Raw genomic sequence first — 240,814 nt, 5'->3', positions numbered from 1 at the left:
GGATGATAGCAAACAAGTGTTACATGCTGCAGTTTAATCTCTGAGAAGGGATGTGGATGACGTCCAGGTGGGCACATTGTAAACGTTTGGAATTCAGCATTAAAGCCAGGGTTTGAAGAGAGGATTCTCACTCTGCACTCTGCACATTTGTAGGGTCTGTATCTGTAATCCATATAATGGGGCACACAGCTGTGCAATCTCAGTGGCCTCCCAGCCATCTTGGTCAGAGCTTACTGAGGACTGAACAAAAATAGGTTTTGTTAATGTTGTGACCCAGCTCCCTAGCTTGGGGTACGGTCTATAAATGTAACTGTCCTGCAGCAGGAATGGCATGGGCCCACATTCCTCTGGGGGCAAGTGATGGTGGTTGGAAAGCTGCCACTTCTAACACTGGGGGCAGCAGTTCTCAACAGCTCTAGCTCTATTTAAGACTTTCTAAAGCTCCAAACTTGCTTTTTCCCCCAGGCTAAGAGCACAGTCATTACCAGCTGGATTACTCAGCAGATCAGCATTCAAGTAAGAAACTGCTGGAGCTCTCACCACCTTCCCAGCCTGGCACTGAAGCTGAATGTTTGCTTTGTTTGTGATCGGTTCTATGCTGGGGCAAGACAACCTGTGTTCTTACATGCTTTTTAAGACCGTGAAAACATCTTTGCCAGCAGCTGTTTTGTCTTGCAAGTCAGACAGGGAAGGGGCGGTGCTGGTTTCCTGGCACTTGTGGTTTTCAGTTGGTGTAGAGAGTGAAATTAATGTGGGAGCCCTGGGAAGACATGGTCTGTAAAGATATAAACCCAGATGATGGTTTAACCGTGTCACTGCCGCCAGCTGTTGGCTAAATCCTGCAGCGCTGCAGATTTTCTCATCAACTACCTAAAGTTCAGCAGGGTAAGTGTAAGGTAAACAAGCTCCCTTTTGCTTTTTTGGCATGCCAGCAGCCAGATTGAAAATGAAGGGCACATCTCACAAATGCTACAATGAATTTCTCCCCAGAAGGTGCTGGGAGAAACGTGAGAGGTGATTCCCATCGAGGGAGCAGTCGGGCTGGGAGCAGCTCCGTGCTGCCTCCATCTCTGTCTATGATCTAGCTTGCAGTATATTTTTTTTATGCTGTGAGGTTTTAGTTTTGGAAATCAGTCCTGTATGGAATGCTGGCAGTTTATTTATAAAAACACATCTCACCCTTGCCAAGCTCAACAATGACTTTATGGAGCAAAGCCTAGTGGGAAGATGCCAATGCAGAAGAGGCATACAGTCGTTACAGGGCTGAAAAACAACAAAAGGAGCTAAGCTATATCAGGGAGAGCAAAATAAGCTCGGGGTTTCGGGCCGGGGCTGCTCTGTGTAACCTAGAAATGAGAATTCCCATTTCCAGGGTAGCACAGAGCTCGTGGGACGCTGCCCCTAGCAGATGGTGTTGCTGGGGAAATTGCTTTGGCAAAAGGGCTGGGAAGAGCGAGCCGTCCTTCCACGTCTGTTGTCTAATGTGACAATGCTGGAACTTGGGTGGTGCACTGGTCCCAAAGAGAAGAGCTGTGGTGCAGGGGAGGCAGATGGAATTTCACCTACAGCTTTTGTGCACGGTGTTGGTTGGAGAGGAGCAACGCTGTTGCTATTCACTTATCAGTTACGGTAAACACTGTTGCTGCTCAGCTGTATGGGTGCTGTTCCAGCACTGTTTCATAACTGGTTCATGGGCAGTGATTCATGGGGCTCAGCACTGCAGCTGAGTTTCGCAGCCTTGGTGCTGTGCCAACCACATCCGCTGCTCCCCACCACGACCAGGTGAGTGCTGCTGCCTTGCTGATACCCAGCGAGGGGTGGGGAGAGGACTGGCAGCAGGCATCATCCCTGTGCTGTGTGCTGGGCCCCAATCCCCAGTTTTTCCCACCCTGTGCCACCAGCCATCGTGAGCGAGGACTGATGCAGCAGCACCAGGTGCCCCCCAGCCCTTCCCTGCACTACAAGCAGCCACGGCACTTCCTGCTGCTGCTGGGCCCGAGCCAGGCTTCCTCCTCACCCCTATTCTTAAGGGGAACAGCAGATGGACCGGTTGCTTCCTCGAGACGAGCCAAACACGGCTGCGTTTGCAGACAGTGCTGCTCTTGTTTGGAAAGGAAGCGCAGCTCCGACCTGCGCCTGCTGTTTGTGCCCCTCTCCCCATCACTCAGCCCCCTCCTCTTCCATCCCATTGACAGCCTCTCCCCATTCTTTATCATCCTGCGTTGCACGAATTCCTTTGTTTTAGGACCCCCTCCGCCTCTCCTGTGCTGCCCCAAGTTGCCCAGGGCCCTGCGGGTACCACTGCTCCTGGAGCTTTGTGGGCTGGACAGAAAGAAGAGTTGTGGGCTTTACAAGAGGCGTGTGGTCGGAGCTGGCACGGAAACAAAGCAGCCCTAAGTCACATCCTATTATTTTTCCGAACCAAACATCCTTTCGCTTTGCTTAAATGAGAACAAAATAGCGCGGGGAGCACGCAGAAGGGCCGAATCCATTGGAGAAGCACAGCGGTCGGGGACAGCCGGAGGAAAACGCGGCTCCCAGTGCGCGATCTGGGGGCGGAGGGGCAGCCAACCCTGCGCCCACCTCTGCGCCCCGCAGCCCCGGGCACGCTCGGCACACGCGGGCGGAGCTCAGTCCCCGGGCGGGGCGGCGGGAGGAGCGGCGGAGCGCGGAGCGGTGCGGTGCGGTGCGGTGCGGCCATGGGGCTGCGGGCGGCGCTCGGGCTGCTGCTGCTGTTGGCGGCCGTGCGGGGCGCGGCGGTGCGGGGCGAGCGGCGGCGGGCGGAGGTAGGAGAGCGGTGCGGGGAATGAATGGGGCGGGCGGGGAGCGGGGATGAGCGAGCGTGGAGGGGTTGGGGTGTTGGGACGTGGCGGGGTTTGGCTTTTCTCTAAGCGGGACGTCGGCTTGCTGTCCCTTTTGGGAGCTGAAATTGTCAGCAGACGTTGCATCTGATGTCACAAAGTTGGTGGTTTTTTTACATTATTATTACTTTTAGTGTGGTCAAAGTTAGCAACAAAGGGCTGTGGAAGCCTAGAGGTGAAAATGTCCACTCGGGTTGTGTTTTCATTGCGCTCGTTTTCATTACAATCGCAGCTGAAGTTGGGGTGTTTAATTGGAAATACATTTATGTTCATCATCTCGTTATCTGCAGGCGCTGGGCAGCACGCAGCCCAGCAGGTTTAAAGGGGGATTTAGGCTGAGTATAAGGAAGAAGTTGTTTCCAATACAGGCAGTGAGGCACTGCACAGACTGCTCACAGCTCCATCCCTGCACACCCCCAGGGTCAGGCTGGAGGGCTGTGAGCACTGATGGAGCTGTGGGTGTCCCAGTGTTCTGCAGGCAGTGGGAGCAGATGCCCTCTGGGGGTCTCTTCCAACTCCAACCATTCTGTGATTCTATGTGTGATGTTCCTGCTTGCATCCTGCTGATGGCAAGGATGGTGTCCCCAAATCCATCAGGCCCGTGCTAACCCACGAGATCAGCCCCCACCCTTCCACTGGGAGGACAGCCCAGCTCTGGATCTATCTCCCCTCTTGTATATTTCTGTGAATGTGTATGTAACTTTATATATACATTTACACACACACACTCAAACAAAGAGACGTGAGGATTGTGCCTCAGGGGCTGCAAATGCAGACAGGAATGCATTTAGGAGAGCAGAGGGAGGTGGAGGCTTCAGAGCCTGTAACATCCCCACCATCCTGGCAGGCAGTGATCTGTGCATGCTTGTGCCATAACCCCAAGGTGCCGACACCCAACGGCGCCGTGGTGTTTGCTGGCTCCAGCTCTCACTGTATCAGCAGGGAACCAAGCAGGGAAGCTGCCCCAGCTCCAGCTGGTGCCAAAGTGATGTGGAATGGAGCTGGGGATGCTCAGCCCATGCTGGCTCATGGGATGCTGTTGGCTGCACTGTGCCCAGGGGGACCACAGTCATTGCAAGCAGCCCTGCAGGCAGGGGAAGATGCTCGTCTGAGTGTTCTTGGTACTTCAGTGATGGAAAGGGGCCAGGAATGGAGCATCTGGTGGGGGGGGGGCTGTCTGGGGGCTGTTGTTGTCCCAGTCCCAAGGAGGGAGGCCTGGCTGCGTGCCGCTGGCTGCCTGCCACCCGGGATGCCTGCAGTCAGGGCAAGGTGTTTCCTTGCCTGTGGCTCTCAGCTGATTTCCAGGGCTGTATGGGAGGGCTGTGTGCCTGGAAGGGCTCCTCCACCCCCTGCAGCCCCACAGCGATCCAGGCAGTCAGACCTTCCTCTCCTTGTTTCCCTCCTGGTGCGGAGGGGGAGCTGGGCATATTTCATGGCTCTTGGCTTCCTGCTGTTTTTCTTTTCCCATTGTATGGAAAAGAGCCATTCCCTGTTGGGGGCAGGAGGGGCTGAATGCTGCAGGTCCTGGGCATCGAATGGTCCCCAAACTGTCCGAATGTCACAGCCAGAGGCAATCTAGAGAGTGACAATAATGAGCAACATGGGAACATTCTGATGGTGAACATTTTGGTGATGCTTAGGAACAGCTGCTGTGGGCTGTTCTCTTATCGCCACGCACTCAGCCTTACCCAGATGGGTTTTCAAGTATTCATGAGCTCATGGTGGAGAAAAATCATTTTCATGCTTCAAGAATGGGATTAGGGGACAGGAACCAGCTTCCAGTTGTCATTTTTAGTGTGGTGATGCAGTGGCACATCTGCACAGAGAGCTGGTGGGGTCACTGTCCCTGGAGGTGTTCCAGGACCATGGGGATGTGGCACTGAGGGATATGGGCAGTGGGCATAGTGGGATGGCTTGGATTTGGAGATCTTTGAGGTCCTTTCTAATCTTAATGACTGTGAAAAGTTGAGGTAGGAAAGGCATGGGCAGTGCAGGGCATTTGAGTCCCAAAACATTCTGCTCGGGGTTCTCACAATGCATTCCACATCCCCACGTGCAGGGATGTGCGTGGCCAAGCAGTCACTTTCCCTTTTAATTCCCCATCCCCTTAATGCAGGGCCTTCTCACTAACAGGATGCGGGGAGGCGGCTCTGCCGTCCCTGTGGGATGGGGGAGACGGGTGTGGAACATTCCTGGAAAAATCACTGCTAAACCTCTCAGAAAGCTGGGGGCAGCCGGGGCACGGGGAAATGCTTGTTTTCTTTGAAAAGCAGTTTATGTGCTGGAGCAAGTTCAGCCTGGCGATTTCCATCCTTTACAATGGATGATAAGGAGAAGAATGGCTTGGCAGAGCCGACTGCCCCATGTGTGTCCCTGCTCAGCTGCACATCCTGCTTGGGGATGGGGATGGGTTGGGGTTGGGACGGCGATGGGGGTGTTGATGGGGATGGGATGGAGTTGGGGATGGGGATGGGATGACGATGAGATGGGATGGGATGGGATTAGGAATGAAACGTTGATGGGGATGGGTTATTGGTGGAATGGGGATGGGATAGTGATGAAATGGGGATGAGGTGGGATGGGGATGGCCAGCAGCCTTGGGGCTGGCCCTGCCCAGCCTGGCCTTGCTGAAGTCTGCATTGTGGCCATTGTTGCAAATATTGCATCGAGTTGCTGGTGGTTGGAGATGGGTGCGTGGGTCTGGTAGCCCCTGGTGTGGATGGCATCGTGCAGTCTGCCTCCATGGGGCCGTGGCCAAATACCCAAGGTCTGTCAAAAATGAGCGAAAGGCACGTGAAGCTGTCCAAGTGCATGGACTCATATCATGGGAATCATCATGGTGTAATGAAGCAATAGACAGGAATTTCTGGGTTTGCTATGCTCTCTCCCACCACATCTTTATCCCTATACAAGTGAACACATCCTGAACCCACCCCATGTCTGTCCCCTGTCTCATTTCTGTCCCCACAGCTGTTCCTGCAGAAATATGGCTACCTGGGAGCACCGCAGCCAGGCCAGCTCAGCCCTGTGGAGTTCACAGCAGCACTGAGGTAGGAACCTTTGTTTTAAAACCAGCAGCAATGCATCTCCCCAGGCTGTGTGGGAGCTGTGTGCCCCAAGCAATGTGTTTTGCAGCTCAGGGCTCTCTCACTGCCAGATACTGAAGCACGAGCTGCAGAGAGACATGACTTGTTGGCGCAGTATTATTTGCCTTTTATGGCCTGCTGTCCCCATTATAATGCCGGCAGCGAGGCTGAGGTTTGGAGATCTCAGAGTGTTTGGGATCTGGCATTATCTCTCAGATGCACTCCTGCCAGTGGGGCACAGAACTGGCACAGAGTGGAAGCCCTGGCTGGGCTCCAGGCATCGCTATCGGGAAACGCAGGGTTTTGACATCTCCCTTCCTTTGTAGGGATTTCCAGCGTGTGAGCCACCTCCCTCCCAGCGGGGTGCTGGACGTCCCCACGCTGCGGCAGATGGGCCGTCCTCGCTGCGGGACTGGCGATGGGGAGAGCCGCCCCACGGCCCCACGCCGCAGGCGCTCCATGCAGCACGGTGAGCACTGGGGTCTGGGCTGGGGGTGCTGGGCTGGTGGATGGATAGCGTGGTTCCTAGAGAGCAGGAGGGCTGGGAGCAGCCGTGCGTACGGGATATGGGGAAAATGAGGGTGAGACTAAGGCAGGGCTCTGTGCCTTGTCAGCTCCTTTGCTCATAGCACGGCTGGATGAAGCCAAGAGATGGGATGGGATGCAGCTCAGTTCTGTGCTTTCCGTCCTCGGCTTGTGGCCCCCAAAAGTTCCTTCACGGGGGTAGCAAAAGGCATTCAGCTGCTCAGCTCACTGCTGCAGGAATGGCAGCAGGCTGGGGCCTGGAGCAGTGCTGACGGGACAAAGGGGGGGACGGGGTGTCCGGCGCCGGGCAGGAAGGCGCATGGCTTTGTGCTAAGCTGGCTGTTTATCTGCCTTGGAGCAGGAAGCCACAGCTGAGCCAGCAAAGGCTTTTGTCAACCAGCATGCTGCCAGCCACTGCAGGATACCTCAGCCGGGTCACCGGCCCCAGCTGCAGCACTGGGATGTGCAGCAGGATGTCCCCAGCTGGGCTTTGTTCTGGGCACCTTGCTGGGCTTTAATATCCACTGGAGCTGTCAGTCCTGGTCCCTGGGATGCCGTATGTCCTGCTGCAGGAGTGCTCTGCGTGCAGGGTCAGGTGGGACGCTGGGTGTCATCTCAGAGCTGTGCCCATCAAGGCACCGAGGAGCAGCAAGGGACTCTGTGTGCCCCATGGGTCACATCTGGGTGGGACAGCCAAAAATTATGGCAAAGAGGCATTTCTCCCCAGGCTTTGTTTTTCTGTCCCAACTTTGTGAGACAGGTGCATAGGAGATGGTGGTCATTATATGTACCCAAACCAGCACCAGTGTACGGTTAGCCCTATTGCCCTGCCTCAGAGCAGCTGGGCACTGAGCCTGCCCCAGACCTCACCCAGCTGTCCTGGGCTACAGAGGGGGATATCGGCACCATCTTGATTTGCTGCAAGAAGTTATTGTGTCTGCAGAGCACTGTGTAACCCCATCCTTCCCCTTTCCCACACATCTGGAGCAGGGCAGCTGCTGCAGCTCCATCACTGTTCCCACTCCTCAGCACTGGCTCCAGCACTCACATATTCCCAGTGCAGCCCCATGGCTTCTTTCCCACTCCTGTTCGCCCCCGGCCAGATGTGAGCATCCTCCCTAATTATTTTCCCCTTCGTGCCTTTGCTTTCACTCCCTGGAAGCCAAGACCTTGGAGTGGGCACTGATCCAATAAGTTGAGGTCTGGATTTGGCCCCAGGAGGAGCAACAAGGCAAGGAGAGCATCAACTGGGTGCCCCAGCTGCTGTCCCAGGCAAGGTCTGACCTGGTACCTGGGGCAGCCATGTGGTGGTGGCTCCATCAGAGCCGGCTCAGATCCTGTGCAGTGCCCATCCTGCAGGCAGCAAGTGGCACAAGAGGCACCTGACGTACCGCGTGGTGAACTGGCCCCCGTACCTGCCGCAGCACGAGGTGCGCCTGGCTGTCAGGGCTGCCTTTGAGCTCTGGAGCAACGTCTCCTCGCTGGTGTTTTGGGAAGCACGGGATGGCCCGGCTGACATCCGTCTGACCTTCTTCCACGGGGACCACAACGATGGGATCAACAATGCCTTCGATGGGCCAGGTGCTGGTCGCTCCCTCCTCGTAAGCTTCTCTTCTACAATGGGGGCTCTTCCTGGCTGGGGATTGTTGGGGTGGAGGTGGTGTCTTCCCAGTACCCAGCAGCTTGAGTGAAGGTGGTTTGGGGTCCTGAGTTCCCAGTCCCGCAGCTGTAGATTACCTGGGAGGTGGTTGAGTTGATCATGGTTGAAGCATGGTGATGGCCTTCAAGGAGCCCTCACACCATGCTCTTACCTCATCCCTTTCAGACATGGTTTGGGTTTCACATAGTGCATGAAATCATAGAATCATTAAGGTTGGAAAAGGCCTCTCAGATCCCCACGTCCAACCCCAGCCCACTCTCACCAGCACTGCCCACTGCCCACATCCCTCAGTGCCACATCTCCACAGCTCTGGAACACCTCCAGGGATGGTGACTCCCCCACCTCCCTGGGCAGCGATGCCATTGCAATGCAGTTCCTTTGGAGAAAAGCTTCCTAGCACCCAACCTGAACATTCCCTGGCACAACTTGAGTCCATCACCTCTCATCCTATCACTGTTACCTGGAAGCAAAGCCAACTCCCACCTTGCCTCAAGATCCTTTCAGAGCATTGGAAAGAGTGAAAAGGTCCCTTCTGAGCCTTCTCTTCTCCAGATTGAACCCTCCCATTGCCTCAGCCACTCCCCATACGATTTGTGCTCCAGAGCCTTCCCAGCTTTCTGCCTATCTTTGGCATCAATGTCTTTCTTGTAGTAGAGACCAATTCTCAAGGAATTCCCTTTGGGAAGCCCCTCGAAGACCTAAAATTGAAGTCTATTGAAGCAACCCAGAGCTGTTTTGTCCCCAGGGGGGGCCCTGGCCCACGCCTTCTTCCCCCGACGTGGAGAAGCCCACTTCGACAGCGCCGAGCGCTGGTCCCTGCACAGTGGCAAAGGCCGCAACCTCTTTGTGGTCGTTGCACACGAGGTGGGGCACACACTGGGGCTGGAGCACTCGCCCACCAAGAGTGCCCTCATGTCACCCTACTACAAGAAGCTCGGCAAGGACTTTGTTCTCAACTGGGATGACATCTTGGCCATCCAGAACTTGTATGGTGAGCATCTGTTGGGTGCTACTTGAGATGGTCTTTGGGGTGGAGGGCGAGAAACAGAGGTGGGAGTATGTTCGTGCCACTGTTACTGAGGGCAATAGGAACCAGACTGGGGTGCGCCAATTGTTTGATGCCCTCTGATGGCTTGCCAGCCTTGTGCTCCTGCTTCAGTGCCCTATTCCATGACTCTCACCTTGCTCTGTCTCAGGAAAGCCCTCCAGGGGCTTGGCCATCCAGCTGCCAGGAAGGGTCTTCACTCACTTCCAGGACTGGAGTGGGGACCTGTATGGTGAGGAACATCAACGGCGGAGCCTCAGCACCTACTACTGCAGCTCCTTCTTCGATGCCATAACTGCTGGTGTGTGGCCACAAACCCTCTCCCCAAACATTCCCAACCTGTCCAGCAGCCTCTCCTCACTCAATAAGATTCCCAGAATGATGGAAAGAGTGGCTGGGCTGGGCTGGGCTGGGCTGGGCTGGGCTGGGCTGGGCTGGGCTGGGCTGGGATGTCCTCAGCCCTATATGGACGTCTCACAGGAGTTGGAGGGACAAGAGGTGATGATCAGTGGGACAATGCTGGGTTTGTGATGTGGCACCAAGCTTCTCACCCTCATCATCTCTTCTGCCCTGCAGACACAGAACACAACCTGTATATCTTCAAGGGCAGCCACTTCTGGGTGGTGTCAGCCAGCGGCAACACCAGCCAGCCTCAACCCTTGCACATGCGCTGGCCAGGGCTGCCTGCTGGTATCGATGCCTGTGCCTACTCCCCATTCAGCCACAGCTTCTACTTCTTCAAAGGTCAGTGAGATGCAGGTTGTATTGATTGGTCTGTCAGCCTGATGCTGTGCCAAGGGGCTGGGACATCGCTGAGTCCCATGAATCATAGAATCAAAATCGTTAAGGTTGGAAAGACCAGTAAGATCATCCAGTCCAACCATCGACCCATGGCTGTGACCACTCTAGATCATGTCCCTTCGTGTGACATCTACCCATGGGTGCAGGCTCCAGGATGCTGCGGTCACAAATGAGCTTTGCATCAACCCCCATTGCCCCATGCCTCAGTTTCCCTTTTAGCCCAGTCCAGAGAGCAGCATTCCCTGGATTTGAAAACTAAAGCAGACGCATTTTTAGGAGAAAATATTCTTCAAAAATGTGTAACTGCAAGAAGATGATCTGAGCACTGCGTTCTCATGGTTTGTGCCCTGTCCCTGGTGCCTTGCTGCCATCTGTAAGCTGCCTGTGGCACAGCTGTCAGGGCAGAGAAAGGTCAGACCAGGCAGCCAGGACACTGAGGTCAGCCTGAACTTGTGATGGAAACCACTCACAAGTCTGCCAGAAAGGGACTTTGTTGTTGCAGCTGGGGGAGAGCCAGAAGCCCCTCTGCAGGGCCAGACCCAGGAGTAGAAAGGAGCTTTTGTCTATCTGCATGTGCCTGCAGGGATGGCCCCAGCTGCAGCGGGGATATCTGGGGCTGCTGTGAATTTCTGTTCTAGTCTGGGTTGTCCCAGCACAGGAGGGATGTGAGCGATATCTGTCCTGCTGTACAAAACCTTTCATCCCCATCCCTTCTTGCAGAAGCATGGCATAGGCACCAAGAGAGCCCAGTTTGCCTCTATGCTCTGGAGCTGCTTCTTCCTTTCCCAACCTGTGGGAAAGCCCAATAGGGACGTGCCCAGGGCCAGGTCATCTCTGGGATGGCTGGAATCCATAGGCTATGAGGACCAAGCAATAATACAGGAGATAATGGCCTCAAGTTGCACCAAGGAAGGTTTAGGGTCAGCGTCAGGAAAAATTTATTCACAGAGAGGGCTGTACAGCACTGGAACAGACAGTCCAGGAATGTGTTTGAGTCCCCATTCCTGGAGGTAATTAAGGAATCTGTAGATGTGGTGCCTGGGGGTGTGGTTTAGTGGTAGACTTGTCCGTGCCAGGCTAGCAGTTGGCCTTGATGACCTTAGGGGTCCTTTCCAACCTCAGTGCATCTATGATCTGGGCTTATGTGGTCACTGAGCCTCTCTTCTCCATCCCAGGTGGTCGATGCTGGAAATACCGTGGCTCCACCTTGATGTCTGGCTTCCCCCAGAAGTGCAGTGCCCACGGCCTGCCCCGCCACCCCGACACAGCCCTCTACTTCCAACAGCTCCGGCGCCTGGTGCTCTTCAAAGGAGCCAAATACTTCGTGCTGAGCGAGGAGACCCTCGCCCTGGAGCCCTACTACCCCCGCAGCCTGCGAGACTGGGACGGCGTACCCCCTGGCACAGCAGGGGCCGTGGTGCACCGCGATGGCTTCCTCTACTTCTTTCGGGATGACCGCTACTGGCGGTTCAACCAGGCCAAGCTGCAGGTGGTGGCCAATGGCAAGTGGGCTGCCGAGCTGCCGTGGATGGGCTGCTGGGATGCCAATGATGGGCACATCCTCTTCTGAGCCAACACCAAGCATCGCTGGGACAACATGTTGGCTGAGCCCATCCCACTGACTGACCCAAGGGGTCCGCTGGTCCCCAGGCCCAACACCATGGACAACAGCGATGAGGCTGGGATGGAGGGTCCCACAGATGGGCTGTGATTCAGCCATAAGAACACTGATAAGCCACGGAGACTGCAAATGTAACATTTCTGATAACTTTAAGGATTTTTTTTCAAGCCAGGACTGTTTTTGGTTAATCCTTTCTTGTTTTTTTCATGATCAGGCAGAGAACTGCCTTACTGATGGGTGCTCTGGTGCTTCAGTAGTTTTAAATGAGCGACTGTTTTTGGTTGAAACAAGAAGAGATTTTTGGACATAACCGTGGGTTTATGTCTCTATAAACATGGGTTTACAGTCTTTCAGGCGGCACCTGGGGCCTTGCTGCCCCATACGTGGGGCTGATGGAACACAGACCCCAGAACAAGCCCAGCTCTGAGCGCACTCTGAACAAAACGGTGTGGTTTTGAGGAGGAAGTAGAGATCTTTGGTGAAAGAACAGGAGAAAGGAGGAGCTGTGAAGCAATACAGAAGGGCTGGAGGGCAGCAGGAGATGGGCAGGGTGGATTCTCTGCTGTATTATAAGGGTTATGCTCCCTCCATGAGCAGGGCAAGTGTTCCCTTCTCTGACTCTCTGCAGTAGTATTGAGTTCTGTACACCCTTCAGTCCTGTTCTGATTTGAGATCTTGGAGCCTTTGGGTTTGTTGTCTGTGATATTTGTGAATGAACCCTTCCTGCACAGACATGGGGCACGGACGCAGCTCAACATCTCAGGGGATTTTTTGGTGTTGCCAAAGAGACGAGGCTGCAGTGTTTCATTTTGAATGAGATGGTAATAATGCAACATCACTTGCAGCTTTCCAGGAGCCTGGAGACCTGAAGGTGAATAAAGTGAACATCCAGATTCACAGTGCTGGCATTCCCCTCTGTTTTCATGCCAGGCTATTGTATTTTTTAAAAATACCCTAGCCCGTGATTTTCAAAAGGTCTGTACTGAAAATGGGGGTGGAGTGGGCATTGCTTGGTTTGTCCATGCAGGAGGGTTGGGGCTGATTTCTGGATCAGTCTCCCCCAGAAGAAAGCAAGTGATGTGTGCTCCCCTTGTTTGCTTTCCTTCATGCCACGACATGCTGAGGCATCCCACACACGCTGCCCAGTGGCCGGGGATGGTGGTGGTGTTGCAATGTTTGCAGAGCTGTATGTCAGTCTGGCTGCAGCTCCTGCACCCCATAAGGTGCGGGGTGAGGGGTTGGACATGCACCTCAATCTGTGTCACCGTCCTCTCAGCATCACGAGGCTCCTTTTCTCCTCCTGTGCTGCTTGTAAGACATGCCAGGCGCCTGCCGCACATTCCACAGCCCAGGGAAATAGCTGGGATTCTTGCATTTCCTCCCCCAAAATGGCACCAGGCTCATCCAGAGGAACATCAGCAGGGAGAAGACACTGCCCCCGGCAGCAAGGACCCCCCAGGCTCCCCAGGGCCTCTTCCAACCCCATGCTGCAAGCACAATGCTGGCAGATTTCCTTTTGCAAACCCTCCTTTTGTTGAAGCCCATGAGGAGAAGCAGATTCCCGTGGTGCCCACTCACTGCCATACCCGCCGTTGTTTCCCTACAGCCTCAACTCTTGGAGCTGTGCCACTCGTGGAGGAGCTCGGCTTCTTGCTCCCAGAGCACGAAACCCCAAAGGAATACATGTGAATGTACCCCTCCTCATGATCATTTTCTTTTCTTTTTACAGAACGAGGCTTGGGGTGATTTCCTGGTGGGCCTTTGTGTCACCACCTGCAGCACAGGTGGGTGTGAGGGTGGTGAGAAGGGGGGCAACTCCCCTCTGCTTTTGGGGTTCTGAGTGAGTCGGGGTGCTGAGGGGCTGCCCTCTATCCCTGGGGGGACAGACCCACCCGATGGGGCACAGAGGAGGAGCAGTGCTCCTGGAGGAGGAGTGGGTGCTGAAGGGTTAACAGGGAGTGTTTGCAGCCGGTCCCTTATCACCAAGGAGAAGAGAACAGCTCTTGGGAAGGAAACAAAACACCCACTGCCCAGGAGGGCAATTTCTGCTTCCCCACAGCCCTGGACCCCGGCAGTGCTCCGGCACCCCGCTGTCACCCTCCTAGTGGCACAGAGCACGCGGTGAGTGGGGTGGGGAGGTGGGCTGGGGCTTCTTCTCACATCCCCACCACCCGTTTCCCCTTGCCTCCTCCCAGTTTGGGGTCTTATGGCACAATGGGGACGCCTGGAGCTGCAGTGCGGAGCATCCGTCCCTATGGGTCCAGCCAGCAGTACCTGTATGCCATGAAGGAGGACTTGGCCGAGTGGCTGAAGGAGCTCTATGGGCTGGATATTGAGGTGGGCACCTTCCTGGAGGTGCTGGAGACGGGGGCTGTGCTCTGCTCCCATGCCAACCACATCACCCATGTGGCTGAGGACTTTGCCCACACCTGTCCCAGTGCAGCCCAGCACCTCCACCTGCCCACTGTCGGTGTCAGCTGCAATCCAGCAGCACAACCAGGCACCTTCCAGGCCAGGGACAACATCTCCAACTTCATCCACTGGTGCAGGAAGGAGATGGATATCAACGGTAAGACCCAATGCTCCAGCAGCACCGTGCTGCGCTGTGCATCCTGGCATCACTGTCGGTGATTTCCTGTGTCCCCAAAGCTGGTGCCATCCCACCACTGGGATCTCTGCACCAAGCTGGGCTTGAACAAGCTTCCCTGGGCTCAACAGTTGGGGTTGGGACTGAAAAGAGCATGTGCCACGCGTGGCCATCATGGCCATAAGGACACCAGGAGTCGTCCTGGCTCTGAGCAGAGGGTCTGTCCCTCTGTCCCCACTGACAGCAGTGCCACAGGCATGGAAAAAAATGCCCTCAGTTCACTCAGCCAGTGGGGTGGGGCTCTGGGACACCATGAAACATCACAGTAAGCATGGACACATCTTTGTACGTAGATGATCAAGGGGGAGGATTTTCCTTAATGAATTTAACCCAATAGTTTTTTGGGCCCTGCCATATTCCTACAATCTATGGGCTGGCACAGCAAGGTGGGCACAGATGGTGCTCTGGGAAATAACATCCCTTTGGGAAGACCTTCATAGAATCACAAAATCTTTAAGGTTGGAAAATACCTCTAGGATCACCCAGTCCAGCTGCCTGCCTACCACCAATACCGCCCACTAACCACATCCCTCAGCATCACATCTACGTGTTTCAACTCCTCTCCATCTGTGCTCTCGTCCTCTTTGCACCCCTGCCCTGCCCCAGACGTCCTGATGTTCGAGACAGAGGACCTGGTGCTGAGGAAGAACGAGAAGAACTTTGTGCTGTGCCTGCTGGAGCTGGCACGCCGTGCTGCCCGTTTTGGCATGTGTGCCCCCACCCTGGTGCAGATGGAAGAGGAGATCGAGGAGGAGCTCCGCCAGGAGATGGAGCTGCCTCCTGCAGACAACCCCCTGCCCCGTCCCCCCAGAAAACCCCGGGACCTCCACAACCTTGACCAGATGGTATGGGGGGGTGGGAATGGGGATTGGGATGGGGTTGGAGATGATGGAGAGGTGGTGATGGGATTGATGGAGACAGTGGGGGGTGGGATGATGGGAATGGGGATGATCAAGATGTGTATCTTGGGGAGACAGGGACGCTGGGGATGATGAGGATAGGGATGTTGTGATGGGGGTATAGTGATGAAGATAGTAATGGGAACTTAGGGATGGGAACGATAGTGATGATGGGGATAGACATCTGTATAATGAATGAGAGTTTGGCTAAGCAGGTTGTTATACCAACAAGAGAATAGATGGAGTGCTTACCCTTGTCCTGGGCTCACTGCAAAACTCCAAAGGAGGGATCTCCAGAAGAGATCCTTCCCCACTGGTAGCCAGCTCTTAAATGGCTCTAGGAGAGGTGGAGCCAGGCTTCACCCCTTCCACCAGCACAGTTGAATTGCCTTCACCTGTGCTCCCAGGGCTGACTCGTTGCTTGCCTCAGGTGATCAGTCAGAGGTTCAGGCTGTGATTCAGCAGTTCCCACACACCACCCCAGGCCCCTTCCCACGTGCCTTGGTGCAAACCCATCCCTACTGCCCGCAGGTCCAGCACCTGGTGAGCCGCTGTACCTGTCCTGTCCAGTTCCCCATGATCAAAGTATCAGAAGGGAAATACCGTGTGGGTGACTCCGACACCCTCATCTTCGTTCGGGTGAGTCTGCTGCATCTCATGCATGCAGGGCGCAGGCACCGGGAGTCCTACCTTGCTCCTATCAAGCCTCCTCCCTATATTCATCTGCCAAATGGGGCCAACGTGTCGTTTTGAGCATTACCCGATGGAAGTATGGGATCAGTGGAAGGGAGGTTCCCTAAGGCCATCCTGACTCTCCCTGGGGTGACAAAGCAAGCGGTGGGATCTGAGACCCCTGTGCCTCAGTGGCGTGGGGTGAAGCAGGGCTGACATTGCGTGTCTTTGAGTGCAGATCCTGAGGCAGCACGTCATGGTGCGGGTCGGGGGCGGCTGGGACACCCTGGAGCACTACTTGGACAAGCACGATCCGTGCCGCTGCACCTCGCTCTGTGAGTGCCTGCACCCCCAGCCCTGGCTGTGATGGCGGAAGGGGAGAAGGGTGCATTGTGCCTGCTTTTGGGGGCTTTGTTGATCCTTTCGGGGCATTTGTTGGTTCTTTCTGGGGTTTTGTCGGTGCTTTTGGGGCATTTGTCGATGCTCTTGGGAGTGTTGGTGCTTTTTGGGTGTTTGCAGGGGCAGGAGATGTAATCCTGATGCTTCACTGAGAAATCTCTGCTTTGGGCGAATGGCTCTTGTTGGGTGGCTCTAGTGGCCGCTAGAGGTCATGGCAGACTTTTGGGAGGATAGGGTCCATTGCAAGGCCGAAACCCTGTTTGCATGGAACTCAGCTCTGCAGGAGCGTCCCGTGCTAACAGCGCAGGGAGGAAGGCTCTGGGCTCCGTGGGGCTGCGGTCTGCAATGGGGAGGGACCCCACTGAGCTCAGTCCTTCCCCGCAGCCCACAAACAGCTCTCCAGGACCAGACCCTCCCAGCAGCCGGTGCAGCACGAGGTGCAGCTCTGCACAGCTCCTCCGGCCCCTGGCTGCACTCAGCCCACTCTGCTGGTCAGTCGCTCACAGAGCCCGCTGCCCCCCGTCACCTGGGCACCCCACGGCCACCGCCACCACCCCCGGACCCCCACCACCCCCAGCCCCCGCCAGGAACCAGCACAGCCCCGGAGGGTCCCTTCGTGCAGGTGAGGCACTGAGTGGCTTTGTACCCTAAATTGCCTCTTTTTGTAGTGCTTTTTTCTCCCATCTCTGTACCTGGTGTGGGGCTGGATGTGAGGTCTCTCTCCTTTCTGGGCTCTCTCTGATTGCAGGACACCGACACTGAGGTCACCTGCTCGAACCACCTCCCCCTGGCATGGGGCTGCACAGCGGGCACCCACCCCATCCCAGGACACTGTGGGGACCCCTAAGAAGCCACATGGGAACCCCCCAAAGTCAGCAGCACAGAGTAGGGGCACAGCCTCCAGTGCCCACTTGGCACCACCACGTCCCAGGAGCACTCAGCAAGGAGGTGGCTCATCTGGGGCAGCTTCCAGGCATGTAGGGGTCCCCACCACTGTGACACCCCGAACCCACAGCCCCATCAAAACCTGTGCCCCCAGTCTGCAGCAGAGTGCCCACAGAGCAGTGCAGAGCAGGAAAAGCTCCAAGGAAGGGAACCAGAGAGCCCTTGGACGTAGCCATCCATCTTCACACCCAAATTCCCCAAGTCAGCCTCCAAAGCAGGACAGCAACATTAAAACTCAGATGAAAACCAGCTCAGCCATCTGCCGGCCCCCCACCCCTCTGACCCATTTTGCAAATGGATGTGAGAGCTGTGCTGCTGGGGAGAGTCCCCAGTGTCCAACCCCGAGCCCAATATCCAGGGACACTGAGAGCCCCGCAGTGCCAGGGAAGGTCTGCAGCCACAACACAGATGTTTCAGGGCTGCTGGGGTACTGGGGGCACTCTCAGCCCCCTGACTATGGGAAGGTGCTGGAGGAGCTCACCCGCAACTGGCAGCCCCTGCGTCCTGTGGGAATGGGCAACAGAGTGTCCTCAAAGCCCTCAACCTCACAGTGTGCCAATATCCCAGCCGGGGGGTCCATGGAAGGGCCAGTCGTGGGGGACCAGACCCCGCGGAGCACTGTGCCCAAAGCCCGGCGGTGCCTGAAGAAACCTGAGCGTGTGCCCTCCATCTACAAGCTGAAGCTGCGGCCCAAGGTGCGCCCCCGGCGGGACCACCGGCCCGGGAAGGGTCCCTCACGCATCCCCACCCCACTGGGGCAGCGCCGTACCCGGGGCCAGCATCGCCCCACAGCCCCCCCGAAGCCCCCACAGCCCAGGGATGCCAAGCCCTCATTGAGTGACAGCGGTGCGTGGCTCACTGAGGATGATGAGGAGGCGTGGGTCTGAGCCATGCCCATCGGTCTGGGTCAGGGATGGACCTACGCGTTGTCGGAGTTGCCATGCCAAGGTTGCGATGCTGATCCCCTTATCTGGCATTCAACCAAGCCAATTACCCCGCTCTTCAGTCTTCCCCATCTGCATAATGGAACCAACGTTGCTCATGCCTCACCCAAAGTCCCACCCAACCCCATGAGCTGCTCAGGGCAGGGGGACACATGGGCACCATTTCTGTGCCATTGTCAAACCTCTGTGTTGGCATTTCCATGGCTGGGGGCTGTTCCAGCAAGGATGGAGCTCATAATGTTGATCACTGCCTCACCAAGGCAATGGCCACTGGTGCTCTTACAGTTGAGCTCTCCCAAACCTTTGTACCAGTGGCTCTTCTGGGTGGGTGATGGAAGAAGACCCAGAGGGTTTGGGGGCTGTTGTAGAGCTGCAGAGTCCGGCACTGTGAGCAAGGAGCAGCAAGGCGAGTACAGAACAAAGGGGACAGACCTGATTTTAATTGGGTTCCAAATAAAGGGGCGCAGGGTGGTGTGGACACCTGGGGATCTCCAATAAGAAGTCCATGGGGAAGAGAATGCCATGTCCAGGCACCACGATGCTCACCGAAGTGGGAGGAGAGGAGGAGAAGAGGAGCATTCTCATCAGCGCTGCACCCAGCCCCATGTCACCACTTGGTCACCAAGTACTGGGGCAGAAAATGGCATCTTCCTTCCTGCTTCCCTTGGGGACGGCTGGGGACATCCCCAACCCCCGGGATGGGAGCGGGTTGCTTCTGCAGTAGGCATAGATCCAGGTAGGAAACCCACGGCGACGGCTGGCGAGTGGTAACACTTCATACTAAGGGTTTGTTTATGGGGAGGACAATGGAGCTCCATTAGTGCTGTGGATGGGGATGTCCTGGCCCCTGTTGGCTGCCAGCCCCCTGCCCATGTTTTTGGGGAGCGGGGTAATGCTGCCAAAGCGGTGAGAGTCATTATTACTGATACAGCTTTTCTGTCTATAAAATACAATATAATATAACAATTATATTTATAACTTTTTTTTTTTCTCTTCAAAATACTAAATAGATGCTATAAAAACCTGTAACTAATTGTGCTATAAACTGCAGGCTACAGGGTTGTAACAAACAATGTATTGGCTTGGTCACTGATATGTGTGTGTTGGAGCACTGTATAAATGCTTTATTAGTGGCATTTACCAAGGAGTTTCCTTCTCAAACCATTTGGAGGGGTAAAGCCAGTGAAAGGCCGAAATATAGGTCGTGTGCACTGACAAACCCCAAGGAGATGCACAGAGGGTTTGCTGTGGGGGTGATGGGAGCTGCTGCCTTCCTCGGCCACGCTCATCCTCTCCCCCAGCTCTTGGCCACAGGCTCCCTCCTGCCAACTTTCCTGATTTTGGTTTATTTGTATTTTGTTTTGGGAGGCAAGGGGATGGGTTTTGGTTCCCAAGGTGGCTGCTAGGAGTGGGAACCAGTGGTGGGGACATGGGGACCAATGGCAGGGACAGAGCGGGGGCCGATGGCAGGGATGCGGGGCTGCACTGAATGCCAAGGATTGGAGCTCGGTGAGGAGGACTCTTAATAGAAAGTGTTACCAGGATAGCAGTGAAGCTCCTGGGAAGTGAAAGCTGTCAGGAGATAGTGGGTTTTGGTTGGTTCCTGCTTTAGTGTCCCCAATCCACAGAGGGACAACCCACAGATCCCTGTGCCATTTATACCCCAGCAACCACTGTGCCAGGCTCCAGGACAGATGCAGATGACCCGACAATGGGAGCAAGCCAAAAGATTAACTCTAAATAAATAAAGTAAGAAAGAAAGAAAGAAAAGAAAAAAAGAGGCTCGCTTTCCCATTAGGAGTGTGCATAGAATGAAGGAAAAGAAGGATGGAAATGCACCTCCAGCTCCCTATTGCTTCAGAGACTGCCTTTGCATGGGAACCATCTCCATTTGGATGGATGGGTGAGTGGATGGGTGGGTGGATGGATGGATGGATGGATGGATGGATGGATGGATGGATGCCACCTTCCCCTATGGGAGGCCCTGCTGGGGCCAAATCCAGCCTGGATCTGTATTTGAGATGCTGAGCTGTGCCCAGCGTTCACGGCAGCAGCTTTGCCCCTGAAACCAAGGGTATGTCCAGCACAGCCTCTGTGGGGCTGGGACATATGGGGAGAGGATGAGCTTGGAGGAAAGGAAGCTGGTAGGAGTGGAAAGAGCACTTTTGGGGAAGGAGAATCAAACTGGACTGCCCAGGATGGGCACAGAGCAGCAGGAGCCCATGGAGGTGATGCAGTGAGAAACCCTAATGTGGGGACGTGAGGTTTGTGGGACAGCATGGCTGCCCGCCAGCAGCTCTGTTGTGCAGAGAAGCAGAGCCCATTGGGACTCAATGGACAACTGTGGCATCCCCACCCCGGTCCAACCCAACAGCGGTCACTGCTTCCCCAGAAGTCATCACAGGGAAGAGACGACTGAGGTGTCCCCAGTGCAGCATCACCCCAATGGAAACGGGTGTCCTGTGGGGGCACAGTGGCACGGGGGGCTCACATGATGGTGCATCGGTTCCTGCGCAGGGCCCCCTGGAAGCGAATGGTGGTGTGGACGTGCTTGCAGCGGGCACAGCCCACGCTCTTCAGGAGCTCACTGAAGAGCAGCAGGATGTGCCAGTTGTATTTGGCCGAGCACTCGATGTAGCCGCACTTCCACGTCTTCTTCACCAGGTTGGAGACGTTCCAGCGCGGGATCACCCGGCCCCGTTGCAGGTCCCGTTTGTTGCCCACGATGATGATGGGAGTCTCCGAGGTGCCGATGACCCTAGGTTGGGTGGGAGGGCAGCACCACGCAGCCACGGGCTGCTCCCATCCATCCCATCCGTCCCAAAGTGACACCAATAAAGCAACGTGCCACCATCGCCCTGTCCACCGTCACGGGCTGCCTCTCACCACGTCCCCTTGTCCCTCTTCTTGGCCACCACTCAAGTGCTTTTCCACTCTACCCCACACTACCCCAAGCTGCTTTCCCAGCCCTATCCACCTTTGAGTCTGTCTTGCTGTCGTATCACAGCTCTCCAGTGTCCCATCCCTACAGCCCCACCAGCAGCATGCAACCCGCCGGCAAATGGCCCCTACCTTGTTTCCAGGATCTGCTGGCGGATGGTTTTGATGTACTCGAAGCTGTCAAAGCAACAGATGTCATAGACCAGGATGTAGGCATGGACGCTCCGGAGCCCCCTGCAACACACGTCTGCCCACTCCTGCAAGGTGCAGAGAGGGATCAATCCTGGTGTGCCCCACAGGATGCTGCATCACTTTGGGACCAGACATGTTTGCAGGAGGAAAGAAGTTTGTAGGATCCACCACTGGGCATTCTACGTGTATGTGGGACTCCTGACCAAGAGCGTTGTGTTGTGCATGTCGCATTTTCCATCCCCAAATCCCCACCCCCCATCTCACCTCTGCCCTGCCATGTCCCTGTGATTCCTTTTCATTAACCCAAGGGAAGGATAATGGGATTTGCCAGCCTGCAGGGTCAATTGAGTACGTGAGCATCATCTGCCAGGTCGATCAATGACCCTCTATTCTGGTCCATCTCCCACTGACCTTCCATTTCCTGCACATTACGTGTAATTTTTAAACCTCCCTGATCCCCTCACCTCCTGCCCCACAGCTTTGGAGCAGAAGTGAAAGGACTTGTGACCCATGGTGATGTAATTATACCAATTAAAAATCCAACAGCCCGGCCCTGGCAGAGGTACAGCTTTCAAATCCCTTTTTTCTCATATTAACCTTCAGGGATGGGTCAGTGTTGATGGCTGAGCTCAGGGCACCGCCAGGACAAACCCAGTGGCGAGGGCTGTGCTGGGATGGAACTGGGGTTAATCATGAGCTCAAGAGAGGAAAATGGACCTGATGGGTTGATGGTTGGACTCGATGATCTTAGTGGACTTTTCCAACCTTAATGATTCTATGATTCTGTGAAAATGGCTCTTTCCCAAAGGGGATGTATGGCCAGGCTTAGAGGAACCACAGTTACACACAGCACAACCCTGACCCCATGGCAGCATTGGGCAATGGGTGCGCGGTGCGTTGGGTGCTGGACATGTTGGTTCCATCAGCCCTTCACTCAGGGACAACAGGTGGGACCCCATCCTTCAGGGTTGGCCATCATTTGGGGCTGAAAAATTACCGAAGAACCGACGCTCTATCCCAACCTCAACACGATCCTCAGCTTTCAGGAAGCGAAACCCCACAGCAGGAGGCCCCACTCCGTGCCCCTACCTGCAGGGTGTTGACGGGGAAGGCGGGGATGGGCGGAAAATCCATGATCTGCAGGTCGTGCACGTGGCCGTTCATGACGACGGCGGGCAGGTAGACGCGGCGGGCCGTGGTGGGCACACAGACCTCGCTGAACTCGTTGTAGAGGAACTGCCGGACTATGGCACTCTTGCCCACGCCCTGGGCTCCCAGCACGGCGATCTTGAAGGTTGCCACCATACCGCCGGCCGCCGGCCGCTGCCCCAGTGCTGCTCCCGCGGCGCCGACGCTGCATATTCCCGTGCAGGGGGGCTCAGCCCCATTCAGGATGCATTTCCCCGCCGGGACAGCACATCACTGCGGGGCCAAGGAGAAGGCTATCATGTCCCAAACCCTGTGACAAGGGGGCATTTCTGATGGGGACGGCCACCGGCTGCTCTATGCCCCGAGCTGGGGAATCCGTCTCCCCGATTTGGACAGCTGGAATTGCCTTTTGCTGAAGGGGGGATTGCTCAGTGCCTGCAAGTGACAGCTTTAATGTTTAATTTCAGGCTTTGAGCGCTTCAGCAATTAACTTGATGGAGGCTAATTTCCCAGCCAGCTGACAGGGCGAGCTGCGGGCACACGTGGCGGGGGCCCCAAGGCAATGGCTTGGGCACAGGAATGCAGAAATGGGGTCAGAGAATTCCCAGCACCCACTGGCACTGAGGTCCCAACCAGCTGCAACGGGAATAGCAATGTCAGTGGGATGGGTCCCACTGCATTTCCCATCCCTGGGAGCAGCTCCTGCTGTATCTCAATGCATGGATGCTTTTCCCAGTTGGTGATGCTCTCTCTGCGTTCCCTGAAAAACATCCCCAAGGCACAGGGCACGGTCCCCGGGCTGTCAGAGGCTCCAGCAGCCCCATTTCACCCTGAGTGATGGTGATATTTGCCCCAGGGAGAGTGTGGCCATGGCCGTCCCCATTGCAGGGACCCAGCAGGGCCTGATGCAGTCCAGGGGCAGGGACACCCCACTGGGGCCTGGCTCTGATGGCAGAAAGCAGTGTCATGGCCAGGCCACCCCGTTGTCCCCGTACCCCTTTCTCCACCCACTGGCAGGGGTGTGGAGTCCTGCAGCCCCATAGGGTGCCATGGGGACACGGGGTACCCCAAACTGCTGGGCAATGCCATGCCACCACCCTCAGCATCCCCCAAACCCCGTTCCCATCCCAGGTGGAGCCACACATGGGGATCGCTGTCCTGTGGGCCCTAGGGATGAGGTTGCCCCCAAAGCACAAGTAGCTGCCCTGATGGCAGCAGCAGCATTTGGGGACACAAAAGGAAACTGAGGCCTGAACGGGGACATAGCAGGGACGGAACTCAGCAGGGTGAGACCCCCGGTGCGGGGCAGGCTGCAGGGCATCGTGACCTTGTGCCCCCCTCCCCACTTTGCTGCCCGCGGGGCCTCATCGCACTCCCCGCGGCGATGCTCCGGGGCAGCACCGCATTCCTCCCCCCCCCCAGACCGCGGGGGTCGGGGCCGACCTGAGGAAGGAGCACAGCGCGGGGGTACCGAGGCGGGGGATGCGGGCACCGCGCAAATCCACTGCCTTGGGGGAAAAGGGAGGGAGAGCGGCCGAGCTCTGCCGCTCAACTTCAGCCGGGTACCCCCTCGTTGAACTTCCCCCCTTCCCACCAGCACCGCTCCCGTCCCCTCCCCATTCCCTCTCCCCTCCGTTACCTCGCAGCGGCGGTGCCCCGGGCCGGCGTTGTCCCGGCGGGCGGAGGAGCCATGCGGCGAACCCGGTGCGGGGCGGGCGGCCCCGCTGCAGTGAGTGCCCGGCACGGCCCCCGCCCGGCGAGGGGCTGCGGGGGAAGCGGGGCTGGAAGGAGGGAGGGAGGGAGGGATGGAGGGAGGTAGAACCTCCTCTGGGGATGGAGCGCGGGGAGCGATGCGAGGAATGCCCGAGAGATGAGGAGGCGGCAGCGCCCGGAGATATGCGGGGAGGGAGGGAGGCAGCGCAGGGAGGCGATGCGGGGAATGCCCGGAGCGCGCTGCGGGGAGCCGGGAAGGACGCGGCTTCTCCCGGGGCTCTGGGAGGTGCTGATGGGAAAAGACCCACCCATGTGCCCCCGGTGCGGCAGCGGCTCAGCCCTCCCCGCTCCCGTGTCCCCATCCCACGCCGTAGGACCCCGGCTCGGCTCACCACGCGGCTCCCGGACGCACCGCATCCCCCCGGGGTCGGACGTCTCCATCGCAGAGCTGTGGCTTTGGGACACCCCGCAACCAGCATTTATCGATGGCGAGGGAGAGGATGGCTGCATCTCCAGGGAGCGGGGTCGGAGCCGCACACCTCAAAGCAGAACCCGAACCTCTCTCCGCTCTCCACGGAGGGCTGGGACATCCCCACGGGTCTGGCTGTCACCCCGCAGGTCGGCAGAACTCAAACACCGACTTTGCCGTGGCCAAGCCCCCCCCCCCAACCCCGCTGATACCTCTGGTTGGGAAAGCATCAGATGGGGTGAGCTGGGTATAAATGGAAGCACTCGGCCATCGCAGCCCCCCTCCTTCCCAGGGACAAAACGGGATACCGGCCACAGCCCTACAGCTGGGGGCACAGGGACGGCCTTTGCGCTGAGCCCAGCGCATCCCGCATTGCCCCCAAGCTTTTTGGGATTCGGGGTTTGTTTCCCTGATGCTCACAGCCGGGGAAACACTCAGTGCCTCTGCAGGCGCTGCCCACCTCCCACCCGCCACCCCCGGGCGTCGCTTCCCGGCACCGCAAAGAGCGCTGCTGGGAAGGGGCCGGGATCGCGGCTGCGATGAACTCGCCCGCACAATCCAAGCTTCAGCCTCGGGGATATTTTTAGCAGCTCCCTTCGCGGCGCTCTTCACTCGTGGTTTTATTTGTGAAATGTAATATACGGTGGCCTTTGGGGGGGTTGGGAGGACGGAAGTAGAGTTGGCCCTGCATCTATCCCTGGCTTGGCTGCAGGGAGGGATGCAGACCCAAAATCAGCCATCAAAGGGCACGGTGGGATTGGGCTCATCTTCTCATAGGGCACCCACCCTATGGCCCTGCAGCAGCTCCAAGTCTGAAGCCACCCATGTCACTGTGATCCCAGTGCCACGCGCTAACAGGAGTGGTGAACAAACCCAGTTTGCAAGGATCAGCACGGGCAAGGGTTGGTGTGTCCCTGTTTATGGGGCATGAGCCTGCCTGCAAACCCAGAGCAAGAGAAGGACCGATTTCTCCTCAGGAAGCCCCCAGCAGAGCCATGGGGAAGGATGAGCCCTTCCCTTTGCTGTAGGATGCAATGGGGATGGGGCAGCTCTGGACATCTCACAGCCACTTAGGGTCCTGTTGGACAAATGGGAACTGCTGACCCAGAGCTGGGCAGAGGAGAAGCACAGGGCAGCACTCCTCCTGCTCCTTCAGGTCGTTCCTGATCCTTCCAACCTGGCCAACCTGGGGCTGGCTGCCAGCACAGACGGTTGGCAACCCACTCTGCTCCAAGATAAAACCCTCTGCAAGATGCCAGCACGGGTTAAGAGCACTCCAATGCATCACTGATGCACGCAGGAAAAGCAAGTCAGGGCACACACAGCCCCTCGGAGAGGGTGAGATGGGGACATCCATCCTCCTCCCATCCTCCACTGGGCCACTGTCACACACCATGGAAGATCAGCCCTGGGGATGCTTGGTCCACACTCTGTGTGAGCCCCAGGAACAGCCTCAGAGATCTCTGCTGTAGAAAAGAAGTGGCTGGTACAGGAAAGGGACTCCCGGGGAGCACCCACAGCCCAATCCCACAAAGCCCAGCAGCCCCCACAGCCACAGAGCCACAGCACAGCCACAGCCTTGTGGAAATGAGTTTATTGACACGGACGCCAGGTAAAGCCTGAAGAGCAACACAGCTACATGGTGAGCAAAGCAACCGAGCGGCACAGCAGGAGAGGAGGGCTCAGAAACGCAGGGACACCCATGTGCCCGAGATGCTGGGAAGAAATGTGGCACAGGAAGGGGTGCTGAGCATCCCCTCCCCATATCAAAGCTCCTCCAGCTGCATGGTGTAAGGCTGAGCTCATTCCTCACCCTCTGCTGTCTTCTCCCTGCCCCAGCACTCAGCGCTGCCGCTGCTTCGTTAATTGCTCTAATAATGATTTGCGCCGTGGCCCTGCAGGGCTTGGAGCAATCACCTCCCAGCACACACAGGCACTGTGTTACTCCAGCTCTGCCCCACTTTTTCCCCAACCAGAACACAGGGACAGAGCCTTCCAGGCCCTGCCAGGTGCTCCTCTTCTCTGCACTGAGGCTCAGGGTGGGGGGAGATAAATGGGGCTTTCTGACCTCTTCCCAGCATCGGCCTCTTGGCTGCAGGCGATGACGGAGCCCTGATGAACCATCTTCACCATAAAACATTTACTGACCTTGAACGTGGCATCTAAATGACAACATGGGGGCTGCTATGCGTCAGAGCTTTGCTTGCTGGGGAAGAGCTGGCATCAAAACATGCTGGGGAGGGCAGAGCTGCCCTGGTTAGAGGCTTTGTTGAATGAAGCAGGGCAAGCAATGGATGGTGCAAGGCATGCACAAGGCTTTGCATTCACTGCTGGGGCTGCAGCACTCACTGGTTGCAACACGGTGAGTGCACAGCTGTGAATGGGAAAGGGAAGGGCTCCCAGCCCAAAGGGTGGGTAGGAGAAGAGAGGCCGGGGGCTGCAGGCAAGGACTGAGAAATTCTCAATGCCTCGTGCCCTGGGGGCTGCTAACAGAAGAAATGCTTTTGAGGTGTGCTCAGCTCAGCAAGTGCAAGCACTGCCAAGCCCAAAATTGGTCTGTTGTGCCACCATTGGGAGTGGGGAGAAGCACTCGGCCCCACTGCGGAGCCTCAGGATCCTGCCAGGGCCCATGGACATCAGATGCCTGCAGCCCTGCTGGGACGTACAGCACTGGGTGCAGGGGCACAGCTCAAGGGTTGGGCGAAAGGCAGAGAGAGCAAGAGGAGGAGCTGCAGATGGTGAGGACACAGAGAACACAGCCCGTGCTTTTGCCCTAGTAGTGAGCCCGTTCTCATTTTGTCCTCCACTGTCCCATTAGCCATCTGTCCACAGCCCCTCCCCACACACGAGGAGTTTCCCTCCTTACTTGGCAGCTCACAGGGCAGGGAGATGATGGATGGAGTTAAACATCATAGGGAGCAGAGCTGAGGCCCAACAAAAACCCCTTGCTGCATTTAGAGCCCCTCAGCTCCACAGGTGCAGCACATGGCTCTGTTCCTCACAGCCAGCCCTGCAGGGTGCCCACCACTTCCACAGAATCACTTTCCCTTTAAAGCCAATCACAGATAAGGAAAAAAACAAAAAATGTATAAAAATATAAAATAAAGTGCAGTGTATGTTTTCGACCATTTTGCCTTGTTTTAATAAGCTGTGGGTTGGGTTTTTCTGTGTTGTTTTTTTTTTTTTCTTTTCCAGTGAGCAGTATTTTACAAAATCAGAACTACACCTAAAGCCATTTAGAAAACACTGACATTGGCACAAAATGGAGAAGCCCACGAGAATGGACAAGAGAGGGGCAAAGGGGATGGAGGGAGGGGGGGAGTTGAAGCAGTGGTTACAAACTCCATGGACGCTAAAAATATCAAAGGGGTTTGTTCCCTATCATCGTTAGCATGTGGATACTAATTGCTACCTTGTTTAATCAGTGCCTCGGACTGAAATCCTACACATGAATACAGCTGCTTCCAGTTTAAGGGTGCTTTTCCCCACACCAGCAGTGGAGGAGGACCCAGGGACCGTTTCTCTGTCCTCCTGCAGGGTGAGGCACAGGCAGAGCTCCATCAGTTCTTCAGGATGGCATCGTAGGCCTGGTAGATGTACTGGGACACCTCAGGGGCACGGCATTTCAGAGAAAGCTGAGGGCAGGAGGAGAGCAGAGGTTAGTGGTGGTGGTGCAGGGATGGCACCTCTTGACCTACAGCACAGGGTGGACAAAGTTTCTGCTGCTTTATGCAGCAGGGGAGGGTATCAGGAAACATTTCTTCTCCAAAAGAGTGGAGATGCAGTGGCACAGCTGCCCAGAGATGGGGGGAGTGGGATGGGGGGGGAGGGGAGGCCACCATCCCTGGAGGTGTTCCAGAACCATGGAGATGTGGCACTGAGGGATGTGGTCAGTGGGCATGGTAGGGTGCAGGGGGTTGGATGTGGGGGTCTCAGAGGTCTTTTCCAACCTTAATCATTCTATTCAGATCCAGAATAGTTCTGGATTTTGCTTCTTTCACCACCAAAACCAAGCTGCTTTCTCAGTGCTTGTCACAAGCAGGAGGAAGCACACGAAAGCAAACGCCCACGTGGGGTTCCCAAATTCCTTACCAAACACAGCACTGTAGGCATGAGCAAAGGGGACACGCTGGTCTGAGCTCTGTAACAGCGATTTGCTGTCACACTGTAAATCACAGCCCTATGCCTGAGGGCACGTCTGCCTGCTCAGTCCTTACAGACTGAAACTTGGACACTGCCCATCTGTGAAGCAAGGACTGGGCCAAGATCAGCAGAATGGCGTCAGTCCCCTCACTGAAGCATTTCCCATCACTTGCTTTCATCCTGCAACTCCCCAGCCCAGAACACCTTCCAACAGGAGAGACACATTCTAACAGTGGGATGCTGAGAATGGGAGCAGTCAAAGGGAACAGCCACAGGGGTACACGACACAGGGCAGCCAGCAATTTCATGGTGGTGATGGATTGGTTGGACTAGATATCAGTGGTCTTTTCCAGCCTTAATGATTCTATGATTCCCACCAGCCACAGGCTGATGCCAGCAGGAGCCTGGAGCCTCTAATGCCCAGACAGCCAGCTCTGCTGTGGAGCCAGCCAGGCATCAATTGCTGCTTGTTTGCTCGGGGGAGGTGGGGGGGGGGGGGGGAGGGTGTCCTGGCAATGCTTTCTTGCTAATGTCTCTTGGCTTTATCTCTGGGTAACCTTGGCAAATAAACAGTTATTGCTGAGTGGGCATTATCCCAGCTCACTGGTAACAGAGCAGCACAATTCTGTTGTATCTCACTTTCTGCAGTTCAGTGGGAATTCTGCTCCCCTACACAAATGAATGGGATCTGCATCAATACCAGCTGAGCTGGGAGGATCCCAGCATGTGCCACATCCCTGTGGTCTCACCGTGTAATTGGGATTGCCTGGCTGGATGCGAAGCTCAGCCAGGATCCAGATGCCATTGGTGAGCTTGAGGGACTGGTAGAGCATGTCCTGACCCTCCACGTTCCTCTTGGCAATGGTGTAGACGTTGTTGTTCTGCAGTTTGCTGGAGACAGTGTCTGCAAAGAAAAAAAGAAAGAAAAATGCATGTTAGCTCAGATATGTCTGTGGAGACAGCAGAGCCCGGAGCAGCTTCTTCAGCACAGGGCTGTGACAGTTTTAACACACTGCATGGCCTTGGCACTGATGGGAGGTGTGAGATTTCACCTGCAGAACTGTATGGAGGCAACTGTGATGCAAATTACTTCCATGGGACCTTCTGGAGAAGCAAGAGCAGAAGAAAACATGCAGAACAGGAAGACCCAATGCAGCAGCTTCTGGCTGCCAAGGGGCTTCTTGGTGTAGGGCAGGGCGATCCTCAGCCCTTGGATGGCAGCAAGAGAAGCACACTGCATGCTGGGGTGGAAGGCTCAGAGTGGTGTCCATACCCCAGGCTGCACCCCTGTGCCCACTGGCTGCAGAGTGGCTGCATGCAGGTCAGGGAGGCTTCCAGCATCCAGCTACTCAGACACATTCAGATTTAGGTTCTCTCTCTTCCCCAGTTACTATGGAAACTGGCAGATATAAGTACCTAATGAGATCCTTTGCTTAAAAAACCCTTATTCCTTCCATTGCCTTCTCCCATCCTCTGCTCCTGCTCTCTACAACAAACTCACCCTGAGCAGGCACAGGGGCACTGTGGAGCTGCCCTCACTGACCTCAGATACGCCCCCAAAAGTGCCTGAAATCCTACCAGAAGTCATCCCATTTCATCCAGCCACCCAGAGAAACAACGTGCTCACCCAGCACCTCCTGCCCCCTCCTCCAGCCCTGATTTGGGGGGAGCTGGGAGCCACTCTTTTCACCCCCAGGTTGCGGGTCCCCATCCCTCCTGTGCTAGGCCAGCATGAGAACTTGGGATTTCGGAGATCAGGCAAGTTGCTAAGCAACAGTGCCAGGCTGTGCTGGCTGCAGGCAGGGCCGCTAATGCCATCTGACAGCACAGCCCTTACAGGCAGGGAGCTGCTGGGAGCAGAGCCGCTGAGCTCCCACCATGAGCACAGCACTCAGCAGAGCCACAGCCAGTGCCTGGCATGGGCAGGAACCACACACACACCTCCCTGCTCCTGCAGTGCCCAGCGACTGCCAACCAGCACCCTGTGATGCAGGATGGCATCCAGAGGAGAGCACGTAGCTCAGTATCACCATTCGTTTCCACTGCATGCCACAAGCACGGGCTCCTTAATAAATGACAACCGGGCTGTTAGGTTTGTGCATACAGAAATAAACATCAGACAAACCTGCATGTGATTGTGTCCCTGTTTGTTCCAACAAGAAAATGCAATTTCTCTCAGCTCCAGCATTAGTACATTACTTGGGGAAAGCTGAGATGACCGCTGCATACCAATAAAGCCACGTTCAGCTCCAAACACTGAAGATTTCATTTCACACCAAAGTTACCAGAACTGCTGAACAGCACAGCAACTAATGATCCCTGTTTAACGGCATTCATTCTCCACATGCAAGTCAGCCTCTGCTCCTTCACTCGGCGCTTGAGTAAGCAAATTTTAAAAAAAGAAAACCATCCAGCTAATCTGACGGGCACAGCCCAGCTTCATGTAGCAGTCCTTTACCATTCCATCCAGCTCAGCATGTCAAAAAGCAGTGTAAAGGCAGCAAATGGAGCTTTGGTGCAGGGGAAGCCTCAGTGGGTCCAGCTGTACCCAGAGCACCCAGATTGCTGGATCTAATTCCAGCATGGCTGACACAAACACCACTAAATCTGGCACAATGCGTGCAGGATGTGGTAGTGATCAGTAGTGAGAATGGGGTGGAAGGCTTTGCAGCCCTCCTGGCCCTCCCCATACACTCTGGTGGCAGACTCCATGGGCACCGTGGAGCTTTTAGTGCTGGGCACCTGCCATTTCATTTAAAACAAAACAATTAGGTTAGCACTGAGTTCTAAGAGCTGAGAACACAGCACTGTATCCATTGACCTTCTGTTTTCATTGCAAGCTGCATCTCAGAATATACTTTTCTTCACAGCACTATCATAACCTCCTCCTAAATAGGCAGACGTGTGAAGCACAGCTCTGATCAATTCAAGATGTGCAGCGCATCACAAGTACAGCCCAGCTCTGAGACACAGCTCCGAAGACACTCACTCCTCTGTGGCCATACGGCCCCAAAGACAGCCCAGGGCTGTGCTGGCTCTCACTGCTATGAGAACCACTATGGTTGGAAAAGATCTCTCGGATTCCCAAGTCCAACTCCAACCCACTGCCACTGTGCCCACTGATCATGTCTCCACGGATTAGAAACACCACAGGGATGGGGACCCCACCACCACCTCCCTGTGCAGCTGTGCCACTGCATCACCACCCCTTCAGAGAAGAAAGTTTTCCCAATACCCAGCCAGATGCTGGGGATAGGAGCAGCACGCTGTTCTCATCCAGGTGCCTGGCACCTCACCTTCGCTTCAGCTGGTGGCACTGAGGGCTGCCACCAAGGTTTTCCAGCTGCTCTGTGCCATGGCATGGGGTGAGCTGCCAAAGATGCAGCCTTTCCTGCTATCCCTGCTGCAAACCATCAAAGCTCCAGCCAGCCCTGCTTGGCTTGCACTGCAGACATAGGAGTCTTTTACCCACAACGGCCTCAGAGCAGACAAACACAGGAGCATCTCCACTCTTATGCCGATCTCTGTTTGAAGGAACAAAAGAAGAAATCTGGGAAAAGCCTGCATTTTGCACATGAGGGGCTGTAAGGTGCCTGCTGTGCAGTGACAGCTGGCCCTGGATGGCACAGCGTGCCTCCAAACCCTGGTGGCAACTCAGGTGACTGACTGCCTGTGTTCTGCTTCAGCAACTCCCATGAGGAAGTTCCTAGAACATGAGCCACTCTCCTCCAAGAGGACCAAGCCTGCAAGGACTGCAACACCTCAGTGTCAATGACAGAAGCTACCATCTCAGATTTGAGATGCAAGGAGCAAGGCACAGCCACAGCAGAAGCAAGACTGCAGTGCAGGAGAGGCCGTGCCAAGCACAGTGGAGCAGAGGGAGGGCTGGAGGAGGAGCAGAGGTTGTTCTCAGCTGAAACCCCCACAGTGAAATCAAGTCAGAAGGTTCAACAGCTGCTATTTTTTTCCCCTTTTGCATGCTCAATCTTTTACATTCTGAAATAGTAATAATTATGAGCACAAAGAGATCCATGGTTTCTTTCTGCAATTGAAGCAAGAGGGTGCTCATTGTGTAATGGCAGATGAGAGAATAAAACAGTTATGGGGTTTAGCATCAATAGGGACACTTTCTCCTGTGAAACATAGCAGCTTTGGGTAAAACCACTTGGCTCCTGTCCAGAGCCTCTTGACTGGGTGCAAAGCTGCAAGCTAGCCACATTCCACCTGCTACACTCCATCCTTTAGCAGTAGTAAGGTCAGACCTATGAGGTCTGCCTACTGCAGACTAGCTCCAGCAGACCAGCTCTTCTCTCACATGGCCTGCCCTCCAACCATTTCTATAGCAGTGTGTAAGATCACTCTTTCACAACAGAAAGTAGAAAGATGCTGAAAGGTGAAGAGACCAACCCAGGATTAAAGGCAGGGCTGTATGGCATTGCCTGGTACACACAGCAGCAGGATGAGATTAAGCACAGCTCCCAAAAAGGTGCTCAGCTCCATTTACAGGAGCAGTTTTACAGAGAAGCAAAGCTGTAAAAGAGAAAACAAGAACGCAAGATGCAGAATGAAAGGAAGAAGCAGAGAGGTGAAACTGAAGACCATAGATTTCAGAAGTATTTTTATGGATCCAGCTGAACTTTTTGACCAGGATCCAGGGTTTACAGGCTGTTGCGTTCTTAAGTGCTACTCACACACACTGCTCTTTGTAAATTGATGTCCACTGAACACCAAAGGTGCTGCTCAATGCTCTCAGCATGGCACAGTTAACCTACTCACCAGCATTCAGGTGGCAGTCTTTAATCTGGAACTGCAGCTCATTTTCATTTGGAATGTCTTTCCAAGTCGCGAGGAAGACCTGGCGCTCTGCAAACAAGACACACCATCAGCACATGCAGAATTATAGCATTAATTAGAACAGAACGATGCAAGGCAGAGACACAGGAGACCTCTGGATCACATTTGGACCTGGTGTGGTCAGATCCAGGGTTTGTTTCTATGATAACCCCAGTCTCACTGCAAAAGCAGCAAGGTGTTGGTGGTTTTTGGATGTCCCCAAACCAAAAACAGCCTCACAAACCAAGAGCAGGTGGGATTTGACAAGGAGACCCACAGATTTGAGAATTATGTTGCAGTGCAAGTTAAGATGCTCTTTACAAGCCAACCCAAACAATGTAATCAAGGGAAGGGGAATGTAAGAGTTCAAATTGAGGCAATTCCCACGCTCATTTGAGTGAACCAAACCCCAAAGAATCAAAACAACAACAAAAAAAAACATCAGAAATCAGTTTCAAAGCAAACAGATCCACTCCTCGTCTGACAGAGGCTCAGAGCAGATGTGGGATGCAGCTACTGAGCTGCAGGGCTATGGGGACAAGCCACCCAACCATTGCTGATCAATCAGGCTGCTGGGATACACTGGCACAAAGATCACAGGCAGGCACACGTGGATCTCAGCCATGGCACAGCTGTGCCCAGCTGGATGCTGTAGGGCTCAGGAAGGTCGAGCACGGCCCTAAAAGCACTCACTCACCCATTTTGCCATCCTCCACAAAAAGCACGTTGAGAGGAATTAGGCAGCTGAAGTAAAAGACATCAATGTTGTTTTTCACAGCTACCTGTTGTAGAAGAAATGGTGGTTAAAGCATCAGTATTTGTCTGGAAGTCCAGAGGGGTCCCATGGCTCTGCAAGGTCCATCGCCTGCTCACGCTCTCACTGCTCTCCTAGCAAAGGTCAGCTCTGAGCATGAGACTGCCTGGAGAGATGCTGCTGTACTGCTGGGGAATTTCAGACAAAGATCACTCCCACCCCTCCATGCCCTCTCCATTTTCACTAAAAGCTGCTCAATCTTCTGCAGGCATTTCACCACAATGCTTCAGAGCCAACTGCACTGACAGGTCCCAGACAGCAACTCTGCTCTTCTCTACTCTTGCTCAGCCACCCCCTCCCCTCACTTCTTGCATCCTCAGTATAAGTTTGTCTACAGTGGCCACAAACAGCTACTATCGTGTCTGTCATGTTACACGTGAGCTTCTCCATCCCTCCTCTTTTTCCATCTCACCTTTGCAATTCCCCATCTCCAAAGCCCTGTGTATCCCCTAAACTTTAATCCCAACTCTCAGCCATGTCAGTGCTTGCAGGCTCCTTGCTTAATCATGTTAAGCCTGAAGCTGCTCTGCTCTGTATATTCCTCATATCATCTCCCACCAAGCACATAATGTGCTGCATTCATTCCTGGAAGAAAACTCAGACATGGAGCAATCAGGGCAGGTGGAGAAAGAAAAAAAAGGATAATTTGGCAAAAGACTTGACTCTCATGTCATTAAACACCACCAGTCAGGGAGATGCACCACACTGCCTCTTATCACACAAGGTTGCCACATCATTGATGAATCTCTGCCAACTGAGAGCAACGCCACTTCCAGTTCTCTCCAGGCAGGCTAAGAGCTGACAGTATAGCAGGAGCAAATGGGAGGTCTGAGAAAGTGCCCTGTCATAATATACCATGGAAAATGTAGCTCTGGGCCCGATTTCTATGCCTCTCATGCAATCCTCACAACATCCTGCACTGCAATAGCTTGTCACAGGAGTACAGCTCAGCAGACAGAGACCTGGAATTGAGGTTGTGCGGTGAGCACTGACTTGCAGGAGCTTCCTTTGAAAAAGAAGTTTCTGCAGCTTTTCACCCAGCTGAAACACAAGCCCAACCACACTGACTGCCGAGCCAAAGAAATAAATTTGCTGCTATGCAGACTTATGCCAAGATAAACTCCAGTCACATTAAATAATTACAGACATCAGTGTTCTGCTGGGAAGATCTATTGTCTGTAGTAGTAGGTCGAGAAAGGCACCCTTAAATTTCTGCAAGAATAGCTGTAGGTAGATGAGGAGGGGAATAAAACAGAATTCCAACAAGTCAGCTGATCAGACATAGGTGGTCAGAAATGAGCATTCCCAAAGGAATCATCCAGCAGCTGGGATCCCAGCAGTGCAAAGAGAAGCAAGAATGTGAATGTGATTCCATGGGGGTTTGTACTTTCAGCCATCATTAAGGGTAGTAGCTTATATTTAATTCCCACAGTACACATTGGCTTATATGGGATTAGTTTAAAGCCCACTAAAATTATGGTGCAATCTCAAATAAAAATATATTGAAGGATGTCATACTTGGGATTTTGAGCATCTAATGCTGGTGATGGAGGCACTGAGAGCAGGAGGGAGTGAGGAGGATTGGCAGACAGACCTCAGGGATTCACCTCTGTAAAATGGAATTAGGAATACGGTGTGAGCAGCCAAAAATGCACCTCACTGTGGGAAGGAGCCTGGGGAAGGACCACATGGCCATTGGAGACACTGCGCTTGGGCAGAGCAGCCCCAGAGATAAGCCAGAAGAGGGAAAACTAAGAGGCTAATGTCTGGGAAAAACTGATAGTGAGAATGATGAAGCAGCACTAAATCCTCCTGAGGAAGACAAAAGCTTCAGCACTCAGGTATTTAAAATTAGCCTCAACACAGCTCTATGAGGCAGTGCTGGGAAACAACAAGGCATAGCAGGGTCTGCACTGCGTGACCCAAGATCTTCCCAACTCTGATTTCATGATTAATTGCCTTGTCTTAAAACAACAGAGACTACTTTGCCTTCGCAGCTAATTGTTGTTGCCATACAACAGCAGTTTCTTACAAGGGCTGGAAAGCAGCGCCTTCTCTCCAGTCACAGTTCTGGAGGCACGCACCAAATTAATATGCTAACCCTGTCCCTGCAGCTCCAAAAATGCTATAAAAAGGTATCTGCTGACCTGCTTCTCAACTCTGCAGAAACACATTGAGTAAGCTGCTTTGCTATACTCTGGAGAGCTGCACAATTAAGACACACTGTGAAGTGTAATTTTTCCCAGCAAAGCACAGAAACCTCACTTCAGCCCTCCCCCAAACTGCTCCGTTGGGCTCAGCAATGACATCACACGTCACACTGCAAGCATCTGTAATGATGCAGAAATCAGCTGTTACGTGTCATTTTTGCAAGCAGGATAGAAAACAATACAGTGTCCCCAGACATAGCACTGGGACAGATGGGGGAGCATTTCCAGCCTAGCTGCCATCACACAACACAGTACACTTTGCTCCTTTGGTGGGAGCCCGAGACAATCACTGACATTTGAAGTGATACCAGCAGCTGAGACGTCTCTGCAGGTTTTTCATGCTTGAAAGCAACCTCCACTTGCCTTCAATACATTCTCCAGTCCAGTCTAACTCTGCCTGGGGCTCCGCAGCTTTAACCTGTCGGTCTGCGTATGAGCTACTAAATCTTTAACAAGACCTCTAGCCTCAGACATTTGAGAGTTTAAACAGAAGCATTTTAAATCAAAACAGCTTTCCATCTGCCATCTTTTTTGAAAGGAGAAAAAAAAATAATAAATGACCAGCTTGTGAATTGAGTCAAGCAGACCGCAAAGCTTCAGAGGGATAGAAGTCAAGGAGGTGACAGATTTTCATGTGATGCTCCATTGCTGAAAGTGTCTGACCCACTGAAGATGGGTAGCGGGCTCCCAGTTCCTTATGTCTTGTTTGAGACCATCTAATTGGAGAAGTATCCTCCAGAACGCACTGCTCACCTTGCAGCATGAGCACACTGCTGACGTCCTTCCCTGCAGCACAACCCTCTGATGGCCAACATATGGCAGCGAGGGGAAGAGCCACCTCCTAAGAACAATGCTACATCACTGCTTCAGTAGCGTAGGTTGCTGATGCTTTAAATTCCAGACTTGAGCGTAAGAACCAACTTTCCACGTCAAGTCTGAAAGTAACACAGATGCTTTCCATCAGCAGCAAGTACACAACATACCCACTTGGAATCCCATTAGCAGCTTCACTAAATTAAGGACTGCCTTCCAATTTGGTTTTGCTTTAGAGCCTGGTAACAGCCAAACTGCTAAGGCGAGAACTCTCCTCTGCAGAGTCTTCTGCCTCTGCCAGCACAAGGTCATGGCGTGTTCTCTGACAGCCTGCTGCTCTTGCTGTCAGATGCCTTCAGGGAATGCGAGCTGTTTCCCTTCATTGTGTTTGACAGGTCAGCTGCTCGGGATCTAGAGGAGCTTGGCAGCAGGCTGGATGCTCTACCTACAGCTAGGCTAGAAGCTGGCTACAGACATCGAGCTGCAATGGGAGTGTTACTGCAGAACCCTTTTGGAGGCTCTCCTCCATGCTGGAATACAACTCTTACCAGTTAAGGCCATTCAGAAAAAGAGTAAATAAATCCAGGCAACAAGCCCAAAAAACCACCTTCCACTTCCAACTACACAAGGCCATACATGGTGGTTGAGACAGCGGGCTTGACACAGATCTCCCAGGCAGATATGTAATTTATAAGCAGGCTCCAAATCAATAACATCCACTGCCTGGACTCACACCAATTCTCAGAGGAGAGGTGAAACTGTGAAATCTGTTTCCAAGTGTTGCATTTGTGACCCAGGGTGCATTATCACTTCTCATGAATGAGCTCGAACAGCTCTACAACGCAAGCGAGGAGCAGTGATGAGTTAGAGCAGAACTGTACATGGAAGGGCTTAAGTGTGATCTGGTGCATTAACCTGCCTGATCTCTTCTCAACAAGGAAGCTGCACCTTCATCTGCCTGTACAGAAATAATGCTTTGCCAAAATCATTGGAGCTAAAAAATATTCTGCACCTCACACTGCTCAGGAGAGGTCTGCATTTCCAAGTATCACTTTCCAGCAAGAAATGGAGCTGGCAGATCCCTCCCTTCCCATGCTCGTCAGTCCAGTCCAAATCACTTTATGGGCACTTCAGAAAACAGAAGCCATACTTTTCAGTTGTGTGCTCAGCAGCTGCAACAAACAGCCCGGACAGCTGACAGCAGGTGATGCAGGGGAAAGCAGTGCACTGACAGGCAATTCTGAATGCTTACCCAAAGAGAAAGGCAGTGCTCCAGGCTCAGACTCTCAATTCATGCAGTTTGTTTTTGATTGCTCTGACTCCTGCAAACAGTTACCACCTCATAGAAGAAACAATCAGGTTTGTAACATGACAGGCCAAGCTTGTTCCTGAAACTCAGCAGGCTGGCTTCCATTTCACCCATTTCCAGGCTTAGGGGAATAATTTTTGTGTATGCAAATGATCAGATTGAACATTCTGATGATTTCACAGCATTTCACAGCCCCTCAATGGCCATTTATTAGGAACTGCAATAACACAGGAAGGCTCTCATTTCCCTGTTTCAAATTTTACTTCAAGAAGTACCTGAAAAGAATAAAGGCTTCTCACTACGAAAACATCCCACTTCAGAACCCACTGTCCTCTTTGAGAGCTCAGGTTTACACAGCAAGTCTGTATGACCACTGGCAGCCCAGCTGGCAGAGGAGCCAGGCAATCAACCATGGTGAGGCTCAATCAACTCTTGCACACCTTTTGTGTTACTGCTGTGTTCAGCCCAACCTGGGCTTTATCCATTGAATAATTCACTGCTTGACTGAGTGTTGAATCTAAGGCTTCAACTCTACAGGTCAAGAAAATTGTCACTGCTCAGTCAGGACAGGAGCGCAGTGCTATTCATTATCACAGTGTTGGAACACAACCAGCAAACAGACTGTTCAGTTGGGAATCGTCATATTTTACCTAAGTAAGCCTCTGAAAATATTAGCCTTCTTGTAAAAAAAGGCATTTTGTTAACTTGTCAAATATTTCAGCTTCTTTCCTTGATTACAAGTGCTAAGATTAAACCAGCTGCATCGGCTGAAGGATTAGAAATGGTAATAAAAATAACCTTAACAAGACTCGGATTCATTCCTTCTGAAATAGTTGCCTAAGGAATGCACAGCTAGCCTTTGAAGTTCCTAATTAACATAACAAAAAGCTGAAAGCTATCAGTTTGGTTAGCTCAGGAGTTATTTGTTTTGGTACTAAAACAAAAAGATCCCCACCACAACAGGAGCTGAAGGTAAGGTCCTCAGGTTCAAACCAGCTCCGAATTCTACAGCTCAGGAAAAAAAAAAAAACAAACAAACCTGCATTAAGCAAATTCAGCTTGATGAGTGTTTTTGGTTCTTCAATGAATGCAGGACTGGAGAATACAAACGTCCCTATGTTGTGCTATAAATTGTTCCCTAAGTAGGTCACCAAAATGATTTCGGACCGTTTCAAGACAGATAATTTCTACATGAACTCACAAAACAAAACCAGAGCCTTGGCTGTCAGGGCAATGACAGATCTCCATCAAACCCACTACTGTCAGGAAAGTAAGGGGAGTGCTCTTTTTAACTTGGCATCTGCTACCATGATTCAACTCCTTGCAGAGAAATATACTATTACTCCATATGGCAGCTTCCCCAATTGTAAAAGGGCAGCCAACTTCTATGGCAATGAGAGAGCTAGCAAATTAGTATCTAAGTCTGGCACTGATGAAGCTCTGCTGTCCCAATATAAGGCAGTCGGAGGTTTCCTTGCATGTTTTCTCTTTGCTTTGTTCTAGCAGAAGAGAATATAAGAAACAGCATTCTGATTCCTTTAGAGGTTTAATAACCCAAATACTTCACTTTCTTCTTGATCAAAGTAGCAGCAACTTGAGAATGCCTCACTGAGAGCATCTCCAGTGCTATGGAGGCAGATCAGGACCATCGTCACCTCCTAGAGCTCCAAGCTGCCTTCAGAGCAGGCAGCGACTTCACGCCATCCAACCCAAACGCGGAGGAACAACCTGTGACCTAGATGCAGAGGGAACCCAGCTCTTCCACAGGGCAGAAGAGCCCTCTGTGTAAGGCAAGCACATGCAAGTCACTTACTGTCCACATGCTCCCCCAGTCGCATGACTGAGCTCAGAGCCCAAGTGTAGGACTGCTCGTTTGAGTGCCAGAGAAGCTATTTCAAGCTGCTTGCCCAAAGACTCATCAATAAATCATAAGCCCCAGAAAGGAATTCAAGGGAAAGGAAAAAACAGTTGCTCAGGCAGAATAAATAGTAACTTTCATTGCATTCTCTTAATCTATAAAGAGAATAAGCTACTTTAAAATACTCCCCTCTGTGGATTGCTACGTTACAGGAACCCAACCCAGTTCCCAGCTCCTGTAGATACGACATAAGCAAAACATGCTACAATGCAATTAACTGCACCCTTGGGATACAAGGAAAATTCATCTTGGAGGAGCCAGCTCCACAAACAGGGACAGTGGTCCTGGAGTCTGACCGCCAGGTGCCTGCATGCAACAGGAATGGGGAACAGCCTCCTTCCAGGAGAGGACCACATCTGCTCAATGAGTGCTTCAGCTACAGCAGCTCGGGCAAGACCACTAAGGCATGCCAGAACTGATGCAGACAACCTTAGGTCCAGACCAGGCTTTCTCTGTTCAGACCAGCTCCAGTTTCTAAGCCCAACCAAACTTTGCAATCTGTTCACACAAGTGCCTTGCTGGAGCAGAACAAAGTGCAAGCAGTGGCTCTGAGGCATCTGAAAAGGCAAGTCACAAAATCCCAGAAGTTTTCTTTCAGAGGAAGGAAAAGGAAAAAAGATTTGGCCAGGCTCGTGGCCAACATTCACACAACCATCTGGCTGTACCTGATTGCCCTATACATGTGGGGCTTGGTTACCACACTGTGTTGGGCCAAAGATCAGGGCTGAGCAGCTGCAGATCCACCCCTGCCCAGGAGACAATCCTTACCTGGAGGTTGTTCAGAGGCTCCATTTTCATAACTGGTCCCAGGGTGTTGAGGGGCAGAGAGACATCAATACTTTGGTTTGGCATCAGAGGGGTGTGAATGGCCAATGGAGTGCTTGGGATGACCCCAAAGCTGGGCAAGAGAAAAACAGAGATGATGACAGCAGCACTGCACTGCTGGAGAGAGTCTATGAGGAAGAAATGCCAGAAGTGCTGTCCCAACACCTATTCCCTTTTTGCCAAGCATGAGCTGGCTCACTTCTTCCTGGGCTGCCCCGCTTCTTCCTGAGCTGCCCTTGCTGTTGCTCCAGAAAAAGGAGCACAGCTGACAACAAGCATCATGGCAGATACTCAAAGCAGTGCAAGGCAAAGGAAAACCAATCTGGTGGTCTCCCTGACAGCATGCACCTGGCCCAGAGGATCCACATCTGGAAACAGTTCTACCACCTGCATGGCATCCGTCAGGCTCGGGCCTCCAGGCTCTCTGTATGGCTGTTAACCATTGGAAGCTATAGAAGAAAGAATTGAATCCAATACCAAACAAACATAACCAAGGAGGAACATGTGGTTTACAACAGAGCACTGTAGAACAAATTAATCAATGCAGCCAGCTGTTTGGTCCCTAATGACAGCATCTGGACTTAATCCTGGCTTTAATGCTTGGTTTGAGTTGAGGCTCCTTCAGCTGGGGTCACACATCACCATACAGCAAATCTTTACTTGCCTCTTCAGTCCAAGCTGCATTTAATTCCGCAGGCACCTCAATTTAGAGCAGAAGAGGGAAAGCAGCTAACATTTAACATAAGAATTTGTACAATCTGACAGTGCAGGTTCTTTTCAAAGGCAAACAGCAGTGCAGACATACAGGACGCTTGCTTCTCCTTCTGATACCAGCAGATGCACTGTTCTTGGTTTTCCTTAGTTTTCAGCTCTAAGAAGCTGAGAAGAGAATGCTTTCAGAAAGGACCCAGCCATGACAATTGTCATCTGCAGCCATTTCACCTTAGGAGATATAAACCCTGGTGTTTTCCCTTATTCTTTGAGAGGAAAGAAAGCTGCATTTCCTACTAAGTGGCTGTGATATTACAGCACACCAGAGGTCTAGCTGCTTGTTTCTATCCTCTATCTTTTATCCCAGGACTGCAGTGAATGCAATTAGTAGCAGCAGGAAAGGGAGAAATGCAATAGAAACTTCCCAATCACAAGCCTTAACGTTTACACCCAAAGAGACAGCTCACTGCAGTTATTTCCAATGCACCAGGCAGAGTGGAAAGCAGTGACAGAACAGCATTTGTAGAAGAGTAAACAGTAGTAGAAAACATACAGAGCATGTGTTGATAAGATGCAAAAGGAGAAACTGCTGTTTTACTGTACAGTATTTAAACTTCTTACATCCTTGAGAAGCACCACCACGTAGGTGTGGCTACACAGCTTGATGTATAGGGAAAATCAAAAGCAAAATCCTTTTTCTTTTTTTAAAGACCAATCTGCACAAAACATTTGCATATAGCAGTTTAGCAAAAACTCTCTGGAAAATACAGCAGTCCAGGGAGAACATTTACTGACTTACTTAGCATAATGTCTGTTATAAGTAAATACTATTCGTCCCAAGAAATCCTAAATTTGCAAGGCTAACGATGATATTAAAGAGATGGTTCCAGCAGATCTTAGTTATAGAAAGCCCTTTTCCTGTGAAGGGCTCCTAAGGAACCAGCAAAGCATCTCAGCCACAAGATCCTCTTCGCAGCCTTGATGAGAACCATCCTGGGCCTTGATGTGCTGCTCACAACCTACAAGAAAGCAGCTGCGTGCCCTGTGACCAGAAAAGGTATTTTTGGGAAGGCAGTGGGGAGGCACCACCATGTCACGTCTTTCAGCTGGGATGCATTTCTGAGAACAATCTGTATGTTCTAAGCAAAGTGGCTGCTCCTAGCAAAAATCATTTCGCTGCCAATTACAGGGAAAACACGTGCCATAGGCTCTTACTTTGCAACTTCTCCACTGACAAATAGCTTTATTAATGAGACCTGCACTTCCAGACAGTCTGAGGGGCAGCATAGCAATTAAGTCAGGAGGCAAAGGCATTAGGGATCAGTATTTGTGCAGCTCAGATGCTTGTCTGTTTATTCTCTCACTTTCCTCAGGGCACTTAGTAGCTATAAAGCCACTTACCTGCCTAACAACACAAAAGGTGGCTTTAAAACTCTGGAGAGATTAAACAGGGCAGATGCTGCTTCAAGCCAGGAGAATGATGGGACTGTCTGCTGCCTGTTTGCTTAATGGTTGCAGGAGGCAGCAGTGCCAGCACAATTGAACACCACCATACCAGTGTGTATTTTCAGCTCTCAACTATGGCAGTGTAATGGAGAGTAGTAGCTCCCCAGTAGACAGACTCCTTCCATAAGAACATGCAATTCTTGCTTTTTTAAGATAGCAGATAAAGCATATTGGTTTCTTACCTGTTCTTGTTGAACTGAATGGCAAAGTCAGTCATGTGCTGCAAAGCCTTATTGGTGAAGTTCATCTCCATGTAGATGTGTCCCTGCCTATGACTGAATGTGCCTGAGATCTCCAGTCCTTTAGCTTTCACTGCAGGCAACCAAACCTGAAACAAGAGATTTCAGAAAATCTGAGCAGTTCAAAAAGAAATACTTCACTCAAAACTACGGGGATTTTTTGTACCTGGTCTGATACGCTATGTAACCTGCAAGCAGATCAGGACCGACATGCTTTGCAGTAGTCCAAGATTCTAGATCCCATAGGGTAATTTTAGTTGATTCAACCACTGGCTATTTAATGAGTGCAAATGTTTGTTTACTCCCTTTGAGGCATGAAAGGGCCAACCCTGAGCTCCCTGTGGCTGCTCTGCAGCCTGCTACCAGAACCACGCTCTGTAGCTAATGAACTCTCCAGACTAAGCATCTGCAATCTCTGTCTAATAGAGCATTTATCTGCATTACACTGTGGAGTGCTCATCCCGAGTATGTGATTTTTATCTGCAGTGTCATGTTCAATTCCTCCAAATAAACGAGTCTTCTAGGAAAATTGTAGCAAATGGTATCCTGCCCTCATTTTCCTGGGGAAGCTTGCTGGGAAGTAGGTCTCCAACAAAACTGGGATTCTCACAGTTTCTATGGGCCAATCTTTAGAGTAATACTGTCACAGGCAAAAGGAAGGAATAAAAAAAACTAGAGCTCTGTGACTAATGTCATCTCCAACAAACCACTGCTCTGCCCATGAAAAACAAGGAATTTTTGTCCCTAATGGGACAAAATTGAACCCAAGGTGCTCTACTAGCACTACAAACCAACAAAGGGGACACGAGCAGCCTCAGTCCCTATTGCCTAAGGGAGGGCAACATACTGAGGTTGTTCTCTTTCCTTACGTACAGACTTGGGAGCCACATATCCTCCGGGAGCCATGCCTATACCAGATGAGAGCTCAAAGAGATCGTTGAGTCCACTGCTCACCACGGCTGGGGTGGGTGAAGGGGCAAAAGTGGCTGGCACAGAAGAGGGAATGTAGGTCTGCCCCACCTGGACGGGTTAGAAAGAACAGCCAACAATTAACACCACATACAAAGAACATCACTCACTTAATAAAGCATGAACTTGGGCAATATCCTACATATTTTAAAGCCATTTGCAGCTTCCCCACTGAATTATCAACAGTGCTAAGTAATGCATTTGAACTCCAAAGCTCTCGGCAAGTAATCCCTACATCCAGCTGTCACCTCAACCACGCAATAGCTTTCACATCATTTTTATAGTTCCAGTTATCTACTCCCAACATAAAGAAATCTTTATTCCTCATTGCTCCAGCCTAAAAAGACAGTGAGCTTTACAGATCTATGCTACACAAGCCCAGGAAAAAAACAAGATGCTTCAAATCTTCCTCCAATTATGACATTCCTCAGGAATCTGCAAGATTTTGCATATCCAGAGATAAAAAGGGAGTCAAAACCACATTACATACTCCCACCCAAAGCCAGAGCTCTGCTTTTTTAGCACTGTGGTTCAAAAGATTAACTCATGAAGCAAAATCAGTGGCCTCTGCCCACCAAGGGACACCGTGCCTACAAGAAGGGCAATCCTTTCCCCCAGGACTTAACAGGAGGTCCCAATTCCCAGTGGGACAGTCACGCTCAAGTCAAGTTTCCAAGTTATCTTACTGAGAGAAAGAAGAATTAAGTGCTTGAGGATAGGATTCACCACAGTTATCAGCCCAGGAACAAGCAGAATGACTAAGGCATGCAGCAGGAGATACTCATGATGGGTCTGAAATCTCACTTCTGTGCTGTGCTTGGGAACCTACCTGAGATGTGGCTTCTCAACCAATGCTTTGGACGGGGAGAAGGGATGGATTTACGGAGCTGGGTGGTGGGTTTGTGCTGGCTCAGGAAGGCAGAGACCTGGCTTTGTAGGGGTGATCTCTGCGGAGCAAACAGCCCCCACATTCCAGAGCACAAACCATGCCACAGGCTGTCCTCTGCCCTCATGGTAAAGTTAGACAGGAACACAAGATTCACAGGGAAAGAAGGAGAGAGAATGACTGCAGCCACAAGCAGTATCTCAAGGGCCCTCCTTCCAGAACTGAGCACATTTTTTCTCATTTCCTATGCAGTGCTAGGAGGAGGGACTGGAGCTTGCTCCAGGAGGTTGCATTTGACCATGGGTTGGAGGCACGCTCCCTCCTGCCTGCTGTGTTCTCTTGTCATTTTGCGTCGTTTTCCCATGCTTTCCTAGAAGAAGCTGGTATGTATTTGAAGCTAAGAGTGCTTTGAAGCAGCCTGGAAGCGTCCTGGGCTCAAGGCACTAGGACAGAAAAGGAAGCCAGAGTTCTGTCAGGCAGAGCACAGCACTGGCCACATGTGGTATGCTCAGAGCACACTGAGTCCTGATATTCTGAGAAAAGTCACACATGGCTTTTGGGAGGAGGAAAGCATGGAGCTGCTCAGGTCAGACAAGGCTGTGGTGCGCTGGGTTAGGGTTAGAGCTGTGTGAGCAGAGCAGTAAGCAGCCTCAGCCTTCCAGCTTTAAGGACAGGGTACTGCCATGTTAATGCTGGTGCTCAAGCTGAAAGCTCCGAGAAAGAAGAGCTAAGCAAAGTCAGCAGCTCTGGCCCCAGTGACTCTCAGGAGAGCCCAGATGGCAGCAACATCGGTTGGGACCTGTAGGTTTGGCTGCAGTTTCCATTCGCATACATCTTCAGGGCTTTAAGCATCTTCCTGCACACAGTGGGTAAGGGTGTAGTTAAAAACCCCCTGGGCTTTCTGCAGCTTTTTTTTTTTTAAACTGGGGAAAAAAATGGAATGGCACTTACTGCCGGACTTCCTCCAATGCCCCCGCCAAGGTCACTGCCAAGCTGAAAGAGAGAAGGAGAGAGAGGAGAGACAGACAGAGGTCAGTAGAGCCAGTGTCAGAGGGCCGGAGCAGAGCTCCCACCCGCACTGTTGCTGTGTACAGGACAGACAGAAATGCAATGCTGGGAAAGCACAGTGAACAGAGGGGCTTCAGGGCTGTTTTGCGAGCAGAGCTTGCTAGAAATCTACCTCCAGACACATATTGCAGCAAGAAGCATTTTCCTGGTTAACAAAACCAAAATTCATCCTCTCTCACGCCTGTCATCCACGCAACAAACTGCGCAGTTCTTCCCTTCTCGTGCATCAATGCTTTCCCTTCAACCCACAGCTCTATAAAACCCAGTGGGGTAACTGTGAAATGGAATAAAAATAAAACTGACAGGAAGCTTGCTTCCTGAAAGCTGTGGTTTTCTAGACAAGAGCCACAAATGACAGAAAAAACACAACAGGTCTCAGGGATGTCTCTCTCCTCAATTGCTTTTCTTTTTTTTTCCAATAGCTGGGAACAAAGAGAAAGGGCTGTAGCTGCTATTACAGAAGCCCAGCTCGATGGGCTTTGGTTTCCCTTTGAAGACTGCTGTCCCTCCCTTGGAGAGGACAAAACCAGCTTCACTATCTAATGGGCCACTGGAATAGCACAGAGACCTTACTGTGCACTGGGATATTTTGGTAATGCTGTCTGCCAAGCTATGCAAACACATTTGGAGGCAACTGAAATAGCTACTTTACATCCTCCATACACACCATATCCTCTCTGAAGCCCTTCTTCCAGGCCAACCTGCAGCTGTCCTACCACAAACACACTTCAAAAAAAACCACCTGGGCCTTGTTCTCAGAACACCATTTTTCACACATCCACACCACTGTATGCACAGATCTGCAGCAGTTGTTCCCTACAGAGGCATCTCCAGACTCATCCAAGGATTTTGCATGAGACCATGGTAGTACAGGTACAAACCAAGTACAGTTTTTGTCGCATCTGGACACAGATCGTGCTCTGACACCATGCAAGAAGAGGGGAAGTGAAATGGGGGAGAGGGTTGGACTGGAAGCCAGAGCAGCATGGCTTGCCCCATAGGTAGCTTTGCCCTTCCATTTCATCAGGGTGTCCACGAGATTTGGGGTGGCTGCTTGTTTTAAAAGAGCACTTGACAAACTGGGCCATCAAAGGGCTCCAGTATGCAGTTCAAACATACACTGATGGCATAAAAGATTGAGGGAAAAAAAGTGTGAAACAACATAAAGCAGGAACTTTCAGGATCAATGTGCTTTGAGGCAAAAAGGTCCCAACCCTTTTCCTTCTGCAGTAAAAACCTGGAAACTCAGTTTTGCTCTGGGCTTTGCAGGCTGTTCTCTAAGATATCTCGTGGCAATGCATTTTACACTGGTCAAGAGATACCATAAAGCTTTGTACTTATTTCTCAGAGCACAGATAAAATGGATAAAACACCCCGAGAGCAGCAGCAAAGATTACCAGCACCAAAACACACATAAAAGCTGATGAATCCCTGCGCTGTTCCGGATTCCTTTCCACCCCCTGACATCTCCCTCCTTCCCCTGCTCCCCATAGGAGCCACCTGAAGCACTTTAACAGCTGTAAGGTGCTAGAGGAGCACAAATCATGCACAGTTTGTCTTTTATTCAGAAGTCTTAATAGTTTCTTTCCTTCCCCTGTGAGTCTCAGCTTACCCCTACTTGGGGTCACAGCAGGAGTTTATCAGAGGTCCCTCATCTTTTACAACTCCACAGCCATCCTCTCATGGTGCACAAGTCCCAGGTCCCTTTGCTTGCTTAAGAGATGACAGATAAGAATGAGTGATTCCAAAGTCAAGAGAAGCACAGAAAGCCAGCCAGAGGATTCAAATCCAATTAATACCAAGCTTATAAAACAGCACTGATTACACTGTCAGGCCTTACTGGAGCAGCCTGGCAGAGCAGAGCCACATTCTGCAGGCTGCTCTTAAGCCAAGCCATGTTGTAGATGAATAGATCAGATCATTTACACCTTGTTACTGGCTCACTGAGGAGTAATAAATGCAACGATTACACCTTATCTCTATTCAGTCTTCAGCACAATGAACTTCACACTCTGTGCTGACAGGCAGCAAAGTCCAGAGGAAAAAAGTAAATAATCCAGTTCATTTCCAGATATTACTGTATGCATGGAGGATTTCTGGTACTGTTCAAGGCAGGAGAAAGACTGGTTTATCAAGCAGCAAGCATTTCACAAAGGGTATTATGGAAATGACTGAATAATTCAGCATAATCGAGAAGGATGTTAACTGTTCTACCACTTCCTACTGCACTCACAAGGGGCTGCAGGCTAGGAACTCGACCTCAAAGAAACCCATACACTGGGCTTGTGAGTGCTCACTGCAAGGGATGGAAGCAATGCCATATCAGGATACCTCAAGGTAGCTGCCAGCCTTCACTCTTCCCTGTCAGGGCCTCAGAGCTAACTTTACTCCAGATTCCAATGACAGTGAAGACCATAACAGTGACGTGAGTAAGAGGGAAGGAGGAGGACAGAGGGAACAGGAACCAATTACCCACGGAGCGTCCTCTCCCATCTGTGGTGACAGGCAGGGTGCAGAAGGGAAGGAGCAGCTATTAGTCAGGCAAAAAGCACTGCTGAACCGATTCCCAAGGGCTGGCAGCTCTGCTTAACCATTTCCATTCACCAGGAGGAGAGGACTGCATTAGTAGTGCTTCTGTAAGCCCTGAAGGGTGGAGGAGGACTGCTGCTCCGTGCCAGGATGGCAGTCAGTGGGCAGCCTGCAGCCCTACAAAACCCCAACCCTAAGCCCAAGCTGGCAAGCTTGCCTCCTGCTAAAGAGCACAGCGCCTCTGTTTGTGACAATAAGCAGGGGACAAGCACAGAGCCTTGGTCACCAGGCACACAAAGCCCTTCCAAGAGGGCATCTTCTGTAGTACCACCACAACTCCACAAACCATTGTGCTACAACAGCATCCGAGCAGCCTTGTGGGCCAGGCCAGCCCCGTGACAGCACCAGCACTTCACTCCACATTGGCTGACTCAGATGGTGCTGTGGCTGTTCTGCAGTTAGAGAGCATCTACCCCAGCAATTCCTGCTCATACAGACAGTTGTGCTGACTTATGAAGTGCAGCACTGCTGGGGTTACTGCATCAGGAGGGTTTATTTGCATCTTAACAGTAGCTTGTAATGAAGTGGCTCTGCTGAAGTGTTCATGTGATCCAGAGGGGTTGTGATCACTTCTGCAACGCGATGTGAGCTATATGAAGCTCCAAAAAAAATAATAGGGGAGGGTGGAGCCACATACAGATATTGCACCACCCATGGCACAGGGACCAGCGTGTATCCGCACTGCAGAGAGACCTGTGGGAGCAGCTACGTGTTTCATGGAGCCATAATTCATGGGTTAAAAGGAGACAATCACTGCCTCCTCGCTCCTCTGCACTCCAAACCAAGCGTTAAACTCCAGCAGCTGAGCGTGCACTCAGTCACATCACAGCAAAGAATACACAGCATTCACTGAACAAAAAATAAGTCATGGAGTGCACCCTCTGAACTGCTGGTGGGCTGCAGATCAGTATCTCACTGCACACACTGCTGTGGTTCATTCACAGACATTTTCAGTATCTTGCATGCTGCCTCTTGTCTGTCTGTTTTCTTACAGAGCAGGACCAAGCTGCCTCAAAGGTGGTGGAGCACCAACCATGCTGCCAATCTCAGCCACCAGCTTCAGTAGCACTCACTGCTAATGCCTTGCCTTGCAGAATGGCTTCCATCAACAATAAAACTAAGTATTAAGCATTTATATTTTCTAATATGTAAAAAAGCAACTCTCCAAAGGTCTACAACAAATTGAATAGCTTTCAGTAAGACTAGAATAAGCGACCCACCAGAAGAGCTCCTTTTCCATATTAGCAGTGCTCCAGCAAGGGATATGTGCCCTTTTTCAGAAATCCCCACAGATGTCCATTGGAGCTGACCCAACCAGAACAGCCTGGATGAAAGGCTCAGTTCACTGTGAGAGGCTGAGGAGCACACTGGGGAAGCAATGCATCCACTGCATAGAGATAGACAGTGGGTCTGACCTGGCAGGGCCATGCTGTAGTTCCAGAAGGTAAACGAAGCAATAGACCATAGAATCATTAAGGTTGGAAAAGACCACTAAGATCACCAAGTACCATAACAATCCACTCCTATGTCAATGTCCCAAGTGCCATATCTCTATGGTTCTCAAACGCCTCCAGGGATGGAGACTCCACCACCTCCCTGTATTAATGCATCACTGCTCTTTCTGGGAAGAAATTTTTCCTAATATCTGACCTGAATCTGCCCTAACATAACTTAAAGCATCACCTCATGTCCTGTTGCTGTTACCTAGGAGTAGAGGCCAACCCCCACCCCACCACAACCTCTTCCAGGCAGTGTTAGAGTGATACAGCCACACAGAAGGGGCAACTGGGATCACACCTCCAATATCCAACCTGACTGCAGAGAGTTACAGCTCCACCTAGAATGGCCCAAAATTATTGAGGCAGCCCAGGTATTACAGAAAAAAAACCTCTGGTTATCCAATGTTTATCAAATAGCTTTACAATTTAGGACATAACTCAATCTCAGGAGCTGCCAGCTTTGAATCAATAATATTCTTGTAGATGAGCGGTTGGAGTATTAAATAAAATCCTTACATAACAGACAATCCATTCCTGTCCATTCCTACAGATTTACTGCTCCATCTCTGAGCTCCAAGCCAGCCCCTTTGGCTCCTTGCCATGGTGGCCAGCTCCTGCTAAGCACTCAGCTCACTGCATGACATGCCACGCAGCACAGCTCTCATGCCCACTGGTTTTCAGAGCAAATGAGCACATGAAAAGGCTCGAAGACAAAATGACCTTGGCTCATTGCAGTGCTATCCTATAAAGGGCTGCATCAAGAATACACTGGGAGCTGGAGCGCTGCCTGCAGTCTGCATGAAGCACAGCCATCGGGATGGGCTTCAAGGAGACAGAGCATCACAATCCATACTTCCACATCCTTCAGTCTGCTGCCCAAGAGCTGGAGATCTCAAGCAGCTTTGCAACAGTGGGCTTGGTCAATGTTATGCAGGAAAGAAAGCAAAGCAGAGGAAAAACAAGAACTGTGCAGGGTTGACAAGGGCACAACCTGGAACACACTCAGTGCTGGCTCTGCTTGCTACAGAACAGCACTCTCTCTCCAAAATTTGTGTAGCCAGTCTGGTTATAAACAAAGCATATCTTGTTCTTGTACTAAAGGCACATTTTTTCCTCTTTTTTTAAATTGTTAACACATGCTCAGCATCTGTGCATGCACAATATGCACATTTAATTACAGGACTCACTATGGAGATGAAGAATGAGGTATTCACTAAAGAAACTAACCAACCGAGCAGCTGGCTGGTCATGGGGACAAGAACCTAGCAGTCCTGAGTTAAAAAAAAATAAGCAAACAATACAAACTTGCTGTTTCCCCAGTATTACAGCATGCAGTCTCCATCCAAATGCCTGCAACACAAAACCCTACAGTTTGAGGAGCAGAAATGCAGAATGATATTTGCAGTGGAAGTTAATGCTTCTGTTGACCTTCCTGAGTCAGCCTCGCTGGGACTTTGGCATCTGAAGACAGACGCCTTCTCTGAAGAAAAGGAAGCATGATGAAATACACAAGATCTGCAACAAGTATCCAAGGGTTCAACACATGACACTGAGTGAATGTGACAAACTGGCTGTGAGCCTGCAGCCCCGTCCAGACCTTCAGCTGCCTTTGCGACGCTCGCAGTACTGACGCAATCTCACCATTGCTGGAGCAGACCATGATTTCATGCACATCCCAAGCAGTTTTCTTCTTCCACTCTAACACAGTGGCTTATTTAGGCTTTCTTGCAAGGAACAAGCAGGGCTGAGAATTGCTCTGCTCTTGTGTGTCACTCAATGCGTGCCCCCAACTCAGGCTATGGTATGAACACCATTGTATTCAATGGTATTCCTTTATCTCCTCTCAGGTCACCTGAGATCCAAAAAGGATCAGTTCATGATGAGCAGAAAATCGAGACTGACAGCAGAGGTGACAAACTCCATCACCAGGAATCTTAAAAACAACTCTACACACAATCCTGTTGGGATTGATCGTAGTTTTGCTCAGCATCCTTCCATGCCTGGTTCCAGAACTCTTCTTTAAGGTGATAAGACGGATGGAAAAAGAAGGGCCAAAGGAGCACACACAGAGGACAGCAGCTGCAATGGGATTGCTCTGCTGCAGCACAAGGACACAAATAGAAATAAACTCTTTCTGGTTTGGGCAAGGAGACTGCTCACACTGCTCCATGCAGAGGAATGGGCGCTGTGTTCGGTCTTCTGACAAAGAGAAAGGAAATGCATCTGGAAAAGTCTTCAGGAGTAATGCAACACTGATGAAGATGGAAGAACTTATTTCAGGCTCCAGCTCCCTTCACTGCCTGCACGAGCAGCTCAGGCGCCCACCATCCCTGGTTCCTGGCCATTTTTATTTCCAAGAGAAGAACAAAGAGCTCAGCTCTCTTCCAGGAAACACCTGAGGACACCCAACCCACTCACACCCCATGCACAAGTCAGGCATGTGCCTACGTGCATTCTGAGCCCTCTTTTGGGGCTGTACAAGCCCAGTCTAATATCAGGCTAAGATCCAAGCGTGGATTCCCTTGGCTAGTCAAGCAGCACAGAGATGCTGCCTAGCAATTTCGTTAGCACTGGGCTGGGAGAACTCAGCTTGGTGTTTTTTAAACACATGTCCACAGCAATAAACAAAGACAGATTATATTCACTTCCCCACAAACCAAGGTTATTAGGGAACAAAAAGCCAGAGAAAAACAGATACATCAGGACAGGATTCACTTACACACGCAAAGGATAAGGAGAAAACAGGACATGTGATCCAACAGCTCTGCAATAAAAAGCATTCTGGAGGAAAAAACATCATTCAGACTTTTTTTTTCATTGCTGTCCCCATCTAATAACACAGCTGTGAGAGTGCTGACACACAACCCCAGGCACTGCATTGTCCAGAAACAGTCACTTTGGTAGATCACATCCCCCAGCCCCATCAATTTCCTTAAAGCCTGGGAAAAACATGAAGTAAAAGCCTATCACATCAACTAACAGCTCCTCTGCCAAAGTGGGTCAACTGAATTAAGCCCATTAATGCCAGCTGATAGAGAAACCTTTTCTCAAAACCAAGCTGTAGTCCTTCTGCTGCATTCATTTGTCTCTGATACTGAGAAACAATGGGGTACAAGAGAGAGCTTGGAGGACAGCACAGATAAATCTAACTCTTAGTCTTTCTCTGCAATGCATTAATACAAATAAAAATCCCACAATTTCTTAGTGGCAGTTGTCACAATGCAGGGCAAGGGCTGCAAAAGTCACTGCCCTGCGCTGCCTGCATTCCCAGCAACATCAGCTGCAAGTTTCCCTCCCTAATCTTCAACCCCTAGGAGGAAAGAACATCCCCAAGATGCTGTGCAGATGGCACAGAGACCAAAGCACATCTGACCTCTGTGAACACCAATGCCATTATGGGTTAGATTGCTTCCAGTTCATTAGGTCATGAAACATCAGAGCTGGAGGTGTGCTTAACATCTGCTTTAATCCAATTGCTGAGGATTACAAAAAAGTCTTGGGCAAAAAGGAATTTGTTGCATCAGGGTTCATCCAGCTGTCTCCCACTTCTTATACAGAGCTTGACACAGACCTGAAAGTGCATCTGAACCCAGTGCACAGCTAATCCAACTCAGCCCACTGGAAGCCAAACCTCACACAAGACAAATCCACTGCAGGTCTGAAAGCTGTGCTCATTGAGGTAGTTTTACTAAGGTTACATGGTGCAAATACAGCTAGCCTGCTTCTCACCACACTGGTAAGCCAGCAGGCTGCTACAGGAGCCGTGCTCCACTGTCCCAGGCTGTGATTACACTGACCACCTCCCCCGGCTTGGCTGCCACTCATCTCCTCTCCACTGTAGCTGTTACCTGCTAACAGATCCTCTCATTGCAGCTTATTCCCAACTCACACCACAGAGCAGACACAACATGATTATTTATACTCTGAGACCTGACCCTTTTAGGTATCTGAATGCCTCCTCATGGCTGCTGTAGCAAGGGGAGGGCTAGGCAGAGTGCTTCCCTACAGTCTAACTGCAATTAAGATGTTACTGATACTAAGCCATGACAATCTACAGAATATACAAATGGGGTGACCAAGGGCTATGGCTGACAGCCCTGGGAGTTTGGCACTGAAATTCAGTGGAGTTGGGAACTGGGTGGACTTTAAAAGGGAGTCAAAATTAATTACAAGAGAGTGAGACACTTCACAACTTCAAAACAACTTCAGTTTTTCTCCACAGACAGAAAAAAAAGCTTGAGAAACAAATTTATTTCCTGGCATGAAGATTCTACTGCACGCAGCAACATTCGTTTTACAGCAGGAAAAACCTGCTGAAAGTTGGTACAAGAGCACCACTTCAATTCTCTTGGAATTACAGATCTCAGCACTGGAAGCTTAAGGATCCAAGCATTACAAGCACAAGTGATCGAAGCTTTGCAGAGATGAGCACAAGCTCCATTTATTTCACACGGGCTGAATGTAAAGAGCATGCTGCTTACCAAGCTGTCCAACCCTCCTCCCAGGAGGTCCACGGCACCCATCTGCATGGAGGACACCTGGGGAACGTTGACAGGGGGTCCCAGGTCCAGGTTGAGCAGGTCACCCAGCAGGTCGCCTTGCGATGGGATGACCTGAGGCTGCTCCAGGTTTGTTGTGGCTGTTGTCCCCACAGGGCTGTCTCCTGCATCAGTGCTGCAGGCAGGAAGGACAAGAAGAGTGATGTTAAGTTGCCTTTGGTCTCTGATTTCCAGCATGGTGAAAGCACATCTAGAGGTGGGCTCACAAGAAAAGCCAGCTAAAGGATGATCCTGGCCATCCGTCTAACCGCTGCCATGTACAAGATGTGTTACAGCAAGTTGTTATTTAGCACATCAAGTCCTTGAGCTCAAGGACCTGCCACGCATTGTGCATGGGCTTCAGTTCAGAAAAGGGAATTTAAGTGTGAAATGCTGCCTACTTGCAGAACCCCAGACCTCTCCAAAATCATGAGTCTTACGTACTACACACACTACAGCACTGAAAACAACTATTTCCCAACTCAGAAAAAGCCCACAGAGATGATTTTTAGCCCAGTGGGCCTGGAGAACTACATGTAAACCTGGCGGGACAAAAACCAACAACACAGTTTCTTCTGAGACCTAACACTGATAAAACCCTCATGCCCTTACTCCAACCAATGCTAACCCAGGCACTCCCCACAGATCTGGATTTATCTCCTTCCACTGACCAACACCAAGCTCCACTGTTTCCTAATTACATATCTCAATCTAGAATTGGTATTTCCCTTCCACCACCTATTTCTTTTTCTCTGCATTAGCAGACATGTTAATTACTAGAAGTGCCTCTTACACAGATTCTGAAGTTTCTCACCATAAGCAGTCTGGCTACACTTTATATTTGTTTGCCACAGGATTTAACGAGGGGAAAAATACTAAGCCTCATGGCAGCTCCCAGACAGCTCACTGCAACATATTTCTCTTTAAACCCAGAGACTCTAATAGTCTAGATAATCTCAAACCCACTGCGTCCTGCTGCCAGCAGTAACTGACAGCATTACTGCCAGCTTGCACCACTGCGGATGCAGCCAGCAGGTAACTGCACAGCAGTGCTGTGGGAATTAACGCACTGGCAAGGTGCTGAACACTGCAGCTCTTCTGTAAAGACTGCAGCTCCTGACTTTGAGAAGCCACGATCCCCTTCCTTATCCCTGCTCATTACTGAGGGGAAGCTTTAGCTTGTTTAAGCCTCTACCAACTCCAGTGTCAGGAGAAAAAGATGCAGCATAAGGAGTGCTGAATGAATGACCCACCAGGCAGTGACAGAGAGGGCTGAAAGCTTCTTTGCATCAGGAGCTTTAGATGCCTAATGGCACCAATATTACAGGGACTTGGAGTACACTGAGCAGCTAGCTAAAACAGTTCTGAAGAGTGGTTACTGTGCTCCACTCCCACCCCCAAACAGAGAACGGGAAAGAACAGCATGTATGAGCAGAGGCACATTACGAGCCGGCAGCACACACACTTGGTTTGTTCCCAGTATGTAATTTCTTTAGCACTACACCTCTTCAACACTTACTCATCCTTCTGCCAATGGAGTAAAGCAATCCCTTCAAGGTCTTATTTAACTGCAGCTGCCCAACCGCCCAACAAAAAATTAGGAAAGGACAAAGCTAAGGCTGTGTGCATTACAAGCAAAATCCCAAGCTTCTATTTTCTGTACAAAATGGATCTCTGTAAAGAGGTTTGCATAGGCAGCTGCTCAATCTGAAGGAGAACCTCAATCTCTAGTGGACAAGTGAACAACATGCAGAAAGGCTGGTAACAAGGGAGACTAAAGCCACCCACACTCAGCTCATTTTTACCACTAGGGCAAATCAAGTAAGAGAGGAAACACCATTTGCATTTATGACTGGTAGACTTGTGTTCACTGGTCCTGGGTCAGTGCAGCCAGACTCGATTTCACAGGCAGGGAGAAAGCAACTCTCATCATATTACATAAATAGCTTTAGTTGCTAAGAATAGCAGAGAAGTGGGATCAGAAAATAGAAAAGGAGCAGCGCTGCACACTGATTTATCAGTGAAACAGCAAAAAATAGCATTCCAAATGTCACTTTGTGAACATTATTAAAAGGTAAGCTTGGATGCTCTGTCTCCTGCTGTAAAGCACACTTAGATTTGTAATTAATACCATTAGCAAATAGCAGTGCTTACCTGAACAAGGAACCATGGGAACAGGGTCAACAGCAACACCCCCACAGCCTGGAACTGCTGTAATGCTGCTCTTGCAGATGTAACCCACTTCCAGGACTGTCATTACAAGGAAGCATTAAAGCTCCAGATTATAAGCTACTATACAATCAATAAAAACTGGAGTTCTTTAGCAGACCCTCATTATCTTCTGGACTGCTTGCTTGGAAGAAACAAGTAGCCTGCTCATTACCACCTCAGCTTACCTTCCATGGTGAATTGGCAAGTGCTTGCGGTGAATCCCATGGCTCCCTTCCACAAAAGCATTGGGCGGTTTGTGGTACACAGAAGCCAGAGACCCAATATGGCAGATCAGCTCATCCAGCAGAGTGGGTTCAATCAGATCAGTCTCCTCAGAGATCAGTGGCTTTTCTGACAAGACCACCTCTTTGGCAGTCACTGGGTCAGTGGAAAGAAGGCGCCAATAGATGTAGCCACGGTCCCGCAGGTCTGGGTTGTCAGAATCCTGAGACAAAGCAATGCATCCAGTCACAGCTCCAATGGGCACTAATGCCTGCCATCACTTCATTTTTTTTTTCCTAGTGATTCTCATGAATTAAAAAAGCATCCATTTTAGCAGTGACAGTCACCAATGAATTGAAACAACTGTCACATCCTAAGAGTAAATATACTGTATTTTGTATTGTAACACAAGGATTCAAGATTCCTAGAAATACGACTTACCCAAGGGCATTCATTGGAGAAAGAAAACAAACAGCAGAGCTACTGGATGGATCTTAATAAGCAGTGCTCTCCAAAACAAAAGAGATGTTACTTATCCTGCCTTTTAGTTATCTACTGGAATATGGGAAGGTAACAATAAAATGTTAAGATACATCAGTTCTCTAGCTGTCAATAACACCCTTGTTTAGTGCAGATAATTCTGCCTTTGCATGAATTAATTGCTCTCCTTTACAAACAGTTTTGCCCAGAGCAGCAAGAGGTGAGAGCTGGTAGCTAATGTTCTAGGGATATGGAGGTGATGGGGTTTATGCTGCAGTGTAATGTTTGAACTGCTCACTGAAGAAAGAAATGGGATTTTTAATCTCCATATCAGTAGAACAACAGAATAAATGCAACTGTTTTTTATTCCTATAAAATTCTGTTAACATATCCTACAGCTCATTAGCCTCCCTCCTTGTTATTTCTTCTCCTGTGATCTCACTCAGTGCTGCTGACCTGCTATAACCTCCTCCTCTGCCCTCTGCCTCGAGGCATACACAGACACGCAGCAAAACCTCTATTTGTAATAAGGCTGAGCATGGTAAACTCCTCTGGCTCACAAGGACCTGGATGCAGTGTCTGGGCCAACTGAAAGATTTCTCTGCAGTGCTGTTTTTCAGTTTGACGGTGGAGTCATGAACTCTTTCACCTACTGTCCTTTGCAATTCCAACAGGAATGTCCTCATCCTGCCTGCAGCACGCAGCTCAAGATCAGACAAGGCCTCTGCAAGGGCTGACATGAAAGATGACCACTTGCTCCTATTGACTCTCAGGCACATACAGCCTTAAGATCAACTGTTTCTTCCCCTATAGCCAGGTAAACAGACCTGCATCTTTGATAAATCTATTGGAACAAGTGGCTTCAATTTTTCCTTTCCTTGTTCCTTTCCAATTCTCCACTCTCCAGGGTCTGCATGCACACCTGCAGTGCATACCAACGAACCCACAGCTTAGTTACCCACCTATGTCAGATGGACAACAGCAATAATGCTACAGAAGGTCAGCGCCATCTGTTAGATTAAGAACTTGCTAGGGATCTTGATCACTGCTACACATCTCCCTCCCATCCCCCAGCTGCTTCATTGCTATTTTTGCCAGCGTTGGCTGGATTAAGCTGACTTCTGCTACAATCACACCTGCAGTTTGCTGTGCCGACAATACCCTGAGAGGCACTCAAAGTGCAACAATACCTAAGCTGGGGAAAGAAGCACACGTGTAATTACTCTCCCACTCAAGTGAAAAAACAGCATCTTACCTAGAAATGAGACCTTGAAGCATAAGGCTTTTTAGTGTTTTACAGCCAGTTATCCTACATTGACTTATTATTCATATGAAATACAAGAAGCCAGACTGAATCAACATTTGTGACAAACAGAGAAAAAACAGACGCCTATTGTAGTCCTAGGGTGCCATTAAGTATTTTGTGACTCAGCAGAGTGGGTTTTAACACTTAGTACCTTTCTTCTGTTGGCTTAGACAAATGGTACACCTGGCCCCTCGCCCATCCCTCCCCAAAGAAGAGCTCTGAGTCTCCTTACAGCAGATTTTGAATGCTCTTAAGCAAAAGATCAGGCTGGATTTCTTATCCCTGCCAAATGCAGCACCCCAAAAAGCACCAACAGAAGTGTAAGTAAATTACAGCCATGACCTCTTGCAACAAACAGAACCAAAAGGTGAATGCTCTGGAGCAGAAAACCTGGAGTCAGTTGTCACTCATCCATAGCAGTTGAGGTACAGTAGGTCTGGAAAGTAAATCATTTTTTGGGGGCACTCCATTGCAGTGCTGCCCTAATCATTACAGCCACAGAGTGTAGGAAGTTCACTTTGAGTTTTGCTTGCTTCTGCCACCAGAATCTCTCTGCTTCTGTCCTCCAGAACTGCACAGCACTTCTGTCTGCCAGCTCAAGCCCAGAACTACCTGCAGTGATCTGTGCTCAAAACAGCTCCTCATGCATAATGAATCTGGGATCTTAACCTACTGCTATAGTCTCCAACAAAGCTGCCACATTGGCTGATGGTATCCAAGTACAAAGAAAAAACCTAAATTTTTTTTTTTTTTTTTTTTTACAGCACTGCTTGAACTCTGTGGTTCACAGAACAAAGTCTTTGCCTGGTCCTTTCCATCTGTCATTGATGCAGATGTTTTAACTGCAAGCCAACTTCAAGAAAGCATTCTGTTTTTTTCAAAACTCTACTCTGTCCCTAACACTTCATTTGCTGGGGAATGGAGAGTGATTTCGGATGAAGTAAGAGCTAAGAAGCAGACAGAAGATGCCAGATGGCATGGTAACAGGCACAGAGCAGTTCTTAAATGGAGGTAAGCCCCTCCCCTTGGGAAGAGAGGAGAACATGCTTGAACCCTATATACCAGCCCAGCTGATCAGTCTAGCAGATGCTGGATTGCAGACCAGCAAAGGGTCTGGAGGACTTTGGTTCACTGTGCATCTTGGCTCACCTGTGTGGCTAGGCTGAGGACCTGCTGAACCAGCTCCTGTGTCTCAGAAGGCTTTTTTAAGAACAGCTTCACTATAGCAGTCAGAAGGGTGAGCTGCACCTAGGAGAAAGGAACACAAAAGGAAGATCAGTCAGCCTGCTTTAAAGTATCCCAGGTCTCAACATCCTTTGCTAGCATGAAATTCCACGCTTTGCAACATTACATCATTTTCTGTCAGGGAAATCCAGTAAAATCAAACTTAAACTCTTCTCCATAGCAAAACACACTGCAAACAAGACCCTGATCAGAACACCGAGGTTCATGTCACACTTCGATGCACCTCATCACTATTCTTCTGCATGTCCTGGTCCTTAGTAGGGCCATTCCTTAAGGAGTATCCAACATGCAGGAAGTTTAGTCTTATCCTTCCACAAAAAAAAATACATCTAGGGAACTCTGCAGATTTTCTGTCTCAAGGGTTTTGTTTTAGGTAAAGCTTTAACTTTTTATTGGAAGCTGTCTTCTGACCACTGCAGTAACATTTGCAGTCAGTCCCACACACACAGTACAGGAAACACTACAGATAAGACATGTAACACAATTTGTACCTGAGTACTTTCGTCATGAAAGCCCTCCAGAAAACTCTCCAACAGTTCATCTGCATTATCAATTCGTTCTGCATATTCACCCACTATCCAGATCATGGCAGCTCTGGCATCTGGTTCATCCAGGGAATCCAGATTCTCACACAGGGTGGCAATGATGCTTTCATACCTGATTTATCAGAGTACACGTGAATTACCAGGGTGAACTCGACTTACGTTTACTTCATTTCAGCCCACAATTCTGCAGAGAATCCTGTACTGAATTACAATTTTCTGTATTTCTATACAACATGAAACAAGCAGCATTTTCAATCAATTGAAGATACTCCCAGGCTTTTTCCTTTTCCAATCTGAGTGTCAGGACCTCACAGGATCCTCAAGGGCTTTGCAGTTTCTTTAATCAGCAAGGCCACCCAGAAGTGGTACTCAAGACAAAGCTGCCTCCCCTTCCATTTTGCTAAAGGGAACGTTTGATCCAAGTGTCCAAATGTTCAAAATGAGTCTGTATCAGATCCTACAGCCTTCCTACTATCTTCAGACTAGCAACTCCAGAATTGGATATTATACTCCCCAAAGGCTTTGCTATAAAACAGACAATACCCCACACTAATTATTTTGCTTCCCCTGTTCCCATGCGTGGGTATCCCTGCTGTAAGTACACAATCTATCTTGTAACTGACAGCAGAAATTGCCAGAAAGACCCACAGATGTCTTGTATTACTTTTTAGGTGATCACAAAACCTCTGCTGAAAGACACTGCCGCACTGTTTTACAGCTAAAGAAACAAAACCTTATTGCATGAAGGCATAAAATAAGCTGGGCGCTACCCAAGCCAGAGAGAACATCTGATGGAGAAAGCTAGTTCAATTTCAACCTGTCAGGCTGGTGTCTTGTCTACAGCTGACATCTGCATCACATCAGCAGCTAGGACCAGAACAGACACTGCTTGTCAGAAAGACAGCCACCCGGGCTCGGTGTTCTGCTAAGCTCTGCTGAGCGGGTTCTGCCTTGCTGTACTGTGGTGCTAGCAGACAAAGGTTTCCAAAAGCCCTGCAATACTTCCATACTTGTTGGGGTACTTGCGGAAGATGTCCCTGATGACCACAATGGCCTCCTGGACGACGTAGTTGACCTTGGTCTGAATGAGGTCTAGCAGCGTGCTCACACAGCGCTCTGCAGATTGCTGGATGAACAGAACAAGACAATTAAAACAAGATGAAGAAATATTTCTCACAGCACATGCTGAGAAACCTGGAATGCACGTGAAAAAGGGCCAATAGGGGAAAAACGAAAGTGCTATAGCTACCAACTCAGTACGTGTGTCCAAGAAAACCTGCAAGGTGATAGCAGTGTATTAACCAGGGAATTTAGGTTGCTAAACAGCGGAGATACCAACCGACTCGAGCTCCTGAGCTCTTTGGGACTTGCTAAGAAAGCAATCAGGGCTGGAGGACTTCTGACAGGAACTGCTGGAAGATGTCTGGGGAAGCTAGAGGGTGGCAGATAAAACCATGCACCAAATACACTGCGAGATCAACAGCAAAAAGCAGCTCAGATCAGCATCAGGTGCTGTGCTCTGGGGGTGAAGTCACTAGCACCTCGTGAAGAGACAGCTGTAAACAGAAATACAGCTGTTGCCAAAGCAGACTTCACATTGAGCAGTTCATAACACCCAGCCACAGACCCCACAGGATAATAAGGACTGGTCAGTGGCACGCTCCAGGAGTCAGGATTGGAATTAGAAGCAATCGATTCAAGGAGGTCTGCTCCCAGGTAGCACAAGCAGGCAGGACAACACAGGAGCACCAAAATCCAGCACCAGAGAGTCTGAAACAGGGACAATGATTTGGCTATTAGCAGAAGCCTCATTACACAGCTGGTGATTAATGTGAGAAGCAGACTGCTCATGACACCGCCTAGGCAGCTGCCATCAGAACATTCATAAAGCATTCAGGATGGAGACAAATATCATAGGGCACAAACAACAGCACCGCAGGTGGATTTTTCAATTCGAGTGATCTAATAGCCCCCCCTGCTTTTCCAGCACTTGAAGGCTGGGCAAGAGAAGGAGAAGCAAAATGACATTTAAGCAAGTTGCTTTTGAGAATGGGCAATCAAGGACAAACCTGACAACATGTACAGCTAAATTCAGGACAAGCAAAGACCAAAACCTATTGCGACCTTTTGCCCTGTGACTAAAGCAGTGCTATCTTACAAATACAGTGAACTTGTGCAAACAGTGACAGTGTTAGCATGGGGATCAGCCAAGGAGACACCTTATAAAACAGCATTCGCTCTGCCTTCATGGGAACCCCACTCCTTACAAGCTGGATGCCACAGACCTTGCAACTTCACCTCTTACCAGTTTCCCCAAAGCTATCACTAGCCATGATAACAGCTGATCTTAAGGGCACTTGGGGTAAATCTGTTCTTACCCAACTCCCCTCTCCAGTACCTACAGCACCAGCTGCTGTTTGCAACTTCAGCAGCGCAGCCCTGTCTGGTTCTACACCTAGCACAGTTCCACGAGTCAAAAATTTCAAGGAAAAGCAAATCATAGCTTGTTTTTCTCTTCTTTAGACGCTTTGAAGCATGAAATTTTTCTAGGAAGAGCATAACATTCACTTTGAAATACACACTATTGATTTTTAGCCCAAGAGTCCATCAGAAAGCAAGTTGCCATGTGGGCATATGCACAGAGCAGCTCTCAAGTCCCCATAACAGAACACAGCCCTGCTCACCCCATCCTTTGTAAACACACTGCTGTGTGAAGGTGGATGTTCCCAGGGACTGCAGTGCTCTGCAAACTGATGAAAGAGTGCTCTGAAAAGAACAGTTCTCAAGTTGGCGCAGGGAAGGACAACCAACTAGCATCCAATTTGCTGTGGTAACCAAAAGCCCACCAGATTACAGTCATAAGCCTCAAAGATTTCCAAGAGCTCATCTGCTGGCAAAATCTCCTGGAACCAAGAAATCCCCCTCTAACACAGCTCCTGCTGCTTCTCTGTTGCTCCACAGGGCTCACCCTTTGTACAACACCTACAGCAGTTCCTTTTCTTCAGAGGCCTGAGAAGAAGAGGAGCAGTGCTGCATTTCCAAGCCAGCTAAGATCAGACAGCTTCTTCATCCACTGATATCAGCAGAGCACACCACAGATACCTTCAACTCATACTATTAAGCCTGGCTAGCCAACCGTACATTGTAGGTACACCCAAAGCTAAGTCTGACCCTAACTGGTCTACCCACACAAAACGTGTTTGTTCTGACATCCCCCAAACCAGCACGATGACTTAAGGGCAAGATCCCTTAATCTTGCTGTACAGGATGTGTATTGCTTACATTTCCAAAATAAACACTACTTCTGTTCTCAGCATTATGCTACACAACAAAGGTATTGCCACACTTGCTCAACGGCTCAGCAGCCAAATTTATTTTACTGTCTTATTCTTCTAGGAGAGATAATTGGACGAAAGATAGGATCCTTGAAGGCAGAGCTAGGTTCCCTGTGAATACTCATTCATCAGCAGCTCCTGCTGCCTGTGCCCTATGTCAAAAAGCAGACTTTTAAGCCTTGGGAGCTTGGACACCGATGGCTGAGAGAATGCTCTTCCATTAGTCATGACTCACAGAACAAACAGCCTCTAGTAAACACAGATGCACTGAGGACAGAGATTAACCTAGAGATGAGGACATGCAATGAGTTGTTCTGTGTTTGCCCTCTTAAGTCTGGCTCTTGTTAGAGGAGTAAACAGACCTCATCTTTAGCACTAGTGACTTCAAAGGACTGCTGCTAAAAAAACAACAAGGTTAACATTACTTGCTGAGAGCTTCACCATTATATAGTTGGAGGGTCACTGCCAATTTGTTGATCCATGGAATATTATTGTTATTATTGGCTCTTCACAAATTGAATGCATGGCATCAGGGATGGAAACATAAAGAGTCAAGGACAAGAGTGAGAAAGGGTAAAAACTTCTACGAGTATCACAGTGTTGTCAGAATACATCACCTTCCATCTGAAGCCAGGACAGAGCAGGGCCAAGCCCTAGTGAGAAAATACCTACTGAGAAGTAAGGTGAGCTTGCCCTGCCCTGCACAAGCACCCCAACAGGAAGGCTGCCACCAGCTCCTTTTAACCTCTCAGTAGCATTTCCTACTGCCACTACTGTGGCTTTTTCCAGACAGCTTCCTGGCTGCAGGCAACACAGAGGGAGCACTCAGTGTTCTGAGCTGCAGAATTAAACCTGTGATCACCTGCTCAGTTGGTCCCACTTAAAAGAACAGCCACTGCAGTGATAAACCTCTAGGAGCTGAAGGGGAGAAAGAGTGGGAAGAGGCAGTAGATCTCTCAGAGGGACAAAGTCAGCGTCCTCTTTATGCAGGTTACCAGTGATTTAACTGAAATGAGGGACACCTGTGCTCTGACACTGCACTCAGCCAGGCATGATGAGGTCTTTATTTAAACCTGCTGCTGCTCAGTGCTCATGGGAACATGCTTTAGCAAGAGCTAAATGAGCTCAGCTGAAATTAGACCCCTTTTGTGACATTTGGCACTCGTTTATCAGTTTAGTGGAAAGTATCAACACCACAGCATAAGACATCTCTCTCTTCACAGCCATTCTGAGCTCCTGTCAGGCATCCTAGATTTATTTACAAATTAGGCCAATTAGCAGAACCAGCATTAATAAAAAAAATCTATTATGAGCATTCTGGTGAATGCTGAGCTGGCAGAGGATGTTTTGAAGTGTTGTTCCAGGTAATTGCAAAGACTCTTGGCAAGTATTTGTATAAGCAGCTAGGTTAGAGAGCACACTGCAGATGAAGCCACCAACTACAGAGACCTTCAAACTAGACAGAGTAACTCCATGTTTGTGCAAGTTGTTCTTCAGTGCTGACTCCATAACAAGACTCTTTAACTCTGTTCTATTCAGCTGAAATACGGGGGGAGGAACATAAAACATTTAATACTGAGTTTCTCTGCATTCAGTCTCTTCTACCCCCTTTGAAAGGTCAGGTCACAGCGATTAAAGGAGGACCTTGTGAATAAGCAGTCATTGTTCTACTGAAGCCAGCACAGTAACATACTTCATCTGTGACTTTTGCTGCCTTGCTCTGCTTGCAGGCTGAGCGAGAGAAGCAGACCCCCCTTGTGATACAGTCACCCAGAGCTCATAACCCTGCTGCTTTGCTGGGGCCATGCTCACAGGTATGGTGGATCCACATCACTCAATCCCTAACATAGGAGCAAAGAAGCCTCACATGACTTGAGAATGAGACAAAGAAGCCTGAGATTGGTTCTGGAGTCAGAAAAGCATGGAAAACCTGAAGCCTCAGGTACTTGCCTCAACCTTGATGGCACAGCGTCCAATAGCTCGAACAGCCTTGCGAACAAAGTCAACATCCACCTCAGTAGCATATTCCTTCAGCTCTGCCAGGACCTGCAAAGAAAGCACGTCAAAGTGAACACCTGGCTGACAAGGGATGCCACCCAAACACCAGAACACAAGCAGGATGTATTCTTCCACAGCCAACCATGCACATCCAAAGCTAACACTGTCAAAACCCTGATATCAATCTCTACCTCTGAAGCCAATGCTGTTGGGAGGAAATATGGCTTGGATTAGGCAGGCAGACTCGATTCAGGGTGGCTGAAGCCAAAAGATGGCTCCAAGTTCCCCCTGACAAACAGCTGGGGGCAAAATCAGCCCTGCTAAACTTAACCATTGCAATCCCCCTTACACTGAAGATACAGTGACACAGAGTTGACACACCTCACAAACAGATTTTACGTAGTTTGTTGTACTTATTGTGCTACATTCACTGCATGCAAAGCTCTTTTTCTCTCTGCTTTTCTGCATGGAGATGAACCCATGCATCCTTACTGGGTCAAAGAAAAGGAAGGGATTCAAAGACATCATGGAAGAGACTCATACAAGGACCAGAAACAATATAAAGATTCGCCTCCTCTAAAGATTTATGCCTCTATTTCAGTTATTTTGCTAATGGAAACTGAACAAGGGCTTACACCTAGACCCACTTGGATCTTATAGCAAAAAGCTACTTTACCTTAAAACAAGAAATCCTTAACAAAAATACCCCATGCAACCTATCTGCTCTCAAAATCTCACACTTCGGTTGCTCATGTCACACATGACATCATGGTGATGTCAAAAAGAAATGACAAAGGAGAAGTGAGGCAGCACAAAGCGAGACGGTTGTTTGAAAAACCTGTAGTCAATGCCAACTGCTCAGAACAGTGACAAGATAAAGAAGCCTTGAAGGGCCAGACTGCAGACAAATAAATCTACAAGAAGAAGACAGGACATCTGTGTTCTGAAGTCCTATTATTTCCTTGGATGATCTACGTTGCGCAGCACTTAGCACTCAGGTTTAGTAGTCTGTGCTTTCCAAATATTGCCTGAATCTGAGAACCTCAGATACAAGCAATCTGTTGCCTGATACAGCAGGCATGGAGACTGGGCGTCTCAACAAGCTGCACGGGGAAGAAGGGAGCAGAAGGTTGCTCTCAGTGGGTCTCATTTCAGCGTGCAGTTCTGACAAAGCTTGAGCTGTTTTTAGGAATGCCTCTTCAGAACCAGGAAGGGATTTATTTACTTCTCTGCAGATCCCACATTGAGACACTGTCCTCCAGACACCGCTGCCTTTCATCCAGACAGCCTGCATTATCTAAACACTAGGCATTAAATCTGGTGTGGAGCCTACATGCTCATGGAAACTGCTTTTTAAAATGTTTTCCACACAGCCAGCACAAGAGGGGCACGGAATTACCTTGCTCTGTTCAAAACAAACAAACACCAGCCAAACAAAAACCAAACAGACAAGGATAACACACAGTGGAGACAGCTGCTTAAAAATGTCACATTAAATGAAGCTGCTCTTTGATAATTAGGATAGGACAATAATAGCATTAACCAGAGGCATTAATCATTCTGCATTAGCATTAGGCCTTGTGACCAGAGAGGCACTCAAGAACACTTACTTTATTTAAGGGCTTTGGATTAAACTATATTACATTCAAAGAGAATCTAAACTAGAAAGTAGTTTCAATTCAGCTTAGCTTTAGCTCTGTGATGTTCCCATTCTGCAAGCAAGTTAAGCAAGATGAAGGTTATTTTAGCTCTGAAGAGTGCCAATACAAGGGAGTAACTATTTAACTAATACACTTGAAATTCACACTTCAGTAATGTTTGACCTTTCTGAATGCCTCCATTAAAGGCACACCTCTCTTACTGGAAACAAGCCTCTCATTCTAACCTCAGCTCTAGCAGTGACTCACTGACAGGAGCTTTTCACCCAGAATCATAATTTGTAAAATGATCTACCTAATTGTCACAATCATTGGTACCTCCACTGAAATTATGGGGAAAACTCCAATACTTCCCTGCAAAGAGCACAGGGAAAGCGATGCCTAACAGCAGAACAGCATGAGTGATAGTTGCACGGTCTCTTTCAGGGATCAGAGGGTTTTTCCATGCCCAGAACACATGCAGGGTCTGTTAGAACTTGCTGAGCTGACCTGGGCAATGTTTGCTTGAGAAGCCAGGCGGATCATGATGTCCAGTTTCTCCAGCTTCACGTAGATAGGGTCGTTGTACTTCACAAAGAACACCTTGATTTCCTGCTTCAGGATTTCAGGCCTGAAGGGAACATAACATCGTTTCACCCAAGACTGGTCAAAACAACAGGCTCCATTCTAACTGGTCTATCTAACCACATCTACATCACACCTCCTCCATTTGAACTGCTGAGCCAAGCACTGTGCACAGTGCTATGATGCACTGATGTTCGTATCACTGTCATCAGTGAAAGATCTTTATGTAGATCCCACTGACAAATTCATTTCCTGCTTCCACTTGCAAATACTTCTGCTGTTGCACAGGAACTCTGCCATGCACACACAATCACAAAGTGCTGTCCCACCTTTCCAGTAAGGGTAGGCAGTATTCAAGCAAGTGGGAGTAAATTGGTGAAAAAACAACGCTGTACATCAGTATGTTATCAGCTTGGTTCTTCCACATTGAAAGACAATAGGATAAAGCACACTGAGTTTCTACAGGTCATTATGACCCATGCAGTTACACTCTCCTCCCTGCATGCAACCTGATTTACAGTCTGGTGGGAGGGCACTTCTTGGTGCACTTAAAATGCAGTGAAGAGAAAAAGACAGGTAACAAAGTACTGTGTGACACTGGTATCACGAGTCTCTGCAACGACACAACTTATGTAAGCTACCAGAGTCACAAGACTGTTCAATCCAACCCTTGAGGAGGCTGAACCTGAGTTAAAGGCAGTTCTGCATGTATAAAAATAACAGAAGGAAAGCAGATGTCCTCCCACATCCAGGAACTAAGATTTTACCTTTTCTGCACAATCAAGTTGATGTTCCTCAGGGCAACATACTGGACTTCAGGCTCTCCGGACAGCAAGGTAACCAGTGGAGGAGCAAGCTTCTTCAGCAGCATGTTGTAATAATCTGAGTCCTTGGGGAGAAGCTCCAGGAACTTCATCAGAACTTTCACTGCTGACAGAACCACTGCTGAGTTGGCATGGGACAGCCGAGGAGTCACCCGCTCACAAATACTGGGGACAGAAGAGGGTTCACATTTAATCCAGAAATCTCAAAATATTTCAGGTCTTACCTGAATTTTGGAGAATGCACACAGCTAAAGACACCTTCCTCAAACACTTCTACTTGGTTTTGTTTACAGAGAACAGGCAGACAGCCTTGCTTTCCTGAACACAGCAAGAAGCAAAGAATGACTTCTTTCACAGCTTCAAGTTTCAATCCTGCTACACTTCACTCAAATTCTTCCAGCCCTCAGCAATGGACATTTGGTTATTGGCTTTTTCTGCCTTGTGGTATTCTTTCCAAGTTCTGTAATCTCATCTGTCACTTACAAAACAACTTTAACAAAACCACTACCAGAAAAACACCTTAGCCCCCATGTAATCATTCAGAGGTGATACATGCTTCAGGCTTGCTTGCCTTTGGACAAGTTTCTGCCATTACAACAATTTGGTTCTAAAAAAACCAGTTTCTGTTACTCTGAAGAAACAGGAAAAAAGCAACCTAAATATCCTCCCAAGACTCAGCTTCATCACTTGCCTCAGTGGATCCTATATTCAACAGCATCCTAAACAACCCATCCCAAGCAGAAAGGAAGTTTGGGTTCATATGGTCTTTCTGACAGCATCTGTTACGTTTCTTCCCACCCCCTCCTGCACACTGCTAACCCAGAACAACCTTATTCCCATCTGTGCCTCCCTAAAGTTTCTTTCTCTGAAAGATTTGCTTTCAGCCACCCTGGAAGGGAGGCAGTAAAGCTAAGGGAAGAGCACAGGAGGCTGAAATAAGACGAGAGCAGATCTTAGATGCCACTGCCCAAGATCGCCTGTAAAGCCGAAGCCTCTTCAGCTCGCTGTGCCTCAGCTTCCCCACGTGCAGGGGAGTGACAGCAGCCTTGCTGTAAAGGAGAACACTACAAAGGCAGGTGCTGCCACTCTTCAATCTGAAATAAGACAGACCCTAAGAGTCAAGCTCCAAAAGAAAAGGAGTCATTACTGCCCATACAGTTTTGTACAGTGCTCTGGCAGAATTAAGGATAAGGAACTCAGGGATATTCAGAGCTGCTCAAACTAGTGGTGCCTCTTACAAAGCCAGGATAATGCTGGCCTGACACTTTGGAGATCTCTGCAGGTTGCTAGCACTCATTAATATCTGCTTTCTGGCACAAAATCTTAGAGCACAAGGAGGAGGGAGGTGGAAAAAAAGCAGCAAGACTACTGGCAGAAATTTTTTATTGGATTATCTCTTGTGCTTCAAAAAGAAGAGTCACCAGAGAAATACAGCAAATCAGAGCAGGTCTGACTAAATTTTGTTTATGGGCTTGTGCTCCTTCCTTCCCCTCCACCCAACTGTTAACACGGAATACATCAAGTCTCAGAATTCCCCTACACCAAGTAATTGTTCCTTCTGGTTCCTTATTGTCTTGGGCATGAAATCTGGCTTTGTGATTTCAGACAGACCAGGAAGAGCCTTGAAGCACACTACATACGCCTAAGGTCTCCACATTTAGCTTAGTTATTAGAGTTAAAAATAGAAGAAAAAAGGAGAATTTAAAGTTGTTTCTTAACTTTGTTTTGATTCTACCACAGAATAACTTTTAGTTGGAAAAAATACTATGAAAGCCCTCAGACCTATGTGGAAAACACAAAAGAGCAGTAAGAAATAGGAATTGGCTCTGCAATGGGAAGTGGCAGCTCACCAGCAATAGCCCAGATCCCCCAAGTTCACCTCCCTTTTAAACTTCTACATCAAGACTTTTTGTACTGTTTGAGATCTAGAACACACAGCCCTCTTATTTACAAGCCTTTCTCACAGAGGTGACAATGCCAGAAGTCTGCAAGTGCTCTGCTACCAAATCATGCAAGCAGCCCATGTGAGAGCAGGATCAAACGTACCTTTGAGCTTCACGATCATCCTTGGGGTTGTAGTTGGACAGGCAGTCCAGAATGAAGATCTGCCCCCACTCTGTGCATTCATTTAACGCTGTCAGCAGCTTGTTGATGTTCTGAGGGTTCAGGTCCAGCAGGTTGCTGTTGGGATGCGACTCGCTGATTTCTGACAAAGCAGCAACAGCATTCGCTACCACCTGGGAGAAGAGGAGACAAGGAGATGCATTCTTTGCTACTGCGTCTTCAGCAGCTTGATGGGGATTAACTTGGGTTTAGCACGGGTTACACATGGGACACTTGGAGATCCTGGCATGTGTTAGCAGCTGCAGCCATCACAGCCTTCAGGGACCCAGTACAACCTTACAAACAATTCTGAGAATCCAAAGCCCGACTTTAAAACAGCCCTATGCTGAAATTTTGAGTCTCTTGGGGAAGAAGTGAAAGAACAACAGCACAGCTAGAAAGGGCTAATGACAAATATAGGACATATGAGAAGTCAACACAGGCGTAAAGAGCATTTTGCTAGAGAAATTACACCCTGAAAGTGTTTCTGTCTATGATAGACAGAAATTAAAGTTGTCTCTAGATAAAATGAGGACCTGGGACCAGAACTTCACCAGAGACATTATTCTAGAGGGGGCCAGCAATGGCATCTGAGAGTGCCCACATGGATCAATGAGAGCATCTCACCTACAGGCTCCAGGCTTTCCTGCAGCAAGCCCCCATAAGCATCGTCTCACTCCCCTTGTTCCCATCAGGTGCTCAGCTGGAGTTGGATTCAGTGATCCAAGTGGGTCCGTTTCCATTAAGGACGTTCTCTTTATATGACAGTCAGGGTCCCAAAGCCTCTAATCACTGTACTCAGTCAGGAATGGATGCCTCTTGCCCAGTACCCCCTTGGCAGCCCTGTGACATATGGCTCAGCCCAATCCAAGAGATGGGAAGACTCTTCTATTTCCTTCAAAATCTAACATGAAACCAAAAGAAATTTAAGCCCAAGTTTGACACAAAATCAGAATGCCTTATGAAGAGGTGCTTTGAGGACATACTGCAACATATACAATGTCACCCTAACTCATTGAGCAAATCTGCTCAAACAGGGCCTTATAACATTACTTTCTGTGGGATTAAAGTCAAAGAAACATCTTATTAAAACCCTTGCATTTAGATGATTAAAAAGGGTTTTGATGCAGTACACCGAAAACAAGAACAGCACAACCACGAAATTCTGCGCGTTGCTCCCATCACTGCTTGTCATTAAAGCAATGTATTCCAAAGTCACTGCTGAAGCAATGCTGATTGCTTTGCATTTCACACCTAGAGGTCAGAGATTCCGATCCAAGGTGTGATGAATTTCATTAGCTGAGTGAGCCTTCCATCACCAAAACCATTAGCAATCAGAACTGCTGTCTTCCTATGCTGCTTTAATGAGCTACTTATTAAGATGTGCTGCTTATTTGTCACATTATTTAATTTGCCTAATTCCTGAATGGTTAATGTGACACAGCATAAAACCGAAGCAGAAGACCATTTTAATTTCATTACAGTTTGGAAATTTTCAAGTGAAGACAAATCATGAAAGCAACTTAAAAGTTCAAAACTGTTACAAGAAAACACTTAGAAAATGAAACAGAGGAAAAAAAGAAAAAGGAAGTGACAGAACCAAAGCACTGCAGAAAGGTACCTGTCAGCTGTGCAATGGAAGAGGGCTGTGCTTTGGCAAATGAACTCAAGCTGCCAGGCATTGACTTCTTGCAGTAATTAGTCCATGTGGATATCCTCATCCCTGGGGCAAGAACAAGTGAAAGCAGCTGTGCTGAAGCTTCCTCCCTTACAGAGGAAGCCATGTCTATCACCCTGAATTTGCCACAGGCAGAGGATACCCAGAAAAGCAGTGGCTCTAACTCAGAAAGTGCTGTGAGCAAGGGCTTGCTTGCTTTTAGGATCTTTTGAGAAATGATTTTATGTGGAGGGAGGAAAGATTTAGGTTGGATGTCAGAGGGAAGTTCTTTCCTATGAGTGGTGAGGTGCTGGAACAGCTGCCCACAGAGGCTGTGGATGCCCCATCCCTGGAGGTGTTCAAGGCCAGGTTGGATGGGGCCCTGGGCAGCCTGGGCTGGTATTGAATGTGGAGGTTGGTGGCTCTGCATGGGGCAAGGGGGCTGGAGATTCATGATCCTCAAGGTCCCTTCTAACCCTGGCCATACAGTGATTTTGGGGCTTTTTTGAGCAACTAGCATGGCAGCATAAACGCTGTAATCCACAGAAGGCTGAGGATGGGACACTAAATGGCAATCCACCAGATGAAGCATGTCAGGTTTTCATCAGAAGCACCCATACATGTAAGCATGAGATGGTATGATGCCTAAGGAGCCTGCTGCCCATGTTCTGATTTGCACCACAAAAAGGACTGGAAGGGACTGTGAAACACAGGCAGAAGCTCAGCTCTGCCAGGCTGGCTGGGATATAGTATCACAGTGTGCAACTACAGCTGGTCCTCACCTTCTACCTGAGCAGAGCACTGCTGCTGTCAGCTTAGTGACACAAAGATAAATGAACCTGAAGAGGAGATGGAAGGGGATGGGGAATATTTTCAATAAACTTTAAGCAACACTGATTCAAAATAAAAAAGCAATTGCTGGCGATTCATACTGAACATATTGATGTGTTATAGTATGCCAACAAAAATAATTAGCATCTTCAAGGCTTTTTACACAGCCACAGCACAGTTGAAATGAAAACAGATTTCAGAAATGGGTCCAACATAAACACTGGTTCAAGTATGCCTGCTCACCTCTCCTCATTGGTGCTGCCCTGGATGCACGATGAGACAAGAACTCAGAGCAAAGCAAGCCAGAACTGCACGGTTCCATCCCAGTGCACAGCCCCCATCTTGCCCACAGCTCTCATCAAGTGACGGCTCAGGCAACATGTACACCTAAACTGAAATGCTGCCCACAGCGTGGGGCTCTGGCCATTACTGGGGAGTTATGGATCTCTGTCAGCTTCAGCAGCACTTGGCTAAAGGAAATCCACAACTTAAAGGCTGAACTTGCGTTCAACCTGGTTGATTCTTCTTCCTTGGCACAGCAATATGAGATAATGAAGTCTGTCTGCTGAACAAGTGCAAGGTACAAAGTGATAAAACAAATTACACAACAGTGTCTTCACTTTGAAAATAAGTAGCAATGACAGTATTGGGGGAATACACGGAAAGTAAAGGTAAAACTTCACATGTGGTGTAGAACTGTAAGATCAGATCAGAAACAGATGTTTCACAGCAAATGTCACAGCTCAGCTGAGCAGCAAAAGCAAGCCATGGGCTTCTTCAGCAAGCCACTGCTCTCTGCTTCTAAAAAACACATAGCCAGCTCCAAGGAATGGGAAACCAGCTGAGAGCTGGAGGACTTATTTCATCAACTAAAAGCAAACTAAAAGGCCAAACTAACATCTAGTGTGGGCTCTTGGTTCTCAGAAGCAAGGATAGCTTGCTACTCACAGACAGGTGAATCCAAACAAAGAACACAATTAGCTTTTCAAAGCTTTAACTTGTAATTTGACTTCATTTTTGTATGCAAATGTGTTATAACAAATCTGAGACAATGATTAATGGTGTAAGCACTGTAAAGCACCATTTTCTAAAATAACAAGTTAAAAAAAAAAAAAAAAAGCCTGAACAAATATGCTGTGTGTTATATAAGGCCATATATGTGAGGATGTGCCTGGCAAAATGAAAACCACAGCTCACAGATCCCAACCAATGAAAATCAGCCTAAAAATCAACCAGAAAGTACAAATGAAGAGCAGACTGGAGATTAAACAGTAATGACCATCATCATCTGAGGTCCCTGCCTTGCTAATTTAAAATCAATCCACTACATGTCAACACTATTCAAATGCAGTCACATCAACATCCCTTCAGAGCACAGTTGAGCTGAATGACAATAAATTTGCTTTCTGGCTGGAATTTCCTGACAAATTTAGACTTGGAGAAGTGTCACTGGTACCAAGATAACTAAATCTCACAGGCTCTTATTAAAAAATAAACCCTACACTTAAGACCGTGCTACAGATTTAACGAGAACTCCACATTTTTAAACCCACCTACAAACAACCCCCACCTCTGTAGCCCCAGACTCTGGCTCCAACCTGCGGGGAGCTGCAGAGCTCAGAGCTTTGCTTTGCCAGTTATTCCTCCTGGCAGCTCAAACCTTTAGCTCAGAGCAAATGGTATAAAATACATCAACAAGGAGGGAAGGGGGTGGGTGAAAACCCGAGTGTCTGCCTGCCAGCCCACACAGAAAAGCTTTGCAGGGGGTGGGGGAACAGGAGGGAAGCTAGGCGGATCTAGAACGCCGAAGAGTCAAAGCAATCAGATTACTGTGCTGGCATCCCAGGCTAATTGGAAATCAAACCAAGTGTGTAATGTAGTTAATGAAATACAACATTCTGCTGCTTAACGGGAACCTCTGGCGCACCATCCCATTAAAACGAGGAAGAAATGAAGAAAAGGAGGAAAACAAAAAGCTCAAAAAAGATGCCACCTCGCTGGAGGCTCCCAGCCTCGAGACAGCCAGGCACCACGTGATGTTTTTGAGAACACAGAGAGATGCTGACATTTCCCAGCAGTGCACTGAGCGTGCATGGTGTGCTCATGCCACGGAGCACGGCCTTCCAGCAGGGTGGTGGGGGCATCTGCATGGATGTGTATTTCATGGGGCTGCCTGTCTGCATAGCACAGGTGATGCAGTGTGTCTGAAAGGTCCTTAATGGGTACCAACATAGACAAGCTCTTTCCTCTAAAAGCTAGACACCCCAGCACTGTTTATACGTTTTTTTCATCTACAAGCCCCCTTTAAGTTAGCAACCCTAGAAATGATCCAAGACCATCAAAAATGGCCTAAATAAATCAGAAAGCCTATTTAAATATTTCACATAATTAACACACGTGTGTATAGCTTCACGTTAAGACCCTGGGAGACTAACACATCCTCAGTCCACACACAGTCTTGGAAAATAGCATATCACATGCACAGGGCTCTGAGTAGGCATTCATCTTCCACTGCTTCCATTCTACAAGGCCGTACTTCAGTACCTGAAGCTCTGAAACCATGCTGCTGGATAAGTAATCAGTTCCGAACCAGAGAACTGCAAATTGCCTGGGAGGCGTGGGAAAGACCTCCTGCTTGCTTTTTGCAAGTGGGATGAATTTTTCTGGAGGTGGCAATGGCAGGGAAGGCAAAGTGGTGTGCTCCCCACAATCAGCTCATCTTCAGTGGTTTTTATGCTTCACTGCTCCTATGAGGCATTGCAGAAAAAGAGCACTTTGTAGCAGACTGAACACTGCTCCTACTTTCTGGTCTTGCAGCATCAGGATCCATTGGCTGTAAGACAGGAAACCATGCTTCCCCAAGAACCCCAAGGGTCACCTATCACATACCAGGAACAGTTCTTTCACAAGGCTTTTTTAAGGCCCTTTGCAACTTCCCTTGCAGAGGTTCTCCCTGGCACCATCCAGCGGCAAACAGGGCTCTCTCACCCCAGCAGCCTTTTTAGAAGAGAGCCCACCAATCAAAACCTTATTTAGCCCTGACAGTGGGAGGACTGGTGGGTAGCAAAGCATCACAGCTACAGAGTTTTGTGACAAACAGTGCTGGTCAGTAGCTAGAAGTGTCTGTTCTGATTGAAAGTGTAACATCTAGGCACATGGCAACAAAATTTCCCAGCACTCAAATTGATATTAGAGATCCTGGGATGATCTATTGGGCAAGACTAACACTTGGGAAATTAGACACACACTGGCAGCAGTAATTGGAAAGAAACAGGTCTCCGATGGATGAATTTGTCAATTAAGGTTTATAAATGAGGGGTCTTGTAAGGACAGACTCCTGGGAGCCGTGGAAATTCATGCATTACTGTATGAACACACTGCATCTCTGCCAGACTGAAAGCATTCAGAAGGAAGGGAAAAAAACAGCTTCCACAGAATCCACCCCAAACCAGCATCCCTCGGCCTACCCAAAAATCAAATCCTGCATAGAAGCCCACAGTTCCCTCAGATCTCTTCAAGGTGACAACCTGGAAAACAACCGGCTGCTCAGCCAGCCTGACCCAACCCAAAAACCCAACCTAAAGCCCTGCCATCAGCACGGGGTGGCAGCCCTCCCCTCTCCCCCAATTTAAGTCTTTGCAGTCTGACTGCTGCAAGGCAGCCACACAAGCAAAGAGGCTTCTGAACTCCCTGCTCATCTCCCACGTTGCCTCTTTTAAGCATCCCTCCACACACATTAACATACCCCTATTTATACGTGCTCCTCTGCAACCACAGCCCTTCTGCAAAGAAAGTTCTCAGCTTCTCAGATAGATAGAAAGGTAACTGGCAGGAGTGGTCTACAAAGAGCCCTGTGAAGATGATGTTGTACAAGACCAGACCCACAAAGTCCTGTCGGGACTTGAAAGGACCACCAGCAGTTTCTTGATGTTATTACACAAGTAGGAGCAATATTCCTGTACAACATACAGCAGAGGGCAGCCCAGGAGGTAAAGCTGCTTTTGAATAGTCCCATAGCCCAGGATACAGTCTCAGACAGACAAACAGCTTGCCAGCAACTAATAAAGAGAAAGTGAGAACCTTCTTCATCCATAATGCCATACTGGAAGCCCAAATGCATACTTCAGGTTCTGTTTGGCAGAGAAGGAACCTGTGGAGCTTGCAGTCACAGCAGGAGAGTCAAGAAAGCACTGTGATACAGATCAATGGGCTTTCAGTCTAGCCTGTGAGCTATGGAAACTCAATACTGCTAGAGGTGATTCTGACTAAATCAAGATTAACCTCACATCTGCTCATTATCCGGGCTCAAGAGACCCTCTTCTCAGCACAGCTTACTAAAAACAGATGCAAAAAGGCACAACAAAAGAGTAACTCCGTTCCATACACTTGGTGTCTTTGCTGATCATCTTGTTACACGATCTGTTCACTCCATATCGATTCCCAACAGCGCTCCTTCCAATAAACTGGGATGTATAGGTGGCATAAAACACGACACTGCTGAACAGCAGATAAGTGGTATGTCTATACAGCCCACGAAAACACAGGAGCAGAACAGCCACACCTTGGAAGCTGTCATCCAGAGCAGCACAGTGACAAAGCAGAACAGGAGGAAGAAGTGCTACAAGGAATTAAAAAACCAATAGCACCTATAAGAGAACTGAGAGAAGATGACGCCAACCAAACTGGAGTCTTGTGGCTAACACAGATTGACAAGGAAACGATCCCACGGGTTGTGAGCTATCCTAGAAGGTCAAGGATCAGAAGTGTTCAGAAAAAGAAAGCCTGTTCCATTCAAATATTAAAGGACCAGTAAGGCTTATGATGGATTTCCCCTTATGCTTTTCTGCTAACATTTACACTTCTGAGGAAAACCAAGAAGCACAGTGATAAAAGCCAGAAGGGGACGACAAAACAAGTTACAAAACAAGGTGTGCAGCCATGAACAGATTTGGTTCTGCTTTGAGCTGCTGCCATCTCGTGGCCTTGTTCTCCATCACCAGAGCTTGGAGTGTGCAATGTTCTCATGGCAATCAGTCATCGAATGCAATCACAAGTGTCAGAGCACAGGATGAGGATAAAGGAAACGTGGTGGTCCTCTGAAGGATTTCAGAGTGTCTTTAGCCATCAGTAGACACATAGGAGACCAATCTCTCACCTCCTGCAGCCAGCCTCTAGCTTTATATTCATCCAGGCCTGGTTCTGCTGAGCTTCTCACAAGGAAATGCTGAGCGCTGAAGACAAAGTGTTTGTCGTGGGACATATATGGGAAGCAGTGAGGGTTTATCTACAGAGGAAACTTCAGCAGAACCACAAGCAACAAAAGGCAGCTCACAGCAATTTAGATCCGCCTGCAAAATGAGATTAAGGTCTCCATCCACCAAACTTCTGCAGTGTAACCACCTGGTAACTGAAGCACGTCCTCACATGTGCTATTGGCCCACTGCCCATGGAAAGAAAGACATCAGCTGAAACACAGTAAGCCACCAACCCATCTAGTACCTTGTCATATGTACTCATAGACACCTAGATGCAATTAGAAGGCTGAATTCACCCAGGAGAAACTGCAGAGGTACCACAGTGAGACCACAGAAGCAGCTGGAGAACTACTGCACTGCATTCAGGTGCTGGTCCTTTAGCCACAGTTAAAGCTCCTCCAGAAGCACATCCTGTACATCCTCAAGGAACAAAGGCCAGATCCCAACAACAATAAGCCCAGTTAAGGAGAAATGCACCCTGGCTACACACCCTCAGCACTGCAACACCCTCAAAACCCCCACCCCATTTTTGGTATGATATCATGGCAATAAGTTACCAGTTCTAAACATACAGAGAAAAATAGCTCTGACGAGGTCACTTCCAGCTTCACATTGGACACCTTTACAATGAGGGTGATGTGAGAGACAGAAGCATGCATCCTGATCTCCACACAATTACAAGGCAATCAGCAAGCCACAGATGGAGTTGTTATTCAGCACAGCACCCAGCTTGAACAGATCGTGCTTGCTCACGTGCTACAGGCAGCCAATTACAAAGTCACACCAAACCCTTCACAAAGACTATTTTTCATCATGAGGAATTTTCAACTCCTGCTCAAAATCATCATTTTTCAGAACAGAAGCAAGTGTGGATTTCCTGTCTAAAACCCATTCTGCTCCACTGAATGCCTAATGTGCCCATTTCCACAAGTCATCAAAAGAAGAGAAGCATTTATATTAATAAAGCCATGAATGAGTTTAGGTAAGTTGCAATGAATGAGATGCACCATTTGCAGAGGAATGTGCCACGAGGATAGATGTATCTATACCACTCTTAACTGATCTTTCTTTTTGATATCTGACACTTTTGCTTTTTTAAACTAAATGGGAACTTTCAGGCTCTGTAATCAGCTTAGATGGTGTATTAAGTCAGCACCTATAGGAGTCCAAAAGCTGACAAAAATCTCTCTGTATGCACCCTTAAAAGCAAGAATCCTCTTGAAGCCTGCAGATCTGAAAACACACCACAGGCCTCTCCTCTTCATCACCACCACCCCTGCATTCTCCTGATGTGGACACAGCCTCAGGATGAGCAGGTAAGTGTGACACAATGCAGGTTCTGTGACCCTGTAGGGTTTCAGCCAAGGTAGAGCTGCAAAGGTTTTTCCATCCCAGCTCATCTTTGTTACCCAGACAGAGCTCATAAGTTTAAATTGATCATGTTTTATTAGGCATCTCTGTGCTACTGTGGTGGCTTATTTCACAAATGGAGCATGAACTACTCTTTGGTATCTCTACCCTTCTCTCCATTCATTTCAGTCAGTATTAATGTGCTTTTAAAATAGATACTGGTTCTCTCCTAACAGCCTATGGTTTACTTACCAAAACAGATCACTCTACAGAGATCAAAACGCAGAAAGGGCAAACAAAGCTTATTTATTTCTCCTGAAGTACTGCATCTATTCAAGCCTAAGCTCCTCAATTCACATTCACAAGGCTAGAATCAGCAGAAGAAAATCAGAGAGCTGGAAATCAGGCTAAGAGAAGTAGGTTATATTCCTGCTCACAGTACACTCCATCACTGCAGCGAACTAGTGAAGGTCAGGGGCCAGTATTTAAGTGGAACTAAAAGCCCAACCAAGTACCTTCAGAGGCTGTAAGGCACTCTCAACATCCCATTTATAAAAAGCAGGTGTTCTCCTTGTGCCTCAAAATTACTCAGGCAGAGGGAACACCTCCAAGTAGTCATGAGCATGCACACAGAAGCCTAGCATAATAAATTCAAGGAGGGAAGAAAAGGGAACAGCTTGGAAAAGAGACTGCAGCAATAGGTGCTTCTATCTTCTGGTTGGCACCAATGCTCCCTGATTTATGCCTGTAAAAGCCAGGTACTTTCAGTTTTAGCACCACTAAAAAGCCATAAGAAATGTACTCACAGCCTTCACTCCCTGCTAAAGGGTCGGTACCTCACCACCCACCCTTGACTTATTCAGGGCTGCCCAACAATAGTTACCCCAAGGCAGCAATTTGCTTTATGTGGTTTGATTCATGTGCCATAGAATATGTTGTTATATCCATAATAACCATGTAACATGACATCTTTAAGAATAGGTCCATCAGATCTGTGCTCTGCAAGAGCTGAAAAAGAAAAAACTCACTATATTTTGATTAGAAAGTAACAGTGACATATGACAAAGGGTCCATTTCCACATCAAGCATCTGTGAAAACACAATTTAGTAGGTAAGTTACCCTGTGAAATTCTTGGTCTTGACCTCTACCTCTGCTCTGACAACTCATTTAAACTGTATGAAAAACACAATCAATTTCCTTCCCTCATTACAGGCTGGGAGATTTATCTGCATTAGTGAGTGAATTCATCCGCCCTCCTCACTGCAGAAGGCAATGGCTACGAGCTGTAGCCATGGTACAAACATCAGAAAAAGTATTTCTCACCCTGCTCTTCTGAGTCATCAGACCATAAGTTAAACTTTTGCTGCAGCACTCAAGATAGACAAAAAAGGCAAAAACCCAAACGGGCATCTCCTATTTTCTCAAGCAGAAAGCATTCCCTAATCAATGCATTCCTCACGACGCATCAACTGCAATTAGAAGCCTTCACATTCCTGATTGCCTGTCTGTTTCCAATTCAGGCAGTGCACTGCCAGGATATGTACATTACCATAGGATTGGAGTCTGCAATCAGGTCACGCAGAGAATCCAGAAATCCCTGGTCCTCCACCATCTGGGCATTGATGTCATGCAGCTTCGCCACGCACACAGCCGCAGTCTTACGAACATAAGGGTCTTCATCCTTCAGACACTTGCGAAGAGGCTCACACAAGTACTCTGTGATCTTGTCCACCCTGATACATCCCATGGTGCGGACGGCCAGAGCACGGATGAGAGGGTTTGGATCCTCACAATCCTTCAAAGGGAAAGAACACACAGTCATCAATTCTGCAACAATCATCGCTAATATCTTCCCCGCAGCCAGAATCACGCCGTTCTTATTTCAAACAAAAGGCATCCTCTTGGATTATGTGTTCAGAAAGGCAATTAATTCAGATTGATGATAAAAGGTAGAACAGATTCACAGAAATGTTCTATACCATCACAGAACATTTTCAGGCTATGATAGTTTCCAAAACAGTAACGCTGTGATCTGCTTCCCTTAGTTCTCCCCAGACAAAGCATCCCTCACCACAGCCAAACCTAAAACACAGCTATGCTGGAAAGGAACCTCTCACCATCCAAAGGCCAGCCACAGGCTGCTTGCAGGCAAAACACAGTTTCCAGTCTAAAGGAACCAAAGAATATAATGGCAGAAGTAACCAGTTACACAACGTGACAGCTATTCAGTGATATATATAACTGTGACAGTTATATTTCTCACAGGCCAACAGGTCTAAACACAAGCAGTACAGGAAGAACCAAAAGGTGACACCAGAGGTGTTTTTCTGATGAGATGATTATACTTCAAAGCCACATGATTTATCCACACAATCATTCTAAAAATTCAGTAGGTTTTAAAGCTAAACTCTCCATCTACTCCCCCACTCTATCTACGTCTCTGAGCAACCCTGTTCCACAGTCAGGTTATAACAGGATGGATGCAAAATGATCTACAAGAAGCACTTTGCACACTTATCTTTCACTGTTTTCACATCCTACAGCTGAAACACACCTGAACGCATCCACTTCAAAGTGACATCTCTCACCAGAGCATTCACCACTTTGAACTGTGAACTGCATGTGACTCACTGAGCTAAGGTATACAAGTGCCAACATTTTCACTATACTAATGCCTGTCCCTCAGCTTGCCAAAAAGGACATCAGACATTTCTCTGCCTGGAAAAGCAAAGCACTGGGAAATGTTGGCTATATTTGTTAGTCTGTTCTAACTGCATTACACTTCAGAGATGATAGACAACAAAATTCTTTCCAAGAGCCTGTACGTGGAGATAGGGACATCATCCTGGGCAGAACAGAGCTGCTCTCAGCCTTGCTCTTCTCACCTCTTCCAGCATCACACACCACACCAGAAACTCACAATATGACCACATTCCCTGGTTTCTGGGATTTTGTAATGCGTTAGGAGGAGTCTCAAATTTTTTCCAAGTGCCAGGTTTTAACTTACATAACATGGGACTGAAATAACACTTCCTAGATAAGGAGAGGCAACTTGACAACAGAATTAAAAGCAACACTGCAATCACACTTATTTCCCACTGAACTGTCTCTCATTTTCACCAGAGAACAGATTTCCACAAGGCACACTGCTGAGGCATTCAAAGAACTAGGTACATGTATGACAGAGCTATTACAAAGGCTGGAAGATGAAAAATAAATGTTCTGTTACCAGTGACAGAAGGTGGCCTGTAACGATGCTTAGCAAAATGATAAAAGCAGCTTTTCCTGGAGCTTGCTCTCTCATAACCGCTTTCAGGACATGTAAGTCATCTCCTCTGCAGTAAGTAGAGGCAGCAAGACAGGAACAGGACCCAGATCTGCTGGACTCAGCCTGCAAACTCCTTATTTCCTGCTCCTCTATACACACAACTTCAAACCAGAGACTCCAGTACAAAAGCAGAGGTAGACAATGGCTCAGAAAGGCTGATGGACAAAGAAAACATGGTGGCAATCTCTCTGCTGGGCCATTTTCATGGGAACAAGTTACCTTCACAAAGCTGTTGACAGCCATAATGGCCATGTCTGGCTGGCTTTTGGCGTAGTTCATCAGGTACAGATACACCAGCTTCTTCAACTCCAGGTTGTCAGTCTGCATGCAGTTCACAACATCAGGAAAGAGAGAGCTGGACAGATAAGAGTGAAACAAGAATTGAGAAAAAGCAGTGAGATTACTGGATACACAGAGGGACAGTGACAATATCAAAGAAGCCAAGAAAATTGGAGTTCAATTCTAATTGCTGTGCAGTCTAATGACAGGTCACTTCGATACGATGGGAAAGGTGTTACGACAAAGGTGTGATGACAGAAGGACCAGCACAATAGAAAGATGCTACAAAGGAAGGGAAGAAAATTGCTCACCTGTATCAGAAGATTCTAGCAGGGGAAGGCTTCACCAAGGAGGAATCTCCACAAAGAGAGCCTTCCCCAGTGCCAATCAACCCTTACATGAGGTCTAACAGGAGTGCAGCCTGGCTCTACTCCTTCCAGTCTCACAGCTGAACTTCCTTCACCTGTGCTCCCAGGGTTGACCAGGTCTTTTCCCCAGGTGCTCAATCAGTGGTTCAGGCCGTGACCCAGCAGTCCCCATACACCTTCCTAATCAGTTTGCAATCAGTTTTGTAACACTTTAATCACTTAATCACACCTGGAACAGGTAAAAATTCATGCAATTTCTTTAAAGAATTTTAATTGGAGAGTTCAACCAATAAGAAACTTCACCATATCAGGCCTGGAAATTAACCAACAACTAAAACAGATGCTTAAAAATGTTGTGGTAGTGTAGGGCACTTACAAAGAACCTGCCAAATTTCAGCCTAGCAAAACCTTACATGATTAGGAGATTAAACACTGATAAGCTGAGTGTCACCCAAATATCAAGCATCAATCTCTAAACAGCCCTGCACAGGAAAGCAGAAAACTACACAAGGACATCCACAGCTTCCCAGTATGCTGTAAAGATCTAAAGCTGAAGGTCAAGCACTGTGGGCAAAAACATTACTTTTTCTCCCTTACAGTTTGTGTGTTTCTCCATTCTATGGTGAAGTCATCATTCTAAATTTGCCACCTTATCTCAATTTCCGTGGCAACAGATCCTACTGTCACAAATCCAGGACTACTGCGACTTTACAGCAGATTCCAGTAGTGAGGGAAGCCAGAAAAAGCGTTCAGCTCAAGCAAGTCTCTCTGGTTATTTCAAAACGGGAGAGAAGCACTGAATCAGCACATCAGATGGTAAATGCCCATGCTGGGGTTCGGACCAGATGATATTTAGAGTTCTCTTCCAACCGAAACCATTCTATGATTCTACACCTTTTAGCCATCATGATGAAATCTCAAGGGTCCTCTTTTAAAAACACTCATTTTAAAGTGTATTGTAAATTTATGCTATGACAAGCAATGATAGAGGAGTGTGCCCAGCACACCCAAGGGAGGCCCAGCAGAATCAGAAATGCTGTAAGTGGAAGAAATTTGCTTTTACCTGACATCCTTCCCCACAGTCATGGCTGCAATAACCTTCTTCACAGCTTCTTTCCTTTTCTCCTTCTTTTCATTATTGAGTTCAGCCTTCAGTTCAAAAATCTCTCCTGGGAGAAAACACAAAGGATTGAGCTTTCTTGGAGAAGAAAAAGGTCTGGCTTTAGGGGCAGCATGAAAGTGACTTTTTATTCTTCTGGCCTGTTATTCCACTAAAACCAGTGCAGCAGCACATAGAAACTGTCAGATTTTATGGAGAACACTGTCCAAGAAGCAGCAAAGTTGCAACATTCAGAGTGATAGGGGCAATGCCTTGCTACCAGAAAGCAGTTAGTAAGAATCACACTGCATGTTGCAGCTCTGCCACTTCCAGAGCATTAAATCACATCCCTGTAGTACCTGTTTCTCAGAGGCAACCATTATATAACTAAGATGAAAAGATGTCTGGTGACACCAGACTCCCACTAACAAAAGCAACAACAGCTTCTGCAGTCAACATAGCAGCCTTTTCCACAATAAGAATTTCTCCACATAGTGCTGGAAAGTCAGTTCAGGCTGGATCACAAGAACAGCAAAGCAAGTTTGCAAAGTACAGAAGGAGCTTATCAGGCCTCCACCAGACACAGCAAGAGCTGCAGGAGGGATAAGGCTCCTTGGTGACAGACAACTCCCCAGGAAGGAGCAGCATTACACCAGAAACCAAAGGCTGAGAAGGACACCCTCCTTACAAACACCAAAACATCTTCGATAAAACACATCCTGTCCCCTAACTCTCAATTCTTACCCACTGATACCACTTTGTCAGAGCAGCAGTTTCCATTGAGAAGATGACTAAGACGGACTTCAGGAAGAAAAGAGCTTCCCGCTCTGAAGAACAGAGTGCAGTGACCACTGCCTCCAGTCCAAGGAAGCAAAGTGGGCATGGCTCACACAGCTGATGCCCCAAGCAGTGCTCAGCCAGCAGCAGCTCGCTCACCACAGCTCAGTACAGCTTGGCCTCCTGCAGCCATCTCAGACACACTTGGCTGACACTTTAGGACTGAACTTACAGACAGAGCTGCTCCTCAGAAAGGAGCAAACTGCATTTGCTTAATTTATGTTTCATTAAGCTTCAGAACGAGCTCATAAATAGATCGACGCTGTCGATTTTTCACTGGCAAGCATTCATTAGAAACATTCAGCCATCCTGAAAAGGAGAGATTGATATGAACCATTTTCTACATCTCCGGGAGAGGCGATGAGCAACATCAGGCTTAAATCACAGCCAGCAAGAGCTAGGATAAACAGTGCTTTGTTTAAGAACTAGTTCAGGGGAAAAAAAGAAATCTGTCTGGGGTTGTTCCAGCAAAGCAAGAGGTAAATGGGTAAAACAGCCCCAGCCTTCAGCTGCTGCTGTTTCTCCTGAGGAGAGGTGACCACAGCACATAGGGTAAAGCCAAGGGAATGTCAAAAGCAGCACATGGAAAACAGATGTATTTCACTGCAGGTTTGGAGGATGCAGCAGTGGGAAACCCCATTACCTATGTGTCAGCTTAAGGCAGAGAAGTATGCATCCACATTAAATATTAATTTTAATCACCATAATCCTGTGATGCCCAACTGAACAACCATCCTCAGTCCTGAACTTGTTAGCCCATAACTAAATCATTGGTTTTGATCATAACTGCACTCAAATCCTAATGTGTCATTCTCTGGTGCTCAAAACAGCATCAATATGGGTCAGTTAACACACTACAGATCTGTCTATTACATCAGTTTTGTCTTTTGTCACCATGTGACCTACTTCTGAAGTTTTTCCCTGGACGATTAAGATGGGAAACAAGGACAGAGCTAAAGGAAAAGCACGAGTTCTTCTGCATGCAGTTAAAAAAGCCATATAAAAATAGCCCCCCGCCACCTCCAATCCACCATGCCCACATAACACCAACCTTTTTTATTGGTCGTGAAGTATTTGGAGTCCGTCATGGCTCCAGTTCCTTAAGACACCTGAAAAGAATAATGTAAGAATCAGACAGGATGGGGAGCTGACAACAGGCTGAAAAGAAGAGCCTCTGCCTTCCAGCTCTCTCAAGCTTGAAACTGTTATCTTTCTCTGCCAAGATCTCCCACCTCTGACACTCACGTGTGGTTATTATTTCAGTGCTGTGCATGTCTGTGGACCAGACTTAAAAATGCTGCTGGGCCAGCAAGTGCTTCACAGAGAGTGGTCCCACCAGCACCCTGCTCCTCAGAACCAAATTAGCAATACATTACATTACAGGGATCGCCCAAACATATGTGCAGATCCATCATTTCATTCCTGTAATTGCCAGCTCTGTGACAAACACGACTCAAACAGTTCTCCAGTACAGGCTGACAAACAAGCATAGGAGTGGGCAGATCTACTGTTTTTGATGAAACAGTCTGCATGGGTGCTAAGAATCCATGACCCTAGAAACAACCAAAACATGCTTTCTCCTATTCACCCCCCATCCTTTTCTACCTATTGTTCAATTCCTCTCTTCTTAAATGTACCTCTATGACCTTAAATGTGACCAGCAAAGCCAGCAAGTAATTTTTCTCCTAAACACAGCCCGTCTGCTTCCATACTGTTCACATTGTGCTGGCTCAGCACCAGGACAAGCCCAAGACTCTGCCCAGCTCTGCAACCAGCTCGCTGTTTCTTAACACTTTCCTTCCTCATCCCTCAACCAATCCCATCACCACCAGCATCTTCTTTTTTCCCCACCCACAACGGCCATCACGCTTAACATGCCACACAGCACAGTGAGGCAGAGCAGTCATTACCTCGTCCAAGCAGATAAACAACCTGCTGCCCCATCTCGATACCTCTTGTAACCACAAACCCAGCCCAGGCTCAGCAGCCCTGTTGCTGACACAGTCCCTGCGACTGCAGCCCAACTCTAAAGAGCACTTAAGTGTTTTTCCTCTACAAGAGCACTTGGCAGGATGCCACACAGAATGCACTGAGCATCACCATGCTGTTCTTGGTTGCATTACATGTGGATCTGTCGACCTGGGGCACATCTCTCAGCTGAGCTGGTCCAATGTTGCCTTAACAGTGATCAAAAGAGCAGATTATACAGAAAATCCAGAAGGAGAAAAAAAAAAACAACACACCACCACCACATACATCATCCCAGTTATATAAAGCTACACACAGGAAAAAACCCTCACTGGATTTTGATACTGATCTTTAAATCCCAAAGCAGGACATTCAGCTGTTTTTTTCTGACCTCAGTTCACATTTGGTAACACGAAGAATGATAAAACCACTCGGGCCCAGATAAGGCCAAGCACAGCAGCTGCCTTCATCACCTGCCTTCACCACCTCCATTCAAACAGACAGAAATCAGACTCAGCTCAATAAGCAGCAAACTGCCACACTCAAGAAAAACAGCTCTCTTCCAGCAGAGAACACAGATTTTGTGCCTCATCTACAGCAGAGCTGCTTCACACATTGTTAGGAGACAGCTTGCTAGCAGTGCTGAGTCTGTCTCATATACCAAGGCAACTCCACATGGTTTACAGCAAATCTCAGCTGAAGGCCAAATCAAAACAGCCCAGCATTACAAATAGCCATGTTTTTAAATAACTCAAGAAAATGCCAGCTCCTTGTACACAAACCTAAATCTGGAAAGACTAAAGAACATACAACAAAGTCACAAATAGCCCTGTATTTTTAGGGAAAATCTAAAGCTGGTCACCCTTCCCTTACTAGATCCATGTCCAACCGCCATCTGCTAAAGCAGAAACAGCTACAAGGCGTTTGAGCTGCAAGAGGCCCCTGTTCCTACCCCTGCACCAACAAGAAGAGACACAGAGGAACTTCTCCAGAAGTTCTGGCAATGCTTAATGCTGCACACACCAGTGCGACATTTAAACATGACAGACCAGTGAAAAACAAACTGGCAGCACAGGGGCAGCACTGCCTGAGCACTCTGCCCATCTGGCACCAACCTCTGTGGGCAGCAGGAACCCAGTCCTCACACCCAGCACCTCCCACGGCTCTCCCAATGCCCTCCAGCTGCAGGAGCAGCCCTAGACCTCCCAGCAGTTCTCTCTGCTAATTCCCATTCCTGCTTCCTTCCCAGTTCCACAGCCTCGACCCCTGCCAAGTGCCCCCAGGACTCATCAGTCCCTTCAAGGTCCCTCGCAGTACCTTAGCCTCCCAGGCCTCCTGCCCAGCTCTGCTGTGACCCTCACCTGCTCCCAGTGCCCCACCTGTGATCATAACCCAATCCCAGTGTCTCCCAGTGCCACCACCCCCTCCTAGTAACACCTCCCAACATTTCCTCCCCACTCCATCCAAACATGCCCTCCCAGCATCCCTCCAGCGCCCCCCACCCTCTCCCCAAACCCCGTTCCAGTGTCTCATCAGTGCCCCCACGCACTCCCAGTACCCCACCAGTAACACCCTCATCTGCTCCCACCTGCCCCCAGCACCCCACCAGCGATCACTCCCCCAACCCAGTACCTTACCCCAGAACCCGGTTCTCACATCCCCTCCCAGCACCTCACCAGTGCCTCTCGCCCTCTCCCCAACCCCCTTCCCAGGGCCTCACCGCTGCCTCCCAATTCCCAACTCTTACCAGTACCCCCTCCAGCCTCTCCCAACGCTCCCTCCCCACGTCCCGGCACCACTCACACTGGGACGGACGAACGGACGGACACACCGCTGCGGGGCGGGGGCGGTGGCAGAACCGGAACCGGAAGCGAAGGGAGCAGCCAGGAGGACTCGCGAGGAGCGAGAAGAAAACTCCCCCCGCCTAGAGAGGCCGCGCCCCTCCACCATAGAAGGGCGAGGGAAGGAGGCGGAGCGCCGCCCGCTCGGCCTCCGCAACGGGGTGGGTGTCGCAGCGCCCCCTTGCGGCGGAGCGGGGCGAGCAGCATGGCGGAGCTGGGCGCCCACCTGACGGCCGAGGCGGCCGGTGATGACCGGCCCTCCATCTTCGAGGCGGTGGCTCAGGACAGCCTGATGGCGGCCGTGAAGCCCGCCCTGCTGCACCTGGTCAAGGTAAGGGCCTGAAGGAGGGAGCTCAGGGCAGGAAACCCACCGGGCCTCACCTCTGCTGCCTCTCAGCACAGCTGCCCACCCTTGGGGGAGTCCGACCCTGCAGGTGTTCCAGAACCAGGGAGATGTGGTACTGCGGGCTGTGGTCAGTGGGCACGGTGGGCTGGGGTTGGACCTGGGGACCTGAAAGGCCTCTTACAACCTTAGTGATTCTGTGATTCTCATAAGCTACCAGAGCAGTTTGGCCTAACTCACAGCACAACCAGATCCATCCCTGCTGTGTCTCTTTCATTGCAGGTGCTTGCTGAGTCTAATCCAGGCCGGTACGGCCTCCTTTGGCGCAGGTTCGATGAGATCTACGTCCTTCTGGATTTTCTGCTCCAGCAGCACTACCTGGCCAGGTGCAGTGCCTCCTTTTCTGAGAACTTTTATAGCTTAAAGAGGATACCAACAGGAGATTGCAAACAGCAACCTTTGGCCACTGCTGGCCTGCCGAAGAAGCAGCACTGGAAGTCTCTCCTGTTGCTGATTCTCGTTCCTTACCTAAAAGGAAAGCTAGAGAAGCTTGTGTCCAGCCTTAGGGAAGAGGATGAGTATTCCATCCATCCTCCATCATCCTCCTGGAAGCGTTTTTACCGAGCCTTTCTAGCCGCCTACCCCTTTGTAAACATGGCCTGGGAGGGCTGGTTTCTGATCCAGCAGTTGTGCTACATCCTCGGGAAGGCTCAGCATCATTCCCCCTTGCTGCGACTGGCTGGCGTTCGCCTGGTGAGACTGACTGCAGAGGATATCCAGGCCCTGGAGAAGAAACTGCCTGTAGCAGCCTCGAGTCAAACACACAGGTATGTCAGCAGCTGCATTCCAGAGTGTTACTGACCTTCAAGATTAAGCTTTCTTCTCTCAAAACATGCTCTAGAAGGAATATAAGTAGTGAAAATATGGAAACAGGTAGCAGGGATTAGCTTCACAGGACTTAGTGGTAATGAAATTGTTTTATTTTTTTTTTTACATTTCAACCTCCATCCTGTTCTGTTGTTACCTACATGTTTCTAACAAGGAAAGTTGACTGCAGCAATTCTGCTAAAAGGATGGAAACTGAGCTACTAGATTTCTGTGAGCTGCAACTAAGACATAAGGATGCTTGATGGTCTGTAGAACAGCGATCCATGAGTGAAACCATCTGTGGTCCCAGCCCCTTCACTCCAAACTCTTCTAATTTAATTGGCCCATAACCTGAAGCTTTCTTAGTGTACAAAGATCTGAGAAAAACATCCTAGCAGATACTTTGTTACCAACAGCAGACGCCCTGATGTCACAGCTTAGTGTTAAGCTGTATAAAGCAGTGCTTTTCTCCCCAACTCTGTTAGTTTGCAGATGCACTAATGCACAGTGCTAATTACTTCTCCGTTTCTTCTCTCCCTCCTGCAGCATTAAAACACAAGTGCAGTCAGCAGTGAGGAAGGCTTTGGGTGGCATCGCCTTCTCGCTGTCCACCGGCCTGTCTGTATGCGTGTTCTTCCTGCAGTTCCTGGACTGGTGGTACTCCTCTGAAAACCAAGAAACTATCAAATCTCTGACAGCGCTCCCTACTCCTCCACCCCCTGTGCATCTCGACCACGGGGTGGGCTCAGCTCTCTTACCCAAACTGAAGACAGTGTGCCCTCTGTGCCGCAAAGCCCGAGTCAACGCCACAGCCCTGTCTACGTCCGGCTTTGTGTTTTGCTACCGTTGTGTGTATAATTATGTGAAGACTCACCAGCGCTGCCCAATCACTGGCTACGCCACGGAGCTCCAGCACCTCGTCAAACTGTACTCTCCTGAGAGCTGAAAGAGCTGCGCTGCGCTTCGCAGATCTCTGAGGACAGCGGCTGGGCGTTCGGGGTGGTGCTGCACTGCGGGCAGCTGGACGCCGCTCTGGGACTCCCTCAAAGGGGAGAAAGTAACGATGAAAGGGGCTCAAGGTTTGAGCTGCTCGTGGAGCTCTGCTCCTAAGCACCTCTGAATGACGTCCTTCATTCCCACCAATGGTTCTGAATTAAAACCTCTGACTCTTTATACAAATAAGAGTTGAAATGTAAGCAGGGATAGAAGAGGGAGGATACCTTTTCTCCACAAGGGAGAGAAATGACAACCCAACTTAAAGCAGCAGCTGTGCCAATTAATTAATTGTTAAATAAGTCTCTGATTCTGTTGTTACCTGCTTTTATAAAGCAAAATTCTTTCTTGATCGAGAATCCAAATAAATTTTTGATGATTGGAAAAAGCGTGCTGGCAGTTCATCTTCACAGATGAGGGTTGTGGGTACAAGATAAGTGTTTCATGTGCTGGGAATCTTTAATGCCTAGGTTTGAATTAACTATTACTTTGATGTTTTAAGACATTTTGGATGCCCCGTCCCTGGAGGTGTTCAAGGCCAGCTTGGAGGGGGCCCTGGGCAGCCTGGGCTGGCATTAAATGGGAGGTTGGTGGCCCTGCCTGTGGTGGGGCGTTGGAGATTCATGATCCTTGAGGTCCCTTCCAACCTGGGCCATTCTGTGATTCTGTGACGTGAAGCAAAACTTGCTGCACAAATTACGTGGGCAAATTCTGTACCATCCTTCCCGCACAGAATCACCCACATGTGAGCCTCCCAGGTCTGAACAGCTCTAATTACTCTTCTGAATGTTAAACAGCTCTTTAATGCCTATCTGACTAACGGGCATTAAGCCCACAGCAGTGACAGGCTAGCAGTTACCTGGTAGATGTTTAACAATCCTGCAGGTCGCTGAAGAATACCAACCTGACATTGACTGCTTCTGACTGGCCTGGCCTTAACAGACACATTAATATCTGTTCAGGTTTCTTGCTTTAAAACAAAGCTGTGAAACTAACGTGAATTACATAAATATTACATTTTATCTGCTTTTCCACTGTGTTGTAATTGCCATAAGGTCTAACGACAGACGAGAAATCTATTTGTAAAGGACCACCAGCTTTATTAAACCAACCTTGGAGTTTACATATTAACTGAGGTCTATGGTCACAACCAAAGTATCCTCAGTGCATGGTATTATTAATACAATTACATCAACATTAGCAGTGACACTGGAGTTGCACAGCACGTCGTTGTCAGAATTTGACTTTGCAAATCTTGTTTAGAACACCCAGCAAAGCTAAGCCACGTTCTGAGCAAATCTAGACAAAGAAAGAAAAAAAAAAAGCACTAACAATTGAGTTGCCTTCCATTCTTCCTCATCAGAAACAACGTGATTTGTCCTCAGAAGGGAATCACTGTAACTGTACTCCTGGATACATCCCCCATAGAAGCTTCCTTTTCCACAAGCAGAGAGAAACGAACATAAAGCTGGCACCAAAACCTGGAAGAGAATAAAAAACTGCATTACAGTGGCCCCACATATTTTCTTGTACTTGTTTGATTAGCTCAGCCTCTTCTCCTCCCTGAAAGGGCTGCACTTCACCCCTCTGCAGTCCCATGGATTCAGATCAGTACAGCCCATCACTAATTCCTAACCACTGAATCAGGTGTCAGTGAAAAGTTACTGTGTTTTCAAAAATAGAAATTAAAACCCCCTCAGCACCTACCAGGCATTCTGAGTGTCACTTTTTCTGGGTACCTCAATAGGTACCTAAGAACCCAGGTAATCTTTTAGAGGGGTCTCATGACATCAGAGAAGTCATTTGAAATCTTGTCAGGTTTCAATTATCTTTCTGATAATCAACATTATAATTATCTTTCTGAAAATCCACACGTAATAAAAACCATCTCCAATGAACAGCCTAGGGGAATCCTACATTAGGCATATTCTTTCTCTAACAGCTGCATTAACAATAATAGCTGCAACATCCTCAGCCCTACCAGAAGAGAAGCAGCTGAATGACTTCTTCACCTGCTCCTCTCCATCTCACACCCAACAGACAGCATGAGAGCAGAGCACCAGAGCCACTCCTGACAACAGAGCTCACAACTAGAAATGCTGTTCGCTGCATTAGTGCTAACAATCACTAGATGATAACAACTGCTGATGAGTGCTTTACCAGAAGAAGTGTCAAACTCCATTTTACAGAGTCTACATTGCATTTACAAGCTACAGAGGCTGTAGCACCTGGAGGTCCGAAAGCCAGGCCACACGTAGGAGAAAAGCCAAGAAACCTCTCTCACTGCAAGCTCTGTACTAAATGATATTGCAGCAAGATACACAAATCCAAACAGCTATTTGCCAACCCAGTTTTCAAATCAATATTTTTTCTACTGCTAAAAAAAAAAAAAACTACGATTTTTTTTTCCTATTTCAAGCAGCAGCAAAGTTGTTTGCTCTAGAAGAGTTTAGCCTAAATAAGCTCAGAGAGAAGATTACGTGATCATGCCCTGGTCAGAGCAAAGACTAGAAGTCTCAGCAATACCAGTTCAGAGAATACTTCACTCATCATTGCTTTGGGCAAATCTGTTTCCATTCAACGAGAAATCTGCTCCCAGATCAGAAAATAGCACAGAAAAAGTTCTAGTTCCAGATGCTTGTTTGCTTCTAGAAAAGAAGAAAGAAAGAAGAACAAACAAAAACAAAACACCACCATGTCAGTCCAAGGCTGGACTGAAGACATAAGGAAGGGGTTGTGGCTGACTCAGGAAGCACAAATTACATCTCCCCACGTAACGGGAAGGGGTGAACCCAGAAGTAGCACATATTAGAGCTAGCTAGAGAAAGGAGAACATCCTTTGGACTTAGACTGCTGTTTGAGGAGTGCTGCATAGCCAGAGAGCCCCTCCACTGGCTGGGTGAGTTGACTTTTCCTTCTGTATATAACTGTAGGTCTACCTGCTTATACTCAACGCAAATAAATAACTTTTATTTAATAAATAAATAACTCAAAGTTATTTATACTCAACTCCCTGACATAGCACTGCTGTAGAGGTGGTACTTGGTGCCATCAGTGTGCTGGCTTTCACTCCTTCATAGAGCTTGTGTGTTCAGCTGCATGTGTGACAAAGCCGAATGAGAAATGGAGAAGGAAAAGCTCTCCATTTCTTCTTCCTGAACACTGCTGCTCAACCAGCATGTATCTCCTGCTGCACACAGAGACCCCTTTTATTGCTGCGCCTTTTACTGCTGCTCCCTTGGCTTCAAACTTAAAACTCCACCTTGCACACAGCAGTGCAACAGGTAGAAGGAGCTGGCTTATGTGTTGCTCATCCACAGGAGCAGCATTTTCTGCCTCCCTAGCAGTGCTTGCTGTTACAGCTAAGAGGCTAAAGCGTGCTTTGCATGTAAGATACAGTAACCATAAGCTGAGGTGCCAGGAAGGCCCAGCACCAGGCGGAGGAAAACCCTGCCACAGAACCCCGCAGCAGCCCTCTAAGGGCCCCCAGGCCTATCTTAACCCGACCCCCTCCTCAAGCCACCCATCTCCTCCACGCACTCATCCCTGACAGCCAGGCCCTGATTCCATCCCCTGAGTCCCTGATCGCCTCCGACGCCTCGCGCCCTCTGCAGCCCGCCCGCCCTTTCCCCGCTCCTCAGAGTCCGGCCTGCTCCCCTCAGCGCCCCGCTCACCGAGACGCCATGCGCCCAGCAACAACTTACCGCTTCGTCCCGCCCCCTACCCGGCTCCATCCAATGGCAACACGCGGTTCTACTGACTCAGGAGCTCGCCAATAGGAAGGCGAGGCGCTGGTGCGAGCTTTTCCCGCCTTGCTTGGTTGAGGTGCCGGCCCGCCTTGTGAGGCATAGCGGCTTTCTCTTTCGAAATGGGTGTGGTGAGCTTTTGTATCCGTCTGAGTAAAAACAGGAACAAACAGCTGCTAAAAGTAAAAAAATCATCCCATCAGCTCAACAGAAAGTGCCTTTAAAGGAAAAGTATGACCATGATTTGGTACAATAGTTAAACGAACAGTTGCTCGCTTGCGATTTCTTCCAGTATCTAAAGGGGCTGTGAGAAAGGAGATGGGCTCTTAGAGTCTGTGTGATGGGACAAGGGGAAATGGCTTCCAGGTAACAGAGAGGAGGCTGAGACTGGATGTAAGGGAAGAGAGAGATGGTGGTCTGTGGATTTCAGGCACGCTCTCTGTTTTGGAAGCGGTAGGTAAGTGCCGTGCAGTGGGTGCTGCTGCTCTGGGCTGTTGCAGGCTGCTGTACTCGGAATAGGGGAGGTGGCATGGAGGAAGCACAAAAACTCCCAGAAACCAAAGGTTGGGACCCATTTGGGGGAACAAATTATTACAATTCGTTTAATCGCTCATCTCTGTATTTGCTGTTTGGAGAGTAGCTGCTGCTAAGGTAATGTTTTTTGGGGGGGAGCATCTGGAAGTGCGATGTTTTGACATAAATGGTAAGCAGTTTTTTTTAACAATTGTTCCAGGCCCAAAATGGCTCTTGAGGACCATCAGCCGCAGCCGCCGGTGTGGGTTGATGAAGCAACACAGTATCCTGAACTAGTTTTGTGTGTTGGAAAAATAACCTTTGGTGAGAAAGCAAGAAAAAAGATGCCAAAAAATTCGAAACAAGATCAAAAACACATCCTTGCCTCTGCAGTGTGTGCCTTGCTAAACTCTGGAGGAGGTGTGGTAAAAGCAGAGATAGAAAATGAAAAGTACGACTTACAGAGAGATGATATAGGGCTGGATTTACAAGATATTTTTCGTTCTCTTCTTTTATTTCCGGATTTGACAAAATACCTGGACTTTAAACAGCAGGATAACAACCTTTTGATTTTTATTAAAACATGGAACAGCGAAAAGATGTCCTCAATCTCTAGCTCTGCAAAGCCACGTATCTGTAGCCTCAGTACTGGGTTGTACACAAGAAGTGGTGCTTCTCTTTCCCACGTGACCCCTGCTGAAGCTTTGCTTTTCCTTGAAGAAAAGCAAAATAAAGCTAGGGCAGAACATAGCACAGGACCACCTGCTAAAAAAAGGAAGACAATGGCTGCTGATGAAGACATGCATATTGTAAATAACACTGTTGCTGAATTGTTTAATAGGGACCAACTGCAGTGTGGAGAGACATTGAATTTCACGGAGTCAGGGAACATAGAATTTAAGCATTTTTCCACTGACAAGTTTTTCACTCGTGTTAAAGAGATATTGCCTCAGTACATCTCTGGATTTGCAAATGCACGTGGCGGGTATTTGTGGATTGGTGTGGATGATAACAGGGTTGTACAGGGATTCAAAAGTGATGATGAGGGCCTCAAAAATTTAAGAAACCTAATTGATTATGTTTATCAGGAAAAATTAACCATCTTCCATTTCTGCAAACGTGGATGTGAACACCGGATAAAGTGTGAACACAAAATCTTCAAAGTGTATAATAAGACTGTAGAGCACTATGGCTATGTCTGTGCTGTGAAGGTTGAACCATTTACTTGTGCAGTGTTTGCAGAAGATCCGCAGTCATGGCTGTTCGACGGAGGCACTATCAGGAGACTGAAAGGAAATGAATGGGCTGCGTGGATGACCTCTGCTGATCCAGGTCCGTAAGACTCAGAATAATCCACTCCTGATTTTGGTATTTCCTTTGGTTTTCTTTAGGTTGGATTCGGTCCAGACTGTCTTGGTCCTGCCTTTTAGGGTCTTTCTCCAGTGTTGCTACCAGCTTGGCAGGCAGAAAGGTGTAGACAGAGATTATTAATTGGCCAGTTCTTGGGCAATGAAAGGAGTATCACTAATAGAGCTAGAGATCACAACAGTAGTTAGAGATAAGAAGACCAAGAATAACTCTATGATCCGTAACTGGAGTCTATTCACTGCTAATCAGCTGTTGTCCACTCCTTCTGTTTATTTATCACATTTGTTATTTTAAATAAGAATAAAAGGTTTAAAACCAGCATGAGGATGGTTTGTACACCTTGCACTAAGGGGCAGCAACAGCTCATGCTATAGTATGTTTTCATTTCTCTTTTCCAGATCTGTCACAACTTTCTGAGAACTTTAAGCTGGAGCTCAGTGTGACAGGGGGGCCGCCCTGTGCCAAGTCAGTTTACTCACACCGGGGCCTTAACAGCCTGGATGATCTCTGTGAGCAACTGTTTCCAGGTAGGTATACGCATTGCTTTCACTGACTGATAGGTCTAAAGATGAATCCCAAGGATGTGATCAAGGAGTTTGAAGAAAGTATTTAAACAGGTGAGGGAGATGGAAATGGTTTGCAGATCTGATGGCAACGCTGCATCCAAAGGTTGGTGCCCTTCCCCAAGGACTGATACCTTCCAGATATTAATATGTATATATGATGGAGCTCAGCTAGCTGAACATCTCTGGGGACAGAGCATGGCTGTGCCAATTTTTCACAGTCTACTGAGAAGTGGGAAAGATAGTAGGGTAAGTTCACTTGGAATCAGCCCAAAATATGTAAAAAGACAGGGCCTGGAAGAGAGCAGAATTTCTGTGGCACTGCAAGATCAGCCAAGTGTCCGGGGGCTTTTCTATTGAGCTGTTTGTTAATTTGTCTGCTAGGCTGGTTTACCTAAGCATGGCAGGAATAAGCTGGCCCTGTGCTGGCATCTTTAGTAAAAGAACTGTGACCTGGGTAGGAAATGTAAATACTGCATCATCAGATAACTCAGCATTAAAAAAACCTTAAATCTAGAAACACATGAAAAGGGCTTTCAGGCAGCTAGGATCAGTATTTGTGGTCTTCCACCAGTATGAATCTTCTCAGCATCATTTTAGAGGGCTGGATTTTTATACTTTATATTAACACCAACTACTTCTTGTGCTCTGCATTGATAGTGAAATCCCACAGCCTAATATATACTCCAGAAAAACTCAGTAAAGATCTCTTCCAAGAGCACCCGGGGCTGAAGAGTTTAATGGATGAACAGTTGAAGGATGTTTGTGAAGGAGTTGTGATATTTTCCAGAAGCTGGGCTGTTGAGGTTGGCCTGTCAGAAAACCAAGACATAATCTGTGACGCCCTCCTAGTAGCCAACGGCAGGCCACCTATCCTCTATACAGTAGGTGAACATCTCTCTGAGGGTTTATTTCACTACTCACGACGCACAGCCTGGAGGCTGAAGGAGAAATTAGTCAACACTGGAGGTTATACTCACAAACTGTGTGTAATACCAAAGCTACTGACTTTGCCTCTCAGCTCTAACTATGGAGAAGAATGGGATCTGAATGTTCAAAAACTGTATCCTGAAGACTACGGCTCAATCGACAGCGTCAGCTTGAAAAACCTCTTGCGTTCTCTCATCATAGTTTTGCTGAATTTCAAATCTTTCTTGAGTGACTCTGTTGGCTTTGAGTTTTTGAACCTCTTGACCATTGAACAATTCCAGCTACTGTCAGAAAATCTCCACAAAACTAAGAAGCTGTATGTTTACGGTCTACCAGGAACAGGAAAAACTATTGTGGCCCTCAAACTCATAGAGAAAATAAGAAATATGTTTAAATGCAAACAACAGGAGGTTCTTTACATATGTGAGAACAACCCTCTGAAAGATTTTGTGAGGTAAGTCTTTACTCCTGTTATTTTTTCAATATGTTCTTTGACCAACACTTTTTGAAATAGCTGAGCACTGGTTAGATTTGGTGTGCCAGGTGTCCATCACCATTGCAGTTTTCAAAATGTGTATTTGGAATGAATTTTTATTAAGGTTCACTTTTTTTTCTCTTGACATCCCTAATATCTGCTGATAAATGTGATTAAAATACCACGGGCATTATTTTGTTCTGATCGAGTATAACTTGTAGTTTACCATGCACAGAGACTGTTTTAAATCCACTTGCATTTCTTCTGTAGAAAGAAGAACATCTGCCAAGCTGTGACAAGAGTAACCTTTTTGAAGAACGATTATAGTTACGTGAAGCACATAATAATTGATGAAGCACAGAATTTCCGAGATGAGGATGGTGATTGGTATGGAAAGGCATTGGCTTTGACTTCACCAGAGCACTCTGAGCCTGGCTTTCTGTGGATTTTCTTGGACTACTTGCAGACAACTCACTGCTTCTCCACTGGTCTTCCACCACCAATACAGCATGATCCTGTGGAGATGCTAAACAAGGTGGTTCGTAATGCTAGCAGTATCTATTGCAATCTAAAGGACATAATGGAAAAAATTGTAGAGAATCCTGCAATCGGTATTCTGCAAGCACGTTTACGGAGGTTGGTACGTACAGCCACATGTGCTCGTGGTGTCAGAGGCTACTTTGAAATAGTATATAAGAAAAACCGCTGTGAAATAGCAGAGTATGTGGCAAAGCATTGTCATCATTATCTTAGAAGTGGTTACTCTGAGAAAGATATAGCTATTCTGTGCTACAACAGAGTTGAAGTAGTGATGTACAGCAGAATACTGAGAGGAGCATTGAGGATGTCAAAAGTATTACCAAGACAAATGGGTGAAGGGCTAGAGGAGTACACCGTTCTAGACAGCTTCCGTCGTTTCTCTGGCTTAGAAAGAAAGATTGTGTTTGCTATTATTCCTTATCCCCTTCCCAACCATCATGACGTTTTAAATAATATATTAGTATCTGTAGCATCCAGGGCTAATTTAAACATGCACTTGTTATATGAGCTTTGGTACACAGAAACAGCTCACTGTAGTACCATAAGTACTGCTCGGATACAAATCTGGAGAGATTGGCAATTGAGAACTTTAAGCTCTTTTATATTATCTGTAGCATCCAGGGCTAATTTAAACATGCACTTGTTATATGAGCATTGGTACAAAGAAAAAGCTCACTGTAGTACCATTAGTACTGCTCGGATACAAATCTGGAGAGATTGGCAATGCAGAACTTTACGCTTTTTTATATTAGTACCTGTAGCATCCAGAGGTAATTTAAGCATGCACTTGTTGTATGAGCTTTGTTACACAGAAAAAGCTCACTGTAGTACTGCTCTGATAGAAATCTACTGCATAGCTCAGGAACTCGAAATTGTAATCTTATTTGATAGGCACCTAAGGAAGTACTTTCTTAGCCACCTAATGGAGTAGAAAATGAAGCCTTCTGTCCATGTTTTAACTACTATACACAGAAATAGCACTTACGAGAGACCTTCCCACTCAACTTCAGCAAATCACTATGAGTTAGAACCACCTAGTTGTATCAGCTTTGCATTACTGACCTTAGGTATCAGTAGCACTTCTGTCTTGGTTTCAGACATGCCAGTTAGGCAAAACTCTTAAATGCAAAATCCTTTCAAAGAGCAGATCCAAAATTCCTAAAACTGGATATCCAAAATTGAAGGCTGGTTGAAAACAAGCCACGGACCTCCATGTTGTTTTCCACTATAGAATGGCCTGTGGCTCAGCTGGTTTGGAAGAAGAATCTAATACTCTCCCTTTATGCTTACAAGACACCAATGATTATACTGGATATAGTTAAAATAAGACATAATACCCATCTGGATCAGCCTTGGAGTAAACTTGCCTCAGGCTGTCAAATCTGTTAGCGCAAACATTCTTGCTTCTCTTACTTCTGGAAGCTGGAGGCATCTTCCTTTTTTCCTTAGCCATTAACTGGTAGTCATTAACTAGGGAAGACTATCTGCACGATTCCCTTCTTGTCCTCCACACGTCAATCATTTAATCATGCCCTGCTGATCACAGGAATGTCACTAACACTCACTACGATCGGAAATATTTTAATGTGCTTTCAGATCACTGCAGAATATCATATTTCCTGTGCACTTAGATTTCTGTTCTGCTGCAGACTAAAGCAAGTCTTTTATTTGTGTTATGCATAGCATGCATAGAGAATCTATTGATAGGAATGCAGATGTTTATACAATAAAATTGCAGCGTGGTTGCCAACTGGTGGCTGCTTGTTCTTCCTTCGTCAGATGTTTTCAGTATTCCCTGTTGGGCCCTCTGTGTGTTTCTGGTGTGAACCTCAGCTTACGTCATCAGTGCTGCCTCTTCATCTAGCTGATTTTCACATCTTTGCACATTTGATATTTTGAAACTGGTGTGAATTAGCTTGTGCCACAAACTGGTTATTCTAGGTTGCTCTGTGTTTTGTAACTTTGCAACTGAGTATTGCCCTCGACCATTCATTTGCTTGATTAAAGCAAAGCAGCAGAGATTCTACGTGGAGCAAAGTAGTGACTTTATTAAGAGTTCATCCTCCACTCTTACACACTGCTTAAAGCCATTTAAAAACACAAAGAAAAGCACACACTTTATGTTCTGACCACTGGATGGGAGGCAATTAAGCCTGGTGCTACCGTGGTACTAGGAGCTGTGAATGGTTGCACAACTGAATGGGGGTCATGAATGGATTTACACCATCTTGAGCTCAGACGGATGCTTTCTAAATTTCTGATGCAAATGCCTCCTTTTCCAAACACCAATCCCTCAAAACTCTCCCCAGGCTCTATTCCTTGCCTTGGCGATGGGGTTTTCTTCATGCCTCTGTTCTTCACATTTCTCAGTAAGTTTTTTTCCCCACCCAACCCTCTCTGGTACTTTCCATTTCCTCACGCTCGAGAGAGAGGTTTGATCAGCCCGTAATCCATGCACTTTGTGAGACAGTCACGTGCTGCGTTAATTACATGCTGCTTCTTGGGCTCATCTTCTTGCTTGCCAACAAACGTCAGGATCTCCAGGAGCTCTGACTCCACCAATTTCTTTGCCAGCTCTTTGCTGGCGCTGATTAAATTGAAAGCGATGACCAGTCCACGGTGCTGCACGTCCATGTTATCGTGCAAGCAGAGCCTCTGCAGGATTTCAAGCCACTGGGTGGTCTTCGAGGAAGGGAAATGTTGTTAGTACTGGTCTGAAGAATACCTCAATCAAATTTTAAGGGCGTAATATTGCATTCCTAACCTTGCCTGACAGCTTATATGCTGGGCTTCACTTGAAGAACAGCTATAGATTAATGGTTTCATCTCTAAGATGAAGCCTTGGAAGCTGGCTTAAGAAAAGTTGCTTTACTTTCTGTGGGATGAACAAGGAGCATGCACACTAAGTTCCTCACTGGACAGCTGACGGACTGCATCTTCCTTAAGAGAAGCATTCAAGGTTATGCCTACACTGTTGGTAATTAGGCTTATGTCTTACCACTTCAGTCATCTTTGAGCAGAGTTTCTTTTGTGCTGCTGTAAGCATGGCCAGGGTTCCTGCTGCTGCTTTCTGGACCTTCTCATCATCCTCACCACACAGTAACACCACCAGCTTCAGCCGGTCATTTCCATCAGCCACGAACCGCTCCTGAACCTGGAAAAAGTCACAGAATCCAGAGACAGCGCAGTGTGAATGCATCATCGAGGTGCCTCAGGAGCTGCTGCACGCAGCCAGACCTGAGATGCAGTTACCTCCTTGCTGACCACCAGGTTGCACATGCATTCCGTGGCTGCCTGTCGGAGTTGGTCATGGTTCTCAAACATGTAGTTTTCAATGTCTGGCAGTGCCCTTTCTTTGACTATTTTCATCCTGTGTTGAAGAGGAATCAAACCACATCATGAGATGGGATAATCATGGAATGGTTGGAGTTCAAACAGACTCCCAGAGGCCATCTGGTCCCACTGCTGCAGTGCATAGGGACACCCACAGCTCCATCAGTGCTTGCAGCTCTCCAGCCTGACCCTGGGGGTCTGCAGGGACTGGCATCATCCCAACTCTCAGCAGCCGATGTGGTGCCTCACCACCCTCATTGTAAAAACTTCATTACATCCAACCTAAATCTGCCCTACGTTAATTTGAAATCATTTTCTCTTTTCCTGTAATCAACCTAAAACATTAACTGCAGACAGATGAGAGATGTGGGGGGCTTGAAATAAATCTGCCCACAGCACAAGGACTCATGATATGTGGTTTATTCCTTGCCTAATGCAAATTGAATTCATGCAATTTTTCCCCTTTCCAGAGGAAAAACACTTCTTACTGGGTATTTTATGGATCTTTTTGTTCAGAGACCTGAACAAAAAGGCAGAGGCAGCTCAACTTAACCACTCTTCCCAAATCTATGAGAAAAGCATTGAAGTAAAATTCAGATTCACTCCTGATAAAGCAGCTGGGCGGGGAAGAAGCCCAAAAAGCAGCAGCACTCACCTAAGCTTATCACTTCTTCCTGAAAAATTAGTGAGTCCCAGGAGAGCCTCATAGTTCTGGAGGCCATCTCTCTCGGTGTTCAGCAAGCTGACGAGGGGCCTCACCACCTCGTACACCTGAGAACAAGAGGTATCACTACTTTTCCATATTGGTGATATTCATTTGAATGATATTGGTGATTTTCATTTGAAAAAAGAAAAGTAACAAAACAAGTGGTTTCTCACCTCTCTTTTTTATTTTAAAACTCACCCTCTCTCCTGGGAACGCTATGTCTGGATTGGAGATAGCAGCAATTTTTGCCAGGGCATGAGAAGCTTTTATCTTGCCAACATCTGTGCCTTCCACAGCCAGAGGTATCAGGGCCTAACACACAGGAAAGCATTAAATGTCACCTCCCCTCACTGCAGGATCCCAACAGACATTTAATGCACGTCAGGCTGGGCTGCAGGTAGAAGAGGAATCACCTTTCCACCACCTTGAGCAACAATGGTCCCACGGTCCTTGGGGTCATCACATAACGCGAGGAACACCCTGCAAAAACACAGCACCGCTCACTGGAGCAGCAATAACCCCCCTCCCTCACGGGACAGGACAAAGGCTTTGCAATTAACTCTATCCCAGGCAAAGCCCAGCAGCCCAGCAGGCACCTGGCGATGAGCTCCTTGCTCTGGTCTGTCAGTATGGCACTGTCAGCTTTCACCATGCAGGCCAAGGCCGAGACAACGCCAGCTTTTAGCAGCCGCTTCACTCGTTTCACGACAAAATCCTTCTTGTCCTGCAGAGGGGAGGACATGGCAAAGAGATTAGCCTCTAGCAGCTGCCATCCTGCTGGGGAGCAAAGCAGGTTCAGCCTGATAGGCTGGGAACCAGGAGACCTGGTGGCTGTGATGATGAATACACCAAAGAAAATCATCACAGAATGGATTAGGAAGAGACCTTCAATATCACATAGTTCCAAGCCCCCATGGGCTCGCTGCCCCCTACCAGCTCATCTGCCCAGAGCCGCATCCAGCCTGGCCTTAGCATCTCCTGGAATGGGGCACCCACAGCTCTCTGGACAGCCTGTTCAGTGCATCGCCCCCCTCTGAGTAAGGAACTTTCACCTAACATCTAAAATCTTCAGACCTGAGCACCTCCTGGCCACACACAGCCTACCTTGGGATGCTCCTCAGGCACGTGTTGCTTGGAGAATTTGGCCAGTTGCACCAGCTCTGGGACCAGCTCCTTTGTATCGTAGCTGTTGGTGCAGTTCACCAGTGCAGAAGCCACAGAATACAGGATAGTCTTGTCACTTGTCTGCACAGAGAAATAAAAGTCCCAGTTGAAGTGCTCACTGGCTTACTCCCAGATGAGGGAAAAACTGAAGTTTATGGTCAAACAGGACACAGTCCCATCAGATGGTGTCAGAACCTTGATGCCTTTGGTTTTCATGTGGTAACACCTATTACAGTCACTGATAGTAAAGGTTAAGAGCAAACTTCTGCTCTTATCTGTTGATAACAAGTTTTGGGTATCTCAGCAGCACATACAAAACTGAACTTCTTCTAAACTAGAGATGAGGGTTTGCAGTCAGAACTGCTCCTGCTTAGGGAGATAGCGTTACTCTGGAGAGCTGCTACAAGAGGGATGAGAGAACACTGTAAGGGGGTAGAACCTTGGCTAACTCAAACATAGCTTGCAGGGCTTGCTCATCTTCCACAAAGTCATCTTTCACGTCTGCATCCAGGGTCAGATATGCCAGTCCTTCCACAGCCCACTTCCTGGTGCGGGCATCAATGCTGGTGTTGCACAACCACCTGGAAGAGAGAAATCTGCGTTTATCTCAGGAGCCAGGACTGGTTTCTTTGGAAAGAAGGAAGGAAGAACAAATGTGCTGAGAACATTTCAGGCTTGAGCCTGCACTTGGGTTCTACTACAACTCCCTATGGGTGCTTTGGGACAAGAACTTTTCTTTCAAAAGGACAAGAGGGAACGGCCTCAAATTGCTCCAGGGGAGGTTTTCAGGTTGGATATTAGGGAAAACTTCTTCAGAAGAGTGGTAATGCAGTGGCACAGGCTGCCTGGGAAGTGGAGGAGTCACCATCTGTGGAGGTATTCAAGAACTGTGGAGGTGTGGCACTGAGGGACGTGGTCAGTGGGCATGGTGGGATGGGTTAGGTTTGAACTTAGGGATCTTAGAGGTCTTCTCCAACCCTAATGATTCTTTGATTCTATGATTCTCCCTGCAGGCATTTCCGCAGCAGGGAATGAAGCCAGGGAGGAGCACATAGTTATGCTTTGCAAAGTCGGGAATAACAGAACTAAAGCCAAGGTACAACTCACTTTCGGCACTGCCTGGCAAGCTTCTCCGTGGAGCCCTCAGCAAATTGCCGCAGCCCATAGTCTGTCCCTCCTGCTGAGCCCAGCTTGCAGAGACCCTGAGGAGGAATTGAATAATTCATTAATCCTCTAGTGTTTCTGCCCAAAGTCAGCCTAAACCAGTATTGGAAGTCAAGTCTAAGAGGAAACATCCAAAAACCCAATAGGCTTTTCAGCTTGTCGCACAGCAAATTCAGATGTTGTGCCCTTATTGGATGTCTTTAGTGGAAAATTAAGCAGTTTTGCCCTCAAGGTTACCAGTAATACCTGTGCTTTTTCTGGTCTGCATCTTCCTTTGTAAGGAAAGCACCAGAAGCCATCCCTGAGCTGTGGTGAGCAATCCCAACACGTCCCCAGCACGTCCCCAGCACCTCCTCCCTCTGCCAAACCCAGGGTTAAGGAGGTGACAAAGGGGCTGGATCCTTACCACTAGGGCTCGGATTTTGATCTTCTCATTCTTGGTCTTCTTATAGATCTCCTTCAGGAGTGTTATTCCATTAGAGATGATGAAAGTGGCCCGGCTCAGCTTGGTGGAAGCGTGGATGAGGGCTTCCACAGCCACCAGCTGGTCGATCTCCCTCTCGGACCCACACAGGGCAACCATCATCTCCATCACCCCCTTCATGCCAAGCAGCTTGTTGCCCAAGTCAAAGGGCCCTTGCAGAACTCCAGACACCATCTGGATGGCGTGGAGTGTCTTGTCCATGTTCTGTGGGTCAATTTTGCTCCTGCATGGGGCAGACAGAGTCAGCGTACAGTTTGTGCTCACTGATCTCATTCCCTTGAGTAGCTCCTTGTGGGATAGGAATTAGTGAGCAGTTTTGTTTCAAGAGGATAGGGCTTGATTTTTGGGTGGTGTGGATCCAGGAGGTGAACTCAGTGATCCCTGTGGCCCACTTCCAACTTGGGATATTCTATGATTTCTCTGCTGGGCTGAGCACCATTAGCAAAATATACAGGTATCTGGGACACGCCAAGCACAGATTCATGCAAAGATTGTAATCCACCTGGTAGGAGTACATGAGGCTCCATGCTCAAAGATCCTGTAGGATCTCAGGCAAATCCTTAGCTCCAAAGGCCTCAGTTTGGCATCTAAGAAAGCCCCACGGCTTTCTTTAGCCCTGCAGGGAGCCCACCCCACTCACTTGATGTACTCCTCGCAGATCACACGGTAGTTGTCGCGCTCGGGGTCGCAGCGCAGGTCATCGTAGAGCTTATTGAGGAGGATGGAGGCAGTCAGCTGGGTGTTCTCTGTCAGCGGAAGGCAGCCAGGCATCTCAGGAATCTGACCCACCACTTTCAGTATCTTTTTTAAGCCTGGAAACAATGAAGTGATACGGCTGCTAGAGGAGAGAAGGCCTGTCCAAAACTCAGGATGCTGTTTGCTGGGTTTTTGCAGTGAAACAGCCAGCTGAGTTGCCAGTTACTTTATAGCCTGATCACATCATCTTTAGACAAAGAAATTATCAAGGGATTTACTGAAAAGAATGCTCTGCTCATGGGTTTGTGGCATTGAGCACCTCCCAGGTTAGAGCAGGGATGAGAGGAAGGACTCACCATTGTCAATGACAAAAGTGGTCCTGCTGTTGTCATGGTCCTTCAGGTCCTTTCTTGGTATGTTCTTGTTGAGGAGGTTGAGAGCTCGGTCTCGTCCCTGCCCAGATACGTTCTTACTGACCAACATATCCAGCAAACGCATCGTGATCATCTTCAAGTCTTTTTTAGTATCTATACAGAAGCAAGGCAGCAGCAGCCAGTCAGGAGAAGCTTTCTCTGAAAGCTGGTGAACTCAGAGAAAACCAGTCAAAGCCATCACATGGCTGCAACTTTGGTATTGAAGTTAGAGAACCAGCTCCCTTGCTTCTCCAACAAGACCAAGGACTGCCATTACCTAGCACGAGAGCCTCCTCCTTGCCATGGTGCTCCTCCTTGCCCTGCCCCAGCAAGCAGTCAGTGATGGTCTGCAGGAGGTTGCAGACAGCCAGGGAGATCTCCTCATTGTCCACCGACATCCACGAGCAGATGTTGTCAATGCCCACGTAATGGAGGATGGCAGTGGCCTGACCCCGAAAGGAGAGAGCAGAGCTGTTAGCAAAGGGCATGAGCGCATTGAACAGCTGTGATTTTTTGCTCTCCAGGTACAAGGCAACAGCAGTGAATGTCCCAAGCTGCTCACCCGAGCCTTATGTCCTGTGCACATGCCCGAAAGTGTCCTCACGGCTGCTAGGACCAGCTCAGCATTTTTGGTTTCTATCAGCTGCAGCAGCAAACTGACCCCATTGTTCTGGAAAATCCTCTCGGCACCCGCTTCCTCCCGGCCCAGGACTATGAGGTTGTTGGCAGCCTGGGTGGGAGAGAGAGGAGAGGTCAGCAGCACAGCTTCCAGAACACCTCTGGGATATGTTTGGGATCCCCAGCTCTGATCCCAAGCATCTTCTCCAGGTGCACCTGGAGGTCAGTCTTGATCCTCCCTATAAAAAAAACGAGTCAGCACCTGGAGAGAAACGCAGGGAAGGTGGCAGAGATGGACAGGTTGAATCCCAGTTTGGGTACTTTGGGGCCCACCTTCCCTGAGCACAGGAGCGATGCCAGATTCTCACCCTCTCTCGCCTCTCCTTCTCGCTGTTCTCATCCAGCAGGATTTCAAACATCTTCTGCACCCGCATGTCCGTGGAGAACTGAATGCGCAGCTGTGCCAACACAAAGTGTGTGCAGCATCAGAAAACCACAAAGCAATTTTCCTTTTGCACTTCAAGACAACCACGGTCCCCAAATGGCGGACAGCAAGCTGGATAACAACATGGGCATCGCTTCTCAGAAAGCAGGTATGATTGCCCAGCTCACCCCAATAGAATTGTGACTCATTAAGGCTGGAAAAGACCACCAGGTCATCTAGTCAAACCCCAACCCATTCCCACTATGTCTACAAAGCCATTGAATCATGGAATCATTAAGGTTGGAAAAGACCTCTAAGATCACAAAGCCCAACCTCAACCCATCCCCACTATGTCCCTCAGTGCCACATCTCCAGGTCCATGAGCCCCAGGACTTACCTTCTCCTGGATGTCAGCCCCCAGGCGCCTCAGGGTCTCCTGGAAGTTCTTGTTGCGGGGCTCCATGGTCGCACATTTCTGAGCATCTTTGAATGCTTGGTCCAATTTTCCCAATTTTTCTAGAGCTTGGCTGCGCCGGTACAAAGCTTTGATATCCGAAGAATTGATGTCAATAGCTGGGAAAGGGATCCAAAGGTCAGGGCATCAAGGTCTGCTTCTTGAAAATCCCCCATGTAAAATCTGCTTCAGGTTGGATATTAGGAACAAATTCTTCTCATAAAAAGCAGTGATGCATTGGCACAGGCTGCCCAGGGAGTGGTGGAGTCACTGTCCCTGGAGGTGTTCCAGAAAGGGGTCAATGTCACACTGAGGGGCATGGTGTAGAACAATCACAGCCAAGGGTGGATGGTTGGACTGGGTGATCTTAGATCCTATAATATACATTGGCTACATTTCCTGGATGCATAGGTATTGTTATCTCAGAGTGAACTGGTATCAAACCAGCACTGATGCACCAAACTGCTGCATCTCCTTTTATACCTTCTCCAGCACTTGTGTGTTAGGGGACACAACACCATGAGAACAGTGCCCCAAAAGCAGATATGAGTGGGCTGGAGCAGATGAACACAAACACAGCCTCTCCTTACCTCTAGATGCATCTGAGGCTGCCTTGGCATATTCCTCCTGCAAAACCAGAGGAGCAGAGCAATTCATCAGCAGTGAGACAGTGGAGCGTGACCCCATTGCTGGTGCAACTCAAGCTGTTCCCACTAACAGGGCACCCTGATGAAAGCAATAGGAGCCTATGGAAGGCAAGAAGGGAGCTTTGGGTACCATCTCACTGGTGATGGAAGGAAACAAGCATGTCTGGTATGGGTCAGACAACAACAGCCTGCAGGCAGCAATGGAAAAGCCTGTAGCAATTTGGGGTTGGGACCATTGCTGAGCCAAACCAGCTTGCTCATGCTATGCGGATGGGACCCAAAGCTTTCCTCACCTTTTTCAGGAAGCACGCTGCCCGGTTGCGGTACAGCACGGCCTGCAGTGCCCTGTCCTTGTTGAGCTTCATGGCCTTCGTGTAGCTCTCAGCAGCTCTCTCATAGTCGCTGGCTTGAAAATATTTGTTGCCCTCCTCCTTCAGCTGGATGGGGTCCTCCATCTGGGGAGCAGAGGAAAAAAAAACCCACACATTTTAGGCTGCTTGGGAGTTTTAAGGAAAAACATGAAATTTGTGCCCCTTCTGGTTTGGGCTGCCTGTTGAATATCCCTGAACAAAAGCACCTTACCAGTCTGAAGTGCTCAGAAAATCAAACTGCTCCTTGAGGCTGCAGCTCCTCAGCAGTAGACCTCCACAGCTGTAGATCTGTAGTGACCAGTGAATAGAAATAAAAGAACAAAAAAGAGCTCAGAAAGTCTGGAGAGTCCAAACGGCTGGGGAAAGAGCTCACCTCCCACTCCAAGTTTGGGCAAGAGCTGGCAGCTCCTGCTGCGTGTCACTGTCACCTGTCACCACTGCCTGTCCCCTGTGCTATATACGGCTGGGGGCCACCGCCAGCCAGCGTGTGGGGGGACGCTGTGTGTAAGGGCACACAGCTCTGGGCACCAAGAGGGGATGCTGCTCTCCCACCCACTGGGTGGATCCCTGTTATCCATCACCTGCAGAGCTGCATGGAGAATGGAGTGGGAATGGGAGGGCTTTGTGCCATAAACAAATCAGTTCACACGGCTGACCCCCGTCCTAGTGCTCAGCGCCTTGTCCCTTTCTATTTAGGGAGGCATGAGACAGCTGCACAGGGACAAGTGGCTCTGCCTGGCAGCTGCCAGCACCTTCCAGAACAGCCGTAGAGAGAAAGCACCAGAACCCCCTTCCCTACACTGCTTTCAGTAGGGGCAGCTTCCCCCTGACAGCACTCACAGCCCAGCTTCCATGGCTAAGTAAGCCATGTTTCCTACCAATACATTCCGTGCAGCTCAGTGGGTGCTGGGGGCCCTCTGGAGGATGAGAAAGCAAAAGGAAATTTTTCCTGAGGAAATTCAAGTGTCTGGCAGAGGGGGAGAGAATCAGCCTTTGTGTTTCCCCATGTGCCCTTCATCTTTGGGGACAGCAAAGAGCCTCCCAGTGCACCCTCATCTTCCACCACACAAACCCACCTGCACACCCCAGTAGGTCTGCTCAGAAGCCAGCCCCAGGCAGTCATCATCTCTGGTGTTTCTAGCCACTTGCTCACATCAGATCTTGGGAAGAGCCAGCCTGCTCTGTGGGACCATCACCCCCCAGGGACCATCAAGGCACCCTCCAGCAGCCCTGGGGCAATGGTGGGGCTCAGAGGGGCTGTGCTGGGCACACGATGCCTAAGGCTTCAGCTTTGCTCTGGGACATGATTTAGTGGTGGGTTGTTAGAGTTAGGGTATTGTGGTTAGGTTGTGGTTGGACTTGATGACCTTGAAGGTCTTTTTGAACCTGAGCTATGCTATAATTCTGTGGTTACTGAAGAACATCGACTGTACTGTACCCTATCTTACCCTACACTTTTGATTCCAATATTTATAGACTCTGGACCACTGGATGGCCATTTAGACCCAGCTGGTGAGGCATCCACTACAGAGACCAGCTCTCAGCTGTGATTCCCTTACTATTGCTGTCCAGAAGCAGGATCACGGTTTTTGGAAGCATCCTTGGGGGTGATCAGACCGCTAGGGGGGGTGCGGAGCCCGGCAGCCCTTCCGCAGCCGGCAGGAAGCAGGAAGGGCGTTGATATGGGATGAGGTTCGATACCGGTGGCATTTTAGGGACCCCTCGGCCACCCGTAGGTGCGGGCTCTGCGTGGCTCCGCGTGGCTCTGAGCGTTCCCGGACACGCGTGGGGCTGCTGGGGAGGGCTCGCCCCGTGGGCACGGTGATGGGCTGCGTGTGTGGTTTGGGGACGGGTGGCACTAAAGGGACCCACTTGGGGTCACGCAGCATCACTGCGGTGTGGGCGGCCCCTTGGGGATGCTGCGGGATGCATGTCCTCATGGTGCACCGTGGTACCCCCGTGTACACTACGGTACCCCTTGGGTGCCCATCCTATCTCCCTACAGGTCTCTGCTTCCATCCCTGCAGCGCTCCGTCCCGCCGTGCCGGGGCCATGGTGGTCCTGCGGGCCGGGCTGTGCCCTGGTCTCACTGAAGAGATGATCCAACTCCTCAGGGCAAGCAACATCAGGACCGGTAACTTGGTGGGGGATGTTGGTTCCTGCCCCTTTGGGGTATCAGCACATTCCACCCTTCTTGTTTCTGTGTCATTTGTAGTGGTGGACTTTGTGTCATCGGATCTGGAGGACGTTGCCCAGAACTGTTCCCTGTCTTACAAGGTACCGGGTTATCCCTGAATCCTCCCTAAGCTGGGCACTCACAGCTCCCTGCTTGGGTGGGCTTTTCTGGGGGATCTTCTGCAGGGCACGTTGGTGGCTGTGGGCTTTCTTAGGCCCTTTACAAACTGTCCAACAGGCGCTGGTGGCTGTGCGCCGTGTGCTGCTGGCCCAGTTCTCAGCCTTCCCTACCAATGGAGCAGACCTCTATGAGGAGCTCAAGAGCTCCACTGCCATCCTGCCAACTGGCAGCCCCAGGTGGGTGCCCAGTAAGCTGTGATGTGGTGATGCCCCCAGTGTGCTCAGTGTTGTCCCATTTGTCTCCAGCAGTTGTCACCAACCCCAGCCTGGCTGTGCCCATTGAGAGCAGAGGTGACTTTTCATGTCCTGTGGCTGTGAAGTCAGCTGGTCTCTGTCCCTTGAGGGATGACACTGCCGTTGTTGTCCTTGCAAGTGCCTGCACACCTCTTGGAATTGGCTGTATGTCTCAGTTCTAGACTAGAGAATGTGCTGCCCTCAGCCTTCCCCTTGAGAAGAGAGTTATGGATCTGGGAGGGTTTGGAGTGATGATTTCCCAAGGCTGGGCAAAGAGATGACTTGCTCTTTGTTGCCCAGGCTTATTTCTCTTTCTCCAGTCTCCTTGTTGGCTTGTTACAGTGGGGATGCAGAGAAACCCCAGATGTTCAAACCTGGCTCCCAGGCTCTTTCCCATCTCAGCATGATTCTCTTGCACTGCAGAGCTGCTGCAGCCCACGGTGTATGGAGAGTCAGGGCTGGAGGGTGGGAGCAGAGCCCATGGCTTCTGCCTTTGTGAAGTGGGTGATAGGTACTGGTATGTGGGAGCACTGTCCCCATTTTGTGGGATGCATATTGAGCATCCTACCTTGTGCTCACCCCACAGCTTGGACCAGCTGCTGGATGCAGGGCTTTACACCGGGGAGGTGACAGAGCTGGCAGGAGCACCAGGCAGTGGGAAAACACAGGTGAGTGGGGCAGGGGGTGACCTGGCCTGGGGTCGGGGACACCGAAGGCTCTCATTGTGCCATGGGTGGGCAGCTGATGACCGGTCCATACTGCTCCAGGTATGCCTCAGCATCGCGGCCAGCGTGTCCCTTGGCCTCAGGCAGCACGTTGTCTTCCTCGACTCCACGGGGGGGTTCACTGCTTCCCGCCTCTACCAGATGCTCCAGTCCCACGTGGAGGACAAGGAGGAGCAGGTGAGTTCTGTGTTTTTCCTGCTTGTATGGGCATCAGCCCACCGTTATCCTCATGGACTCTGCTGGGCCCATTCCTACTGAGGCTGGGTGCTGTTCTTAGTGGAGAATGGGAGAGCCTGACTCAGTCCCTCACCCATTGCTCCTTGAGCTTGCTCTGCTGTGCTGCTGCCATCATTGCTGTGGGGACAACAGTGTTCATGGAGTGGGGGTAAATACAGGAAAAATGAAGGCCCCTGGCTCTGTGGCATGGGCAGGAGGGACATGGGTGTGCTGTGCGTGCAGTGCAGGTTGCAGGGTGACACTGCTGTGTGTCACAGCTGGAGGCCCTGCAGCGGGTGCAGGTGATCCGCGTGTTTGACATCTACGAGATGCTGCGTGCCCTGCATGAAGTGCGGGACTGCCTCTCCCAACAGGTAAGGCCTCCAAGTTCCTCTCCTTGACAAGTGTCACCTCATCCCAGGGATATCCAAGCCTCAGTGCAGCTGTAACACCTCTAAAAAATGTTGCTCAATGTGGCACGGTTGATTCTGTTCTGCAGGTGGAGAGCTCGGCGGGGCCGCTCAAGGCAGTGCTCATTGATTCCGTGTCAGCCGTGCTGTCCCCACTGCTGGGTGGCCGGCAGTCAGAGGGTGAGCCCTGAGCTGCTCTGTGGGGCGGGGAGGCTGATGGCAACGTGCTGGAAATGGTGTGAAGGTGCTTATGAGCACCATATATAAGGCTCACACAAGTCCAGCGTCAGCAATGGGCTGCTGAGGGTCAATGGTTGGACTTGATCTTAGAGGTCTTCCAACTTGAGTGATTCTATGATTCTACCTCTGGGGTGAGCTCTGGGGGCTGCTCCCTCTGTTTGGGTTGAGCACTCCACCCCTCAACACCTGCTCCACCTGCAGGCTTGGCCATCATGATGCAACTGGCCCGGGAGCTGAAGACATTGGCCAAGGAGTTCAGCGTGGCGGTGCTGGTGAGTGCTGCTGTCCGTGAGCATTCCTGCCATGGCAGGGAGCCCAGGTTTAGGAGCCCCTGGTGCAGCTGCTTTGGCTGATTGGTTGGAGGGAAAGAGCTTCATCAAGTGACAACTTAGCCATCATCTCCTGGTGACCTCAGGAGTTTCACTGAGTTTTACAGCCTGTGTGTGTGCATGGCAGGTGACCAACCAGGTGACAAGGGACAGCAGCACCGGCGCTCTCAAGTCAGCACTTGGCCGCTCCTGGAGCTTCGTGCCCAGCACCCGTGTGCTGCTGCAGGGCAGAGCAGCGCCGTGGGAGGAGGGCACTGCTCCACACACTGCCTGCTTGGCCAAGTCACCGCGCCAGGTGGGCTCTGGCTATAGAAAAGGGAGGTGTGGGTGTGGAGCAGTGGGATGCAGAGTCAGCCCCCCCAGGGGGACACACTGCAATGGGAGAGTGGCAGATGTGTGCTACTGAGAAAGGCACCTGATGCCAGCAGCCTGAGCTCTCGGGTTTATTCTGTTAAATGAGGGGCACTGCTTGCAACCTGGGTCAGTGTGTCCCCAAGCCCATCTCACTGTCACGGTGCTCGAACACCTGCAGAGATGTGATCCTGTGCTGAGTAATGGCAATAACGGTGCACCTGGGGTCTTCTCAGAGCAAAGTGTGCTAAACTGCATTCATTCAGCAGACCCAGATAAAATGAGGGCATTGGCAGAAAAAAGTCCTCAAGGGGATGGAGCTGGGGGCTTTGGCTTGGGGAAGGTGCAGCTCATGCAGGCTTAGTAGAGTTGAGCTCTTCTGTTTCCTGCTGCAGCCAACAGGGATGCAGGTGCAGCTGGATATTGGCAACGATTATGTGCAGGAACAGAGGCCAGCGACACCCACACCATGACCCTGATGGGGACAGAAAAGCAAATGTCAAGGTCTGGGAGAGCTGTAAAAAAAACCATGCAGACACTGAGCACAGACTGCCTCTGAGTCCCACAGCACAGAACAGTTCCTGTTCTTCTGCCTTGTGAGAAAACGTGTGTGGGGTTCCCTGGAGAGCTCTCTTGGCACATGTGTGGTTGGCATGGGGCAGGCAGGACCCCTCCTCTGCCACCAGTGGGGCTGTCCCATCCTTGGCATTGCATTGGTTTGTGGTTTTGTTCCCACCTCATAACTGCTGCCTTGGGCAGCCCATGGTGCTCTTGGTTGAGAAATAAAGGTGTTGCACACTGTTACAGTCCAAGGCTGCGATTCAATGAGTGGCAACTTCTGCTCAGCTTCAGATTTCTCAGTAATCCTTAGCATAGGTGGGGTGAGTTAGTGAGCAGGGATGCAATGGGCACTGGATGTGATCCCGTCACTTTGACAGCCCTGCAGCGTTTTGGGGCACTGCTGTGCTGCGTAAGACTAAAATTCATTTTAAAGTTACAATTTTTGTGCTGCTCTGGGATTTCCATGCCTGCGGCTGGTTATGCTGGGGCAGTTTTCCTGACTGCAGGAACTCACAGAATGATCCTTATGGGCAGGAGGGCTGTACAGAGCCATGGTTTTGTCTGGAGCAGAGGGGTTTTCCATCTGCCTCCTTCCCCTAAATCATGGGAGGTTGCAGTCATCAGCCCCACGTAATGCCGGGTTTGGAAAATGCTCCTTCTGCACTTTGTCACTGCAGGCTGTCATGGGACGGTGACTCAAAAGGAGGAGAAGGGGAAGGGAACAGGGAAAGGTGACGAAGCCGCGCTGCTCCAGAGCTCCTGGCACAGCTGTGAGACTTTCATCTGCTTGCAGTCTGCTTTGTGCCTTGCTGGGGTAAGGTGTGCAGGATGTGGGGTTTGGTGCTGCGGTCCCGAATTCCTGGTGATGATGCTGTGGGTTCTGTGTACCTTTTGGCATGGGCACAACGATGGCTTCAGGTGACAGCAGTCTGTTACCTGCACTGGAAAATCTCAGCTTCTCACTCGAGCTGCTTTGCCCTAAATTTACATAGTAAAAGTAGGTCAAAAAGAGTTTCTGACCTAAAAATCCTAATTCAGCCTTTCTCCCTGTGCTCAGCCAGGCAGTCAGTCCTGGGGTCAGCGCTTGGCTGTGCCACTGCAGGTGGGGATGTCCCTGCTCTGAGCCCCGTTACCTGCACTGGCTGCAGGGCTGTAGGGTGGAGTGTTTGCCCTAGATGTGTGTATTACACACACGTTTGGATACATTTATGTGTGTATATATATACTATCTGTATATGTGTGCATATATCTATTAGGGTATGTGCATGTCTGCACACATACAGGGACACAAAGGCATGTACATTTTTGTATACCCTGATCCTGTGGATAGCATCCATGCCTGTTCAGTAGAAGAAAGACAGGGAGCTGTTGGAGAGGGTCCAGAGGAGAGCCACAGAGATGATCAGGGGGCTGGAGCAGCTCCTCTATGAAGACAGGCTGAGGGAGCTGGGCTTGTTCAGCCTGGAGAAAAGAAGGCTGTAGGGTGACCTGATTGCAGCCTTTTAGTACCTAAAGAGAGCCTACAAACAGGAGGGGAATCAACTCTTGGAAATACTAGATAGCAGCAGGACAAGGGGAAATGATTTTAAGTTGAGGGAGGGAAGATTGAGGTTGGATGTCAGGGGGAAGTTCTTTCCTATGAGAGCGGAGGGGAGCTGGAACAGCTGCCCAGAGAGGCTGTGCATGCCCCGTCCCTGGAGGTGTTCAGGGCCAAGTTGAGTGGGGCCCTGGGCAGCCTGGTCTAGAGTTAAATTGGGAGGTTGGTGGCCCTGCGTGTGACAGGGGGATTGGAGCTTCGTGATCCTGGAGGTCCCTTCCAACCCTGGCCATTCTGTGATTCTGTGATAGGGGGTTGGAATTGGGTGGTCTTTAGGTTCCTTCCAAGCCATTCTGCGAGTCTGTGAGTAAGTATATGTTATCACGGCACTGGGGACCTGGTTCCAAGGCAGCACACAGTCGCACCGCGCTGTCCCCGCGGCTGTTCCCGGCCGAACTCCGAGTTGCCCGGCTGGAGTCTCGAACCGGCGGTCTTTCAGTCACCAATCCCCTCTCGGCCGCTTGAGGGCGCCAGGGAGACCTCCGCTCCGCAGGGGGGCGGGCCGTGTGGGGGCGCGCAGCCCGCCGCTTTAAGGCCGCCGCTCTGGCCGCCCTCTCTATGGTCGGCCGCGGCGCACAGTTGCCATAGCGCCGCCGCCGCGCGGAGCGCAGCGCTCGGGGAGGAGCCGCGGCCTGGGCCGGCACGGGGCCCGGCGCGGGACGGGGCGCTGAGGGACAGGTGAGGCGGCGAGGCTCGGGGGGCCGCTCGGAGCAGGGAGGGAAGTCGCGGTGGGCCGGCGCGTGAGTGTCGGAGCGCCGGCCCGGCTTCCCTGCTCGGGGCCGTGGGGCGCGGATCCCCTCGCTGAGGTTCCCCGAGGGCTGCGGGCCGGGCACTGGGAGATTCGAGACCGGGGGCTGCCGGGGGCGGTGCCTTCCTGCGAGCCGCCCGCGGCGCTTCCTGCGGGCTGAGGGCGGCTCTGGGCTCCTTCCTGCCCGTTCTGCCCGCGGGGCGGTGACACCTGCCGGCCCTCCGTTGGGATGTGCGCGGCGGACTGCGATCAGCGGAGGTAGCTGTGACACCGACGCGATGTCTGAGCTCTCTGCCTAAGGTACGTCCGGGGCAACGCGCGACTTGCCGGGACGCAGCTGTGTTTTCTTTGTGTGTCTCCTCCTCCTGGCCCGGCTGCGGTGTTGTGTGAGGGCAGTGCAGGCTTTCACAGCACTTTTTTCCCTGGCTGTGTGCAGAACTTCCCGTGCTCTCCTTTTTGCAGCAGTCCTGCAGTGCCGCGGTCGGGCTCAGGGGTGGTTATGGGTGCCTTCCAGCCCAGTTGTTCCATCACTGTGTGGTTCTTTTTCGGTTCTCCGTTTGGTTAGGATGTAACGGCAGGTGCTGCAGGAGTTGCCGTGTGTGACAATGTAGCAAGTTGCGCTTAAAGGCTGTGAGCCTCATATTTTAACTTAAGCGATACTTAAGGCATGTAGGTGGTGATGTGAAAGAAGAAACAGTATTTTCCCCTTGTTGTCTTTTCCAGTGCCACCCGCTTTTTGCAGAGCTGGGAAGGGGAACATGAAGCTGTTGGCTCCAAATGCTGGTTCTTATGGTTTCTAGATCCTGTCACGCTCCATTGTGCCGTGCTATCTCTTTAACCTATTTTGCATTCACAGTGGTTGGGAGGAAGGTCTCTATTCTCAGGGACCTTTGCTTCTGTAAGCATAATTATGTTCAGTAGAACAATTGGGTCTAATGAAACCAAGTGACTTGCTCAGGCTATTGTGTTTCCTACTGGGGATGATTCTCTCTGCTTACATGAGCCCTGCTGCAGCTCCCCAGCTGTAGCCCTCTGTGGTGTGGGCGTCCCCCGGCTGGTAGCAATTGGGCTTAATTAAAAGCTGATTGCCATCACATTGGTGTTCATGGATAAGTGCTTAACAGCTCAAGTTTGTGTTGCATTGGAATAGCTTTAAAGCCATAATTTAGATGCAAACTCTTCAGTCAGGCTAGAGCGTGAATCTCCAGTGCTACACGTAGTAGGGTTATTAAAAGAGGTGCTTCAGACTTTGCAGCAGCTGTGGGAAGTGGGCAGGCTGCTCATCAGTTGCAGTGATCTGTTCCTGCTGTCCTTGCTGACTCACCTGGGGATGCACCTGATGCACAGCTGTGGTCTGCAGCCTCACCTTCAGCCAAGGGGAAATGCTGCCCCTGTGCTGTGCCCATTGGCTTTGCTGGAATACATGGAGGAGAAGAAACCTTTTGTTAGGCGTAGATTACCTTTCTGTCTTGAAGTGCACTGTTGTATGCATACCGGGTGTTGTGGAGAGTCTGCTCTCTAAAGCCTTTCAAAGGCCCTGAGGAGTGTGGAGCCTGATCCAAAGATCAGAAATGAGCATGTCCTGTGCCTTTGAACTGGCTGCTTAGGGGTGGAAGGGGGTGAGAGATTAATGTCTGATAGAGGAGAGACAGTGAGGTGCGTGCACATTTTGTGAGGTGATCTGGTCAGGAACTGCCCCTACGCTGGATGAGAGGAGCTGCAGGTGTGTAGTATTGAGTTTGGGGGGACCTAGTGCTTCTCTGTAGTCTGAGCTAGGACAAGAGCATGGCATGACCTTGCTTCCTGCAACCCCCTGTGCCCTAGCACCTGGTTGTATCCTCCATTCTGTGCTGGTTTTCCTCTGCTTCCTAGTGAAGGTCGTGGCAAGAAGGCAGAGATTAGTGCCTTGAGCTCACACCAGCTGGCACTCAGGAGCCTGAAGGCCCTGCAGGGTGAGTAGCTGTGCTCTCCATCTCACAGGTGGGGGGAGAGCTGGAGTAGGAGAATTGCTCTGCCCTGAATTGATGTCAGAAGCAGCACTTGTCTGCAGGCTGGGTTCTGTCACCAGATGGTGCATCCCTCTGAAGGTGGTTATTCAGTCTTCAGAGAACGCTGCCAGGATGAAAAGCCACGGTTTTCTGTAAGAAGCAGAGTATGGCTGTTAGGTTGGGATTTTACATTTTTATTTTCCCCTCTTTTTCAGAGCTGAGAGCTCATCCCAACTTCTTAAAGCCCTCCTTGGCTTTTTAGAACTATGTCCCCATGAAGTACTGCTTGCTTTAAAAAAAGAGTTGCTTTCTGAGGGGCTGCTTATCCTTCTCTGTGTCAGCTCTGAATTCTTCACATTAGTGGTCCTTGATGTCACTTGAGCCTCAAGTGGGCTTTGTGCTCCAGCAAAAAAAAAACCTCAGAATGAGATTGTTTATATTGTACTTCCATGTAGGCTCAAATATTAATTTATTTTCTTTTCCTCTGACACCTTTTCATCTTCAGAATGCTGTGGGAAATGCTTTGAAGAACACTGGTAAGCAGTGCCTTTGTGGAATCTCTTTCTTCAGGCTGATGCTAAGGGAGCACATGGGGCTGGAGCTGCTGGGGAGCTGCTGTACTGCAGGGCGATCCCCTCTCCATAGGACTGCCAGGCTGCGTTTCATGAGGTCCATTTCAAAGGAGTAAATTCATCGGATGAAATGCTTTCTAGATCCTTGCACATGATAACTCTGAGGACAAACAGGCCCTTGGCTTCCAGAACAGATTTCAAAATGGCAAATTATTCCCCAAAAGAAGCGCTTCCTCTGTTTAGATTAACAAAATAATTTTCCTTCTTGGATCCTCGAGCCCCTTCCTATACACGCCTGGCCTGCCGAGGCGGCTGAGATGTCAGGCTTGATAGATTATCAGAGCTGTTTTTCAGTAGTTAAACAATAATGAAACTGTTGTGCTGTCGCGGGGGAACACTGAGCTCTGTGTGCGGACTTCGTCCTGGAGAAAGTTTCAATTGTTCCAGGCAGGGCTGTGCTGAAATGCAGCTTCTGTGGCCGCTCGCACAGCTGTCCAAACTGCGGGCTGCCTTGCGGCCATCACACGGGCATTACCAAATAGTTTGGAAACAGTTTATTTTTTCAGATTCCATGTAAAGTGTGGATTTCCTGGTCCCTTTCGAGTGTGTAATCAGAAAAAAATGGGAGTTGAAGGCGGTGTTTATAAAGGTGCTCAGGGAGCACAGGACTCGGGTTTCTCCCAGCTGACACTCGTGTTGCTCATGCTGTCTGTTTCTCAGCACAGGGCTTAGTGGTTCCTGTGTGGGTTGCTCAGATGCAGCCTGTGGTTGTGTAGCTCTCCATGCACAGCCTCCCAGGTGAGATGTGTAATGTCCTGTGCAGGAGAAATGTGAGGAGGAGGTGATGCACTGTTGGTGAAAATAGACTCAAAGCCCACAGCCTTCTTTTCACTGGCCTTCTTGCTCTCTTCCTGGTGCTTATCATAGCATTACAGGACAGTTGGAGTCGGAAGGGACCCCCAGGGCCATCTGGTCCCACTGCCTGCAGTGCACAGGGGCACCCACAGCCCTCCAGCCTGACCCTGGGGGTGCGTAGGGATGGGCACCATTGCTCTCAGAGCAGCCTGTGCAGTGCCTCGCTCCCTTACCATTCTTGGTAGCAGCTCCTCTGAGCTTAAGACAGCTTTTTTGGAATTGAAGCTTTCCTTTCGGTGATTTCCTACTTCACTCAGAATGACATCCCTGAAAAGAACTGAGATGTTGTTTAGCTTGCTGCTGGCGTCTCCACGCTGAATTGCAGTGCCTACAAAGCGTGCATAGGGAATGCAGCTGGAATTCAAAGCACCAGTAAATGACTGCTTGCACACAGCAAAGCAGTGCAGTTAAAGCAAAGCACTTGCAGCATTTCTTGTCTGCCCTGGGAGACAGCTTCAACCTGCAGAGAGCTTCATCTGATAGCGGTGCTGATACCATCTCTGAACCTTTCTTTGGTGAAAACCTACTGAAAGAGCTTCAGACTGCATATTTTAGAGATATGAAATAACAGCTTGATATGGTTGTATGGGTTTTAGTTTCAGTTCACCTTTTTGCTACATTAGATGTTACTTCTGTCATGCTTTTAAACAGTGCATTCAGCAGTGGACAATGAAGCCTTTTCATCCCACAAAACACAGACCAAATCCAAGCCTGGTTCATGAAAACCTGGCTTTGTGCAGTGAGGTAAGGTGATCATCCTTGGAACAAGCCCTGTCTCCTCGCTGGGCTTTCAAGCTGTGTAACTTGGGAAGGTAACGCTATGGGAGTCTGAGCTTGTTCCTAGGTTTGGGGTGGGTAATACAGGGTAAGGCTTTTATTGCTCTGCCTGGATAACAGATGCAAGCTTGAAATTAGATCTGGAATGCGTGGTTGTAGCTCCTAAATTTCTGCCAATTAAAAACAAACATGAAGAAAAGGATACCAGCTCTTCCTGTCTGCTTGGTCCATCAGCTTGAGTCCTCGTTATGGAGGAAATAGCATGCAAGTATTTAGCAAACCTTCTGAGCTATAAATAAAGTGTAGGAAGGTCCTAAGTACGTATTGACTGTCAGCATTTCTTTCCAGGAGTGCCTTACTTCTGCAAGCTGTGGTGCTTCTCTGAAAGGATCTAACAACACTGTGGGCATAGCAGTGTCTTGAAGAAATAATGTTAATTTGGTTCTATTATCTGCATCGTTGGGGAAACTGGGGCACAGAGCACTGAAGTGACCACATGCAAAGGTCACCTGCAATGGAGCTGGGAACTGAAAGCAGGAACCCTCACCCCTGGTTGTCCCTTGTTATTTATTCAGTGACTAATCTGAAAGCAGTTTCCTAATGGCGGCTGTTGAACTTTAGGTCCTATTTTTCCTTCAGTAGCAATAAGTGGTGTCTGGTTCTGTGTATGTAATAAAAAATGGGGCAGTTCCCAAATCCAGAAGTTCAGCAGCAAAAGAAGGGCTCAGGATGGGAGCAGATGTCTGCTGGGGCAGGAATGCTGGGGATGGTGCTTGAGATCTGGGAGCAGGAGTGAGGATGTTTGGGTTTATTTCAAGTACTCCTTGTTAATAGGCAGTGTGGAAGCACAAGGCAGCATAATATCTTCACTTCCATAATAGTTGGTGTTTTCTTAACCCGACACCAGGTTCTGGTCTAATACAAAAGCCTGATCTCTCGTTTTACAAACAAACCTGGAATGGAAAAAAGTGCTTCTCCCAGTTTCAGAGAAGCAAAACGGGAATGGGCTGATGTTTGTGCTGCAAAGGCTGGGGGGGAATGCAAGAAAACTAACTCCAAACCAAAGTAAACTTAAAAACAAAACAAAGGCCCCACAGCTGGAGCGGAGCAGATTTGTTGGCTTATAAAACTGAGTGATCTTTGGAGCACTGACTCAGGATGCCTGAATGTCTGGGCTTGCCAAGAGCTACGAGCTGAAATGTGGACCGAGTCTGCTGGTGCCATATATGGGAGATTTCCTCTTGGTGACAAAGGCTTGGGGTCTGAAGGATGTGAGTTCTGAAAGGCTGATTGAAGCTTTTATTACTTAATATCTTCTCAGTCTTTTCTATGTATTTTCTACAGGTAGGATCCAACAACCACTTCATGTTCAACAGTTCTGACTCTCTGCTTTGGTCAGTGTGAATTCCAGCTGTGCTGTTGGTGTGCTGCCCTGTGTATGCTGGCAGTTCGCACAGATGCTTCAAGTGTTTGGCCCAGAGCTTTAATATTCTGCTGTAATACAGAAGGGGAGATGTGACAGAGGAAGACAGCTTTCTTTTCTTTTTTTTGGTCATGAATTTAGCTGCAGGGTAGAGAAATGATTTCTTGCATGCAAGTGGTCTGTGCTGATAGCACAGGTGAGCTCCCCGTGGGGTCTGCCAGCATCTCCATGGGGTGTTACCCTTCAATTCACTATCCAAAAATAGCGGGCAGTACAGTTGCTGGGTTTATTTAGGTGTTTCAGTTTGAACAAAGCAAGATTTCAATCCCAGTGGTTTGGGGTTACAAATCCTTAATGTTCCTCAGAGGTTGAGGCTGAATGAAGAAGAGGCACAGTTCCTTGGTCTCTGCCCTTGTTCAGTTGCCAGCTTGGGATCCTTTCTGCCCTAGAAGCAGGTCCTGCAGGCGATTGGAGAGGGGCTGCTTTACATCATCCTTCCTGTTGACTGCTGTAAGGATCTCCTGTTAGTTCTGCTGGCAGACATGGGTGGTAAGGCTTGCACTTTCCCTCAGTTTTCAAGCTCTTATACGGGGTTGCATGTAAGCAAGTTTCAGTTTCAAATGCTTCAGTGCTAAATGAAGGCTGTTTGGCACAAGAATGATTGTTAATATCTATGGAAATGCTTTAAGAGAGGAACTTCAAAGTATCTCTTAAGCTTTCACCTTTACCAGCTTACCACAAATGAGGGTGGGTATTTCTCTCATTGCCTGCAGATGAGGTGACTAAGCCATAAGTGAACTGATTTTTTTTTGGGTTTCAACACTTCCTTTGTTGTCTCAATAGCAATACTTGTATTCATTTTCTTGCTTCTCAGTGCTGCAGAATACCCTGTGCCCACCTTTCTTTAATTACCAGCAAACTCAGATATTCTAGTGAGCTAGAGGACAGAGCTTCCACACTGTGCCAGCTGTGATCACAGAACCATTCAGGCTGGAAAGGAGCTCTCAAATTCTCAACTCCCACCTCACCCCACTGTGCCCCCTGACCACAGCCCTCACTGCCACATCTCCATGGCTCTGGGACACCCCCAGGGCTGGTGACCACCCCCCTGTGCCCCTGCCTGCTGCTCTTGTGGAGAAGTTTTTCCTAATATCCAACCTGAAAACGTGGCATTTTTCCTATCTCAGCACCTGGTTCGGATTTGAATTCAGGTTAATTTGGAATAAGTATAGCTGAGAAATGAGTAAGTGATGTTTGTACTTGTTGTGAGATGCCTAAATTACATACATTCATCTTTTTCAGCCTAGGCAAATAAAAACAGTATCTTTTTTCTGGCTGCAGCTGAACAGGTGAGAGGTTCCCTGCCAGTCTGCACAGATCTCTGCTGTGATTTCACTGCACAATCATCCATCTCACATGTGTGGGTTCCTTGGTTTTTTAATCTTTTCTACTACAGGTTTGTGGAGCAGGGGGGAAGGAGTGGGCTGTGTGTGTTGGGAGTTCTGAGGCCATTTTCTGGTTTCTAAAAAAAGATGTGAAGTGCTCTGCTTAAATAATAAATCTCAAGCTTCCCCTGGAGGTGGTTGAGGAGGTTTCCAACTGGCACTGCAGCTCATCAGTGAGCACTCCTGATCCTGGGTGTCTGAGATGGAGGTAGCAGGTCTTGAGAGACTGATGCCAACTACAATCCCAATTTCAGACAAACTCGATGCATTCCTGAATGCTGATACAGTACCACCTCCAAGAGAAGCTCGGCTGTTGGATGAGTAAAACTGCAAGGCTTGAGATTGTGCTTAAAGCTTTCCATTTTGGGAGCAGCTACTCTGAGTACTTTGTTCTCCAAATCCTCGTACCTGATGCTCCAAGTGGGACAGAGTTTGGTGCTCCTCACGGTGCTTTATGGTGAGATGCATCTTGCTTGCTGTGCACCCATCCTGAAGTAAGCTGGAGGAGCTCTGCCTGGGGTGATGCCTTGTTCTCCCATCAGCCTCCCCTGTGCTGCTGTGCTTCATTCCAAAGGTTCACTGTTAGGAGCACGTTGCTCTCTGAGTCAAAATGGAAGGTGATGTGCTGCAGTCTTGGCCCAAGAGTTTCAGTGATGCAGCTTGATGCCTTTTCATTTCAAGTGGGGATTTCAGCAGTATGATGAAGATGCACACTATGTGCCACCCTCTCCTCCCCTTTCTTCTCCAGCTCTGTGTTGCCCCCACCCAGAGGAGCGTCCCTGACGCTGTGCAATGATGATTTGCTTTTTCCTTGTTGGAAACTGAGGTCATTCAAACCCATGCAGTTATTTTAAGTTTTCAATTTTCATTTAGCAATTCACTGCTATATGTTGTCACTGCAGTTTTGGCAGCCTGAGAAAAACAGCTGCATGAAATGAAATCCAAGAAAGACTTGTGATGCTGTGAATGAAAAGAGGAAAAAATAATAGAGCACGAGCCAGCATCAATTTTGTCCTACCATAAAAAAACATTGATTGAAATAGTATGCAGCTATCTTGGGTTTCTGGGCTGTTGACTGCTGCACTTTTGGCAGAGCTTCCCCTTTTGCTTTCACTTCTGCATGCTGGATAAAGACTACAGGCACGGGTACACACACAGGGTGCCAGGAAGGTATGGTAACAAAATGGAACACTTTGGAAGCGTAGCTTTTCCAGTTTCCTTTCATCTCTTTCTGACTCGGTCTGTGCTATCTATTGCAGCTGACCCCATCTCAGATGTGTATGTTGAGCTGTTGTGAGGGAGTGCACCAGGTGTTGTGTTGGAAGGGAGACAGGCTGTCAGATCCATTCCTCTTTCCAAACAATTTGAGGCAAAGGAATTTAAGACAAAATAGGTAAGACAAAATCTGGTCTAGAAGTGATCAGTCACATGGTGGTGTTCAGTGCTGGGTTTTGTGCTGACTTGCTGATAGAATGTCACTGACTTTGTGCAAGGGAAAAGGCAGGCTGTTAATGCACTGCCATCTTGGCAGATGTCTGGAAACCTAATTAGAGTTAATAGCAAGGAGAACTGTTGTCTAAATAGTTTTCAGCATGTGCAGTGTGACTTTAGGTCAAAATAAACACACTGAAATAATGCTCAACTCAGGTATCAGCTCCTTTTAAAACAAAACAGGATTTCCAAAGCCCTCATTTGGGAATTGGGTGAAGTCATCTGGCACAGCCTGTGCTGTGGAGCAGGACAGCAGGTGGGTGCTGTGCAGTTTGGGTGCACGCCTCAGAGCTGGGGACTTTGGAACCATCTTTCCATGCAGTGCTGCAGAAATCCCTCAGCTTGCTAAGAGCATCCTTCCAGTTTCCCAAGGAAAAGGTGTCAGAGGTGCTGGAAGTGCAGGTCCTCATGCTGCTAGCAGTGTTGGGGGTTTGCTGTTGGGTATTGGGTGCTTGCACTGATTTCACCTTCCAACTTCTAACAGACAGAACAGCAGCAGGCGTTGGGCACAGTCTGCTTGCAAACTGTAACACAAGTGCTGATAAGCACTGCTAAAGCTACAAAGTATTCTTGGACTACCAACTATCTTTTGTTATGATTTGAGATCTCTAACTTTTAACTTTTTCTCTCTTCAAGCAATCTTTCTAAATGCTTACACTGCAGGTGATCTACTCCATTGTAAACTAAGTGCAATATAAAAGGGTTTCTGTCTGCACAGAGGTGTCCCTTGTGCAGTGTAACTAGGAAATACTTTGTTTTACTATTGGAAGCAGTGATAGCTGAGCACAGCCACGTTTCAGCAGTGCTGGGCCTCTGGCTCCTTCCTGCACAGCCCTGCCCCTATGGGTTGCACTGTTTCCTTTCTGCTCTGTGGTGAATGGATGTCACTTCCTTGATTAAGATGCTGGTGTGCAGCCAAGCTGCCTTCCTCTGGGCTCGTGTGCTCTGAGGAGCAGCCCTGAGCTGTGCTCCTTCCTCAGCTGAGTGCAATGAGATGAGTGCCTCCTGCTCCCCCTGCAGCAGCCTTCCTACCTGCTCCACTGAGCTGCAGGACTGTGGCTGTTGGAGGCACTGAAGATGGATTACCCAAAAGCACAAGCTATGCTACCAGCCACGAGCCCTCTGCATCCCATGGGGAAGGTGCAGGCAGTGTGCAGGCACAGCAGAGGTGCTCCTCTGTGTGGAAGCTGCCATGAAATGACCTGGGTGCTTGCTTCTCTGGGCTCACTGCAGGCTGACTGGAGTGCTCCATCCTCTTTGTTGCTGTCTTTCTTAGGCTGCCATCCAAGTGGCCGATCAGAGCAATCATGTTTGCCTTCATGAAGACTGTCAGTATAGCAGACTTGAATGAGCAAGATGAGCAATATTGAGTCCTTCTGGGACAAAATGTCAGCCTCTTCATCCAAGCTGTGTTTCTAGCAGTGATACAGTTCTGGTATTTATGTGGTTTTGCAACACAGGCACGTTGTCACGCTGGGCACACGTGGATCAGTGCCTTTGCTCATAGATGTAACTTTTCCATTTGTAGGTCAGAAACAAAATGAACGTGCCCAAAGCTGTTGTCCAGCACTGAATGAGGTAGCTGTGCTTCCCCCCAGCAGGATGGCGCTGGCTCCTGCTCTCCTGTTTCCTCTCCTCCACACTGTTTCAGGCTCCACTTCTACAGATGCTGTGCTCAGAGGACAGCCTGCCTGCTTGCCTCTTGTAAATGCTGCCTTTGACTTTCCCTTCTGTTCCAGCATATGGTTTCTCCCATTCATTGTAATCCAGGTCTGTGTGCCTGTGACATAGACTGACAGACTGAGTAAATGTCACTTGATAACAGGGCTGCAGAATGACCTGCTCAAGTAAATGCTAATTTGTGCCCAAGGAAGCAGTGACTTCACTTTTCAAGTGGTAGGTTATTAGTGGAGCTAATTTTAGCAGCACATTATCAGTGAAGGTTTAGCCAGTGTTGTTTGGTTTTTTTAATGAGCAATTATAGTCTGCTCTTAACGAGGCACCAACTGGTTAACTCGTTAAACTTCAGCCATTGCAAAACAGGCTTCATGAAAGTGGGATCTGTTGAATTTTGCAGGGGATCCAGCATGGAATAATAACAAAAACCACAATTTGAAAATGCTGGAGGAAGAGATGAGTATTTCCAAGTCACAGTGACCTGTTGGGCTTTCTGAACACGTTTCAGCAGCCAAGCTGCAATTTGCTTTGCATCTCCCTCCCTTTTTGGCACCCTTCTCTGTTTGCAGTAACTTCAAGGGTCGGTGGTGGCTGCAGGACTCCTGGGAGGAGAAGAACTTACTGGGGAGCTTCTGCTCATGTGGGGCAAAAATCAGCTGCCGAGGGAGTGCTGTTCCTTTTGATCTCTTCACTCAAGTGTTTCCTTGGTGCCACTGTGCTCCTTTTCCTGCATTCCTGAGCAGCCAAGCAGACTCACAGAGAGCTTTATTAAATGGAGCCCAAAGCTCAAAGATTGTGAGAAACGGCTTTGTTTGCTCGGGTCCCTTATGGTTTGCACTCTTGTAAAAATTCCCTTTCTTTTCCTATTCAAACATAAAGCCATGCAGCCAGAGCCCACCTTCTGGTAGAAATCCATGATGCATGTGTAATAAATCCTGCATTGGACAGACTGCTGCTCCAGCCGAGAAGGTGTTGGCATTAATACTGTATGTAGAGTAAGAGATATGGTGAGAGCTTGACTTAAAATAGTTTTTAAGTGACTGTAGGAAGCATCAAAACCCAGGCATGCATTATGAATACCATCTCTGGTAGTGTATGGGGTGAAAACTTGAATACCAGTGATGTTTCCTCTGGGTTGAAGTAGTGCTTGCAGGTCCATACAGAGCTCACAGATGTGTAGAGCTGTGGGTGGCTGTGGCTGCATCTCCAGGCAGGGCTGATTTTAACCCTGTACCCCTGCCCTTGGTTCTCACAGGTCCTGCAGGTGCATGGTGCAGGGCAGCCTGGCTGCTTGCAGTTACCTGCTGCTTGCCTGCAGTTCAGCTTGCACTTTCCCAAAGGCACGACCTGCTGCCATCCTGCAGCTGCATGGGTGGAACATCTGTTTTCTGCTGTTGGCCACTGCAAGTGCTGTATCCAGGAATAAGGAAGACTGCTGCTGTCAGTGCTGCCTGCAGTGTTGACTTGCTGGCACGGCTGACATCCTTTCCTTCAGTTGCTGGGGAATTGGCCGTGTGGCTGTCACACATCAGCACAAAGTGGTTTCAATGGAGCATCTGTCGATGCAAGCCCTGCGTGCAGACAGACTTATTGACAGAGGTTTGTAAGTGATTAAAACTGCCATACCCTGCTGCAGCTGTGCTGTGTGAGCAGCTGTGGTGTTTCCACGTGCTCCCATAATGATGGAAGGTGTCTTTAGGAAAAGACCCACGGATCAGAGGCAGCCTGGTCAGCGGCTGCTGTCAGCCTTTCTGATTCCCAGCAACGACACAAATCAGCTGAATGTGGAGTTGTCTTGTTCCATCCTGCTTTGTGCACTCCCTTGTTTTTCTTCCTGACGTTTGATGTGTTGCAGTGTTCCGGAGTGAAATAGTGGGCTTGTTAGGAAAACAAAGTGCTGGGGGTGGGCAGTAGCACTTGTGTGTTGTGCTCTCGTGGGTGGCCTTTGGTTTGTGGGGGGCTTTGAAGCAGGAGGAGCGCTCGCCTGTGCTGCTGCAGGGCCTGGGGATGCTCGTTTCCCTGTGCAGGGATCTCCCCTGTGGTTTAGATTTGTAGTTCTTAGGGGTGAGCCTCCAACAGCACTGTTTAAAGCACAAATTCAGTGCTTTTGCATTGTGTTGGGGTGTGTTACTGCCTGTGATTGCTTGAATGTCAGTGTGTGGAACCTAACTTTATGATTTCTGAAGTATGTGTTTTGATTGCAGTGCAGAGCTCATGCAAATGAGTGATGTGTTATTGCTGTTCATGGAATGTCTCTCTGTGTATTTATCAGGCAGTAATTACCTCTGCTTATCCAGGATGACAGCGGTGGCATGTGGAAATGAGCACCAGGCTGACACTGCAGCATTGCTGTCAGTGCCTGCAGGGCCGTGTGGCACTGAGAGCCTGCGCTGCTCTCATTCATTCTGGTGTATGGTTATAAACAACTGCATTTAAGCTCATCTTCCAGCACTGCAGTGTTAGGCCAGGGGCTGCAGGGTGAAAGCAGAAGTGCAGAGAAGGCAGTCTGTGCTCTGTTCAGCAGGACGTGGTGACATGTGCTGTGCGCTCTGAAAACAGAATGCCCAGATGGATTCTAATTCCTCTGTAACTCCCAAAGCAAATTCCCAGCAGTGTGTTTCTGGAATACTTCTCCATGGGTGGTCTAAGAAGGCAAAGCTGCATTTTGTACTGAGCTGTTGGGATTTTAGCTGTGTGTACATGTCAGAATTTGGCTTGCAAGAGAACAAACAAGTAATTATGTGTACAACTGTTTTCCCAGTAACTTAGTGGAAGTTAATCCCTGATTTTTCTCAAGTTACTGATGCTCACTTGCTTTTTCCCTTCCAGTTACTATGTGGGCAAGCTGCTGTAACTGGTTCTGCCTGGATGGCTCACCTGAGGAGATGCAGGCACCGCAGGGAGCCCGTGCCCAAGCCTACTCCAACCCTGGGTACAGCTCCTTCCCATCACCCACAGCTTCTGAGCAGAGCTGCAAAGCGTGCGGGCTGCACTTCGACAGCTCCTCGAGGAAGGTGAGTTGTGAGAGTGTTCCACAGTGCCACAGGATTAAGGGAATGGTCAGTTTGCAGCGTGCCCTGTGCCTCCCCCTTCACTACAAAGAGCCAACATGAAGAGAGATGAGTGTTCACCGGGGGCATCTGATTTGAGGTTACCATATGGAAAAGGACAGCTTGCCTTTGCTTCTGTGTCTTGTTGTCATTCTTTGGCAATTAGCAGACGCTGTTAAAGATGCCGTAACCTCCATCTTGACTTCCCTAGCTGTAATCACTTAGAGGAGAATTACATTCAACATTAGCCTTTAATTTACCCCTTAAAAAGAAAAAAAACCCATTGTACTGAGAAGCGTCGTTGTTTATCTCTGCTTCAGTAAAGGAAAATCCATGTATTTCTTCCAAGCTGCTATTGCAAACTAGAAGTCATAAAGGTTTTTTGAAGTTGTGTGTTACATTGCTGAAGCTTGGTGCCAAAAAAAACCCCACAACCTAATCCATTTAATCTTGTTTGTAAACCTCGTTTGTGAGCATACTGATGCCAGAATAATTGTTGCCACAAGGTCTTTTAATTAGACAGCAAACGCTGCCACTGATATTATTGGGGTGTGGTGGTTCCTATAGTGCTGCTTGAAAAAGCTTTGAGTAAAGAAAGCTGTTCAGAGTCCAAACTCTGCTGCCTCACTGTGTGATCTATTTGCTCACATAGGCAAATAGCAGAGAAGTGGTAAGTCCTGGTCCAGCTGTTGCTTTCTACTCTTAAAACAACGGGGATGTTGATGAATTTTCGCACTGGGAAATGCTCCAGGAATCACTACAGCTTGAAATCTGGGGGTGCTCCTCTTCTTTGTACTCTCAGGCTTTTCCCTGACATTGGGCAGTCTCTGAGTCAGCTGGGAATAGTGCAAGCACTGCACGTGGCTGCCGTAGTGCTGTCTGTGTGCTGCCCTGTTCCTGTGGTGTCCTTGTTGGGATCTGCTGAAGCAACACGAGATGTTTCAGCTCCCAGTGAGTCCTGTGCTTCCCCTGGTGCTGGCTGACTGTGTATCTGGGACAGCCCAGTACAGTGTGTGCTTCTGTCCCAGCTGCTCCCATTCTGTGCAATCCATTGAAATGTGTGAGGCTTACATCCTGCATTGTGAAGGGGGTTCCTCAGCCGTAGGCCACTTCTGCCACCCTGCTACTGGACTGGATCTCAGGGGCTGACTGGAGCTGGATGGCTGCAGGTGGTGATGCAGAGCAGCTGCAGGAAGGCTGCTCCAGATGGGGGTTTGGCATAAAGAACTGTATACACAACTTAGAGGAAAAAACTGACATGTCTGTAAGCTGTCTTGTTTCTTTAATTCTGTTGATGTGGACCAAGCTATGTATGAAGTCTCACTCTGATGCAACAAGACTGCAGAAAACTGTGTTTTGTCCCAGGAGAGGCAGTACTTCTGAACTCCAGGGTCCAGCTAATCCTTGTGCTGGAATACCATGGGTAAACTATGAATTCCTTATGCACTGCAGACCATGTGGATAACTTAAACAATGACTTCAATTCAGTTAAAAAGGCAGAATGATGGTATTTCAAGAACTTGAATTTGAATCATAATTGTCTTAAATTTTCATGTAGCGTGGCACCTACTGAAAGGAGTGGGGTAGGGAACATGTGAGCAAAGCGTGTACTTGTAAGATGCTTGTAAGTAACTACTGGAGCATCATGAAAAGATGTAAAATGTAATTGTGGAAGCACAGGCTGGGGTGGCTGGCTTCCCCTGAAGATGGAGAGCAGTGGGAGCTGATGGTCAGGGACCTGGCTGTGTTTTGACTTCTTGAGTGCATGATAGGTAAGTGGGGCTGGCTGTGGCATCACTGTTTGGAGAAAGCACACTGCATAACACAGCCATTGCTGCACTCGTGGCTGTGATATCTGGGCACAGAGGCACAGTTTGGGGCTGGAAGGTCCTTGGCCATAGAGTGTGTTCCCTTGAAAAAGACAGTGTGGGAGTTAGAGCATGGGGGAGGCTCCTTCCAGCTGGAAGCAAGCATGCTGTGTATTCCTGTGTTTGGTTCTTTGTTTTTTCCCTCCCCTCAGTTCTCCTGATGGCTGTCCTGCAGAGGGTGGGTTGCTGAGAGAGGGAAGTGCTGTCTGTGTGCTTACTTTCCTATCGCTGGCCTTCCTGCAGTGCTTGTTCTCCCACTCCAGCACAACCACAAGGCTCTGTCTCTCCCCTGAAACTTCTCAAAGTAACTGCATTGCTCCTGCAATCCCAAGGTTTAAAAAAAAAAAAAAAGTCAGTTAAAAGCTTCCAAAATGTGTTTTTCATAATGACCAGCCTACAGAACGCTTCTCAGAACTGGATGGTAAACGGAGATTGCCCTTCCTGCCTTGTTTGTGACTGATGAAGGGCCCTTTTGCATGGCACTCCTCCAGGGAAAAGCAATTCTGAGATGAGTTTCAGGTTTGTGTGACCAGAGAGTCCCTCTGTGCAGAAGTTTCCTTTGGTGGCAAATCTGTGGGTTGGCACTGTGGAGCTGCTGGGCTGCAGAGAGGCTCAGGAGGAGCTTCTGTCAGCAGGAGCTGTGTTGCGCCCTGCAATGCAGGGCACAGGTCTGCTTTCTTTAAACTGTGACACTAGAGATGTTCTTGAATCACTAAGAGCAATTCATGAGACTTTTTTTCTATTTGCCATTCCCCCCAGCTGTTCATGGGCATTTTTCCTGCAGCACTCCAAAGGATGAGGATGCTCTGAGCCATAAGCAGGAGGGCGAAAGCTGTTTCTCCATTCCAAGCAGCTGCAGAAATAAAGGGTGTAAATCATGAAGCCCAGAACTCGTGTGGTGTGGCTGATGGTCTCTCTGAAGTGCACTTTTGCAATTCCTATTGGAAAATGCAGGGTTTGACTTTCCCAAGTGTTAATCAGTTTTTTCAGAGGTCAGCATGGATGGTGAGTGGTTGGAGCTCCTGGAAATTGAGCCCTGGCTGATGACATCAGGGCAGTGGGAGATGCATGCGTTAAACAACAGAACTTTGATCTGAAAAGCTTTTAAACACCTGAGGCCTAATATTTCCAAAAGCTCCAAGTGCCTGGCACCGATTCCCACACACTGTGAATATCATAGAAAATAAGTTGGTTTCATTGCATAAGAGTTGAATTCTGTTGTCTGTCAGTGTAGGCCTTGCTGTCTCCTTTTCCTCTTACTTTCATTTGGTGACTGTGGTGAAATGGACAGGAGGACGGGGGGGAGGCAGTCATCCATAGCAAGTAGTGAGAAATGGGGATGTGTTTTTAGCAGTTCTCTCTCATGCTGCATCTTTCCTAATGCACAGAGTGGTGTTTTACAGGCTGTGCACAGCTGGCTGGGCTTTACTCTGCAGGCAGCTGCCTTGCAGGTAGCTTGAGATTTCATCTGTGGCTGCAACTGGATGAACGGGTCTGGATGAAAATGGATGAACGTGGTGCAGAGTTATTTCAGAATGAATTCCTTCCTGGGCAGTTCTCTCTGTGAGCAGGGCTTTTCTATGAACTGTGAGGATTCCAGCTGTCTGCTCTAAGGAGAGTTCTCATCTGGGATCATCCATACGTACTTGGTGCCACCTGTCAGTGAGAAGGGTTTGATGGTGCTCTGATGGGTTACAGCTTGCCTTGGCTTCCAGGCGCCACTGCTGCGGTTGCTGTGCTTCCCTCTCAGGGCACGGCGGGTTTGTTTGATTCTGTTCCCTTCTCTTTGCCAGCATATCTGCCTGGACTGTAAGAAGAACTTCTGCACGTCCTGTTCGAGCCAGCCTGAAGGCGGCCCCCTGCTCTGCCACCTCTGCCAGCGCGTCCGAGCCACGGCTTTCCAGCGAGAAGAGCTGATCAAGATGAAGGTGAAGGATCTGCGGGATTACCTGGCGCTCCGCGAGATCTCCACCGAGCTGTGCCGCGAGAAGGAGGACCTGGTGTTCCTGGTCCTTGGCCACCGACCGGCGCTGAGCCAGGAGGAGCAGATGAGAACAAACCCGTTTCATACTGGTGCCTCTGGACAGCAAGACTTTGTGATTCTTCCACCGCCCAGCACAGCCTCCCCTACCTCACACGACACGTCCCCAGTGTCTGCAGATCCCATCTCAAGCTCTCTAGCTCAGGAACACCGTGAGGTACAGTCTCCAACCAGAAGCATCTTTTGCAGAATGGTCTGCCTCTATTTTCAGTTGCTGCGTGAGGTTTTCCAAGTAGGCAATGTGCTGTGGAAGTTTAACGTTAAAGATGTCTGCGTACAAAGCAGATGCGTGGATCTGTGTCTGTGCTGATGTTGACAACTTTGACAACCATTTAATCTAATATTGCATACAATTGTTTTGTTCTTTGAGTGCAAGCACAGTCCAAAGCATCCTGCAGCTGGAGGTGCTGGAGAAGAGTGCTGTGAGATGGGCAGGGTGTTTAGTGTCAGCTGCACCCAGATCAATAGAAGACAAAGCCCAGCTCTGTTGCTGGTCTCCCATTTATGATGAATGTTGTTGTTCTGATGAACCTTGTAAAAGTTTGCTTTTTTTTTTTTTTTAAGTTGATTTTTGCTTTGTTTGTCTTCCTGCTATCTGGCCTAGGAAGTTTACACAGTGTTTGACATCTGCTCCTGGTCTGTTACAAAAGTTAATGGGCATATTTACTTCCTGTGGGCTAGAGCAGGGAAAGTCGATGCTATCTGCCTTCTGCTTCCTCAGCAGGTGTCTAGTACAAAAAAAAATATCCCAAAATAATCTAAAACAACATAAAAAAAAAAATCCCCACAAGTATTTAAAGGGCCTTTTCATTTTCCGGATTCATGGATGTTTCCAACCCCATTTTTTAACCTTTGTACTCTGTACCCTTACTGCCCTGTGATACATTTCAGCTTCCTTTCTTGACTCACAGGACATCCTGCTACAATTCAGGTCCTTTTTTTGTTGATACTCTTGTTTTGTAAACATTAGCAAGTCACCATTTCCCTAAGTAGGATGGTAACATTACAGCCTCATTTGTCAGCAGGCAAACCAGAGGGGAATGACAGCTGAGGGGCAGCCAGCTGCAATTACACTGCAGTTCCTTTCACTTTATTAGATGATCAGAGCAACTGCCATTTCTTTCTCCAGTATTGTTGCTGCTGGTCCTCCACTTAATATCTCCTATTTATCTGATCCAGAACAAGCTGAGGAGGTATTTCTGTACCTGTAATCTTTGAGTAGTTTTTCAGACGTGGTCTTAAGAAGAGACCTGCACTGGTACCTGGTGTGCAATGTGCTGCACAGGGATACTTCTGCCAGCATGCCCAGTTTTTCACTTGTGCTGTCGTTTGTCAGTCCAGTGGGTGTGGGGGGGTGTTGCAGTGATGCTGAACTGTGAAGCTAATTTCCCTCTGGACAAGCAGAGAGATGGTGTTGGTGAAAGCTTTATTTCCTCTTTTAGGGAATTGGGTATGTGCCTCCAAGCCAAGTTGGTATGACAGGAGTTCAGAATGCAGCAGAAGCACCAACAGAGGAGGAGACACAGGTTTGTGTCTTAAAAGGAGACAAAGAACAAGGAACACCAGGTTTCCCAGGTTGTATTTGCCACCGCAGAACCACTGCCTCAGAGATGGGTGGCAGAACAGCAATTTGGACTGAACTCCTTCAGACTCTCCCAGTCCCCTTCTTTAGCACCATCCTGTCCTCCACTTACAGAACTGGTGTCCTGTGGATGGTATTGCCATAGGAAAGATTCATTTCCATCCTAGGATTTGTATTTCTGATAAATTCCCACTATGTGCATATTGAAAGTTCATTTAAATTATAATGCTAGGAGTTGAGAGCAAGAATCATTCCAAGTTTTTTTTTCTCTTTCAGTCTACTGACTCAGAAGATAACCTGGTGCAGGGGAGGAAGGCTTCTCTTTCTGACCTAACAAGCATTGGAGACATCAGTGAGTTGTCTGTGCGACAGCTGAAGGAAATTCTTGCTCGCAACTTTGTCAACTACAAAGGCTGCTGTGAAAAGTGGGAGCTGTTGGAGAGGGTGACTCGGCTTTATAAGGAGAAAGACCTTCAGCATCTAGGTGAGAAACTTAGTGTGTGTGTGTGTTTTTCTTCAGTTGCAGAAGGGAATAAATTCTACCTGATGTTTCTTCCTGCAGGTTAGAATAGAGGTTTAAGTTCTAGTATACGCATTATAGTGAAAGTAGCTCAACTATTAATCGTTTCTAAGTGTTAACGAGGAGAGCATTATGCTAGCTGTGGAGAGTGACTCCCCTGTAGTAGCAGTAAAGGAGAACCAGCTCAGGATTTCATAATGCTGTGGCAGGTTGTGCATGTTGCTGCATCACCCACAGACCAGCTGATTGCAACTACAGACAGATGACTGCAACTGCTTTCATCACTTGGCTCATGGTAACAGGCAGAGTGAGCAGGAAAGTGCCTCACCATAAACCACTGAGATGCAGCTGCTCTGTTGAGAGCAGGCATGTGGTCAGCAATTGGCTCCCACTGCTGAACTGCTGTGGTTACCTGTGCTTTGGTCTCATTCACTTTATCACAAAAGGGATCTTCCTGAGCTCTCTGCACAGCTGACTGATGAGAAGACAGTGGTGTGTGCTGATAAGAGTGCATCTGACTTGACTTTCAGGTCCCAGTGTGCAGTTTCTGGTAATTAAAAAACCAAAGCCACGAAACAAAAAACACAATGTGCTTATATGCTTCTATTTCACATAATTTATAGCAGTGTTATGTTGCTGCATTTTGTGCTTTTGAAGGAACGTATCCTTCCCCTTTGATTACTGCTTACCTGTTTGTGTGCATGTGCTCAGCTGTGTTTGGCAATAAAGGTGAGATTGTTTAACACCAAAGAAACTGGCACAAGGGCTGCTGGAAGTGCAGTGGTAGTACTGCTGAGGAACTTTCTTCCCAGTTTCTCTTATTCCCACCAAGTAACTTTCTCCCTTTATGTTGCAGTTTCTGACACCGATGATCAGACTGGTAAGTAATATTCTGCATGCTGCTGCGTTTGTGTTGTTTCTAAGAACCTCAGTGCTACCCCATCCATTTCTATTGTGCAGAAAACACTCTGCAAAGGCTAAAGCTTCCTGCTTCCCTGCTGATGGGAGCAGCCATATACCCACGTGAATGTAGATGCAAAGGGGATTTTTCAAAGCTTCAATGCATGAATGCATCAGAAGAACAACTCACAGACTGCGCAGTGACGTTCCTTTGTCTCCCTTGTTTACCTAGGTGCTGCTGGGCTTCCTGGTGTGGAGGACAACCTCTGCAAAATCTGCATGGACTTACCCATAGACTGTGTCCTGCTTGAGTGTGGCCACATGGTCACCTGCACCAAGTGTGGAAAGCGAATGAGTGAGTGTCCCATATGTAGGCAGTATGTGATAAGGGCTGTCCATGTCTTCAAGTCCTAAGCGTGCATAAAGGAGACTGGTGATGCCTTAAAGCCTCATCTGCTGTTAAAGAAAGGGGTGAAGTTGCTACAAAAAGTTAGAGATTAAGATGCAGGCCCTGCTGGAAGCGAGGAAAGGATGAAGCCTGGGGAACTGCCTACTCAAGCCATGTTTGCCTGTGCTCTTTCCACCCTGTTGTTTTACACCACAGTGCCTGGACTCCCTGGAGCTTGTTGTCAGCAGCAGACAAATAATTAGCAACCTCCATTCTAGAGTAACTGGATCCACAGGTGGGACAAATGGATGCCTAGCTTTCCACCATAGATCCTGAAGGTTCCTATTTTTCACTGAGTACAAAAACACAGTAAACTGTGGTCTCAAAGTGACACATTTTGCTGCTATTGAATGTTGACTCCACTTCTGTTGTGTTGGGCAGCATTCCCACTGACAGCTTGGTTTTCAAGGAATAAAATCCTATTATTTTTTTTTTCCCCCCCTAAATTTATTAAGCTGCTTTTGCTTGCAGGACAGGCAGATTGCCTCCAATTTCCATCTTCAGAATAAGCTTAATTCTAGCCTAGTAGGGTTATGGAGAAAATGTATTGTTTTATTTGAAGGTGGGCTCTGGATTACTGAAAAAAATAATGGGTAGTGAAAGGACTGTGAAATACAGCTTTACCCTGCCTGCTGTTCATTGTGCCAGCAGGACAAGGACGTACAGTCTGCTGCTGTTGGTTTGTTTGACTTTGTGGGTTTCCTTACAGTGCAGCTCAGCAGTCACTTCTTGTGATTAAGGAGCTAAGAATTCACAGCTTGGGCATCTTAGATTTTGTGAGCTAGAGTGAGGCTTCTACCGCTACACAATCATAGTTAAGTACAGGTGATGGTAGAGAGACTGGAAAGAAACTTTATCTCCCTTGAATCAATAAAATGAGAAGTGATCATCATTGCAGAAGCTTGTTTACTCCAGCCCTGCTGCATTCAGACAGCTTAGCACAAGTATGCATTTGGTGATGGCTCTGCCTGTGAGGGTGGCTAGGTCTGTGGTGTGATGGTGACAATCACGAGCCCTTGGAGCCATCCTGGTGAAGAGTTTGTTCTCTTGGAGGCCTTGCTAGAGAGAACAGTGGCCTGTAAGGGCTGTTGGGCTCAAAGTTCCAGAATTTTGATGCCTTAAGTTTTTGCCACTGTGGGACTGCATATTTTTTTCTGAGTGATTCTGAACTTGAGTACCTTCTGCTGCAGGTTTTTCCTGCCCAACTTTCCCTTTTGTCATGTGGATCAAACTAAATCTCTGTGTGGGTGTCAAGAGTGGAATAGGATGAAACAAGTCTTGACTTAAAGCTTCTGGAGTAGTGGAAATGCAGTTACAGAAGCATCATTCAAGCCATCTTACTATCTATTGAAGCAATGTTAGATAACAGCAAATCAACTTTGCAATATTTAACGTGCAATCTTTAATGCTGGATGAGTGGCAACACCCTCAGCTGGTGCAGAGCAGAGGGGCTCTGCTTTACAGGTGGGGATTATGGACTTAAGATGAAGACATCCATCATGCCACAGCTAACAACCTCACACTGCTGAGGTGGCCTCTGAGCTTCCTGACTGAAAACAGGACAGCTGTTGAGGTTTATTCAACTCAAAATGTTGAGTTTTCTTCCCCTGTTGAGGTTGTTCTCTAATATTTGGCTTGAGGTTTAACAGCTTCCAGCATGAGAACTGATGCAATTCAACACATCGTGTTCAAAAAGTGCAGATAAGCATTAACTATTTACTCTTCAGGAGATTCACAGGGAAATCCTTAAGAGATACAGAGAACACACAAACAAAGCTTTGAGCAGTCTCAGTGGTAAATTCACTGTGAGAATTCATGTCATTTTTCAATAACTCAGGATGGGGGGCATGTAGCAAGATCATTCCCCCGGGAGCAGATCTGCTTTTACAGGGTAGATTTATTTTCTATGGTAAATACATCAAGCTGCAACTCAATGGCAGAAATTCTATGACTGAGAAAAGGTACCCATCTGAAGTCTGAGGTGTGCTTTCGGGAGGGAAAAGCACCTTTTTCTGACTATGCTGTTTTGCTTGTGTTAAATCAAAATCTGAAAGAACTGCTTAATAATCTGAAGGAATATAGTGATCTGAACTAATAAATGGAGATATTTATGTGCTTTATGTACACTGTACATAGTTTAAATATTTTAAAGTTAATATTCTACTTGAAATGGCATGTTATTCTCTATCAACTCCTCTCGGTACTACGATAGTTAAACTTACTAGTTTTGGTACAGAAGTTTGGTTTATAATTTTATAATAAAGTTGAAATGTGATTTAGTTAACCTTGTTTTCTGACTCTGTTGCCAGCAGCCCAGGACAAAGCAGGGAGCCTACAGCTACTTAACCAGCAAAGGTTTGGGATATCAGGTGCTTACATACCACAAGGTGAGCTGCAAGGACAGTCTGGTCAAAGGAAAAGAAGATACTGACTCTTCAGCAGTATCTTAACTTTGTGAAGAGAGGGAGAGCACACTTTAATGGATAGATGATGGGACACTGCTGCAGTGTAATGGAAACTTATTTGGTGCCTTCCCTTAATGTGAAACCTACACATACGTGCAAACTGCTGCTAGTTAACATTCAAAGGTCTGTAAAAAGACAGGAGAAAAAACAGAACTCGGCCCAGCCCAAGGACACAGCAGTGGTGTAGGACTGTAGCCTGCAGCAACTGGCACTACAGCCTGTAGTTCCAGATGTGATGGTCTGTTAGTCCATCCAGACAGAAAATAAGCTTTGGAAATGAAGTTCTGACAGCAAAGGAGAAACTGCTTCCATTTTTTTATTTATTTATAAAAATACCCAAACTTTAAAAACCCATTCACATGAAACCAGCACCTAGGTAAGAGCACTGGTCTACGCTATGGGCAGAAAGACAGAGACAGCAGTGACATCCTTCAGAGAGCTATTTTAATTCATTCCATTCCATATAGCTGCTATGGATAGTTGTAACTACCTCTGATGGATGTGGGCAAGACATCTCTATCCACATCCCCACAAAGGACTCTCACCCTTTTCTTCCACCTCCCCACTTCTCAGCTGCTCCCCTCGGGGAGTTCCTGAAGTGTAGCAGTGCTAAGAGCACTCAGCTGCCCTGCCTGCTAGCAGGGGGCCACCAGTCTCCGTTTCCGGATGCATTCCCAGATCCATTTGGGAGACACCTGCTTAGCACCATGGTTCTCCTCCATGTCCCCAATCACATGTGTTGCTGAGGCTGTGTCATACTCTGACACGAGGTCGCCATCGTATGCGATGAAGTAGCGCCGGAGTTTGTTGAAGTCCTTCACAGAGGGTGACAAGTAGAGCTTCACACCAGTGAATATATCCAGCAGCAGCTGTGTAGTGTGAGAGAGAGGCAAAGGGTGGTTAAAAAAAAAGTAGGAATTATCCTATGTATAAAATACCCTAAAACTGCACTTGGGCTGCATTACACCACACTGAAGAGCAACACTGATACAGCTTCCTTGAACAGCAGAAGCTAAAACAGCAGTGCCACGGCCAAGGGAATTATTACCTCATCAGGAGCAAGTGCTGCCTTTAGTGCTGATGTGGTCAGGTGAACATGGTCTTAAGTGGGAGACTATAATTGCCCCAGGAGTGGACTTGCTGTTTACATCAAGTAGCAAACAGCTACTGCAATCCTATCAGTAAATTTTAGCTCAGCAATTCTTAATCCACTCCTACACTTTACTGCACAATGAGCTAGAAAGGACAATTCTCTTCCTTTACAGCTCTCTTCTATATGCAGCCACTCAGCACTCACAATGCATTGCCTCTGAAGAGCAGGACATTGTTGGTTGCTGAATAGAGAGCCTTTAGCATGACAATCCTAGTAATGTCAATGCTGCTGGTATAAAAAAAAATGCTGCAGAAATCTGCTTTCTCTACAGGAGCCTCATCATCACTATTTCTGCCCTTAGATTTCCTTTTAATTTAGGATGCTGCTGTGGAAACGTTTTGAAGGCTTCCCATGTAGAAAGCAGAAATGGACAATGCCTCCACTTTTCCCCCCTCCTGAGTGGTTGCTGCCTAACTGTCCATACCTTCTTTCCATTGTCTTCTATCTCAGATGCTTTTCGCTTCTCTCCTCGTTTCTCCTCTGGCTTCTGAGGGGATTCAGCGACTGCTTTGGTGCCTAGAAACAAAGACGAGTCTCACTGTGCTGCTGTCTGCATAGCAGCTGTATATTAAAAGCAGTCAGAGAAAAGTGAGGATAAGAAAAGGTAAAAGGCTTTCCCTTTTAAAAAGCTGTTCTGAAAAATGTGTGCATTAGAACATAACTGGTAAGATGCTTTCTACCACTAATGGCCCAGGGCATCTTCCTGCCTTTTCTCCAGCTGGCTACACAGCACAGCTTTCCTCCTTGCTGTCACCATACCACCTTTCTGGGATTGCTCAGAAGTTTGCTTCAAGTTATTCTGCAGTGCATGGCTTTGCAGCTACTATCTGGAAATCCCCTCCAGGTACCTTACCCTGTATGTGTGAACTTATGCCAAATAAAATTAAATCCTGGTTCGTGGCCAAAAATATCTCACTGAAGGGCATGCAGCTGCAGGAACAGGAGCAGCAGGTTTGCTGCTCAGACCAGTCTTACACATTCTGTTAAGGACCACGATTAAAGACAAAAAGGAACTGCAAGTCCCTGAGAAATTACATCATAATTGAGACACCAACACAAGCCAAAGCAAGGGTTGAGAACAGCTTTGCCCATTAACCATACGATGTTTGTAAAAGCAACGTACAGAAGGCAGAGAACACACCGTGAGGTTCTCCTCCCTGGTGAGGGGCCTTACCTTCTGGTTTCTTGGCTTTTGCAGGGGACTTGTTAGGGGGAGTTTTAGTCATCTTGTGTGGTGTGGAAGACCTGGAATTTCCCTCATTCTCTCCACTGCTGCCAGCTGTGGACTCCTCCTCCTCCCCAGCAACAACACTGAACTCAGCCTTTTCTTTGGAGAGTTGGTACAGCTCCTGTCCGAGCAGAAACAAAGCATTCTCTTTAGCCAGTGAAACCTGATAAGAGACAGGAGTAGTAACGCATGTGCTCCTCTCATTTTCTATCCCCACCCCATGAAGTGTTTGCTCTTACATTTTTTCTTCCTGCACCTCTTTGTCACTATTTTTCTGTCAGCTGCTGTTCAAACTCTCTGCTTTCTACCCAGCTGCTTGACATTGAGGGAAGCCACACATTATCATCATCTACCAGTGAGCAAATCAGACTAACTCCTCAGAGTCTGGCTCTCTGGACTGAAAAATGGCCAACACCCAACATTCTGCATGAGAGTATTTTACCTCTCTCCCCCCTACCTGCACAGCGAGCCAGAAAGAATGGACAGCAGAGGGACTGAATCACTCCTTTCTTCGATGGCATAACAAGCACTTACATCTGCTGTCAGTGTCCCTGTAGGCAGCGTGGAGACAGCCCAAATGACAATGACTAGACTGAGAACAGAGCACATCAACAGCTGACTTACTGCTTGGGGTGGCAACAGGCCAACTGGTTTCTATCACTAAAGGAGGCACAGAAGCTGCGTGGGGTGGTGCAGCCCTGGGTGCTGGGCAGGCTGCCATTTGGCCTCTGTGTCATGGAACCAGGCCAGGCTCCCCTTAGTCACTTCCCAGATGCCTCATGCAATCCCAGCAATTAATGGGAAATCAAATGACCATAAACACTTAAGAGAATTAAGGTCAGATCTTTCAGGAAGGAAACTGCTCACCATGAAGGCAGTTATAAGAGCTGATAGAACTAGCTGCCAGCACAAACTTTCCCGGAAGCACAAAACACACAACAGCAGCTCACGAGACTCAAGGAAAAAAAACAGAGACCCATGAAAAAAAAAATAAGATTGACATCAAAATAGTCCAGGAAACAGCCTGAGCCCAGAATAAATGGAGCACAAAACACGCCACTGGAGGTGCTGGTCAGGAAGTGTCCTCAGTGCTTATCCTATCAGAATTTGTCTTTTTAAATAGAGGCTGCTGTCAGAACTTAGTGGCAAGCACGCTGCAGAGAAGCAGGCCATGTTAACTCACCTTCAGCTGCGGGAGGTTGGTGGCTGACTTCCAGTCTTTGTCATCTCGAATGCGAGTGCAGCGAGGGAAGCGAATGGAGATCCCATCTGCAGTGTGGGCTTCAGCTTTGGAGAACTCAGCCCCTGTAATCTCCCACACTGGAGCTTTCTGAACACAGCAGTGAGGAAGGAAGCCACGTCACGCTGTTGTGTGCTCTCGTGAGCTAACCTTAATGCATCTGTGTTCCTCTACTTCTACAGCACCTTGCTCCCGCTCCCAGCACAACAGAGTTCCATGGATACCTCCTAGCCACCTTAATTAGGACAGCTTCTATTTATTTTTTATTCCAGTGAATCAAAAGATCTTCTATGAATATATATTGCCAATTTCCTTGTATCTATCACACATAAATGGCACAAAGCATACTGGTACATTTAACACAACAACAATAGCAGCTTCTGGGTTACAGCTGTCTTTCATCTGATTTAACTGTGCTCTAACTGCTTCTTCTAAGTAAGTTCACTTCTGGGAAGGATTTAATGTATAAAAACATTTCCTAGAGGGGCTGCAGGTGTGATTGCCTCATGAAGCTCTTAGTCTCAAATGCACCTGCAAGATTCAGAGATAAAAACTGATGCTTAAATTCCTCTCCCAAGCATGAAGACTAATTTTGTAACAGGGATAAGCTGTACAATTATAGAAGAAGGAGGTTGCTGTATTGGGGCTGGAAAACATTTAATGACTTTAATCACTTACCTTTGGATCTGGGACAATGAAGTCTGGGTAGTAGATTTTGTTTATTTTCAGCCAGCTTGGAATTTTACTAGGATCCTATTAAGAGCACAAAAACAAGGTAACATTTATGATCATACACTAATCTAATCCTGCAAGGGAGGCTGCTGAAAGATAATGTTGTAGTAAACTGGCAAACGTATTTAATTGCCTCTGTATGGATTAAACTTGCTGTAACCTGCAGAGCACTGATTTCTCCTCTTGAGAATCACAGAAGATTACCTGCAGCACAGCTGTTAGCTGTTGTCATGCCATACATAACACCACTATGTTCCTCCAATTGTAATTCATATGAAATCATACATTTTTAAGATTCTATAACCTGGATGCCAACAGCCTTCAGGATCTCAAGTTTAATATTAAAGTTCAGCTGTTTGTGTGCTAGGTCTGGAAAAACACCATTCTGCACTTTCATTTATGCCCCATGAAGTTCAGCATTTCAGGCCATCCAGCACCAGCACCACATCCCGACAAGCATTTCTCACCCACGGCCCCATCTAGTGACTGCCTTCCCCAATTGCAACATGCCAAGAAAAAAAAGTGCTGCTTCTCCCAATAAAACTCTCAGCAGGAACCAGATGGTGCCCGGCTTCCTGCTCGGTGTTTTGAGTACAAACCTCAAGCAGTGTCTCATCATTAGGAGATGCCCACACTGCCCCTCGGTTCTCAGAGATAAGTTAATAGAGAATTTACCTGATTTAACTCTAATTGAGTTACTGTCTGTTCCTGGCAGAGCACTTGAATTCTGTATTTAACCAACACACAGCTCAGCAGGAAGAAGCTTTTAACAAGTGCTGTGCTGAGCATTCCTCTGCCTCCCTGCCCATCTCACCTTGCTGATCTTCACCATATCCAGCTCTGTTTGCAGACGGGCCAAGGTGGCATCATCGTGGCCACCAGCACACTTGGTCACAGTGCACCACTTCTCACTCTTGGGGTCATAGCAGCCCATGAGGAAGATGGACATCATCCCACCTGGGGGAGGGGAGAGCACAGCAGTTCATATCTTCTACAGGACAGCCTACAGCATTTCAAAAATCGATGTAAGGAACCCAAATCCCTTATCTGTGGGAGTTCTGAGACCACAAGTTTGAGATGGTTTCTCTGCATCAGTTCATACACAAAGCTGAACCTTGTTGCTCTGTGAAAGGCCAACCCAAATCCTAATGCTTCCCTGCACCAGCTGTGCCACAGCAAAGCCAGGCAGCCTGCAGTGGCCTGGGATGTGATGGGCTACAGCAGGCAGTCACTGTGAGAGCCACTCTCATTGCAGCAAGGAAACAAATGCTACAGAAAACCTGGAAGAGGAAAAAGCTTGGGATTTTCCTGAACCAACCAATCTGACTTAGGCTAACGCCAGACTTACCTTTACTGCCTTTCCCATAGAAAGCTCCCAGCACCACCAAGTCTGCTGTGTCAGCCATTGCACCCTCATTTAGGTAATCCTTCTTCACTTTCAGCCAGTGCCGCTTTCCTGGTTCATAATTACCCTGTGCAAAACAAAGCAAGAACGTCCCAGTCAGAAAGGAGATGGATTTGTAGGCAGCTATCTCCTCAAACAGCCCTTGCTTTATGAGTACCAGAGCCTGCAGTGCTCAGATGTAAAGGAAGGAACCTGGATTGGATGTCAGCATCTACGAGAATCTAGAGATGTTTCAGGACTGCTCAGCTGAGTGTATTCCACCCACAGACCTCCAAGAGGTCACAGCACAAAGCAAAATAAAGAGTCACACGAGGGACTAGAAGCAGAGCTGTGATTAAAATGCAGTTCTGATTACCAGCTCAGTGATCTGCCTGCTGGACTGCATCACACTACAGGCGATAACTGTACTAAACTGACTTGGTGCAAAGCACATCATGAGGCTCAGAGAAGTGGAGCTCTGTCCAGATGGCAGAAAAACAGGCAAAAGAAGAACAAACAATACCAAAATCCATGAGAAAAGTGACAGTAACTGAGATTTGGGTAAAGCTACTGTACATCCCTTCTGGGCACTGTTAGAAACCTCTTCAAGCACAATAGGGCAGAATTACAACTCAGATTAAGTAGTTCAGTATTAAGTAGAGAGATTTTTGTCCCCAACTCATCCACCAGTGAAGATGAGACACAAACTTACCTTTATGTCTTTCAACACCAGTCCTTCCAATCCCTCACAGATGACTCGGGTGATCATATCTGCCAGATCTGAAGCTTTCTGAAAAGGAAAGGCATTGAGGTAAGCTCATCCAGACTGTCAAGTGGCTGTAGTGTTCATGCTTTCCACTTGGAGCAGTGGAACACTAAAACTAAGGCAACTGCAGAGATGAGCAAGTAATTTATTTCATAGAATAGTTCTCCAAAGAGAGTTCCACACCTGTTCTCTTTGCTGAACATCCAGCAACTACGCTGGGAATGTCTTAGAAGATTAGAAGAGAGCAGCTGGACGTTGAAAAACGTAACACCAAACAAGAACAAAAGCCTCCTCAGAAAGGAGGGAGACTGATTTTGTGCCCTGAGCCTGTACCTATGCACAAGATGAGATCACCTCAGCCAGCAGAACATGTTTACTTCTCTGTCCAGCTGCCTGGGACCTATGCTGTTCTCTTCCCATTTGCTCCAAATGTCTGAGCATTCTCCACCAGAACCAAGGTGCTCCAGATAGCAGCAGCAGTGGGGGAAAATGACAGGACATAAGGCTTGTGCCTAACAACCAAAGGGAAAGTTGGGCCTATTGCTGTCTCAATGCAGTTTTCAGGACTCAGAACGTATCTGTGCTACAAAAATAAAGAGATGTCACGCACTTGGTGTTGCCAGACTGGAAGCAGCCTTAATTAGCCTTAATTTACAGAGAGCCACATAGTCAAGGACCACAGAAGTGCCCACAGTGCAGTGTTCAATCAAGCAGCAGGTGTGCTCAACTCACTGTGACGTGCTTCATCTCTGAGAACAGGATCCGGTTGGGGATTTCGACCATGTTGTCATGCAGGAATTTACGGCGCTCACGCAGAGGCCTAAAGCAGAGCACAACACACTCAGGCTACAAACCACTCCTGACACGAAGCAGCAGGCACGTGAACTTTCAGGAAATACATTTAACTAGTTAAATGACTTATCCTGCAGTCTCAGAGCAGATAATAAATTGTTTTAACGTTCCTCCAGGAAGAAGCTGTAAAACAAATCTATGATAAGAACATTTAGCTTCAGAGACAGGAGATGAGCGGAGCACTGAAACCCACTGAGTTCAGCTGAAATGCAGTTACTCTGATATTCTGGAGCTGTAGAGCAGGATGGAGCACCATAGCAATGCTTTTAGCACAGCAAAGATTCCCCTATGCTCTCTTGATTTTGCAGGAGGAAATGGCCAAGCCTAGCAGCCAAAGTGAACTGCTCCCTCTGCAGGGGTACTGCAATCCAGAAGGTCCATGCTCACAGACCTGGCAGGCTGCTCTCACACTGTGCCACACGTACCTGTCCATCAGGCTGACGTCGTTGAAATAGATGCAGTCAAACACAAACAAGCAAACGTTGGCATCTTGGAAAGCAGCTTTCTGCAAAGCAATGAAGATCGTTTAAAAGAAATGTTGCAGCAAGCAGCAGCGGGGAATCTTAAAAATACACCACACCACTTCTTCTATAAGACTTAAATACTCTTAGAACATAAGTATTCTTAGAGTTCACATTTAGAATGATTGTGTCAAAGCCCAAACTAGAAAAACAAAGCATGCTAATTTCTTAGTGACAGGGAAATAATAAATACTAATGACTTTGAGCAACTTGAAATCCATCACTGCTGCAGCAACAATAAGTGTTCCAGGCACTTCAGATTGATGGCTCCTTTAAGTTCAAGTACAATTTGCCCTTTCCTGTCCTCTTCCTTACCACCATTTAATCTAGGCAATGCCTACATAATACTCTTATGGATTACATCCATGCATCATTCTGGCCTTCTGATCTGCTATGCATTTCTATAGGCAACTGTAAGCAATTACAGAACTGCAAATTCTTCCAAGGCTTTTTTTTTTTTTTTAAACACATTTTAAGCTGCAGTTTTCTTATTATCCTGCTTGTGATCAAGTTATTGTCAAATCTACTGCATTAAAATGGTACCTTTTCTTTAACAGCAGCCTTCTCAGGAATCTTAGATTTGTTTTCAAGTTCTTGAGGAAGCACCAGATCTCAAATTATTCTGTGATGTGTTTAAGTCAGCAGAGTAACAGCCTCTGACCCAAAGGATTTCTTTTTTAAGTATACATATATATTTTATACCTTATGTACACCAAGAGATCCAAAAGGAAGTGGCTTGCCAGTTTTATTATCAATTAGAAGAACTTCTGAATCCAGGATCATACTGTGCCCACCAGGGAAAGCCTGGGGGATGAAGTCCTTAAAGTGGGCTACCTTGAGGGAAAAAACAGAGAAAGACCTCTGACTGAAGAGATGGACTCAGTCCAGTGCAGATGTTCTCTCCAGAAGTGTCTGAGAGATGCGTGTGCACATTTCTGCTGCAGCACAGACCATCAGCATGATCCACAAATAGAACAAATACAACAAAATCACTCAACCAGCATCAAGCCAAGCCCACTGCCACGTATAAAGTGCACTTGAGAGCAGGTAGGTTAACTGTAGCTTCAAGGTCTTAAAAGCCATCAGAACAAACTGATTACGGTTCTACCAAATGCTGCTTTTCTAGATTTACATATGTGCAGAAATTAAACAAAAAAGTGCACAACAGAAGGTATCTTTCCTGCCTACAGGAAATTGTGACATTCACTCACGTTTACAGGGTAACAGAACAATTTGCAGGTGCTTACTTTGTGAGGCAGGACAGGTTTGAGGCTCCGGCTGAAGTAGCTGAAGTGATCCCCGTTTTTATGGACCTGCACCCTCTCACCATCGTATTTAATCTCTGCATACATGCCATTGGGGCACTTCTTCATGGCATACTCTATTGACTTGCAGGCTTCAGCCTGAGAAAGGTGGAGAGAAAAGAGCAAAAGAAATTCAGATGATGCAATTTTTAAATAAAGCTACTTTTACTTCATTTCACACACGAGCCATCCATTCTCTCGTGGATCCCACTGTCCAGAGTCTGATACCCAGTTCAAGTTTTGGTTTCATTCGCCTGAGTGTTGTCAGAATACTGCAGCTGTTCAGTTTTTATCTCCTCCACCTACTTAGAGGTGTAAGCATTGTGCCTTTTGTAGGCGTGTGCCGAGCTCAAAAGTAAAATATTGAACTCTGATGCGTTCAAACAAAAGATAAACTGATTTCAGTCTCCAGTCCAAGAAAAGCTTATGCTTTTTCCAGATAAAGGATCAGCTTCTGAGATGACAGCAAAGAACCCAATAAAAAAGTCATGTCTGGACTGAAATCAAGCCACGATTATACATTAATTATCTGGCATTATACGTGAAAAATCTGTATCACTTATCTGTCTACTGATTCCTAAAGGTGAAGGTTTCTGACAGTACAAATGAGAACTCCATTTCTTCCTCTGCTATAGGTTCCCCCTGCAGGGGGGCCGACATTACCAGCATGGGCTGAACTGGGGTCATCAGAGAGGCCTGCACGCTGAGCGCTCGCTTCACACCTGGCGTCTTCTCAGCGTCCTGCTGGTTCCTCAGGACTCGCTCCACCACGTCCTGGAGGTTGCGCGATGCTTTGAACGCCTCGTAAGCATTTGGATCCAGAGCATCCAACCTTGATTGGAATTGAGAACAGAGGGAAAACGGATCGACCTCACGTGTGTGGCTCATGGCTTACGAAGGTGATGCTCACTTCTGCCTTTAGCTCGTAACAAAAGGCGATACTTACACATGCTTTGCGCCGGCGTTCATTTTCAAGTCATGCTTAATCAGCCTGATGATGCATTTCAGGTCGTTGCCTGTACATCTGAAGTGTGAAAGAAGATTCAGAGATGGCAGACACTTATCTGTACTATTTTCCAGCTGAAAAAAGGAAACTTGTCAAGGCCTCTGCAAAAAAGGTCTTCCCATTCTGCAGGGTTTCAACTCAAGAGGACGTTTTATTAGTGATATCCCAGAAGCAGAAATATCCAAAAGGCTTTTGATCATCTTCATATTTGAATGCCAAAATTAATTTTCCCTCTGTATAGAGATGCCCTCCAAAATTCAGTTAAGTAGGGCATCTAGAGTGAATCTCTATCACAAGCTAAGCCACACAAAGACTCTTCAGCATGTCTACATGGCTTAAAGGCTTTGCCCAGCTTACCTAGAGCAAGAACTTAAAAGCTAAGTAGGGTAGTTATGCAAACCATTTGTTTAGCACAGATTCAACACTAATTAATGGGCAAAAATGATTCTCCCTGACTTGAATGTGGGCCAATCAAGCCACTGACAGCAGCTTACAGATATAAAGTTCAGTCTCTGTAGCTCATGATTACTTTCTCATCTGTTCCAGCTTGTGAAATGTGGATACCCACTCCTATTTTTAGTGTCAACCTTCAGATTCAGAGGCTGTTTAATCCCTTACCTGCGAGTGATATCTTGCAGCACGCTTTGCTGGTCATCTTCCTTAGTAAGCTTGGACAGCTGGATGAGAAACTCATCGACCTCCTGGATGGTCAGGAGGCTTTTGGCTGCTGGAGGACAAGATTTGCTCTGCTCAAAGAAGAGGCGAATTGTCTCAGAAACGTCTCCCTGTCTCCAAGAAGAAAACAAGGCTGTTGGTCAGAGCTCTGCCCAGCAAGTGGGAAAGCTACTGCTGGAGATTCAACATGATTCTAGCAAGCACAGGAACAATGCTGCAATTGCATGAAGGAACTGCAGCCAAACATCACAATAAAGCTGCCATTACACACAGTACATCTTTTCAGCCCTTTCACTTGCAAAAATGTGTGCAAGAGTACCACTGTCACCCAACTGCTGTATTTCATTTGTTACTGCTGCAGCATCACAGACTCCTTATTTCCTCAGGATTAGTCCACTTGTAAATCCAAGAATCTCTGCCTAGTGGTGTCGTTAGAAGGTTGTATATATCTAGGCAACAGAGGTGAAAGAATTCACCCATTTTCTTCATCTTGCAATGAAATCAGACACGTGCTCAGTCAGTTACCAACTCCTGTGCACAGGAATTAAATGCACACATAAGCACTGGCAATTATACAAATCTAGCTTAACAAGCCAACTTAAGCTCATAGGGACAGACCTATTAATTTAGTTCTTAATACATGATGTTAACAAAAAAAGTGACATAAATCAGTTGAATAGGAACACACTAGACAAAATGGTTTAGAGAAAGCAGGTGCAGCTCAGCTTGCCTAAGTATTTTAGTCTTATTTTCTAACGTTTTGCAGGCAAGTTCACATCTTGCTTTCTGATCAAACATTATTCTCTAGATGTTCCAGATGGCACAAAGCTCTATGAAATCTGCTAAAACAAACAAACTAAAGATTTACCAGCTCCTTAACAGTTAAGCTAACAACCTTTCAAATAATGGTGGGGGGGGGAAATACCAAGAATTTCCATATCAAGAAACGAAGCAGCAGAAATTAAGAGAGCTGCTTTCTGTACTCACCTGTTCCAGGTCCCGGACCATTTCTTCTTGGCTGCAGTTAAAAATTCTACTGAACAGCTTCACAATCTGCTTATCATTCAAGTTGTAAACAATTTTAATGATGCCTGGTAAGAGTAGCTTAATGGTCAGGTATACATCACCATGAAAACCATCTGGAAAAAAAAAGCACACACCATTAGAAACTGTCACGATTTATTTTCATCTACAGGCTCTGGCTGTTTGTGCTCATTAGCATGACTGGGGAAAAAACCAACACAGCTGTGTCTTCCTCATCCCACCAAACTGCTCTGCTTCACATGGAAGGACGTTTTTCAGGGGCTCCACAATTTCTCTCCAGATCTGATTCTGGTGCTAATTTTGGTGACATCTACAAACATCCAAGGCAGTTCTGGGTCAGGACATCCCTTACCTGCATTTGTTCTTTGGACAGCAGTTCACTCTGCAAACATTATCAACATAATTCAGAAATCATCACTCCTCACAGTCTGAACTAAAGAGCAATCCGATTTCAACTCTCCCTTGCTTTTGACATAATAACATGGAGGTTTGAGAGGGTTTTCACATGCAGAAAATGGAAAGCAGGAATAATACCTCCTCCACTTCCCTTCTTCAGGAAGTCCTGGATGATCTGTGTTTTCACGTTGTAACTAGGCTTGTCAGCAACCATGGCACAGAGCTTCCTGAACTCTCGCAGCAAGCAGTCTTTGTGCTTCGGATCACAGTTCTTTGCAGACAGGCTGGAGTTGTGGGAAGAGTTTGCAGACACCTCTTCAGAATTCTTGGGCTTGGCTGAATGAAAGACAACAGGTTGCTCTTTTATTAAGTACAGCATAGGCAGACTTTGAAGATGAGAACACCTCTAAGGTAACCTGAGAAGAACAAACCCACTGCGGAGACAAAGCTTCAGAACTGAATAACGATGTGCTACCCCAAAATTTGTGACTAAATTTCAGTTAAATTTAAAAAAATGTATTTTCTTCCCTGCTAGTTTTGTTCAGGATTTTTCTACCTTAACTCTACCAGACAATTACAGTTAAGCTTTGATGAAAACAAACTCCTGCTGGCAGATGCTTCTATTTTATTTCTGCTTCACATGCCTTCTCCCTTCACAGGAGCTCATTTTCCTAACATCATTTCTAAAATGAGAGAAAAAAACTGAAGAGAAACTCACTTAGCTTTTATTCACATCTGTCAAGCATTTGACTATTCAGCTATAAGAGAATGAGAAACAAATGAGTTGTACAGGGGCTCTGCAGCACCTAGACCAACCTCCTGCACAAAGGAGGGCTACCTTCAAAGCTGATGAAGCTGCTCTGATGAGCAGCACAGCATAGTTGTGTGAGCAAGCTGTACAGGATGATTATTTTACTAAGTAGCACTAAATATTTCTCAGATCCCACAGTAATCTTGATTAGTAAACTTGATTAGCACTTGAAGTAAACTTGATGTTTGCAGCCTCCCTCTCAGCAAGGCATGGTGTCGTTCAGAGAATGAGAAGGGTCATTAACCAAAGCAATCAATCATAAACCAATGTAACCTGTATGCAACAGAGCTAAGCCTACTTTCCCATAGGTTCATACTCTGTACTCCCAGTCCTTCTGCCCAACTCCTCACCAACACAACCACACATTCTCACCAAACCAGATTAAGTAAAATAGTTACAACGAAACCACCTTAAACAGAGAAAAAAATGACTGAACTGAGTCAAGTAAAAAAACCACTCATTAGTATTGGAAAAGAAGGATTTCCCAGAATCATTTTTAAGACTTACCTGTGAAGCCAGAGAACTTCTTTGGATTGATATTAGCCAATGGATCTTTCTGGGGACTGCTTATTTGTCCAGTGGCAGTGAGCTTAGCCTGAACTGTTGCTTTTTTCTTCGGTGTACTTGCAGCCTTGGACGTAGCTTCTGTAAAGCAGCAAGGCAAAGGTTCAAGCCAGTAGCCAGATATAATCTCCAACAGCCCTGCACGTACATAACATAAACTGCAACAAACAAGTTCTAAAACTGGGGATGGAGGGACATTTCTCATACAGCAAAAGGTAAAAGACTACAAGATTTAGCAAAGTTCATGAAAATGGAAAATAAATGATGCTTCCTCGGGGCATTAATCTGAACTTTAAGCATCTATGCCTGGATTAAATCACCTTCTCCAGTCAATCATGACAAACAAAGGAGCGCTATTCCACAAGTGCCCACTTACTTCCCTTTACTATCAGGATCAGGCACAGGCCTGAGCCCCATCCATCTTCTCATTAAATCATGCTAACAAGTCAGCAAGGACTATTAGTCACAGCAGTGAGGCCCTGGCACTCGCAGAGAGCCGTGGGTGCCCCATCCATGGAGGTGCCCGAGGCCAGGCTGGATGGGCTCTGGGCAGCCTGAGCTGGTGGGAGCAACCAGCCCACAGCAGGGGGCTGGAACCAAAGGGTCCCTCCCAAGCCATTCTACGATTCTGAGACTGCAAGGTAAACACGTGGCTGTGCAGTAATTGGTGGCATAACCAGAGAAGGAGCCATGCAGCAGCAGCCCAGCTCCCACCTGGCATCTCACCTGAGATGAGGTTGGTGATCAGTTCTTTCTCCCCATCCTGCAGCTCTTCCCACCCTTCCAAATCCGTGATGTCTTCAATTTTCTTGGTGGTTGCCCGGGCCTTCTCCAGCTTCTCAAACATGCACTTGACGTGGTACCATTCCTTCATATCCCCGCCAGACTCCGTGAAAGGGTTGGGAACGATCTTCCCGATGCGCACCATCCCCTTCACGATCTTCTCCTTGCACTTCTTGCAGCCGGCCGTGCCGCGTTTGGCGTAATCCACGCAGTACCTCTGTTCGGCCATGTCCCCCGCCGCCGTGCAGGCCCGGCACGGCCACGCGTACACGGGTGGAGGGACGAGGAGGCTCGCGGCGACGCTGCCCGGCTTCACGCGCACACAGCGGGCAACCGCACTCACCGACGGCCGGCAGCGGGAGCCGGGCAGAGCAGCGCAGTGCGACCAGGGCCTCGGCCAGGAGAGCAGCGCCCTGGGGCAGCCGAGCCCGAGCGCCCGAGCAGCCCGAGTGAGCGCCGCGCTGCCCGCGGGCATCCAGCCCGCCTCGGGCCGCTGTGAGCGAGAGAGGAGAGAGGGGACGCTGAGCCGGGCCTGCGCCGCCCCGCAGGCCAACGCTGCAGCTGGGCAGCAGAGAGCCTCCACCGCCACCCCGATGCCGCCCGCCGCCCACCGGTTCCACGCTTCCCACCGCCCCCAACCCTTCTGGCCCCCCCGCCGCCGCCACTTCCCCTCTTCACCCGCAAACCCCCCCGATCGCTCCCGCTCTCACCGCCCCTCGCTTTGGGCCTCACCCCGCAGCCACCTCCGGGCCACCGTAGAACGGGGCGCAGGCGCAGAGCACCGCGCCCCCCCCCCCCCTTTCCGGCAGCCTGGAAGTGACGTCAGAGCATGCGCTATGCGCGCAACGACGCATGGGCGTTGTGCCCCATCCCGGCGCCGAAGGCTCCGCCCCCCAGGTCAGGCCCCGCCCAACAGCGGAGCGTGCTGCCGCCTCGCGCCGATTCCCGCCTTTTGCACCGCCTCGAGTTCTCGCGCGCGCTCTTTCCCGCTCGTGGCGCCGCTGAGGCGATGGCACATGGCTGCGGTGTGCGTCCGAGCCTGAGGCAGTGCCTCGTCCCCAGCCTCCAGAATCGTCCTTCCGAGGGCACTGTGCCACGTTCGTGAAGGTCTGAGGGGATGCCCTGTTCCTGACTCCACCAAATGGGTGCTCCAGGAGTACTGTGTCATGTCGGCAGAGCTCTCAGGCGCTGCAGTATCAAACCCAGCCCTCCACGAGCTGTGTTTGTGCAGGCCTGAGGTGCTGGCAGTCACTTGGGCTTCAGAACGTGCCTTCCAGGAGCACTGCACTCTGCCTGCCCAGGCCTGGGGCACTGCTGTATCGCTCAGCCTCACAAGATCAGCCCTCAGAGCACTGCTGTGTGTTCCTGTGGGTCTGAGGCACTGCTCTGCTCCTGGCCCAAATGCCGGCCCTCCAGGAGCCCTCACGGATCTGCACAGCCCTGAGGTGCTGCAGTGTTACCTCAGTTCTTCCTAGAGCTTCTCAGTGATCTTGGAGCCTGGTTGTGGGAACAGCTTTCCATTTCCCTGCCGAAGGATCTGTTGGGTGGAGCTGGGATGCTGCAAGGGATTTGGGGTGAGGGTGCCACGCACACCGCCAGCATGGTTCCTGCCGTCACCCAGAAGGACTCTGGGCCGTCCCTGACCTGCTGTGCTGTTGCTCAGCGTGTCTGAGGCAGTCTGTGAGGAGCAGGGTGCAGAATTTGCATCGCCAGACTTGTTACTGCTGCACTGCAGGCCTCCAGCAAGCACAAGGTGGACTACAGCCGTCTTCTTGTTTTCACTGCACACCAATCTCCAGCTATACAAACTGGGCTGTTTGGAGCTGTGGATGAGGATAAAACTTTGAAAAACTGGGATGATGTCCATTAGAGAAGCATTTCTTGTTAGTAAATATGGCTGTAAAGCAGCGAGTCTGCATTAATTTGCAATACTTCAGAGTGCAGGACTTTGCTCTCGCACAGTGCATACCATTCAGAAGAGAAATTTGCCGGTCCCTTGTGGTGCCAAAGAGGTGGGAATCCTGAAATAGAAGAACTGAGCTCCTCATTGAGCCCCTGATGATGATTTGCAGCAGGGTCAGGGTGCTGGGGAAGTCCTTCACAACTGCTGTACGTGGAAGGCATCTGTACGGTGCTGTGCTTCAGTGCTGGAATGCTGAACTGGACACTGTGAGAAGCAGCTCCAGGACCACGCATTTGACAGACCAGGGTTAAAGGTATGGAAGTTTAATGTGGTTAAGCTTTTTATTGTGCCAATTACTTCATGAAAGGATGTACCATTAAGAAACTATTTACAGAGGCAACTGTTGGTTGTGCAACGTTTAGCATAACTGTGGCCTCTTGTAGGGGAAGATGATCCTGACACCCAGGAGCAGATGTGGGTGCATTCTTCAGAGAGAGCTTGCAGGAGCACAGAGCACAGTGCAGTGTTTGTGGCATCTCCTTTGGTGTTATCTTTCTTTCATTGTGTTTTGCCTGGTAAAAGAGATGGAGTAGAAAGATGAACTTGGGCTGACAGGAGCTGCAGTGCCTTATCTGGTTTAAATGAGGCAACTGAAAATCCCAGTGGTAGGATTCGCTTCTGTAACTTTTAGTGTCTGAAAGTCGGCAGTGATCTAAAATAGGCTGTGATCAGTAGAGCAGCCTGCAGAGGGCATTTCAAAGGCTCGAGCAGGGCGAGATGAATTGCCTGCCGGCTTTTGTTGATCTGCGGGGTTTTGGTGCCTCCTGTACAGGTAAGTGAAGCAGGAGGGCTCCCCTCTGGGGGCAGGAGATGGATGCCCCGACTGGTAATGAAGAGCAGCAAGCACAGGCAGGTGGCAGAATGCTGCAGGGACAAAGCGTTTGGCTTTCACATCAATTTCTTCAGCAGGAAGCTGACACAACTGCTGTTTGGATGCTTTTAAAAGGCCTGGAAGTAACAGCAGCAAAGCAGGGCCACTCTTAGTTCCTGCCCCCTGAACAAAGCAGCTGGGAGCTCTTCATCCTGAAGAGTTTATTTGCGTGTTCATCTGCAGTGGCACCAAAAGAAGGGGTGAAAATTTGAAGCTGCGTTGTCAGAGCTGTTTGTGGCTGGTGGGTCTGAGTGGGTGTTTCAATTGCTGTGGTGCTGATAGTGGTCTCTGCTGTTAATTCTACCGCATATTCTGGGTCGCAAAGCACTTTTGCGAGGAGGGGAATTAAAATTGGTTTGGGTTTTATGTTTTTATTTGAATAAACTCCTCCAGCTCCCTGTCTGGCCACCTTTAAGCACCTGTGAATGGAACTGCATATCTGGTGAGCAGCTTTCCACAAAGCTGCAGGAAACTGATTTCACAGAAAGCCCAGAGAAAACTAGGAGGTAAATTACTGCTGTTTCCCAAAGGATCAGCAGGGAGCCACTGTCTGTGGGTAGCTAACAGTGGAATTGCTGAGATGAACCTCTTCGTGTAAAGCTCTTTGTGAATCATAAACAACAGACCAGCAGGGAGGGCTCTAGGAAAGCAGAACTCTGCTATTACTATATTCAATTAATACAGGGAAGATAATGCCAATAAAGGCAAGATTTAAATGTCTAAGTCTATTCTTGCGTAAGCAAAGTGGTGATGAGAAGCCTTGTCAGGAGTTAAAAAACATGTGAAAGTGAAGTAATGGTTTCAGCTTTGCTTTATGTCTTTTTGCCCAGTGTTGAGAAGAAAAAAAATAATTGTAGTTATTTCATTTTATACCAGTGTTGAAAGTAGTTCATAAAGAAAAAGGGTTCACTTTGTCCAGATCTTCTGGTTTTGAATGGGGTTTGGGGCTGAAATTAAAGTCTTGGCGCAGGACTTACAGAGTTACATTCCAATGAATCCAATCTTCTTAGTATTGAGAAAATGTCCAGAATCTCACTGAAATCAAATAAAGGGAGGAAGATGTTTAGAATTTTAATAACTGCAATGAACAAATGCATCTCCCTGTATGGCTGCTGAAGAAGATAGGGAATCTGGATGTGTTTATTGAAATACGGGAGATAAAAGAAATGGAGAAGATTATAGAAAACAGGCATGGACTTGAAATGTATTTTAAAGGAGGAGAAGTGATGTCAGTTAAGTAACAGACCAAAAAATGTGAGAAAGTTAAAAATCTCAGTGTTACCCACTTATTAGTGCACGTATTTGTTGCCAAGACTTGTTTGATTCGGGCTTCAAAAGGAGAAGTTGCTGCAGTTGTAATGGCAAAGGCAAACAGGTGGTGGATGGCAGTTCAGGCTGGAGGGATTCCCAGTGCTCCTGCTTTGAGCAGTGTTACAGGGCTTTCTGGCTTGGGAAGGTGTGGGAAGTTTTGGTCCGAATGGCTTCTGATATCTTTTCATGGCCACATTCACATGGATTCAGTTTTCCATGGAGCACTCAGGCGCCCCAGGGCTTGCACAGCACTGCAGTGCAGCTGAGGCTGAGTGCAGCAGTGATGGCACCTCTCAGAAGGTCTTTCTGGCCCTGTTGGGTGGGGAGAGGAGAGAGTATAACGTATTGCAACAGAGATTGCTCCTTTGCAGTGGTGTGCTTTCTGGAACAGCAAGTGGACTAAACATGGAGTAAGATGAGATGCTGAAAATCTGGATCTCCAAACAAGAGCTGTACCCTTCTGCCCGAGGTGCTGTCGGCTCTGTGGTCACAAGTTCACCTTTCCCTTCCCTCCACGTTAGCACGCTCCGTGCCTGTGTAATTCAGTGCATGTGATACAAGCAGCCACGGCACCGCTGTGCGTCCTGCTCCCGTCGCAGCAACACGCCTGCCTGGGGCTGTGACAGAAAGATGACAGCGAACGTGGTGTAACCCCACATTGGTTCACACAGCCCTCTGCGTGGGGCGGCGTCCAATGTGAACTTTGTCCTTTCAGCCAAGCGCGGCAGAAGTCTGTCTCTCCTCCTTAGCACATCTCAGCTGTCTTTTTGAGGGAAGATGTTGACGTTTGGTAGGGGGACATTAGGAATACTTGAGTAAAGGCGAACAAATGTGAAATATGTCATTTGTGGTATGGGTTGCCCAAAGAATCATTTAACGGCCGTGAAAAATGTGTCAGAGATTTCCAAAGGCATTTAGGAGATGCTGATGCCCATTTGTTGTTAATGCTAATGAGAAGTGAGCGTCCAAATCACTTGGACGGGTTTTGGAAAGCCTCAGCTAGATTCATTTCTTCCTGGAGGAAATTACATTTGACAGGAGGCTTCTGATGCGGGGAGAGAAGGGCATTGGGGGCTGCTGTTGGAATTCATTGTATTTCGGTTCAGAACTCTGCCAAATGTGCAGCAGATACAGATGCTGATATCCACACCTCTATTCTGCTGTCAGCTAACATAATATCCTTTATTTTTCTGCGTACTGCGTATGCTGTTAAATTAGATAGACGTATTTGCAAGGTGAATGACAAGTGTAATTGGCTATAAATGCTCCATTTAGAGAGATTGCAAACTATGTTTAAGTTACACCCAAATGCACCTGTACTTGAGATGCAGAATCATTCAGCTCCCACGGCACCTTCATTACATCCATACTTCATCCTCCCACACAAATAGATTCTGAGGAAAATAATTTCTCCCCAAATGTGCATCTGCTGCAAATTATCCTGGCATCATTAGACATGCAAGCATAGTGAGCACAGATCTCTCGTGCCGTGTGTTGGTGCTGCTGGAAAGATGACACCTATTCTGGAAAACAAGGAAGGCTCAACTTAAAGGTGGGCAGCTTTTATCTCAACAACTGGAAAGCTTACAGGCTTTAAGTTCTCAATTCCTCTTCTCTATTTCTTCATTACACTAAGTAGGAGTTGGGTGCTGATAGAGAGCAGACAGGGCCAAGGCAATTTGAGTTTTTTTTGTCTCAAGTAGTCTGTGTTCTGTGCTTTAATACACAGTAGTCCTGAGGCTGCTGCATGCTTTCCCACGTTCTTTCAAACCTCATCTGTCACATCTGGTCTGCACGGCTGCTGTACACTCAAAGGAAAGAGAGCTGAATAAAAGCAGCTGCTCAATGAATGCAGTATGGATTGTGGGTGGAGGTGTGCCTGACCTGCAAACTGCCGCTATTCAAGCGCTGTCTCGCTGTGATACCTGAGTCCAAATGGCAGCTGCTCTATTCAGCCCTGCCCAAGTAGGCTGTGAGGGGTCTTTAGCTGTACAAACTACTTGCATTCTTCAGACTTCATACAGCTTGGGCCATGTTTTAGCAAGCAAATGGAAGTTCAGGTGCAAGGAGTCTTCTGGAGAGCCCAGCACTTGCCCCTTCTCATCAGCACAGCCTCAGAAGGGCACCTGCTAAGCAGGAGAGGCAGAGCCCTGCTTGGGGAATGTTCTGCTCTCCCATGGTACCAGGAACTTCTTTCCTTCACTGCCATTCTATTTCTTTCTGAGTCTTCCCCAAAGTAGTGTGCCGTGTTACACACTGCTAGTTGCTGCGTGTGTAATTAGTGACTTTATGGCTCCCAAAAGCTAGTCTTCAACTTTAATCCACCCTTTGCATTGGTCATCATTCCACATTTCTTGAAAGCCTTTGTGATGTGAAGACTGCACAGATCTACACTGAAACTAACTTTTATTGGGGAGATGGGATGTTAGGAAAAAAAACCAACAAATCTGTTCATCTTGGAAATTAGAAGCATAGAAGTCTATCAAGCCAGATAGTGACTTCCACTGCAGAGCTGTTAATGCAGCTGTTTATGCAGAGAACAGCTCAGCAAAGATGGACATTTGCTGCTGCTCGTGCTTCAAAGACCTGCACTGAGATGCCAGTGCTGCAGTCTGGCAGTTTGGGTTCCTGCTTGAACAGCTGCTGTATGCCTTGTGCTCCTCTCTGGAGTGTGGATGATTGTCACAGTACTGCTGTCTTTGCTTTCAGAACCCCAGGGAGTGAGAAGAGGATTAAAAAATAAAAAAAACAAAAAACAAAAAACAAACTAACAAATGCAAAATCTTTGCATTTGAGGCTTTTTGTTTCTGTGTATCCTTAGATACACAGGGACGCTGGTTTATTCCTGCCTGGGATATGTTATAGATCTGCTTTCAAAGGAGTGCAACTCCTTTTTCTATCCTCAGGGTTCTGCAGGTGGCTTAAGGTGAACAGAGCAGCTAAAATTACACCCTGACTTTGCTGTCCCAGAACCACCAGGTCCTGCACTGCTGCACAGGCAGAGGGGCTTTGCTTCCACCTTTGAGGTTCCTGTGGGCCCCTTTCTCCAGGCTGCTGAGGGCCCTTGGTGGAGTCCAGGTATAGCATGTCTGTCTGTCCTCTCATTCTTTCTGGCCTCCATTCTCCCCCTTTCATCATCCCATACCTGGGGTCTGGTGAAATAAACACATATGAGTGAACATGCCTGCATACTGAAGCAAGAACAACGTTTAAAAAAAACCCCAAAAACAAAACTTTTCCATCCCCTTATTATATTGCAGAAACCTGGTCTGCATGCAGTTACACCATTACTGATAGGCACAAGGTCACGTTAACTATTTGAGCAGATGCTGACAGTGTTAGAAACACCCACCTGCTGCAAGATGAAACCCAATTACCAGCCTCATGCTGTTATAAAAAACCCAAGCAGCAGCTCTTCTTGTTCTTTGCTTGTGGAGAGGTGTGTGGGCTGGGTTCAGGCCCAGGGCTTTGCTCTCTTGTGTCTTTATGAAGATCCCTCCCCATGAGATAGGAGATGTGGTGCTAAATAACAGTGTAAGAGAACGATGCTCATCTGATGGTTTTCTTTAAGCCAGGTCTAATTACCCTATCTGGATCAGTGCCTCTTCCTCCTTACTTTCAGGGAGTATTTTTAAACCAGTCAGTGATACGCCAGGGACACTTGAAAGCTCTGGGAAGCTTGGCTTGTAGAGTCTCACATGGAAGGGATGCAGGGTCTGCCTTGTGAGGAGGCTGGCAGCTCTTCTTAAGGTGTTTAAAGGTGTTTAGCTCTAATCCATAATGAGATATCTTCTTATCTAACTGAAGTGCAGCACTTCCTAACAGCTTTCTGCCTTCTTTTGAAAACCTACGTATTAAATTACTATGAGACAATAGTTTCTAAAAGGCATTCTCCTAACCTTAGTTTCTTCCCTAAATTGAATGAATCTAGTGAAGTGTCTCTTAGAAACAAATCTTTTTTAAACCTGCACTCTATTCTTCTTAACCTCTCTGCCCTAAACAATTTCTGAGACAAGATGAATACCAGCCTATGAAGATCATAGCTACATATATTGTACTTAAGCATTCACTTGGCTGGTAGCCTGGAATAAGTCACTTTTGAGGGTTAAACAACTTCTGGGCTATGGATGGGACTTCATTATGCAATGTGTGAGTGGTTATTACTGTAAGCTGGTCACTGAGGTACAGCTGCTGTATTTGCTACAGAGAGAGTACAGGCTCTGGGTTGGTTACCCTGCTCCAAAACCTCCTGTCTGAAATGTGGATGGAACAAGTGGGTTAGTCCTCTGCTGTGGGAACTTTCTGCACCTTGCACTGTTTCGTATAATGTAGTGTTCTTGCTGCTAGAAAATATAGGAAAATAAGGTTTTTGTTCTTTGGAAGGATTATATCGTGGCTTTGAGACTCTTGGAATTGCTAATGCTAGCTTAAAGATGGCATGGGCTGCTAGCACTGCTGATAATCAGACCAAGAGTGACAACACTTTGATATCGGAGGCTTCCCATTTGAATCTCAGCTGTCCTCAGGGCTCCTGAGCTCTGGTGAGGTGACCAAGACAACTGCACTGCTACAAGTGTGTTGCTTGGAAGGATTTTCTCTTCCCAGCATACTCTCCCAAATGCATTGGGCTGTTCAGATGGACAAGGCTTACTTGAAAAGGGTTAAGAAGTAATAGAGGCAGGACAGTGAACCACGATCAGCTGTTCATGAATTAAATAATCTTACTGTTTCTTTTGCTGATAGAAAGTTATCTAACAAGGTAGATAAGAAGGGGTTTCTAGCTAAACTTATCCTACAATGGGAATAGAAACTCACGTTGTTGGTTTGGACTTGTACAGTGGGGGGAATTGCTTTGTTGTGTTCAAAGAAGTACCAAAATATTCAAGGTTCCAAACATTCATGCTGGAACATTAAACATCTGTGTCCTAGAAAACTCACTAAAGCAGGTAACTGCTTTTTGGGCCTGTCTGAAGTGCTTGGGTCTGCTGGCTGAGGTTTGAAATCCCACTGAAACGCACAGTCATCTTAGATTAAGAGTTAAACTCACCTTTATTGCGTGCTTGGAGTCAGATGGGATGGATGGTGACATGGTTTGGATCACTCTTCCCACACAACACGTAAAACTTGTGCATCTGGTTGAAAATCAGAGTGGAATATGATAGCAAATGCATTCTACCCTGTGTGTAGTTTTTATAGCTGAGCCTTGCTCCAAGTTGTGGTGTTTTCATGTAAGCTGTGTGCCTCTCAATGAATTACTGCGAATGCTGAGAGTTATTCATACTGGTGGGGTTGCTGCGTCCTGCTTGCTTTCAAATACCCACGTCCTTACAGGGAACACCTGTCCTAGCTAACATGATGGGACAGTCCTTCTTCCTCTGCTTTGAAATAAGCCCCAAAGAGTCAGTGACCCAGTGCCTCTGGGTGTTGCCAGGTTTTTTTAGGATTGATGCTACAAAGCAGTGTTCTACTGCTCTGCTCTCAGGGCTTTGCTCATAAAAGTGCTTAACCTTCTGTGTAACAGGAATGGATGGTTAATTCACTGCATGTTTGCTCGCTTTCTGCATGTAAATAATGATCTGGAGGGTGCTGACAGTCCATTCTAAAGGGATTGAGTAATGCAGAGAAATCTCCTGTGGAAGTGCTCCCCCGGTGAGTCTCCTGCAGATGAGGTGAGTGCCAGTGCTGTTCTGTGCACTGAAATTGGTTGGGCTTCCTGTTTTCCAGCCTGCAGGCCCCTTTGGCTTGCCTTTGCTGCAGTGTGAAAGCCTTTTTGACACACACGTACTTAACTCTTTCAGGACACCGCACAGAGATTGCTGGTTCCTTTGTAACCTGCCTCTGGAGATGCTGCATAACTTAAATCATCAAGTTATTCTTGCAAACAGTTCTCCCGTTTCATTTTAATACTTCAAAGAGTTACTGGACCTCATAATATTGATCTATTCACTTCCTGCCCTTTTATAGCTGCCTGTATAATTTCTGATCTTTAAATCTGACAGCTATGTCCCCAAGATGACTGTTCTTAATGTTTAAATGATTGCTGCTTTCCATCAAAAGATCCAGCATTAAAACAGGAAATACAGTGCAAAAGCAATAAAACAGGATGACTATGGATTAATTTCAGGCTACCCTTTAAGTACAAAACCAATATGGGGAATATAACTCAGTGTTTAGGTAAAACGGAGTCGAAGTTCTCTAAGTGCTTACAAGAAATCACCGGGAAATAGTGCCAGCTGGGGGTGAAAGCTCCCAGTTTCATACATTCCACGTGTATGAAACTGCATGCAAGAGGCAGTTTATGCTCTCATGTAGATATCACAAAGACATACAGGATTATGAGAGTGCTGGAAACAGCAATAATGTGCCAAGTTCCCTCTTTGTTGGATAATGCAGTCCTCAGATTTTCTTTTTAGGCGATCTGTGTTTTCATGCTAAAACACTGTATGTGGTTTGGGGGCATAACTTCATATAAATGCAAAAAAAAAAAAAAATCCCTGCTCCTCTCCTTGCTTTTCAATTGGACCACCAAAGAAACTGCTAATGCAGTTTTAATTCATAGCTCTACCTTTTTCTCAAGCCCTGGGACACAGATAAAGTGCTTTCAAGCAGTGGTTGGACTGCATCTTTAAAAAAGCTGTAAGACATCTCAGCTCTCTGATACAGAACCTGTGCTATCTAGCCCTGCAGTCTAATCAAGCTTGGAAGCTGCTGATTTGTTTAGAGGGTAACTATGCATGCAGTGACCCTGGAGGTCACATCGCATCTTTGTGAGGCTGTTAGAGGCTCTGGCAGGCCAAGTTTCCAGATTTCCCTCTGTTCCTGTCCCTTCCTTTTCCCCTGGAGCAGTCCCTCAGGCTGGAGGGTTCTTAAACCACTGCCAGCTGCACCACCACACGCAGGGATAGTTAGCTTTCCTGCCAGTGCTGCCATCCACACTGAAGCAATTAGAGCTGCTCTCTCTGGATTATTAAGAGCTGCAGCCCCACTGAACATCCTTCCTGGAGTCCCTGGCTTTCGACCTGATGTATTTGTCCATTTCTTTGTTAGCACACGTAGCAAAGAAGCAGTTATCCAGCTTTGTCTGTTTGCTCTGGCTTCCTAGTGCAAATGTCAGGTGACTTTGAGCATCCATCTTTTGTGAGGAAAGCAGGCGTGGAAATCAAGTCTAGCAGTTTTTGAATCTAGACAACCTGAAGAGTGTGAGCTTCTAAATTTCTGTGCTGTGAGGCCGATGGTTTGTAAGAGTTTCCTCACTTACCTGATGTTAAAATCTCTAGACAAGTGATAAATATCTGCTTGTCTTACATCTGTCATTCAAAATATGCTTGGGTTTATTACTTGTGTAGACAGTGTGCATTAGGTGCATATGTTTGATGGGACCATGTTACATGCTTCTGATGCCTGTATTCTATGCAAAGGAATGAGATGTGAACAGTTTGTGTTCCCACAGTACTTTTTTTTTCATTCTTTTCCATCCTGTTTGCTTTCCAACACACACGACCTCTCTGTTTCCCCTTTCCCTCTTTTTACCCCATGCTGTCAAAGCTGCACTACCTATGCAGAGAAATGCTTCTTTGAGGGCAGAAAAGTGAATGACTGTAATTCCAAATTAGGTTTCGGGTCAATATCTGTTGAAATACCTCTTGAGTTACCTTTTTTTCAGAGAAAGACCCACTGAGTCCAGGTTATAACTGTTATATATACTTACATATGATAGAGCAGAGACATTCAGGGCCAGCCAGCAGGGGCTCTGGGCACCTGGTGGAGCTGAGGGTGTCCCTGGGCATTGCAGGGAGTTGGACTAGGTGGACTTAAAAGGTCTCTTCCAACTCAAAGGGTTCAATGATTTTTGAAATGGAAAGTACAAGTAGTGGAACAGTGTAGGGAATTTTCAAACTATCAGCCACAGAAAGTGTAGCTTTATGACGGGGTCTCAGCCCCTCTCACTCCCTTAATTCTCACATACTCTTGAGATTAACTTCTTTCAGGCAACACATTTGTGATATGTAAAGATAAGAAAAATGCAAGAGGAGTATCTCATTTCTAGGACACGGGGGCTGGAAGTTCTGTTGCAGCACAACCAGAGCATGAATCTAGTTTTTCAGGAGGAGAACTAGATGGAAATTTCTGTAGTAGAAAAAGGAATGAATTTCAGAGGCTCTCCCTTGCAAAGAGAATGAGTTCATTGAGATTATCAAATGTGAAGGTGAATCTAGCAATTCACCTTGGAAAAGCTGGTTCAGAAGCAGCAGCTGTGAAGCAGAGTCAGTCTGCAAAGCACAGCTCTGCAGAGAGATGTCACTGACCCTACCTACAACTTGAAGTATTGGTGGCCACTGAATTTCTGTAGGAAACAAACCCTGCCTGCAAAAATGCTCTACCGTGTGGCAAGGAAAGCCAGCTTCATAAAAGCTGTACTCATAACAGCAGGTTTCTCGTTTCATTTTGCAATGGCCCACCTTCCTGGAAGGGCTTTCACTGAAGCAGTGTGCAGGGATTGTGTGCACAGCATCATGTAACAGTGGCCTTTGCCCAGCTGCAGCTCTTGGTTTTGCCCTCTCCTTGTGGCATCAGGATTCACTCTGCTACAGCAGATGCTGAGCCTCAGTTGTGTATTAGAGCTACTGAAAGCTCCTCAAAAGTAGTTCTTATTAGGGCAGACTGGCAACGTGAAGTGTTGTTTAATGTCTCAGCTGACTTACTAAAAATGAGGTGGTGTTGAGGCTGCTCTGGTGCTGTCAGTCTAGTGTGATGCAAAACATGAAAAACGTGCTTTGCCTTGGTGCTGACAGGGTTGTTGGATGAGAAGGGTGATTTGGCAGCTTGGCTCCCTACCTTCCACGTGTAATCTGCCACTTGAAAAGCTGCTGGTAGTGCCAGGATGGCGCTAAGCCATAGTAGGTCATTTTTCTTCCTTGTCCTATTGGCAGGACAAGCTTTTGTGCAGGAACTGCCGCTTTGACCTTCAGTTTGCAAGAACGTAAGTTGTAGCCTTCACAGAGGGAGGGAGGGGGACCTGTTCTCATCTTGTGAGGGTAGAAGGCTTGGCTGGGCTCACGTAAACAGAAAGTTATTTAAATGCTCTGCCATGGTTGTAGCCACTTGCTGTCTCACCAGCTTGTCTTATCTTTCTCCTTTTTATTTTTTCCTGTCACTCTTCAACATGCTAGAAAACATTCTCATTTCTTTCTGACAATGGGATGAGGGGAGGCAAACAACAGTGTGGAAGACACGCTCCATCAAATGAGTTTCAGGTGCAAAGCAATAACGTGGTGTCAAAATACTTCGCAATGAAGCATTAGGATGGTGCATCTCAATTTGTTTCAGCCCTCTAGAACCCAGAAGGAAATCTACCATGTCAGATCCCATCATGAAATAATGGCATCGTGCCTTTCTTCCTCCTCTTCTGCCTTCCCCTGTGTTCCCCTAGGAGACATCTGGAAGCTCTGAGTAACCAGAGCCTTTATTCATGGAAAAGATGCTTGAAAACAAGCAGCAAACAGGCCTGGAGTCCACCTTAGCTCACCCTCCTCGTGGTTGATGGGAAGGGGAATATGGCTGTCCTGTGCCATTTTTGCAGCCGTCCCTACTAACTTTAGTCCCTTTCTGGGCAGGTGAGGATCCATAGCCTGTAGTGCTCTGGGCAAGAACAAGTTGTTTTTGTTTAAGGCTGTGGTGTGTTGGTAAACCAGCAGTGGATGAGGGACAGCTCGAAACATTCAGATCCTCCAGGACTAGATAAGCATAATTGCATATTTAGAATTAGTAAAACTGTAAGGATCAAAGCAATCTCCTGGATAGAGGACTAGATCAAAGGAGAGACTTCATAAGAAGAAAACATGGATGTTAAGTTCTCCATCTGCACTCTATAAATACAAGATGCCAGCGGTAAAGAGGATATAGGAATAAAGGCAGCATTTACACATTTCTCAGCAGGAAATAATTTGGTGTCTGACTAGTTAGATTTTAAATTATGATAAAATAACAGGCACAGAATTCCAGCAGAGGGAAGATTCTCCTTTTAAAAGCTGAGCTTGAGTCCTTATTAGGAAATAGGGTAAAATCACAACTTCTTCCATAAATTTACATAGAAGAGCAATATCGTGTTGCTCTGCTTAAGAACAGATGCTACCTGACTAAACAGCAAACTGCAATGTATCCAAAAATCTATCAAGAGTGTTACTTGGTTTCACTTAAATCACTCTCTGACATTCAGATGGAATCAGAGAATACAGATCTCTATTCAAGCACAAGAGACTCAGCAAAATGCATGACAGATTGAAAACGTGGCTGCTGCTCATTGTGCATGTGGCTATTAACAGCATTTAGCATTCTGGATGAAAAACGATGACAATCAGCTCTGGTTCGCCTCGTCTTTTGAAGAGAGGGATGCTGGCTTTTAATACTGGTCAGTCTTATTATCCTGAGCAGCCTGAGGTGTGCTTGTCCTGCGTGCACTGACTATTTTGGCCTGGGTGGAGGTGGCAGCCAGTGGAGCTGGAGCGAGAGCTGAGCTGCAGACTGGGAGCAGAGGCATCTCCAGAGTCTGTGTGTTGTGCTATGAACTGCCTTGTCATTTCCTCGGGGATCAGACTCCCACGCTGACATGTGCATCCTGCTGCAAGGAACGCTAATGAGCAAACACTCCTTCGGTTAAATGAGATGTTTCAGAAGGTTATAAAAGCAGATTTCTGGAAGTTAGAAAATAAGCTGAGCAGCAGCTTATGCAAGAAGAAAGTGTGGATTGTAAATGCCTGTACACACAGGCTGTCCTTCCCTCAGAGCACCGTGTGTGTGGATCAGCATGCATTTAAAGGATTAGGAAGGCAGCTCAGAGGATCTTCATGGCAGGCTGTGAATCTGACCCCTCAGGCCCATCCTGTGGCTTGACAGTGAAAACATGGAAGCCTGGAGAAAGCGTCCAGGTCTTAGAAAAGGAATGGGCTTAACTTCTGTGAAGGGCCATTTGGAACGTGGCAGTGTTAATGTTACCTCGTGCTACAACCGTGTTTTTCCTCCTGAGGCTTTCCTTAGCTGCACCTTGGATGTGAGACAGGAAAGAAGCATCCAAAAGAGCAGCCTGCACTACCATGCTTGGCTTCTCTTTTCTGATCAGATAAAGCTGTGAGGGAAGAAAACAGCTTTCATCATACTTTGCTGTTTTTCCAAATTCTGAAATCAGTTAACTGCCAAGCGCTTTCTAATCCGACCAAATCAATTTGCAAACTTTCATTAATACTATCAGGTAATCTGCAAGCTGTTTACCCCCTGCTTTATTGGAAGGGCCATTAATACACAGGGTAATGGATACCTCAGGGAAAGCAGACATTAAGTTAATAATTAATGATTACAGAAGCTTTAAGGCAACAAAACACATTTACCTCTGTGAAGATATTGAAATTGCATTACTCTCATTTTAGCTATCTCCCTGCAGTTGGTGCTCAGCGCTGGATTGGAGCCTCGCTGCAGACTAGAAGCTTTTATTTTACCCTGAATTGCAACATCTGTAATGTTCTTGAGAACTGCCAGGCTCGTCTCTGCTATGCTGCTGTCAGCTTGTGCTCGCATCGGGGGAACGGGGATGGGGCTGATTCTTCAACAGGCTCTGCTGATGCTTGTCCCACTGGAGCCTGCTGCATGTGCACGGCGGGTGCTGAGCACAAGATGGGGGACACTGATGGGATGCAAAGTGCTGATGCCTTCTCTGTCTTCAGAGGGCACTGCAGGACAGTGCAACCACAGAATAGGCTCTGTGGGCAGGAGGCGTGGTGTGGGGTGGGTTCTGTGAGGGACATAAAACTCAAATAACAGCCTTGGTTTTCAGCTAGCCAGTTATTAACACGGAAGGAGCCTCTCACAGCTTGGTAGTAGAAATCCTGCCCAGTCTTAATACAAAAGAAAAAACTCATAATCTCTGCACTATCCACAAGTTGGAGCGAGCAGGATGTTGGTTGTCAGTTCTTGCAGGTGTGGTATGAATGTTTTCTTTCTGCAGTTCAGTATGTACAGTCTGTGTAAAGGAATGGTTTGTTGGTATGTGTTCACCTAAAAATCTCAGCTTTTCGTAGCTATTTTGCTCTAAACTTTTCTTCCCTTCCTTCTGCACCATTCACGTTTTCATAAACTACCTCCTGCGGTCCAGGCTCCACTTCCATGTGTACCCAGTTCTCTCATCTCACGTGTCTCCTGGTTCTGCTTTCCTCCGCGTGTGCTGCACTGTGCTGATCTCGTCCCGTTTCCCTCCTGGAGTAGTGCTTCTTGTTCCAGGTCTGTTTGAGGTCAGCATGCAGGCTGTGTGGCACTGCCGTTGTCTTCTGGACGGCACTGAGCACTTGCCTGTGCTGCAAGAGGCATGGAGCACTTGGGCAGGAAGACTTTAGCACAAACATCTACAAATGTAAGGGAAAACCGATTTGGGTGTAAGACATCTGGATTTGTAACCCTTTGGGTGATTTTCAGAACGTGAGCATAGTCCCATCATCTCCGTCACCGTACTTGGGTGAATTGTTGCCAAGTACTGGGATGTCTGAAGTTACACTGGACAGATCCCCCAGGCAGAGGTCAGCCCTGATTTGTGACTCATCAATTCTGAAGAGTCTGGCTGAAGTATGTGCTTAGTTCTTGCACCCTTTGTTATCCACTCAGAGCCTCTTCTCTCTGGGTGTGAGAACAGCAGCTCAGAGCTTGCTGGCTTTCATCCAGCCTCCTAGAGATAGGCCTTATCTGGCTCCGAGGTGTAATTTGGTTGAAACTGTCCTTCCTTACTCATCAATTTCAATGATGTTAACGTGGTGCTTAAGCTAGTTCTTTTATTAAGTTTCAGAGGTTTTGTATTCCGCAATCCAATTTTGCATTATTGATAAAGTCTTGAGCAGGGGATTACTTGAGATGTAAGCTTTCTGGCGCATTAGTCATACCTGAGTTGTGTTTTTCAGAGGGAGCTGTCTCTTATTTAGGCTGGTTACTTGCCTGCCTGGCAGCTTCTGTTCTGTGCAGCACCGATGTTGCTAACTCCAGGCGTAATTGTAGGCTCATGCTGTCAGCCGGCAGCAAGGAGTCAGCGCTGACAGCTCTGCAAGCGGGGGCTGTGGCCCTGCCCACAGGCAGTACAGGAGCGGGTCCAGAGCACAGCCGGGTCAGCCACGGCCTGGAAATTGCTGGGCAGGTCCGTAATGGTGCCTCTGGGTACAGAGCTGCTTGTCCTAAACTGCACACCTGTTCCTGGAGGACTTTGGAGCCTTGGAGCCGCTATGACTTTTGTGTAACACTTATATGGAAATCTAAGAAAATGTTCAAAAAGATTTTTTTAAACCCAGATATCAGCAAGATGAACATAAAGACACTGAAACCCTTAACAGCCTCACTTCCTATGTTCCTTCACTCATAGATATGCATATGGTGGTTAAAAAACAAGACTGTGCAGCCTTCCACCTCGCAGCAAGGCAGGGTACACCACAAAACACAGGTCTGCCATTGCGGACTTGCTCCCAAAATATCACAAACCAGAAAATGTCACCCTAATTAAAACACTTCCTCTATTTTAGGCGTTTTACTCCGACACATTTGTATCTTAGAGTTTCCATGGTTAATTTCTGTGTTTTTAAAACCACTATGGAACTGCCAGAAACAAGGTATTGACAGCTTCAGTGCTCAACAGAGTAGGCTTGAAACTAATTGTTGCAATGGTTCTTTCCTCTGCGGGTTTTTCAGTACAGTTTGCAGAGCTGTGCAGTGAAGTGTGACTAGTATGCAGTCTGGTTTTGCTTTCCTTGACTTGTGTATTATCACTTGGGTAGGACAGTGATGATAGAGTGATGGTACCCACAGGACATGCTCCTGTGGATGATGCACATTTCAGAACCAGTGTTTTTCTCCCTGTTCAGGTTCTTTATTACATGCTCACTGCTGTGGCATTTCAGTGCCTTCTGAATGCACCATAAAAGCTAGAATCAAAATGCCCTTCTGCTTTTCCTCCAATCTCTCTCTTCTTACCTGGATGGAGGGGGAAAGAGGAAATCAAAAAGCCTTAAAATGTATTTTGCCATGCAGTGTCTCGATGGCTAGGATGGAAGCACTCAGCTTTCCTTTGGAAACCATGGGGAAGTCTGGTGTTGATGAGACAGGGCGGTCATTGAGCTGGTCCACCAGAGTTGGGTCCCACGGACCAAGAGTGACATGTCACAGAGCTGAGAGTGGTGCCTGGCTCCACAGCAGGACCTGCCCTGGCTGCTCTACCTGTTCCCTGCTGTCCTCTGGGTTTGAAACTCCTGCAGATCCCCTCTGAGCTTCTTCAAGCCTCCATAGCTAAAGGTGGATGGGCTTATATTTCTTTTGCAGTTTATATGTGTGAAGGCCTTTTGCTTTCTCCCTTGCCTTAGTCTCTATTGCAGAGGGTTAGTTTTATAAGCCTTATTAGAATCTTCATCTTGCAAAACTCCTGGGAGCTATTTGGCTTGAAAAAACACCATATAAATTAGAATGTCTGTTGGCTTTGTTGCCTTCCTTATGAGACAATAGCGTTTCCAATTAGGGATTTCCTTCTCTTACATACAGAACATAGCATTTCTTTGCTATATGGCTCAACATGCCTGTCATGCGCTGATAAGCTTTGTGTTAGACCTTCCATCTTCTGGTGGTGTATGTGTACAGGACAAAGCGCACAATGGAATAGTGGATACAGCCCCCCCAGATCCATCAGCAGTCACATAACAGCTGATACAAGAGTGTTCATTCTCCTCAGCAGCTGTGGGGATGTACAGAAAATGAATAATGAAGATACTGGCTGCATACTGCCTGGTGTGGAATGGTTTGGTGTGTGAGGCAGCCTTGTGAAGATGAGAGCAAGAAGAGCAGGGCAGGAGAGCTGTGAAGTGCTGACCCCAGCTGGCTCTTTGAGGCCGTGGTGTTTCTTAGTAAGCAGAATGCTCGATAGTAATGGGGCTGCAGGGTTCCCCTGTCCCTTTACCCCCAGAAGGATACAGGATTAACAAGAAATCTAGGCTTGTTAGAGGGAGGAAAATGTGGTTTATCAGGATCATGTGTCCTGATTTGGGGGCTGCATTTTATCTTTTAAAAGTTGGCTACCTAAAAGTGCTGGTGAAGCAGGCCTTGCTGATGCATGCAGATATTGAAGGGTGGGGAAAGGTGATCAGTCTCTCATACATTTCAAAAATCAGAATAGGAAATAAAATTTACTCAGGAGTCTCTAATACGCTCCAGCACACTTGTCCTCCAGGAGTGGCCTGTGCTAAAAGCATGTAATAAAATTGCTGATGCTGCTGTTAAGTAACAGGGTAATTACTCTGGATGAGGAGGGGGACATAACGAAAAATCTGAACTAATAGTTAATGCCATTCCCATTAAGTTTCTCGTCTTAAATACCTGGCTTACCACGTTTCTAACTTTCAGTGCTATAAAATGGCACAAATTGCAGACTTAAGAGATCATTAGAATAATACGCAATGGATTTATCTTCATAAATAGAAGTGATGCTACACAGAGCTTCTTCTTTTGTGGGTAAGCAGATATAAGCGAAGACAAGAAAGACTGTCCCCAAACAATCTTTCTTAAGAACAGCAAATGTGATTGTGCTGCAGAGGTTATGCTGTACGTGTGTTTAAGGCAGTGTCTCAACCTCCTGGATGCAAATAGTTCTTAAGATAAAAGATGGAGCTCTTCCGAGAACATTTTGCCATTCAGTGGTGACAAATCAAGAGAATGTTTTGTGCTGATTAAGTTACTGTCAGAGGTCAGCTGCCTCAGGGAACTGATTTAGAAGCCTTTGAAAAATGTAGGATGATCCTAAAGAAATGCCTCTTGTTTATTTCCATGGAAACTACAACACATGCAAAGAGCACAATGACACTGTTTGAATAGAGCAAATTCTCAGGTACAAGACAGTATTTTTCCACATAGTCACAACTATCAGCTGTGCATTTTCACCAGCAATGAACAGGAGACTGCATGCCACACAGCAGAGGTCCCCTCTTGGAACAGGAGCCCCATGCCCTGCTGTTGCTGCAGTCACTGCTTAAACGCTCCACCCAGAGTCTCACTGTGCTCACATCCACTGTTAGTCTCCATTTCTGTTCAGCAAGCAATGGATGAATGTCAGTGGGTGCCATTTTTTCTGCAGGGAGGATCAGTTACACGCCTTTGCTTCATACATACCCCTGTGTCAGATGCCGTGCTGTCAGGCTGCCGCTCTGCTGCCATCCGTTGCACAGCAATGAAATGTAACAGTATTGGTGGGAAGGTTCAACCTCTTCTGCCTCTACCCCAACATCTGTCTGATGTCGTGGGCCAACATCAGAAAATAGGAGGTATTACTTCCGGAGCAGCCTTCGTAAATCACCTCTTTTTCTCCCCCCCTCCGTGCATTGCTCATTCAGCTGTGTACCTCCCCTGAAGAAGGCAATGGGACGTTGAACCCTGTGATCTTGCAGCTGTGACCCCCACCCCTCTGTGCAAGCTTGAACAGCAGAAAATTCTTGTGCTGGTGTCTAGTAGCTCCATTGTAGCCCAGCTCCTGCTGAGCCTGTTTCAGTGCAGAATGGAAAGGAAAGACAATGTGTTCCTATTGTGAAGGTTAGCTTTTGTCTGCCCTTGAGCTGGTAACGTTAATTGTAGCTATTCAGGCTTTTAGATTGCATCCAGCTTTAAGATGCAGTGAAACTGTGCAGGTTCTCATTCCAGCATGGCTGGAAAAGTGCCCTAATTACCCCAGAGTGTCTTGTTATTCCAAACAAGTCTGGAAACACTGTGCTTGCTTTCTCTGCTTCATTTCATATCTGGTAATGAGAGAATGTGCACGTCCCCCACGTCTACTTAGCTAAGTTGTCTAGAGGACAGGTCTTTCAGGTTGTAATTTCACAGAGTTTCTCTGGACCTGGGTGCAAATAAAGCAGTTCACACCCAAGTCAGCAAAGCAGTACAGTAGCGACTGCTGCTGTGAGCATCTCACCTTGTGGTATATTTTACTGCAGATACTGTTGCCAGAGGAAGTTCATGAGACTGGTATCTGCTAGCCCTGCCTGTTGCTTTCACGGTCTCTTGGACTTCCTATCCATTTTTTTTCCTTGGAGACCCTACAAGTTTTTGGTAACAGTGATAGGTCCCAAGGATTTGGGTCCCATTTCTGTGCAGAGATGCTGTGGATGCCCCCTCCCTGGAGATGTTTGAGGCTGAGCTTGGAGCAACCTGGACTAGAGGGAGGTGTTTCTGCCTGTCGCAGGGGTTGGAAAAAGATGGTCTTAAGGGTCCCTTCCAGCCCAAACCATTCAGTGATTCTGTGATTCTATTATTTGGATTTTGGGTGATCCTGTGTTGAGGCAGGAGATGGATGTAGTGATCCCTGTGGGTCCCTCCAACTGGGGATGGTCTGTGATTCCAAGTCAAGCACTTGTACCCAAATCTGCTTGGGCTTGTGCTATGAGCAGCTCTCAGACCTATCTTGCCTTCCTGCCATCTCATGTCAGGTAAAGCAAGCATTTTTTCAGGAGTGCTAGCGATAAAACCTCACTGGCTCATGCAGAAGGAGGCTGGAGTGCTTCAGTCTGAAGGCTAAGGAAGCCATGCAATCACACACAGTGACTGCAAACAGCATTAGGAAGGGGGGGGGGAAGTGCAAAAAAAGGACTGTTGCAAAGGCCTGTGGGATTTGAGTACAATGAGACATTAGCCAAGCATAAATTCTGTTACCATCATTAACATTTTCAGTACAAAGCTGAACAGATCCAGGAGCTTTAGACCAGATCAGAGCTCTGTATCATCTGGCCATTACAGCTTTTGATGCAGAGCCAGCTTCAGCCTCTCACCAATCAGAGCCCTGGCTAGCAACAATGTGAAAAGCACTTGCTCGATTTTCTAAGTGGAAGAGATGTATCACCAGTGCTCCCATTTCCCTTTTCCCCTATTTCCTAAAACAATAAATATTTCTCATAGATGTACCTAATGGCTTAAGCACAACCTGGCAGTTCATGAAATATTTCCTTCCTTTAATCAGAATCCTGAAGCAAACATGAAGGGAAATAAAAAGCCAATAATATGCTTGGTTGTGTGCACAAAAGTAGAATGAAATATATGAAGCTGGTAATGGCTCTGCTGTCACATCTTAAAAACATTTGCTTTGACTTGCATAAGTGTCAATTCAGCCTGCACTTGATACATTACACTATGGATAAAGCTGCTGGCTTTTAAAATCAGGTCTCTTATTCACGGAATGTAGAAGATACTCTAAATAGCTACTCTGTTTTGTTGAGTAATGATGTATATAGCAGAGAAAGCTTTTTTCTTTAAAAGCTTAACTTTGGGGCTGCAGGTTTTTGGGTTTTTTTTTTTTTTTTTTTCTGCCATGTTTCTGCATCAGGGAAGAAGCCCAGAAGCTCATCTGCAAAGTATGATTAAAGACAGAGCTCTCTTGCCAAGGTTACAGCAAGTTCAGCCTCTTGGCCATTTTCTGGGGAGATGTGTTAAGCCAGGCCTTGAGCTGTGCCAGGGCAGCTTGCCAGCTTCTGGGCAGCCTTGCTGGGAAGAGAGTAGAGAAGCCGGGAGCTCCGCGTGTGTCTGCAAGGGTTTGTTGCAAATCTCAACCTCCGGTCATTAAACCTTCTGTTCTCTTGAACATCCTCGTGGTGTTCCTCTGTGCCTGTGTGGTGTGTCCATCCACCCAACTGAGGGAGATCAGATTCTCTCCTGCCCATTCTCTGTCGAATGTCTCACTGCTCTCTGGAGGTCAGGCTTGCATCTGTCACAGCTAGATCATTTAGCAGCTGGTCTTTGGAGGACTGAGGCACCAAACTCTGTCCAGGTCCTCAGTTGTTTGCAGGCAGTGAATGCATGACAAAAGCTCTTCTGTTCTAGGGCGTTCAGTCTTATTTCCATGTCTATGATGTTCAGTATCACACAGCTATCTCTGCCCTCAGCACTGTAGAATCTTACTATTTTTCACTGTGGAATCCCAGGGCTGCAGCCTTGCACCACTGTATGCCTTATAGTGTTTTTCTTTTGGTTTCTTGCCTACATTTACCTTCTCTCTCTTTTTTTTTAATCATCTACGTCTTTTTTTCTTTTTCCCCAGAAGAAGAGTGCTGTATAGCCTGGCAGGTTGGATTTCCTGATAAACAAATTTCATCCACTGCCCAAGATCACAGCAAAGTGTCCCAACAAGAAGTGAAGAAATCTGGTACTCTTATCCTGCAATACCATCTAGTTTCTCCTCTAGGACTCAAAATTGACCAGCAAACTGCTACCACACGGAGAACTTTGTTAATTCTCTTAGTAGTATCGCTGAGCCAAACTAATACCTCGTGTCCTCATCCTTTGTCCTGTCTTCCACCTTCACACACTCCCACTTTTGCCCCTGACTTCCATTCCTGAACAAACCATATTTCATTCCTATAATCAAACCTGATGGATCAGTGGATTGTTTCTGCTCACTGCCTTCCTTCTCCCAGGGCTGAAGAGCTCTCAGGGAGGGCTGCTCGAGTGCTCCATCCTTTGAGTGTCCAGCTGCTGGGTATCAGTGTCCAGTTTGATTTGCTCAGCTGGATGTCTTGTTGGAGTGTCCTGGAGGGCAGCACATTGGTCTGAGTAAAAGCTCTAGAAAGGGAGCAGTGATTTAAAAGGGACTGTAGGTTACTGCACCTTGCACTGGGCAAGACAATTTACCTTAAGCTGGTTCTCAAGACTTTACAGCCTCTAATTTTCTTGTCATACTGCTTTGAACTTTATTTACTCTGGAGAAAAATTGAGGAGGTGGCTTTGAATGTTTCTCTAAACACTGAACAGCAAGCGCTGGATTGGGATGTGTGAATTGCTGAGGGCCTTAAGTGACAGCAGCCCCACTTGTGAGTCTTGAAGCCTCTAGAAGGGCTTTCTGTTTCTTTGTTTACCTTGCCCAATGTCCCAGAAGCTCACTTAGAAGCAAACGCTTCTAGGGACTGTCAGGTGCTCACATGTTTGCAGTGCAATGGAGTTAAAAGCACTTGGGATTTGCCTTGCTGCTGGAAAAGCTGGGTGGGAGGCCAGGCTGCCTTGAAGGGCTTTTAAACAGGATTAAGGATTCCCTGCCTGTGAGGATAGGAATGGGGGAAGGCTTTTACCTCAGTGTTGTTTGATCAGTGGAATGGGTGAACTCATTAGCTAGGATTAGCTGTTGTCTCTCACAAAAGGGTAAACATATCTGGACTTCTCCAACCCCACTTTTCTCTCCAGGCCATTTTAGGGTTTCCACACCGAGTCCTTTCAATCTTTTTTCCCTGTCAAGAGGAGGCAGCAGTCCCTACAGTGAAAGGGTATCGAGTTCAGGGTATCTGATGTTTGCTTTAACCATGAGGTTTGCATTCATAACACCAATCATCCTCCCTCTCCAAACCTTTCCTGCATCTCGACGAGGGCTGTAGCCCTTCAGGTAACCCTTCTTGGTAACCTTTCTAACTCACTCTACTGATGGTTTGGAAGCAGGAGCTTTGCAGAAGGCCTCCATCACATCCACCCAGAGCAAAGAGGTCTTTCCACCGTTTCTACTGAGTTATTTGGGATCTCTCTGTGGCTTGTTTCAGAGAGAAATTCATGCTCTGCTGCCCTCAGCTGAGGATCTTGACCTCTGCAGCAATAAAGCAGCATTAATTTGGAATGTTATAGCAGCATTTGCTCCACTGGCTAATGTGGTTCTCAGCAGAAATATTGCTGAGCCCCTCTGTAACTCGGGAAGTGGGCGGCAGTGCTACATGACAGCAGCCCAACCGTCTGTAAAAGCCGCTGGAGCCTGTCGTGTTCTGAAGAGTCAAGGCCATGAAGAATGATTACAGAGAATGTGCCATATGACTGGATCTGCACATTATCCCTCACCCTGGTTGCTGCTCAAGTGTGACTAAGAACTTGGTTCAAAGGCAGCTCTTTCCAACTGCTGTCTCTGGAATACATGGAGGGAAATATCTCCTCCATCACAAGAAGAGCCTGAAGATGAGAGTCCTTGTGGACTTCGAAAAGTGTTCCCTATCAGAAACCATGGGGAGATTCTTCGTTTCCTCCGCGATGAAAAATGTCTTTGCCATGCTCAGCACTGGAGATGCTGGGGCTGAAATCTGCCTTCCAGAGCCCTCCTCAGGGAGCGTGCTTGCACCTAAATTCAAGGGTCAGAGCTCTTTGTGAACACCAAGGTGGCATTTCAGACTTTTTCCAAGTGAGCTCTGAGGTAGCGAGTTCAGAATATTTCTGACAAAAAGAATCTGGTAATCTGCCAGAGTTATAAGGCTAAAATCTGGAGTTGAGCCTGGTTCCCTGCCCTGCCAGTGGCTGTGACCTTGGATGCTGGTGGTGGGGGTGGCTGAGATGAGAGCTCCAGACATTTCCATCAACAAAATAGTCCTTATGTAGGCATAGGAAAAATAAATAAGTAATCCAGGAAGTTTTGTAATTTTTTTATGTACCAATACCTGGAAAAAAAAATACCAAGAAAACTTGGCTGGAGTCCCTATTCACTTAATCCTTTTCTCCTTGACAAATGCTGTGAATTCTTTATGCAGGAGCTTATTCTTCAAGAGAAGTCTGGCTGTTAGTACATTAAGAGGCAATTTAATAGTGAATGCACACTGAAGGAGCATAGAGTTCTTGACTAGAAAGCAAGCAGGACCAGAACGGAGATTGAAATAAATAAAGCAAACATCAACCTTTTCTGAGATCTCACCTCAAATTCCCTTTTAAGAAAAGCTAAAGCTTATACTGCCATTTCCTGCTTGAGGAACTCCTGCTACTTCATCACCTTATAAATGCAAAACAGGCTGAGCGCCGAACATTCCTCCGGTGATCTGTTGTGCTGTTTGCAGCCCTGTGGCTGTAGGTCCTTTTCTCTGAATGCAAGCAAGTTTCCTTTTTTGCCATCACGCAAAGCCAAACGCCTCTGGTAGGTGTTACCCACAGTTTCCTGCTGCCTGTGTAATACAAATAGCATGTTGATAGCTGGATTTTGTTATTCTACTTTAGAATGTCCATTGTCTATGAGATGCTTTTCAAACAGATTGCAGTGTTAAGATAGGCTCTGCAGCAGTCCGGAAGAAAAATGGTAAAGCTTCATCCTCACTGTGTCAGCTTTGGAGATAATAAAACACCTTTGCATGCTGACATCGCTGAGCTCTGCCTGTTCCACCGTGCTCTCCTCAGTTCCTTGTCATATCTGCAGGTAACAGCTGGGTAAATAAAGTTCATATGCTAATGGTAGGATTACCATCTTATTATGCTTTGCTCTCAGCAACGAGTTGAAATGCTGGCTGTTCTCTTTTCAAGGCTGAAGATGCACTCAATTCAACAAGTAATGGAGAGCTGGAAAATAGGGGTATAAAAATTTTCAGGTTGGCTGGGAGAAATTCTACATTATTGAACTTGTTGAAATTTCTGCCTTGGTGCTGGTGGTTTGCTCAGTCTGCACACAAAATTACCTGACCTCTGCAGCACACAGATATGGCACTGAGGTGTCCTGCACTGCTGTGGCTGCTGTCAGTTTTAGTGAGACTGGTCTATATGGTGGCCTTTGGCTGAGCAGTTTGCTTTACCCAAAGGTGCACTGACTCAGTGAGGAAATCCACAGCACTCTCCAAACCCCCAACCCAGCATCCCGCAGCCAAGACTTCCCTTTTCATCCTTTAGTGGACACCTTTCTGCAAGGCTTCTCCACGCCTGGAGGCAGCCAGTGTTGTTCTGAAATCCTTTCTCCCTGCCTGAAGCAGCTCCTTTAACCATCTCCTCCTGAGAGCAGCTGCTGCACTGCAAACATTGCAGTCCCAGCTTTGCTGGGGTGGTGGTTGGGCTTCTGGAGACCTGGAGAGAGGTTTTCTCTGCCTGTGTTTGGCACTTTTGAATCTCTCTGGAGTTGTCCTTGTTGTATCCTAGGGTTGCTTCACTGCTATGAAGTTTGAGGGAACAGAGTTTGAGCTAATGCAGCAGATAACATCACAGTGTTAGGGTTCTGTACAGGTTTTGGCATCCCAGCCTGAGACACAGCGTGACTCAGTGTTGTGCTAACTGCCGTTGCAGCTGCCTCGAGGTTGTCCATCTGTTCCCTGTCCAACTTTATTGTTGCTCTGTAACAGTGGAAGGATTGACAAGGAGTCTGAATCAATCTCTGCATGTGGTGGGGACAGGTAGAGAAGTGAGCACTCATCCCCCTCCGCTGTGCCTAGGCAGGGCAGAATTGCTTGAGTGCCAGAAAACTCCTTTGAACACAAAGCTTTTCTTTCTTCTCCTGTCTGTGAGCAGATACAAATTGTCCCACCATGCTCCGTGAGTTTAATTTCATTACAAAAAGTGTCCCTGCTGAAAGCCAGTGCCCTTCACAGGTGCTAAGGGAGAAAATGTATCTGAAACAGTCCATCTGGTACGTGCATTTTGATTACTTCCTCCCTTCCATCTCTCTGCCCTCATTACTAAGCAATGCCCAAATGCTGTTAACAGTCCATTCCCTAATAATGGTGCTGCTTCCTCAAGTGCAGCCTCCTTTATAGGAGAAAGCAAAGAAGCTTTTTGCTTTTCTTGATGGGAAATTGGAAAATCCAAATGAAATTGTATTTGAACCCCGAGCAGGGTAGGGAAGAGCAGTCCCAGGGCAAGAGATACTGGAGTTGCTGTTCTGTCAGCATGGTGGCCCAGCAGGTTTAGAGCAGATAGTGGAAAAAAGCTGAGATATACAACTGTGCTGGAATGCCCACATGCCATGGGTGTGTAGCAGTATAGCAAGGCAGAGCAGCCTTCAGTTTCATCATCTTATAGGACTCCTGAACATGCACTCTCCCTCAGAAATATAAAGTTCTGAACTTAAAAGTACTTTAGAAGTCTTAGGTTTGCATTTGGAATAGTGGATGTTTTAAAGCCAGTTAGATGGGACGTTAATTTTAAAGTAGTAGGAGAAGATATAACTAAAGTTAGTAGGAGAAGATATAACTAAAGTTAGAGCTGATTTAAATGAGGAAAGTAGTTGCTTCTGTGGGCCAAAGCTTTGCAAAGCACTTGTGCTACCAAATCAGATGTCAGTTGAGTTGCTTCTTTCTCTGCTTGTGTTCAGAAATTTCTGACTCTTCCTATTAGGTCCTCATGCACCCACTATGACCACATTGTAACCCTTTGACCTGGCAGCTGAAAAATTCCAGGAGTACCGACCTGAGTCTTTGGCCTCTGTCTTAAAAAAATGAATTGCACTGTCTGGGCATCAGTGACGAGCAGTAAATTTATCTCTTGGGCTAAGCAGAACTGCAGTGTACAGGGAAGGAAAAGTTTGTGATTTCTGGAGATATATTTCTGTTTGTCTTCTGATTTGCTCTGCTCTAAATCCCCCTACCTGGCTTTTTGGTAGTAACTGGGACGGCTTAGCCTCTTCTTCCCAGTGTGAGTGATCAATAAACCAAAAGTGACTTTTTCAGCTGTCTTGGGGATGCTGTAGCCCACACCTGATTCATGGGAGGAGAAGGAAAGAGACTATACTTGAGTCTCTGTTCTCACTGCATTTGCTTGTGCCATGCACATCCATCTGATATGTACCTTCCACACCTCGTGCATGCTTTCCTTTGGTACAGAGCAACAGACTGCTGGCTAGCTGTGGATTTCCCACATGGAGTCTGGCCTTGCAACCTCTGCAGAAGGTTAGAGGAAGTTTTTCTTAACTGGAGACCTTTCTACCATTCATGTCAGGCTTTAGTGTTAGCCAAGAATAAAGCTATAGAAAAAAAGTTGTATAGATGTGGCTGAATAGAAATTGCAACTGGACTAAGTCTGTATCCTCTAGGGCATTCATTCTTCTTCCTTAGATTTCAGCTCCTGGCTCCTTTTGCAGAATGGTTTGGTATTCCCATGGCCTCTTGCTCCACAACAGAGGTGAGCCTCTTCTAGCAGCTTCATCCCTTTTACATGCAAGCTATCACAGCTTTTGGTAATGCTTGTATCTAAAGCAGCTGGGAATGCTAGCAATGGTATCAGATTAGTTGAAAAAGCAGCTTCAACATTTAATTTAATGTATTCATGGGGGAGGCAGCAGAGATAGAACTGATATGGGACCTTTGGAATCAAATTGTACTCATCAGCAAAACATGCTGTAAATTTCTTCCCATCTGACAGGACTTTTTGGTTGGCCTGGCTGGCAGGAGTCTCATTTCACCTTCTCCCTGGCTCTCCCCCTTGGTGCTCAGATCTTGTAATGCCCTGAGTTCTAGGACTGCCTCTCTCTCACCCTTTGACTCCAGCACAGACTTGTTTTTCAAATTTAGCTGCCATATGTACTGTACATAAAGGTGCTGTTGAGCCTTGGAAATAGTGCGAGCAGCAGCTGCCTGTGGCAGATCTCATTGTTTGTTACCTTACAGCAGGACACCCCACGTGTGGGCAGCCACCTCCCTACCTCAGTCTTCTCGCTCATTTGCAGTGCAGCAATCCTGAGGTGGTTGTTAGACTCATCTTCACACAGGAGCCATCCTCAAAGTCCAGGTATGGCTTTGGATGCCCAGATTTGTTTGAAAGCAGCAGCCGCCATCCACCATCCTTGCCATCTCTGCTGCTGTTTTTTTCCTGCACCGGGCCCCATAACTTTTCATGCAGAAAGTCTTTAAAAGGTAGTAGCTGCCCTGTGTGTTGCAAAGCCCAGTAAGCATTGCAGGCACTTTCTGCATGCAGGGTTCATGCCTACTGAACAGTGCTGGGAGTGGATTAGCTATCCATCTCAGTAACTGTCCAGCTGAGGACACAGAGCCCAGCCTGGCACAGGCAGTGCCATTCTGTAGGAGACAGCTTGGTTACTGCTGCCTGTCTGCTGCTGCCAGGGGATGGTTTGCCTCTAATTTCAGCCTGTGCTGTAGATTGCATATTCAGGATTTCCTCAGAAAGGCAAAGACAAGTCTGAGGAGAGGTGCTGGTGAGGAGGAGGAAGGAGAAGGCTGGAGGGGAAGATGCTATGATACAGTTGGTACAAGTCTTAGTGTGTTCTCTTCATTCTTTATCCTGTACAGAACAAGCAGGGTGAAGGCACGGGGCCGGGAACTCTGCTGGCAGATCTCTTAATGCATTTAAGATACTATCAAGGGGATTTCCTGCACTTCTTGCAGATGGGAAGCATTTCTGGTCTGAGCCAGATGCACGGATAGCAAAGGGAAATCTGATATTTAGAAGTGATGTGGTATCATTACACAGTGGGCAGGTCAGCAGAAGAGTGATGTCGATGGAGAGCAGCCTGGATGTGCTGGAAAGGAAAGCAGAGCAAACATTTAGGAGATTTGTGTCCTGACATGGCTTCTCAGGGCCAGGGCTGGAACTCACCTTGAGCATGGGGGGGTTAATTCCCAAAGAGCTTTGTAAAGCTCACCGACGTTTTTGCCATTCTCAGTTCTACTGCTCAGTGCTGGAACTCTGATGTCTCTGGCTGAGCTCCTGACGGCCGCCTTGGAGCTCTGCTCCCCTGTCTCTCCTGCCCTCCCTGCACAGCTCAGGGGCTTCCCCACGGCTGCTGCTCACTGGGGCTCACAGCACAACTCCCTCTTCAGCCTGCAGTCACCGTGCAACTGCAGTGAAAGCGATATCCTTGTTTCAGTTCCCCGACCTTCACCAGCCAAATAATTTACTGTCATTTCCCACTCTCCCCTCTTCCCTACCCTGGCAATAACTGTGTGTGCACATAAAAGCTTAGTGAATGCTAATCAGGATAAATGTAACAGCATTTCTAGCCCTGTGAACACATGCTTTATGACTATTGTGGGTTTTGGTTTTTTTGGTGTTTTTTGTTTTGTGGTTAAAAAAAAAAAGTCCCACAGGGTTTTTGTTAACATAATTGTGTTGAGCAAATTTGAAATATCTGAAAGCTTTTAAGTGTCTGCTATATATACATCCAAGGTTTGTCTTGGAACATGCTAGGTTGCAATAGACATTTTCCAATTAAGTGAAACAGCAGTGAGGATAATGGGTTTATGGAAATGGAAGAGCCATGCTGGAGGGAGATGGTAAGCCAAAAAGCATTAATCTTAATAGGATCCTTTTTTTTTTTTTTTTTGTGCTTTGCTTTTCCTTTAAACTTTTTTTTTATTTCCCTAGGCATGTCACTGGTTCTGCAAGTGGCACGTTCCATATCAGGAGAATCTTTCCCTCTTTCCTTACTCATTTACTTCAAATTTCTCTCCTCCTATTTTTTTTTCTTCTTCTTTCTCTCCAAGAAACCAGCTGTACCATCCTTTCAGCAGTGATGGAGGCTCATGCACACATTCACTCATCCGTCAGCTTAACTGAGTGTGCAGAGTAGGAAATGAGGAATTCACAGCCTTCTGCTCTCCAAAGAGCCAAACCCTCCCTCCCCCCTCTGTGGGGAGGAAAACCTCTGGGAGAGGTTTGGGCTCTGCTCCAGTTCTGCAACCCAGTCACCTTGGGCCAGGCAGCTCCCTTCTGCATCACGAGTAAATATTTCTTTCCAGAAGGCTTCCCAGTAAAATAAGCAGGATCTAGGGCAGAATCAGTGCATAGGACTGTCATCCTCTTATCCTGCTGTTATTTCATGTTGTGCCTTTCAGGGTCAGTGCTTGCCTGGGAAATCCCTGCAGGCTGCAGCAGCCAGGTGGGTAGTGAGCCCAGCCCAGGCAGGTGTCAGTGAGCTCTGCTGCAGCCACAGCTCCTCTTAGGAAGGATCTCTGTGCTGGAGGTGGGATCAAAGGGGAATCTGATGCTTCTAACGAGGAACCACAGCTCTGAGGCCCTGGCCAAATATCCTAGGTGCAGTCAGCACTGAAGAAAGTAGGGAGCTTGAGAGTTGCTTAGAGGGAATGCAGTGCCGTCTCTCACAAAGGATGCTGAGCTTAACCCACCATTACCTCTGCTGGTCTCCCCCTCTGCCATTTCTAAACTGAACTGTAAAGCATTCCCACTCTCATTGCTGCTTCACTTTGATTGTGTGACTACCAGCATGATTGCTGTGAGATGCTTCATTGGGCTACATTTCTGTAGAAAAGATCACCTTGAGTCTGGCATGGATTTATTAGTTTCCATCATATCCCTTGATATAAAACTGGACTGTGTTTCTTTAAATCCTCTCACTCTTTTACAATTGCTTTTTTGCAGGAAACGGTGCTTAGATCTTTAATCTCAAAACAAAAGAGCTCAGACTCTCCAACTGTATTTATCTTTGCCCAAATTGGAAGGGTTGGAGGCATAGACACCACAAATGCCTCCCTCGAGGTAGGTGCATTTCAATAGTGGATGAAGGGATCTATATATAACATTCAGGTTAGATAGGCTTTTGCACGGAGGGGTCCCAAAGGTACTACATAATTCCACTCTATTGAGGTTCTAATACTGCACCTGTCACTGCAGTGTCACTGTGATATTAGAGTGGGTCACTTGGGAGAGCATATTGATCCCATCTGTATACAGTTTACAGCATCCTCAGCATCCCTTATGTCCAATGCATCAGTCCTTGCCCCATTTCCCCCCCCTCCTCTAACAGCAAAATCTTTCATCCATGAGCCAAAGGAAAATGGTTTCACCAGCTCTGATGGCCCCAGGAAATATGTTGGGCTTCTTCCATGAGTACAGACTACTTCCACACCCAGAAGCTTTCAAGCAGTAAGCAGGATTAAGACACACAGCCGTAGGCTTTTCTGTGACCTTTGGGTATTTAAACAGTCTTGGCCTGGCTTCATGATTGTGAGTAGACTTCTATTTATTTCCAACCCAGCGCTCTGCCTGCACAGAAACGCTTGGAACAGTGGATTTCACTGTCTTTAATGTCTTTCTCAGGAAAGTAAAAAATAACGCTGGAAGTGATGATCAGACTTTATTCCTCTATTTCTCTGTAATGTTATGATTCTCTGTGTTTTCAAGCCTTTTCTGTAGCAGTTTCATGCTCGCCATCGGTACGTTTTCTAGGAGATCTGAAACTGCATTTGCCTGCATAGATGTCGTGCTTTTAAAGGCTTTCTGCAAGCTGTTCTCCCACTAGAGGGTGCTCCTGCTACATCAGAAATCAGCTTTCAGGCCTGAACCTGGTTCGCAATGCGTCCATCTCCTTTGGAGCAGGCTGTTCATTGACAGCACAGCCTGGATGCGTTCAGTCGTGCTGCCTCCCTGCTACAGCAGCCATGGAGCTGCCTCGATGCTGGCTGTGTAGGGGCCCAGAGATGCTGCACTACCATTTTGACCTCTCCTGTTCCCCCCCTGTCAGCAATACAGTGTTCTGCTCCTCTGTTAGCTGGGACAGTTTTTCTGACCCACTGGTCCCCAGACTGGGTGGCTGAGCTTAATGCCACGATGGTGTATGGAGAGCTGCCTTCAACACTTCACCAGATTTTGATTGGAATATGCTGTGATGTCTATGTGGTCTTGTGGAAACAGGATGGCTGCTGAGCCTAAGGGTAGAGTTTGGGTGCTGCTCTGATTGATGCACGTTATTGGGATGAAATGGGGAAATTTTACTGGCCATCTTTTTTATGCAGGAAATGAAGCCATGTAGTCTATTCTCTCTTTAAACCTCTGTGCTTGTGTTGGCTGCTGATGGATGGAGACTGCCATAAGAGCAGATTTATTTGGCTTTCATGTTGCGAGACTGCAAAAGTAGCTTTGGGTATGGCTGGACCCCCTCCTTCCTCCTCCATGCCTGAATGCCCCTATGTGTTTATGGCAGGCAGGCTGCCCGTGGGCAGGCAAGCAAGATGCGGCACATGCTGTGGTTTATGCTACTCTAGGGGCTGTTTTTTCATTGCAGCACGGTTTCAGCCTCTTGAAATGGCAGAGCTGGCGGAGGTGATTTTAGTTTTTTAGCTCTCGTCCAAGGATGAGCCCCAGGTTTCTCCCCATGGACCCTCATAACAGAGCTATACCCCCAGTGTCTCTTTCCCCTGCCAGTATCTTCCCTTCACACCTCCTTGCTCTGTAGAGCCTCTGGAATTCCCACCACTGCCTGCTGCTTTCTCTTTTGAGCATGCTCGTGCTTCTGTCTGTTCCCTCTGATTAAATGAGTAGGCAGGAATTACAGTCAACCATCCATCACCAGAGTCAGTGTTCCCTTGACCCAGTCAAGATGAAAGAGGTCAAAATCTTTCTTTCTCAGGCTGTTCCTAGCAGTGAGATAGCCAGCTACTGTTTTGTGGCAGTGCAAATACAGAACTGAACTGGGGATAGTTCTCCTTCCTAAAAGAAGGCTGGGCAGGCTCTACAACTCAGTACTGGTAGCTGGCTGAAAAGTCATCTACCATCAGGAGAACCATACGTCATCTTTTGCACAAAGCGAGAGCCTGTAGCCTATGTTGATATTTGGAGCAATAAATCCCAAATCTGGATCATAGAGGAGGATACCGCTGTCTCAGGAAGTTCATCTTATGCTTGTGGGTCTCCCAAGTGTGTGATGTCAAAAAGGGGTGAGAAGCTGACCGAGGACACTTTTGTGTTCGGTCCTCACTGACTGAATCCATAGGGATCTCACAAGAAGACTGGTGGCAGTTCTGCTGAAGGTGATCCTGGAAGCATCGGTGGAGCTGTCTCCTTTTCAGGTGACTGCTGGAGAGCTCAGGAATGGCATCCATGAAACTGGACTGTAAGTTACGTTCATAAAACCAACAAAATCTTCTTTCCCCACCCCATGATAACTGCACTGAGGCAGCCCAGACCATGGTGGAAGGCTAGAATCTCATTGCTCCTCAGCACTGGGAGGACAAGGGGAGTTGGAGTGGCAGTTAAGAAGGAGAAAAACAAGAAGTGGTGTATGCAAAGGAGGGTAACTCAAAGGAGGGTAACTCACTGCTGTGACTAACCATTCCTCTTGGAAAACCTGAAGAAAGTAATCTAGCAGCTCAGAATTACAGTAAATTACAGACCTGGCTTAGTCTGACTGCTGAGTGCTCGCAGCCTCTATTGATTTCGGAGCCAGGCTACGAATTGCTGCCAGGCAGTGAGCTCCTGGTGCCTGTCCCTTTATGTACTCCCCTAAACCCAGTGTCTCTCCCTGTCCCAGTTCCCATCAAAGTGCAGGGCTGCTATCTGTCAGCCCGGTTGACTCCATTGTACTCCGGTGTAAACACAGAGGAGCTTCTCAGATACTGTAACAGCCCTTGCATCTGTGTAATCCAATTCCTGGTCACTACCTATGTGCCCCTTAGGGCAGCAGGACACCTTGGAGCACTGTTGGAGCGCTGAGTCTCAGTTTCCTTTGGCAGTCCCAGACACAGGGGCAGCCCTCTGAGCATCTCCGTGCCTTCAATTCCAGCCTGGCTGAGGGCAGATTGATCTGGGAGGCAGAGAAGAACTTCTCACCCTACCTGGCTCATGCTGAGCTGCCGAGGCTGCTCTGGAGAGCTGTTGTGCAAACAAATGTCTGTATGTTTGTACAGCCGCTGCAATTGCAACGCGCTGAACTCTATTTTTTGAAGCAGTGACGTGCTGCTCCTGAGAATGGAGATGTGGGACGTGAGTCAGCTCATCCAGCGGGCCTCGTCTGCTGGTGCTGACAGGTCTCTGACAGGCCACTGTTTCTGAAACCAAGCAGGAGTCTATTCAACCACAGCTCTTTAAGTGAGAGGGAGCATTAGACTTGCTAATCAGCAGTGTCTGGTGCCCTGTGTTGGGACAGCTTTATTCGTAATGATGAGTCATATGTGCTCAGGTTAGCAGCCTCGAGGGTAGGCAGTGTGTAAATAGAGAGAGGACTTTCCCTTAATAAGAGCTGCAGCCCTACAATCCAGGCACCTCCAGTCCATGAGAGGCTCCCTCCAGCTGTGTTTTGTTCGGCTAAAATTCTTCTGGGTTTGCTCTGCTCTCTGCCTTTTCTTCTCTTATTCTTTCTTGATATTTGCACACCTCACTGTGACATGCAACCCTTCCTCTCTCCTGTTTTGCCTTTATTTGCCTTTAATCTGCGGTGCCTATTTTGTGGCTTTTGGCATGGTCACCTCTGAGTTGGGAGGATTGTTGCTCTGTGTGTTGAACTTAATGGTAAAATACTCAGGGTGCTGCACAGCAAAAAGAGCAGGGAACCTTTGTGAAAAGGTGATGAGACAGGCAGGTTTGGGATGTGCTCCCCAGGGCTCACACAAGCTTGGAGACCAGCAGTGCGTGGCTGGGCCTTACTGCAGGTCTGTGGGAGTTGGCCTGGAGGTGCTGACAGCTGGTTTAGGGTTGGGGAGAGGGGCTGGGAAGGGGAGAGAGGCACAATGAAGCCAAGCTGCTGCTAGGTTGAGGCCAGACAGTGGGCTTTGCAGGGGGCCAGGAAAGAGTAAGGCAGTGGTCATGGGAGGAGCAGAGTTTGGGGGTCTGAATCTAAATCCCAGACTGGCACATGAGCATTTCACATGGGAAGTTCTCAGTGCTATCCTACTGCGTGTGGGGGATGGGCAGACAAAGCTAATGAAGATAGATGTTGTACCTGGAGGGATGTTTACTCTTGTTTCCATTAGGTGCTTGGCTGTATTAGAAGAGTGAAGAGCCTCACAGACCCAGAATAACCATCAGAGCTTTATCAGGACCTGTGCTTGCGGTTCACTCCTTACGGACTGACACAAATGAAGTGGTAATGATGGTTACTCTCAATTACCACATAACAGTTTAAAAATTGAGCATCTTTAAAAAATGCAGCTGTCTCAAATCCTTACTCCAGTGTGTTGCTGTCTCAAATCAGTGTTGCTGTGGCTGCTGGGTTGGTTGTTTGTCTGATGAAGTGGGAAAAATAAGCTGATGTGAAGCTGGAGATTAAACAAGGCTGAGAAAAGGTTTTTTTCACCCTTCTCAGTCTCAGCCTTTCCAGGTGGGTTCCAGTAGGTGCCAGTCTCACCTTGTAGAGCAGGGGAAAATGGAAACTGCTAGCAATTCTTCATAGAAGTAAAAAAATACAGCAATAGAAGGGGTGGGAAGAAAAATGAAAGCCTGTAGGAAAGATCTCTGTTCTCTGGGATGCTCACTTCATTTCTTTTTCCCTACTCAGCAAAGTTTATCTTGGGCTCAGCAGCACAAACCCGTCTCCTCCCTGCTCTTTAATTAGTGTGTTGTAAAGGAAGAAGGTAATAGGGAAGAGAAGGGAAATAGGATATTGTGTTTTTATGCCCCAATAGGTAGAAAAATGCATGGTTTCCAAATATGATAGTTAATGCTTAATCTGACAGCCTGTCTCTTATCAACAGACTGTGTGTGACACCCCATTACGTGATAATAGAATCCTATATGGAGACCACAGGAGACCCAGTTCCATTCAATTAGCTTACAAAACAGCAAACCTCTGAAAGCATCTTTGTCTTCTCTTTTCCCCAACTCTTTCTCTCTCTTTTTCTTCTTTTTTTTCTTTTTTACCCTGAGAAAATGAGAGAGTGAATATTTCTATTTTGTTTCGCAGAGGATTAGTACCAACTAATAGGATTAATATCCTGAGTTGCGTGGCAAATGGAACATTGTTAATAGGGTGATTATTAGAGAATTATATGGAGGGGCAAAAATATTAGAGCAGTCAAGAGAAAAGTGTCCCTGTGTTGGAGACTGCCATTCCTGTGTGATATCCCAGCTGCTGGCCTGCCTGTGCTGGCTCACGCTTCTTTGTTGCTCAGGCTTGCTCTGCCTCTGGGATTAACTTCAGCATCAGTACAGGGCAGGAAGCAATTTCAGAGCCCGGAAGTTCTGGATGCAAAGAGCTGGCATCTCCTCCTGGGATAGCTACCAGGACTCTAGAACTGAAATGAAGGGATTTACGAGCATCAGAGTGGCAACATTTCACCTGCCATCCCAGGGGCGCCTTCGAGCCGTCAGTGGACGTCTGTTCATGTTCAGGAACTCCATCTCTCCCTCTTGTCTCCTTCCTCTCTGATGGATTTGGCTTTGCCCTGTGTGCCTGACTGCAGGCAGAAGCAGGGGTGTGTGCATGGCCGTGTCCTCTGGTTGGGGTTGTGCAGTACTGGAGCACTGGTGCCTGCAGTGCTGGAGAACCTCAGTCTGAGTCTGTAGGGCCGAGACAGCTGGAAAAACCTTGTAGTGGTTACGTTTGATTGATAACAGGTGTAAGACCAGCAAACTAAAGGAGACTTACCTGCTTCACCAATCTGTAAACACGTATGGTCACATTCACCTAGAAGAATGTGTGTGTGGGTACCAGACCCTCGAGGAGGGGCTCCTGGCAGGGAGCACAGCTCAGCACAGTTGACGCGTGGAGATTTTTTCTGACGTCTGCCTAAGAAAGTACCCACATGCTCTGCATAAATCCTTCTGTCTGGAGCCACAAACCAAAGCCATCCCCAGCAGTGAGATGCTCCCAACTTCTGCACTGGCAGATCCCTCAGGGTACTTCGGCCTGCGCCGCTCAGAGGCGTTTGCTGTAGGAGGCTTTGTCTGAGCAACTGGTAGAGATTTGTTCCTGATCTGGATCCCCATTGCACCATGAGTCACCGCTATTTATATCAGCTGCCGATCTCTCCCAGTGGCAGCTATTTCTGGCTACCTGCCTGTATTCAGTGGAGATTTAGCACTTTTTTGTTGTTGTTGTTTTTTAATTGAGCCTTCTTTTAATTCTTTTTTTTTTTTTGTGGTCTTAGTTTGTTTTCCAGCAGCTGAAGAGCTATCCAGGAGCTGGGCTGCCCTCCTCATATCTGTTCTGCAGGAAATAGGGTATCCAGTGTTACTTCTCAGCAGATTCAGCTTTGTCTGGAAGAGCATTTTCCCACCAAGTAGTAGTGTCATGCCATCAGAAATGAAAGAAACAAAGGACTTTGCATCAAACAAGCAATGTAAACATGTAGAGCTGCAATGCAAAGTAGTAGGTTTGCTTTGTGTATGGCCCTCATTAGCCTAGGAGCTCTGCACAAACAGTAAATAATCCATTCTTGCGAGTAGAGAGAAAAAGACTGATTGCTTTCATTGAAAAAAGAAGGGAAATGGGCCATGACGAGGGCTGTGCCTCAGCCCACTGAGGAAAGTGGTTGGCAGAGCTGGGAGGCAGGCCACAGGCTCCTGAGGTACGGTTGGGTACTGCAGCCCCAAGGCTGTGCTTTCTGCTGTGATCTGCTTTCCCTCTCTGATCTTCCCATCCATCATACTCAGTTAAATAAAACACAGGCATTTTCTGTTGTCAGCACCAGGACTTTCCTTTCCCACCCCACTGTGCTCAACATCTCAGTCAATGAAGGGAACTTCTGCCTCCCCTTGTCTCCTCCTGTAGCAGAACAAATTGAATAGCAGCTCTGTGCGCTTCCAAGAAGGAAGAATTCCTCTGGGGCCCGCTGACAGATCCCTATGGCACAGCTGATTTTCAAGTTATCTGTTTTCCAGCTAGGTTGATTGAGGGCAGACACTAGTAAGGCAGGAATGTCCTGAAGGCTCAGCCTGTTGGGCCATGTGCTGTGACCCTCTCACAGGGAGATCGGAGGAGCCACCTCTGCTCATGAATGAAGCCAGCTGCTCTGAGGCAAGACGTGTGGGAACAGCAGGGTGGTGCTTTACCTTCAGCTCTCCATGAAAGGTAAAAGTCTGCGTAATTTAAAGATGAGTTCCCTTATGCCATGTTGTAAAAAGAGTCTTCAGAACACCCCCAAGGTTTTCATTTAATTACCAATTGCAGCTGATTTCACAGAGCAATTTCTAAGCCTCCAGCAAGGCCTTGTGGCAGTTCTTTCATCTCGGAGGCTTATTGGGAAAAGCTGTATTAAACATCTTTTAATCCTGCCTTGGATGCAGTACCTTTGATCACCTACAATTTTATACATCTGCACTCAGGCTCGTGTTCCCATGTACGTGCTTCCCCATCCAAAATGCTTTAAACTGTGTCTGTTGATCAGTAAGTCTTTCCTGATGGATATAAAGCATTCTGCAATCTTGACTGAAATACCCTGATAGATAACGATGTTCCAGAGGAGCTGGCTGGTGCAGATGTAATTTCCAGCATTGCTGGGTAAACTAACAAATGCCTGCTCTTTTTGTTTGTTTTTATTCCAAGTTTTCTTCATAGTGAGGAAAAGAAAACAGTGAATTGCATTGCGTGGAAAGAGAGGAGGTGTAGCCAGATCTGGAATGAGACACTTATGTATTAATAAAACTTCAGTCTCAGCTGAGTCTGGGACACAAGAGAAAGCTGGATGATCCCAGAGAGGATGCAGAAGTTCACAAGCTTCTCAGCCAAGGTTTCTCCAGTTTGCTGAAAGCAAGATCAGTGTGAGGAGCTGGAGCTCTGAGTTCTTAGCCTGATTTCTGAGGTACAGGACACTGCACTCCTTGAGATGCTTTCTATCTGATGACAACCTTACCTCTATTTTGCGGGGAGAATAAAAGCCCACAAAGCTCCAATGGGATTACCTTTCTGAAAAAGGCAGACAAGCCGTGCACTGAAAGTACCTGTGTATAAGTGGGGACATCTGCCTGCACAACAGCCCTGCGTGACCACCTGGACTCAGACTTGCATCAGTGCTGTTTGAACATATGTTTATTTCAACTACAAGAAGAGAACTCAGTGCAGGGTCATGTTGTGAAGGCCTTAGGTTTGCTTAATGGAGCAGGAGCAGTCTTCTTCCCAGAAAGTCATTATCTCAGTGCTCAGAGAGAACAGCTGGAGAGGTCAGTGATCTAAATAGCCAATGTGAAAACCACTCAGCTCTGTGGGAAACACGAGGTCACCTTGGAGATGGGTCACTTCCAAGCCTTTGTTCTTCCAACACAGGTATGCTCTGCCCTCTGCAGCCTTTACATGGGGTCTTCAGCATGCATTAGCAGGACATTAGCAGGCAGAGGCTCTGCGGTGAGATGTGTCCTCTACATCCCCAAGAGCCTGTTTCTTTATAAATATCATGCTGTTTTCTTTTGATTTTTCTTTTGAAGTCTTGGCTACTGCTGCTCTCCTTCACCTTGAAGGCTTGAATGTCTGGGTGTGACTGTGCTGTTTGTGCAATGGGAATGCCATTGGATCCTCTGTGAAGTTCTCCTGCAGAGCACAAGAGCCCATGGTTTTGGCTGGGTGGGATGAACTAGACTGATTTCCTTGCTCTTTCCCTGTCAAGAAAGAAAATGAATCTTAATGGACTCTGATCCAAGAGTTAGACGTGACGATCCAGCACTGGCACGCTTGCCAGGTCTGATAGAACTGTGATCTGATGTGTCAAATGCATTTTAAGGTCTCAGCTATGTGACAGCTTGCTAATGACTCTGAGCTCCAGGAAGCTTTGACTGATCCCTCTGGGAGCTGGCAGAAAATACGTAGGAAAATGGGTTTTTTTTTTTTGGAAAACAGTTTTGTCAAAATCAAAACATTGAATGGAAATATATCTCTTCCAGCATCGTTTCAAGCTGGAATGTGTCAAAACAAATGCTTTTATTTTGATTTGAGTGAGACGCTTATAATTTTTACTTTGTATTGCAATAAAGAAACAACACATTAACCATGTTTTTATTTATGTCTTCCCTTTTTGGATAATTATCAGAAACAAGGAACTGCATGCTTCCAAAGTCTTGGCATTTCTATTCTTGGCATTTCTATTCAAAGATGTTCAACTTCTTGTTCACAGTGAAATCAGATGTGGACGAACATCCAGAACCACCTGCAGGTGGGAACTCCATTGTTTCAGATTCTCTCCTCTGTCCTTGAGCTGTTGTCTTCAGCCACAACAGCATCATGCAGACATTTGGAGGGGTCATCTTACAGTCTGCTTTAGGCTTCTCATGGTATGTCATGGTGGTACAATTGATAACTAGAAGCCAAAATTCACTTTATTGGAAATGGAGAGTATTTTGTTCTTTTTGCCACTGGTTTATTAGGTGAGTCTGCTCTGATTGAGCCCACTGACATTTGCCTCAGTTTCCCATTCCATCCAGTGGTCTGGGATCCCAGGCTGTAGTGTTCACTGTCTAAAACAGGTTGCGGTCCCTACAGCAGTTTAGGAAAGCAGCTCCAGCAGAGGTGGTACTTCTGGTGTCCTTCTTGGAGAGGGACCTGCTTTACCAGCTGAAGGATATATATATATATTTTTTTGGTGAGCAGAAATGTGCTTACTGTGAGGCCTGAACTTAGAATAGCCTGGTGGCCTCTTGTTTGAGGTATACCCAGATTGTGAGCTGGTGCTCAGGACTGCTGGGTTGGTGATGGGGAAGTGGGACAGGCCTCCTGGAAAACCAGACTGCCCTAATGATTCTTCTGCCTACTTTGAAGTTCCCACCTGGGGGGAAAAGAGCAGCAAAGGTGAAGTGGTGTGAGTGCAAGCAGAAAAGGAATGGCTGAAGAAGTATCAACTGATTCCTCATTCTGGACCAGAGTCACAGAGAAGTCCTCTTTGGCCCCTGTGAGCCAGGGCTGATGTCTGTCTTCATGCACATCCCTTCGTGGTAGGTGAATAAGAGAACTGCAGACGTCTGATGAGCCTAGCAGAGGGAGGAGGCCCTTTTGTTTCTTTCATGCATCCTTTTCCCTGCATTCTCTCATCTCAGGCCCCAGAATTTCAAGAGCGTGTAAATAAATCATGGTCCTGTCACACACTGTACTGAGCTGCCCACAGAGAACAGAACATGACTGAGCTCAATCAAAAATCTGGTCCATGTTCGTGTTCCTGTGTGTTGAACAGCTCTGCCTTGCAGGACACCAGCTCAGCCTGGGCTTCAAAGAGGAAGATGCTCCAGTAGCCCTGCTGACCACTGGCTGGGAGGTGGCATTTCTCCCCTATTTGTTATGCCTCGAGGCTGTTGTGCTTTTTCATGTATTGGCCCCCAGACTAATGGTGATTTTTGTCTTAATTGCTTTTTAAAGCTTGCAGAGCTTCATGTCTACTCTAGATAGTTCTGAGCTCCATCATGCACTTATCATTTTCCCAAATACTTTTTTAATTAAATTGGAGCAGAGTGCTCAGTTTTGTAGGGTTATCTGTCTCAGCAACTGTCTTGTTTCTGCTGGGCAGATGCTATGCTGTTTATCACCAGCAAAATTTGGTGTTTTCTTCACAGGCTGTGGGATTTGCAAGTATGTTATCTTCTGCTAGGGAGGCAGCCTCACACAGAGGCTGCTCAGGTTGCCTGTTGTGGGTTAAGGACCTGCTGCATCGGTTGGGGAAGGATTCCTGCAGGGCTTAGCAAGAAAAGCACAGTGTCTGTGATATGAAGCAATGAGGTTTGATGCTGCATTAGGCGGTCTTTGCCCCGAACTCTGCAAATATGTGGGACAAAAAAAGACATTTTTTTCTGGCAAACATCAGAGCTCTGAATTTGGTTAAACTCTGCTCAGCATGGAAAATATATGCTCTGCAGCACCTTTTGGTTGGACAGACCATTGCTGTGGTCTGCCAGGCTCAGCTCCCTCCTTGCTCAGAGATGGGTGCAAGGAGCAAAACACACCATATTGCTTCAAAAACCCAAACCTGGATTGCACCAATTGAGAGATGAAGGTCAGCAGAATGGTTACACAGAAATGATCCTTTCTTCCTCTGAAAGTGGACACTGAGCATCGGAGTCACATCCGCTTTGCTGGAGGAAATAAACAGAGGCAGTTTGCACTGTGTTTGCCACTGTTAGCCCTGCAGAATCAAATCTGCTCTGGGAGAGCACAACAGCCTTCTCTGCCTTGTGAATCCAAAGAACTGTGAACTTTCCCCAGCTGAGGAATGTCTCCTTGTCCTGAGTGGCTTTGTGCCCATGCTGTGAGTTACAGCTGTGCAGTCCTTTCACAGAGGAGGGGTTGTAGAGGTGTCCAACAGAAACAACATTTGGCTCCAGGGAATCTTTTTTGTGTCCAGTGGTGGTGACTGAGCCAAACAGAAAATGACTTGGTCTCCCCAAGTGAGTTCATGGGCTTTTTCACTTGGCAGAGAGGCAGGGAGAGTCGTTTTTAACATGTGATTTGAGATTTGTTGCTGACATTAAGAAAATGGAGGTGGTGCCCTACAATGAAGCTTAGGAAACACAGCTTTTAAGGACTCCAGCAAAGTATGACAGCTCTGAATTTTCTTCTGATAAATTAACTTAATTGTACAGAGACAGTGCAGCTGTTCCTTGGCTGAGCATCTCTCAGTCCTAACTGAAGTGGTCAGGTGGGAACTGAGAGGTAGGTGAGGTGTAGAAGTGCTGCCATGAGAGCAGGGACCCAGAGATTTAAATGCAGATTGCACAAACACAAATGGAAAGAGCTGCAACACCAAATCCTGCACTGGAGCAGCCACTGCACACCTCCAGAGAACACTGACAGGATATCAGTATTCTTGTCAACGCGCTTTAAGGTTGGAACTCGCAATTTCCTTAGTTAAAAGGTGTGAGAGCTGCGATGTGGGAAAGCCCCTGCTTGGCCCTGAACATATTTGAAGTATCTCTGGCCTCTGGGCTTCAGGCTGTTTTCATTTCTCTTTTGTGATTACCTGAGAAGAACTTACAAGCACAACCTGGATGTGTCATGGCGATGTTCTGGGACTCCCCCAAAGAAAGGTTTTGTGTCTTCAAGACATCTTCTTTTGTCAAAGACAATTGGATCAGAGATGTTCAGTTTTGTTGGGTTTGGGGTTTGATTTTTTTTTTTTTGTCACAACAGTTTTCTCTTGAAAAATGTCATTCTGATGAAACAGCAATTGCTCAGGAAATCTTACTGATTTTGACAATTGTGCTTGGAAGGGAGCTGGGGAGGAATATCTTGAAAGAGCTGGAGCTCCCAGTTATGACATTTTCTGAATGGAAAGGAGTTTTGATTTATTTCTTTTTCTCTTTTCAAAATGATGTTTCAAAATGTACTGTTCCATGGGAAGGAAATTAAAAAAAAAAACAGAGTGTGAATGAAATGCCTGGAAAAAAAAAGGAAATCGAATATTTTGGCTGATCCAAAGCTGTTCTTCAGCATTTAATTTTGCAACTTCTTTGGATTTTCGGACAACATTTTAAAATCATTTAAAAATGTTTTTTAATTTAAAATTTGTGAGTTGTTAAGTTCCGCTATCCCTACACTCAGGTGGGTTTCTAGGTTGAGCCAGTGATGTATGAACCATGCTTCTTTCTGTGGTGATAAATTACCTGGTTTCATAGCTGAAGAAAACTGTTTTAATCCATTAACTATGGAGAACAAAATACCCCAAGTCTCTCGATTCACGGAGCCGTGCAAGGATCTTCCACTGTATGAATTATTCAGGAGCAGCGGTGGAAATGAAGTACCCATTACATTTACAAATATTCCACAAAGAGTTCAAGGCTGAGCAGGAATAGATCAGACAGCATTTATTGTAAAGCCTTGCTGAGTATTACTGGAGATGTAATTTCCTGTAGTAATTAACGCAGGATCTGCAATCCAGCTTTGAAAAGGCGACCGAACCTTTCCCTGTGAGTTTAGGAATTGTCTGCAGTATTACATGGTATGGGTGACTGGGAGAGCCGAGCTTTTGTCTGAAATTAGTCCTTAGCATGGTGGATGATTAAAGAGGGATTGTTCCTTTGGGCTACTTGGGATTGATGTTTTCTATTAAAAAATGCATTGCTAAGGATTTGTGAAATATAGAGAGCTTCTCTGGTTGCGTGTAACTTATTATGCAGATATGCTTAAGCTATCAGATGAGTGATAAATGGTATCTATAAGTTGGATGGGTAGCGTGACCCAAGGGTAGGGTTTTATTATTTTTCTTCCCCTCTAAGAATCGCAGAGAGCCATTTGTCAAAGTCAACCAAGTGAGGTGCCCAGAGATGGCGTGTCAAAGGCTGTTCTGTCTGCGGTGGTCACAACAGGAGTTGATAATGTCGCGCCTCATCAGACCTCTTCATTTCTGCTGCCCTTTTCCCTGGCTTTGAGCTACGCTTTCTTCTGGCTTCTGATGGTGCGACGGCCTCTGAGCGCCATGTGCTGCAACCTGCAGGCTCCACTGGGAGTGGGCAAAAGTCCATTTGGTGGATCAGAGGGACCTCCCCTCCACCCCCAGACCAAGGCTGAGCTGATACTACAAGAAGCAAAGAGACAAACGAATCCTTTCAGCTCCCATTTCCTTCAGAGTGCTCTGTGCATTTGGCTCGCTCATCTGTCTTGCTCATGTGGATCTTAGGCTCCTCAGCAACCTATGGAACCAGCCACATAACAGGGCCTGCTTACACACAGCCTCCTGGGGGCTGGCTGTGCCCTGCTGCACACAGGGCAGCCTGTCTGTCTGGGAGGAGGGGTTGGGATTTCATTGCAGCTGGGCACTCTCTGAGGGGGGAAACCAGAGGCATGAGATGGGCATGGAAAGAGCAGTGTGTCCTGCAGGTCTCACGCTTGTGTTGGAGGTACAGCAGGAGATAGCTGTGTTTTGTATTTCAGTTCTTCTTCCATGCCTACAGAAAGCAGGGAAGAAACCTGCTTTAAGAGGTGAGGGTGTGATGGCCGTGTTAGCAGTACCTCTGGATGGTTTTAATAGATATATTCTTTTGTAGTAAGAGGGTCATCAGCCCTAGGTTGGACAAATCTTCTCCTGTTGGGCTGTTTGGGGGAATAAGATGCAGACTTTGTTCCAAATTGTGTTCAAACTTCTCTTAGCAATCCTAATTCAGAATTTAAAAAAAACAAGACAGCCCCCAGATGCAGTCTGCGTGGTGAGGAGCTGGAACAGCTGCCCACAGAGGCTGTGGATGCCCCGTCCCTGGAGGTGTTCAAGGCCAGGTTGGAGGGGGCCCTGGGCAGCCTGGGCTGGTATTGAATGTGGAGGTTGGTGGCCCTGCGTGCGGCAGGGGGTTGGAGATTCACGATCCTTGAGGTCCCTTCCAACCCGGGCCATTCTGTGATTCTAATTACTTCCAGAACATTAATTTGCTACTGGATATTGGGATTCTGTTTTACTAAAGTCTGTACGTGGACGACAAGAGTCACTGGCTTGAAGAATGATCTACTTAACAAGATAGAGTAGGGCAAAAGTTATTGGAACTGCTCGCAGCTTTGAAATGTATGGAATCTTTTAAAATAAACATTTCAGTTGGAGAAAAGGTGGCTCTTTCAGAAACACAATTCTTACCTTTCAGTTAGCTCTGACGTGTTGGTGAAGCATTGCTGACAGGAGATGCTGAAGTCTCAAGGAACACTGAATTTCAGAGTGGTAAAAAGCGTTCCTTTCCCTCTCTCATCTGATTAGAAACATGTGCTTGCCTTTTTTTTTCTTTTTCATCCATCCTCTTTTTTTCGAAGGAGAACAATGTCAGTTCTGCAAAAATTACCCTTTTCTACAGGAATCCATTTGACTGGATGTTTTGCTGGGCTTTTGCTGGTTGGTGAAATAATACGATGCGACTTCCTAACAGTTTGACTCACTGAAGGTTATTTTTTTCTCTCGTAAACTTGAAATATAAATCAATTCAAAAAAACCCAGCTTAGCAGCATTTCCTCAGTAATAGATTATTTTTAGGAAGCATCTGGGCCCTTCTCCGCTCTCGCTGCCTGGACCCCTCTGCAGGACTTTAAATCCCAGGGCTTCCAGGAGCTGCATCGTGTCTTGTCAAAGCGAGGATTAGAGGATCTAAGAGCTGTCTGTGCCAATGAGGCAGGGGATGTCTTACTCCCCGTGTGCACAGCACCTAGCACAACAGGGCTGTGGTTGTGGCCAGCAAACACCAATACTGCTATTAAATACCTTCTTTGTCTTTTTAACCTGGTCTTGTAGTTACACTAGAGTTTGGATTTTATTTGGCTTTCCCAGGAACAGTTTCTATTCCTAAATATAATGTAAATAGCCCAGGATATGCTATAAGGAGGAGGTCTGGGGATTTGAACAAATTGTGCTGGATTTGGGTAGTAGGAGATAATCCCCAGGCTGCACAAAGCACCTTTCATCTTGTTGTATTAGTTTTGTAGACAGCAATCACCTCGCTCTAGACTGAATTGTGTGTGACAGCATCTCTGCGTTGCTACCTACTCCAGCAAAGAGTGCAGCAGGCTTTTTAATTACCGTAATCCGCTGTGCGTGATACTGGTGTGTTACAGCAATGACTGCATCCAAAGGATAAAGCACCTTGGGAGGGAAGTGAGCAACAAGCACAGATAAGCTCTGCAGAAGTTCAGACACCACCACGGTGAAAAATCAGTGACTTCAGGAGCAGTTCTGACCTCCTGCTGCACCTCCTTCTCCCAAAGCCTCTTTGCTTTCCCTTCTCCGGGGGCATCGTCCGCTTTTCTGGGCATCAGCTGCTTCAGAGCTTCGTTTGCTAATACTGAAGGACAAGGGAGACTCTGCTGCCAAGGTTGATACAAATGTGAAATAATTTGGTTTTAATCAGTATTAACAGTGCTGAGATTACGAAGTCGGATCCACTCATATCACAGTATTGGGGTAACAAGAAACGATCAGCGTCGTGTTGCTTGAATTCTTTCCTTCCAACAAAGCAAATACTGAAGTACAGATCATAAATGCAAAATCAAAGACAGCGTGTGCAGCTTGTTTAGAAGCTCCTATTCCGACAGCTTTGTTAACAATGCAAGCCTAGAGTACACATCTCTAAAGGCTCAGAGAGTCTGACATTGCATCGGTTTGCAAAGGAAAGTTTGGGCTTATGTGCATTGAACATCTGCTTTCATTGAAAGGAGAAAAACCCACACCATCTAATAAAAAGAAGCAAGCAGTGTAGAATCATAGACTGTCCTGAGTCAGAAGGGATCCACAAACATCATCAAGTCCAACATCTGGCTTCATAACGGATCACCCAAAATGCAAGCCCCCAAGCACAGACTTACAGGAATAACGCAGCAGGGTAGGGCATGAACAAGCCAGAATAGTTTTCTAAAATCCAGACTGAGAAATGGTGTGATATGGAAACTTACACATAGCTGTAAATCTTAAAGGAGAGCTGGTTGTGAGATGCAGTGGTTCACAAAGGAATGCAGTAGTAAGGAACGACCAGTCAGGTACAGATGGGAATAGTTCTGGAATGCGACATTACATTACAGCAGCTGAAGGTCAGGGATTACCTCATGGGCTGGATTTGTTTAGCATCATAGATTCAATGTTAGCTGCATGTCCAGGCTTTTGTGTGGCGTTCTTTCATCTCTGGCAGGTGCCTATCTGAGTTGCACAGGTAGGCTAAGTATTGCTTTTTTCTCTTAATGGCTTTGATTGGTGTCCAAGTCAAACCAGGATAGACAGGAATGCACAGAGATGCTCTTTGCATTTGTCCTTCTTTCCTGCTTCAAGCTCAGCAGTGAGGCACGGATGCTGCACTGCTGTCAGCGAGCTCCAGCCTTGCTCTGGAGCGCTGATTGCCTTTGAGCCTGGTTTCTAGTTGATCCTTTGAATTCCATGTTGAGATCAGCATCTTGTCATGAGTTTGGTAGGGGAGGTGCACATTTTCTGGCTCTAACTCCTGTTTTGGCAGTGATTATATCTCTGTTGCTCATTTCTTTATGTGGGGTGGGAGGAGATGGATGAGTGCCAGGTGGCCTCACTGCACATCTATTGCCTTTCTTTCTTCTGAGACCTTCTGAAACCTCAGTGTGTATTAACACCAATAGCCAAACCCTGATGCAGCTGCTGATTGACCATCTGCTGCTTAATCACTGTGGTCCAGAGCACCCATGTACTGAGCAGAGCAGTGTTTAAGTGGCAGGGGGATGTGGAACTTACAGCCCTTTCTCCTCCTCTCCACCCTTTGGCTCTTTCCACAGTGGGAGCCAGTGGGAACATACAAGTCAGCGGCCATCACAAAGATGGATCTTGTCCAAAATCACCTTATACCTGTTACCGAGCACACAGAGGGAGGGCAGCTCAAGGAAGCCCTCTGGGGAAAGCTCCAGCCTGTTTTTCCTTCCCTTAAGACTGTTTTATCCCTTCTTTCTCTGCAGTGTGTTTTGTGTGTGATGGCTGCAGCTCTCTCTGTGTGCTCATCTTCTCTGGTCACGCTCAGCAGCTGGGGTTCTGGCTGTACTCTTCAAAAAATGGAAATAAATGAATAGTTTTGCCAGCCAGGAAAGAAGCTTGGGCATCAAGCATTTAGCCTTTGAAAACCTTTCCTCACCGCCTGCTCCTTTATCTGCAAACCATAAACAAACCAGCCAAAGAACTCTGGCCAGCAGGCGCTTTGTGGCTGCCCCCCTGTGGGGTCAGCCCGGTGCTCAGCCAGGATTCTCTGAAGGATTTCAGGCTGCCTGCTGCCACGGAGGGCTGCAGCAGGTTTGTCCATGCTGTGAGCCCCACTTCTACCTCAGGACTTGCCCAGCAACTGATAGGAGCTGAAGCAGGGCTATGATTTCCCCCTTGAGTGAGCTTGCAGCTCCCTTCTATCTTGTTTTTTGAACCATCTCAGGATTTGCTTCTTTAACTATTCTCTGTGATTTGGGCAGGTTGAGGGGCACAAAGTGAGGAGCAGATCTCTGATTCCTTTACTTTTCCCTGCCTTCATTGCTGCGTTGAGAAACTGGCGTGTCTTTCCTCCTCTGCCTCAACAGGGCTTTCCAATGTTTTCTGCTCTGGTGTTGGATAACGGAGAGGGAACAAGCTCATGTGTTCAGAGACCTCTCAGATTCCGCTGTAAAAATATACTTGTTGAGGACATACTGTCATTTCATATCTGTCGCTACGTTTTTAGAATTTCACAGGATGCTTTTCTTTTTATACTGCTAAATTTTCCTTGGCTTTAGCAAAGTCACTTTGTTGTTTTTCTATAAAGAATAGCAGTTTCCTTCCTGGGACTTGTCTTACTTTTTTCTTGGGAAAAATTCCTCCAATTCAGAAATAACCAAAGAGAACTTTTGAAGAAGCTGGTCCCATGCTGCCTTCTAGGAGCTGTGACACGCGGTGCTGTGGGAAGGGTTGGCTCCAGCCTCATAGGGCTGCTGCTTCTTTTGGACCACGCGCAGTGCCAGCTCTCTGTATGCTGTCCTGGGCTCCCTACAGCCACGGCTCTGCCCGCTTTGCTGAGACACGAGATCTCTCAGTGAGGGATCGAAGTCTGCTGCCTGCTCAGTCTTCAAATCCCTGCCAATAATGCAGAGTTAAAGAAGCGGATTATAATGATGCATAACAAATAACAAGGGTTTAAACCGTCTTAAGAACACTGTACTCAGAAAAGGGGGATTGTTTGGATGGTGAGGCCCATGGGTATGAGGAAAGGCTTTTGCTTCATGTATCTGTGTACCTGCAGTAAGAAACTCTACTACTGCTTGTGTACAGGTTATTATAATGAACTTACCCTGAGCTTGTATCCTTGCTGTACTGCAAGGATATTGTGATCACCTCCTGCTTCCTTCAAAGCCCTCCAGTCTTACTCAGGGGCAGGGTTAAGAAGGATGAGCAGAAATCTCCCTTGTCTTTCCTTCTTCTGGTGGAGGGGACCCCAGCAGAACTCACCTCTCCCGGTTTGTGCCTCACTCAGGGCACATGTGGATGCTTTCCCTGAAGTTCATTCTATCTCAGTCAAGAGGGCACATCCTGAGTGACCTGACTGTGCTCAGGTGCCTCTGCACAGGACCTCAGGGCCCATGGAGGAGCCTGGGAGCTGTGCACGTTTGTGTCATATGGGAAAAGGCCTGAGCGGTTTAAATCCCAGCATAGTGCAAGGCTGTCATATGGGAGACAGGAGTGAGGTGTCAGAACATGTTAGTGCTGCTCTGAGCGCCTGCCTGCCTCCTGAATCCCCCCTTCCTGAAATCCCACACAGCCCTTGGTTTGCACAAAGGGAACTGGGAACTGCAAATGCTTGTTTGATTTGTGTTAAACAAACCTACTTTGTTTTCCTCATGGTTTTGAGTGGTTGCCACATGTGGCAAGAGAATACGAGGAGGAGGAATCTTGCTTTTGAAATCAATGAAGCATCTTAAAAAAACAAAAAGCAAGTAGATCTGAAGCATCTAAGAGAAGTATTTATGTATGCCAGTGCATGGTTCTCTTTATGCGTTCCTTTTTTACAACGATGAAATATCTGTATTTGTCTTATTTGCCAAATTAGAATGGCAGGTTACCAGGCACCAGAGGTGTCAGTGATTATATACAGGTTTAGACTAACAAGCACATCAGCCTGGTTGCTATTAAGGGTTTTTACCCAAGCTGAAGGCAGCTGTGCTGCAAACACCCATTACTGTGGCCCAGACTCTGATCCTGGCTGTTCTCTGGTGTAAATCTGGCCTTGCTCTCTCAGTTTCTGTGCATCTTCTTTGACAGTCTGACTTCCTCTTGCTGGCTTCAAAGCAAACTGATTTTTTTTTCTGCCTCTCCTAGTACTAAATTCAGCTCCTGCAGGATGATCTCTTCCTATTTTTAGGTGTACTTACACAGAGGTCTGGGTCACCTCCTGTATCACACATGTGTGTGCCTGCTAGTTCGCGTCATGGTGGTCCCCACCACTGGTACACCCTGGTTCTGACATTATCCCAGAGGCACCCAGTTGTGGATGAAAGTGGTCCGGCTGCCTGCATGGATTAGACAGAAGGAAACGTGATTTGCCATCCTTGTAGATCTTCTGACACACAGTGTTCGGAAAGGGCAGGGTGTCGAAATGCTTTGACTTGCAATCTGAGAAGAGAAAATCAAGAAAATGGGTCATAGTGAAGAGGAGTAGGGGAGAGAGGGAGTATGTGCTAGAGATTCTGCAAGGTTCTGTGCTGCTCTGATGGTTTTTGGATTGTCTCATGGAAATCAGGAAGCCTGTAAACACCCTTACATACCTAAAGGAGCAGCTTTCCGATTTTATTCTACTTCTTGAAATGTGTGTATTTCTACTAAATATAGGAATAATTTTTGTACCCTGCACAGACTGACTCAAATGGAAGTTCCCAAATAGACGTGCATACATAAGGTAAGCAAGCCCCACCAGCGAGGCATGCCTTTGCTCTCTTTGGGGAGCAGGAAAGAGTCCTGTATTTTTCTCCCAACACCGCATGGCATGAAAACACCTCAGGGCTTCAAAATCACTTTATGGGCCGGCTTCCAGAAAGCCTCTGTCACCTGCAGGCAGCTGTCAAAGCCAGGTCTGTGAGCATGCACAGAAACCTCTGGCTGTGTGGGGTGTGTTGGGCACTGGCTGGGGAGGGTGAAACGTTCTGATTTCTATGAATTCCATGTGGAACAGTTACAGGGAAAGATGCCCTGATCTAACATAGCATCCCTTTGGGGTGCTGCCAGGTGGCTCCAGTTGTGGTGTGGTTCTTCTGCGCACAAGAAAGGTGATAGGGAAGCATTCTTCACAGACTGTATTGTTTTATCTGGTGTCTCCTTGCTATTTGCCTTTTTTCTTTTCCTCTTCTTGCTTGCTAGGGTGGCTAATTCATTAAAACACCTCCTCGTTAGCACTTGGGGTGTCATGTACACTGCCATAAATAAATCACCGCTAGCCCAGAGGCTCAGACCCAAACCCTGGGAAACAGCTGATTCTTTATTCCTTTGTAGTGGAAGGAAAGGAAGGAGGTTAGGAAAGGCTCATTTATGCCTCAAGCTCAGACACTCAGGCATTTCCAGAAGTTCTCCAGATTGTGTGACCGCTTGACCTCAAAGATAGAGATGCAGGCTGAAATGAACTCTAATCAATAAAGGGCACGCTGAGTATTCTTCCTGCTTTTCTCACTGTGTGTAGTGCTGACAGGCTCTTAGTGCTTCCCAAGAATTGCGATGCCAAATAATCTTGCCCAGACAAGCTGCTGTGGTGGTTGTTTTTGTGTCGCTGTTGAGTGGTGTGTGCATGATAGGGAACGGGAGGAAAGACCCCCTCGGCTATTTTTCCAGCTTCTCTACTCCCAGCCGTCCTTTTTTTTTTCTTCCCCCTCCCTAAAGCCGTCCTTTTTCTCGCAGAGAAGCCATTCAGCTGGCAGGAAATCTCTCCGGGCATTTTGAGGATTGTCATCGCTCTGTGTTCCACCCAGGGAGTTTTTGGACATTGTTAGCTAGATTCACAGTTCAGCTCATTTTCATCTCCATCCAGAATAGGGAGCTAAATACAGAAGTGCAGCTCCTCTATTAATATCCACTGTATTATGGTAGAACCAAGCTGCCAGGTGCTGTGCTGTGTGCATAAAGAGGGAGACTATTGTTCCATTACGCTTCAAGCTAAGGCATAGAGAGAAGCCAGATTACTCGGGAGAGCTGAAAAATCAGCTTTGGTTTCCTAAGCCCCAACGCAATCTTTGATCCACCAGGCTATGCTGTCTGTTAGTTGGAAATTGCTCGCTTCCATGAGGGCTGGATCTGCCCCCCTGCAATAAAATGTAAAGCTCTTGATGTCTGACTCCGAACTTTCACTGCCTCAGGCCTCTCCTGAGGGTGCTTTCTATTCCAGCAGCCCAGAGCCACTGCTTTCGCCACTTTTTTTGCACACGTTTTATACGTGTCAGGAGGATCTACTTGATTCTCTGCTGCCAGATTCATGATCCAAGGGCAAATATTCTAATGATTGCCTGGTGGCAGAGCTTCATGGAAGTGTCTAAATCACAGATTTCTTTACTGATTACATGATCAACCCTCTTCCTTACCCCTGGTCTCATGTTTCCTTTCCACGAGCAGTTATCTGGTACACAGCAAGTTCTTGGCATGGTTCATGCTGGGCTTGGGCTCAGCTCATTCTAGCAGTGAGTTTATTGAGTAATTCCCAAAATGAGATTCCTCACAGAGATGCAAAACGTACCCACAGTGTTCATAGCAATCTCTGGCCATGCTCTTCTCCTGGACTCCCAGATTGAGGCTGCATCCTAGGCTGTGCTATATGGTTTCACTACCCACATTTTGCTGTATAGAAGAGCTCAAGTCCCGAAGCCACACTTGGACTCATCTGCTGTGGTCATTGGGTGCTGCAGACTGAACGGCCTTCCTGGATTTGTTGATTGCTGCCCACAAGGGCATCTGAGAGGATTTAAAGAAAGTATCATCCAGAAAAATAGGCAAGATCTAGTCCTTTAAAGAAGGATGAGGCTCTTGTGCAAGTCATTTTAGCAAATGAGGGTGATTAGCCATCAGAGCAACTCCTAATGGCCTCCTATCAGCAGCAGTTTTGCTGTCTGAAAAATTACCTTCTCCCTTGATAAGATTAGTAACAAACAAACAGAAAAACACCTCAGAGCATTAACGATCATTATCTTGAATTCAACGTGAGAGCACACTTGATTTTAACAAGCTGGAATAATACTGGAACTTTTTCAAGTTAATAATTAATTGCATGTTTTTAATTAGAAATTGCTGTTGCATCCACATGGACTTCCAGCATCTTATTAAAGCTGTAATTGGAATGCGTTATTTATTTGTTTCTTTTGTCAGTGTTCATATTCCTGGCTCCTCAGGTCACTAGAGCTGCAAAAGAAACTTGTTTAAAATGAAGTGCAGCGAACTCCCAGCAGTGAACGTTCTTGTGTGATAGTAATTGCTCTTGTTCCTCCTTGTTCTGGCTCGGCACGTTGAGGTGCAGAAGATATTTCTGTGGCGTCGGTGCTGGTGGCTGACTGTCTAAAATGGCACAGATGGAGCTGCTCACCAGGCACTCCCAAGTGCAGGCACAGGCAGTTTCCCCTGCTTCTCCCATGGAGACCTGGGTGGGCTGTGTGGTGCTCATACAGCAATACAGATAGAAGGTAGGTGAAGGATTATGGTTCCAGGATGGAAGTCCTTCAGGTTGGTGAGGCATTCGAATAGCAAGCCTAATCCTCCTCTGTAGCTGGGTCTGTGTTCAGCTCTGACCCTCCTTCCTGATGGAAGATGTTTCTGTCTTACTCAGCCCTGCAAAGCCAGCGGAAAGATTCCTGTGCTCATCAGCTCCACCATTCCTTCCAGGCCTTCTGCATCCCTTCCTCTTTCAGTTGCTGGAGGCGAGATCAGATGAAGAGCGAAGACCGATTGCTGGAAAGGCTTTGCTTCATGTCTTGGGGTGGCTCTCATGCTGTCTGCAGGGAGTTGCACAAGCTGGGAAGAATGGCTTGTGTGGCTCCCTGCAGCTGTTGAGGTCAGCCCTAAACACTGGGTAGATACAGCGTGGTGGCTGCGTTAAGAAAGCTGGAGACCTCCACTGGGTTTGTAAAACATGAAAGATCATTATCCTCCTCCTTTGGACAGTCCAGCAAAGCCCGTGGAAGAAGTAACAGATCATCAGAAGGACCTGATGCTCTGTCTGTTACAAACAAAATAGCGATTTGTTTCATTTGTTTCGTTATCCACTGAGAGAACTGACTCAGAGATTCGATGTGTAAGAGAGAAATGATAATCCAAGAAGCCTCTGTAGCTTTCTAATCAAAAGTCTGCATGGAGATGACACCTAAAATCTGCCCTCATTAAGAGAGCTGGGAGATTACCGGTGGCAGGCCACCCAATTTGCTGTAAATATTCAAGAATTTGAAGTAAACTCCACAGATGTGAAAAGCCAGCATGTCAAAGCAACAGCGAAACCTTTGGCACTTGTTCAAATAATCTTTCCAACACCAGGATTTGGGCTGATTAGAGGAGAAAGCCAAAGCAGTTTGAGGAAGGGAATGGGGGGAGAGAGGAAGTAAATTTAGACAAGAAAAAGCAATTACAGGCTTAAAAGGAATAATAAGCATCAATTAGCAGCAAGTATCTCTGCCTGCAATGAAAGTGTTTTCAAGTGCATGCACGGTAGAACAGAGAAAGAGAAAAGCCAGTGAGCTGCAGCAGGGACTCCAAGATAAAGGGGAACAAATGCTGGGGAGATGTGAAACAATCACTTAACATAAGCCTTTTAGAACTCAAAAAGGTGAAGGTTGCCCCGAGTTGAGGAGCTTTCCAGAGAGACCAGATAAGATTGCAGATGTCAGCCTATAAAGCTGGTGCTCTTTGGAGATCCTCTTGTTCGCCTGGCAAGATGTCAGCAGTTGTCTTTGGTGGAAAAGGGTTGGGGGGAAAGGTTTGGTTTGGTCCATCTGCTTCTTGCTGCTTGTGGTGCTCGGTAAATGATTGTGCTTCTCTCTCTGGCCAGGATTTTGCGCTCAGTTGTGCCCGGTGGGGAGCTAAGTGATGGACAGCTGTGCTGAGGAGTCCAGACCTGGCATCTGTTGTGAAAGGCGAACGATGACAGGGTGCAATTGGCTTCGCTGCTTCTTAGCTGTGGCTGTGTTCCTAGCTCAGGCCACTAATTGGATCACACTGGTTACTCTGTGGAGCGTATCTAATCCTTTTCTGTCTCCTGCTTTCTCTCCCTCCCCAAAATAATGGAGACTGGGGACAGGCCCAGGATTGCAGGGAGACATTCTGTGAGCGGTGCACTGATTTTTCAGCCTTTGCTTAGAAAGAACTTGTTCAGCCCCTTTTCCTGAATAGCAACAATTGCAGAGATCAAATACGTCCTCCACTTTCATCCCTTCTCTTCCCAGCAAAGGCATGTCAGGAGCTGTTGCAGTGCCCTAGAAGTGATTGCAGTATGCAGCAGGGATGTGGGAACTACTGCTGAGCGAGTTAATTTTGGCAGCCCACCTTATTGTGCGTTCTGGTTCTTTTCATTTCATCAAGGATCTAGCAGAACTGGGAGAGGTTCAGAGGAGGGCTACAAAAGTCATCACAAGTCTGTGGAGGCCTCAGTACAAGGAGTGACTGGGGAACTCTGACTCCTGCATCTGAAAGGGGACTGAAGGCAGTGGGTTATGAAAAGTTTGCAGAGTCGTGAGTGGTCTGGAGAGGGCTGGAGGCTGAATGAGCACCGCAGCTTCCAGCACCAGAACTGGAAAGCACCGAGTGAAGCCTCCTGCTGTGGGTGCCAGGATCAAAAGAGACAAAAAGAGGTTGTTCCTTGCATTGGTAGTTTGGTAAGGAATGCCTTTGTGCAGTGTGGTTTATGCAGTTTTGAGGGACTCTAGTCTGATTAATGGAAAAGAAATCTGCCAAGGGATACAGTGTCCAGCTCTGAGTGTCCCTGAGCCACAGGGAGTCTGCTTGGGGAAGATTATATATGCTTGCTATTAATTCTTATAATTTTTCCAGGTATCTATTTTGGGCTGCTGTCAGAGATATCTACACAAATGTTTATGCTGCCGTAAGTGCTCTTTATGCTTGTATGTTTTTCTGTTCCATTATTCCAGTGGTAACAGACTTCCCACAGCAGCATCAGGATTACAGAGGAGCTGGGAAAAGCAAGATCAGTTTAGTCTGTGTGGCTTTCCCTGCTGCAGCTGGGATGGTGCAAGTACACATGACAGACAGCTAAAAGCTAGCATGGATCTCCCTCTCCAGCACACTGCAGTCATTTTTGTGACCTCGATGCAAACATGATCCTGCTAAGCATTAAATGGAGCTGAAAAATATTGGTCATATTGCAAAACAGCTATTTCAGGAGTGGGAACAAGTGAATGAGCACAACTGATACTTCAGTTTATAAATGGGCTGTGTAACCCTTTGTTTCCCCCTTTCCCAACCCTCAGCGGATCTCTACAGCAGTCCAGAATTAGGCAAAGAAAGAATAGCAAGGATTCTTTCTCCATCTTTCTGGAACGACTTGGGAAATGTAGAAGGCCACACAGTGAGCTGACTCATTCGTGTGAACAGGGAGCGACTCCCATGAAATCAGCAGCATTGCCCAGATTTGTGCCAGTTTGATTTGTCGCTGCTGGCATCTTGACTTGCACATGTTTTCACGAGGCATTGCTCTCTCGGTTCTGCTAACAATCTCTGCAGCAGTGCTTTAGGCTGTGTCAGGGTAGGTGTAAAGCTGGGCCTCATTAGGATCTTGGTAAATGCCAGCTGAGCCATCCTGACAGTGCTTTCTTCTCTTTTCTCAGTGAAAGCCAGGGCAGAGTGGGTAGTGTAAATGGAAGGGCTCTTACTTCTGTTAAAACTGTTCCTCCACAAAGTGCAGACATGCCTTTAGACCAGGCAGTCTCTCCCACAAGGGCCTGATCCTAATTCTGCAGATGTGAAAATGCCTTTCAAGTGTGAAGCACTCACACTGCTGTATGTCGAAGGGATTGAGACTAACACACCACAACTACCATCCATCTGGAGTAAGCCCTGCAGCAGGTTCATAGCCAAAGCGGTGAGGAGTGTAAGACAGCCATGTGCACAGCAGCTGGCACCCAGGGGTGGATCTGGATCGTGGTCTCCATCTTGAAGCCTTGCTGCTGTGACAGCGATGCGCCGAGGTTGCAGAAGGGTCCTGCAGGATTTCAGTGGGAGGAGCTCCGTGGGGAGGAGGAGAAGGCAGGGGAAGGAATGTTTCAGTGACCTGATTCAAAGCTGGTTTTAATTAAAAAAAAAAAAAGAGTGAAGAAAGGATGAGATAGAAGTGAAAGACAAGGAAAATCTGCTTAAGGCTGGACAGAGCTGTCATGCAAGTAAGGATTTTAAGTGGAAAATTGAAGAAATTAGCAATAAGGAGAAGCAAAACAGTAGCCAGCATAAAAACTGAACTGCTGAGTCAGTCATGGAAAGAGTTCAGAAGAGAGCGCTTTTTTTTCTCAGATCTTTTCATGTAAATAATAGATGAAATGGTAACCAATAACACTGAGATACTGGAGCTTGTGAACGCTGAGCATGTCTGTCCTCATTAAGAATATTTTTAAAAGACATTTATAGGGGAACCCTCCTGCCCCCACAGCTGCTGAGTTCCAGAGCTCTTTACAGCCTCCTGTGTTCCATAGATTTGTGGGCTTCTCTTATTTTGTGCAAATTAGGGATTGAAGGACAGGAGAAAGAGCTGGAGTTGGTAGGGATGAAGCCATAGGTGTGCTGTGTCCCCTGGGAGAGCTGCCTGTGGGGCACCATGGAGATTGAGGGTGTTGTCCATCGTTCCTTAACTTGTTACTGCTGATGGTGGAGATGTGAAGTTGCTGTAATAAATAGGGAAACAGTTCAGCCTGATTCTACCTCATCTTCCTCCAGGAAGTCTCCAGTAGTGATGCTGAAAGCCGTCAGCCTTTCACAAAGCAGCCTCTGCAGCAAATCCTCTGAGAAGCTGATCTGGCAGCATCGTTAGTAAACACCATGAACAGCCATGAAGTAAGTGGAAGACACCTCGCAGTTTACTGTGCCAGCAGAAATGCCACATACAACTACCCCATCATCTGGCCAGCGGTGGCCTTTTCACAGCCCTTCTCCTCCATCCTCTGTCCTGTCTCCGGTGCGATAACCGAGGGGCCAGGGGTTGAACTTGTGATCTTCAGCACTGCAGGAGATGTCATCTCTAACCCTGCTCTGAAGCCATCTCGCAGAGGGACTACGGCAGATGTGTGGCTGTGGGTTTGGTGCCATCTGAAGGCTTGCTCTGTTTGTCCAGTTGGCTGGGAGACGCTGCTCCAGCCTGGCAGATGATGGTCCAGTGGTGTCTGCATCCCTTTTAGGCTGAGCTGCGGTGATGTTCCTGGGCATGGAGCCCTTCTTTGCTTAGGAAATTCCAACTAAAGGATGCTATAATGTGTCTCCTTAGCAACACAGGCTACTCAGCTGGCTCTGCAGCTTTATCTCACCCTACTTTCCAGGCTGACCTCCCATGCTATTTTGGACCAAGTGCAAGTTCTGATCAGTCCTGATCTTGCTGTTGTCAGAGCTCATGCCTGGGGTACCTAGAACACATCTGACATGTTCAGGAAGCCCTGAAAGTGTCTGAGGTCCTTTGGCACTGTAGAATTCTGTACAATATAAGCACCTTGTCTAGAGTTCAAATCCATGTGTCATTTGCCAAGCAGATTTTGACTTTTAAGAGCTTTCTGATGAGACATGCTGAAGCGCTTGTCCCCTCAGCGTCCAGACAATGCCTGTGTTAGCATTCAGCATTTCCATTTCACACTGCACTGCAGATGTCTGTCTGTCCATTCTGCCAATAGAAATGTTGGCCTGTGGTTGTTCTTCATACTTTCAAAACATAGGTATGTATCACTTCTCCCTGTGTCCTGATCTTTGATCCTGCCTATCTCCAACCTGACATTATTCTCTTCATGGAAAACATCTTTAGAATCTTGAACATCCCAAACTGGCTTTGGGTAGAAGCTTCAAGTGATGGTCTCAAGTTATTTGTGTTTTGCATTGCCTTGTGCTTGCTGTGGTTGCTGGAAAAATGCCAAAGCATCCTTTTCCAGTAAAGCAAAGGGTTGTATGCCTCCCTGCAATACTGGGAACACAGCAGGAATGAAAACATGAGACTGAGCAACTGGCAGTAAACCTGACATCCAGCTCTTAGAGGCTCGTATTAAGCTCTGATTTTCCTTCTGCTTTCCTAAGAGGTACTTGGCTTGAGGGCTCTGCTCAGAGATGTTCCACTGACGGACCAGTGCTGCTGCAGAAATCCCATCCTTGGGTGCCAGCCCCTCGCTCTCACTTGGTGGTTGGCTGGTTGTTGGTGATTGCCCCCAGATCCCCCTGCAGGCTATGGGAGCCGTGCTGTGGTGTCACTGTGTGCAAGCTGCGAGGATCCTCAGGGAGAGAATTCTCTTATCCAATTTCACCTCTTTCTGCATCAGAGTGAATGGATTGTAGCTATAATTATGTGATTATTAGAATTCTTTGCAAGTCACGTACCAGCAAACTTGTGTTTCTTGCTGCACAGCAGTTTCAAATGTCCTTTAGTTTTTAGCAGCTTTTTACGAAGGCAGTGCAGGATGTGTTAATAAGCACATTAAGGCTAAGGGTCATAGTACCACATGTAGGGCTGGCCTTGGGGTGAAGCTGCTCGTAGCTCATGCCGTAAGCTAAGATTTATGATGAACTCCCCCACAGCCAAAGACTGATGCGAATTTCTTCCCCTTCTGTGCTGAGTAGTGGAAGTGTCTCATGGATCCTGTCAGGTGGACCTGACAAAAATTAGCTGTGCCTTTAAACAAATGCACAAATCACCTCTCATTTCTGTGGGAGGGAGTCAGAGGCTGAAAACTTTTGCAGTGCTGGTCAGTTAGAATGAAGGGCTTTTGGAATTCAGGCGGCTCAAGCATACACTGAAGTTTCTGCCCTGTTTTGTGGGTGATTGTAGGCACTGAGGACCTCCTGAGGATGCCCTGAACGATGCAAGATGCTGCACTGCAGGACTGACGGCAGCTGGGACAGCCGTACTGCCTCAGCCACTGCCAGCACCACTGCCATCATCAGTGCCTGGACATGCAACCATAAAAAGAAACTAGTGCCCTTCCAGACCTTTCCCACTAATATAAATCACATACTCTTGAAAGAAAGAAAACACCCCAGAATATTAACCATTTTCCTTTGGGGAGACAAATCTGAGGGGAAAACAATCTCTCAACTTCAGACGTGAGCTGTATTGCAGAGGCAGCCCATCCAGGTCTGTTTGTTATCCCAGGGTGTCCTGTTTGTGTCCAAGCGTGTGAGTTAATGTTGTACCACTGGGAATGGGGAGGGAGAACCACTGCCGAAGACACAACAGCTCTAATTTTCTTCGTTCCCTGTATGTGCAGTAAATTCTACTCATTTTAATCTTCTCTTTCCAAGCACAAATTAATCCTTCTTTTGAAAACCGTGGCAATATTTGGCCCGGCGTGGTGGGTGGTTGCTCATGCAAATGAGAGCTGTCTCCTTTCTACCTTTTTTTTCGATGTCAGACACCAGGGCTGAGCCCCCTCCATCTCAGACACAGGCCAGTGTGAGGCAGTGACACCCAGGAGCTGATTTTGCCTTTTGCAGAGCCACTCTTGGACTCAGAGAGCAACAGCTTAATTCCAGATGGCTGGCAATTAGCAGAGCGTTTTGTTGCAGCACTAGCATCAGCTGCAGACTATCTGCTTTGATAAAACCCTTTGCATTAGAAAACCTTAAAGCCAAAAAAGCAAAGACGGAAGCAATAAAGCGAGAGTTAGGTAGCGCTCTGTTAATGAAGTGAGCTTCACTAAGAAGAAATGTGTGTCAGGTCAGAGGCCCTGAGGGAGGAACGGCAGGGTTCCCTCTGAAGAAGCAGGCAGCAGAGTCCGAGACCTAAGCATTGGGTAATTGAGTGAATTTCAGACCGTCAGGGGAACTAGCTGCAAATACAGGAGACTACCCTGGCAGCTGAGGAGGAGAAAAATAGCTGAGCAAGATGTTGATTTATCCCTGAGAGAACAGAATTAGTTGTCTGGGAAGACAGAGAATATTAGAGGAGGGTAAAAGGTGGGTGAACACTGCCCTTTCTCTTCCGTTGAATTCCTCCTCTATCACTGCAGGGTTTGGATGTAAAATTAGACCCTTTGCTATTCAGCCCTTACCCGTTCTAATATAAAGTTAAGCACTGCCATATATCCTCTCCTAGGCTTGTGCACATGGCCACAATTAGAGAGCGGGATCCAAAGCTGGCCAGACCTGCTGGAGCCATTGCTGTGCTCCTCTGCTTCTGGCTTCACTGCAGCTAATTTGAAGCTAATGAACTCCATCCTTTAGCAGGGCCTTGGGCTATAGGTGTGAGTGCAGGGAAGACGGCACTTTTTGTTCTGGGGCTGTAAGACTGTGGTCAGAGGTGTTAGCTGGTTCCTGGCCTTGCAGCTGCCAGCTGGGAGCGTGGTGGGCAGTGGCAGCTGCCTCAGTGCAGTGCCTGGCTGGGGGATGCTGAGCTGGCCAAGGGGATGTGCAGCATCACCCGGCAACTGCGGCCTTGACTGAAGGTGCCCAGCCTTGTTAAACTCTGCAGGGAGCAGCAAAACTAGTTTGTGCAGACAGCACCCTGACCGTCCTGGTTAATGTCTTTCCCTGTTCCTCGCAGTGAATGTGATGCCAGTAATTCCTCTCCAACTCTGCCTTCTCATCTGTGCAGCTTGAGCCCATTGCCAGCATCCCCCAAGACCTGGGCTCCTTTGCTATTTTCAGAGACAGCCGCTCTTCTCCCTCAAGGCAGTGCTTCTCTAAATACTCCGGTCAGATCTGCAGCAGCTGTGAGGCCAGGTGAAACTCTTCCACCTCTGGGCTCTGGTGCTAACCAGCTGTTGGCATATTCCAGTGACTTTCTGTCCACGTGGGCATGGAATGGTCAGTCTTGGTTCTATATTCACTGCCCATAAACTTGTTGAGCATCATCTCCACTGAGCCTTGAATTCAGCATGGAAAAAGCTGTGATATAGTTCCAGTCTGTAACAAGTGGCTAGCTCTAAATTGGGATAATCATTTACATAATAAGCACCCATTAAGGGTTAGATTAAACTCTATGATTTCTCCCTTTGCTAATCTGTCATTGTTTCTTATTTAGTAGCTGTTCAGAAGTATTCACACATGATTGCTTATGATGTTTTAATTGTCTTTGAAATGTTGCTTCACAGCGTAGGTTGAAACCTGGGTAAAGTGATGTGCATGGTGATCCTGAAAAGCTATGCATCTAATTGGTGTCCGGCTGCTTAGCAGTGATATGGGGTTCTCTTCTTTATTTTTGACCATTCAATTGCTGGTAATAGCCAAACTTCTCTGTTTGCTGAGACCGGAGTCGTTTGTCATGTGAGGAACAATGAGAAATCACAGAAGAAAAGCTCTGCTGCTAATATCCAAGGAATATGGCTAACCAGCTGCTATTAATCTTGATGCAAATCAGACAGTCAGACTTAAATCCTATCATCCTTAATGGAGTAGCACAGTTAAAGCAAGCATCAAGCGGCCCCAGGGCAAAGATGTTTTGGTTTCATTGAGCTTTTCTTGATCTGGCAAGGAAGAAGGCTTTGGTTTGATAATTCTGAGCCCTCCAGAAAGCAAAGCTGCAGGCAGAGCTCGAGGAGCAGATGGGGCTGCACAGGGGTTATGAAGGGCTGGTGCGGCCCTGCAGAGGGCAGGCTGCTGGCTTTTCCTCCTGGGGAATTCTCCCCTTGCAGGATTGGGACTGCGGCTCTTCTGGGCCCGTCCCTCGCCCTGCAGGGCTTGTCGCAGGGTTGGCAGCAGGAGTGAGTGCTGCATGCAGCTCCTGGTGGTCTGTGTTGTGCAGAGGAGTTCCCAGCCTTGACGCTTCCATGAAGGGACTCGGCTTTCACCGTTCTGCTCTGAACAACTTGTCTGGTGTTCCCAGCACAAACAGGGCCCTTCTCCCTGCAGGAGGATAATAACTGACTAGAGGAATGAAGGATCCCTCTGAGTGCACTGAGTGCACGGGAGGAATGAAATCAGTCTGTGAAATGCCCAGCTGAAGCAGGGAAGAGAGAATCTAAATTTAACCACAGTCTGCTCAGGGCTCCCGAGGTTTGTGGCTGCTGGGGCAGCTGCTCCCAGCATTGAGCAGCGAGGAAGCTGAATCTGCATCCGAAGGCTGCAGGCGGCACAGGGGAGCAATGTACTGCTCTCTTGTGTTTCCAGACACCTCTCCTACATCTTCGGGGCTTCCAGACTGCTGTGGAACATTTGCTGGTTATTGAAAAAAATGGCTGTTCTACATACATGGGAAGAGAGAGTGTGTGCCCTGCAGGGTCCGCAGTTTGCATTCAGAAGTCAAACAAAAGCCTGGATGAACAAAGCTCTTCTTGTCCTCACTTCACAGCTGGGTGACAGGAGTTGGTTGAGCTGAAGTGAGCTGCCTGTGGTCGTGCAGGAGGTGAGGAGGAGCCGGGTCTCAGGAGATGAGAGCTCAAAACCAATTTCTTTCTGTTCAGAGAAACCAGGTGATTCTTCAGTGACCTGTTGTTCTTGCCTTTGGCATTCTCCAGACAAACAGTGGGCAGGTTAGCGTCTCCACTGCAAACAGGCGCCGTCCAGCTGCTGCTTGTGAGTGAGAAATTCTGGGTCTTTTTAAGAATAAAATCCATACTTTGTTGAGACGCTGCTTGTTCCTTTTGCTCAGCAGACAATTTATAGGTATGACATTTAGGCCTAGAAACTATCGTATGTCTCCTACGTGCCAATTACAGCAGAATATGCTTGCTGTGGCCAATAAAAGCTTGTCTGAACTCATGTTTGGACTCATGTTTTTGAGGCCAGCAGCACTGAAAATTGAATTCCATGGGAAGAGAAGCTGAGTAGCTGTGACCAGAGGAGTGACTACTGCTCAGTGCAGATGGAATGGCTGTGTAACCCAAACTGTGGTGGGATCAATGCCAAATCCAGCACGTTGCTTCCAACTTCAGGACCGAACTCCTGTGTGTTTCGTGCAGTTGAGTGCCGTGGTTGCTTGATGCAAAGCAGTCAGTGCTCACAGAGTGGTGGAAAGGATGGCTAAATGAACGAGAGACAGTGATGCACTGTACTTTGAGAGATCAACTTGCCGGTTAGATGGCTCTGAAAGGGGTCATTGTTAATGTGGCTGCTTCCCATCCAAACAGGAGCACACAGCCTCCTCGGCAGGGAGTTCAGCAGCAGCTGAAGGGATTACTGGGTGTTACAATATCTCACTTCTAAAAAGTTAATGTATTAGCAACCTGTGAGTCTAGACGTGTATTGCAAGACTGATTTAGGATCTTAAAGAGGATTCTGCCTTTCATTCTGGCTTTTATTAAAAGCTTTGTAGTACATCTTTAAAGAGTCACTAAAGCCACAGTGAAAACACAAATAGGAAGAAAGAACAGAAGCAGAAAGATTTTAAAATGGGTTTCTTCCCTCTTTTTCCCTCTTGCCCCTCCCCAAAGTTTAAGGCTATTTGCATAAAGACACCATGCTCATTTTTTACCCTAAAATGCACTTACTCTTCAATTTCTTCCCCTGAGAGCTGTGGGCCAACATCTGAGGCAAACATCAGATGCTGTAGGAGCAGAATGCGATGGATTTGGTCTTCCAAACTTCATGTGACTGCTGCCTGCTTGAGATAGGAGCAAGCATCATTACACCTTGATGGCATTTGGGACAGGGCAGTGGGTGCTCAGTAGGCCTTTGGGTAGAGTTTAGGAAATGGGTGATGGACAGGGGAACTGTGCAGATGGAGTTTTTGTGTGGGTTGATAAGCATACACCTGCATGAATGCAGCAATCTCTGCACGGCCCTGGAGAGCACAGAAGTTGATGTGGGCAGATCTGGCCGTGTTTCACCTCTGATTTTGGAAAGAAAAGTAGCGTGGCACACTGCGCTCAGATTCCTGAAGCCTTCTGCAGGGAGCTGTTCTGAGTTGGCTGCATGATGGGAGAAAGCAGTTTTTCACTTTTCCTGTATTTTTTCTCTCCAATCTCAAATTTCTCAGCTGCTTTCAACTCACAGGCACCCAAAACACTGTAAGCAGGACTGCCTGAGTTCAGGTGAGGAGGGAGCAGCTGGGACAGACAGATTCCTCAGCACCAGCAGCTGCTTCCCATGCAAGTACAGCCTGATGGCAATGCTGCTGACAAAGGGTATGGGAGGTGGTGTCTGAAAGTTTACTGAGCTTCTGTAACAGGTGTCAGCAAAACAGAGCTGCTTTCTGATCAGAAGACATCGTTGGTTTTTTTTTGTGACTCTATTTTATTTTACTTACATAAAATCTAAGTTACTGAACAAAGCAGAGAGAAGCCCCTGACAGCATCTGGTGGGATGCAAATGCATTGCTCTTATCAGGCACTTTATAGCCAACTTAGCCGCCCTCAGAGGGGAAGAAGGCGGCACCACAATTTGCATATGGATAAGGTCAGATCGTGTTCCTCTGTAGGCACTAAGAGGGGTTTATTATCCTGTTTGTTCTTCGCTAAGCTGTTCGCCCCATCACCCGGCCCGACCAGCTCCTGACAACAGCCTGTCCTCGGCTGGCAAGAAAATCTTCCAGAAGCTCTGAAGTGTGGCAACCTGCACAGTGTCCTGTCGTACCTCTCTGCTTCGGAGGGATGGGGAAGGAGCCCCTGGAGCTTATGGTTTGGCTCAGCTGCACCACGGAGTTATGGCAGTGCTCAGCTCTTAGGGCAGTGAGCTGCGATCTGCAGAGAGGGAACGGAGGCACAGTGTGAAGGAAAAGGGGCTGGGATGGAGCAGTGGAGGTGGGACTGACAGCCACCTGGGAAGGCACAGAAACTGGTCGCACTCGCTGTAGAAAGCTTGCTTTGCTCGACCCTTGTTGGAGGTTTTGCTGTTGGAATCTGATTCAGATGTCTTCCTTCATGCCTTGGTAGATGTTGTAAGCTCTGGTGACTTGGAATTCACTCTGACTTCACATCCACAGAATCAAACCTAGCGGTGGCGCAGCATAAAATGCTGGTGAGTGAAGGTTTCATCTCATCTGACCGCTTGAAGGGAGCCCCGGAGCTGCCTGGATCAAGGGGGAACAGGTCTGCTAAAAGCCAGTTAGAGGCTTGGAGTGGTTTTCTCTCACTTTCCTTTAGGAGCAATCATTGGGCTGTATCAAAACGCCCTGCCACAGCATTTCAGAGCATTTCGTGTTCAGAAATTACAGGTGACTGTGCTTTGCTCTCAAAATGCAGTAGGAGTGTGGTTCCCCACCCCCCAAATTATTCATAATAAAAAAGCCAAGCTTCAAAGTTCCCAGATTTGTTTTGATTTTTACAAAATGCTTTCCATCAGCAGACTTCTCTTAAAACATGGAAATTTAATCAAAATCAAGTTGGCTTATTTTGATGAAATAGTGTTTCCTGCTGAAATAGGCGTGGGGAAATCTGACTATAGCTAACACAACAAAAAAACTCACAGACACAGCAGGATTAGAATAAAAATGCATTGAACAAGAGGAAATGCACTCCCATCCACCTGCTGATGGCTTCTAAGCCTTTTGAATAGAGTTCCTGGCCTTCTAATTCATACCTAGACAGGATCTGTATCCACCGAGTGCCAGGGAGCTTTAAGTGTCGGAGTGAAATAAAACTGCCTGCAAAGTGTCTGCTCTTTTCAGTAAAATGCAGGCTTTCATTGCAACAAATGATCTCAGCACAAAGCACTAAGTGTTTTCATCGAGACATTTCAGGTGTTGAAAAGAGACAACTTCGGGAGCTGCAGTTGCTAAAAAGCAAACATAAAAGCAGAAGCTTTCCTCCCTGAGCTCCGTACAAGCCATGTTCTGCTTTCTGTCAAAGTTTTCTGCTGAGCTGTGCCTGGCAGTGGTGTGACTGGTGACCCGAGCTCACTGTGTACCTCTGAGCACTGTCTGTGAGCTAACAGCTGTCCTTAGAGCGTTCAGCCCTCAGCATGGGGCCTCTGCTCGGCACATTTGGTTGGCACTGTGGGCCCCGATGAGTTTCTTCCATTTATCATGGAGTAACATGAGCTCTTTCCCTGCTTGCTGTGGACGTAGGGCATCTCTGGAGGTGCTGAGCTGGGTTGGATGGTGCAAGGAAACCACCTGGCTCATTTTCCATCTCCACCCAACAATCAAACATTTATATGCTTGTATTTTCTTCCTGCAACTTCAAATGAAGGAGATTCATTTGTATTTCTTCACCAGCAGCTGTAGTGCTGTGCATTGGCTGCTGTTGTTCTCTTTTGTCTCTTATTGAAAGAATATATAATGCTGAGGAAGAAAAAGCAGGGTCTGACCTCCAAGGACTTGCTGGCTGCAGCAGCTCCCTGCTATACAGCTGCAGTGCTCTATGATTGAGGCTGTTGAAAAGAAACAATGCCCAGCATTGCTCTTGGATTTCCTGTATGGCCAGTTTCCTAAAGTGTTGAGCCCTGAATGCTAAGGTCAGATGTATGGCTGAAAGACAGCAGGGCACGTTCAGAGCAGAAACGAGGTCTCAGAAGTACATTTTTGGGTCTTCTTGTTCACATCTGCTCTCATGGGACTGGCTGGGGCAGGGTAAGCACTCCAGGTATTGCACATTTCATTTTTTGTGCTGGAAGAGAGAAGCTGAGAAGGGCAACACAAGTTAAGCTCATGGTCATGTGAGCATGCTCACTTGTAGCACATCAAGCTGCTCTGAATGTTTAAAAAGCAGTAGCTGAAAACAGAGTCCAGCTCCACTAGCCGAGGGAGCCGCCAACAATTGCATTCCATTCACAGTGGTTAAATTCAGGGCATGCTTTCAGACACTGGGCTAATCTGCTGTAGAACAGTTTTACTTCAGGTTTACGCCTTAAATTTGTTTCCCCCCGTTGCACTGCTCCTGGCAAAGACTGACACAGCACAGCCCTGGTGCTGACACTTGTAATTAGCACCAGGCAGACCCAAGGAAAAGCGGGGCACGGCCTGGGAGACTGCTGCTCTTCAGTGGCAGGAACTGCGGGGCCCCACAGATGCTCTTCTCTGACTGCTCTTCATTACTCCTATCACCCAATCATCACATCATTACCTGCATTTCTCTCCATCTGCTTTACAGATCCACCAGCATTAGTCTTGAGTGGAGGTGGGAATTGTCCTGCTGGAGTTAGGTTACAGTGGCAGCTTCAGATACACAGGGAGGCAGTGTGTGTAAGAGGCAATGGTGGAGTCAAACCAAGCAAAAAGAAACATTTATGCAACATGGAAGTTAAGCTCTGGTACTCCTTGCTGTCAGGGCATCGTGGTGCAAAAATGCCTTCGTGGATTTGAGGAGGGATTGAGCATACTCCAGGCTGAAAAATCCCTTGAGGGCTATTAAAGACAGATGCAAAGCTCTCTCCTGGAAAGTTCCTGTGTGGCAGATTGCTGGGAGCTGGGGGAAATACTCTGGAGAAAGGCTGCTACGTGTTTCTGGTGTTCTAATGCTCTTTCTTGGGTATGTTAGCAGGCACTGAATAGTGGACTGCCTTGGTCTGTGGTCTGGCCAGTTGCTCTGTGCTGTGAGATCCCCAGGCTGCCTTCCTACCAGCAGTGATACATAGCTCAGAAACATCTCCATTCCTGGCCTGTTTCTGCCACGGCCTCTGGAGCATTCCTCAGCATCCCCTTCCACCTATTGTGAACGAGAGGTATTTGAACTTACTGGAAGTCACAAGGCTGAGAGGCTGCCCTAAAACACAGCCCTGGAAGATGTGCTGGCACAGCCAGGGAGCAGCAGTGAAGTGGTTAAACAGGAGTGGGTTGTGGCAGGCAGTGGGTAAAGCCTGGTGCTAAAACTACCCGCAAGTATTTCGATAAATAGCAACTCATCAATAACTCGCAGCATCACACTTCATAATAAACCAGTGACAAATGTTACATCTTTCTACAACATGGATTAATGGTAATGGGGGTGGGAAGAAGGAGTGATGTCTGCGAGGTGGTATTAAAAATCGCTTAAATTTCACACGTTCCCATAAAAGGGAGGCTTGTGCAAAATAATTAATCATGCATTATAAATACAGCTTTTATTAAAGACAAGCAAAAGCGTAAATACAGCCAAGCCCTTAAGCCCTTGTCCTCTGCAATGGTTAGAAAGTGTTTGGAAATACGAGTCAACATTTGGGATCCAGTTTAGCTCTGTTGTTACTGGAGGAAAAGCTGGGAGCAGAGGTGGCTTTGCTGCCGCCTTCTTGTTTTTTCTACAGTCTGGCATAGAGTTCTGGTAATATCTGCATGTTTTCCTCTGCCTTGCAGCACTTGAGGTGCAGGGACAACCCAGCTAGTTCCTTCCACGGGTTTATTCTACATCTGCAGAGCACTGTTCAACAGCTGTCTGTGCTGACTGCACTGGCTGGAGGTCCTCCAATCATAAAAGACTGCAACTGAAAGCCAACTCAAAATAAGCCACAGAGTGCCCCCCAAGCAGCAGAGAGCTTTAAGATGAGGAAAGGGAGCGGGTTTTGCTAAGTGTGCCCTGTTAGAGCTGTTACAGCAGTTTCCTCACTGTGTTAGGACCTATGATGAGTTTGTCTTTAGATTTGTGGGGCTGTTCTGCTTTGCTAAATCCTACGTATGAGGTATGGAAACTCTGGGGGTCTTTATTGTTCCACTTGGGTAGATGTGCTCTTTCAAGTTAAGTCTAAGCTTTGAAGAAGTGATGGTGGCAGAAGTGGAAGGCGATGCAAAAAGAATATTAAGGGGAAGGGGGATTTTATGACAGCGCGGTAAGAGAGATGATTTATTTTGTCCTTCAAGCACTTTCTCTCAAAGGCTGCTAAAGCCCATTAAAACTTCTGTCTGAAGCTATGGTGAGATTCACTCCCTGGAAAGGACAGAGGTTTTACCATGGGGAGCCAGAAGTGGTGATGGCTCTGATTTCATTAGCAGAGCAGTTATCTGAGCTAAAAGGGTTTCTGCTAAATTAGCAGGGGCCCTTGTTGCAATTAAAGTGCTGCTGCGCTGTAACCAAAGTCACTGTCATTTGTTCGATTTTTGAGGGTTAGCCAGAAAACCATATTCAGAATCACAGAGCTGTCAATAGCAGCTACCAGAGGGGTTTCAGGGTGCCTTCAGAGTCACAAACCCTCCCTAGCTCCACCTGTGCCAGAACTTTCCTAGGGCTTCTCTAGTGTTTGGCACCCCAAGGCTCGACGTCTAAGGTTCAATACCAGACATTTCCAGCCTACAGTGTGCACACGGTGCAGAGTTAGCAGAATCAGAAAGACAATTCCTTGCATGCACAAAGCAGAGTGGTTTTTTGCTTGTGCAGTGCAGCACTGCTTCACATGTGAGTGGGGAATTAGTCACTGTGCTAGCTCTTCTGTGCCTTACAGCTTCTAAGTTGTTTCTGATGGACCTGTATTCACATGGCCCAGAAGACATACATAGTGGAAAAAATACTTGGTCAGACTTGCAAGAATCCCCTTTGGCAGCGTGGTGTCAGTCCAGAGAATAATATTCTGCATGCTGGAAAAGCACAGAGTCTGGGTTTAAAATCCTCCAGTTCTGCTCAGATTCACCCTTTGGGCTGCAAGGTCAGTTTTCCTCCAACTGCAGAGTCTGTGGCTTCAGCTCTTCTCTGGAGACCAGCCAAGGATGCTGCTGGCTCTTCCCATTGCTGTGACCCTGTGCCTGCTGACTGCACAGAGGCCTTCAGGACTGTTCTGACACAACAGCTGTCCTGAGCCGTCACACAGGCTATTCAATATTTAATTCATCCATGACTTGAGGACCAGCTGTGATCAAAGGGACTAAATAGCTGCTGTTCAGTAATGCTAGTCAATCAGAGCAGTTCTGATGAGCAGCTCTGGCAACATCTTGAGAGTGTTATCTAAAATTCCCGTTGAGGTACTTGGATCTGTCACCCTGGAAAGCAGACACCTGCCAGCTCAGAGCTGAGCAAAGCGTCCTGCTCTTTATCCAAGTCCCTGAAGGCCAGATCTCTTCTGACTAATTGGAGATGTCCCATTAATGGTGCCTTTCATCTGGATGTTGGAGCTGGAGCTGAGCATTGAAAATGGGTCTTTTTTGAATCATTCAGGAGAGGGGGAATTGACAAGAAATTCCTGCATCACCAAAGCCTAAGCTTGATGGTTCTACCATTCATTTGGAAATGCCATGATCTGGAATGAAAACACAACTCATGCTCTTTGCAATCATTTAATTTTCAGCAACTAGAGAAACTGGGTATTATTTTTCCTGTTGATCTCACTAAATATGGTGTGTTGCAGAGCCACTCTGATCTGTTTATTTTCCCCCTGGATATGTTGTCGAATGTCAACTGTATCCTCCTTCCTCTTCAGTCTGAAGACTGGCTTCTCTGTTGTACTAGGCTGTCTCAAATCATTGCAGCTGCCTGAAGGGTTCCCAGGCTCCAGCATCAAATCCAGCCCAAACTGCTTTCTTCCTGGTCTTCACCACCTTGGAATGACAGAGGTCTGAGATGCAATCCTGCCCACCTGCTTTCTCCAGGCCCTGGATGAAGAAGCTCTCTGCTTTGTCGCTGCCCTGTTTGACGTGTGTAAGGCTATGAGTATCTGAATAGAAACACAAGTCACCGAAGTTGCAACACCTGGGGCACACAGAGGAAGGGCAGGAATGGTGCAGAAATCCCTCATTCTCAGCCTCTCTAAGCGGAGAGGTATCTTACAACTGTCACCTCTTTTATTTCTTGCCTGAATGATGACACGGCTCCTCATGCCTGTCAAGTTGCTTGGCCAACATTGTAAATACTTTCCTTTACCCATTCAAACACCATTCAGCCAGCTGTTCCTTGTATCTCTTGCTTATAAATCCTACCCTTCATGTATTTGTTTAGGGCAATGAGTTCTACAGCTTCAGACGCCGCTTCCTGTATTAACAGTGCTTTTAATTCTCTTTTCTTTCTGGTCTATTTCAGCTGCTAAATCCACAATCTTATTTTTCATACACCCCCAAATTCTCACTGAGACACTGTCCCCCATCCCCACCCGCCTATAGGTGGCCTGTTTGCTCAATGCAGAGCCCACGGGCAACCCGTGCCCTGAGAACAGAGCCTGCCTCGTGCAACCCTTCCCCTTTTCCTTGCTGAGTGTGCTGTGTATCCCCACACCGCTGTGCCCAGGCTCCAGCTTCCTGAGCGAGCACCTTGTGCATTTCAGTTCTGAAAAGCCTTATATCTGTGATGAATGGAGGCTCGCAGTTTGCCTGTTGTCCTTTATACCTCTGGATCTCATCCAGGTCCTGAAACACCATTCTGTAGGTTTTAATTAAAATCTTCAAAGCAGCGGAGAGGATGTATGGGGAGCTGCAAACAGCTGAGTGAACTCTGGACACCTATTCCCTGATGTCTTCTTTGTCCTTAGCTGCTGTGGGCTGGGGTGTTTGCTAGATGGTCCGTTCTTATCACAGGAAGAACATTTGATACAACCACAGCTATTAGCGATAATGAGAATAAATGATACAATAATGAAATCTTATTATACACTTTTCGATGAGGGCCTTTCATCTGAAAGATTTCCAAGTGCTTTACAGGCTACTGAACATAGGAATCATTTTACTCACTAGGGAAATTCAGCCAGCGTAGGAAAGGTAGTTGGGGAACTGTTGGAAGACGTACGCTGAGCACGTGGCACAGTTCAGTAGGGGGAGCAAACATACTGGATTCAAGCAAAGTTGCTGCATGAATTCAGGGAAGGAAGCAGGCTTTTACTTGAGGCATTAAACAGCCACCCCTTGGCTAATACCTGCTGGAGAAAGAGAGGAGATTTTCCTACCAAGGCTGGCATTTTCTTACAGGACCTCGACTCTGCTCAACTCTGGTACAGTTCTGGTTCCTGACTCCATCTGGCTCCCTGAAGATGCCACCTCACCTTGGCTTCACATCCACAGGAAGAAGGAGCCTTCTGCAGCTGTGGTTGCCTTCCCAGCCCTGCCTGCAATGAGCATTCGCTGGCGGCTCACAGAGCGTAGCATTACTCACTAAAAAGCCAAGTCACGAGTCACAAGTATTTCTTTTCCTAATGTGCTGTGGATTTTTTATTCCCTTGAGATCTCTTGCTGAAGAACTGACCAGTGCTTGACCCCGCTTAGTTTATGAGAGGTCGAAAAGACGAAAATCCGTAGTGAAAAAAATTCCTGGGCATATTTATCTTTTGTATAAGGGGAAAAAAAATTAACACAAAGCCTTAACCTCTAAAGACACCAGCCGCCTCCTGCTTATTAAATGGTCCTTGTTTCTGTTTATAGAAGTAGATTGAATAGGGCTGGCCCTGGTGCTCCCTGCAAACGGGAGCTGTGTGCACTCCCCAGTGAAATATGAGGTTAATAATATTTGCAGTACAAGCATTATGCAAAGCAGGACATCCGTTCTGCTGGTTGGCAACCAAGGAGCAGTAGGCAAAGGCAACAGTGCCATCAATCCCCAAGCTCTCCATGTTCCAGAGCTGTCTGGGCTGGCACTGGCCCTGCTCAGCAGCTCAGCACGCTTGTCACCTCCCCCTGGGGACAGCCTTGTGCAGATCCTGTTGCACCGAGGGACTGGGAGAGAAGGGAATTCCCTGCCTTAGCTGCTTTGATGGTGTTAAAGGGAACACAGCGGTCTCTCCAGGCCTCTAAAAAAGCCCTAAAAGTCTGCAGGGGAACCAGAAGGAAGTACATGGGGCCTGGCTGGTGATGCCCCATGATGAGCACAGTAGGGCTGTTAGAGCTCATAGCCTGGAGGAAATCACAGATGGAGCAAGCAGCACAGGCAGACAAATGGAGCGTGACCTTTCCTGCCACATCAGAGGACTGAAAACCTCATCGTGGATTTACTCATTCCCCAGGAAAAACAGTGCTAGTCTTGCAGGACTCTGGCAGCAGGTGACAGCGTGAGCGACAGGAAGAGAACACAGAAGAGTGGTGTGGCAGCTGTCACCAGAGGTATTTAAGAACAGCTTAGACAGCTCTGACAACCACTGCAGGTGTTAGACTCCAGCCTTGGAGCAGAGTGGACAAGGTATCTCCCCACCAAGTCCTTCGCTGCTCTTCCTGCTGTGATCGGCACTGCAGCAGTGGGCACTTACCCACCGAAGCCTTTGCTCATCCTGCTGGAGAGCACACTTCATCCAGGGCAATCCATTATTCAGGGCAATCTGTGTGCCCAGAGAGAGTGGAGCCCAGCTCTGTGAGCTGTCTGAGGGCCGCCCCACATCCACCGTGGTGACACGAACTGCTTGGGTTGTTTCAGGGGCAGGGGTGGGTGAGGAGCTGTTGAAGCCATTATATGAACTATTTGAAACTGCTGTCTGCTTTCAGATTTTGATCCAGTGACTCAGAGCAGGGACTGGTTATACACACAGCTCCCTCCCTTGTCTCTGCAGAGGCTGCGATGGGCAGAGCTGGCGGTACAGCTAATTAACAGCAAAGGTTGTCAGGGGAAAGTATTTGGGTATTTGGGAAGTGTTTGAGTCGGAGATCACCCTGAGGACTTCTGGTTTTAAGTAGCCAAGGGCAGGAGGGAGAAGGGGCCATGAGGAACTATCATGAAAATGACTCTTTGACCAGAATAAATCTAGGATCAGTGCTGAGCTTTCTGTTTGTGCTAGGATTCAGGAGAGTTACAAATAAGCAAAGATGTGTTTAAGAAACCTGAAGGCATCCGGATTGGATTTTCTAGCAGCTGTTCCACGAGTGGGGATCACCAGCCACTTGTTTCCACTTGGAGGAGTGCATCATTTCCAGCCTCAGAGAAATTGGCCAGGAGATTCAAGAATTAGTAGGAGGAAGTGACTTGCACAGAGCAGTAGCAGGCATTTTTTGTTCCTTAGGGTAAAAAGAAGCTTGAATAAATGCACGCAGTAGATTATTTACTGAAAGCTATTCACCTACCCTGACTTCAAACTAACTAGTTGAATGACTTACTTGTGTTTAAAATAAATGTTTATTTTAAAGCTAAGCACATTATAGAAAATCTCAAACCCCCAGTGCTGCTATCGGCTAAATATATTTTCTCAGTATAAACAGGGCTCTAATTAAGGTTTTGTCAGACATTCCATTATGTGTCTCTCATCTCCGTCTCTTAATATTTATCACCCGTTTTCACATCACTCTAGCCTTACTAAGGCAATCACTCAGACCTGGTGTGAGATTTCCTCCTGAAATGGGTTTAATCCACCTGCGCTGTTTTCAGACCTTCAGACCATCAGCAGAGGCTATTTCCAGTTGCTTTAACAGGGCCCAGCACGGTTTGCTATGGGCTGGGCTCATTCTCCACCACAGGCTCTCTGCCTTGGTGTGGCTGTGCAGGACAGGACACATCTCAGTGTACCCACACCCACTGGACCTGCACATGGATGGTCTGGGGATGGAGGCAGTGCAGAGGCTGCCTATCATGTCTCGGCCCCAGTGTTGCCCCCGGGTGCCTGCCACAGTGCAGTCGTGGTTGGGTCCCCATTAACTGGAGCCAGTTTCTATCGCAGAAAAGCTGCTTTTATGTGATAACATTTGTGGCAGGTGCTGGCTTGGGTTTTGTGGCATAGATCTGGCTTCCTGTAACTCCCCTGCTGTGACCCAAGCTCCTGAGTGTCCTTCCAGGCTGGCACCAGCGCTGCAGTTTGGCTGGGGTCGGCGTGAAGGACTCCCTCTGAGTTGCATGAAGGTGACTCTGCTCCACAAGTGCAAATTCACACAAATTCACACCTCTCTGAGCTCTCCTGGACCCATGCATTGTACCAAGCAAGCAGTTCATCCTTTTTCCTTGGCTCTTACATGGTAGGGCGCCAGAGAGACATCTCTCTCCGGGGGCCAAAATGCTGTAATGGGACTCTGAAATGCCATTTCCAGTTCTGCTGCTTATCTGTCAGCTCCCTGAGGAAGGGCAAAAGGAAGAAGTGGTGACTTGTGGCTGTCGTGGCCAATATTTTCATACCAGACATGATAGATCATATTGAGGCTTATAGGTGCTCCAGACAGCAGTGAGACCCTGATGTCCAGGGGACTGTAGGCAGCAAGGACCCCTTGGTCCAGGTCGGGCTGTTCTGCTTTCCCTGGGAGAAGGTGGCAGAGGGCAGAGCGTGGCAGGAAAGGAGGCTGCAGTCAGAGAGCAGAGTAATCTGTGGGCATCGGTATGTAAGCGTGCTGTGTCGACTATGCTAATTCATTTTGGTTGAATGAGAAGCATTTATTATCTGTCAGGAGGAGTGTGATGAATGGAAAGTCAGGCTTTCCCCTGCATTATTTCAGCTCTCTGGTCTGCGGGTGATTTATTCAGTAGCGTTTATGGTGTTACTAGTCTAAAACCAAAGGGGAAATTTATTCAACCTTTTCTTGCCTTTCTTTTTCCCCCCCTTTTCTGTTTCATTATATTTCTGCTTTTTTTTTTTTCCTGCCTTTTTTTTTTCCTCTTTCTGCTTTAAAGTCTTCCTTGCTTTTTGTGTAGATGGATTACATCCACAGCAGGCAGCTTGCATCTCTGCTGCTCAGCTCCCCCAAGCATGGACAGCTTTTCCAGGGACTTCAGGTGCCCAGCTTGGGTGATGGGCTCTTCCAGAAAGTCCCATGTGTCACTGGTGGAGCTGCTGTGCATCAGGCTTCTCTACATGGCTGGCCCTGGTGGTAAGTGGCTGAGCTTTTAAAAATCAAACCATATGCTCTTTGAAAATCAAACAAATATTCTAGCTTTTGTCGCATCAAATCTGATCATGAAGCAGATGGGACAGTTTGGGGCGACTGGCTTGCCCCTATGTTTTGCGTTTTAATTTTATATGACAGGAAGAAAACATATCTCAGTATCTTAAAATAAAAACCACACTGTTTGACTGCAGACCGACGTAGGGGAAGGCTGGAAGGCTTCAGGAAATTCTAGGTTCCTTTCCCAGTTTCTGTTCAGAGGTCACTGCATATTATGGATCTGCAAAGCGGCACGCAGATTAGTGCAGCTCCTTCATTCCAAGCAAAGGTTGAAACCTGTATCTGTAGGGCTGCAAACCACACAGGCATTCTTCATGTCCCTCAGGCACAGCAGCCCCCGAGCATGCCCACCGAATCAAATCCTGGAGTGATACAACACCTATTTACCATTTAGATATCAATGTCTGTTTCCATCTTGAGAAAACCTGCTTCCCTTCATGCATAGCCTATGGGGAAACATCATTTATGTCTTGCAGCGTATAAATTGTGCATGCTGGGTTCGATCTTCTGCTGTAATTGTACTCAGTTCGGTGTGCCTGCCCGCAGCCACAGTGCTGGAGGATCCTCCCTTTGTGTGGGGCAATACCCCACTGCCCCTGGTGCCCTGGAAAGGAGCATGAGCCACACTCACTGGTCAGGCTGCGATGCAACGGTTTCGTTTTGAGTCAAAGCACACAGGAACTTGTTGAAGGAAGTTTGCTGCTAGTAATAGGTTGGTTTTAAGTGGCACATAAACCTGCCGGCTCTTTATGGCGGCTGTCGGGCAATAAGGACATGGGGAATTATGGCAGCAGAGGCATCGTACGATAGTGCTTTGCGGATGATGTCTCGCGGGGGACGTGCTATTTATTTATCTAAAGGAGCAGGTTTGCAGTGCTTTTTCAGAAGAACGGCTTCCAGGCCAGTATGTCTCTGTGCCTCATCCACTTCTTCATATTACCTCTGACAGGCTGTAAATCTGGGGTGAGGAGGGGTCAGAGGGGCAAAAGAGCACCTTCGGAGAGCTCAGAATGGTGCCAAGAGGAGCAGTTTCCTTACAGAGGACCTGGGATATCTTGCAAAGAAAGCTGGGCCGCTTTTGCTGAGACCTGCATTTTTTGGGTCACCGTCGTTTGCAAACCGAGCCGCTCATTTAGGAGTGAAACATTTAATTGGGATTGCCTTTTCTCAGCATTGTAGTGTCTTCTGCCAGCCAGGGAAGGAAGGGAAAAGATGAGAGGCTGCAAAAAAAGAGAAAAATTAGTTTCCATCTGGCTTTAACAATTGCAAAGGGCTTTTACTGCTGCTGCAGCAGGAGATGGTTTCTTTCCTCACGTCTGTCCTGCACTCAGATGTGGTGTGGCTCTGCCGTGCTGAGCAGCTGCAGCCGCCGCCCTCGGAGCCCAAAGCACAGCAGCAGGCAGCGGCTCGGCAGCACGAGGCTGTGAGGTGGCAGTGGCCCTTCCAAAGTGCAGCCCTGTGTGGCCCTGCAGTGCTGCCTTATCAGTGGGCAAAGCCTCACCTGCCTTAGCAGGTTTGTCTTTAATTGTAATTGCCGGACTTCTGTGCTGCTTGTAAAGAACCATTTCATTCCAGGCTGGCAGAGCTGATTCTTGTTTCCTGGCAGATCATTGCTCTGCTTCCATAGCTTTTCTGTCTTGGAAAAAAACATCCCTGTGTGCTCCTGAGTGGGAGCTGCTGAAACCTGTTCTGTCTGCAGTGTGGATCTGCGAACAGTTCTGCCTTTCTGTGTAGCCATATCCTTCCATCTGAAGCAAATGAGTGGCCCTTAGAGGGAAGGGGTGTTTGTACCACTTACCATAGGTGTTTGACATCCTGGGCTAGAGAGATTTCTTCAGAGAATAATGCAGAGCTCTTAAACTCAACCCCTGCTGATCAGTCTAATGACTTAAAAGGAGCGTAGAGCAATAACCTACCCCTTTCATGGCAAGTTATGTGGCATGAATACTGCAAAAAACAGTGCAGAGTGCCCTTCCTGCAGGGGAGATATAAAAGCAGGGACCGAAACCAATTCCACCATCATGATGTAAGGTAGCTTTCCTGTAACATCCTTAGAAGGCAGGAGCATTACCTTTCCCATCCATTACCAACAGGGGAAGTGGAGGTCTGTAAGAGCCACCTTTCCCTCGTTCTCTGGTTGCTGGAGGTGAGATGTGCCCAACTTACCTTCCTTCTTTCACTTCTCCCTTCTCACAGGCTGCAGCGACCCAGACGATCTGATCCTTCTCCCACCTCTGTCTCTTCTGACCCCCAGGCACCAACTCATCCCAGATTCCATCTCCTGGTCCCATCTGCTGGTCTCTGGGAGCTCTGAGCACTGCAATGGGCTGCAGGGGCTCCTGCCCAGAAGTGGAGCGGGTTCTGCAGGCACAAGCTGGGCTGCAGTCCCTGCCAGCTGCTCTCTTAGCGCTCCAGTTAGAGCTGCTGCTTTTTAATAGAGGTACAGAACAACCATTTTAAGATAGATACAAGAGTAGAGCTGCAGTGCATAAAACCTTAAGAGAGGCAGCGTAACAGTCAGGATGTGACCAGTTCCTCAAACAGCTGATGTTATTGCTTTGTCTTTCTGTGTTTCTCAAGCGAATAAACTGTGGTCACGATTATAAAAAGAACAAATGAATGTAATCTCAGTATCCTAGGGCTGTCTGTGTGGGCTGGCTCGTTTAACTCTCTCCAGCAGGAGGACCCTGTGCCATGCAGCGCCTGCAGTGCCGGACCCCCAGGTGGGAGCACTGGGTAGAGAGCAGCGAGCTGCAGGATTGGCTGCAGGGGGGGAACTGCAGAAGGGGCAGGGAAGTGTCTGCAGGGCAGCAGCATCACCTGCTACACACACAGTGCTCTGCTGCTGCTCCTCATCACATGTCTGACTTGCTGTGGAGGCCAACGAGTCAAGTTTCCACTGGAGCCTGGTCTCTGGCTTCGCTTTTATCTTTGCAGTGGAGTGAGGAGGTACTTGGGAAGTCAAATGAAAAACAGAGAACAGGGTCCTGCTGGAGACCAGCAGAGCAAAGCTCTTGGCTGGGGTTCAGTCCATAAACCTTTAATTTGAGTCAAAACTGAGAAATGAAAGCGGATTTTCATGTAACTTCAGTGACACAGAAAATGGCCGCCTCCCAGTGAACTGCTGGGTTGCTTTTAGGAACTGCTGCAATAAAAAGGTTTGGCACTGTGGAAGCAGAAGGCAAAGACCCTTCTCAGACTTGGGAGGGGTTAGTGCCAAATTCACAGCATTTGGGCATGCAGAGTTGGGCTGTGGGATAGTCTGAAAGGCTGGAGGATGGAAATTCTCCTTTCCATCCCACAAAATGGCTGAGATTTTAGGAATTCCTGACCTTCTTAGGGCTGTAACTATGCTATTGTAACATTTTCTTAAAAATGAGTGTGAACGAGCTGGGAGAGTCTGGGGGAGCGATGTTGCAGGAGGAGGGAAGAGTCTTAAATCCCTCCTTAGCTTTCCCCTGCATGCGAGGGAGGAAGCAAATGCCCTTGTTACAGGATTGCTGACTATGCTAGAGCCTCATCTTTCCTGCAAAATAAACAGAAGAACGAAATTAAGCTGCGAGGGATTGGCATATTTTGTAAATAATAATTTAGAGAAAAAATCCTCTCTCAGAGGCGTTTCCAATTGTCTCCTTCCCAGATGCAGCTGGGCCATGTCGTGCTGAGCCATGCTCTCGCAAGCAGGCGGCACGGGTGTGTGGTGGGTTCTGCCCTCCTCCTGCCAGGGGACACGTGGGTGACAGGCAGTGGGGGGCTGCTGTGTGATGTGCATCTCTTATCCAGCCGTCTGTTGCAGGCATCCCCCCGCAGCATGCAGCTAAGAGATCTCCTCCGAAGTTCTTGTGGTCAAGAGACTTTAGGCAGTGCTTGAGCTCATTGCAAGGGGTGAAAGACAAATACACTCACCACCTCCCTCATCAGTCCCATCCTGTGTATAATTTACGATACAGTGTGTTGCATTTTTATTACTACACCATTTCTCAGGCTCTCAGCTGGCATGATTCCCAGAAGGTAATGCAGGAAGACTTTTGTATTGAGACCTTAAACAGGAGGAGCGATTCCTCGTGAGCCTTTGTATCTATATGTGGTTTTAACAGGCAGCTCTTAAAATAAGCTTTAATAAAATGCGGTTTTGTGTGTTAATAATTTCCAAGATATTTTTCTTTTTCAATGGAATTGATACCGGAAAAAAAGGCTCAGAAGAAATCGGAGAGGAAATGAGAGTCACCCCAGTCATCTACATAAAATCACTTCCAGTATAGATTGCAATTGTGTATGAATTATAGGGTAATTAGTCTGTCAGGCTGGTGAGTTTTACACAAGACCTCTGGAATTTCCTTGGAAGCTCTTACTCCCTCTTAGCCTTGAAATCTAGAGAGGTTTTAATATGAAAAGATGTGGCACTGGCCATGTATTGATTTACTACCTATAGCAGATGTTACAGGGCAGCTGACAAATTGCTGACATATAAATATAGAGAGGCCCCTGAAACGCAGTTCTGGGGTGGGACTTGTGAGGGCAGCAGAAACTGTTGTCATTGGAACAGAGCCTCCCCCTCCATGGCACATGCCTTGCCCATGTGCACACAGAAGACTTCCCCGTGCTCCAGCAGCAGGAGGCAGGTCTCAGCACGGGGCTGCAACACTCGGTTCTGAGTGTTCCTCTGAGTGTGGTAGGCATCACACTAGAATGCCTAAATTAACGAAATCTGGGGAGTTTTGGTGGGAAGATATATTTAATGCCTGGCCTCATTCTGACATGAACGATAACAGAAGTGCCAAGGCAGGGTAAAAATAGGCAGCATCTCCAGCAAGGTTCAGGAGGCCTGGAGCTGCAGGAAGGAAAATACAGCGCAGAGGTGGAAGCTGAGGGCAGGGACTGAGTTGATTTCTATTCCAAAAATGATATTTTTTTATCCTCTAACACCTGTGTCTCAAAGAGGCTCATCTAATGAATTAGTAGCTATTGCCAGTTTTCTTAAAGGTTTCTCTTCCTTGTAGTAGACTGGCTTAAGTCCTACTTGGGCTTGTGAGTAACTCCTCATGCAAGGATGGAATGGGCTTACTGAGGCTTGTGGTATGCTCTGCAGCACCACAGTGGCCCTTCTGGTTTCTGTTGTTAATTAATGCCCTGCTCGAAGCACCATGACCTCAAACTCAGCTCTGTGCTTAGTGAGAGCTTGGCAGTCTCGTTCTCTCCAGCCTGGCTTTGAGCAGCTCTGTGTGAACCAACATGAATAGCCAGTTCTCCTTCTTCATCTTCCCCACTGCCCTTGGGAATAA

General features: G+C 47.9%; 10 protein-coding genes and 1 non-coding gene across 25 annotated transcripts; 6 read left to right on the top strand and 5 right to left on the bottom strand.

The window, feature by feature from the left end:
- Window positions 1-2,699: 2,699 nt before the first annotated feature.
- Window positions 2,700-13,346, top strand: MMP28 (matrix metallopeptidase 28). 2 transcript variants are annotated; one of them, XR_007380741.1, is made up of 9 exons: window positions 2,700-2,786; window positions 5,832-5,911; window positions 6,274-6,416; window positions 7,832-8,053; window positions 8,878-9,123; window positions 9,329-9,478; window positions 9,754-9,921; window positions 11,154-12,470; window positions 13,329-13,346. XR_007380741.1 is itself a non-coding variant. In XM_048966934.1 (8 exons), the coding sequence occupies exons 1-8, from the start codon at window positions 2,700-2,702 to the stop codon at window positions 11,546-11,548; spliced, it is 1,491 nt and encodes a 496-aa protein (XP_048822891.1). In that variant the 3' UTR covers window positions 11,549-12,498. The 2 variants fall into 2 exon arrangements, 1 of the variants encoding a protein (XP_048822891.1); XM_048966934.1 differs by lacking the exon at window positions 13,329-13,346 and having other exon boundaries at window positions 11,154-12,498.
- A 73-nt stretch (window positions 13,347-13,419) lies between these two features.
- Window positions 13,420-18,048, top strand: GAS2L2 (growth arrest specific 2 like 2). Its single transcript, XM_048967308.1, has 7 exons — window positions 13,420-13,720; window positions 13,795-14,168; window positions 14,853-15,091; window positions 15,677-15,784; window positions 16,056-16,152; window positions 16,601-16,838; window positions 16,965-18,048. The coding sequence occupies exons 2-7, from the start codon at window positions 13,814-13,816 to the stop codon at window positions 18,046-18,048; spliced, it is 2,121 nt and encodes a 706-aa protein (XP_048823265.1). The 5' UTR covers window positions 13,420-13,720; window positions 13,795-13,813.
- A 49-nt stretch (window positions 18,049-18,097) lies between these two features.
- Window positions 18,098-25,045, bottom strand: RASL10B (RAS like family 10 member B). Of its 2 annotated transcripts, none has more exons than XM_048966936.1 (4): window positions 24,492-25,045; window positions 22,327-22,659; window positions 21,178-21,302; window positions 18,098-20,863 (listed from the first exon to the last, which is right to left on the bottom strand). In XM_048966936.1, the coding sequence occupies exons 2-4, from the start codon at window positions 22,540-22,542 to the stop codon at window positions 20,593-20,595; spliced, it is 612 nt and encodes a 203-aa protein (XP_048822893.1). In that variant the 5' UTR covers window positions 22,543-22,659; window positions 24,492-25,045; the 3' UTR covers window positions 18,098-20,592. The 2 variants fall into 2 exon arrangements, with proteins under 2 accessions (XP_048822893.1, XP_048822892.1); XM_048966935.1 differs by lacking the exon at window positions 24,492-25,045 and adding an exon at window positions 24,026-24,317.
- A 2,185-nt stretch (window positions 25,046-27,230) lies between these two features.
- Window positions 27,231-90,817, bottom strand: AP2B1 (adaptor related protein complex 2 subunit beta 1). 3 transcript variants are annotated; one of them, XM_048966545.1, is made up of 22 exons: window positions 90,706-90,817; window positions 87,986-88,043; window positions 86,062-86,167; window positions 84,571-84,706; window positions 82,573-82,818; window positions 71,873-72,063; window positions 69,770-69,991; window positions 68,928-69,048; window positions 66,733-66,828; window positions 62,458-62,573; window positions 61,394-61,559; window positions 60,807-60,905; window positions 57,835-58,094; window positions 55,382-55,574; window positions 46,696-46,737; window positions 44,763-44,909; window positions 43,833-43,978; window positions 41,377-41,506; window positions 34,242-34,326; window positions 33,488-33,574; window positions 29,461-29,615; window positions 27,231-28,203 (listed from the first exon to the last, which is right to left on the bottom strand). In XM_048966545.1, exons 2-22 carry the CDS (start codon window positions 88,020-88,022, stop codon window positions 28,129-28,131), a joined length of 2,856 nt encoding a protein of 951 aa, XP_048822502.1. In that variant the 5' UTR covers window positions 88,023-88,043; window positions 90,706-90,817; the 3' UTR covers window positions 27,231-28,128. The 3 variants fall into 3 exon arrangements, with proteins under 3 accessions (XP_048822502.1, XP_048822503.1, XP_048822504.1); XM_048966546.1 differs by having other exon boundaries at window positions 90,650-90,762; XM_048966547.1 differs by lacking the exon at window positions 46,696-46,737.
- Window positions 90,818-90,863: 46 nt separating this feature from the next.
- On the top strand, window positions 90,864-93,328 carry PEX12 (peroxisomal biogenesis factor 12). Its single transcript, XM_048966549.1, has 3 exons — window positions 90,864-91,074; window positions 91,369-91,913; window positions 92,500-93,328. The coding sequence occupies exons 1-3, from the start codon at window positions 90,949-90,951 to the stop codon at window positions 92,897-92,899; spliced, it is 1,071 nt and encodes a 356-aa protein (XP_048822506.1). The 5' UTR covers window positions 90,864-90,948; the 3' UTR covers window positions 92,900-93,328.
- A 1,094-nt stretch (window positions 93,329-94,422) lies between these two features.
- Window positions 94,423-103,010, top strand: LOC125702966 (schlafen family member 5-like). Of its 4 annotated transcripts, none has more exons than XM_048966869.1 (5): window positions 94,423-95,845; window positions 97,426-98,537; window positions 98,972-99,100; window positions 99,797-100,520; window positions 100,812-103,010. In XM_048966869.1, the coding sequence occupies exons 2-5, from the start codon at window positions 97,433-97,435 to the stop codon at window positions 102,010-102,012; spliced, it is 3,159 nt and encodes a 1,052-aa protein (XP_048822826.1). In that variant the 5' UTR covers window positions 94,423-95,845; window positions 97,426-97,432; the 3' UTR covers window positions 102,013-103,010. The 4 variants fall into 4 exon arrangements, with proteins under 4 accessions (XP_048822826.1, XP_048822830.1, XP_048822828.1 ...); XM_048966873.1 differs by lacking the exon at window positions 94,423-95,845 and adding an exon at window positions 96,754-96,818; XM_048966871.1 differs by lacking the exon at window positions 94,423-95,845 and adding an exon at window positions 96,825-97,149.
- On the bottom strand, window positions 95,407-95,504 carry LOC125703198 (Z30 small nucleolar RNA). The gene has a single exon (XR_007380788.1). It is a non-coding gene; the product is annotated as a Z30 small nucleolar RNA (small nucleolar RNA).
- Window positions 103,011-103,109: 99 nt separating the features above from the next.
- On the bottom strand, window positions 103,110-112,042 carry UNC45B (unc-45 myosin chaperone B). Of its 3 annotated transcripts, XM_048966875.1 has the most exons (21): window positions 111,929-112,042; window positions 111,767-111,843; window positions 111,478-111,639; window positions 111,128-111,164; window positions 110,481-110,656; window positions 110,028-110,117; window positions 109,604-109,771; window positions 109,319-109,487; window positions 108,985-109,155; window positions 108,573-108,744; window positions 107,855-108,155; window positions 107,392-107,486; window positions 106,724-106,865; window positions 106,225-106,365; window positions 105,717-105,844; window positions 105,534-105,600; window positions 105,319-105,432; window positions 105,070-105,185; window positions 104,334-104,451; window positions 104,080-104,235; window positions 103,110-103,763 (listed from the first exon to the last, which is right to left on the bottom strand). In XM_048966875.1, exons 3-21 carry the CDS (start codon window positions 111,637-111,639, stop codon window positions 103,497-103,499), a joined length of 2,790 nt encoding a protein of 929 aa, XP_048822832.1. In that variant the 5' UTR covers window positions 111,767-111,843; window positions 111,929-112,042; the 3' UTR covers window positions 103,110-103,496. The 3 variants fall into 3 exon arrangements, with proteins under 3 accessions (XP_048822832.1, XP_048822831.1, XP_048822833.1); XM_048966874.1 differs by lacking the exon at window positions 111,929-112,042 and having other exon boundaries at window positions 111,767-111,922; XM_048966876.1 differs by lacking the exons at window positions 103,110-103,763; window positions 111,929-112,042 and adding an exon at window positions 103,794-103,956 and having other exon boundaries at window positions 111,767-111,922.
- Window positions 112,043-113,191: 1,149 nt separating this feature from the next.
- Window positions 113,192-117,229, top strand: RAD51D (RAD51 paralog D). Of its 2 annotated transcripts, XM_048966663.1 has the most exons (11): window positions 113,192-113,291; window positions 113,561-113,689; window positions 113,771-113,832; window positions 113,969-114,087; window positions 114,731-114,812; window positions 114,912-115,046; window positions 115,364-115,459; window positions 115,585-115,675; window positions 115,937-116,007; window positions 116,192-116,359; window positions 116,811-117,229. In XM_048966663.1, the coding sequence occupies exons 1-11, from the start codon at window positions 113,243-113,245 to the stop codon at window positions 116,886-116,888; spliced, it is 1,080 nt and encodes a 359-aa protein (XP_048822620.1). In that variant the 5' UTR covers window positions 113,192-113,242; the 3' UTR covers window positions 116,889-117,229. The 2 variants fall into 2 exon arrangements, with proteins under 2 accessions (XP_048822620.1, XP_048822619.1); XM_048966662.1 differs by having other exon boundaries at window positions 113,561-113,832.
- Window positions 117,230-117,768: 539 nt separating this feature from the next.
- RFFL (ring finger and FYVE like domain containing E3 ubiquitin protein ligase) lies at window positions 117,769-142,302 on the top strand. 5 transcript variants are annotated; one of them, XM_048966669.1, is made up of 7 exons: window positions 117,769-117,790; window positions 132,439-132,623; window positions 136,321-136,725; window positions 138,011-138,094; window positions 138,427-138,634; window positions 139,527-139,550; window positions 139,803-142,302. In XM_048966669.1, exons 2-7 carry the CDS (start codon window positions 132,444-132,446, stop codon window positions 139,982-139,984), a joined length of 1,083 nt encoding a protein of 360 aa, XP_048822626.1. In that variant the 5' UTR covers window positions 117,769-117,790; window positions 132,439-132,443; the 3' UTR covers window positions 139,985-142,302. The 5 variants fall into 5 exon arrangements, with proteins under 5 accessions (XP_048822626.1, XP_048822622.1, XP_048822621.1 ...); XM_048966665.1 differs by lacking the exon at window positions 117,769-117,790 and adding an exon at window positions 119,120-119,251; XM_048966664.1 differs by lacking the exon at window positions 117,769-117,790 and adding an exon at window positions 119,287-119,621.
- Window positions 142,303-142,781: 479 nt separating this feature from the next.
- On the bottom strand, window positions 142,782-157,742 carry LIG3 (DNA ligase 3). The gene is made up of 20 exons (XM_048966661.1): window positions 157,653-157,742; window positions 156,886-157,435; window positions 156,103-156,240; window positions 154,923-155,120; window positions 154,332-154,483; window positions 153,288-153,454; window positions 152,610-152,687; window positions 152,327-152,495; window positions 151,607-151,762; window positions 151,062-151,193; window positions 150,264-150,343; window positions 149,719-149,806; window positions 148,933-149,010; window positions 148,185-148,308; window positions 147,651-147,793; window positions 146,783-146,857; window positions 146,048-146,194; window positions 144,811-144,985; window positions 144,061-144,152; window positions 142,782-143,352 (listed from the first exon to the last, which is right to left on the bottom strand). Exons 2-20 carry the CDS (start codon window positions 157,415-157,417, stop codon window positions 143,119-143,121), a joined length of 2,958 nt encoding a protein of 985 aa, XP_048822618.1. The 5' UTR covers window positions 157,418-157,435; window positions 157,653-157,742; the 3' UTR covers window positions 142,782-143,118.
- Between the last annotated feature and the right edge of the window lie 83,072 nt (window positions 157,743-240,814).

This window comes from Lagopus muta, chromosome 20 (genome assembly GCF_023343835.1).
Source record: "Lagopus muta isolate bLagMut1 chromosome 20, bLagMut1 primary, whole genome shotgun sequence".
NCBI classification, from domain to species: domain Eukaryota; kingdom Metazoa; phylum Chordata; class Aves; order Galliformes; family Phasianidae; genus Lagopus; species Lagopus muta.
This window is presented reverse-complemented; position numbering and strand designations above follow the sequence as displayed.

Bases quoted from the DNA above. Each gene is read 5' to 3' on its own strand.
- RASL10B (XM_048966936.1), bottom strand. From the start codon at position 22,542: ATGGTGGCAACCTTCAAGATCGCCGTGCTGGGAGCCCAGGGCGTGGGC. The intron at 21,303-22,326 runs GTAGGGGCACGG...TGCACCTTGCAG, and splicing joins TCCCCGTCAACACCCTGCAG to GAGTGGGCAGACGTGTGTTG. The intron at 20,864-21,177 runs GTAGGGGCCATT...CACCCAACCTAG, and splicing joins CAGCAGATCCTGGAAACAAG to GGTCATCGGCACCTCGGAGA.
- UNC45B (XM_048966875.1), bottom strand. From the start codon at position 111,639: ATGGAGGACCCCATCCAGCTGAAGGAGGAGGGCAACAAATATTTTCAA. The intron at 109,772-110,027 runs GTGAGAATCTGG...TCTCCCACCCAG, and splicing joins AGAAGGAGAGGCGAGAGAGG to GCTGCCAACAACCTCATAGT. The intron at 106,866-107,391 runs GTGAGTTGTACC...TCTCTCTTCCAG, and splicing joins CTTGCCAGGCAGTGCCGAAA to GTGGTTGTGCAACACCAGCA.
- AP2B1 (XM_048966545.1), bottom strand. From the start codon at position 88,022: ATGACGGACTCCAAATACTTCACGACCAATAAAAAAG. The intron at 43,979-44,762 runs GTACGTAAGGAA...CTCTTGTTTCAG, and splicing joins GATATGTGGCTCCCAAGTCT to GTTTGGTTGCCTGCAGTGAA. The intron at 33,575-34,241 runs GTGAGTGAGTGC...TCTTGTTTGCAG, and splicing joins TGTGGAGGATGGCAAAATGG to AGCGCCAGGTCTTCCTCGCG.
- MMP28 (XM_048966934.1), top strand. From the start codon at position 2,700: ATGGGGCTGCGGGCGGCGCTCGGGCTGCTGCTGCTGTTGGCGGCCGTG. The intron at 5,912-6,273 runs GTAGGAACCTTT...CTTCCTTTGTAG, and splicing joins GAGTTCACAGCAGCACTGAG to GGATTTCCAGCGTGTGAGCC. The intron at 6,417-7,831 runs GTGAGCACTGGG...CCCATCCTGCAG, and splicing joins CAGGCGCTCCATGCAGCACG to GCAGCAAGTGGCACAAGAGG.
- LIG3 (XM_048966661.1), bottom strand. From the start codon at position 157,417: ATGCCCGCGGGCAGCGCGGCGCTCACTCGGGCTGCTCGGGCGCTCGGG. The intron at 156,241-156,885 runs GTGAGATGCCAG...GCTGCTTTACAG, and splicing joins GATCACCAACCTCATCTCAG to AAGCTACGTCCAAGGCTGCA. The intron at 144,986-146,047 runs GTGAGTTAACAT...CTGCTCGGACAG, and splicing joins CCAACCTCCCGCAGCTGAAG to GAGCTGTACCAACTCTCCAA.
- GAS2L2 (XM_048967308.1), top strand. From the start codon at position 13,814: ATGGGGACGCCTGGAGCTGCAGTGCGGAGCATCCGTCCCTATGGGTCC. The intron at 14,169-14,852 runs GTAAGACCCAAT...GCCCTGCCCCAG, and splicing joins GAAGGAGATGGATATCAACG to ACGTCCTGATGTTCGAGACA. The intron at 16,153-16,600 runs GTGAGTGCCTGC...CCTTCCCCGCAG, and splicing joins GTGCCGCTGCACCTCGCTCT to CCCACAAACAGCTCTCCAGG.
- LOC125702966 (XM_048966869.1), top strand. From the start codon at position 97,433: ATGGCTCTTGAGGACCATCAGCCGCAGCCGCCGGTGTGGGTTGATGAA. The intron at 98,538-98,971 runs GTCCGTAAGACT...TCTCTTTTCCAG, and splicing joins GATGACCTCTGCTGATCCAG to ATCTGTCACAACTTTCTGAG. The intron at 100,521-100,811 runs GTAAGTCTTTAC...TTTCTTCTGTAG, and splicing joins CCTCTGAAAGATTTTGTGAG to AAAGAAGAACATCTGCCAAG.
- RAD51D (XM_048966662.1), top strand. From the start codon at position 113,243: ATGAGGTTCGATACCGGTGGCATTTTAGGGACCCCTCGGCCACCCGTA. The intron at 113,833-113,968 runs GTACCGGGTTAT...ACTGTCCAACAG, and splicing joins ACTGTTCCCTGTCTTACAAG to GCGCTGGTGGCTGTGCGCCG. The intron at 116,008-116,191 runs GTGAGTGCTGCT...TGTGCATGGCAG, and splicing joins AGTTCAGCGTGGCGGTGCTG to GTGACCAACCAGGTGACAAG.
- RFFL (XM_048966669.1), top strand. From the start codon at position 132,444: ATGTGGGCAAGCTGCTGTAACTGGTTCTGCCTGGATGGCTCACCTGAG. The intron at 136,726-138,010 runs GTACAGTCTCCA...TTCCTCTTTTAG, and splicing joins TAGCTCAGGAACACCGTGAG to GGAATTGGGTATGTGCCTCC. The intron at 138,095-138,426 runs GTTTGTGTCTTA...TTTCTCTTTCAG, and splicing joins CAACAGAGGAGGAGACACAG to TCTACTGACTCAGAAGATAA.
- PEX12 (XM_048966549.1), top strand. From the start codon at position 90,949: ATGGCGGAGCTGGGCGCCCACCTGACGGCCGAGGCGGCCGGTGATGAC. The intron at 91,075-91,368 runs GTAAGGGCCTGA...CTTTCATTGCAG, and splicing joins CCCTGCTGCACCTGGTCAAG to GTGCTTGCTGAGTCTAATCC. The intron at 91,914-92,499 runs GTATGTCAGCAG...TCCCTCCTGCAG, and splicing joins GCCTCGAGTCAAACACACAG to CATTAAAACACAAGTGCAGT.